This window comes from Taudactylus pleione, unplaced genomic scaffold (genome assembly GCF_031769625.1).
Source record: "Taudactylus pleione unplaced genomic scaffold, aTauple2 ptg000053l, whole genome shotgun sequence".
Classification (NCBI taxonomy): Eukaryota; Metazoa; Chordata; class Amphibia; order Anura; family Myobatrachidae; genus Taudactylus; species Taudactylus pleione.
The window spans coordinates 41,419,380-41,707,737 of NW_028284455.1; the positions used below are offsets into that span (position 1 = coordinate 41,419,380).

The window sequence follows — 288,358 nt, forward strand, 5'->3', positions numbered from 1 at the left end:
AAATCTGCTATGAAATTTCAGTGTAATTTAAGGTTATCTTAAATTAAATGATAGATTCATATATATATATATATATATATATATATATATACATATCGAATAACATGCAGGCAGGCAAAATTAGTTTTATTTTATATAGGCTGTTAGTGTGACAGGAAAATATGTAAAACAGCAGTTGTAGTAATTCTCATCTTTAGTAAAAAAGTAATTGCTTGTTATTTTATTGTCATTTTTGGGCTGTATTTTTCATAGTGTAAGGTAAAGCTATTTTAACCAAAAAGTAAAATAGATAGTAATAAAATATAGGCTGTGATTTATCACATCAATAAAGCAAAAAAAATTGACAGGCTAACATCATAAAAAAAATGTTATATGTAGTTCATGGTTGGAGTATAAGTCACTGATTGGTAAAGAGTTGTCAATGATCAGCTATTATAACATTTTGTAGTATAAGGTTAGCTTTTTCTAACATAAATATTATTTCTGATGTCACTCTGCATTAATATAAATGTCAGTGATTGCTAAAGAACTGACAATAGTCAGCTGAATCTGCTAATATGATATTTCACAGTGTAATGTGAGCTTATCCTAAACTAAATGAAATATAGATTTGTATATATCACTAATAGCATGGAAGCAAAATAAATATTATCATTAGGCTAGTTTTGTGACTTAAAAATATGATTAATATCTTTTGTGGTAACACTCAGCTTTGGTATAAAAGTCACTACAAGGTAATTCATTAAAAGTTATCAGCTGTACTTCTCACAGTATTTTAACCCATTAATTAGATTGATAGTAATACAACAGTGTCCGGGTGTGATTTATTACATCAATATACAGAAAAAATCACATTCTAACATCATAGATAGATTTTGAGATGTAATTCAGATTTGGTATATAAGTCACTGATTGATATAGAGCTGGTAATTATCATAAAATATGACATTTCATAGTATTAGGTAAGCTTTTTCTAACCTTAACAATGTTTCTTATGTCACTCAACTTTAGTATAAAAGTCACTGATGGGTATAGGACTGACAGTTATCAGCTGAATCTGCTGATATGATATCTCACACTATAATGTGTGCTTATCCTAATCTGAATGAAATAAAGATTTATAGATATCACTAATTACATTAATAGAAAAAAGGGTTTTTATAATTATTAGGCTATTAGTTTGACTGGAAAATATGATAAATAGCTTTTGTGTTAACACTCAGTTTTGGTATAAAAGTCACTCTTTGGTAATTCATTGTGAATTATCAGATGTATTTATCAAAGTGTAAGATAAAGCTATTTTAAACTAAATGTTAAGCTGATAGTAATAAAATTAGTCTGGGTGTGATTTATCACATCAGTATACAAACAAATATCACAGGTTAACATTGTAGATAGATTTTGAGATGTAATTCAGTTTTGGTATAAAAGTCACTGATTGATATAGAGCTGTGAACTGTGACCTAATAAAATATGTCATAGTCATAGGTAAGCTTTATCTCACCTAATCATTGGATCTTAGGTCACTTAGCTTTAGTTTAAAAGTAACTGATTGGTATAGAACTGTCAGTTATCAGATACATCTATGACATTTTAATGTAAATTAAGCTTATTTTAAATTAAATGATATATATATATATATATATATATCTAATAACATGCAAGTAAAATGAGTTTTATTATATACAGTATAGGCTATTAGAGTGATTGGGAAGTATGTAAAACAGTAGTTTTGGGAATTCTCAGCTTTAGTAAAAAAGTAATTGCTTGGTATTTTATCATCAGTTTTTGGCTGTATTTTCATAGTGTAAGGTAAAGCTATTTAAGAAAATGTAATCACAGACTATAATTTATCACTATTTATCACATCAATACAGCAAAAATATGACAGGCTAACATCATAAACAAATTGTGATATGTAGTTCAGTGTTGGTGTATAAGTCACTGATTGGTAAAGAGTTGTCAATGATCAGCTAGTATAACACTTTGTAGTATAAGGTAAGCTTTTTCTAACCTAAATAATGTTTCTGATGTCACTCTGCATTAGTATAAAAGTAAATGATTGGTATAGAACTGACAGTTATCAGCTGAATCTGCTGAAATGATATCTCACAGTGTAATGTGAGCTTATCCTAAACTCAATTAAATATATATTTGTAGATATCACTAATAACATGGAAGCAAAACAAATGTTATCATTAGGCCATTTGTGTGACTGGAAAATATGATTATTAGCTTTTTAGGTAACACTCAGCTTTGGTGTAAAAGTCACTGCAAGATAATTAATTAACAGTTATCAGCTGTACTTCTCACAGTATAAGATAAAGCTATTTTAACCCATTTATTAGATTGATAGTGATACTACAGAATCTGGATGTGATTTAACACATCTATATACAAAAAAAATCAGTCTAACATTGTAGATAGATTTTGAAATGTATTCAGTTTTGGTATGTAAGTCACTTATTTGTATACAGCTGGCAATGAACAGGAAATCTGACATTTCATAGTATAAGGTAAGCTTTTTCTAACCTAAATAATGTTATTGATGTAACTCTGCATTAGTAGTAAAATCAATGATTGGTATAGAACTGACAGTTATCAGCTGAATCTGCTCATATGTTAATATATCTCACAGTGTAATGTGAGCTTATCCTAAACTCAATAAAATATAGACTTGTAGATATCACTAATAACATGGAGGCAAAATAATGTTATCATTAGGCTATTTCTGTGACTGGAAAATATGATTATTAGCTTTTGTGGTAACACTCAGCTTTGGAATAAAAGTCACTGCAAGGTAATTCATTGACAGTTATTAGCTGTACTTCTCACAGTATAAGATAAAGCTATTTGAACCCATTAATTAGATTGACAGTGATACAACAGAGTTCGGGTATAATTTAACAAACCAATATACAAAAAAAACACAGTCTAATATCGTAGATAGAATTTGAAATGTAATTCAGTTTTGGTATATAAGTCACTAATTGGTATAGAGCTGACAATGATCACAAAATATTACTTTTCATAGTATAAGGTAAGCTTTTTCTAACCTAACCAATCTTTCTTATGTCACTCAGCTTTACTTTAAAAGTCAATTATTGGTATAGAACTGACAGTTATAAGATGAATCAGCTGAAATGATATATCACAGTGTAATGCATCCTTATCCTTAACTAAATGAAATATAGATTTACAGATATTGCTAATAACATGAAAGCAAAATAGGTTTTATAATTATTAGGCCATTTGTGTGAATGGAAAAATATTTAAACAGCTTTTGTGGTAACACTCAGCTTTTTTGTAAAAGTCGATGCTTTATAATTCATTGTGTATTATCAGCTGTGCTTTTCACAGTGTTAGATAAAGTGATTTTAAATAAAATATTAGATTGATAGTGATAAAATAAGTCTGGGTGTTATTTATCACATCAGTATACAAACAAATATCACATGCTAACATTGTAGATAGATTTTGAGATGTAATTCAGTTTTGGTATAAAAGTCACTGATTGGTATAGAACTGTGAACTGTGACCTAATAAAATAGTTCATAGCAATAGGTAAGCTTTATCTCACCTAATCATTGGATCTTAGGTCACTTAGCTTTAGTTTAAAAGTCACTGATTGGTATAGAACTTTCAGTTATTAGATAAATCCGCTATGACATCTCAGTGTAATTTAAGATTATCTTAAAATAAATGATAGATAAATTCATATGTATCTCTAATAACATGCAGGCAAAATGAATTTGATTATATATATGCTATTTGTGTGACTGGAAAATATGTAAAACAGTAGTTGTGGTAATTCTCGGCTTTAGTAAAAAAAAAGTCATTGCTTGGTATTTTATTGTCAGTTTTTAGCTGTATATTTCATAGTGTAAGGTAAAGATATTTTAACCAAAAAGTTAAATAGATAGTGATAAAATATAGTCCGTTTGTGATTTATCACATCAAAACACCAAAAAATATGACAGGCTAACATTATATACATATTGTAATATGTAATTCAGTTTTGGTATATAAGTCACAAATTGGTATAAAGCTGGCAATTATCAGAAAATATTACTTTTCATATTATAAGGTAAGCTTTTCTAAATTAAACAATGTTTCTTATGTCACTCAGCATTAGTATAAAAGTCAATGATTGGTATAGAACTGGCAGTTATCAACTGAATCTGCTGTTATGATATCTCACAGTGCAATGTGTGCTTATCCTAAACTAAATGAAATATAGATTTACAGATATCACTAATAACATGGAAGCAAAATAGGTTTTATAATTATTAGGCTATTTGTGTGACTGGAAAAAATATGATAAATAGCTTTTGTGGTAACCCTCAGCTTTAGTATATTTGTGATTTATCAGCTGTGCATTTCACAGTGTACAATAAAGTGATTTTAACCAAAATCTTAGATTGTTAGTGTTAAAATGAGTCCGGGTATGATTTATCACATCAGTATACAAACAAATAGCACAGGCTAACATCGTAGATCGATTTTGAGATGTAATTCAGTTTTGGTATAAAAGTCACCGATTGGTATAGAGCTGTGAACTGTGACCTAATAAAAGAATTCATTGTATAAGGTAAGCTTTATCTAACCTAATCATTGGATCTTAGGTCACTTAGCTTTAGTTTCAAAGTTAGGTATTTTCTTATTTTCGTCATCTATTATGTATAGGCCCTGGAGTGTAATAAGGTTTGAAATGCTGTATTGCTAATGTTTGGGGTAGTTCATTAATTTATTGGCACTAGAATAACTCTGTACTAACTATCCCTCCTTCTTTCATTGAGGCTCTTTGAGGTATTTCATATATGATGAAGATTATTATTTGTGTTGTGGTCAGGCTAGTAATAATAATCTGTGGCATGCTTTATTGTTATGAAAAATTGTTATGATGCACTGAAGCAATGATATATCTATTTGTAAATTTAATTGCTCGGATTTTCTGAACATTATAAAACATTAACTTTCCCTTTTTTCAAAATGAATTTAGTTTTATGAACTAGCACTTTCTGTATACATCTTTCATAAAGTACTTCCATGTTTATGCTCCATGATCTTATATGTATATTTTTAGCATCATGTTTTTTCTCCCTTAATGGCTGCACTGCTCAGCTGAGAGGAATTTAGGCTTCAGAGTTGCTAAGCAACTTTGCGTGTCACCATCTCTGTCACTTCTGGTTTTAAGGCATATGGATGTCCTGCCTTCCACTACACGGGCAGTGTGATGGGGAGGGGACACACAGAGTTGTTTGTTTTATAAGGTAAGACATTTGCACTGGTGATTTTGATTGGTTTGTTACATTATCTGTGTCTCATCCTGATGAAAAAGTTTTAGGACTTTGAAATGTCGAAGTTATTGATGTCACATTAATGACTTGAATATAGTTTTTGTTTCATGATGACTGGGAGTGCCACCTCATTTTTTGAAAGGGAACCTTAGAGATTGTATTTTGTTTTGGAAGGCACCCCACTGATGATTGTGTTATCCGGAGTACCAGGCTCCTTGGAAAATATGTATGTGGTGGGTTGGTAACACACATGTACTGGGACACCAGAATCATTAGTTCTGTTTTTCTATTGACTTTTGTTATATATCAATCTAACTGCACAGTTTGCTTCCTATCTACAAGGGAACCTGTTTTTGGTACTACTGTGGTCTGCTAGGATCTTCTGTGAATCATTTATATCTGCAGCATGGAGTTACTTGGAAAATTACCTGACCCCATCACCTTTATTGGTATACAGCAACATATTGGTGAAACTCTTTGTTTTACCGAAGACCAAGCTTCTTCTATTTTATTTTAAGGTACCAAACAGATTGAGAGTGAGATATGCATGGCAGATGAGTCATATCAGCAACTGCTTCAATGGAGAAAGAAGGAGATTGATTATTTCCAACATGGCACTTCACTGTCGGAATATTACTGTGCTGAGCTAATACCTTGTGGTTTTTGCAACCATAGCACACCAACAATTGGTTGAAATATTGCTGATTTTTGCTGACAGTGGATTAGCATAATAAATAAATGCAGCTTCGACTTGATGTTATTAGTCATCCAGGAAGCAGGCAAGGATTTGCAAACTTTTAAATAAAAAATAAGTGATTTGAATGTACAACATTAAACTCTCCTGAATGAAAGGAAATATAAAGCATTTCCCAGAGGTTAAGTGACATAGAAATGTCTGTGTTGAATAATGGTTTATCTGTTATTCCAAGTAATCACAAAGAAGATCTTCCATGGAGTGGACTTACATAAATTCAGTCGTACTCTGACAATCAAATAGCTTTTACAGCATAAATCTGTTGTGCAACCTGATCCATTTGATGAGTTTGTTTTCTCACATCAGTATACAAACAAATATCACAGGCTAACATCATAGAAAGATTTTGAGATGTTATTCAGTTTTGGTATAAAAGTCACTGATTGCTATAGAGTGTAAAATGTAAGCTAATAAAATATTTCAAAGCATAAGGTAAGCTTTATCTCACCCAATCATTGGATCTTAGGTCACTTAACTTTAGTTTAAAAGTGACTGGTATAGAACCGTCAGTTATCAGATAAATCTGCTATGACATTTTAGTGTAATTTAATCTTATCTTAAATTAAATGATAGATTCACATATATATATATATATATATATATATATACAGTCAGGTCCATAAATATTGGGACATTGACAGAATTTTCATATTTTGGCCTCTATTCACCACCACAATGGCTTTGAAATGAAACAAACAAGATGTGATTTAACTGCAGAATTTCAGATTTAATTTGAGGGTAATTACATCGAAATCAGGTGAATGGTGTAGGAATTACAACGATTTCTATATGTGCCTCCCACCTTTTAAGGGGCCAAAAGTAATGGGACAAACTAAACAATCCTAAATCTAACTTTCACTTTTTAATACTTTGTTGCAAATCCTTTGCAGGAAATTACAGCCTGAAGTCTGGAACGCATAGTCATCACCAGACGCTGGGTTTCATCCCTGGTGATGCTCTGCCAGGCCTCTACTGCAAATGTCTTCAGTTCCTGCTTGTTCTTGGGGCATTTTTCCTTCAGTTTTGTCTTGATTAAGTGAAATGCATGCTCAATCGGATTCAGGTCAGGGGATTGACTTGGCCATTGCATAACATTCCACTTTTTAGCCTTAAAAAACTCTTTCGTTGCTTTTGCAGTATGCTTCGGGTCATTGTCCATCTGCACTGTGAAGTGCCGTCCAATGAGTTCTGAAGCATTTGACTGAATATGAGCATATAATATTGCCCAAAACACTTCAGAATTCATTCTGCTGCTTTTGTCAGCAGTCACATCATCAATAAATACAAGGGAACCAGTTCCATTGGCAGCCATACATGCCCACGCCATGACACTACCACCACCATGCTTCACTGATGAGGTGGTATGTTTTGGATCATGAGCAGTTCCTTTCCTTCTCTTCTCTTCCCACCACTCTGGTACAAGTTGATCTTTGTCTCATCTGTCAATAGGATGTTGTTCCAGAACTGTAATGGCTTTTTAAGATGTTGTTTGGCAAACTCTAATCTGGTCTTCCTGTTTTTATGGCTCACCAATGGTTTGCATCTTGTGGTGAACCCTCTATATTCACTCTTGTGAAGTCTTCTCTTGATTGTTGACTTTGACACATATACATCTACCTCCTGGAGAGTGTTCTTGATTTGGCCAACTGTTGTGAAGGGGTTTTTCTTCACCAGGGAAATAATTCTTTTATCATCCACCACAGTTGTTTTCCGTGGTCTTCCGGGTCTTTTGGTGTTGCTGAGCTCTCCGGTGCGTTCTTTGTTTTTAAGAATGTTCCAAACAGTTGATTTGGCCACACCTAATGTTTTTGCTATCTCTCTGATGGGTTTGTTTTGATTTTTCAGCCTAATGATGGCTTGCTTCACTGATAGTGACAGCTCTTTGGATCTCATATTGAGAGTTGACAGCAACTGATTCCAAATGCAAATGTCACACCTAGAATCAACTCCAGACCTTTTACCTGCTTAAGTGATAATGAAATAACGAGGGAATAGCCCACACCTGTCCATGAAATAGCTTTTGAGTTGATAGACCCATTACTTTTGGCCCCTTAAAAAGTGGGAGGCACATATTGAAACTGTTGTAATTCCTACACCGATCACCCGATTTGGATGTAATTACCCTCAAATTAAATCTGAAAGTCTGCAGTTAAAGCACATCTTGTTTGTTTCATTTCAAAACCATTGTGGTGGTGAATAGAGGCCAAAATCTGAAAATTCTGTCAATGTCCCAATATTTATGGACCTGACTGTATATATAAATAATAACATGCAGGCAAAAATAGTTTTATTATATATAGGCTATTAGTGTGACTGGAAAGTATTTGTGGTAATTCTCAGCTTTAGTAAAAAAGTAATTGCTTGGTATTTTATTGACAATTTTTGCCTGTATTTTTCATAGTGTAAGGTAAATCTAAGTTATTCCAAGTAATCCCAATCAAGATCTTCCATAGAAAGTGGACCAAAATAAATTCAGTCATACTCTGAGAATCAAATATTTTTTCCAGTATAAACTCATTGTGCAACCTGATCCCTTTGATGAGTTTGTTCCAATACATTCTCATTCTTCCTTTGATCCTCCATCATCCAACACTTCTCTAAAGACATTCACCCACTTATTCAATGAGTCTATTACCAAATTTTACAAGGCTCCTCGGAAGCATTATCATATCTTAACTCAGGAGCAGAAATCAGCCTTATATAATTGAGCAAAATGTAAGGAAATAGTAATTTGGCCCACGGGTAAGGTGGGGGGCATCATTATAATGAACACAAACAAATATCTTGCAGACATAGATTGACAGCTTGCGGTCGCAAGTACTTACAAACATTTGCTTCACGACCCCTCCATAGAGAAGGCTTTGGACTCTATTCTGACTTTGGGTCTAGAGAACAAATTAATTTCTAAAAAATTGTTTGATACTTTACCAATAGATTACCTGCTAGTACCTGTCATGTATACCATTCAAAAAGTGCATAAGGATGCCAGGGATCCTCTGGGCAGACCCATCATTTCTGCCCAGGGATCCCTGTTACAACCTATCTCACAATGTTTTGATTTTTTGTTACAGCCATTAATGTGACAGCCAACTTTCTTAAAAGATACAATACATTGTTTGTTGAAATTGAACAGTTTGACTAATATTTATTCCTTTTGGTACCATCCTATCTACACTCAATGTAAAAAATGTATATACCATCATTCCCCACAGTATGGGTGTAACTTCTATGTGTAGGTTTGTACAGATGAATGACTTTGGTGACCTTGATGTAGCTTTGTTCCTGGAAGCTGTTGGAATTCACTTTAACAAAAATATTCTTCACAATAATCAATTTTTATTACAATGTACTGAATGTGCGATGAGGTCCAGTGTGGCCCCATTGTACGCCAATGTTTTTATGTTTGAACAGGAGCACCAGTTTTTATTTTTCTATCCCAAATTCTATAGGCACAAAATGCTATACACCAGGTACATAGACAACCTGTTTCTTCTATGGACAGGCACAGATAATGAGTTAATTGAGACCATTGAAGCTATTAATGACTGTGATCATCCAGTGATATTCTCTTACAGTTTAAATTTTTATTAAATCAATTACCTTGATGTAAAGGTTAAAAATGTTGAAAGCAAAAGATCTTTCATAAACAAATGGACCATAACACTTTGTTACATTTAGCAGTTGCCATCAACCATCTTAAAAAAAGCACTACCGAAGTCCCAAATGTATAGATCAGTGAGGATAACTTTGGACCCTTTAAGGGTTCCAGCTGCTTTAGATCACGTAACCCAATTATATGTAGAACAGGGGTATCCTAAGAAAATTTTAAGAAATGCTAAGGAACAAGTTTTATGGATTCCCCCCACAGATTTTCTTAGTCAGAAAACAGTTGAGTCTAAAAACAACAGAATACCTTTAGTGTCTGAATATACTTTGGCTAGTCAGGTACTACCTCGAGCCGCACAAGCTCTATGGCCAATTGTATCGGGAGTAGATGATTTACCGATCTTCAAAAATAAAGAAATTGTGCTTTGTTACAAAAGAGGATGCAACCTCCATGACATTCTCGTAAAAAATTTAATTACGTCAATTACTAAAGAACCTACCACTCAATTTTTGGTTCAAAAGAAAAAAATTGGATGCTATAAAGTAGGTGTACATCTTGCACCACCTGCAGATATTTAGAACCTGGGAATTATTTTAAACATCCCCATATGGGTAGAAAGTTTGACATTAGGCATGTCCTCTCAAGTCAAATGCAATTTGTCATCTATATCATCATGTGCCCTTGTGGGCTCTATTATGTGGGTCAAATGATACCCACTTTCAGAGAACGCATGGTGCTACACCGTTCCACCATCAGAGAAGCTCTGGAAGGATGGGAGAGTGATTAGCCAGTTGTGCTTCATTTGTTTAAAATACTAGATCATTGACCACATCCCTAAGGATATTAGTGGTGGTGATCGCTGCAAGAAATTGAGTCAATGTGAGTCACATTGGATACATAAACTTGACACTATTTTACCTGGAGGGCTCAATGAAATGATAGCCCTTAATGTATTTTTTAAGTGTTGGGTAATTTCTTCTTTTTGTCATCTATTATGTATAGGCCCTGGAGTGTAATAAGGCTTGAAATGCTGTAGTGCTAATGTTTGAGGTAATTCATTAATTTATTGGCAAAAGAACAGCTCGTTAATTTCTATCCATCCCTCTTTCATTGATGTTCTTTGAGGTATTTTATATATGATGACGATTATTATTTATGTTGTTGTCAGGTTAGTAATAATGATCTCTGGCATTCTTTATTGGTATGAAAAATTGTTATGATGCACTGTAGCAATTATATACCTATTTGCACAGTTTAGTTGCTCGGATTTTCTGAGCATTATGAAACATTAACTCCCCCTTTTTTTAAAGTGAATTTAGTTTTATTCACTAGCATTTCTGTATACATCTTTCACAAACTACTTCCATGTTTATGCTCCATGGTCTTATATGTATATTTTTAGCATCATATTATTTCTCCCTTAAGTGCTGCACTGCCCTGCTAAGAGGAATCAAGGCTTCTGAGGTTGCTAGGCAACCTTATGTGTCACCATCTCCTTCACTTCCGGTTTTAAGGCATACGGATGCCCACATTCTGCACCGGGGGCAACTCCATGGGGAGGGGAAAAACACAGCATTGTTTTGTTTATAAGGTAAGACACCTGTACTGGTGATTTTGATTGCTTTGTTACACTATCTGTGACTCATCCTGATTAAAAAGTTCTAGGACTTTGAAACATCAATTTTTTTGATGTCACATTAATGACTTGAATACAGCTTTTGTTTCAAAATGACTGGGAGTGCCACCTCGTTTTTTGAAAGGGAACCATGGAGATATATATATATATAGATAGATAGATAGATAGATATATATATAAAAACAAATGCTCCTCCAGCACTCTGTTAACTTAGGGCTAGCTGCCCAACTGGCTCTGGTGTCCTTCTAATGGGGTAATGACCCCTAGTTCATATATTCCATAATTACAGGTGGCACTCAGAGACTTGTAAATCCATGTACCCTTACCAGAGGGATTTATTAAGTGCAAGTGCTGGTCAACGTTTTGGGCTTTTACACCCCTTTCCTCAGGACAATATAACACACACAGCGTAATAAATATGCTTAAATAACCTAAGTGTATTCAAAAACGTACCCCCATCCCTCATTCTCAGACCATGCCAGTCTGACAGTGATCCCGATTCTGCACTTCCGGTATCTCCGTAAAACGTGAAGTGATGTCATCCGGGCTGCCAGCGCTGTCATGGAGACCAATAAACAATAACAAACAAATGCCCCATGTTGTCTCAAAGGGCTTTAACAATGAAGAGCAATTGCATAGTGCTGACATAATCAACTATAGCAGCATGAAACTGGCAAACATATATAAATCAAATCTAAGTGTTCTAAATAAAAAATAATAAAGATGTGCATATCAACCTGCATAATATATTCATAACACAGTGGATCATAGCAACAGTAATAAAGAAAAAGATCTAAAAGAATGCCTATTTAGGTATACATCTGTGGAATATAAAAACACTGACAAAAGGTTACTGACAATAACTGTACCTTAGAAGAACCAATGCCTGAACTATGCTTAACAGCTGCACTTCATAAAAATGTACATGTAAACAGTAATACTCACTATTCTGATGCAACAGTGCCATCTAGTGGAGAAAGTGCAAACATGTATGTTATAGACAGTGAAACAAACGTGTATTGGAAACAATAGTAACACATTATATATAAATGAAGAAATACAGGTTGATACACTAACACAGTGGCCACCCTGTTTCTCAACAGTCTGTCATAACTTAGTATTCTTTTTATGCTAAATTAATCAATCCCAGAGCATCATTAAGACCACGTGGGGCCAGTGTCTCCAATCTAAATATCCACCTAGATTCTAGCTGAAGTAGCTTTTTACCTCTATCACCACCTCTTAATGTTTTTGGCACATAATCTATGATTTTATATCTCAGCATAGCCATGTTATGTTTAGAGGTGGCAAAATGTCACTGTTGCCAGACAGCAGGGCGGCTCTTATGGCTGAACGATGCTGCGCCATTCTCACCTTAAATTGGCATTCCATTTTGCCAATATAATAGAGGCCACAGGGACACACAATGGCATAAATTACAAAGCTAGAGCTACACAATAGGGGCCAATTGATCTTAAGTCGTCTCCCAGAATACGGATGTAAACTTGTGTCTCCTATGTCCAAATATGTACAAGTAGTACAGCCAAGACATCTATAGCACTTTTCCAGCTTAAAAAAATATGTGATCCCTCTCTATCCATCCCGGTCACATCTGTTTTAACCACAATGTCTTTTATGTTTCTGCCCTTTTTATAGCTAGGCATTAGTCTGGTGTTATGTAGACATTTTAAGTCTTGGTCTTATGTTACAATGGGCCACAGGGTTTTAGCTTTTTTACTAGTGTAATTATTTTTGGTGTCATATTCATGTACCCATGGTACTATTTCCTCAAATCTATCCAATATTTTAGGGGTTATCAGCTGTTTCCTATCTATTGAAAGTGACTTATCTTTAGCTTTCATAAGATCTTTCAAGGGATATCCTCTAACCAGAAATTTTTGTACCATGAGATCTAACTGTCTCAATGTCTCATGATGGTTATTATTACATCTACATACTCTTAAAAAATGAGAATACGGTAACCCTCTGCCCGTCCACCTAGGATGAAAGCTTGAAAAATGTAGCAGCATATTTCGTTCCGTCAGCTTAGAATATAGTGATGTACATATCTTTCCTTCCTCTAGCTTAATGAGAAGATCCACAAAGCAAATTTGTTTTCTATTGGTATTCAATGTAAATTTGATGGGGCTGTCAGATGCATTCTGTCATGCTACTAGGTTAATCAGATCTTGTATATCACCCTGCCATATGAAGAATAAATCATCAATGTAGCGATAGTACATTTTAATTGCATCAGTAGTTTTAAGATCTTCAAAAAATAAACATTTCTCCATTTCCTACATGAAACTATTGGCAAATGATGGTGCCACAGCCGAGCCCATTGCGCAACCATTCCGCTGTCTATAAAATTTGCCATTAAAGAGGAATTAATTGTGTGTTAATGTAAACTTTAGAAGATTTAAAAACAGCTCTATATCAGGAAGAAGATATTGCACATTTCACACAAGCAAATGTCTCACTGCCATTATCCCCTCTAGATGTGGGATACATGTGTAGTAGCTAGATACATCCAGCGTGGCCAAAGTTATTCCATCACGTTCAAATATCATTACTTCCAATTTGTTAAGCAACATACTAGAGTCTTTCAAATGTGTAAACGTACCCTGGATGCTAGGCTGTAAATAAGCATCCAGGAATATAGCCACAGGCTCACACAGAGACCCCCAGGCCGAGATGATGGGTCTCCCAGTGGGCCTCTGTGCATCCTTATGTATTTTGGGTAATGTGTAAAATATAGGAACTATAGGATGTGTCACTTTCAATTTGTTTTTAATTGTCATAGAAATTAATCCTTCTTGTAGTGCTCCTTCAAGTAGTTCATCCAGTTCCTTTCTATATGTCTCTGTGGGGTCCCCCCTCAGTAGTTTGTATGAGTTCAAATCACCCAATTGGTGTTTACATTCTTCTAGATATGTAGTGATATACTGTATCACAATCGAGCCGCCTTTATCAGCACTCCGAATGATAATGTCTTTTCTTTTTCTCAAGGAATCTAGTGCTCTTTTTTTCTTCTACATGCAGATTATGGTATATGGGGCATGTGTCCTCCTTAATGGACTCCTCAAGTAATCTGTTAAAGGTTTTAATTGAAGCATTAGAGCTCTGAGGGTCAAATCTTGATCTATCACCCAATTATCCACCTTCGTGGGTAATATCTCTAAGTAAGAGTTGGCTGTTTATCAAAATATTCCCTGAGTTTAAGAGAATGTTGTAGTTTAAACATGTCAGTTTTCCATTTAAAGGTGTAATTTTTATTTGTTGGGACAAAGGAAAGACCCCTATTGAGCACCTTCCATTCCCAAATAGTTAAAGCTGTTGTGGACAGGTAAAAAATTAGGTCCTCCTGGATGTTGGTGGTTTCCTTGTGGCACTGCCTCCTCTACGGACCTCCCTGTCTGGTATAGCTTTTCCTTGGACTGCTGCGCCAGCCCGAGTGCTTACACCTAAAGGGTCAGAGGTTTCTTGCTGTTAGTAAATGGGGTACCGGTTTCTTCCGATTCACTCGCAGAAGTACTGGAAAATCTGACTCTGTTAAATCGGTTTTGATACTGTGGGGCTCTGCTCAATTGTGGCTGGTGCTGTGTATTACCCAACCATGGGTATACTCTATGTTGTGTATAATCAATTTGCACTTTTTAGAATTTTTCAATTTTATATTTCAGTAAATCCATTTTGTATGTTTCCACTTGTTCTTTTAATTTAGTCAGCCAATCAGTAGTTCTGCTCGCATGGTTGCTAAATGTTCCATTTCAAATTCCTTAATCTTTTATTTTGTCAAGCTAATTTATCTGGTGGATTCCTCTATAACCAGTAGAATTAAATCCATGGAACATTTATTCAGGATGGAAATCCACTTTTTACAGAATGTCATGTTGCATCTACCTATCGTTGGAGTATATACTGTATATATATATATATATAGTGTGCAACACCATCCAAAACAAAGTGTCAATCACAAAAAAAATTCCAATTAAAATAAAAATTCCAATTAAACAAAATAATGTGTATAATTTTTTTCTAAAGAATGATAGTCTTATCAAGTTTGTCATTCTTTATAGAAAAATTATCCACATTACGGACTGAACTCCTTATCCATACAGCTGGATCTCTTAATCTAGTCCGTTTATGGACATTGAAGTGCAATATTGTTTTTGGACATATTATTAAAAATTATTTTGTTTAATTGGAATTTTTTGTGTGATTGAGACTTTGTTTTGGATGGTGTTGTGCCCTCTGGTATCCTTTTTATTTGTATTAATATTCAGTTTCAACTTACAGGGAGTCTGCTGTGAGGTGTTCCTTTAAGATATAGCATAAGAGAAGGGCATCATTTTTGTGTGATATACAGTACCAGTCAAAAGTTTGGACACACCTTCTCAATCAATGATTTTTGTTTATTTAAATTATTTTCAACATAGTAGATTAATACTGAAGACATCAAAACTATGAAAGAACACACATGGAATTACGTTGTAAACAAAAAAGTGTTAAACAAATCAAAATATGTTTTATATTTTAGATTCCTCAAAGTAGCTCCCTTTTGCTTTGATGACAGCTTTGCACACTTTTGGCTTTCTCTCAATCAGCTTCATGAGTTAGTCTCCTGGAATGGTTTTCCAACAGTCTTGAAGGAGTTCCCAGAGGTGCTCAGCACTTGTTGGCTGCTTTTCCTTCACTCTGCGGTCCAACTCATCCCAAACCAGCTCAATTGAGTTTATGTCGGGTGATTGTGGAGGCCAGGTCATGTGACGCAGCACTCCATCACTTTCCTTCTTGGTCAAGTAGCCCTTACTTGACCAAGGTGTATTTGGGGTCATTGTCTTGTTGAAAAACAAATGATGGTCCCAGTAAGCGCAAACCAACTGGAATGGCATGGCGCTGCAGAAGGCTGTAGTAGCCATGCTGGTTAAGTGTGCCTTGAAATTTGAATAAATCACCAACAGTGTCACCAGTAAAGAACCCCCACTTCTTCACAGCAATATGACCATGAAGGCCTGATTCATGCAGTCTCCTCTGAACAGTTGACGTTGAGATATGTCTGCTACTTGCACTCTGTGAAGACTTTATGTGGTCTCTAATCTGAGGTGCTGTTAATTAGTGGTTTCTGAGGCTGGTACTCTTATCCTCTGCAGCAGAGGCAACTCTTGCTTTTCCTTTCCTGGGGTGGTCCTCATGAGAGCCAGTTTCATCATAGCGTTTGATGGTTTTTGCAACTGCACTTGAGGATACATTTAAAGTTCTTGAAATTTTCCTTATGGACTGACCTTCATGTCTTAAAGTAATCATGGACTGTCGTTTTTCTTTACTGAGTTGAGTGATTGGTGCCATAATATGATTTACAACAGTAGTCAAATAGTGGTGTCCACTGTGTACTAACCCTACCTCTGCACAACACAACTGATGGTCTTAAACACATTAAGATGGCAAGTAATTCCACAGATTGACTCTTGACAAGGCACACCTGTTAATTCAAAACCATTCCAGCAGACTACCTCATGAAGCTGATTGAGAGAATGTTCTTGATGTCTTCAGTATTAATCAACTATGTTGAAAATAATTGAAAATTATTTAAATAAACAAAAACCATTGAATGAGAAGGTGTGTCCAAACTTGTGACTGGTACTGTGTATATATATATATATATATATATATATATATAATGAGATATATACATACAGATATAGATATATATACACACTTCTTTTATGAAAAAAAAAATAATAATACATTTATAACCTATCATTTTTACATTTTCTCATAGGACATCAGCGATGACAATGGCTCAGGAGAAGAGGTCAATGCTCTGCCACCACCCTCACCCCAAATACCCACCTTCCCTCAACATTATTCCAACCATTCCTCCCTCCCCTCACTCAACCTTCTTCCAACCATTCTTCCCCTCCCTCCCCTCAATCTTCTTGCAACCATTCCTCCCCTCCCTCTCCTCAACCTTCTTCCAACCATTCCTCCTATCTCTCCTCTCAACCCACATCCAACCATTCCTCCCCTCCCTCTCCTCAACCTGCTTCCAACCATTCCTCCCCTCCCGCCCCTTAATCCTCATCTCTTCCCCCAATGTCCTCCCCATCACTCCTCCCCTGGCTTAGCATCTGATTCTTCAGGTCAAACTGGGCTGCATCTTCCCAGGGAGGCCCTGTGGCTGAAGGTACATGAAAGACCCAAAAAACATTGACATACATATCCAAATCATGACTGTGGGGGTCATTCAGACCCGCTCGCGAGCAGCAGTATGCTCGCAAGCGGGTCGATGGACCCCACTGCGCATGCGCACGACAGAGGGAGCTCCGTCGTGCGCATGCGCGAGACCCGTGGAGCGATGGGCTTTCCATCGCTCCGGGTCTCGCACCTTTGGTGGGCGTGCCGGGGGCGTGCCGGGGGCGTGCCGGGGGCGTGAAGCCAGCCCCGCTGACATCACTAGTGATGTCAGTGGGAGTGATTTTGGCTCTGATAGAGCCAAAGTCACTCCAGGGCTTGTGGCAGGGAGACCCTACCGCAGGGTCTCCGTCGCAAGTCCGATGGTCGCGATGGTCAAGACCATCGCGACCATCTTTTTGGCCACTCGCATATGCTGTGGGTGGTCACCCACAGCTATACGAGCGGCCAGGATGCTGCTCCATTTTCATGGAGGAGGGCCCTGATTCAGAGCGAGCGCTCTGGTCAGAGCGTCCGGCTCTGAATCAGGCCCTGTATTTGCAACACTTACATTTAAACATGTATGGGGAATGAAGACATTTCACAGTACAAGCCTTTTTCAGTTAACATTTAAAAAAAGGCAGAGCATGCTACAGGCCGCTTTGCAAATTTAATTCTTGCTATAAGGTTAATTCTGCAGAAGGTGTCTGAAAAAACCTCTGCTGCATTTGCAATGGCAGCACTGTCACATAGCTTGCAGTGCTGGGTTTATCATAGTGACCAACGGTGGGTGATGGTTTCCAAAGTAACTATTGCATTTTAATTATTTATTTTTTATTTTTATTTTTGTTTACATTTCAGAAGTGACACATGATCATTTTGACAGTTTGCTCAGGAGGAAGCTGGATCTCATATGCAGACACATGGAGCCGCCACTTCACCCAGGCAATGAGCTTACAGTGCCACAGCACTTGGGCCATGTTGCTTTGTCAACCAATCACCTCAGTTGATTGGAAATGTTTTAACCCTTTTCACTCCCTTAAAGAGTTGAATTTCAAAAAATCCCTTCTTTGTGGGTACCTACATCATGGAAGGAATATACTCCCCCATTTTCATGTTTCTAGATCCAGGAGTTTAGGCTGGGCATTGATGAGTCAGTCAGTCAGGTCATATGATATAGTATGCTACAGCATGTTTTATGTGATGTTCACCATAAAGTCACACCAGTGAAAGGCAGAATGTTTACTAATTGATTTATTTTTTGGAAATTGCAATTTTCCATTGCACCTCTGAACATTTTTAAAATTATTAGAAATATAAATAAATATCAGCAGATAGAAGGGGAGTGATATTATGTAAATATGCATTGTCCTTTGTAATTATTTTATATAGTAAGCAACAATACTGCATAGTAGTGTACATCATTGTTGGCTTGTTTCTGAGTCAGATGCAGTGACAATGTTGGCTGCAGTGTAGTGATGTTTTTACTGCTGTTGATGGTGTTCATACAGATTTGCAGTAATTGATTCAGATGCACTCATGAAGAAGTGAATTAGAAATGTGTTGAGCATTCCTGGGCAGTTACAGGTGATTGGCTAATCAGACATAGATGTAATGTAGTATGGGTGTGTTATTGGAGTGTCACGGGTGTCGCTGGAAGTGGTTGTGTACAGATAATTGGAATTGCTCAAATTGGAGGCCATACTCAGATGGATGATTTGCACCTAGCATAAGACTGCTGCAAGTTTCACTGATGCACTATAGATGGAGAAACCCATAAATATACCATATTCCAAGAAAACAAATATTGGCAGTTTCAGTATTGAAAAAAACTCTTGCTTCTGGGGAGGGAGTATCCCATGCCCCTAAACAGACACTGTCCCCTCAACAGACCCTACCCCCATTAAGGCTGCTTCCAGAAATTTCCTGGACTGGTTTTCTGTCCCAATCCCAATCCACCCCTGTCCAGTTGGTTAAATCAAATTGACCAAGCTAATAATTAAGTCACCTGTGCTCAAGCATGGATATCCTTAAGTCCTGGACTTTAATGGTGGATTTTCCAGACCTTTGCCTGCACATTGGGGCTCGTATTGCATGCAGCTGCTGTGTGCAACTCAAATGCTAACCTCTGTTAAAGTCATGCCACATAGTGTTCTGCTTAAGCTGTGACTTTACACACATTCCTCTGCAACAAAAGTACTAATTCTAGTTACTTGCACACTATAAGTATATATTTTGTATTCAGCTACAATATGAATAAAAAGCTAAACTTAGGAAATATGAAAGTCTACGTATTGGTAAATGTGGTGGAACATCTAAGTTGCATTAGGCATCTTGTGCCATATGGTGTAAAAAAAATAGGCATAAAAGGACACAGCTATACCCACAGTTCAGTAGTGCAGATAATGCCCTAGCCGACAATATTTTGTAACCAACTTCCTTAGTGGGGGAACACAGAGCCAGAACAATGTAACCACTTACCCCCTCCTCAATGCTGCGATTCAATTCAATGCGATGTTGAATAGCCTCGGGAGGGAGCTCCTGGGGCTATTTAATTCAATACACTGTTAAGTCGGAGAATGCCAATTCTCGCGACTTAACCTGGGTGTTTAGTCACAAGAACCATCATTCTCTGACTGAAGCACTGGCCACAAAGCTGTTAGCACCACGCTAACCCGGCAAACAGCCACGCAGCCGGCACTTTGGTCGTATTTCTCCTCGCTTCACCATGGGGGGTGCGAGTAGAAGTTCTTTGGCCTAACCAAACATTGCGTCGAATTAAATAGCTTCGGGAGCTCCCTCCTGGGGCTATGCAACATGTCATTGAATTGAATCGTGGCCATTGAGATCACTTTACTATCCCAAAAATTGTTAATAAGTGTCCTATATTGCCTGGACCAGTTTAAAAGGGAAAGTCAAATTTCTCTTTGCTCATGGTAGTTAATTTATCTGGGCCTAATCTTCAATCTGCTGCTGCTGCTTCTCATTTACTGGTCTCTGGAAGCAGATCAAAGTCCAATGGACGACAGGAAACTAAATATTGTAAGTCAAATTTAGAGAATGTTGATAGTATTCTGTTTCCTGTCCTGCATTGTACTCTACATAATGCTCCCCCTCATTTTAAACTTTCCTGGCTTTTACACCAATTTATTATGGTTATTTATAAAGTATAAAATAGAGAATATGACTGTGTGCATACATATACTAGAGCTCAAATATGAAACAATTATGAATTATGAAACCTAGTTAAAAAAAAAAAATTCTATTCAAGTAACCTAAAAAAAAGACATACTGTATATATTAAATCACTTTCAGTTTTTACAAGGATTTTGTTAGAAGTGTATTTAGTTAAAATATTAAATAAAAAAAGTCCTTATAAAATTCACATGAAATGTCTATTGTGACCACATGGTGGAGTTAGTTAACAAAAAAGTGTAATGTTAACTCTTTCAGATTTTTTATACCCTGTCTGGCTGTCTTTAAACAAAAAACACATAGGTTGCTTTGGATCTGTGACCTTAATTTAAATGTGCGTCACTGGAAGGACCAAAGCATTATGCTATTATGCAAACATGTGATGTTTTGTTCATTTGTCTCTTTATGTATGCAGTGTCTAATTATGATCTTGTACATTAAGGAGCAATTATTTTACTTGTTACATTTTAAAGCAAAGAAGAAAATAATCAGTTTATTATGTGCTGGTAAACATATATCATAACAGACACAAACAGGTGGTTTTTTCCTTCTAATATTGAAATATTCACTTATTAGGATTGTTGTATCTCTATTTCTGATGTATGATCCCCTCCTCTTCCTGTTGGATCCCTATAGTATTTGTGTCCTCCTAATATCGCTACATTGTGGTGTCAACATCAACTCTATCTTCAGATTCAATAAGTATTTCACACAGCCTCCTCCTTTGAAACATTGCCAGAATACTCTTTATTTTCACTTTGCTACTTCCTACAGTAGCTGGGCTTTCCATCACCTGCATACTTTTCTCTACTGTCCATCCTTAGTTCCGCAGTGAGGCTGCTAATCTTCCTTCCCCATTGTTACTCATTCACTGCACCACCCTGCAAATCACTTGACTGGATCTCTCCAGAATTCAAATGCAGTTGCTTATAACTTACAAAGCCCTCACCAGTGCCTCTCCTTCATACTTCTCTGACCTTGTTATCATATATCCCCTCTCTGTCTCTGAACTATGCATCTAAGCCTCCCATTTCCTAGACTTATAGAGCTCCCCAGTGCTCCCAAGAGCAGTTAGTGGCCAGTTACTAGTAGAGGGTTGTGACCAAATTGTGAAAGCATGGACACTCCCCCTACAAAACATGTGCAACAATTGTGCTTTACTGCATTGAGTGCTGCACAGAGAGGTGCCAAGGGCTGCTCAGCCAGTATCCTATACATGGGATTGGGTGATCAGTGCAATTACTCCCACACATACATCATGCAGGGAGAGACAAGACTGACTGCTGCTGCTCAGTGGCAGCAGCCTCCGTGGACCCTGTGCAGCTCAGCACACAACAGAGGGCCTGATTCAGCAAGGATTGCAGTTGCTTATAAGCATGAAATCAGCCAATTGTTGCATACTGTGCATGCGTATGCATTACAGTGCACGTACGCAAACCGGTCACTGCGATCAGGACTGCGATTTCAGAGGATATGCACATCCATGGCAGAGTGATTGACAGGAAGTGCCGTTTGTGGGTGGTGAAGGGGGAGTGGTCGGGTGAATGCAGGCATGCTAGTGCGTTGAGACGGCGTTGCATGGGCATGCATAAATTAGCCACTGCGATACCAGAAGCAGCCTGAGGCCTGTGTGTGTGCTAAGGTAAGCAATTCCTGAGTGAGGTCTGACCTGCCTTAACTGTGTGTATGGGTCCAATGTTACTCAATGTTACTGATTGTTTAGCTATGTGGCCAATCAGCAAGGTGCCCATTAACAAGTCGGGAGTGTGAGTTTATTGTCCGTAATCAGGCTCTGCCCATCTGGTGCCGTAAGTGACGTTTTGCGTGTCACCGCCGGACCAGATATAACAGGAGCCTGTGTTCCATCTCCGAAGGGAGTGAGAGTAACACGATATCACTCCTCTCTATGCGGTGCCGGAAGTGACGCCTGCATGTCACCGCCGGACCGGAAGTGAGGTACTTCCACATTCCAACTCAGCGTGGTTATCTTTTGATAGATTTTAAGTGTTCTTTAATTATATGTGGTTGTGTAACACAAGTATAAGCACTTATATTATGCACCCACCACTTTCCATTTCAAGTTTGTTTACATATGTTGTTTTTAGTGAGATCAGCAACCCATTGGGGATTAACCTATGGGATATCAAGGGAGGGTATAAAAAGGACCAGAGTCCACCAACTCATTACACCTTGAAAAAGACTCAATTCTTAGTTGAAACGTGTTGGTGTTCTATTACAAGGCTTGGATCCAAGAAGTGGGGACCATTCAGAGACACCACAGTTTGTTGAAATTCCACGGACTTCTGTTCCCAGGAAATTTTATATAAGCGATTTAGGTGTATTCTGGTATGCCTTTCATTTTATTATTGTCATGGTGGGTTTGTTTTATCTGATGATGTCTATTTATTTTAAATTATTCATTCATATTATTAAATGATAATGCACTATGGTGGTCCTTTTCTCTCTTTCATATGAACGGATGTGATATGGGAGTTTGAAGATTTCTGTGAACAAGTTGTTTTGATTACTTGAAGAAAAAACCCCTCCTTTTGTACAGTGAAATTTATTGTATACTGTGGTGAAATACAACAGAACCTAACACATTTCCATTTTCCAACGTTTTGGACGTTTAACTACAGTGGTAATAATAACTACGCAAGACATTGTTTACCCTCCTTTGATTTTCTGTGTTCTTGTGCACTTAGGTGACTATTTTTATTTTCATTTCACATGCTCTTTTTGGGGTATATATAGGGATTACCTCTTGACACCTGTAGCTGTCATTTTGTGATGCGCGGGCTCTCATATCTTCCCTTTTTTATGTGGCCAAAGTATACGGATGTGAGTAAAGGGAAATGGGCATCCTTATGTTTGACTGCGACTGCAATGCGAATGCAATTATTTACATATCACTGCTGATATTAGCACCTGCGTTGCATACATATAAGCAGAAGAGTGATCCTTGCTGAATCAGGCCCAGAGTGTGCTTAAGTGGTGAGAGATACTACTGCTGCTTAGCATCAGCATTCAGTCCTCTTTTTGCCCTGCCCAATGTACCACCATTTTTATGGAGGAAGGGGTAGACATTGGCAGCACCAACAAACCTGGTAAAGAGCAACCCAATCTTGATGCTCCTGGAGCTCCCTGCCACTCTTGACCAGACTCTCCTCCATTCTCTAATATTTCAAGTGCTCTCTCAAAATTCACCTCTTCTTGGCAGTCTGATCTTCCCTCTCCTAGGCTATATATACTCTACATTCCATGTCCACTTCTGTCACTTTGTCTCCTACTGTCTCTGCTTTCTCCTTTCTACTGTAATGTAAGATCTCAAGTACAGAGTTATTTATACCTATAATCTCATGTCAGTTCTATTATCCAGAGTGGGCCAATGGGTCAGTTATAGTAGTAGGAAAAGCATGTTGCATCCCTATTCATTAGGGAGTTAGCTGCATCCTGCTCCTGTTTCACCTTGGACTCTTGGGGCACAGAACTCTCAGGCATATGTATATAAGGAAAATATCTTGTGAAAGTGATTTGTTAAATGGTGGGAAGAATGTCATTGTGACTAGTTCTATTTCTTGAAGGCCACAGCCTGTCAGGATGCAGCCTCGAATCGGCCAATACTCACCTCTGCGCTGGTGTCCTTGAGTTAGGTGTTCAGTCACTGGGGGTGGAGGTGAGCAGTGGGCTGGGTATTCTCCCTGGGGTCTGCTAGGGCTTCCATGCATGTGTCATAGTTCCCATGGTGGTGGTCATGGGTGCAGCCATGTTGGTCCAGATCACCTGACTAGTCTCTCCCAATGGTAGTCCTGTAGTCACTCAGCTGATCTTCTGATCCAATGACCAACTACTTAAGGGTATTTAGTCTGACTCCAGGAACAGGAAGCTGCTGTTCAACTTTGCTACTTCCAGTGATTACTTGCTGTAGCAGCATTCCAGAGTCCATGTTCCTTTCTGCTAGTGACATATTCCTAGTGACATTCACCAGCCTGTGTACTCAGTACAGCATCTGTGTCCTGACTCCTAGTGCCATTCTCCTGTGTTAAGCCTGCATCTGTATCACCAGCATGTGTACTCAGTACAGCATCTGTGTACTGACTCTTAGTGCCATTCTCCTGTCTCAATCCTATGTCTGAATAACCAGTGTGTATACTCAGTACAGCATCTGTGTACTGTCTCCTAGTGCCATTCTCCTGTGTCAATCCTACATCTGGATCACCAGCGTGTGTACTCAGTACAGCATCTGTGTACTGACTCCTAGGGGTAAATTTACTAAGATTTGAGATGGTCCCAATTTTCAAAGTGACTTATCTCACTGGATTTCGCCAAACTTTGGGTGATTTAATCCCTTTTCTTTTACCAAATTTACCAATTCTCCTGTGTCAAACCTGCATCTGTATCACCAGCATGTGTACTCAGTACAGCATCCATGTACTGACTCCTAGTACCATTCTCCTGTATCAAGCTTGCATCTTGATCACTAGCATGTGTACTGACTCCTAGTGCCATTCTACTAAGTCAATACTACGTCTGGATCACCAGCGTGTGTACTCAGTACATCATCCATGTACTGACTCCTAGTGCCATTCTCCTGTGTCAATCCTACATCTGCATCACCAGTGTGTGTACTCAGTACATCATCTGTGTACTGACTCCTAGTGCCATTCTCCTGTGTCAATCCTACATCTGGATCACCAGCATGTGTATTCAGTACAGCATCTGTGTACTGACTCCTAGGGGTAAATTTACTAAGATTTGAGATGGTCCCGATTTTCATAGTGATTTATCTCACTGGAATTCACCAAAATTCGGGTGATTTAATCCCTTTTCTTTTACCAAATTTACCAACAGGCGATTTGAGGCTAAACAAGTTTGCCAATGGTGAAGCAGAACGAGATATCTCTCCCGAGTAACTCGTTTTGCAGGAGATTACTCACCCAAGATTGCAGTGTTTTCTCTCTGCAAATCTCTCCCGAGGTAGCAGCCAGCACATATAAGTGAGATATGTACTTGCTGCTTGTTTGTTTTCCCTTGTAAAAGTTAGAAAAATGTCTAAAAAAAAAAATTATGTGAGGTCCCCCCCAAAACACTAACCAGCCCCGGGCTTGCCAGCCTGTTCAGGTTCTTTACATTACAGGTAAAAAAATTGTTTAGGGATCCCCTGTAATGTAAGAACCAGCACAGAGCTGGTTTTAAATATACATAGAAAAAAAATGATGTGAGTTCCACCATATATTTAAAACCAGCCCTGGACCCTTTCTAACAGGGGACTGATGCCACAGTCAGGGGTGCCCTTTCACTGGGCCCCCCCAGCCGCTGCATCAGCCCTGACCATTAGGCAGCCCAGGCCAGGGATCCCTGGGGAGTTGGTGACCCCCCCGATAAAGGGGTCACTCTCTCCAGGGCACCCCTGGCCTAGGATGATAGCCCGGGGCTATCCCCGCCACCCCTGGGTGGTGGGTGGCGGGTTGATAGTGGTTGGTGTAGTGTAAAAAATAGATTTATCATCATTGTCTTTACAGTAGAACCACAGGTCCCAGCAAGCCTCCCCCGCATGCTGGTACTTGGAGAACCCACAAGTACCAGCATGCAGGGCATTAAGGGCCCACTAGTACCTGTACTTCACCTGTAAAGAAATGGTTAAAAAAACACACAACACACCTGGAAAATAAAGCTTTATTACATACATACATACATACACATACATACTCAACTGTTTCCAGATGTTCAAGTCCACTTGTCAATGTAAAGTATCCCTTCGATTTACCTGTAAAAAAGATCCAATACTCAGCTCTATGTCCCACGATGTTCTCCGCAGAAATCCAAGAGGGGCCCCAGATACAATGTAACAGCATGTTAATGCATGCTGTTACATTGCTCTACTGTCTGCTCGTGGGAACAAGCAGACTTTAGTCCCAGGCCGCCGGCCAATCAGCGGCGGCTAACATTTGCGGCCGCTCATTGGCTGGGACCCATGTAGGCTTAGCCAATGAACGGTTCCTCCACGTGGGTCCCAGCCAATGAGCGGCCGCTAATGTTAACCGCCGCTGATTGGCCGGTGGCCTGGGATTGAAGTCTGCTCGTTCCCATGAGCAGACAGTAGCGCAATGTAGCAGAATGCAGTAACATGCTGTTACATTGTATCCGGGAGCCCCTATTGGATTTCTGCGGAGAACATCATGGGACATTAAGGTGAGTATTGGATCTTTTTTTACACGTATTTCGAAGGGATACTTTGCGTTGACAAGTGGACATGAACATCTGGAAACAGGTGAGTATGTATGTGTGGATGCATTAAAGCTTTATTATCACTGTGTGTTGTGTGTTTTTTTAACCATTTCTTTACAGGTGAAGTACAGGTGCCAGTGGGCCCTTAATGCCCCACATGCTGGTACTTGTGGTTCTCCAAGTACCAGCATGCGGGGGAGGCTTGCTGGGACCTGTAGTTCCACTGTAAAGACAATGATGATAAATCTATTTTTTACACTACACCAAACACTATCAACCCGCAACGCACCACCCAGGGGTGGCAGGGATAGCCACGGGCTATCAGCCTAGGCCAGGGGTGCTCTGGGGAGGGTGACTCCTTTATTGGGGGGGTCACCAACTCCCCAGGGATCCCTGGCCTGGGCTGCCTAATGGTCAGGGCTGATGCAGCGGCTGGGTGGCCCAGTGAAAGGGCACCCCTGGCTGTGGCATCAGTCCCCCATTAGAAAGGGTCCAGGGCTGGTTTTAAATATATGGTGGAATTCACGTCATATTTTTTCTACGTATATTTAAAACCAGCTCTGTCCCTATAGCCTTGTGCTGGTTCTTACATTACAAGGGATCCCTACACATTTTTTTTCCCTGTACTGTTAAGAACCTGGACAGGCTGGTAAGCCCGGGGCTGGTTAGTGTTTTGGGGGGGACCTCAAGTCTTTTTTTTTTTACAAATTATCCCTATTTTTTCCAGTTACAGAAAGAAACATACACAAATCACAATGTTTCTGAACATCTTGCAGCTCAGGGGGTTGAGAGTTTGAAAAGTGATTTTGACAGAGAGTTTGCTCCTATCTAACCCAAGCTTGTCATCCCGACTTTTGCTAAATTTGATAGATCTATGTTTAAGGTGAAAAGTACTTCCAATTTGGCCCGATGGTGAATTGATTTGAGATTGCTATCTCACCCGAGTTTTACGAGTGAGATGAGAGACATCTCTCTCTAACTCACCCGACTTTGCCTTTAGTAAATTTGCAAGCAGGGAAAAAAATCAATAAATCACCCAAGATGGTCATCTCGACCTATCTCAATTCTTAGTAAATTTACCCCCTAGTGCCATTCTCCTGTGTCAATCCTGCATCTGGATCACCAGCACATGTACTGACTCCTAGTGCCATTCTCCTGTGTCAATCCTGCATATGGATCACCAGTGTGTGTACTCACTACAGCATTTGTGTACTGACTCCTAGTGCCATTCTCCTGTGTCAATCCTGCATCTGGATCACCAGCATGTGTACTCATTACAGCATATGTTTACTGACTCCTAGTGCCATTCTCCTGTGTTAATCCTGCATCTGGATCACCAGTGTGTGAACTCATGTACTGACTCCTAGTGCCATTCTCCTGTACCAGTCCTGTGTCTGGATCTCCAGAGCTACTCTCTAGTGCAGCCCATGCTGGGATCCCCAGTGTTCTCTCATTACAAGTTTCCTTCAGTACAGACCAGTGTATAAACTCACAGTATTCTTTGCAGTCATTCTGCGTACTCATCTCCGCTCCATATCATTACACAGTGTACACAGTCTCTCAGTCATCTTACTCCTAGTGTTGTCTCCTGGTCTCCTCGTCACTCCCAGGTACCTGACCAGAGAGCCGCGACTTGCTTACTTGGTGTGGAGAAACCAAAATCCCAATAAGAGGGGTCACTGGTGAAGGCCACCAAGTGGTTTAGACTCCATGCCTCTGGTTAGGTCTAGCCAGGGCCAGATTAACAATGGGGCGGATGGAGCTACAGCTCCAGGCCTCCACATAAAAATAGGCCCATCAACATGACAGCATGATTACCAGCTGCCTAACTGGCCATACATTTTAAGTATTTAAATAGTTTTTCTAGTTTTCCCCCTAAAAAACATTATGCAATTTTTCTATTTCTATGTAGTTATAGTGTAGGGGGTGTACACACCGAGGTGACTTTGACCACACCCACACAGCACCAATCACAGGTATTCCTCATCTCAGTATAGGCCCTTGAACATTTTCAGCTCCAGGCCCATGTGGGCATTAATCCGGCCCTGGGTCTAGCCAACACCTGGGTTTGACTGTTAAGGAGGACCTTATTACTGTCACCCCATCAGCTGCTTCCTAGCCACACTAAACCCCCAGCTCCCAGTCCTCCAACTGAGGAATTCCTTGTGCCGGATCGTGATACAGCCATTCCAAACGATGAAATACTGGTAAAAAGGTAAGAATCTGTTACCAATGTGGAGGTCAAAGCTTGAGGTGTGTAATACCTCAAGCTTTGACCTCCACATACAAAACAAAAGATGAACACATGCAGTGCATGGAATATTAACTTTGTAATTACTAGCATACCATACCAAAGACAATTATTAGCTTACCAAACCAAGCTTCTAGTTTTCTCTCCTCTTTTACTCCACCATTGCAAGGAGCAGTTAATGTAAATGTCTATTTTCTGGTTCTTTTAATAGTGGAAAAAAAAATAATTTTCAAATGCCACAACAAGTCCAAGTAGGTCCTGGATAATATGAACTGCTGGCTTTTGTTTGCTGCAAGTGTCATCATGCTCTTGCAGCCATAGTACTGTATACAAGTAATATAGTCCTACTAGCATACCTAAGCAGATAATGGCTTTTAGGGCCTGCTGGAATGTGTACAGGGGCGCCAAGAGGGGGGTGGAGCAGGTACAAGTTGCCCAGGCTTGTTGCAGGAGCCCGGCAGGGGCCCAGGCCCTTCACCACTCCCCCTCCCTCTTTAGTCACAGCAGCCCAGCACACGCTGTTGTGTGCTAGGCTGCACTGGGAGACTGCTCGTGGCTGCTAAAGCAGTAGCCGGAGTAGTCTACTATGCCTATGTGGGGGAGCAATCAAGCTAATCGTGCCCCCCATTGGCTGTGCGCCGGGCTGTGGGGCACAAAGCACACCCCTCCCCAGCGCACAGCGCTGCTTTGCGGTGCTGAAACAATATTTTTTTGTCCACATTTTTTTTCTAAGTGGGCATGGCCACGCCTCCCGCTATTAGGCCATGCCCCCTGTCACCTGGGCCCGGTGCAGCTCTTGTTGGCCCTGAACTTGTATGCCTGTAAGAACCAACCTGCTCTTGCAGCCATCAGTATGCTGCACTTATAGTTCTACTGGCAAACCCAAGCAGTTTATTACTGTCAGGGCTTCCTGATACCATTAGTGCCATATACAACAATGCATCTTTTTATATTAAAAACTATTGTAACTCCCACCCACTAATAGGTATAGGGATAGGAGTCAAGAAATAAAAGTAGAAGGAAGAGTAATCTTCAGTGAAGCATGGTTTAGCAAAAGTGCAAATTGCTCCTTTTTTTCTCCTTTTTTTGATTAGCTTCTAACGCTGAATCAGGCCCAAAGTTTTTGAAATGTTTTAAAAGAAAAACTTTTCCAGTGTTACAATGTACAGATGATCAAAACAGATCATTTGCAAAATGCTCTCCTGCTGCTTTTGTAATTGTACTGCTATCAGCAATAATATGTAGCACTTTCATTTAGCAAATGGTGAGATCATCTCCAGTTTAGAACTTATTCCGAAAAATCATGTCTTAAATACAACTTGCCATATATATATATATATATATATTGTCATAAAGGAACTACTAAATAACACTCTCAAATTTAAAAAAAAAAAATGTTCTTAGTCAACAAACCAGCCTAAATTATACAAATTATGAAAATTAATATTTTTTTTGCATATGGTGTCTCTGAGTTTGAGGTAAAACAAACATATTATTTTTATGGTTGTGAAACTGTAAAGCTGTGTATGCACCATGTGACGATGTGACTCAGCGATGCAACAATGTGATGTAGCGATACATAGCACACACCGTACAGAGGGGGTCATTCAGACCCGCTCGCGAGCACAAGATGCTCGCAAGCGGGTCGATGGTGCGCTACTGCGCATGTGCACGACGGATGGAGCTCCGTCGTGCACATGCGCGAGACCCGGATAGCGAGCAGGTCGATGGTACCCAAATGCGCATGCGTACGACAGAGGGAGCTCCATCGTGCGCATGCGCGAGACCCAGATAGCGACAGCCAAGCTGTCGCTCCGGGTCTCACACCAAAGGGGGCGTGCTGTCGATGTTGATTGACAGCACGCCCCCTTTGGTGGGCGTGCCGGGGGCGTGGCTGCCAGACGGAGGCGTTCCCATGGAAACGCCTACCGTCTGAAGCCAGCCCCACTGACATCACTATTGATGTCAGTGGGAGTGATTTTGGCTCTGATAGAGCCAAAATCACTCCAGGGCTTGCGGCAGCGAGACCCTACCGCAGGGTCTTCGTCGCAAGCCCGATGGTCGCCATGGTCTTGACCATCGCGACCATCATCATGGACGCTCGCTATAGCTGTGGGTGGTCACCCACAGCTATGCGAGCGTCCAAGAGGCCGCTCCATTTTCATGGAGGAGGGCCCTGATTCAGAGCGAGCGCTCTGGTCAGAGCATTCGGCTCTGAATCAGGCCCTGACTGCATAATCCAGTATACAACAGCGTGATATATTGTCACATGCTGCACGTAATAGCACCATGTCGTTCATTGCATCATCCCATCTGCCATGCAAAACAGCAGATAGAATGATGCAATGAACTATCGTCGCAAATGACAGATCAGGCGTACACACTATACGATTTGTACAATATATCGGTCTGATCTGCATCTACAGTAAATGACATATCATTCAATACATTGAATAGTGTGTACCCAGATTTAAATGTAATTCTGGCTGTTTGGCTTACTTCATACCAAAAATGTTGCAATTTGTAAAAAATTACTTTTTAGCTTCTCTGTGACATGTACAGTTAAATGAAGGTGTTGCAGAAGACAGAATCTGGCAGGTAAGAGGCTTGCCAAGAAACATTGATTGTTAAATGATTTAGAGAGATCAGCTTTTAGGATACAATTTGAAAATAATTTTATAAATAGATTTATTAAAAGTAAGAAATGTTACTTATTTTAAATAGTGGAAAATAGCATCAAAACATTATATGAAAGTAGTATTTATTACATTACTATTACTATTAAAATAGCACAGTTCAGTGACATTGTACATTATAATTGTCCCTTAACTTGTCTTTCTGTAGCAGAAATGCCCCTTGTCACTGACTGATACAAGTAAGATATATAATGATCAGTGCCATACATTAAATAGCCAGTCTAATGGAGTAAAGCAATGCAGAATTTAGTATTCCCTATTTACAACCGTACTACATAATATATGCTAATCTGATGCAGTTTGTCACAAAAATCAATCATATGGATACTCCTGGGCAGGCATGGCAGACATTGGTCTTGATTTATTTAACTTAGTTTTTCATGGGTGCAAAAAGTTTATACTATTTAAATTGTAACAGTCTCCCACAGACAGGACACAGTCATTTTGTGAGAATCTAGCCAGTCTGAGTATGAAGTAAATATGCAGTCATGAAGTGCCTCAGTGATGCCTGATTCTTACTGACCTGACAGGCTTCAGGCTCATGTGTGTTGTAACAAATAAGCCTCATTTACAGTTAGGAACAAATCCTGGTTGAATTTTCACTTGGACAAAGCATATTGCAATGCATATGATGTGAATGCAAATTGTTTTGCACCTAGGGAAATTATTATGTGCTTTTACATGTAGCACAAAAGTACTAAGAGGCTTTATTAATATCTTTTTAAATATTTATTTTAAACCGACACATGTAAATTTTCACAACCACTTGCAAGAAAGAAGATGTAGTGATATGCCCCTACATTTTAAACATTTTAAAGGGCACATAAGTAGAATCTAGGTGGGAGGGGAAGAGGACAGCTGAGGGTCGGACAGATAAGTACACTAGACATTTGCAGCCAAATGAAGAAATTAATCATATGGAATCAATGACTAGAAAAGGGTGAAGGAGAGGGGGACGATGCTTGAATATGCCATGTGGTGCGAGACGCCTGGCATGACTGAGACACTCTGAGGAATGTAGTATTCACAAACATAGCACAACACCACTCAAAAGGCCTGATTCAGAGATGAACGCAATGGCGATTACGTACTCATGGATTGTTTGTCATTGCGCATGTGTACAAGCCGTACTGTACATGCGCAGTGATCGCACTGCAATTCAGGATGCACAGAGGAATCCAGTGCAAAGTGAGCGACAGGCTGGCAGTGCTTGGGGGTGGTAACGGGGAGTGGTCATAAAAACGCAGGCATGTCTGACCGTCTGAATGCCATTACATGGGCGTTCACAAATTAGCCCTTGCGATCTCCTATGCAACTCTGCATGTCAGGAGAGCTGCCATATCTGCGGCAGGTCAGACCTTCTGCAATGGCAAGATGGCCGCTCGATGTGTGTTGATGTTACCGATATTTACACAGGTAAGCAACGTCGCACGCATGTGAAAAGGCAGAAGTGAGTGTCCTTCTGCTTGGGTGCTCTTTGGAATCATTAGCATATTTTTGCAGCAACAGTCCATGAGGAATCGCAGCTATGATCACATTAGCATCCATCTCTGAATCAGGTCTAAAGTATACTAGAGATGCTGGGCTTTGACTTAACTGCACAGAAATTAGTTTTAAACACGTGCAAAGTGACAGATCATGCACAACAGAACTTGGCATGAGAAATACCACAGCCACTTCATCGTAGCACCTTGTAGCACCAGATTCAGACTCAATCGCGCACAGATGTACAAATGTTACTCATCAAACTGATCAGTGTAATCTAGAAAAGTAGTTTTTTTGCTCCCAGTTGTTTTATTTATGCAAATAAGATGCACATATTGAATAAGGAAGATGCTTAGCACAGCTCAGTCACCCGGGACCTGATGTGCAGAGGCGGTATTGTTGTAACTTGAGCGACAGTGTATGAGGACACATCTGTAGCTGCTGAAAGGATATGCGTGGACAATTACTAGTGGTGTAATATGCTCATTACAGAATTGATGCTGCAGGTGCCAGGCCAAACTACATGGCAGAATATTTTCACATGGGATTGGTTCAACGTGGAAAATATTGCATGTAGCAACTTCAGAGTGCAATAATTCTTGTGTGACAAGGTTAGGGTGTTCCCTCAACTCCAATAAGTCATCATGGTAATCACTAAGCTCACAAGAGTGCTGGACTGTTCTAGCTGAAAGGTGAGAACAAATATCCATGTAATAAAATGTTCAAATACACAAAAATTACACATACAGTAATAAGTATAGAGATTTACGCAGACCCCATGTTTTTGTTCTAAAAAAAAAAAAACCTCAAGAGTATTGGTTAGGTTTTGGCTTTTATTTTTTTTTAAATTGATAAAAACTACTAAAATATGTAACTTCTTCCTATAGTAGTATTAACATCAATAACATTCATTTCCAGTCTTTTCCAGTAAATTTTGACAACCTTACAGCACCTAAAATCACGAGTGAAGGACTTAAATGCAATCCAAAACACATGAGATCCTGTTTTTAGATCTGAGTTCCAATCCTGGATTGAAGACCCCAGTCAGGACTTGGTTCTACCTGGAACCCCAAAGTGATCAGAGCCAGGACTCGGTTTGACTCGGAACTGTAAAGTTTGGGTGTGTTCAGTTTTCAGTAAAACCAAACTGCTGAACTCTAAGGAGATATTTGAACTATATGTATTTAATCTCATGAGGAATGCAACTCATAAATGGTACTGGCATTAGCAGTATTTTAGGAAGAAAAGGTAAAAATGTAATTTAATGAATAGGGATTTGGACAGAATTTTAAAGTGACATTTAATTCCTCCCGACATGTGCATTTACAGCTGGGACCCACAATCCTGCTAAAGTTTATATGACTAATTTATTATGGATAGTGCTAAAGAACAGAATGTCAACCTATGCAGAAATAGGCACATAGTTCAGCATTTTATGAAAAGCGCATAATTTGAGATTAAGCCAAGAATACGCAAAAAAGATCATTGTGCAGGAGGAAAGAAGCCCTATGTCACCCAGTAAAATGTGGTAGAAATGTGCAACACAAAATCAAATATTTGTACAGTATGTCTGTGAAATACAACATTTATTCCTACATCTATCAGATCACACGTTTGTACACCCAACAGGTGCCTAACTCTATCCTCCTCACGGGGGTGCCTAGCCCTAACCCCTAGCCTAAACCTAACCCTCCCGGGGGGGTGCCTAACCTTAAGTCCCCCCCTGGAGCCCCTAATCTAATCCCCCCCACGGCTGTCCACACCCACCGCCCGGCTTACCTTCGATCAGTCTGCTGGGCGTCGGGCTCCCGGCATAGGTCATGATGCCTGTCATTAGACCCCTGCTGGGATTAGACAGTCAGGAAGCTGGCGGTATGCATTTTGACCGTCGGTTTCCTGACTGCATCCCATTTGCATTCTAATGGTGAGTTGGTCATATATGCTGGTGTAGGAAATTGCAGAGTATTGGGGTCCTTTGATTGCAGACTGCAAGCTTAAATGTTTTGATAAAAATACTAACAAAATCCGCATGCTTTAATTTGCTGGATATATACAGATTTGCAGTATATTATTGTTAGTGCAAATAGCAAAAGTCTTTCTGTTATGCAACAAAAAGCTTTGTCATTGCTTAACACCATCCTTAGATGGTATTAAGGTGCCCACACACAAACCGACTTGCTCCCAATCAGCCGCTGTACACGATTTCCCCTGAACTCTCCCCAGGCAGTCGTGGTCACGATTTGGGGTTAAAAATGTCCAATCTGACTTAAGATCTATTGTGTAGTCAGTGCATTGTATCCCAGATTGGCTAATCTGCCCTACAGCATGGCAGATCTGAAGATGCGAGGTACGGCGAGCAGGGACGCGCATCGCCATCGTGATCAAGAGTAGAAACTCATGATTTGGCCATTTTTTACATGATCTGTCATCACGATTCGTCGAAATCGGCCAAATTGGATGAAAAGTCGGTATGTGTGTGGGCACCTATACTCTATACCCAGCAATGGGTATATGGTAATGCCAAAAAGGCTTCACATCATTCATGCTGGGTCAAAGAGCTTGTCATCCATGCACATTTACCTGTGACATTGCGGGGCTAACAAGATGTGTATTGTAACAATAAGTTTATTAGTTAGAACATATTAGTAATGATAAAATTTTTAGTTTTATTACCTATTATTTTTAAATAGGCCCGTTAGATTGAGATGTAAATGGATGAGGAGGTCTTCGATCTTTAAATGATTGCAATATTCTACAGTATAATTTGTACATGTACCATCTTTAAATCAGTTTTATTACCACTATTTATAAAGAGTACTTTTTAACGCAAAAATTGGAAAATAAAATTAATTGAAAGAAATACATAATATGTCTTTGTTTGTCTTTAACATTTATTTTTGGTTTGTTTGTAAATGCTGGTATTCATATGGTGCAATTATGCTGGACTGTCCTAAACCTAAATTAGTACAGAAATGGCAAAACAGACAATTTAATAAACCAATACAAACATATGTTCTACCAGACAAAGTGTATCTTACCTCACTGATGCAAATTCCACAGACCGATCCATGCATCACAACTTCAGCTCACAATATTTACATTAGCAAACAGACTACCCAATGAATTGAGGAAGCTGTGGTCAATATCGTAATTAGCAGTACACTAATGTCTTGCAAATGCTGAATATAATAGATATATAAGGTTTGAAAAATTGTCAGATTGGAAAAATGTGCACTGGCAGTACATTTAATTATGTGTCTGACTGTCTGCCTAGCAAATACATTGGTACACACCCCCAATCCCCTTTTGAGATCTGCCCACACAAGACTGGGGCTAATGCAGAGGTAAGCAGAAATCAGATGTACTGTATGTGCTACTGAAAAATGTGTATATTCAGCAATATGCAGAGTTGTACAAATTTTGCAGTGGTCCCGTGCCCCTACTAGTCATCATCATCAGTGCACAATTGCATCAGCACTATACTTAGTGCAAGTGGAAACATCAGTACTTACGCTTGTGACCAGGTCTGAATACAGTAGCTCATGTTTGCATCGTAACACCTTTACTGAAGTTTGCCTATGGAAGAATGCACTATGGCAGCCCAATAACACCTATTCAGCCATAAGTGTATTGTGGCTCAAATTTGTATGAGTCTGCAGTGCTTGTACATTGTACAAACAGGTCCAGAGAAAAAAACTCCACCAACAGATGTACTTTCAACTCTTCTTTAGACCCACTGTATATAACCTTTTGTAGGATTTTGGCCACATCGAAGAATTAAAGAGAGATTTAACATGAGAAAGTTTTTCATAACTGCGGTGCACTACCAACTAATTAAAAAAAATAACTAATGTGCTCCTCCCTCTTGCCTCCATGGTAGCAACTACAGTATATGCAGCCATTTTTCTACCACATTCCACTCACAGCATTGGGATGGAAGTGGAAAGGGGGCTTGGTTGGTGAAGAATCATTTACAAGCTACAATTAATGAAAACATTGTGGTTCGTGACTGTTCCTTCCTCTCTTAACACTTTCCACTACAAAGCTTATGAGGACCCAACCAGGGGGAGGAAGACATTATAATGTTTTTAACTAACACAAGAAGCTTTAGACGACTTCTGTGCAGTCCAAAGGCTGCAGAAGAGTAGGTTAAAGGTGGGTTATCAACCACCCATAAACATAGGGTTTAAAGAGGAAACAACCAACTCCTACTGCGCTCTTTCTATCGTGTGTAAATATGGAGATAATCTTTCCAAAACCTTCCGATATAATACTTTACATTTAAATTACAAAACCACTAAAACCAATGGACAGTGGCAAACAATCAAAAAGATCAGGATGGTAGTCTATATACCAAAGACAAATTTCAGTAATGTGGAGCAATGTCTCAGTCTGTAAACGATGGAACGAAGAAACCCGTGTGGATCCCCGGACAGTGTCCTCACCTAAAAAGCATGCTTCCCCGTGATAATAATGACTTGCAATAAACTGTAGTTGAAAATAAAGTCCGGACTGTCACACTGCCAGTCACAAGTTCCTAGTGTAATCACCGTGATGCTTCAACCCTTATCCACCAACGTGTTTCAACATAAGTCTTTTTCAAGACGCGTTGGTGGATAAGGGTTGAAGCATCACAGTGATTACACTAGGAACTTGTGACTGGCAGTGAGACAGTCCGGACTTTATTTTCCACTACAGTTTATTTCAAGTCATTATTATCACAGGGAAGCACACTATTCAGGTGAGGACACTGAATAGGTTAAGAACCCTTGGGAGGAGCCAAAAAGATACCATTACAGGAACATCTTCATATATTCATTGTGAGTAGGGTACGCCACCCTTACTTATTTATGTGATTTCATCAACACAGATGTCCTCTATTGTTTACAAGTTACCTGTCATGAGCTTGGGCACCTAAAGATACCTTTATGGGAATTCTCCTCTGTGGTACAGAGTGAGTACAGTATGAATTATATTGTATGGGGTATTATTGTTGAGAGACATTGTTAGTTTAAACCTACTACACTATCAGCTCCCCCCTCTGTTATTTGTCACCCCATCCTGAGGATCATCCACAGTACTACCACAGAGTAACATGTGATTTGGAGAGGATGACATTTATTAAAGGAAAGGTCCTCAGGAGAATCCCAAAGTTACCTTCATGTGAATGTCATTATGTATTTGATTGTGAGTAGGGTTCATTGGCTATGAAGCTTCGTCTGCACATGGGTGTTTCATTTTTATTATCAGCTTGGTATAAGCTCAATCACTAAAAGATACATTTATTGGCGTCTTCCTCTGTAATACAGAGTGAGTATGGTACAAACATCGTTCTAAGACTGGACATATTGCGGGGAGAAGTTATTTGCCTAAAACATACTATATTATTAGCTTCCCCTTTCTCTGTTATTCATGTCACCCTTTCCTGAGGATCCTGATTCAAAAACCTGACGAGTTGGAGAAGGTCCGGGCATCCAAACAGGTTTCTTCATTCAATTGTTTACAGACCGAGACATTGCTCCACATTACTGAAATTTGTCTTTGGTATAGAGACTACCATCCCAATCTTTTTGATTGTTTGCCACGGTCCATTGGTTTTAGTTGTTTTGTATTTTATATGTAAAGTATTATATCGGAAGTTTTTGGTAAGATTATCTCCATATTTATACGTGATAGAAAGAGCGCAGTAGGAGTTGGTTGTTTCCTCTTTAAACCCATTATAATGTTTTTATTACACATATTTGCATTTTCCCATGAAAAGACCACACAAAAGGTACAAAGGGAGAGACTGTTGGCCAATTCCTGTTCTTTGTCACCTCCTAAGATGTGTGAAAATAGTATTTGCAGCAATAATACTTTATTATCCCAGCTTCTTGGCAACCTGAATTTGATTTGGATCCCTGGAGAGGCAACTTTAATGTATATGGGACTAGGTTTCCCAAGACCCTTAATCAATAAACTACAATATGAAAAAATAGATAAACCCACACACAAATAAAAAGTCTCCTCAAACCCTTTTTATTTCTTTACTAAATATAAGATAAAATATTATTTTCCTAATAAATACCCATAAAAATAATGTGGCAGCACTTTGCATCATCTTATCAAAAGACGATCGATATTGGAGTGGCATCTTTGCTCCTAAATTGGAAACAAATATGTGTAGTAGAAATGTATCCATGGTCCTGGAATTAGTTGGTAAATGTTGAAAACTTAAAAAACAAATACAAAACTATGATAAATCTGAATAAAGTGTATCTAATGCTAACATTAAATAATGCAGATGTAACATTCTCTTTCTCTCTTGTATAAAACGTGACTAGATTCTGAAACATTAGCTAATTGTAACCCTAGGCAACCAAGGAGAAAAGTCTGGTATTGATTATAGTGTCTGGAGAAAAAGCAATACAGTATGTTCTCACTGAAATGTGGATACTGAGGCAATGAAGGTCAGTGTGTAACAATGGAGTTTTATTGGCCTATAGTGTAGTATTTAATTATGTGATTGGTAAAGTATAAGAAGCTTCTGATATTGCCAAATGTAAAACAGAGCCTGATTTAGAGGTGCACATAGTGCCGATGTTTGCGCAGTTGAGCAATATTTTGCTACTGCACATCTGTGTCTAGAAAGTCCTTACTGCCCTTACTGCACAGGCATGAACCAATATATGCGAATGTGTATGCATTTGTGTACAAAATCGCTATTACTTGAGATGCGTCCACAATCTATGGGCATTTAAGGGTGGAGACTGAGAGGTGATCTATACAAAAACAGGAGGTGGCATGGGCGTGTTATGGGAGTGTCATGAGCATGCTTCGACATGCAGCTGCAGTCTCTTTTGCAGCACTTCAGCTACAGTGGCAATATTTAAAAAAAAAAATGACTAGAGTGGCTGTGCACCAGGGGCTGCTGAGGGAGTTGATGTTGTAACCGATGGTGTGTTTATGGTGGGGAGATCAGATCCAACAGCGCATTGCTCAGAGTGGGTGTCGGAGGGTTCGCTCAGTCCTTCACACAGAAGTACAAGAAGAGGAATGCTCAAGGTGACATTTTATTTTAGCACTTGTGAAAAAAGAGAAATTACAGCCACAAATGAACTGAATCAGACCCCTAGTTCACTGATTGGATTTGTAAAATCATTTTGAAAATATAGGTAGTTGGTAACATTTATGTGAATAGGTATTTTTATTTACTTTTACCATTATAATAGTGAAAGTGTCTGCACATAGAACTTGAAAAGAGTATTTTAAAAATCATTTAGAAATGAAGTGAGGAAGCAAAATTCAAGATAAAAAGAAAATCTTAGAGCTCCTCTGCCAGGTATCCCCTGCTTTAGAAAGACATTATAAATACTAATTCTGACTATGGGCCTGATTCAGAGATGGAAGCAGCAGTGATGTGAAAATATGCTAATACAACAGGAGGTTTCTGAGGGGAAAAGACGGCTTCCTGACAGCATTGCAGATCTGAGTGCTGCATCCTAAGATGCAGCATCAGATATTCTTCGAGTCTATTGACCATCTATGGCCAGCACAAATGGTGTAATGAGATCATGGTTTTGATTCCCACTATGGCCCTCTGTGGAGTTTGTATATTCTCACTGTGCTTGCATGGGTTTCCTCCGGATGCTTCGGTTTTCTTCCACACTCCAAAAATATACTGGTAGGTTAATTGGCTCCCAGCAAAAATTAACCCTAATGTGTATGTGTGTGTGTGTGTGTATGTGTGTGTGCATGTATTAGGGAATATAGATTGTAAGCTTAACTGAGACAGGGGCTGATGTGAATGGCCAAAAAAATTCTGTAAAGCACTGTGGAATATGTGTGTGCAATATAAGTAACTGGTAATAAATAATAAATAAATCTGAATAATCCTGATGTTACTTAGATTGGCCCTTGCAGCTCTGTAGCCAAGGCCAGGAAGTCTGCATCAGTAGACACAGACCCTGGCCTTGGCACTCTCAGAAAATGGGGGTGACACACCCCCATTTTCGAGGAAAGAAGACTGACACCTCCCCCAAATGAGTACAACCTGTCAATCAAGATGCAGTTCAGTGGGCACTGCGTGCATCAATGCAGGGCACATTTTGCACATGTGCAGAATGAGTCCTGTGCATGTGCAGGTGCCCTATCATCAGAGATGTCCGCAAACCATTGGGTTTTCATACAGTACATCTCTGAATGAGGCCCTATGTACTGTATAATTACTGAGTCCCTTTAAAAATAGAATGTAGAGATTATACTCATGTTGCAGCATTGTAGAGAGGGAAATATCTTCCATTAATAATAATCCACTTATTGCTCAAATGATCGCTGTAAATAAATATATAAATAAGTTTTTTTTTGCAAACCAAAGTCAATTAAATGAAGAGCCCATGGAATTATTTTCATTAGAATGTAAATAACACTTAGTAAAATAGCAGTGGTCTGGTGTAATTTAAATTAAAATGTACATTCAGTTATTGAAACCTGTGACCAGGTAAACCAATTAACCTGATACAGGTTGAGTCTCCCATATCCAAAATGCTTGGGACCATGGGTAATTTGGATATCAGAAAATTCTGTATTTTGGATCAATTGCATACCATAATGAAATATCTTGGGAATGGGTCTAAATCTAAACACAGAATGCATTTATGTTTCATATACACCTTATACACAGAGCCTGCAGGTACAATATTTTAATAATGTTGTGCTTTAAACAAAGTTTGTGTACATTGAACCATCAAAATGCAAAGGTGTCAGTATCTCAGTCATGCTAAAATAAAATCTGTATTTCGGAATACTCCGTACAGTATTTCGGAATATTTGGATATGGGAGCCTCAACCTGTAGTACATTAGATAACAATCCAGGGATGCATGTAAATGAGAGGAGAATGTGTACACATCTCCTAACATAGAAATGAGCAAACACTCAGCTGTCTGCCTACAAAGGTATTCAGACGTAAGCAAAAATCAAAGCTTCATCAAATTTTATCTGGTTTTGACATAGAATTGATATTTGTGTAATACAGGAGATCCTAAAATCCTAGAAATATGTATGAAGTCTCTATGCATGTTAGGGGCAATTTGGGAATCACTAGGATGGTTTGAGAGAAATTAGGTATGTAACCCATCACACCTTCCAGCTATGTCAATGTACACTTATATTATATCATAACTAATGGGGATTAAGGTGAATATACCATATTTTATGAAGTTATTACACAGGAGACATTTTGTACAATTATTTGTACTTTAGTTAAAATTATGTGGTCAGTTCTAGTATGGACCCTGTTTTAATTAACTGGTCAGCCAGTCATCAGAGTCTTGGTCATGACATTATCTGAGGGGTGGTTGCACAAGAGATAAAAGGTATGGGAGTCTTCTGTTCTGTATAAGACTGGGTAATCTAATAAAGCCTGTTCCTGGATTTCTGGATTCCCCCTGGCCATAATAGTGTTACAGTATATTCTGTAAGTTTCCCCTTTTTATTTGGTATTGCAACACATGTTTTTCTATGTAATCTGTAACCCTCTTTCTTTATAAGAATTTTACTTTCTTTGTAAATTGACTTAGGGAAGACGTAGTTTGTGTTGACAAGCTGCACAATTGTGACAGTGTTTGGGGACCTGTGGCCCCTTATATTTAACATGAATGGTGGCAGTAAAGAGGGGTGTATAGTATAATGGGCAGAATGATAACAATTTAATTGTGAAAATAAAATTTGGCTCTGCCCTCACTGCATAAGGCTTGGGGATCTACATGATCACAGTCCTGATGCTGGTGTGATACTGTCAAGGTGATTCACACTACTGTTTCTGGCCATACTCAGAGCAAACATCAAGGATACCTACTAGGGTCCCTAACATAGAGCAATTGGTGGGGGGCACAGTGGAGGGATGCCCACCAAAGTATTGTTATTGGGAATGGAGAGTATTTAGAACAGAATTCATTTAAGTAAAACAAACAGTAAAGACACTAATAAATTATAATTATATGTACTGGGCAGAGGATGGATCATTTTAATAACAGATCTTTTTCTGTATACAGTACGTGGATACAAACACATTATACTGCACATCACATGTCCACTTGTTTGAAATAAGGCCATATACAAGTTTACGCTATTTTTCTTTGGAATACTCAACGCCGATTTATTGGTTGAACATTCAGCGACTGTTGCTGTGACCAAAGAACATTACTCTGTTATATATAAAGTACAAAATACAAGAAGAATTACTCAGCCTACTAAACTAAGGAATCATATGAATGGTAACATTTATTCTTGTCATAAATGGCAAAGATAAAATAAATAAGACACATTCACATTTAACCTGGAATCATCTAATGCACATTTCTCTATAACTTTCTTAGGTTGCAGACAAGAAAGACAGTAGACTAGTAACACAGAATCCAGTGCTAAATGATCTGGCAGGTTTTTTACTTTTTCTTTTTTAATTGTGCAATATAGAATAGTCATTGTTTACATTTTCAGTACCCTGATTTTATTACTGTTGTTGTTAGTGTAAACCAACTACATTTGTTCAGAAATAAAAAAAACTGTTGCATCACTGCCCGAAAAGTGTACAAATACCCAATTAATGGAAAAATCTGATTTTGAAGATAACAGTGTAGCCATAGCATCATATCATCATCTCTGTAGTGCCTCTGCATCCCCCCCATTACAGGCATGATGACAAGATGAATCAGTTTGCCTTAAAATTGGTACTTGTGTTTCTGGTTTGAAAATCCTGCTTTGAGTGATAGTGATTGTGATGACATCTTGACTAATAGGAATAGGAAAGAAGGGATTAACAGAGAATATGTTGTAGCAGCAATGAATTATCTTGAAACAACACCTGGAATTGTTCAAAAAGAAAGCACAAACAAAAACTTTGGCCGGTCTGCAAGGGGAATGTGACGCAATTCATGCTGAATCATGTCATCATAGCTCCACCCCATGCTTTATAATGCCAGTAATCTTGGTAATGTATAACGTAGGTGGGGCCACAATGATGCAATCACACCGCCCCCACTCTGCCCACCTTTGCCACCAATATTCCCCCTACTGCGCTGACCTAGCTGTCCTCTCCGCTAGGAGGCAGCCAGAAAGTCAGCAAGTATGATTCATTTACAGTAAATTTTGACTACTTCACAATAACTCGGCCAGGAGACATGATGTCTAGATGTAACATATGCCTGCTATATTTAGACACTTCATAAATATATTACATGTCCCCTATGCTACAGTATACAAGAAGTGTTTCTTTGTATAACAATGCTGTTTGGTATTTATGGTAGGTATTAGAATGGTGAGCACATGCCCAGACAAAGTCCATTATGACAAAATGCTAACTGAATTTCAAGAACATCTTATGATTTTACTCTATCTTACCACTGTATGTAACATTATAATATGGAATGATATATATCAAAATGCAAAGTGAATGAATAGAAGAGAAATCTAAATCAAATCAATATTTGGTGTGACTATCCTTTGCCTTCAAAACAGCATCAATTCTCTTAGGTACACTTGCATTCCGTTTTTGAAGGAACTCGACAGGGGGGTTGTTCCAAACATCTTGGAGAATTAACCACAGATCTTCTGTGGATATATTGTAGGCTTGCTCAAATACTTCTGTCTCTTCATGTTATCCCAGGCAGATTTGATGATGTTGAGATCAGGATTCTGTGGGGGCCATATCATCACTTCTAAGACTCCTTGTTCTTCTTTACACTGAAGATAATTCTTAATGACATTGGCTGTATGTTTGGTGATGTTGTCCTGCTTCAGAATAAATTTGGAGCCAATCAGATACCTCCCTGATGGTATAGCATGATGGATAAGTAGCTGCCTGTATTTCTCAGCAGTTAGGACACCATTAATGCTGACCAAATCCACAACCATTTGCTGAAATGCATCCCCAAACTTGCAAGGAACCTCCACCATGCTTCACTGTTGCCTGCAGACACTCATTATTGTACCACTCTCCAGCCCTTCATCTCTTGTCATAACTTCAGCCGCTCTCGTCATAACTTCATGGTCCAGTATTCTAATAAAGCTTCTTATGGACGCATTGTGTGTTTGTGGTTCAAAAGTAGATTTCTTCCATATAAGACCTGTGTCTTAAGTGGAAAGACAACCTTCTGAGTTAGCATAAAATTCTTTTAAATTTTAGCCCCCTCTGGAACCTCCACACATCCTTTTTCAAATCAAACCTGTTGAAATCATTAGTGGGCACAAACGTTAAGCCTTTATTCAGAACACTGGCTTCCATATCAGTAAAAGTACGTTTGGATAGATTAACTATAGTATTGATTAATGGTAGATTTTTTTGCCTCTCCCTCTGGCCACCACGTCTCATCCTGTTCCTCCAGCTTTACTGGCCTTGGTAACCCGGGCTGTATCCCCCAAAGGGTTTTTATGGCTAGGTGATATAATATTAGAATCAACATCACTGGCAGAAGAGTTGATGCTACTAGACACTTCAATGTCTCTGCCACAGAAATATCTTCTACTTTCAGATCTACAAGGATGACTCATTGTGTTGCGGCCAGTGGCACATATACACGTTGCTCTTGATAGTCTAAGTTGACCTTAGCAAGTTTTACTTTTTTATATTTAACGATTACATTCAGTATCCTGAAGACGATGTATTAAATCATCGAAACATTGAACATCAATCCTGCTATTGTATCCATTATTAACGGAGTGCCGCCGTTGAGGAATATATTGTGTAACCCGCTCGTGGTTGTCTACGGAGGGCACCCGGGACTATTACCATTATCAGTATTACCATACTATTACCATTATCAGTATTATCAGACTATTACTATTATCAGTATTATCAGTAAGTATATATATATATATATATATATATATTTATATATATATATATATATATATATATATACATACATACATACAGTGCTTTTTTTTAGCAGAAACCTCTCACTAACTAGTGCTGTCCTGGGCCAAAATATATTTTCCATAAGACAATTTTTATTTGAAAGGCCCTTTGGAGTTCCTTCTTTTCTAAATGCTAATATAATATATATATATATATATATATAATTTTCTATTGTTCCACCACCCGTAGCTCTACCCAGAGTTTATAACATATATATATATATATATATATATATATATATATATTCTGTCAGATGTTTCTATTTTATTGTTTACTGTATGTATATTTTAGATGATTGATTTTACCTAATATTTTTAGATACTTTACTCTCTGAGTACCAGATAATAATTAATAATGCTACCCTTAATTACACTTACTTTGCAATACCAAAACACACATACAGTACTTGTTTTTAAGATGTGCACAAGTTAATAACCCTGAGCTTCTGATATAGAAGTATGATGCAGTGCACAATATTCTTACCTAACACATACAGTATACCTTCTTAAAACATATCAATGGAAGACAAATAGATGAAGGTTTCCTTGGGAGAAGCAGTCATTTTAATGTCTAGGATGTGGGTGAGGGAAGCGTGGTGATCCTCCCATATGTGGGCCCATGGGTCTTGGCACAGGTGGACTTGTGACAGCAATATGTGGCATTGGCATTACTGAACCATCTCTTCTTGCAAATCCTGGTGCACTGTTACTTGGTGAAGTTGTTCCATAACCTGGCATTACATTTCTTTGTGCAGGGTTAGATTGATTCTCTTAGGAAATAGAAAAGAGACAATTAATGAGGCACAGAGCAAGGATAGAAGTTCTGTTTAAAGTTCTTGCACCCAATTGCAAAATATTATTATATAAACTATTGTAAAGCAAATTTAAGGCAGAATGTTTAAGGGATGTGCATGCAACTTTTCCCTTAACTACTATGACAATCAAATAAAACCAAACTATTTGCCACAAACATACAGTATAGTAAAGATGTGACAATTTTCAGTTGGATACTGTTAAAAAATGTCTGTCAATGATATGGTCAAATATAATGGGCTTATGTTGCAAAACATGTTCTCCAATATTACAGACATATGTATCAATTATTTTACCTGGTCTACTAATTTGTATTTCTCTTTCCTTTGAAGATCATTCTGCAATGGTTCTAGGTACGATAATAACACTATCTTTCATAATTGGATTTATTCTACAGTATGTGAAAAACAAATAAATGAAAGATTTCCCAGACCTTTGGAATATGTTGATAGGCCAGTGGAGTTCCCATCACGTAGCAACATTATGAGCCATTGTCCCTAAATGTAGCTCTAGTATCCATAAATCCTAACTCACCCATAGCAACAACTTACAAGAATGAAGATATATTTACACCTAAAATTAATGTTTGTGCCCCCCTACCTGTGTCAGCAGTCTGCAGCCTGAGTGCATTTCTTGCATTTGGAGGAAGTAATTCTTCTAGGTCTCTCATAATAGAATTTGCTTGAGTGTTGTTATTCCGTTTATTTTTTTCTTCTTCCCTTTGCTGGGCAAGGAAAACACAGTGAGATCTTTATGTAATTATAAAGATAACAGTATTATGGCTCAACTCTATGACTAGTAGACATTAAAGTCTTTTCTTATTAACTCCATGTGAAAATCTATTCCATCTAAATTAGGCACATGCTAAATATTTGAACATAATGGGCTTTGGCAGACCTGTGTAATGTGCCATAAAATAACTATTGCTGAACTAATTTCTCAATTGGTAACAAATATCTAATGCAGATTTTTTTTTTCCTTTCCAAATGGTTTCCATTCTCTTTGCTGAAATAAAATGTCTCACATTTTGAATTATGTTTCTACTGCTCTATGAAATTAAAGCTTACCATCTGCATTTTCTTCTTCAAATCTATGTTTGCTTGTTGATAAGCTTTTGAAACAGCATTGAGGTAATAAATGGCTAATCTGGAAGAAACATTGAACAGTGAGGATAGGATAGCACACTAATGGGTAGCACTTTAACAGATAGCACATCAAATGGATTATCATTATGGGCCTGTTGAAGATTTGCTCATATACAGTATTGTACATAATTTATAAGTAAAAGTGCTGCACATGCAGATGTGTTCTCATACACCTTTCCTCTTATGCTTCATTTGGCACGAGATGCCAGCACGGCTAAGATGTACAGTACCACGACGAGTAGCAATTAGTAAGATCCCAATTTGTTTTATCCTGCAAAAGTTTTTGTATTAAGTATCAGATTAATGTAGCAAATTTTAAGAAAAATCACAAGGCGTGGCTAAGTCACAGATTTAAAGGCATGGCACATTTGGCCATATGGCTAGATATTAGGAAATGTGTATGTGGACACATCTGTACTGTACAATTACTATACTTACTGTAGATATTAAAGATAATAATAATACTGAAGCCACTTTGTAACATTATAGCATATCTTTCCCACCCCAAATCAGGTCCCAGAATATGTTTTTGAGGTTGCTGCTTGTGTAATGCATTTAATTGGAAATGACCTAATTTGGCATCACTAAACAGTTGCATATGGTACATGGAGTCACGTACCAATAGGTCGCACCATCAAAACTTGCACCAGCCCTATGGCAGGTGCAGTTTTCTGTCTGTGTACAGAGGGCCTGATTCAGAGCCGGACGCTATTTGTGCTCGCTCGTTCAGAAAAAGGGGCCGGCTATTTAAATTGAGTGCTCGCTCTTTGCGGTCTGTTGACGCCTCTATGTCTGAGCGAGCGAACAAAACATGCGCTTGCTATTTTGTAAAGACGCCCCCTGGCTGTTCGCATCATACATCATCTCCACTATTTATTAGATTAATTGAGTACATCGAAAGGCGTCTGAACGGCTCGCAGTGCTTGTGGTTGGATTTTCCTACCGCAATCATGCGAGCAGTTCAGGCTAAGAGACAACCAAGTGACGTGGTCGATGATGCTGCTTTGTTAATTATGCACACCCTTAAAATGCCCGTTTTGACCGTTTGGCACCTGCATTCGGATCACCACTCCCCATTTTCAAGCACCTTCCCCTGTTACCACCCACAAACGTCTCATCCTGTCACTCAAATTAGCAGGCACTCGCTATTTTGCGAACACATGATTTCCGACCGCACTGACTGGTTGGCGCATGCGCATTACGACCCATATGCATGCGCAGATGTGCGAACATCGCTCGGAGCGAACGAGCAGCCGCTTACGAGCGGCTCTGAATCAGGCCCAGTGTCCTTTGTGAGCGGTTCAGAGTCTGTGTATGCAACCATTTTCACAGACAAACCCGTAACACTACCATAACGTGCCCATAAGACCGACCATCGCCATGCATGCGCCCAGTAACCACCCAGGTAAACCCAAGACATTCCTTATACTGTGCATATTGATTGCAATAGCTCCTATGTGTGTACACTTTGTGTAACATATGCGCCATAGGAGTTTTTAGGGATTTTTGTACATGTGCTCAACTACAATAAAGATTTTCTGTCTCCCTGCACAATTAAGGCACACTGTTTTCTACTGTATCTCCTTAGACATACACCTTGAAGTGCTGACTATCCCAGCACATCTTTCAATGTGGTTTGTGGTGTGAACAAGTGTGTGCTTTGTAAATGAAGACAAACACCCTATTCATATATAGATGATATCAAGGAAGCATACAAATTAATTTTGCTAATTATGCTTATAAATAAAACAGTAATTTACATCATGAGCAGAATAGCTGGTATTATCAGTCCAGGATTTGCTATTGAACTGAGAATTTTGGCAACAAAAGGTGGGAAGTCACTTTCCATTGTTTCCTGGATAACATCAAACATTCTCTTCTTCCCACTAGAAACACAAAGAATTAGTTTGTATATATTTAAAAACATTATCATTATTTACAAATATTCTTCAATATTCTTCCATCCAATAATCTAATACAATAAGGTTCATGTGTACGATTTATGCCATGAAAAAACTAAATTATGTTTTTAGTTTGAATTACACATATTTAAACAAACACATGCATCCTCATGAAGATAATCTTTAAGTGCATCAAGATCACAATTCACTTTTATTGTATTAAGATGCATAGGCATACTCAAGGGAATCAGTAAGAATGATCGCCGGAATACAGCTCGGCGGTTCAATTCCTGACGCCAGCAGCCCGATGGTTCAAAATCCCGACAGAGCAGGTAAGTATACTATCCCTAGCCCCAGCCCCTCCCCTAACCCTAACCCTCCCTTAGAAGTGCCTAGCCCTAACCTCCCCCCCTAGTGCCTAACCCTAACCTCCCCCCAGGGGTGCCTAAACCTAACCCCCACTCCCCGCACCCTAACCCTTCCGGGGGGGTGCCTAATCCTTACCTCCCCCCTAGTGTCTAAACCTAACCCCCCCTTCCCCTAGCCTAACCCTAACCTAGGGGGGTCCCTATACCTAACACCCCCATCCCAGGCTAATTGTATACTTACCCCCGGCTGAGGGCGATTGGTCCATCATCCTGTCAGCGTTCCGGCATCGGGATTAACATAGGCATCGGTATTTCAATGCCTATGTTAAATCCCTTGCCAGGATTCCTGTGTCAGGACTGAGACCGGCGGCCATGCACCCACCGGTCTCATAACTACATCCCTACTCAAGATAGCATTAATTATTATCAGTTTGATCATCATCAAAATAGATCATTGTTCCAGGTTTCAGGCATCCGCAGTAGATTCCTCTCCACACAGCAATATCTGTCCCTTCAACCTGAACTACAGATGTGTCCTCTTACATTGTCGTGCCATACAGGCTTCTAAGTTGCGGCATGAGAATAGTGCGGTGAGGCACAGTAAGGCACAGTGAGAGTTGACAGTATTCACGGCATGCAATACACAGCTTCACCGCTGGGTGGCCAGTGCTCCACTAATTAAAATTACAGTGCTGAATAATACAGCAGTGGATGGATATAGCACTACAGAATACAATAGTACAGTAAACCCTGACAGGCGGGCCCGTCAACTACAGTACTGCAAGGTGTAAACAGTGTTTTTAATACAGTATACAGTACTATATAATACTGCACGCTGGGCTATTTTATGAAAGACTGTCCATGCGATTACTTGCGTACACCTTGTTCTGCAAGCGCCTAGCGGCAATTTTGGCAGTGAAGTGTGGCACTCACACAGTGTTGGCATGCCTTAGCAATGAGCAGTTTAGGAAAAGTGACATCAGGTGGACAGTTGTATTACACTCTCTGGCTTTTTCCAGCATCTCAGTACGTTAGGATGTGACTTTATATGCCATGGCACAGCGCGCCTAGCATGGCGTGCTAAATGGCGTATGGAGCAAAGATGGAGGAGGACACATCTGTACATAGCAGTTATGAGAACCATTACTGTACATGGCCTACTCCCTCATGCCCCTTCCCTGGTCCACTGCTACAGGTGTAAGGAGTCACAAATCAGGGATACAGACAACTCTTGAGACAACACAGGAAAATGCATATTTTTTGTGCTTAAAAATGGGGCTTGCATCCAACTTTAAATGACCCCCAATATATTTTACCATAGGGTTTTTTTTGCAATTGATTTGCCTTTCACATACTGTATAATTTCATGTTTCATGAGTTAGCCTAAATTACAGGCACCTCAAGACAGGGAAAATGCTAAACCATGAGGGTGGCAACTTGCTATTAAGGGTGAATAAAATGACAACTATTGTTTATCTGAGCTAAATGCATAAATACACCATTGTGAGCTTACTTGATTTTATGTGTAGGGTGAAGTTTAAAAGAATTTAAAAATGAGGTATGGTTAATGTACCAGATGTAATGTACTAAATGCCAGATGCAGAGATGGACGCAGTATCATTGTCAGATGTGTCCGATTCACACTGCGTATGCATCCCGATTATTACAGCCAGAAGCCACAAAACAAATGTGGTTGCAGAGAGAGTCAATTTCATTGGCCATTCCTGGGTGGTAACTAGCCAGTTGCAGATGTACTGGATCATGGGATTGCTTCAGTCAGCGACTGCGTCATTTGCCACAGTTGCACTGACACCAGCGGCCATGTTCAGATGGATATTCCATGCCTCCATAGGGCTGGTGCAATGTTCTATTGTGTGACTGATGTGCGGCCAATGGTGCATCTTAATATGCAAAGCAGCGGATTAGCTCCGCAGCCAGTGGGTGTCTCTGTATTAATCTCATTGACTGCGGCATTAACATAAGAATGCAGTCACGCTGCTGAAAAAGATGCAGTTGCGGCTGCAATAGTGTCTATCTCTGAATCAGGCCATAAAACTAGATCACAACCAGCCAAACACTCTAAGCTGCCGGTACATGCAGAAAATTGGATGGCTAATATTTCATAACAAACCAGCTAACCAAATAAACATTTGAAGGAGATCAAATAGATGCCAATCAGGTATGCCAGGAAACTGGTTGGCCCATAACCACTCTAGCTGGTAAGTGAAAATATCACTAAATCTTTGACACCCACATTTGTTGCCTGATAGAACACATATCTTTTTTATTGGCACTTACAGATGTGTCCTCACTCACCTGTCCGCAAATTACTCCAAATACCCATTTGGCATGCCACAAAAAATGCTAGAGTGATAAAAGTAGAAAGTATACATACCCTGCATACCACTAGTGTATTTGTATATGCTACAGTAGTGCGACAAGAATGTTGATCTCAACATATGCAGGAAACGAAGGGCCAATATGGTTGAGCCACAAAATGGATCCCCTAATGCAACATTGTGCAAATTTACACTGCCATGATTGTGATTAAATACAAATTCTAAGCTCACAGTTCACTACAATCCTGTTTTTGTACAGCTGCAGTGCCAAAATCACACTATGCGGTGCAAAAAAGACACTAAAGTGCGAAAGTCCAAACCTAGATTTACATAGCACAGTATCTAAGTCGCACCATAAATCTTGCACCCTATAGCGCAAAAATGCTAGGGGAATAAGGATACAGCTGTAGTTACAGACACTGGATCTAAAGTACACATGTGTGGACAGTTTTAGTTTTCAAACAATATAACTAAAATGAATTCCTTTTTTAAGTTATTCACCTGAGATAAACCTGTTTATCTCATTTCAAAAAAATTAGCATGGGCTTGGCATAGAGAGCTATGTTCTGGTTTGCTTTGATTGCCATTTGTATTGAATAATTTAACACATGAACTCAGCACATAAAAAACATTGTAATTTCCATAAAATTTAAGGATTTTATTCAATAAATCAAATTTATAGTTCAAGCAGTGTATTATATATATCAAGGTCATACCTGAATGGTCCACAGTCAAATGATGGTGGAAGAGACATGATTGTGTAGGCCACTGGCAACAGGCTCAAGAAAAGAATAAGAAGTAATAGTCCCATATAGAAATTATTTGATTTAGATGCTTTAAAGACACGTTCGTGAGGAACATTACTGCTCATAACTGCCCAGCATTGGAAATACATTGATGTCAGCAACCTAAGGACATTTATTCCTATTAATCCAGGTGCATAGAAAGAACCCATCCTGTAATAAGCGAGTACAAATTTTAGTTACAAAAAGTTAAGGTACAAGGAAAAAAAATATGCATTTTACATTATGTATTTATTCTGTATATGTCATTAAATCAAAGCACTTTCATTGTTTTCCTGCACATTTCCATAAGAAGGATTTATATCGGTTCTGTAGAATATTGCAAAAATTATTTAAAATAAATTATGTCAAATAAGAGAAAATACTAAACGTAGTTGAAAACACCCATTTAAATACACAGGGGACGTTTCAAAGTCGCATGCAAGTGCACAGAATTATTTGCCCATCTGCAAAGTTGTATCTACAGTATGTGCATATTCAGCACCTATCCATCTACTTGTTGAAGTAGCCATCATCATTTTCAGCATGCACCCTATACCTACTGCAAGAGATGCATCTGAAATCAGAGAGATCTCTGCAAACACACAATTCAGCATACCCCACAATTCTCAGTACACACCCTTGCTTAATTTAGCCTTCAAGCAAATGTCCCGTTGCCACCCACTTACTGTATGTCCATTCAGCCACAAGTGGAGTTCTGACTAAGTTCTGAATCATCTGCGCATAAAGCATATGTAAGACTAAAAATAGCAAGATCCATCTACAAAAAACCATTGCATGCCACTTTGTATCACCCCCCACGGTCATTAACTTTACACCTACTGTACATAAACAACACTGTCTCTATGTTAGCTTTTAACCAATAGTTTCACAACAAAGTCACAATTTAGGTGTCATGTGAGAAAAACCTAAAGAATAAAAATGGGTGCAATTTGAGAACTATATTTAATTAAAATATAAATTAGATTCAGACAACATATTATATGTAATTAGTATACATTATTTGCTATAGTGTTTTTTGTTAATGCCCTTTGCTGCCCTCAGTCTTTTCCTTCACATGTCCCTCGCTGCCCTCCAGATTTTCCCTCACATGTCCCTCGCTGCCCTCCAGCTTTTCCCTCACATGTCCCTCTCTGCCCTCCAGCTTTTCCCTCACATGTCCCTCTCTGCCCTCCAGCTTTTCTCTCACATGTCCCTCTCTGCCCTCCAGCTTTTCCCTCACATGTCCCTCTCTACCCTCCAGCTTTTCCCTCACATGTCCCTTTCTGCCCTCCAGCTTTTCCCTCACATGTCCCTCACTACCCACTAGCTTGTGAAGTAATTCACCCTAGGTGCCAACATATCACAATAGAATAACATCATATATCTTCATTGACTCCAGGTTTCCTTTGTTCACAATATTTTAGGCATATTGATGTGCATAGATGATAATGACCATAAACTAACAGTACTGGACAAGCTGAATATTAAGATAATCATCTGCATAATAGGTAAGCAGACCACTTCTTTGTTTAATATGATTTGCAAGTCCAGAATTCTTTATCAAACATCAAAAATACGGTATGACTGTTGGCATACACTACATTAATATACTGTGAGTTGTACATATATATATATATATATATATATATATAAAACATTTATACTTGGAGCTATTTGATTCTAAGATTGTTTGTAAAAAGTGGTTGCTGATTATTATCTTTTTAAGTAAATCTAGTTTAAACAAGCACCATCAGAAAACTAAAGAATTTCTGCACATGAAGTCATCTACGCATCTCTGCAACACATGCAAAAAAGTGTAGGAAACACCACAATACAGGTTTTCAATTATTCAAAATTATATTACCAAATCATTCCTTGATTGAAGACCAGTCCCAGCACATTACCACTGATATCAAATTCTGCATAGGAAGGCTACATGGAAGAAAATGTCCTCGTGGTATTATGCTTTGATATTCAGTATGTAAAAACATATTTTACTATTTAAATTAAAAAATAGTCAAACTGCATACTATGTATAACATATACAAACTGAATTATTTTAAATGTATTTAATAACAGGCTACCTCTGCTCGAGTAGGCGTCTTATGAATGACTGGTGGGCGTCTGCATACACTAAGTGATCACACACCAAGACATGGTGGGCATGCTAATGCCTTGCCATGTTATCGCCTGCCTTGCTGGGCGTGCGCTGGATTTGCATACGTAGGCTGTGAGCGAACGCATCTAGCGAGCAGGTCTGAATGAGCTCCTGTATCCCTATTCACGTTATCTCTCTCTAAGGCTTGATACATCTCCCCCTATATTACACATGTAAGTGTACTGACACATTTCAATGTTGGACTAAATGATGAAAATCTATAAATGGGAGCCAAAAAGTGGAACAAGAAAGAAGAGGAAATGGATACATAAATGTAATAAAAATTAAGGGCTGATTCTGAGTTTGGCAGATCTCTGTTCAGAGGCAGAAATGTCGAGTTATAGCATACAGTGCATGCAAAGATATCAATTTACTCACTTCTGCTTATGTATGTCCTACTCTGAGTCATATGGAACTCAGCCTGATCTGTCATTTTTTGTTAAATTGTAAATTTTAGGGAGGCAACTGGGAGGCCACGTCGTGAGAGAATGGAACTGCCATGACTTGTGGGAGTGTCATGGCATGCATCAAATTCTCTGTGTGGTTCAGAGACATGCTTACAGAGAAGGAAAGCCTTTTCTGACAGATCTCTTGCACCTTGCATGGGACTGGTATAAGTACCGATACTAATAATGATGGTTATGGTAGATGCAGGTGCATAAACCCCTGCATTCATCCTACAGATTCTTACATTATCATAAGGTAGTAAATCTGGCTTCTGCGGCTGCCGGCAGCTACAGCCACTTTTGTTCAGTTCAGAATCAGCCCCTTAGAAGGTAGTGTAGAGAGAAAATGACTTAGGGGTATATTTACTAAGTGGTGGCTTTTCAAAGCTGCCCCTTGTTGAATTTTAAAGGGTAATAATTTTAAATGCAAAATACTTCTGGTTTCTGCACTGAATATTATTTTATTTCCCACAGCCAGAACTGCTGACCAGCAGCAGCTTTTCAAAGCTGCTGCTTGATAAATATAGCCCTTAGCCTGAAGACTAACAAAGTTAGATAAACACTGTATGAGATAATAAACAAATCAGGGGAGTGCTAGCAACATTTCTACCATAGTAGCATATGGCAGGGGTGGCCAACATGGTCCTCAAGGGCAGTTCACATTTTGGGACAACCTAGCTGGTGCACAGTGTATTCATTACTCATTGTCACATTTTAAATGATGAGGTGCATTCATTTCTAAGGGACACATTCTAAAGATCCACACATGGACCCGTATTCAATTAGTTTTGCACCCGTGATACTTTTTTGCCTGCCAGACTTTTCATCTACATCATGTATTTTAGCGGCGGAAACGTATTGTGCGCGTATCCACGATTCGCCCTATTCAATTCCAAAAGACGCAAAAACGGAGATACACGATGTCAGAACAGGCAAAAAGTGTTGTCAGAATTGGGGAAATCAGGCTGAACCCCCCAAAAAGATGTGGAAACTTTGGGGATAAATGTAGTAGCCCGATTAGCCCTAATGAAACAATTTGGGGTACTTAAGTTCGCACGATTGCCGCTATTTAGTGTCTTTACACAAGTGGTGAAGAATGGCATAAAGCAGTATTTGTAGGAGAAAATAAGTATTCCTGTCAAATTTGGGGTACTTGAAAATAGGTGCAAGCATATTTTAAAGTTGCTAAAGTGAAGTTATAAGAAACATAAAAAACGCACCTTCAGCAAACATCTGCAATTATATGAAGCACCTCACCCATACTTGCAGATCTCCCAAAAATCTATTTTGCTACTTTTTATGTTTGTACCCACACTTTGCACTTTTTTGCCCCCCTTTTTAAAGTGCTTTTTTGGGGTGTTTCTCACTTTTTTGAGTTTTTTTTATGCAGTTATCCTTTGGGGGACTGTCCTAAGGGTGCTGAGTGGTTTCCCCACCTTTGCACCCCAAAATAGCCTATTCATAGGCAAATCTTTTTTGCCTATTACATTGCATTGGATGGAATTGAATATGGAGATAAGTTTCCACCTGATGAAAACTCGCAATCGGCGATACTTTTTCGTGGATCTCAGCTTTTCGCTTCTAATTGAATACGGGCCATGGTCTGGAAAACCTGATTGTTAGGGATCCTTGTAGACTAGTTTGGTCACCCCCGGCATGGTATAGCAGAATCACTTTTGTAAATACAATAGCAAATATGGGCAGTTTAGTTTTCCCAACCATATAGTGATTTTTGGAAGAGCCAACACCATTGAACTGTTATAAATGCAATCACTTGCTGGTGGCGCTTTATACTGTAGATGATGTCTTTATTACAGCAAGGGTGTCTATTTGGCATTAGTTAGATTGTTAATAGTAGTAACTTTGATATTGTCTGTTTTGATATGTATTCTGTTATTAATAGAAACTCATATAGGAAGCTTCAGATTGTAATATAACACAAAGCTGAAATACCTCTTATTTGCCTAAGTTGCTTAGAGGATTGTCTATTTTACTCTTTTTATAAAGTTTTAATTGACATTGTAGTTATCCTGTGACAAATGGTATGCTACGGTAATATATAATCTGGTGGTTAGTCCTATCCAGTGAAGAACAATGAATGCAGTACAGTATTGTAAAGGCCAACAACTTAAACCTTTAAGTCAACTACGAAGCACCCAACTTTTGTTCATTCTTATATTACTGCTTTACTTTTACTGAACCAATGTAAGGCCCATAATTATTCCAGAAAACAAATCCTAAAACTACTGTATCATTCTCAAGAAATGTAGACATTTCTCATGCATTTTTTATTAACATTATTGAAACACTGAAAGTTCTGAGTGAAAGCAAGGTCAACGATTGCTCTCATATAGTAAGAGTGTCTGTATGTACAGCATTGGTGTGTTATGAAATTACCACTATTTTTTGAGAATAATTATGGTAAACTTATATCAGTCATTGGGAGTCATTTATGACCAGTATAATAGAGTGCCAAAGCCATTTTGTCCCACTAGTGATTGGTGGTTGTATTTGGCCAGATATGATGTCTTATTGTTTTGCCCTCTGTATGGCACTGTGACCCACTTGTGGTGCCCTATAAATAAAGTTTATTATGGTTGTTAACAATAATAATAATAATAATAATAATAATAATAATAATGTGAATATTACTTATCAATAACTAATGACAATTACAGTATATGCATATCTCTTTTCCTGACTCTAAATTACAAAGGTCTGTTATGATTTGCAATCTTAAAATGAGCTACATGGCATAGGAGCTCTTCAGTCCCTATTGTGAGCCCTCTCTAACATTAATGACAAGACAATGTACTGTATAAATATCAGTATAATAATATAAATAACAATATAGACAGTGTAAGATATTGGTTTGCAATAGAAAGTTATTTTGTTTGGATACTGTAACTTACAAAGCCAGCCTCCAAGTCCCAGCACCAACAGTAGTTCATAAATCTTACAAAGCAGGCACGAAGAAAATCCCCGACTAGGATGGTGACATATGTCACTAGAATGTCAGACACCGTCAACCTTACAAACTCCTAATTAGGATGCGAGCATTGAAAAACAAAGTGAGACATGAAATATGACAAGACAGTGGCTCATATATGCTGATAATAGATAAGGTGGCAAGATACCTATTATACTGTCATAATATGTACAGTTGAAAGGGTTGACCTTTTATAAAACTACACAGGAGTCTTGAATGATTGAGCAAGAGCTTGTGGCTAGGGTTCCAAGAGCTACAGCTTTATAAAATTATCTCGCAGCCCTGCTGTTAATAAAAAAAAAAAAAAACAACTTACTGAGGCTAATGGACTTCTGTCAAAATTCAGTTGTGCATGTGTGGGTGTGTGGGTTAGGGAATATAGACTGTAAGCACTACTGAGGCAGGGACTGTTATAAATTAATATATATTCTTTTTAAAGTGCTTTGTAATATTTTGGCACAATACAAATAACTTCATTATAAATACATATCTTGCTAGTCTCTGCAGTCCTACAGTTACAGAAACACAACTGACATCTCTAATAAATTGTATTTGCAGATGCCATTGTCTCTGTCTGTTACAGTACTTATGATAATGTTAATATTGATGAGGTTAAGTGAACTTAATCTACAAACAAGCTATTATGTTAGATTAACACAATAACTAAGGATGTCCTTACAACTCCAACATTAGTTTCCCAGCAGGGACCTCTAGGGACATCGGCTGGATGTAGAGGCGGTGGTGTAGTGTCACTTCCATTTGTGTATGTGGATGAGTTGTAGTAATTGTACATTGTCCAGTAAGTAATATTCTTTACAGAATCCTCTTGAGCTAACTGTAAAATATGATAAGGACTTATGACACAAGTCTATTCAAAAATATGTATCTATAAAAGATCACATGTGCAGTGAGTACTTTCCATCTTACTTTCTCATTGACATCATCCATTAGAGCTAATAAGAACGTGTAGAGATTGCCAAGAAACAAAGCAAAAATGCGACCCAGCTGCCACTTCAGTGCCACACGAGGATGATAATCTTCTAAATTTGCAATTGTTTCAAATAATGGAGGACAAAACATTCCAAGCAGAGACATTACTATCTCAACCTACAAAATGATCACAAGAAAGAAACATTAGTAGAAGCAAATGCAAGTTTTGTCTTCTATGCAAAACATGGGGAATATTTCTCAACCAAAATAATATAACAAAAATGTATTATAGTCCATTTATAAATGACCATATGATTCCCAAATAAACCAATAATGTGGTAAGACACTTGTCCACAAATCCGCTTACACTGCTTTCATTACTTCCTATGTTGGGTTGAATTATTAGCCTCAAAGTTGTGATTTTCTGGTAAGCTGCAAATTACTGGTAACCCACCATGTTTAAAAAGCATTGACATAAGTTGCCATCCCAGTTTTTACTATGTTAAAGGTTCAAGTCATTGGATGTAATAGTCTGGGCTTGTTAATGTCACAGTAAATGCAGCATAAAAAAATGTGGAATAAGAGAAGTGCCTCTGGCCGATAAGATAGCTAGTATCATGTTTAAGAAACTAAATAATTTACAGAAAAAAAATGTGTGTCATTCCCCCCTAAAGAAAAACAAGTGTATTCCATAAAGGTGAATGGATCTCCCCTCAAATTTTCAACAACCAGCACTAGGCTTTAAAAGCCAGGGCTATTGGCACTACAGCAAGGAGAAACACAGGGCCTGATTCAGAGCCGGACGCTCTGACCAGAGTGCTCGCTCTGAATCAGGGCCCTCCTACCTCAACTTGGAGCGGCCTTATGGACGCTCGCATAGCTGTGGGTTACCACCCACAGCTTATGCGAGCGTCCATGATGAAGGTGGCGATGGTCAAGACCATCACGACCATCGGGCTTGCGACGGAGACCCTGCGGTAGGGTCTCGCTGCCGCAAGCCCTGGAGTGATTTTGGCTCTGTCAGAGCCAAAATCACTCCCACTGACATTACTACTGATGTCAGTGGGGCCGGCTTCATATGGCAGGCGTTCCCATGGGAACGCCTCCGTCTGGCAGCAACGCCCCCGGCACGCCCACCAAAGGGGGCGTGCTGTCAATCAACATCGACAGCACGCCCCCTTTGGTGCGAGACCCGGAGCGACGGCTACCCCGTCGCTAGCTGGGTCTCGTGCATGCGCACGACGGAGCTCCCTCCTTCGTGCGCATGCGCAGTAGGGCACCATCGATCCGCTTGCGAGCATCCTGCGCTCGCGAGCGGGTCTGAATCAGGCCCACAGTGTGAGGTTTCCCTACCATTATGCCAACCAGCCCTAGGCCAGTCAGCATGGGTCTGTATTGCATAGGGGAACTGGGCTCACAAAAAATGTAAGGTGCCTCCTAGGAAAAAATAACTTCATGTTGACAGCACTACAGCTATTACTGTCACCCATGGGTAGTGGGAGTTAAGTTACTAATGTTGTTAGTAATAAAATATTATTTTTTTACTAGTAATCTACAGGTCCCAGAAAGTCCTGTCTTGTCCAATATTAATGGCTGCCAGGCAGGGGTTAAAGTGGACTGCAACAGGGTGGAACTGCGTTCTGTCACTTCTACTTGGAGACGGAACCAGTTCCTCCTCCTCTGACCCACCTTAGACCGGCACCACAGGGAAGCTCCATTTGCAGGATGCCCGCTGAGATTTTGTTACACCGGAGGCTGGAGCTCACTCTTGAGCTCCAGCTTCTGGCTCCGCTCCCCCATGGGCACTATGGGAGAGATGTCATGACGGCATTACTTCTGGGGGCATTACACAGTGGGCACTACTACTAAGGGCATTACACAGGGGGCATTACTACTGGGGGCATTATTACTGGGAGCATTACACAGGGGGCACTACTAGTACTGGGGGCATTACTACTGGGGTCATTACACATGGGGCATTACTACTGGGGGCATTACACGAGGGTACTACTACAGGGGGCATTACTACAGGGGGCACTATTACTGGGGGGCATTACTACTTCTGAGGGCATTACTACAGGGGGCATTACTACAAGGGGCACCACTCCTGGGGGCACTGCATAAGGGGCACCCCTCCTGGGGGCACTGAATAAGGGCACTACCACTACTGTGTGCTCTGAATAAGGGGAACTGCATAAGGGGCACAACTACTAGGGGCACTGCATAAGGGGCACCACTACTGGGGGCACTGCATAAGGGGCACCACTATTGGGGTCACTGAATAAAGGGCAATATCACTGTGAGCGATGCATAAAGGGCACTAACACTACTGGGGGCACTGCATAAGGGGCACTACTATTGAGGGCACTGCATAAGGGGCACTACCACTGCTGGGGGCACTGCAAAAAGGGCATTACCACTACTGGGGGCACTGCATAAAGGGCACCACTACTGTGGGCACTGCATAATGGGCACCACTACTGGGGGCACTGCATCAGGGGCACAACTACAATGGGCACTGCATTTGCATTAGGGACACTACTGCTGTGAGCATTGAATAAGGGGCACTACTACTGTGGGCATTGTGTATAAAGGGCACAAATGTGGGCATTGTGTAAAAAGGGCACTGCTGTCTGTCATACATGAATAAGGGACACTACTATGTGTTGTAATGTGAATCGGGTGAATCAAGATTGTGCTACTATGTGGCGTAATTTAAATTGGGAAAACTATTGTGTGACAACGCCCATTTATTTCATGACCACGCCCCTTAATTTTGAGACCATGACTTTTTTTTGCCGCATGTAGCAGCATGGCTTTTCATCCAGGGTCTGCTGGGACATACAATCCACCTATAAATGTATGTGTTTTATACCCAATGCACATCGCTGACACCTTAGCTCCACAGCCCCCAAATTACTGCCTATGAATTTTCTGATATGCTGCCCATAATTGTGTAAAAGTCACCAAGATTTGTGGCAACTTTGAAATTGCCACTATTGTGCAGTTTATTACATTCTGGTGTGTCTTTCAACTCCTGTTTATCAACATCCCTCTTTCTAGCTATTGCCAAGTGAGCTGAAACACAACAACTGCAGCAATTACAACTTACTACTGAAATAAAACAGACTATTGCTCTGCCCTTCCTCTATCACACACCCACTCACTCACACTTAATCTTGGGATATTTCCTGTTACTCACTCCATCAAAACCTCTGCTGTCCTCTCCTGCTCTGCAAGATTAAATTTGAAAGGAAGATAGTACCAGAACCAGATTACCTACCTGAGCATTTTATGAACACTTAATGACAAAATGTAACAACAAATAAATTATTGGTAATCTAATTGGTATTGGTCCAAACTACTGATGTCATGCATGTTAATTGTCAACAAGAAGTAATATTGTACAGTACTGTATATATGTCATACTTAATTTAATGATCTACTAACTTTGGATTTTATTGGCTGAGTACATTGCTAACATATGGGAATTATGCTCTATAAAATCTTTTTTAGTAAGCTAGTGTTAGGCGATATAATAAACATCATTATTGATCTATCTATCAATAACAACACTGGCACAATACTTTAACTGGCTGATTCAACACACAATGATATATACATATATATATATATATATATATATATATATATATATATATTAGTGGTGAATTGCGCTAAAGACAAATGGTGGAAGTCCAGGGTAATAGAATAAAGTCCTTCTTACAGTCCCACACTCTGAGAAAAGAGTGAGGTACACTCCTCATTCGTATTAAGTGGCAGCTTTAAAGATTCCAATAGAAGACCGTTGTTCCAAAAGTCCAAATAATAGTTCAACAATAGTGAAACAGCAGCGCCATCTAGAGTGTGAATATCGAAACTGTGTAGTTATTCCAGGAGTATAAAATCTTCCTTCAAAACTCCGGAGGTTGAATAAGTTAAAAATATGAAAATAATTGTATTAGTAAAATAACATAAATATGACAAAAAGTGTTGCGTGCATATACGTGCCACCTATATAGGTGTATAAAAGTGCACAAAACACAAAAGTGTATATTTGCTTAGTCCACAGCTAATTTTTAGAGGTCCATATAATATATGGTGGTGGCCATTTTGTCTAAGATATTTCTGTATCTGTATTACGCAAGGAACACACCCATTAAGACATCAGCCTTAATGATCGTAATTTCATTGCTTTTTGGAGTTGGAGTGTCAGAAATTCAATAGGTTTGTGAATGTTCAGATCATGCCTAAGCAGCCGTAATGAGACATGTGAAACCGTAAGGTTTTTTTGTCTATGAAATATATATATATATATATATATATATATATACACACACATACACATTAAGGTGTGCACCGGCCACTTTTTGTGTTTTGTGTTTTGGTTTTGGATCTGGATTTTTCTTTGTGTTTTGGATCTGGACTGGTTTTGCCAAAACCACCCTTCCGTGTTTTGGGTTCTGGGTTTTGTGTTTTGGATCTGTATTTTTTTTTAAAAAAGCATAAAACAGCTGAAATCACAGAATTTGTGGGTTTTTCTGCTCCTATGCTATTATTAACCTCAATAACCGTAATTTCCACTCATTTCCAGTCTATTCTGAACACCTCACACCTCACAATAGTGTTTTTAAGCCAAAAGGTTGCACCGAGGTAGCTGGATGACTATGCTAAGCAATACGAGTGGGCAGCACAAACACGTGGCCCATCTAGGAGTGGCACTGCCGTGGCAGACAGAATGGCAGTTTCAAAAACTAGGCCCCAAACTGTACATAATGCAAATGCAAAGAAAAAAAAGAGGTGCAAGATGGAATTGTCCTTGGGCCCTCCCACCCACCCTTATGTTGTATAAACAGGACATGCACACTTTAACAAACCAATAATTTCAGCGCCAGGGTCTGCCACACGACTGTGGCTGAAATGATTGGTTCATTTGGGCCCCCACAAAACAAGCTGGCAATTAATCTGCCCCTGCACAAACTGGCTCTACGGAGGCAAGATGTCGTCCTCATCCTCCTCATCCACCGATTCCTCACCCTCTTCAGTGTTGTGTACATCCTCATCCTCACAGAGTATTAACTCGTCCCCGCTGGAATCCACCACCACAGGTCTCTCTGTACGTTCTGGAGGCTGGTCTCCCTGGAATAGTTGATAATTCATTTTTATGAACATCATCTTCTCCACATTTTGTGGAAGCAACCTCCAACGCCTTTCGCTGACAAGGTTCCCGGCTGCACTAAACACTCTTTCGGAGTACACACTGGAGGGGGGGCAACTCAGGTAAAATAGAGCCAGTTTGTACAGGGGCCTCCAAATTGCCTCTTTTTCCTGCCAGTACAGGTACGGACTGTCTGACATGCCTACTTGGATGCTGTCACCGATGTAATCCTCCACCATTCTGTCAATGGTGACAGTATCATATGCAGTGACAGTAGACATGTTAGAAATTGTTGCCAGGTCCTTCAGTCCAGACCAGATGTCCAAACTTGGTCCTGCCTGCCCTGCATCACTGCCAGCAGCTTGCTTAGGATACCTAAGATTTTTCCTGGCAGCCCCAGTTGCGGGAGAAAATGAAGAAGGAGCTGTTGACGTGTCACGTTCCACTTCAGCTGACAGTGTTTTCACCAGCAGGTCTTTGCACCTCTGCAGGCTTGTGTCAGCCAGAAAGAGAGACACCATATAGGCTTTAAACCTAGGATCGAGCACGGTGGCCAAAATGTAGTGGTCTGATTTCAACAGATTGACCACCCTTGAATCCTGGCAAAGAGAATGAAGGGCTTCATCCACAAGTCCCACATGCCGAGCGGAATTGCTCCATCTTAGCTCCTCCTTCACTTTCTCCAGCTGCTTCTGCAAAAGCCTGATGAGGGGAATGACCTGACTCAAGCTGGCAGTGTCTGAACTGACTTCACGTGTGGCAAGTTCGAAGGGCTGGAGAACCTTGCACAACATGGAAATCATTCTCCACTGCGCTTGAGTCAGGTGCATACCCCCTCCTTTGCCTATGTCATAGGTGGATGTATAGGCTTGAATGGCCTTTTGCTGCTCCTCCATCCTCTGAAGCATATAGAGGGTTGAGTTCCACCACGTCACAACCTCTTGCTTCAGGTGATGGCAGGGCAGGTTCAAGAGTGTTTGCTGGCGCTCCAGTCTTCGGCACGCAGTCGCTGAATGGCGAAAGTGGCCAGAAATTTTTCAGGCCACCCAAAGCGTCTCCTGCACGCACCTGTCGCTTTTCAGAAAATTCTGCACCACCAAGTTTATTGTGTGAGCAAAACATGGGACGTGCTGGAATTTGCCCAGATGTAATGCCCGCACAATATTGGTGGCGTTGTCAGATATCACAAATCCCCAGGAGAGTCTAAGTGGGGTAAGCCACTGGGCGATGATTTCCCTCAGTTTCTCTAAGAGGTTGTCGGCGGTGTGCCTCTTACTGAAACCGGAGATACACAGCGTAGCCTGCCTTGGAACGAGCTGGCGTTTCTGAGATGCTGCTACTGGTGATGCTGCTGTTGTTGCTGCGTAAGGTGATACATCTACCCAGTGGGCTGTCACAGTCATATAGTCCTTAGTCTGCCCTGTTCCACTTGTCCACATGTCCTTGGTTAAGTGGACATTGGGTACAACGGCATTTTTCAGGACACTGAGGACACTTTTTCTGATGTTTCTGTACAGTCTCAGTATCGCCTGCCTAGTGAAGTGGAATCTAGATGGGATTTGGAACCGGGGACACACTACCTCCATCAATTGTCTAAATCCCACTGCACTAATGGCGGATACCGGATGCACCTCTAACACCAACATAGCAGTCAAGGCCTCAGTTATACATTTTGCTTCAGGATGACTGCTGTCGTACTTCATCCTCCTCGCTAAGGACTGTTGGAGGGTCAATTGTTTAGTAAAAGTAGTGGTGTTCCTACTTCCTCTCTGGGATGACGAACGACTCCCAGCAGCAGCAACAGCAGCAGCGGCAGCAGGAGGCGTAGCAATGCAGGATCCTCCGGAGGAATCCCAGATAGGAGAGTCAGTCATGCCAGTGACATGGCCTGCAGGACTACTTCCGATCCTGACTAAGGAGGAAATTGACGAGGAGGGAGTTGACGGTGTGTTTTGCAGGTGCTTGGATACAACAGGACAACGGGATTTAGGTGTCCCTGGACTGCTTACGGTCTTAGCCAAAGTTTCTGAACTTGACAGTAACTTTTTATGAACGCGCTGCAGGTGCCGTATAAGGGAGGATGTTCCTAGGTGGTTAATGTCCCTACCCCTACTTATTCCACCTTTACATATGGTACATATGGCAAGACAGTTGTTGTCCGGATTTGGATAGAAATATTGCCAGACCAAAGAGGTGGAATGTTTGGTCTTCTGCCCAGACATGACCGTGATGGGCTTTTTCATCCCACGGACAACAACTGTCTCCCCCGGAGCCTGATTTAAACAAACCACATCACCATCAGAATCCTCCTCGCCAACTTCCTCCTCAGCGCCAGCTACACCAGTATCCTCATCCTGTTGTACTTCAACAGTGACATCTTCAATTTGCATATCAGCAAGTGGACTGTGAGTACTCCTTTCAGCACTTGCAGGGGGCGTGCAAATGGTGGAAAGAGCCACCTCTTCCCGTCCAGTGCTGGGAAGGTCAGGCATCGCAACCACCACCACACTTGGACTCTCCTTGGGGATTTGTGATATCTTCTTAGAACGCACAGTTCTTCGCTGTTCTTTTGCCAGCTTAATTCGTTTGATTTTTTTAGTGGGAGGAGGGCTTCCATCGTCATGTGAAGCTGAACCACTAGTCATGAACATAGGGAAAGACCTTAACCATTCCTTGCCACTCCGCGTCGTAAATGACATATTGGCAAGTTTACGTTTCTCTTCAGATGATTTAAATGTTTTTTTCAAGGTCATTTTCCTGAACTTTGTCATTTGGGATTGTATGTGCCCTCTACTATGACATTGGGCATCGGCCTTGGCAGACGACGTTGATGGCATGTTGTCGTCTATGTCATGACTAGTGGCAGCAGCTTCAGCACTAGGAGGAAGTGGTTCTTGATCTTTCCCTATTTTATTTTTATCTGAGAAAGTTTGGTCCTCCATTTATGTTATATTGATATATACGTGCGGCTAAGGCGCACACAAACACAGAAAATTATTTTTTATTTTTGTTGGAGACTAGTGCACTTTGTGGGTTACACCACCCTTTAAGAAATGAGCCAGCCGGCCCTTTACTTATGGGACACAGGCGCACGCTTGGCGCTGCAACTTCGTTGATGCACGTGCAGCCACAGTGCACACAATTCACAAACACAGAAAAATATATTTTTTTATTTTGTTTGGAGTGCCCTTTGGGGGTTACAGCACCCTTTAACGGACAAGCCAGCTGGCCTTTTACTTATGGGACACAGGCGCATGCTTGGCACTACTTTGTTGATGCACGTGCCGCTACTGCGCACACAATTCACAAACAAAAAAAATTTTTTTTTTATTTTGTTTGGAGTGCCCTTTGGGGGTTACAGCACCCTTTAACGGACAAGCCAACCAGCCTTTTACTTATGGGACACAGGCGCACGCTTGCAACTACTTTGTTGATGCACGTGCGGCTACTGCGCACACAATTCACAAAAAAATATTTTTTTTTATTTTGTTTGGAGTGCCCTTTGGGGGTTACAGCACCTTTAGTGGTCAATCCAGCTGGCCCTTTATTTATGGGACACAGGCGCACACTTGGCACTACTTTGTTGATGCACGTGCGGCTACTGCGCACACAATTCACAAACACAAAAAAATATATTTTTTTATTTTGTTTGGAGTGCCCTTTGGGGTTTACAGCACCCTTTAACGGACAAGCCAGCCGGCCTTTTACTTAGGGGACACAGGCGCACGCTTGACGCTGCTCCTTCGTTGATGCACGTGCAGCCACAGTGCACACAATTCACAAACACAGAAAAATATATTTTTTTATTTTGTTTGGAGTGCCCTTTGGGGGTTACAGCATCCTTTAACGGAAAAGCCAGCCGGCCTTTTACTTATGGGACACAGGCGCACGCTTGGCGCTGCTCCTTCGTTGATGCACGTGCAGCCACAGTGCACACAATTCACAAACACAGAAAAATATATTTTTTTATTTTGTTTGGAGTGCCCTTTGGGGGTTACAGCACCCTTTAGCAGTCAATCCAGCTGGCCCTTTATTTATGGGACACAGGCGCACACTTGGCACTACTTTGTTGATGCACGTGCGGCTACTGCGCACACAATTCATAAACTAAAAAATATTTTTTTTTATTTTGTTTGGAGTGCCCTTTGGGGGTTACAGCACCCTTTAACGGTCAAACCAACCGGCCTTTTACTTATGGGACACAGGCGCACGCTTGGCACTACTTTGTTGATGCACGTTCGGCTACTGCGCACACAATTCACAAAAAAATATATTTTTTTATTTTGTTTGGAGTGCCCTTTGGGGGTTACAGCACCTTTAGCGGTCAATCCAGCTGGCCCTTTATTTATGGGACACAGGCGCACACTTGGCACTACTTTGTTGATGCACGTGCGGCTACTGCGCACACAATTCACAAACACAAAAAAATATTTTTTTTTATTTTGTTTGGAGTGCCCTTTGGGGTTTACAGCACCCTTTAATGGACAAGCCAGCCGGCCTTTTACTTATGGGACACAGGCGCACGCATGGCGCTGCTCCTTTGTTGATGCACGTGCAGCCACAGTGCACACAGGCCCTCATTCAGAGCCGTACGCTCTGAGCAGAGCGCACGCTCTGAATGAGGGCCAGCCTCCATGAAAATGGAGCGTCCTTCTGGACGCTCGTATAGCTGTGGGTCACCACCCACAGGCTATACGAGCGTGCATTTTGATGGCCGCGATGGTCGAGACCACCGCGACCATCGAAATTGCGAGCCGGAGCCTGCGGTTAAGGTTTTCAACCGCAAGCTCCGGAGTTATTTTGGCTCTATCAGAGCCAAAATCACTCCCACTGACATCACTAGTGATGTCAGTGGGCCGGCTTCTGACGGGAGGCGTTCCCGTGGGAACGCCCCCATCAGGGAGGCATGCCCCCGGCACGCCTACCAAAGGGGGCGTGCTGTCAATCAACATCAACAGCACGCCCCCTTTGATCAGACACAACGAGCGAAGGACTTTCCTTCGCTCGTCGCGTCTGGCGCATGCGCACGACGGAGCTCCCTCCGTCGTGCGCATGCTCAGTGCAGAACATCGACCCACTTGCGAGCGGACAGCCGCTCGCGAGTGGGTCTGAATCAGGCCCACAATTCACAAACACAGAAAAAATATTTTTTTTTTAGCACTTGGGGGGAGCACCCCTGACGGACAGAGCACCCCCTGGACAACACTACAGCACCCCTTTAGGACTGGGACACTGCACAGGACTTTGGAGTGGACACAGCCCCTATGGACAACTGACTGCACAACACAGTCCAGCCAGCTCCTATGGACTTTGAAGTAGTGGACACAGCCCCTATGGACAACAGCAGCACAGCGCAGCATAGCACAGCACAACACAACACTACACTGCACTACACTACACTACACTACAACACTACACTACACAGCCCAGCGAGCCCTAACTCCCACCCTCCCTCTTCACTGTCCACAGCCGAGTGAGAAAATGGCGCCGACATGGGTACCTTATATAGGATCCAAAACCCGCGAGACCCGGAAGGCGGGATGATGACGTTTTGCCTCGATTTCAGATCCGAGTCAGGCGGGAAAAGTTGAGCCGGACTCGGATCGGCCTCGGATCGGGGGGGCTCGGGGGGGGTTCGGATTTCAGAAATCCGAACCCGCTCACCCCTAATACACATATATATATATATATAGAGAAATATATACACACATACAGTATATATATATATATATATATATATATATATATATATATATATTGTGACAGGATCACTAGAGATGGCGATAGTGAGCCATGGATTCTGTGTGGGGATGGGGGAATCCGCCCACACAGGGAATTAAAGCCAGGTGTTAGCTCACCTAATTGCGGCCCAGTGGATTCAGTCCAGGGAGAACTGAGGCAGACCAGTCAGACAGAGGGCCTGATTTAGACCCACTCGCGAGCGCTGAGTGCTCGCAAGCGGGTCGATGTTGGCCAAGTGTGCATGCGCACGACGGAGGCGGCTCCATCGTGCGCATGCGCAAGACCCGAATAACGACGGCCAAGCCGTCGTTATGGGTCTCGCACCAAAGGGGGCATGCTGTCGATGGTGATTGACAGATGGTGATTGACCATTGCCTTTGGTGGGCATGCTGGGGGCGTGGCTGTCCAGATGGAGGCATTCCCATGGGAACGCCTACCGTCTGGGGCCGGCCCCACTGACATCACTAGTGATGTCAGTGGGAGTGCTTTTGGCTCTGATAGAGCCAAAAGCACTCCAGGGCTTGCGGCAGACGAGACCCTACCACAGGGGTCTCGTCGCAAGCCCGATGGTCGCAATGGTCTTGAGTCGAAATAACTGAAGCTGATAGATGTTCGGTATTAGGACCATTTGATGGAACTGGAAGGAGGCCAGAGGAGCTAGAGTCAGTAGGATCAACAACCAAAGATGAAAACAGATTACAGAGATCATCGTTCACGGGAACGATATTCACAGGGGATGCTGAACAGAAACCACAATCAGAATTAGTAGTACATGATACCTCTCCCTGGGAACTGGAACCTGAAACCCCTCCCGGGCCATGAGACTTGAGACCCCCTCCTGGGGTGCGAGACTTGAAACGCCTTGCTGGGGTGCAATACTTGGAACCCCCTTCCAGGGTGCGAGACTTGAAACCTCCTTCTGGGGGAATGGGACTAGAAACCCCCTCTTGGGGTATGAGACTTGAGACCCCCTCCTGGGGTGCAAGACTTGAGACCCTCTCCTGGGGTGTGGGACTAGAGACCCCCTCCTGGGGTGTGGGACTAGAGACCCCCTCCTGGGGTGTGGGACTAGAGACCCCTCCTGGGGTGCGGGGCATGAGACCCCCTCCTGGGGTGTGGGACTTGAGACCCCCTCCTGGGGTGCGGGACTTGAGACCCCCACCTGGGGTGCAATTCTTGTAACCCTCTCTTGGGGTGAGAGACTTAAGGTCCCCTCCTGGAGTACAGAACTTGACACTCCCTGTTGGAATATGGGACCTAAAATCCCCTTCTGGGGAAGCTGACTCAGCTTTTCCTTTTGGGGTATGGAACATGAACCCCCCTTTTGTGATGCGAGAACAGAGAATTCCTCCCCTCTTGAGTTATGAGACTTGAGGCCCCCTGCTGGGGTGCGAGACTTCAGACCTCCAGCTGGGGTGCGAGACTTGAGACCCCTCCTGGGGCTGAGACTCTGGAGACCCCTCCTGGGGTTGCCACCTGGAGTCCCCTACTGGGACAAACACAATCCAGGCTGGGACTGGAACAGGCATAATGCGGGCTGGGACCATAACGGGCAGAATCTGGGCTAGAGCTGGAATGGGCAGAATCCGGGCTGGGGCCAGAATGGGCAGAATCCGGGCTGGGGCCGGAATGGGCAGAATTCCGGCAGGGACTGGAACAGGCACTGAGACGCTGACACTTGGAACCACTGCTGGAGCTGCAAAGAGAGCAGTCTTTAATGAAGTGGTCAGAACCCCCACAATAGAGACAGAGCTGTAATTCTTTGCGCCGCTGGCATTCAGCCGCAGGAATCTTGGGACACGGGTAACTTTGATGTCTCATATTACTTGGTTTGGAAGAACCCTTCTTTCATAGGGATTCCAAGGTAGAGGTTCTGATTGAGACAGGGGTAGCTCTAAGAAACTCGGGAATGATCTGAAAATTTTTGATGAGTAAAGTCTGTAGCTGCTCCAGTAGTTGATGGAAGGTAGTTAGAGGTTCAGGTGTGATTTGAGTACCATCTAGCCGATTATTCAGGATTTGCAAAAGCTGTAGCACTTGATGCTGTACAGCCTCCTGTGAATCCAGGTGAGCGACCAGGTTACGGAAAGCAGTTGGTCCAGTATTATATGCTTGAGAATTAACTGACTCAGGTGTTGAAGTGGATTCAGCGGAGACCGGCTTGACTGGAACCATGGTTTAGGTAAATAGCTCTATTTGCGAAAGAATTGTATAGAAGTAAAAACTTCCTTTGGTGATAAATGACAAGAACAGGAAACATAACGTTGGAGTGGAACTAGTAGAAGGCTTGGAGGAACCGGACGGGACCGGCAGGAAGACTTGTGGAGTTAAACTGGCGAACTTGGAACTTGACTCTGGACTGGAATAAAGTGGATTGAACTGATGAACTTGGAACTTGACTCTGGACTGGAATAACATGGTTTGAACTGAAGAACTTGGAACTGGACTCTGGGCTGGAATAACGTGGAATGGACTTGGAATATCACTCCGGACTGGAGTATCGTGGAATGGACTTGGAATATCACTCCGGACTGGAGTAGCATCGAATGAACTTGGAATATCACTCCGGACTGGAGTATCATGGAATGGACTTGGAATATCACTGTGTGCTGGAGTATCGTGGGCTGTGCTAGGAAGCACTGGTAACACAAAGGGAACTTAGGATCATAAGTCATGCAACAACAATGGACATCAAGACCATCGTGACCATCAGGCATGCGACAAGACCCTTGTGGTAGGGTCTCGTGGCCGCAAGCCCCAGAGAGATTTCGGCTTTAACAGAGCCGGAATCTCTCCACTGACAGTGGGGCTGCCCCCAAACGGCAGGCGTTCTCATGGGAATGCCTCCGTTTGGGCAGTCACCCCCCTGGCCCACCCACCAAAGGGGGCGAGCTGTCACTCAACATCGACAGCTCGCCCCCTTTGGTGCGAGACCCGGAGCGATGGATTGGCCGTCGCTCGCCGGGTCTTGCGCATGCGCATGATGGAGCCATCTCCGTCGTGCGCATGCGCTGTGGGCCACCATTGACCCGGTTGCAAGCGCTCATCACTTGCGACCGGGTCTGAATTAGGCCCTGAGTGCGGAGAACCTGGTCACATAAGGCAGGCCTGTCCAAAAAAATCAGAGCCTATGGACTGTGGTGTGGCCAACTCGGGCTCTATGTACCCAACCTTCTGTACTATGATACCCCTGGGCTCCAGATGCCCATTGATGTGGGAGTCTGTTTTGCTAGGTGGTTGAGAACTTCCAGTTATAATAGATTCAGGGAGTGAGCTAACCCTTATTTCAGAGGCTGTCCTACCCAGGCCAGTATAAAAAGTTCCAGGGTTAGTTGAGGTGCTTTGTGTACATGGATCCACAGAAAACTTTTCCCGTGTACGAGTGAGTCTCACCCTAAAGAGGTACAATTATGAGGTAGTAGCCACAGTTGGGCCCAATCACACTTAACCACTTATATTGGGACACAATTTCCCAGGGTTTGCTGAGCTCTTGAAAAAACCTCAAAGACAGAACAAGTATAAACTCACCAAGGGCCTACCTCACAAAGTGGAGAGGAATGTATCAAAATGACCAGTCCTCTTTGGAAAGGAAACCCCTGGGCATCCAGTGCCACACAATGATACTTTTACTCCGGATTGGGGTACTACCCTGAATGATATAGAGCTGCAAAGCTTTGCCCGGGTCTAGCAACATAAGGCTGTCCTCAAGAATGTTATACCCAATCTGGGTGAGGCCAATGGCATGCTAAAGCCCACCTTCCCTCTGGTTCCTGAGCAACTTTCCAGTTTGCCGGGACCATCGGATCTCCCGCTGGCAGATACATTGTCAGTGACACAACAAGAAGAAGCAGAGCTCTTGGACCACAACAACTGAGATATGATTTCTCCTCTGCCAGGTGCACTACCTTGGTGGAGCACGACATAAATACACCAGAAGGGGTGGTCATAAAGCAGCAACCGTATCACATTCCTGAGGTGAGGCATCTAGCTGTCCAGCAAGAGGTGAAGGAAATGCTTCAGCTTTGGGTCATTGAGGAGTATATGGACCTCATTCAGACCAACTCGCAAGTGCTGAGTGCTCGCAAGAGGGTCGATGTTTAGGCCCTGTGCACGCGCAGCGGCCGCACTGAGCATGCACAAGCCCTGGAGCGAGCAAGAAATTCTCTCGCTCCGGAGCTCACTACAAAAGGGGCGGCTGTCAATGGTGATCAACAGCTCACCCCATTTTGTAGGCATGGCAGGGGGGTGGTTTCACAAATGGAGGCGTTCCTTAAGGAACGCATGCCGTTTTGTGGGCGGCCGCACTGACATCAGCAGTGATGTCAGTGGGGAGCTTCCTGCTCGATCAGAGCAGGAAGCTCCCTGGGGCTTGCAGTTGCCGAGACCCAACCTCAAGGTCTCGTCACAAGCCCCGATGGTCACGATGGTCTTGACCATCACGACCATCAACACGGTCGGGTGCTAACGCTGTGGGTGGTAACCCACAGCTTAGCTAGCGAACAGGAGGAGAAGCAGCTGCCCACATTCAGAACAAGCGCTCGCATTTTGCGAGCGCCTCTGAATGACGCCCTATGAGTATTTGGTCAAGTCCTATTTTCCTAATCCCAAAGCTTGCAGGGGCAGTACGTTATTTGTAATGACTTTAGATGTCTCAATCAATTTTCTTGGTTAGACGCATACCCACTACCACGGGTGGACAAACTGGTGGAAAATTTGGTTAGTAGCCAGTATCTTACAACCCTAGACCTCAGAAGAAAAAATATTTTGGGGCCCGCACTGGATAAATCCAGAGACAGAACACCATCCCTAATGGTCGTAATAACCTTAGCGAAAGGGTGAGATGATAATAAAACAACCAACTAGAATTAAGATGATGCACTAATTGTGAGAAATGGATCTGGAGTTGGCGGTGCTCCCCTGAATCAGAAATATTTACAATGTTATAAAGGGAGAAAAGAAGACTCTTTGTTGGGGGCACTCTAGAAAAAATCCTTAGGATTTGAAAAAATTGTATGTCATTAAAACTTAACGTTTAATCTTATTTATTAAATTGAGTACAATACATTACACATAACACACAGACATACACAAAAGCACATGGGTCAGTGAATACTGACTATATCTCACCAGGAGTAAAGGAAACAAAATAAATAATTGTGCAAAACTGCACCAATTAGAATGAGTGAATATATAAGCAGTAACCAAATCAGTTACTATTGGTCATGGCGAATTATTAACATAGCATTAGCCCATGAAATTACCTCTTAGATAGATTCATAATGTAAAAGTTCAAATGTGGAGATTAAATAGCTCCTAATCCTACACAAATAGTGACTGAACTTAATTGAAAAGACACAAATAAAGTACCTAATAATTTCACACAGGTAATTAGAACTAATCATATATTAAGTAGGAAAAGCAAGATTCAAGTAAATGATTAAAGTAATATGATCACACGGATATAACAGGGTGTATATATATATATATATATATATATATATATATATAGTGATACATTGGAAATAAATATCTTGTTAATTCTGCGTGATTGCGGGAAAATATAACCAGCAAATATCACCTAGAAAATACCAACTGCAAAAAGACTAAGCAGAAAGTCATATCACTTTTAAATCGTCTGTGGTTTATACAGGGTCTCATTCAGACCCGCTGGCGAGCGCAGGACGCTCACAAGCAGGTCGATGGTATCCAAATGCGCATGCGAACGACGGAGGGAGCTCCATCGTGCGCATGCGCGAGACCCGGATAGCGACAGCCAAGCTGTCGCTCTGGGTCTCGCACCAAAGGGGGCGTGCTCTCGATGGTGAGTGACAGCACGCCCCCTTTGGTGGGCGTGCCGGGGGTGTTGCTGCCCAGACGGAGGCGTTCCCATGGGAACGCCTTCCGTCTGGAGCCGGCCCCACTGACATCACTAGTGATCACTGTGGGTGATCACCCACAGCTATGCGAGCAGCCAGGAGGCCGCTCCATTTTTAGGTAGGAGGGCCCTGATTCAGAGCGAGCGCTCTGGTCAGAGCATCCAGCTCTGAATCAGGCCCACAGAACATCCAATAAGTGTGTATCACAAGGAGTAGTAAGATAGTGTCATCAAAAGTATTCACATCTGTAAACAAAGAAAGTAATTATGTATCCAATGTGGTCATATGGATAAATTGTTGCAGCTGTAAAATAACTAAACACAAAATGCTGTTGGTAATGGCCAAGAGCTAAATATGCCTGATGGTAAAGGGTTAAATGCACCCTGAATAAATAGAAATCACTTCAGGTCACAGAGTTATATCAATCACAGTGTCACCTAAAGTAGGGAACATAAAACGTTTCTATGTTGTAATTGGTTAGTTGCTTTTAAAAAAGCAACATATGGGCTACATATATTAAATTGGGCCCATTCTTTAGGAATAAAAAGAATATACAATAATAAATTAAATAAAATAAAAAAAAACAAAATGAATCACTTTAATCTCAAAACTGAGCTTTCTACCAGGAGGAAACTCATGGGAGATCTCAAGGAGATCTTCCCTAGTGAAGTGACACTTGAGGAACCCAATTCCAACTGGGATATGGATTTTCAGAAACTCAAAATTATACTTCAGAAACAATTGAGAGTGGGATGGGATTTGGCTACCCTAGAAAATTACCAGAAACATAAAATCTGTCCTAGGGGTTTGAGACCAAATATTTTTCCCGCTTTCCCACTGTTTTCTGATGCACTTCAAAAGGAATGGGAGTCAACATTATTAAAATGTTCACAAGAACTCATCAATGTACTTCTCAAACATAATAACCTTATTCTGGAAGAATGTGAGAGAGAAATTGAAAGCTTAGGAAAACGGCTTGAACAATGGGAAACAGATACCAATTTTCAAAAAACTTTTGAACAAAATAAAAATTATCTGGAAAACTATGAGAAAATTATAGTTGAGAGTAAAAAAAGAACAAATTCTCTCGTGATAAAAAAGACTTTATGACTGGACGCATCTTTCGTTGGAAAACACTAAATAGAAGGAGCCCCCACAAAGAACAAGAAAGTAACTATTCTTCCTCAGATCTGGAATCCTCAGGTGATGAGGGAATTACACCTAACACACATAACCACTCTAATTCATTAGCCCCCCTTTTTTTAGGGAATCCAAGAGGCAACAGAGAAACATACAGGGGCAACAGAGGAGGACCAGGAGGTCAATCAAAAAGAGGAAGGTCAAAATGGGCAAATCTGTCGCCCAGCAGATACAGTACCCGGAACCAACCAAAGAAGTGACAGACAATCTTAAGATCATTAATCTATCAGATCATGTATTAACCTCTTCAGAAAAGGATGTTCTTAGTAGAGGTCTATCATTCTAACCCACATCCAATTTCAACCGCTTTCAGTGGGAGAGAGATCTAAAACTTTTTGGCCGTAAATTACTACTCAAAAAATTCTTTGCATCTAAACAAAGTAACACGAACCTTACAACTCAGGAATCGGTAACTGAGTTGGAAGCATCAGCCTTATCAGCATTGGAAGAACTACAGGAAGAGGCAGATCCTACATCATTATTACAATGACAGAGACCAAGATGTAAAAACAAATCCCTCTTTTTTCCCTTGGAAGCTATCTGCCCAGTGGTGACCGTATTCACTAACCTTATATCACAGGATCTTGACTTATTACAAAAAAATAGACACTTCCATAAAAAAATATCTAATTTGAGTGGAGACAAGAGGGAAGCCTTACGGAATATAAAGGGGTGGTCAGATGTTGTAATTAAACCCTCTGACAAAGGGGGAAACATTGTGATCTGGTCTAAAAATGACTACACTAAAGAAGCATACCGACAGCTGTTGGATAAAAATTGTTATCATCAAATACTTCTGAACCCTATTGATATGTTTAGTAGCATATATTCTAACATGATCAATAGAGCTTTCAGGAATGGAATCATTACCAAATCTGAACATACATACCTCACTGTAGAGCATCCTAAATTGGCGACTTTTTATCTTCTTCCCAAGGTGCATAAGAACAACCTTACTCCACCAGGCAGACCAATAGTATCTGGCATAGGGAGTTTGGCTGAAAAAGCCAGTATGTTCATAGATTTACATCTTCAGCATTTCATTTTACAACCCCCATCCTACACCAAGGACACCTCTGATGTACTAAAAAAGTTACATGATATAAAATTGGAGGATGACCAGATACTAGCCAGTCTAGATGTGGAAGCTTTATATACAAGCATTGATCACTCTTTGGGGATCAAGGCAGTATGGTACTTCCAAGCAATGGAGGATCACAATGATTTTATTTTGGAATTACTATACTTTGTATTACATTATAATATTTTTACATTCGATGATAAATTCTTTTTGCAGACCAGGGGGACTGCAATGGGTGTGGCTTGCGCACCAACCTATGCAAATCTCTACCTGGGGTGGTGGGAGCAGGAACATGTGTTCAATGAAATCAATGACCCGTACACCCATCATATTATAGCTTGCTATCGCTATATAGATGACATTCTTGTCATATGGGATGGTGAAGAAAAACTCCTACTTGAATTCATACAACTATTGAATCATAACACCTTTAACTTGAGATTAACACATGAAATTAGCAATACCATGATTACCTTTTTGGACCTCAAAATCTACAAGAATATGGAGGGTAAGTTTGAAACTGAACTTTTTAGAAAGAAAACAGCTACCAACAGTGTACTCCACCAAACTAGCTCACATTTCCCACCCACAGTGGAAAACATTCCTAAAGGAGAATTTCTCCATCTCCGAAGAAACTGCTCTGATCACATGGTCTTTAAACAACAGAGTTACAAACTCTCCTCTAGATTAAGGGAAAGAGGGTACAGTAACCGGTCCATTAAAAAAGCATTAAGAGATCAGATTTGTAGTGGATTTTTGCCAAGAATGGAGAACCATCAGGAACATCATCCAGAAGCATTGGCATATCCTCCATTTGGATGATGATCTATCATCCATCCTAGGTGATCAAGTGGCTATGAGTTGGAGACTATCTCCAAATTTACATGATAATCTCACCCAGAGCCATTATAGACGAGCTACCCCACGACCCCACCCATCACAGGTTCTTACCCCTGTGGATCATGCAAGGCGTGTCCTTACATGATCAAACAAAAGGAGGTCACCAACAGATATGGCACACCAACTCCCATTAAGAACTATATCAACTGTAGAACCAAAGGAGTAGTGTATTGCATCACATGTGATTGTGGTGCAAGATATGTTGGTATGACCACAAGAATGCTTAAAGAAAGGATTTTGGAACACCTTGGTACAGTGAGAAATGCCTCCTCAGATGTAATGAGAATGAAACAACTAACATCGGTGGCTAGACACTTTTATTACAAACACAAGGGAAATTTGAAAAATGTCAAAGCCTTTGGGTTGGAAGAGGTGAAGCTTGGCATTAGAGGAGGTGACCTAACTAAGGAATTACTAAAGAGAGAGAGTCAATGGACTTTCAATTTGGGGACCCTCACACCTGGTGGCCTCAATGAATACATTAACTATAGTCCATTCTTATAATTTATTCAACTACTTAATTAAGGGTGCTCCCCCTCAGCACTCTAGCTTATACAATTTATTTATATTTCATCCAATCAAATCCTGTACCTCCTAAAAGTCAGGGCTTACATTTTACATTTTTGAAAAAATATTGAATATAATGTAAATTTTGTAAAAATACATAGATATACATGCATATATGTATTCAATTTTAATATTATTAACAATATCCATGTCCAATTTCCATCTTTTGGTTTTGTCCTGGATGTTCTTGTATTTTTTTGCTTCTTTTCAGCTATCTGCGCAATGCCATTCTATCCAACTAGAATGCTTAGATGTGATCTCTACACATTTATTTTGCTCTTGGTAATATCTATATATTACATGTATCTTCATTTCATTTTTAATATTTATCTCATAGGATATATTTTTATTAATTACACAATTCTTGTTTACATTGATTTTCATAATTCACCTTTTGCTACATATTGGCACAGATATACTATAATATTCCATTACTTAGTTATTATGATTTAATTCTGGTATCTTTTATTTTCTATCTATTTACCTTTATAGGGATTATCCGTAATTTTGAGAGAACTCGTTAGATACATTTGGTCATTTATACTTACTGCTTTCGTTTATAATTTACAAGCTGTTAATTTGATGTCCCCCTAAAGTATATTATACCTAATGTCTTTATGCTGTCTGCATTTACGCTTATAAGTCCTCATTTAGTTACCTATTAATTGGGAACATCAACTATCAATCAAGATCCTCCTACTTAAAATGAACTCTAATTCTCTGAGTCACTAGCTAGTGAGCATTTATTACTATTATTATTATTCCCATTGTTTATGACTACCAGCCAACACATAAATGGGCCGAATTTTCCTATTTTTCCTACTTTCTCTTTGATTTAAGATCGATATAATAAACCTCAGCCATGAATGATCTTTAATTGATAGTTAATTACACATTTGTAATTGCTATCGGCAGGTATATATCCAGTCCTCCACATGTCACTTTACCGATGTGAACGCGCCTTCTCTGTTAGGCGAAACGTACGTCATCATTCTCCTCTATCATGGTGTCAGGTGATTCCGCTGGCCGGGCACCATCCCGCTGACTGCCGACTAGACACATGGTGCAGTCCTATGCCGCCCGCTCACCTGACTATGGCCACGTGACTTGGCGTGCCGGGTACCATCCCAGTGACTTCCCGGGAGATTTGAATCTGCGGTCTCCTGCCGCCCGCTCACCTGACTCTGCAGGACGCCCTCCCTCCTTGTTGCACGACTATCTGAACTGCAATGGCAGCCGGCCTGTCCTCATTACAACAGCAACATAACCGCATTTAGACACTGCCGCTGCGCTGCCTCTAGGTATTCTAACTGCACTCTCTCATCAATCTGCCGACCGCGCTTGTCCTGCAATGTCTTTGACAACAGTATAGACGTGGTCTGTGCATTCTGACAGCAGAAGTGCACTTTTCCTTTCTTCCCACCAGCTGCCAACCCTGTTCTCTCATCCCATGTCCTCTGTGTTATACATCACGTGAAGACAGCAGAAACGGGGGGGACAATATCTGGGCACCTTTATTAGCTCTTATAATACTTTCATTATCTTTAGTGTTAATTATTTCTGTTTTGCAATTTATCTAAATTTGTTTGGTTTCCCTTTTTTTATTTTTTATTTTTTTTAAAAGCAACTAACCAATTACAACATAGAAACGTTTTATGTTCCCTACTTTAGGTGACACTGTGATTGATATAACTCTGTGACCTGAAGTGATTTCTATTTATTCAGGGTGCATTTAACCCTTTACCATCAGGCATATTTAGCTCTTGGCCATTACCAACAGCATTTTGTGTTTAGTTATTTTACAGCTGCAACAATTTATCCATATGACCACATTGGATACATAATTACTTTCTTTGTTTACAGATGTGAATACTTTTGATGACACTATCTTACTACTCCTTGTGATACAAACTTATTGGATGTTCTGTATCTCCACAGACAATTTAAAAGTGATATGACTTTCTGCTTAGTCTTTTTTCAGTTGGTATTTTCTAGGTGATATTTGCTGGTTATATTTTCCCGCAATCACACAGAATTAACAAGATATTTATTTCCAACGTATCACTATATATATATATATATATACACCCTGTTATATCCGGGTGATCATATTACTTTAATCATTTACTTGAATCTTGCTTGTCCTACTTAATATATGATTAGTTCTAATTACCTGTGTGAAATTATTTGGTACTTTATTTGTGACTGTTCAATTAAGTTCAGTCACTATTTGTGTAGGATTAGGAGCTATTTAATCTCCACATTTGAACTTTTACATTATGAATCTATCTAGGAGGAAATTTCATGGGCTAATGCTATGTTAATAATTCACCATGACCAATAGTAACTGATTTGGTTACTGCTTATATATTCATTCTTTCTAATTGTGCAGTTTTGTACAATAATTTATTATGTTTCCTTTACTCCTGGTGAGATATAGTCAGTATTCACTGACCCATGTGCTTTTGTGTATGTCTGTGTGTTATGTGTAATGTATTGTACTCAATGTAATAAATAAGATTAAACGTTAAGTTTTAATGACATACAATTTTTTCAAATCCTATGGATTTTTTCTAGAGTGCCCCCAACAAAGAGTCTTCTTTTCTCCTTTTATAACCCTAGACCTCATGAAGGAGTATTGGCATATTCCCTTAAGCGAATCAGCCAAGGAGAAGACTGCAATGCTGAAAGGCTTGTATCAATATAAAGTTATTCCTTTTGGCCTTCATGGGCCACCAGCAACATTCCAGTGTGCCACATAAGCGGTACACCATAGACTATTTATACAACATTGTCATATATACCGAAGATTGGGAAACACACTTGCCCAAAGTCCAAAAAGTGCTGTACAGTTTAAGACAGCATGGGTTTACAGCTAATTAGACTTTCAGAGGCCGATTACATCGGGTATGTGTACCATCGCACTTTAAGAGGCCAATTACCTTGGGTATGTGATTGGCAACTATGGAAAGTGGAGATGGTTAAGTCCTGGCCAAGACCCTCTACCGAAAAAAACAAATGAGGCTCTTCCTTGAGCTGTTGGGCTATTACCGCTGTTTCATCTTGCATTTCACCTACAGAGCTTTACCGTTGACTGAAACCCTTAAGAAGGCTCAGCCGGAAGGAATCCTCTGGTCCAAAACAGCTGAGGCAGCATGGGAAGATATGAGGACTGCCCTGTGGGCCTGATTCAGAGGCGCTCGCAAAAAGCCACCCACAGCTTATGCGAGCGGCCATGATGATGGTCGCGATGGACAAGACCATCGCGACCATCGGGCTTGCGATGAGACCCTTGTGGTAGGGTCTCGTGGCCGCAAGCCCAGAGAGCTTTCGGCTCTAACAGACAAATGCCTCCGTTTGTGAAGCCACCCCCTGGCCACACCTACAAAAGGGGTCGAGCTGTCGATCAACATCGACAGCCGCCCCTTTTGTAGTGATTCCTGGAGGGAGCGCTTTTTGAGCTCGCTCCAGGGCTCGCGCGTGCACACTGGCCCACCATCAACCCGGTTGCGAGCGCACAGCGCTTGCGACCAGGTCTGAATCAGGCCCTGTGTTCCAATCCAGTCCTAAAGGGACCTGATTTCCAGTAACCCTTTGTCCTGCAAACCGATGCCTCCACGACAGGCTTGGGAACTGTTTTGTTATTTAGACTATTACAATATTACAATGTTATATATTTCATTTAAATAACAATAATAAAAGTACAGGTTTAAAATGTGAACATTGAACATAAAACACCTGACTAAAAGATACAGTATACTGTATTATTGATTACATTTTTTGAATTTGAATATACAAAACAAAACTCTTAAAATAGCAATGTTGAAAATATCAAGAATGAACTAGCAGCTTCCGTAAATAAAATGCAAATAAAGCCATTAATATATGGTGCGGATGTGGCGCATGCAAAGTGCAGATATTTTCCAACATCATATCTATTTAAATTGTATATATTGTATCACCGAAAAAAATAAAGTAAAAGGAACCATAACCCATTCTTCTACTTACTGTCTGTTATATACTGTACTTATTACTTGCTCAAGTCTGAAATAGGGATGAGCGGGTTCGGATTTATAAAATCCGAACCCCCCCCCAAGCCTCCCCGATCCGAGGATGGAGGCGCAGCAAAAGGCCATTCAAGCCTATACATCTACCTATGACTTAGGCAAAGGAGGGGTTATCCACCTGACTCAAGCACAGTGGAGAATGATTTCCATGTTGTGCAAGGTTCTCCAGCCCTTTGAACTTGCCACATGTGAAGTCAGTTCAGACACTGCCAGGTTGAGTCAGGTCATTCCCCTCATCAGGCTTTTACAGAAGCAGCTGGAGAAAGTGAAGGAGGAGCTCAGATGGAGCAATTCTGCTCACATGTGGGACTTGTGGATGAAGCCCTTCATTCTCTTTGCCAGGATTCGAGGGTAGTCAATCTGTTGAAATCAGACAACCACATTTTGGCCACCGTGCTCAATCCTAGGTTTAAAGCCTATGTGGTGTCTCTCTTTCCGGCCGACACAAGCCTGCAGAGGTACAAAGACCTGCTGGTGAAAACACTGTCAGCTGAAGCGGAACGTCAAATGTCAACAGCTCCTTCTTCATTTTCTCCCGCAACTGGGGCTGCCAGGAAACAACTTAGGTATCCTAAGCAAGGCAGGCAGTACCAAGTTTGGACATCTGGTCTGGACTGAAGGACCTGCCAACAATTTCTGACATGTCTACTGTCACTGCATATGATACTGTCACAATTGATAGAATGATGGAGGATTACATCGGTGACAGCATCCAAGTAGGCATGTCAGACAGTCCGTACCTGTACTGGCAGGAAAAAGAGGCAATTTGGAGGCCCCTGTACAAACTGGCTCTATTTTACCTAAGTTGCCCCCCCTCCAGTGTGTACTCCGAAAGAGTGTTTAGTGCAGCCGGGAACCTTGTCAGCCAAAGGCATAGGAGGTTGCTTCCACAAAATGTGGAGAAGATGATGTTCATCAAAATGCATTATCAATTCTTCCAAGAATACCAGCCTCCAGACAGTACAGAGGGACCTGTGGTGGTGGATTCCAGCGGGGACGAATTAATACTCTGTGAGGATGAGGATGTACACTTCACTGAAGAGGGTGAGGAATCGGTGGATGAGGAGGATGAGGACGACACTTTGCCTCTGTAGAGCCAGTTTGTACAGGGACAGATTAATTGCCAGCTTGTTTTGTGGGGGCCCAAACGAACCAATCATTTCAGCCACAGTCATGTGGCAGACCCCGGCGCTGAAATGATTGGTTTGTTAAAGTGTGCATGTCCTGTTTATACAACATAAGGGTGGGTGGGAGGGCCCAAGGACAATTCCATCTTGCCCCTCTTTTTGTTTTGCATTATGTACTGTTTGGGGTCTAGTTTTTCAAACTGCCATCCTGTCTGCCACTGCAGTGTCACTCCTAGATACAGTAGGCCACTATCGCTTAGTATAGTTCCTCCAGTTACCTCGGTGCAACCTTTTGGCCTAAAAACAATATTGTGAGGTGTTCAGAATAGACTGGAAATTAGTGGAAATTAATGTTATTGAGGTTAATAATAGCATAGGTACAGAAAAACCCACAAATTCTGTGATTTTAGCTGTTTTTATGCTTTATTCCCCCAAAACACGGAAGGGTGGCTTTGGCAAAACCAAGCAGATCCAAACCACGAAAAAAGATCCAGATCCAAAACCAAAGCACATAAAAAGTGGCCGGTGCACACCCCTAGTCTTAAACAATATGTTGGACTCACAATTACAATAAGTAAACAGAGAGTTTATGAGCACTAGGGCTATACCAAACAAAATTCAGATACACAGACATGAGTTATACAGATTTTAAAAGACCAGAATAATAGCTATCTGTGATTTAACAGTTAAAAAGGAGTTCAGAGGTGGGGACAGGTGCGCTATACTATGCAAAAGTGAAACATATATTAGGTATATTAGCTGGGCACACTGACTCCTAGAGGCTTTAATTATGAATTTGGTTTTAATGTTTTTCTTGAAAAATTATTGTTTTTAGACACGTGTTTACATAACTAAAGAAGAGGTTATTCCTTGAAATGTATAGCAAAATATATACATATACTCTAGCAAGAGGTACTCGCTGCTGATGGAATAGTACATAAAGCAGCCTAAAAAAGTCCAGAATGCAGTTATTATATGTTTAATTTAGATCCGCACACAATGCCGATATTTATGTAGTTTGAGCGATTATTAGCCATTGCGCATGCATGCATAGAGGATTCACTAGCAGAGTGAGTGACAGGTAGTCAATGTTTGAGGGAGGTAATGGGGGTGTGGTTAGAAAAATGCAGGGGTCTAATTTAAACACTCTTTAAACACTGGGCCTGATTCAAACCCGGATGCTATTTGCGGACGGTCGTTCCAAAAAAGGGGCCGGCTATTTAAATTAAGCGCCCGCTCATTGCGGTTTGTTGACGCCTCGATGTCTGAGCGAGCGAACGAAAAATGTGCTCGCAATTTTGTAATGACGCCCCTTTGCTGTTCGCATCACACGTCATCTCCGGTATTTATTTGATTATTCGGGTACATTGAAAGGCATCTGGACTGCTCGCAGTGCTTGTGGTAGGTTTATCCTACCGCTATCACTGCGAGCAGTTCAGGCTAAAATACAACCAAGTGACGTGGTCGGTGATGCTCCTTTACTAATTATGCACTCCCATTAAACGCCGTGTTTACCGTTAGGCACGCCTGCGTTCGGATCTCCACTTCCCCGTTTTCAAGCACCTTCCCGTTACCACCCACAAACGGTACATTCTGTCAATGAAATTAGCAGCCCCTCGCTGTTTTGCGAGCGCTCGATTTGTGACCGCAATGACTGGTTTGTGCATGCGCATTACGACCCATACGCATGCGCAGTTGTGCGAACATCGCTCAGAGCGAACGAACGGCCGCTTACGAGCAGCTCTGAATCAGGCCCACTGTTTCCAGGGTGTGTATAAATAAGCCACTGCATCCTTGCTCACAGCAGGAGAGCCCTCTGTGTGTCTTACTCAGAAGGCTGATGGCCGCCGAATCTGCATTCGAAGTTTCTGATGTTTCCGGTTTTGTGCGTGAGCGGCAGATGTAAGATGCTTTCAGTGGGCATCTTGAAGTCCTGGATGATGAGTGGGTCATTACTATATTTTCGCAATTGCGTTCTGTGAGAAATCGGTGCTGCGATGATATTTGTGTGCATATCTGAATCAGGCCCTTAATTCTTAGTGTATCTTTTGCTTCATCATCTATTCCATAAAGAGCATTTATTTATGTCATTTTTTGTCCTGCATCTGATGAATCTGTGAGTACATTACCTCATGTTGGTGCAATAACTGAAGTTTCCATTTTCCAGGACCAACTCAGCTAACGTTGCATACCCTATGACTACCCATAAGCAGGCTTGCTGGTACTGGCACTGTGTAGCTGGGGATGGGGCCACGATGACATGATTCAGCGCAAAACGCGTCATCAGTTCCCCTGGGCTGGCCACCTATGCAAGGTGAGAGCGGACTCTGGCGGGGTGTGTGGGTGTGTGGCACCAGCCGGGAGACTTTCCCACTCTTCCGGGGGGGGGGGGGGCTGGAAGTGACACCCAATTTCAGGGGAGTAGCCAACTACTGTATCCCCATAAATGTATAAACGCTACAGGATAATGGATAATCCACTGTAATATTTTGTTTCATTTATTCTTTATAACGGAGTGGTAACTCTTGTAACAATGAAGTAGATGTATTATAGAAGCACTTATTGTGCTGCTATAGCTCTTCCTGCTCTTCAGCTTGATCGCTCCCCTCACAGGCATAGGAGACTGCTGTGGCTGCTTCATAGCAGCCGTGAGCAGTCTCCCAGTGCAGCCCAGCACACAGCTGCTGTGATGAAAGAGGTGGGGATGCTGTACCGCACCCGGGCCCCGCCAGGCCCCCAGCAAGCCTGGGCCTGGGTAATTTGTACCCACTCCCCCCCCCTCTCGGCGCCCCTGGTATTAACACCTTGGCCACCAAAGTGGGGGAGAGAAAACTCCCTCCTCAGGCAATCCATGCAAGACCCCACAGCGCATCAGCCTAGTGCTGATGTGCTGTGTCTTACCTCATGGCCCACATGCATAAGCTCTAGCGAACATCACAAGATCTTGTGCACCGCCAGACCCCCAGGACACCGCAGCAGCACAACAGACATACCAGCAGGTAAGCCTGCTCATATGTAAATATACAATAAGCCACAAAAATACGTTTAATGCTTTTTTGTATTCGCTGAATGATTTTACAGGTGTCATAGAAAAAGTGATTTTCTCTACGTTATCTGCTTCCATGCAGCACAAACTTATTTTTGATGTAAGTGCAAAATAGCACTGGTTATAGCACACTTGATACTTACAACTTCTTACAACTTGTAACTTACACTTACAACTTCTTCATACATCTCCCACTATATAACACATAGAAATTATTATTATATACCTCATTTCTCTCATACCATCCAACAGTCTGCATCTTGGAAAATGTCTGTGAGCGCTTTACAACAAAGTAGATGAGGTAACCACTCCCACATAAGCAGCATATTATCATTACATTGGCCAGGACACGGAGGAATCGAGTAAGGTGAATGTTTTCATCCTTATTACTTTCTTCTTCATCTACAATAGATTCCTGAAGGGAACAAAACAAAGTTTATGATGTAATTTGCTCTCAAAGTGATCTCAAACAAGATATACAGTACTGTGTACCCAGAGTTCAAAGTAGAAAAACCATCCTTATACAGTAATAACATTCTACCAAGTGCTAGGATGTAATCATTGAGTAGTATATGCTTAATAGTTATTTCTCAAATAAATTTGAAGTTTAAAATATTATTGCACATAGAACAACATAATTGGTAAGACTTTTAACATCTATATCCAATACAAAATCTGGGCTCTTTACTAAATACTAATAATTATGTTTTTAAAATGTACTTGTCATTCAAGTAAAACATGAAACAAACTTTGCATGAGCAGTAGAAAAAAAATCATAAATTTATGAAAATATCGGCATTGCTGCTAACTCTGAATCGGCCCTTTGTCAGCTATTTCCTACAATATTTTCCTTGCCCTCTCATTAAAGTACTCCTTCTATGCTGCCTGCTCCTGCTGCACAACACATCTTCTTACTGTCCAGGAACTGGGATGAAAGTCTTGCTCCATGGGATAGCGAGAAAGTCCCTTCCATTTAGGATAGTATCACCTATTTCAGGACAATTGTGAGGTATGGTTTAATGCAGAGGTACCAACATGCGACCTGCACTGTATCCAACCCGCACTGTATCTGACCCACACTGTATCCAACCCTCACTGTATACTACCCATGCTGTATACGACCCACACTGTATACCAACCGCACTGCATCCAACCCGCACTGTACGACCTGCACAGTGTCCGACCAGCACTGTGACCTGCACTGTGTCTGACCCGTAGATACCGAATGCTGTTTATAAGGTTGGGGAGATTTTGGAGAACTGCTCAACAACTGCTCAACAAATAGGCTGATTGATCAGCTCTTTTCATGGGTACAAACTGCCAGTCATCAGTAGCCCGGGGTCCTCAGGATTGAGGTATAGATTGGGCACACAGAATAGGCATATTCAAGGTGCAGGTGCACTTGTGTTCACGTCTACTGTTGCTACTTTACACATGGTTTAGGTTTTTTTATTTGCTATTTGTTAACTACTACTATTATAGCGCAATGATACACCACCCACGATTCTTAGTAAATTTCTGTGTTGGATTGTTTTCTATTGAAAGTACTTGTGAGTTGGTTTGATTGGTTATTATGAATACTTTACTCATTTGCAAAACATTTTTAAAAATAAATAACTGTTATAACTGTGTATTTGTGCCGCTGCTCTGTTGCTTAGTTTAGGCAGCCAGCCTTTGGCCTATTTTGGTGAACAATATTGTGAGCTGTGAGGTGGTCAAAATTGAGTGGAAATTGATGTTACTGAGGTTAATAATACTCTAGAAACAAAAAAGGCCCAAATTATGTAATTTTAGCTTTTTTGTCAATTTTTGGAAAAAAAAAACAAAACCAGTCACAGCGTTTTGGCAAAACCAAAACTGGACGAAGAATTAGAACCAAAACCAGCAAAAATGGTCCGGCACACATCTCTAACTACAACTCTTTCTAATGGCACAGCTATAGCTCACAACTCTCTGTATGCACTCTCCTGTGTGAAATGGCGCCAGAAATCATGAAGTAGGAACTTATATGCAATCCAAAAAATGCTAAACACAGGATTTCTCGGGAAATTATGTTTTGACTCATTTGAAGAACTGAGTTTGGCAGGAGGACCCAAGACAGTACTCGGTTCAACTCTCCAAATCTTCTCTAAGTAATACAAGTTACAGGTACATCAATATTTTCTTTATGAGATTCATAAAATACATGTATTTTTTTATTTGCCACAATTGTTTCATTATGAATTGCATCTGATATTTTTTTACAAACACAATTATTATTATTTTTTATTTATGAGATGTAACAGGGGTTCCATAGTGCTGTTCAAGAGGTTAAAACTGACAACAGGATATATAAGTACAGATTACAGATGTGTACACTCAAGCGACCAGGTAGCTGATCTGCAAACACACTATAATGGTGTCCAAATTAGGGTAGTTTAATGCTTCTCTTTGTGGAATAAACCCACAATGTCCTCAGAAGCATACAGTATGTGCTACAGTACTTTTGTGGGTACCATCTACTTATGCTACATTTACTGACATCCTTTACCACCTTGCAAAAGACTCTTGCTAAAAGTGACTGTACAGATTTAATTCGCTTTATCTTGCAGGTAATATTTACTCCACATGCTGGATATTTATAATTTAATATTTGCATATAGGACCAATTATAGGGTTCCTGAGTGACTGTATTATACCAACTATTTTATATCATAATTCAGTATCCCAACTTTGTATTGATTCATTATGTTTATACATTAAAATCTTATTTATTGTGATATTTATCTGATTTTAATTATTAAAAGTTTTTTTTATATGTTAATATCTAAAAAGCCATACATATTGTTTTTTAATCGTTGATTTACATTGTCGACATTAGTGCTATTCTCTTTGTGTTTATCTGTTCATAATGTACTGTATCTTGGAGATTGACACCATCCATCTGAATAGTTGCTAAATCAAACAGCGCTGTTTTGGTCACTTCTGTTACTGCCTAATTGTAACAGTGTCACACCAGCCAACACATGGCAGCCAGAGCGCAGGGACTCTTATCCACAACCAGCATCTGCATTCTGTAGTGTTGAACCCCAAACTCCTGTTATTGCCGGCACCACACCCCTAAGTTTCAATAGATATGCCCATGACTGAAGCTAAACATGGCCATTGGGCGGAGCATGGCACACCCCCTTGGCTGCGAATACTACCACCAACTATAATCTCCCTGAAACTAATTTTCAAAAGTAGGCAAGTATGCCCAAAGCACAGCATCTGTATGAAGGTTGTGTGAACCTTCCTGTTATATCTCCAGAGATAAATAACAAAAGCAAATGGGAAGGAACAGAATTACAAGCATGTACTCCAATGGAAATTATTGTGTATTGGGAATACACACGTAAATATTTTCTGTCCAACCAGCCAATTAGTTGATTGGTTGGAATGAAAATCTGGTAAGGTATGAAAGCAAATGACAATCAGCAATTTGCTCCCAAACGCCAGAAAATGGACAAAAACTGTTGTTTGAACAAATTGTTTAGATCAAACATTTAACAAACTTGTCTGACGACCATTTTCATCTGTTTTCTGGCATTTAGGAGCAAATTGCTGATCATCATTTACTCCCATACGTTACCAGATTTTCATTCCAACCAATCAACTAGTTGGATGTTTTTACAGAAAATCTTTATGTGTGTATGCAGCTTAATAAGAAAAAAACACTGCGCTCTGATAATTAAGTAGAAACATATGAGTAACACCTTGGTATATTAAACTCAATTTATTATCTATAAAAAAGATATTAAAAAAATTATGAGACACACATAGAAAATGACATATAAAAACACATAATAATCACATAAAGTCAGCTGAGGAAGCTATATAGAATGTGAACAATAAAGGATAATTAAGATGGTGAATACAGATAAAGGAGATGATCAGGCTCCGATATTAGTATCTCAATCCTCTATTATTGACTATAGATATATTAATTATGACAATCTGTGCCAAAAAGTAAAGTTGCAGCTAAGTAGCCAATTCAGGTGTAATCAGCAATGCATGTAAAATGAAAACATTGACACAGTCTAGCTAATGGTAGCTCTCCCACAGAAGCCTGTGGTGTTATGCCAACACATGTATCAAAGTCCTGGATACAGTGGGTTATCCCCAACAAATTGTAAACATGAAGAACCGCAAGTGAGTCTGTATCAGGAAATGATTGTAAATTCCTGAAATGTGTTGCAGGACACAAACGTAGGTACCTGAGAGTTTATACAATGATGAAAGCCATAGGTTTACCTGTGAAGGCTGCTATCACGATCTCTGAGTGTTAGAAACACAGGACCTAGTGTGGCTTTATGTGGGTCAGCACGGCCAGCCAGGGAGTGACATCCGGCAGAGTTAGATGTGCTGCAGCGCACTGTGTAATGGAAATTAATACCAATCTCCGTCTGTGTGCTGACGTCCACCGGGACCTTCAACTGGCAATGATAGCGTCTTGGGTGCCTGTGCTCTGATAGCACAGTGTGGTCAGCGGACAGGGAACCGGTGTGCACCCGCACTCTCTCAGGAGAAGTTGTAAATCACCGCTTCTGGTACAGCCGCAATTAGGTAGTAGTAGCAGGTCTCATGAAGAAAATGTGAGCGGCTGTCAAACCATTAACTGCAGGTATCTTGATCAGGGAGCAGCTCCAATTAGCTGAATAGAGAACACAGCAACGCGTTTCGGCTACTGCTGTAGCCTTTTTCAAGCTGAAATGCTCTCTTTAGATTGTGAGTTCATATATATAGTATCAGGCTAAAAGCCATTGGACAATTGGATAATTGAATTTAACTCTTGACCATTTGTTTCAACATAAATAGATCAAAATATCTTTCTCTCTGTGTCATTTTTTGTGTCATTTTCCTTCTAAAATCACATCTCTTCTCATAGTATCAGCATAAAACTATATATCAGTGGGCATAAATAATATCATAAATATAATCTATTCAAAAATAATAAATAAATTATTAACTTAAATAAATATAAAGACAATAGTCTTACAACAACATATAAGGCAAGTAGTGGTGCACATATACGTGCACATGTGTATATACATGAATATTTTGCATACACATATGAAAGCACATGTACCAACATACACAGCACATACCCACATATATTATCTATTATTTTGCATAATTTTTAATATTTATAAACTCAATGTCCCAACATAAAACATTACAAAGCCATATGGACCAAAACTAATAAATACTATATTGTATATTCCAAAATAATATTAATAGTTAATGATAATAATAACAATAAATGGATTCTCTAGACAATATAGGCTGTTTTATAATACCACCTAATCCAATATCAGCCATCATAAGAAAACAGAACCAACACTTATATCGTGCAAATATAATTTAATTAGAAATGATAAATGAAAAATAAAAAAAATTAAAAAAAAATCAATAAACTCAATGTACTCCCAATTAACTAGGCTCAATGCCCTAATAGTCTATAAGTCAGACGGGTGTCTATAGAATATGGGACATATGTAATATTGATACTCCTCAAAAATGAGTGAATAAAGGCTATCACCGTTTAGTAACTGGGATTTCACTTCTACAGACAGTGGCATTAAAAAAGACAACACACAGTGGTTAAGATTTTTATTATATATTTTTTTCATATTTCGCAATTGCATATTTTAGACAATATAATAAAGGTTAAATTTTAATCTATATGTCATCCCCTTGATAAATACTATAATTATTATATATATTCAGATCTGTGAATGCCCCACAAAGGAATTTCTTTTTCTTTTTTCCATACTTGCATTGTTGTTTGATTCCAGGGTGCACCTCCCTTGATAATATAATATATTATTCTCATCATTCTAGTAAAATAGGGAAAGATCTGATATATAATTGTACATTTCTGTGCGGGTTATCCTTCTTTTTATTTTGATGCACCTCAGAAAAGTGTCTAGGGACACTATGTGTCTCCTTGCCTTTTAAGATGTTTTGTCTGTGCTCACGAAATCATTCCTTCAGAGTGCATGTAGTACGGCCCACATATTGAAAGGGGTAATTAGAATTAAGTACATATATCACATAAGTTGACTCGCAATTAATGAAGAAATTGATTTCAAACGTGCCACCTGTCTTGACAGATAGTACTTGTTTACTTTTGTTAGCAATGTGTTTACATGTTATACATCTCGTGTGATTGCAGGTATAGCAACCAAGTGGTTTCTTGGGTATCCAAGTATCGGTCTGCCCTAACGTAGTCACATTACTACTGAAAAGGCTCAGTGCAAGAAAACTTTTGAGGTTTCTATTTTTCTTAAAAACTATACTTGGTTTAGGTGCAATGAAGGTAGAGAGTATTGGGTCAGAATGTAAGATCTTATAATTTCTATTAATTATAGAACTGATTCATCTAGATTCGTTGTTAAATTGAGAAATAAATAATAGGGAAGTGTCTTTCTTCATAGTATCTTTATATTTACTATTATTATTAATAATATTATTTTTGATATCCCTAGGTCCATCACTAGGTTCAATTGATTTTTCTTGTGGTATCACACTAGATTCAACCATACTCTTCTCTGTGTGTAAATCAGTACTCTGTGTAAATTTACTTTTGTAAGTTGTTTCAGCATGAATTTTTGCACTCTCTATCAGCCCCAGAGGATAACCCCTTTCTAGCAAATTTTCCTTTAATTTATTTGCATGCAGTTCAAAATCGGCATCTCTAGTGCAATTGCATCTGATTCTACCCATTTGGCTTTTTGGAATATTTTGAACCCATGGGCGATGATGACCACTAGTAAAATGTAGATATGAACTACAATCCACATTTTTTGTATATAAAGTTGAAATGATTTTGTCATTAGCACCTGAAAGCGTGAAGTCCAAAAAATCAATAGTCAAATGACTAAAATGTGAAGTGAATTTCAAATTCATCGTGTTGGTGTTCAAATAATTAGTGAAATGAAAAACTGAATCAACATCCCCATCCCAAATAAATAAAAGGTCATCTATGTATCGGCCATAGAACACCAGACTCGCTCCGGCTAGTCCACTCCATAGATATAGATCTTCAAACTCACCCATATATATATTGGCGAAGCTCGGAGTGAATCTGGTGCCCATGGCCGTGCCGTGAATCTGTAAGTAGTGGGTGGAGTCAAAAATAAAATTATTATGTGTCAAAATAAACCGAATACAATTCACAAGGAATTCACGCTGTTCCTCAGAGGTATCCACATCAATGTCCAATGCCTTCCTAACCGCAGAAATACCTGCTTCATGCGGGATATTGGTATATAGCGCCTGGACATCGAGAGTCAAAAAACCATAACTAGGCCGCCAGGTGATATCCTTAAGGTTATCTAGCAAATCAGTCGTATCTCGAATATGTGAACTCTGAGCAACAGCGTGACCCTGTAAAAAGTGATCAATGTAAAAAGACAAATTAGAAGTGAGTTAGTCTATACCAGAAATAATTGGACGCCCAGGTGGTGCAACTAAAGATTTGTGGATTTTGGGTAAATAATAAAACACCGGTGTAATAGGGTGACAGACAAACAAAAAGTGAAATTCGTCCTTGCTAATGACATTCCTATCGCATGCACTTTCTAATAGTGTCTTCAGTTCCTTTTGGTATGCCAGTGTCGGGTCACCATCTAGTGGCTGATAAAAAGTCACGTCTTGAAGCTGTCTCAGGGCCTCCCCAATATAATCTTGTTTATTCAGGATGACGACTCCAGCGCCTTGGTCGGCAGACTTGATCATAATGGAGTCGTCATCCTGAAGATTTTTAAGGGCCATTCTCTCTCCATGGGATAAATTTCTCTTCCCCAAATCTGTTTTGGGGTTAGATCTGCATAATAACTGGAACTCTTTCAATGTGTTCTTATAGAACAACTGAATATTTGAACTCTTGTGACTGAGAGGAAAAAAGTTGTATTTTTTCTTAAATTTTTTTCTTTCTAAATCCATATGTGGGCCTTGAGTATCATATATCCTAGTCTCTTGTTCACCTATTCCACTCTCATTTTGTAATGTTTCTAACATAGATAGACATTCCAAATCATTCACATCTAAGATTATTGGTTCATCACATTCTTCCGGTCTCTCTTTTTTGGTTTTAGAATGAAAATATCGTTGTCTGCATAATGACCTAACGTAGCTATTGAGTTCTGAAAAGAGATTAAAAAGATTGGGATTGGTAATGGGAGCGAAATTTAAACCTTTAGAGAAAAGTTGTATTTCAGATTCATTGAGAGATCTTTCTGATAAATTGAATATACCTGATTTGTTTAATGAAACCTTGGGCATCTTAGATCTCCTTCTACCCATTCCTCTCTTTCCCCTATATCTCTTCCTCTTTTTGGTGTTTTTACCTGGAGAGGCAGGTACCGATTGTGGTATGATGGTATCCTCCAATCTTTCTCTCGATTGGAAAAATCCCGTCTCTTTTGCCACTGGTTGTTTGTATTTTTAGGTCTAGCTCCCAAATCTAATTTGGGTGTCCGATTGTACATCCCATCATTCCTAACTTGTTTATGTGAATCAGAAATTGATTCAGGGGCAATCTCCATCTCACTGTCCCTTATTTGTTCCACTATTGTATGTGGTGATTGTATCTTCTGATAGTAATTAGATCGATATCGGGAAAAGGGTCTCCTAGGTTTTCTATTATCCTGTGTATAAGAATCCTTATCGTCTCTTAACAACTTCCTTTTTTTCTTTATTATAAGTTCCTTTTCAAAACTGGAAATCTTATGGCCTAATTCAGATTCTCGTCTTTTAAATTCTGAATCATCTTTAAAAGTTATTAGCTCCTTTTGAACCTGTTCTATTTCTTTATTAATTTTTTCCATTTTTCACTCTCTATAGTCACCTAAAGCTTTTAGTAGAGACATGGAACAACATTTCAAGGCTGATTCCCATTCTTTAGTTAGCTCAGGATCATTGTTAATAGACAAATGTTTATTTATCTGTAAACCCTTAGGAATTCTTTCTAACTCAATGTATTTAGTTAGAAAAATACTATCTAGCCAATGTCTACTTTCGGCAAGCAATAGTGTTTCAAGTTCAAGAAAGCCTTGATTGAAATCTGGCTCTATATCATCTATACCATTGTCTGAATCCAATCTAGATAAAAAATTCTCTCTTCTATTTCTCCTTTCTTTGATCCATATAAACTCAGTCATGTTGACTCTCTAACCAAAAGCAGCTGGGCAGACAATTTAAATACAATATGAACACACAGAAAGAAGCCTGGGCGCTATTAAGCCAGAGAGTCAATTATCAGTGCAGCAGTGAAACTTAGAGGTGATTGCCAACCTCACTGACAAGAACAATAAGAAAAAAACACTGCGCTCTGATAATTAAGTAGAAACATATGAGTAACACCTTGGTATATTAAACTCAATTTATTATCTATAAAAAAGATATTAAAATAATGATAAGACACACATAGAAAATGACATATAAAAACACATAATAATCACATAAAGTCAGCTGAGGAAGCTATATAGAATGTGAACAATAAAGGATAATTAAGATGGTGAATACAGATAAAGGAGATGATCAGGCTCCGATATTAGTATCTCAATCCTCTATTATTGACTATAGATATATTAATTATGACAATCTGTGCCAAAAAGTAAAGTTGCAGCTAAGTAGCCAATTCAGGTGATACATGTGTTGGCATAACACCAAAGGCTTCTGTTTTTTCTAAAGGGGAGAGCTACCATTAGCTAGATTGTGGTGTCAATGTTCATTTTACATGCATTGCTGATTACACCTGAATTGCTGAGTTTTATTTGGTCCACAGAGAGTGCAATTTTTTATTATATAATATATTTATTACCACAAGTGATGTTTCCTTTACATCTACTGAGAAAGAGTTAATAAAAATCACATATTTAAACAAGCGTAAATAACAAACTCTAAGAATGTTATAATCTTTTAATGCTTCAAATCTGATAACGCCATCCTCAGACATTGCGGTGGTACAAACACTGTCACTATACTTAATAAATTGGCTTCTTGCAAAATCATGGCTTTAAATAGTCCCTATAGTTTTTCATAAAAAAATTAACAAATTGAATAAAATAAACATGGTTACAATCAATATAAGAAAAACTGTAACAGAACTGTTGTCATAAATCCAATCAAAGGATTGGAAATGCAAAGGGAACTCTCAACCAATAAATAACCATAAAAGGAAATGAGGAGGAAATAAAGTTAGAGAGAATTAAAATGAGCATGAATGTCTTCCTGAAAGAGCTCTTGATAAGTACAGGGTCTATACAAAGTTAGACTGTCTCTTAATCAGTGACTTACACAAACTCATGTATAATGGATTCATAGCACCCAGGATGTTATAAAGTCTTTAAATTCATCCAATTGGAAAGTGGTAAGCATATCCATAACCTGAAGAAATTATATCTTAACATCAAATTACAGTAAGTCAACAAGGACAAAAATAAGTAAAACTCGGCTAAGAAGAAGACACAGGCAGAAAGAATGGGGGAAGAAGATGCACACTCTAAGTACTAAGAATAATAACTGTCAAAAATATATATAATAAACTATCAATTAATATGGTCTTCTATCTTTGGCAAAACATGTACTAAGAACCTCTATAGAAGACGATGTTAATTGATAGTTTATTACATATATTTTTGATATTTATTATTCTTAGTACTTATGGTGTGCATCTGCTCCCCCTTCTGCATTAGAACTACAGGTCTCAGCATGGTAGCACCTCTTATTATGTTGAAATTAGGATGTGCAGCTCACCCCCCCTTTTTTCCTAAGAAGACATAACAGGAATACTTTGAGCTTTAATTGGATAATTGTTCCAAACATTGTTTTTTCTAGTATTTTGGCAATCTCATGACTATAAGATGTTGAAAATTAGAAAGATAAAGATATTTGATGAAAGGTACTCACAGTTCAGCAGCCTCTGAAGCAGAAACAATCTGAATAAAATTGAAATACAGTAGCTAGTGAAGATACATTACGTGAAGGCATATGAGCTCTAATAAAAAGGCTTTCATATCTTATATAGTTGTGTTTGTAGATCGCTGTCCCATGCCAATTGATGATTTTTTTTGTGTAGCTGAAGCACAGGTGAGTAAACTATAAATGTAGGATGGAGTTCCATTACATCAAGAATTATATTGATAGTTTTATACAGCGTTTTTTGCCAATTTCTAGTTCTCTATTGCATAGAACAGCAGGGCGGATCTAAGGGATGACTAGTTTCCTATTGCATAGAATAGTGGGGTGGGTCTAAAGGAGGACTGATTATCAGTCCCCTAGCTGATCTCTGCACTCTGAGTGCAGAGATCAAAATTAGTGCTCAGAGAAGAACTTAATTTCCCCTCTTTACTTTGCTGTCCATCATATACAGTCATAAATGTTGTTTGCAGGGCTTGTTGTGGTAAAAAATCAGCAGTGATGTTGGTGGTCAGAGACTGCTACCTCACTTCTGGGAGGCCAGACCTGCAGCAGGAAATCATTTCCTCGGATGGTATAATTAAAACTTCATGGATCCCAATCTTGTTTATTACAAGTGGTGTCCCCATATCATAGCTTAAATCAGCTTAGTCACAGCAGGACTGGTGCCTCTATGGGGAAAAATGCAATACATGCAATCCAAAACCGAGATCCGTTTTTTAGATCTAAGTTCCGAACTTATGGGGAGACCCGAGCCAGGACTCGGTTCTAATTGGAACACCAAAAATGATCGAAGCCAGGACTCAAGTCGACTCGGAACTCCAAAGTTCAGGTGTGTTAGGTTTTCAACAAAACCAAACCGGTCATCTCTACTTTAAATAGGCTGGCATGTTCAAATTTGCCATGCTTCATGATGTCAGCAGTCATATGACAGCCCCTGTAAATCCAGTAACCCACAGCTAAGCTCCTATAGCACACTACCTGCAAGCAAGACCCAATATGCATCTGCAGGTGGAGGAGAGAGCATCAGCAGTACCAAACACTGAAACTGGTAATAGTCCAGAGGAATCTGACACTCTACTGGTGGAACATATACCAATGGATAGCTTAGATAGATTGAAATAATATTTCAGTCTGTTAAACATAACTTATGATAAAAGTATTTTTAAACAAGACACTAAAATATTTGAGGTGTAAATTAGATACTTAGAAAAAATATACATAGATTGAAGTGCTTAGTATAAATGACTGCACTTTATGGAACAGTGACGTAACTATAATGAGTACAGAATATGAGATCCAATGGGAAAAGACTGTGGGTCTCATTCAGACCTGCTCGCGAGCGCAGGACGCTCACAATTGGGTCGATGGTACCCAAATGCACATGTGAACGATGGAGGCTGCTCCGTCGTGCGCATGCGCGAGACCCGGCGAGCAACGGGGAAGCCGTCGCTCGGGGTCTCGCACAAAAGGGGGCGTGCTGTCGATGGTGAGTAACAGCACGCCCCCTTTGGTGGGCGTGCCGGGGCGTGGCTGCCCAGATGGAGGCGTTCCCATGGGAACGCCTAGCGTCTGGGTCCGGCCCCACTGACATCACTACTGATGTCAGTGGGAGTGATTTTGGCTCTGATAGAGCCAAAATCACTCCAGGGCTTGCGGCAGCGAGACCCTACCGCAGGGTCTCATCGCAAGCCCGATGGTCGCGATGGTCTTGACCATCGCGAACATCATCATGGACGCTCGCATAAACTTGGGTGCTAACCCACAGCTATGCGAGCATCCAGGAGGACGCACCAATAAAAAAAAAAAAACGCCCTGATTCAGAGCGGGCGCTCGTTCAGAGCGTCCGGCTCTGAATCAGGCCCTGTGCCAGTACATTACTGGTACAAAAATGGGTTGTGAAACCATACAATACTAATATATATTATTCTTGTATACAGAAACTCCTTCATCTCCACATTATCTTTCAACTGAAAAGTATAAGAAAGTGGCAATATACATTTATGAAAATGCTGGATCATTTATTATAAATTTATATTAATAGAGATTTGTGAAGTATGCACCACATTGATGCTACTCTCCGTGGCATAAATGTCAATAGACTTTTCATTTTACCTTAAAGCTTGTAGTTATTGATGCAAACTTGTTATCTGCGGTTTCTGGATTTCCTATCAAATAATCCCAGCTTGTAAACATTTTAAAGCTGAAATTGAAAGTCCCATCATCACTATCACCTGTGCTTTCATTGGCATTACTAGCCATTCTAGAAGACAAAACAGCAGTTTATTAATAAATCCAAAATAAAATCTTCAGCTTTTAAAGACATTTAAAACCAAAAATTCACAAATGTATGTTGCTCATTGTTTAAACTTAACTAAAACTATTGAGCATAGAAATTGGTTTCACCAGCTACGAAACCTTTGAAGAAAATTCTGTTGAATGAATGAATAAATAATTAATAACTAGTATTAAATAGAGATATTTATTGAAGCAACTTAAAATAAATTAGATAGGCAACCACTTTCAGCAGCAGCCTCCTAAAACAATAGGCCATACAGTATGAACCTTATATATCTTATATACATTTTGCAAGTATACAGCTAATAGAGAGGAACTTTCATTTTTGATAAAAGGGCTATTTTACATAGTATAGTAGTGGCATATCTGCTACCACTGAAATTGGTGTGGCCACAGCAAATACTGGAGAGCAGATCTCTTCTTATTATATACACATATGGTGCATGTGTCCTAGTTAGAGCTGCACATGGTTAGAAGAGGCCCTTGGAGATCCAAATGGTGTCACCTATGTCCAACCGCAAGGCAGCAAAAAAAAAATGATTGACAATAACCTGCAATTAATCTTATTTTAAAATTATTATTTTGTATTATTTGTGTGGCTTTTCCTTTTTAGTAGATCAGACTAAATAAATTAAAATTCTTGTTAAACTTAATTCCCTTTTAGTGTATTTAAAAATCTTTTCCTGTAGTAAGCTTGTAAAGTAGTTGTATTATTACGAATACTAACAAACGATATAGAGAAATAATAAAGGTGTGATAGAATAATTCTGAATGCAAAAGAGTTTAAATAATGGGTCAAATCAATCACATAAGTCTGAGATATGGCCAAAATATTGTTATTTTGTGTTTTCAACTATCCAAAACCAAAATTTAATTAAATTAACTAATCATTTTTTGTCCTCAAACTTCTTATTTGATCTATTTATTTTGTTACTTTACTAACTAGTAGACAATAAATGTAGATCTTTTTAAAATTATTTTCCAAGGTCCTGAAGAGATACTGGTGACAGCATTCATCATTATCCACAGAAAATGTTTAGTCACAGCACAGGCACTACATCAATTATAGTACATATCATTTTCAAATTTCTGTTTATGTATTGTACTGTTTTACATTTATTGATTTAAAAAAATGTTCCCTGATTTAAAATAACACAATTTGCATTGTGCATAACATAAGCACGCTTTCAAACAAAGTAGCCCATAAAATAATGATTACTTAAGATTAATACAGTGTCCTACATTATTAGCTAGGTTTCAGCATGCATACTCATATCAAATCTGAAATTAGAATAATAAAGGTTAGATTCATATAGTCTGTGTTATTACTTGTAAACAAATAATTTAGCAAATTACAAAATAGGCCCTTTTTTAATTATATTAAAATATTCATAGACAAACTAAAACATGAAATTGGAGAAAATAACATAAATAAGATGAATTGCTACACTGTAAGCAGTTGGTAGCACTATTTTTTCAGTTCAGTTAAGGTTTTGTTTCATCTTATAAGAGCAAGGGAAAAGAATTTGTGTAACAACTGCTAAATGAAATAACTAGGCAGAGAAGGGCTATGCTATAACTGAAGGTAGATTAACCTTAACCTGCATGCTCTGGACTCAAGTGATAAATAACAATCAAATCAATTACACATCTAGTTAGATCAACTTGATTGCCCTGACATTGGTGTTAAAGCTTTCGTGAACAACTGCTTGTGGCAACTGGATATTGTATGAAGTTGTAATTGAGAATAAATAACCGCAATACATGAGTTCTAGATTCTCAACCTATGACACGTATCCCAAAGGATACTGCAGTTACAGTATATTAAAGAGGTATTTCAGTCTTAAATATAAACTTAGAATAACATGAAGTGTATTATTAAATAATAAAACACACACAGTAATAATTGGGAGGAGTATTTTTAAAAACATTTAAATGCATAAGTGAACACATGTAGGTGCTACTTTGAATACACATGCATATATTAGTGGGTATTTGTTATGAATAAACACAATTGAAAATGTACATACAAAAATAAAAAAATTGAGCAACCCTGGCATAAGTAATATGGATGCCCCTATGCTAAATCTGAGTTAAGTAGTAGGCTAGATCTAGATAAAATGTTTACTAAGAATCTGAGGGGTCTTGCAATTCTTACATACACATTACAGTATACATATGAACACAAATTATCATAAAACAAAGCTTACACAAGTACAAGAACCACAAAACACGTAAACATTAAAATATAGAAGACATGATATTTTAAACTTAGAGAAGAAGACATTTTTGGAAGCCAAAAAAGGACTTTATACATTTTCGGGCTGAACATCATGTAAAAAAATAAAAGAAAAAACATAATTTGAGTAGAAAAAGGGACAGGAATATTTTTGTCAAATAGAGGGTGAAAGCCTTCAAAATAGGACCAATTGGAAAATATGGATATGTATTTATTTGGTATCTGCTATCTGAATGTGACAAAATAGTACACCATGATCGGGCCGGATTAACAATGGGGCGGTTGGAGTTGCAGCTCCAGGCCTCCCCATGAAAATAGGCCCACAAGACTAAGTGCCGGCAGTGTCACTATGCTCACCTGTCACCCGCGGTCCGCCCATCGTACTGCATGACACGCTTGCATTGGTGTACACACACGGGAAGTGATGGAGAGGTGCATGAGAGTGTGCAGGGCCATGCTGTGCTGCTGCACTGCTGCTCTCGGTGCTCTGCTTTGTGCGCTGTATGTAAGCGTTGCACAGAGAGAGGAGCAGCAGCATGCACAGCAGCGCCATCCTCCACTATCTGAGGAAGAGGCAGCCGCAGTTGCCAGAAGGCCGCTGACTTGGAAAGCACTGAGGTATTACGGGAGACAATGACAGGCAGCTGAGCAGCTCAGCGACAGCAGCATTGGTGAGTAATTTAATTACTGTCATTATTGTGCTTGACTCAAAAGTTTGAAGAAGAAATTACAGATGAGGCTCTTTCTATGTTGCACAAGTTACCTTTAGACAATAAAATCTGATTTAGTAGATGGTAATCAGAGTTTTGCAATGTATTATTGACTCTATGGGATGAGATTCTTTCCTCGTTTCCCAGTGTCTTTGATGGGGAGTTTTTGGGAGAGGGTTTTTACAGCACCAGCATGTTAATTAAAAGCATTGCCTGTCATGATAAAAACAGGAGGATATCAAGGCTTCTATGGCCAACATTATTCTTAACCACTTCCCTGGCATTTTCGCATGGGATGCAGCCACAGGCAGGTGGGTTTTTCTTTCCATGATCGCATTACATGCGACCGCATGCTCTGCTTCTCCCCCAGCCATCTCATCAGACTCACTGAGTCAGAGGAAGTAATTTCCTCTCCTGTGAAGGAGCTGAGCTGTGATGTCACCAGTCAGTTTGACCATTGACATCATGTGTCCACTTGTGCACCCCAGAATGTCTTTCAATCAGCATATAGGAGCAGGGGGCACAGAAGTACCCCTCTGAGCACTATATCCAAATCTGTGCACTCAGAGCATGCTTCCTGCTTAGAAGGGACACATCGGCTTAAAGTGTACTGGGGTGTTACGATGATAAAGGGGTATACTAGACACTCCCACAGTATGGTGCTAGACACCCCTAGGAAGATTATTAAATATGTTTTTAAATACTTGGGGAAGATGTACTAAGCCTAAGGTGTGTACACACTAGACGATATGCTCCCTGAGCGATATCGTCTAGTGTGTCCCCGGCAGGGTGTGCTCAATGTCGTTCATGACATTGAGCACACCCGCTGAAAGATATCATTAACGATATCGTTCAGCGCCGGGCTCTCTTCCCCCATTCCCCAACATGCATCAATATCGTTATCATTCAGTCGTCCACTTTAATCGCCCAGTGTGTGCCCACCATAAGAGAGAGAGAAATTGGAGAGAGATAAAGTAGCAGACAATCAGCTCCTAACTGTCATGTTACAGGCTGTTTATTAAAAATGACAGTTAGGAGCTGATTGGTTGGTAGTTTACTTCTCTCCACTTTATCACTCTCTAAGGCTTAGTACATCTACCCTGTATCATTTACCTTATTGATTCATTTAAAAAAAATCAACTATTTCGGAGACCTTTTTGAAAAAAATATTTGCCAGTTAAGTGGTTAAAAGACTCCTTGAAAGTCAGACATTCTCTGTGTATGTCTGGTTGCTTCATCCTGCCTTCACAATACCTTTTATATCTATAATAATGTACCAAGAACTATTTAATCCGATTATTTCATGAAATAAAAGAAGAGGATTGGTTGATGGTGATAACAGGCACAACTTATTTGAGTGTGACCATAATTGTAGTGGAGCAAGAAATGGGAAGTTCATGGCACAGTAGTGAGCTGGTGACAGGTTCTGGAATTATTTTGGAATGTGGATTACATGATGCTCCTTGAGATAGGGAATGTCTAGCAAGCGGAATGCACAGGCATCTTTCCTATAGCTTCTTTCCTTTCTACTGAGGAGCACTAGAAAATGGACTGGTACTGACAATAAGAAATGGGCAGGATTTCATTCTAGAGTAGTGCAGTGATATAATGTGCCACCATACACCTCTGCCCGCCTAGAAGAACTTCTCTGCGGTACTGATCACACCCCGCACCGCACACGATAGGACCTTCATAAATTTTAGCTCCAGCCCCACGTGGACATTAATATGGCACTGACCATGATTTGCCCAGTTAATTTCAGAAAACTGAACAGTCATCTGTTTTCATGTGTTGTCTTGTTCCTGATATCTGAGAAGGTGTTATGGATATCTTTAGAAATCTTCAGTAATCTGGTTAGGTCCTCTAGGCAAGGGGTGGGCAATGTGAAGTATTGCAGCTGCTGTGGAACTACACATCCCAGCATACCCTGCCACAGTTTTTCTGCTAATACTGTGACAATTCATGTTGGGATGTATAGTTCCACAGAAGCTGGAATGCCACTCTTGCTTTTCTTGCTCTAGGCAAAGATTGCTAGCTCTACCTAAAAGGACTTCAACATCTGACACCTGCAGAATAGAGCTGTGACAGGGCCATGAAGAGCGAACCATTGCTCTGGTACCGTAACCAAATAGTGTACTAAGGCAACACAGACATGAATAACATACTTTTCTAAAAGTCAGTTGTTACCAACATTTGGCTTTACCTTCCAATCACTCTTGTTTGATTCTCTAGACATTTCATCTGCCATTATAACTGAACATAATGATATTAAAATGAAACTGAAGTGTAAATATCCACATTAAAAAATGGGTTGGGAATGGGATGCCGGTGCTCGGGATCCGGGTGGTCAAAATCCTGATGCTGGCATCCCAACAGAATTAGGATACTAACACCTGTTGGTAGGTATCCTAACCCTCCCCCTCTCCCTACCCTTAACTCTAACTCTCCCTTCCCTGTGCCTAAACCTAACCTCCCCCTAGTGCCTAAACCTAACCTCCCCCTCTCCGCACCCTAACCCTCCCCCCTTAGTGCCTTACCCTAATGCTAGCCCTCCTCCTAACTCTGCTACTTACCTTTTGTTCTGCCACCGGTTGGGATGCCAGCACAAGGATTCTGACAGGGGTCAGGATTCTGGAGCCAGTATTCTAAGAGCTGGCACCCTATAACGCAGGATATTGACTGGATGCTGGTGCTCGGATATTGACCGCATCCACTATAAACAGCTCATACAAAGTATACAAAAATGAGTAGATACTGATATTTAGATCCAATAAAAAGTAAAAACAATAAAAACGCTGCACTGGTCAGTTGAACATACATAAAGAATAATTAGTTATACTGAGAATAGGATCCAGCAGGTATGTTTGTCATTGTCCCTACATAGAGAATAAATACAGGTTTGCAGTTGGTAAGTATTAGAAACAGTGACATCATCATGAAATGAAAAACTGTTGCCAGCTTGAATAATAAATAAACAGACTGAATTAAGCAATGGATGAAAATGCTTCTATTTTTATATTGTCTAGTTAAGGAAAATTCAGCCAAAAATGTACATTTACTTAGTTTCGTTACAGTATTTCCTAAATCCAGTCCCAACCAAAGTCTAATATAGGCCCTCATTCAGACCCGGACGCAAGTGGCCGTTCGTACGTTAGGCGAACGTAAAGAAATATTTAAATTCAGGCACACGCTCGTATTTTCGTTCGCATCAAAACATCCTCCCCAAACTCAGGCGACCCCTCCTCTAACTAACGAGCGTGCCAAATAGCGAGCGTACATCCCCGAAGTGGTTTGAAGGGAACGCACGCACTAGTACTACCCGGAAGTTGGCCTGAGACATTTCGATTAACTGCTCGTTTATTCTGCCTACCTCCCTCAATCGTAACATGCCAATCAATATATCAATTAGCTTAATTGTTTTTTTGTTTTTTTTTACACAATGCAATAAACTTTATTTATGTCCGTGTTTGTGTTTACCCCCAGAATACGTACGGCTTAAACATTCGCTTTTATTTGTCAAAATACATGTTAACCCCTATAAACTAATTGGTATATTTGTTTTTAGCCCCGCATATTTCATAGAGTTCATTTTTTAATGTAAATTTGCTTACGCATGTCACTGCATTAAGCCTATCATAAGTCTCCTCAGATTTCTGGCCCTGTCGAACACATGACTCATACACTAACCAATAGAATTGCTCCTGTTAATATCCTAAATACATTAGCCAATCAGAAAATTTTTGAGCACTTTATCAAAAATTATTTTTTGGCAAAACTCCATTGCCATCATGAGAGCCTCCGCATTCACCAGGCGCGAGCTGCTGGTGCTTACGGAGGTGATGGATCGGCGGATAACCAGCCAGCCTCCACCCATCACCAACCGGGAGAAGCGATCCGCATATGCGGAGGTTCGGGCCCGCCTGCGCACCTTCGGCTCACGCTGCCATATCGGGCAGCTGAAGCGCAGGTGGTCGGACCTGCAACGGCGGACGCCCCGCTTGCTGGCATGCTTTCGCATGCAGATCGCTGCGAGTAAGTTTAATGGATTGTAGTTTTCATGTTTGTCTTTGTGGCCCTAACTGCATGGCCATGTTTTCCGTGTCTTTCATCTTTATTCATTCTCCTCATATCTGCATGGCCATGTTTTCTGTGTCTTTCATCTTTATTCATTCTCCTCATATCTGCATGGCCATGTTTTCCGTGTCTTTCATCTTTATTCATTCTCCTCATATCTGCATGGCCATGTTTTCCGTGTCTTTCATCTTTATTCATTCTCCTCATATCTGCATGGCCATGTTTTCCCTGTCTTTCATCTTTATTCATTCTAATTTTTTTTTTGGGGGGGGGGGTTTGGGGGTGCATTTGAAATTGATTTTGTTTGCGGATTTGTGTTGGATCTAACCACAATTTGTTTACCATCTTTTAGGGGCCCAGCGAAGACTACGCCATCAGCGTCCCGCCAGACGGCGAGCACGGCCACTCTCCCCCACCCCCTGCCAACACTCCAACTCCACTCCTTCCCCTATTCCCCCCTCCTCCCCAGCCTTCCTACACCCTCAGCCTGATTTTTCTGGACTCCTTCCCCTCCGTCCCAATTCCCCCTCTCCTCCAACCACCCCTCTTCGAATGACCCCCTCCCCGGAGTCGGTCATTACACCGCCCCGATCTTTGGGGAATGGACCCACCTCCGAGGAGGACGATGGAGGGCCTTCTGTAGCTGGCGTTGGGTCTTCCGGTATGTTTTTTTTTGCTGTTTTTTTTCGACACAAACTGTTTGTTTTTTGTTTTTAATTTTATGGTTTTTGTTTGTTTAACACAAAAATAAGTGGTTTTGGTCATTTGCCGTAACCTGTTACTGCTGTTTTCAACATACACATAGCACACCTGTCTGAATTTGGACATAGGCCTTGTATTTTTGCCCTACACCATTTTAGTGTGATGAATTTTAATGCATTTTTTTTTTTTTTAAGTTTTTTTATGTGGTTTCACTATTGTTGTATTAATCCCCAATTTTTTCTCACCCACAGAGGAACAGAGGCTTCGGGCAAATTTAACAGGATGTGTGGCCCAGATGCACAGCCAAATCATCGGGGTGCTGGTGGTCCTTGACCGTATGTCGGTCCTCCTTAGGGAGTAGTTTTTTTTTTGTTCAACATTCTGTAAATAAATAGTTTTGTTTGAACTTACGTTCTGGCTCATTTGTTTTGTCCCAACCACATATTGTTTACCCTGACATAAGTATAGTGTTCCTGCAAGGATTTCACATTTGGGCCAATAAGAGTGTGTGTTGTATTTTTGGGTCAAACAGCCACAAGAAACACCTAACAGTACAAATCTGATTTCCCTTTTTTGGTGTAGTCACAATTAGATATTTCAACATTTTCCAGGTTCCTAGTTGGTGTGCAAGCAGCTTAGGGCAATATTACGAAGCAAAAGGATTGTACAGGCTTCCTTTTGGTGTTGGTTTGGACCCAGAATAAAGGAATCATTTTTGCACAAATGGCGTCAGTACTGGATTACCCCTTAGTCAAATGTTACATGTGTGAACCTGGTTACACTTGGTGGTAACGTTACAAAAAAGGGACAACATTTCGCTCTAAAAAAATTTATTACCAACATAACAGAAATTGCAAAGTGGTCACTCACAAACAAAACACACAGTGATAATCTCAAATACAACACATACCAAAAAAGAAACACCCAAAAAAAACAATCAAGAACTGGTTGACGAAGGACCATGCCAACATGATTCCACATATATGGCGTGGCAAGAAGTGTTCCCGAATATAGCCACAAAATATCCACATACAGGTTTTGTAAGGGTAGCAGGAAGTAGTCATCGTTGGAGTGCCAAAGATTATGTCAAAAAACAGAAGAGGGAGAAACAAATTAGCAAAAAATTAAATGCTCTCAAACAAACCCAACCACATTAGGTATCAACACTGGTTTTTTGCAAATAATTACCTAAAAAATCTGGCCACCACATCATCGCGTATGGCCCCCCCACATACTGACCTCCGACCAACCTCGGGGGGGCCATCCTCAGGTAAGGAATCCTCTGGCTGCATTGGGACACCACTCCTTATGGCGATGTTGTGAAATATCCCACACAGGACCACAATTTTCGAAACCATATCCGGCAAATACATGAGTTCGCCACCAGAGCGGTGGAGGCATCTGAATCGGCCTTTTAAAAGGCCGATACAGCGCTCCACCACTTGCCTGGTGGCAGTAAGTGCGGAATTATACTCACTTTGTGGCCCTGGTGTGGGAGCCAAATAAGGAGTGAGCAGCCAGGACGTGCAAGGGTAGCCACTGTCTCCTGTGAAAATGAAAAGACAACATCAGGCTCACTCTGTATGAAGCTTAACATTGTTATGTACTAAAGGTCTCCATTTACCCAGAAGCCATGCATCACCAGCTTGTAGGTTGGTTAATTTGTGCCATATCCCTGATTGCTGGATGACGAAGGAGTCATGTGCACTTCCTGGTAATTTTGCATTCAGGGACAGGATCTGGAGGGAGGCATCACATACCACCATTACATTGAGGGAGTGATAGTGTTTACGGTTTCTAAATATTGCCTCCAGCCATGCTGGAGGCTGAAGTGGTATGTGAGTACCATCCACAACCCCTATGATGTGTGGGAAGCCAGCTATTTGGTAAAAATTGGCCTTGGCCACACTAAGGGCACCCATATCCAAAGGCATTTGAATAAAATGATGGAGGTGCTTGAAAAGTGTCTCCATCACTGCCCTCAGGATCCGGGAAAAGGAGGATTGTGAGATGCCCGCCACTATTCCCACTGTTGTTTGGAACGATCCTGAGGCACAGAAATGGAACACCGCCATTAATTGCGTAAGTGATGGAATTGCTGTAGGACTGTCAATTTGCCGCTCAAGATCACTCTCTATTAATGAGAGAGTGTCTATGATGATTTTTGGAGGAAGACGGTATCATCTTAAAACCTCATCATCTGGCATTCCAAAAAGGGTGACACGTGTCCGAAATATCTGGGGCCTTGCACGCCTACGATGCCTACGCCTGGGACGAGATTGAGGTTGGTCGGCTTCCGGGAGCAGGGCCAGAACAATCCGACCCAAATCAACCTGAAATGACAACATTGGAAGGTCAGCCTTTTTACAACACCCAATAAAAATACATGTAACTTTGCTTTCAAATACCATCCAGTGATGCTTACATGCTGGGGTATTGTCATGATATGTTGTAACTGCAAATAATAACATCAAAAATATACATCATTTTATGCTGGCCATGTCATTATCACAAATTTAAGCAACACAAAACATAAAAGGGGACACACACACATTTGGCCCAAGAGCAAAATGACGTTACGCACACTACGCCAAATAGAGGCCAAATGTAATCAACCAATGCTCCAGGCGACAAAAAACATTATTAAGGGATGAATACACATTTCACAATGCGCTAATTAGTTCGCAAATACAGGGCACAATAGCAAGTAGTAAAAATGCGCTAATTAGTTCGCAAATACAGGGCACAATAGCAAGTAGTAAAAATGCGCTAATTAGTTCGCAAATACAGGGCACAATAGCAAGTAGTAAAAATGCGCTAATTAGTTCGCAAATACAGGGCACAATAGCAAGTAGTAAAAATGCGCTAATTAGATCGCAAATACAGGGCACAATAACGGCGGCCAAAAATATTAACAAAAAACACAGAGTTCGATTTGGCAAAAAACAACGTCACATGTGGAAGGCCAACCAAAGTTGCGTACAGACAAACAAGAACATTCCCTAAACAATTTAACACATGAACTTACCAAGAGCTAATATCTAAGAAACCGGTCCAAAATGTCTTTGGGGCAGAGCCAAAAAAAAACCTAAGAGAGATGAAATGACGAAAAAAAAATATTAGAAAAATCAACACCACAATGAGAGACAAATTGCCCCGAAGTTATACTTCCCCCAAACTTACCAAAACTGGAAACGATCCAAAAAACCAAAAGTGAAAAAAAAGGAACTGAAAACCAAGAAAAAACGCTAACACAAAAAAAATAAACAATAAACGCAATCTCCAAAACCAGCCAACAATCAACTCCAACCAATGTAACCTCCAACATTCAATAAACGCCACCTCGAGTCGAAATGCCACAACCCATAAATAGTGTTTAGTTTCCCGCCCAAATTAAGGAAGGATCAGAGGAACGCACAATCAATGATGCGGCCGCAAAATAAGGACGCATGTATAAATACGTCACAAGACAAAAACACAATTCTGGTGTATTTCTAGTTGGAACAACACACATGGATACAGACCAGGAAAACAATGGACAACAGTCCCACGGTAAGTATTTCATGCATTTTGACTCAATGATTAATTCTAAACATATTATTGTGCAAGTTGGGAATTTGAGATTTCTTCAAATTACCCCAAATAGGTGAGGAGGATGACATGGAAGAGGCTGCTGGGCCCTGTAATCTGGGCAAAGCTGCCAAAAAGAAAAGGCAGCCACAATTCACAAGAAAGGAGATGGAGGTTTTGATTCAGAAGTGTGTGGACATCCTGCCACAGGCAGACAGGAATATGAGTGCAAGCCAGAAGTGGAGAATGTGGGAAGAGGTAGCCGTGGAGGTCAATAGGGTGGGGGATTATGTCCGTCTAGCCCGGGATGTCAAACGGCGGTAAGTAAACACTTGACCACCCTAAAACCAACAACCCAATCAAATAAAAAGTAATGGTTCCAATTTAACCCACAGATGGCAAGACTTCAAATATCGGCTGAAACAAAAAATGGCACACAGGGCTAGGCATGCAAGGGGGACAGGTGGAGGTCCCACCCCTGTGTCATTGGAGTTTACAGATTTAGAAGAGCTGGCACAGGGGTGTGTGCAGCCTGTGGAGGTGTTTGGCGTGTCCAACATGGATACGGACATGCCAGACTTTGCAGCTCCTCATGTTGTCCCAGGTAAATGTTGTGATGTCACCAACTGTGAAATGTTATTGTGCCAATATGTAGATTCTAATGTGAGTCTTTTCTCATTTTTCCAACAGAGACACAGGCGGATGAGTCTGCTCCAGAGGGGAGCCTTGGCCGCAGAATTTCTGCTGGCTCTGCAGGGGAGGAACCAGTACATCCGGCTGAGGACCCTGCAGAAGCCAGTCCAGGGCAATCCCCCTCGCAGGCAGTGTCCCTCCTCACAGAACTCAATTTAAAATCGGATTTCCATACGGAGATTCTGCAGAGGATGGACGCCAGTCTAGTACGGGTGGCTGAGGCCCTGGAGCAAAATGCTGCGGCCAACGTGACCACTGGTCAGGCCCTGGCGGAAAATACCAGGGCCAACATCCGCATCGCCACTGCCCTGGAGCAGCTCGTTCGCCAGCACATGGTGGAGCCGACCTCCCTTCCTGCCGGAACATCAGGATCCTCCACCTCTGGCACAACATCAGCCAATCCTCCAAATGTGCCTAGCCCTGTGCCTAGTCCAGAGGCCACAACATCTGCCTCTGGACAGGCCAGCCCGATGACATCCCGGACCCGGTCTGGCGCCCTCCCTCCCCCAGCCAAACGGGCGAAAAAACGGTGACACCATTGGCTACTTTTCCCACACTCCTTCTGTGCTTGCCTCATATTCCTTTCTGGCCAAAACTTCCCTCTCCTTTCTTGTGAATTGTTTTTAATTTTTACATTTACGTTTATTCAAAAATTATTGTTTGCACAATTAATAAATATTGTGGAACACTGCCCAAAATGTTGTAGTTCAATATGTTTTTTTTTTATGGGTGGATACAAATACATTTTGCAGAAATGTACGACTTTGTATTCTGACATTCTTTACAAAATGGGTTACTTTTAATCCGGGCCCACAAGCCAACAACATTCAAAAACACAAATTACACATTGTAAAAAAAGTGCTCGTTAAGGAACGTTTTAAACATTACCTAAGGAGTAAAAAACACCTTGCAAACACAAAATGAGGGACCAAACCTAAACATGATGACATTATTGTTACAATAGTCCAAAAACAAACACATTGCGGCCAAAATACACCCCCACAAATGTACGCTAATTGATTGTGTAATCCTGACATTAGCAGCTATGATTTCCACCTGCGTTCGGTTTTGTGCTATCCAAAAAGACTGCTTTCCAAACACATACCAAGCCGGTTTTCAATCCAACACTAATTGAGTTTCTGACAAGCCCGTGATTAATCGATGCAACATCGTGGAGTGCCGGGACGGAGGAGAAGGCCATCGCCACTGTGGTCGAGTTATCCAGCCCCTAAGCTGTGCGAGCATTTTGAAGGGAAAGAGGATCATCCAGTGACGTATGAGTTTGTACGAACACATTTGACATTCGCATTTGTTAATGTATGTACGCCCCAAAAACGCCTCGCCACGCCTGCGTTTTTCGATCTCCACCCCCGTCAACGCCCAAAAACCGCCTGTTCTGTCAATCACATTTGACATGTCACTTCCTGTATGCTATTTGACGAACGAGACAAAAAAAACTCGCAATCAGCCGTACGCACATGCGCAGTGTAACAACGGCGCATGCGCGGTTAGTCAACATCGGAACGCAACGAGCGTACTGCCTCTAACGAACGGCTCTGAATCAGGGCCATAGTCTGCACTTTTTTCTTCTACCAAATATACATGCTGCTGTTTATGCTTCTCTCTGTGAATTTTCAATTCATATTACTGGAAAGTTAAAAGAAGCCCTCCTTAGTAGGAGAGAGAAGTGCAGTGCTTGGACCAGCCTGCTATGCTGGGGGAACACAGGGCCTGATTCAGACCCGCTCGCGAGCGCTGAGCGCTCGCAAGCGGGTTGATGTTGCCCTAGTGCGCATGCGCACGATTGAGGGAGCTCCGTAGTACGCATGCGCGAGACCCGAATAGCGATGGCCAAGCCGTCGCTATCGGTCTCACACCAAAGGGGGCGTGCTGTCAATGGTGAGTGACAGCGCACCCCCTTTGGTGGGTGTGCCGGGGGCGTTGCTGCCCAGACTGAGGCGTTCCCATGGGAATGCCTACCGTCTGGGGCCGGCCCCACTGACATCACTAGTGATGTCAGTGGGAGTGCATTTGGCTCTATCAGAGCTAACAGCACTCCGAGCTTGTGGCAGACGAGACCCTACCGCAAGGGTCTCATCGCAAGCCCGATGGTCGCGATGGTCTTTTTGGCCACTCGCATAAGCTGTGGGTGGTCACCCACAGCTATGCGAGCAGCCAGGAGGCCACTACAATAATAGGTAGGACGGCCCTGATTCAGAGCGAGCACTCTTGTCAGAGCGTCCGGCTCTGAATCAGGCCCACAGCCCCAAAGGCATGTAGAACTATATATGTTATCATGTCTTTGAGAATTCCACATGACACTAGATTGTATTCCTTTAATATTATGATTACCGATGAGACAATGAAAATTATGGCTCATAGCGCATCATTAAACATATTTCTTGAAAAAAATGAATAAAGCAGAATGTAATTGCTGGAAACAAATGATCCAATTATAGCAAGTTTGTACAATACAGACAAAGGGTACATCTGCCCTTTAATGTAAGTTAAATGCTCATAACATTAGACAGCAATTGCATAGCAGCCAGAAAAAAACATTCTGCATAGCTATAAATAGTTAATATTTTCAATCTATAACATGACATTTTAGTAGTTGATGTTTGCACTATAAATTAGGCCTTTGGTAAAATTTATAACAATGATTAGGAATCTAACAATAACTGTTCTTGGCCAGTCATTTGTTTGCCAATGCCGGTGCAGGTCTAATTTGGCTTAGCTTAGGCTATTTACAGCTATTTAAAGACACTGTGTTTTTCTAACTACCCCCTAGTTACCATCCCCAAATGCTGACTACCTGTCACTCACCTTGTGAGTGGGTCCTCTATGCGTGCATGATTGCAGTCAGGGCAAGCTCCACAGCTAATAGCGCCCTGTGCCGGCCAAGTGCTCTGTGCTCCTTATTGGACCGAAATTGGAGGCATGGCATAATTACCATAGGCCACGCCTCCTCACGTGACGTTATCTGAGGGGCGTGCCTGCATGGCAAGCCTCCAAATATCGTCAGGCTGGGCGGAGCCTCACTAGCTGGGCTTCCCCCAGCCCTCTCACGGCACTGAATGGATACCGCACGCATGTGCGCAGCATCCATTCAGACTCTGGGGTCCCGGCACTGCTACACAGCTGCAGGTGGGGGTCCACAACCCCCCGATTTGACCACCCGCGAGCCACTTCGGCCAACAGATGGAACAGTGGGACAGCACTGCCCTGCTGAAATTGGGATGCTGGTGAAGGATGCGCCCTTTATGGGTGGTGCCCCTGTTCGATCGCTCAGGTCGAACGCCCCTAGAGCCAGCCCTGATTGCAGTGCAATCACTCATGTGCTCAGTGAAGCATTCACACATGGGCATTAGCAAACAATCACTCGATCTGTGTAAAAAATAACCATTGAACCTGTCTCTTAATCAGGACCAAAGCACAGTTTGTGTGAGCTTCTATAGGATCGGGAGGTCCGGCCGACAAATATTAAACAGAACATAAGATGCGATCCCGATCATTGCAGGAGCATTAAAAGCTTTTATTGGCTAACGCTCCTGCAATGGTAGAGCATACACACCTATACAATCGTCGGCCAGATTATCTGATATCAGGTGATCTGTGCCAGGATTGTATAGGTGTGTACCGAACTTTAGGATGCCGTCCCTTGGGGTAGATGGGTGCACTTTCACACAGCAGCCACTTAGTAGCACACCAGTACAGGGCCTTGGTACATGTATCTGCAGCAAGTTTTATTTTCAGCATAAAGATAAATAAAAAATAAATGATAAACCTAGCCTGTCCAACTTTAACTAAACAAAATGAATCCCTCTCTTAGAAGGACCTAACATCTCTCTCACAAAACAGAAGTCTTTATCACATCACTCCGTAATCACAGTGCATCGCAACAAAACTGCTGCATGTTTCCCAGGTAGTGAGAGACTCAAACTAGCAACTGACACACCTTATATTAGCCTCTCACAGGAACTCTGAAAAATAATATAGCCAATTAGTTTCTATCCACCAGAAAGGCCAGTAACCTAGGACACAAATAGTTCACTTACAACTTTTCCTGTGCTTTTATCACATATCCTCGACCTGTGGGGTGAAACATCTGTGGTTCATAAACAAAATATATGGAACAAAGCTTCTGCATTGTTCCAGTTGACTTTCGGGGCTATGTTCTACTGAGAATTTTTAAAATTTTGCAACGCCAAGAACCATCTTGTTGTTCTCCCCTTGCTCTCTTTATTTTCAGGCATCCATTTTAACGGTGCATGATCAGTAATCAACCTGAATTTTAACCCCAAAAGATAGTACTTAAGTGTATATAATGCCCACATTATTATTGACAATGCTTCTTTTTCAATAGTGGCATAGTTTCTCTCATGTATATTTAATTTTCAACTTAAATAAATAAGAGGATGCTTTTCACCTTCTTTGTTCTGAGGGCCTGATTCACAATGGATCGCAAAATTGGGTATGCACACAGTTCAACTGTGATAGTATGCTAATCCATTGCGATCACAATGTAAACTCAGCACTACATAAGGCCGGCCTAACTTTACATTGCACACATCCATAATACTTAGCAGAATAGTGAAACCATCGATACAATCGAGTACCATCGCAGTCTCAAGCACACTTGCACAGCCCTGACCTTACTCAGAAATTGCTTACATGCTTACTCACACTATCGGGCCTCAGGCTGCATAAACTATCGCAGTGGATAACTTAAACATGCTCCTGTCAGTCAATCTGCATGGGGTCTGCATTGCCTCTGCGATCACAGTCCCTATCGCAATAGCTATTTTGAGTGCGCACACTGCGATGCATACACATGCATAGAATGCAACAATCAGCCAATTGCATGCACAATTGCAGTTGCTTACGGTAGAGAATACGACCCTGAGACAGAACAGCACCTATCATTCATTCACAAATTCACATTCACATGTTAAGTGTCATGACAGGTTGGGTGCACAAAGCTAACTTTGATGCCTGAAAAGCCTATTGTGCTTCAGGATTTCATTTAAACATAACTGACTGTTTGCCTTTGGTAAGGTCAGTTAATGGGACAGCAATAGTGACAAAATTAGATATAAACCTTCTATAATACCATGTGATTCCTAAGAAAGCTCTCACCTGCTTCTTCTTAAGGGGTCATGGCTAATTTTGTATTAAATTTGTATTGACTCATTTACTAAGGGCTTCACTTCTTCCATCCCTAAGCAACACTTTTTTGGCTTGGTTGTCAATCCTGCCTCATAGATGGAGTCCAGCACTTCTTGTGCCCTGGGTAAGTGAGACTCTAATCAGGACTATATATAGCAACAGGTTTTTTTCAGCATATGACATATGGTGCTATATTTCCAAGTGCTAATTTCTATGTCATTTATCTAAACTGTGATTTTATGGCTCCAGTATATGAAATGCAGTATGGTGTTATGTTTTCAAGTGGTAATTTCTACAGTATGTCTTTATGAAATACACACACACACACACCATCCTCACTGACTCTGATCCCCACATACTGTACACGCTGTTCACACCATCTAGATGAAATATGATTCTATTCTAAAAAGTTTTATTGTTATTAAAATTATATTATTGATATTATATTACTGAATCACATAAATTTATTTTTGAAGCAAAAAAAAAAAAGTGTTTACACCGAGACTCAAACCCTAAATGCCTGATGTGATGTGCAGTCACCTTAACCCTATGCTATAACACCTACAGGTAGAAGCAGCTGTCTTTTACCTTTTACATAGTGAAAATGAACTGAAACTGACAGCTTCTATTATAGCGGTCTAGTTTCCAGCTAGAAATATAGCAACAGTTTTGTTTTTTTCAGCATATGAAATATGGTGCTATATTTCCAAGCGCTATTTTCTACTGTATGTCGTTTATCTAAGAATGTTATTTATGGCTCCAGTATATGAAATATGGTGCTATATTTCCAAGTGCTATTTTCTATTCTATAGGATCTTTTACTGTATATGTAGCCAAAGTATGCAGGGCATTTTGTAAGCCTGTCTGTCACTGCAATGGGAGGCAGCTTACTGTACAGTATCTTCCTCTCCAGCTTTCTACTTACACAACTGCAGTATACTTTTCTAAAAATGCCTTTCTGTCTGAAAAGTGGTACTACACTATATTTCAGCCTCCTTACACATGTCCCGACATGTATATCTTGGTGGGGCTTGTTATCTGATGCCATGAATGGCAGGCCATGGCTCAATTTTCACAAAGGTTTATGTAGACACATCTATAGATGACTACATCATTGAGATAAGTAGTATGTATTGCACCTTTATAGATTATTTATTCTTGGTTGTTATGTATTCTATCTTATGTGTCCATTTTAATATATATATGGGGACCATTGTTACTTATAGTTCAAATTAGAGGACCCGCTGAGTGAATGAAAGTAGATTTCAGGTGCCTCCCAATTTCAACCAGACATACTTTGGGTTGTGCTTAATTTTTGGATACTATGTCTCCTTGCACTAGCCATGGATTAAGATAGACAAGGATGCACGATCTATCTCTTTCTATTGAGGAATAGATGATTGCGCACATGCAAGATGGATCGGATCTCTCCCAAAGGCCAGTCCAGGATGGACCCAGATAGAAGGGACACAATGTAAGCCACCTTGGATTTGGGAGAAGCGAAATTTGCTGATTGGAGAGTAAAATGTACATCACACTGATTGAGGAAACCTCTGCACAGCTTCGGATTTCCGTCAAACTTATTGGGTGACGGGAGATGCAGTTGGAATGCAGTGGCTGGAGCGGAGATGACCGGAGAGACTGGCTGATTAGTACCAGTCGGCATGTTTACAGTGACCAGAGATGCCTGTAGATTACCCTGACAGAGCGACATCTCCTGTAGAAACTGTGCCAGTTGTCGCTGCGAGGCTTCCAGTTCCTCCAGGCAGTTGGCAATACCTTGGAGAAGGTCTGTCCTGGGATCCTGTCCACTGGCCGAATCCATGAGGCCAGTGCAAACTGTCACGTGTGTTACGGGTGATTGAGAATTTGGACCCGGGTGGAACCAGGAGAGGTTTTGAGAAGAGACTTCTGGTACTCAAAGGACACTGGTTTGAGAGGAGTGTTGCTCATGAGTGGCCTGCTAGCAGAGAGTGGCTCTGATGGAAGTGTACCCAAAAAGGCTTGCGGGGATGGACAACAGGTAACTGGATAGCCAGGGAGGAACACCGACAGTCATGATATTTAAGCAGGAATCCCTCTAGGGGTGGTTGCTGGAAGTAGCGCTGCTGGCACACAGAGGGTTAATGAGGAAAAATGGAACCTGAAGCAATCAGAGACATGAGTAACTGGGCTAGGATTAGGTAAACAGCAAAGGAGCTCAGAGAAGTGCACCCAGCTTGCACTGGGAATAACGTTGCACTGGCAAGAAAGGACTGCACCTCAGCCCTTAAATACCCAGAGGAAGTGCATCATGGTTGCTAGGACTCCCAAAAATGCTCTGACCGGATTGGCTAAAGTGTGTCACCTGATTCAATCCAAGATGATGCCCATGTAGTGCACCAGCACTGCCACAGTGACCAATACTCACACCAGCATCCAGGACACTGTGCCTCCAGGACCCCATGGCATGCAGTGCAGATCTCCAGATGCCCACGCCTCCACCATAGGGACCCTGCCAGAGTGTCCAGACAAGTAAGGTTAGCTGACCCTGGCCACATGCAGCCCTGGTCATGACAGACATGAGTATAGCCAGCATCTCCTCCTAGGCACATGCTAACCCTGTTGAGTGCTACTTGCAGACTTGTCCATATCCTGCTACATTTACAGTATGCAATGATCCATAAACATCTCCAATACACCAGGCACCTTGGAAAGCAGAGATCATAGTCTGGATAATTGTCTTCAACTCCTTGTTCACCATACAGTAGGGGTAATCTGTGATGTAGCTGCTGTCAGTCACTGATTGACTAGGAGCATACCACACAGTGATGATGTCCCTGCGCAGTGTTCACTAAGCCTATCAGTGATTGAAAGCAACTGCATCATGGGCCTCCATCTATTCTATTGACAGCTGGGAGAGCCTCATAGGACTGCTACCAGGAAGGTAAGTATTATCCCACTGTCCTGGACCAGTTTGTTTTGAAGCCTGTAAAACCCAGTATTTAATGTTTACAATCATGGGTATTTTTGGGACTCAAAATTGTCTGGGATCCTGGGATTGGCTTCCCTACCAGGAATCTAGGGCACACATGTTTCCCATTTACAACTTTTCCTGTGCTTTTTTCACACTAGTTTAACACTGTTATCCTGTCATACAAATTGGAATTAATATGCAGAATGATAAGACTGATATCTTTAAACACACTAATAGATGATAATAAACATGCATGACAAAACAATGAATGAGTGAGACTGATAAAATATTTCTTACCAGTAAATAATGAATATTATTGAGGGGACAGTACATTTCTAATGAAATATCACAAATACTGAATAGTTAAACATTAATACTTTCAAAATTTCAAGGAAAATGAAACAGACTCAATATTAAAGATAGAAAGGGGGAGGGGTCTTCGACTGCACACCCTAATTTTAAACATATTAAGAGGTGAGAACATGCTGACACTTGTAGTACAATGCAGGGGACAAAAAGTACAGGTGCACACCCAAAATCTTTCAGGCCACTGAGAGCATCTCCTGCACGCCTCTGTCATTTTAAAAAATATGTTGCACCACCAAAATACTTGTGTGAGCAAAACATGGAGAGCCCAAGTGGGGTAAGCCATTTTGCAATGATTTCCCTGAGTTTTTCTAAGAGGTTCCCAGCGGTATGCCTCTTAGTGAAACCGGTGATACACAGAGTAGCCTGCCTCGGAATGAGCTGGCATTTGTTAGATGCTGCTGCTAGTGACGCTGTTTGCACGGTTGGAGGCAATACACCTACCCAGTGGGCTGTCACAGTCATGTAATCTTTAGTTTGCCCTGTCACACTTGTCCACATATATGTGGTTAAGTGGACAGTGGGCACAACGGCATTTTGGAGGACACTAATAAGGTTTTTTTTAATGTCCTTGTATAGACTTGGAATTGCTATTCTAGTGAAGTGGAATCTAGAAGGGACATGGTAGCGGGGACACAGGACCTCAATTAACTGTCTAAAACCCATTGCATTAATGGCGGATACTGGACACACATCTAATACCAGCATAGCTATTATGGTGTCAGTAATCCACTGTGCAACTGGGTGTCTGCTGTCATACTTGTTCCCCTTTGCAAAGGATTGTTTGACAGTCAATTGTCTTTTTAAACTACTAAAAGTAGTCTTCTTCCTGGTCCCCTTCTGGGATGAAGATCCACTCACAGCAGCAGCAGCAACAGGCGTAGCACTCAAGGATCCTACTAAGGAATTATGGATAGGAAAGGAGTCAGTCATTTTTATGAAATTGGATGCAGGACTCCTTCTGATCATGATTAAGGATGTTGATGATGATGCAGGTGTTGGTGGTGAAGATTGCAGGTGCTTGGATCTAACAGAGAGGAGGGAGCAGCTAGGTGACACTGGACTGATTGTTAAGAAATTTTTAGCCCAAGTTTATGAATTTGCAAAACACTTCAATTTAATGAATGAGCTGCAAGTGACGTAACCGGGTGGAGGTTCATAGACGGTTAAGGTCCTTACCTCTACTCACTCTTGCTTGGCAAAGGTTACAGATGGCTTGACAACTATTGTCCGGATTTGGGTGGAAATAATTCCACACATGAGAAGTAGATTTTTTAGTCTTTTGCCCTGGCAAGACAACAATGGGCTTTGCCTTTGTCCTACCATGAGCAACAACTGTTGCCTGATTTACACAAACAACATCCTCATCATCATCAACATCTTCATCATCCTTGTTAGCGCCAACGGTAGAAATATCCTCCTCAAACTCCTGGTGCAATTCCACAAATGCATCCTCAATTTCTACATCAGCATGTTAACTTGTGCTGCTTATCCCCACATTTGCAGAGGGCACACAAATGGTGGAAGGAAGATCCTCTTCAAGTACAGTATTAGAAAGGTCAGGTTCACACATGGCAACCGCAGACACACTTGGACTCTCCTCTGGGATCTGTGACTTTTCTGAGCACACAGTTGGTTCAGGTGCCTTAGCGATTTACATTTTTTTCACACTTCTACAGGGAGAAGGGCTTACATCATCATAAGATGCAGAGCCACCAGTCATAAATAAAGGCCAAGGCCTTATCCTTTCCTTGCCACTTCATGTAGTAAATGGCATATTGCTAATTTTTTGTTTCTCTGAAGCTAACTATGCTTTCAATCTTTTTTCTTTAACACTGTAAAACATTGCTTGTTTGATTTTGTTGTAAGCCCTTGGCCATCGGCCTTCATATATGACGTTGACGGCCTTGCATCATCATCATGACTGCTGGCAGCTATTTCAAGACTAGTATGTGGTTCCTGCTCTCCTCTCATTTGATCGTCCTCCATATCAACAAACTTACACTGCGGTCTGACCGGCAGTGTCACCGAACAATATTTTTTTTTACACTGTGGAAGAGCACCCCTGAATGAGGCAGCAGTCCCTTAATGAACAACACAGACAGCACCCCTTTTTGATGGACAACAAAGCACCTCTGATGAGCGTGGACAGACCACCTGCAGAGTCACAAATACGTAGATGATAAACTGTGGCAGTGTCACCGTACAATAATAACGCAGCTAAGTTGCTAACACACACACAAAAAAGCACATTTTTTTTAAACTGGGGAAGAGCACCCCTAATTGACAGAGCAGCCCCCCTGGACAACACAGCATCCCTTTATGGACTCCAGCCCTAGTCTGATGGGCAGGACAAAAACACAGCAGCAGCCACAGTTAATTGACAGGACAAGTGACATAGCACTTGCAGTACCCACTGAAGTTAGCCCCCCTTTATATACTGCAGCCTAAGCCCCTTTATGGACAACACACCAGCAGCCTTCAGGCCAAGACCCCGACTGGACACACACACTGAGTGACTGACAGTGACTGACTACGTCTGCTAGCTTCTCTCTCTACAGCCAGAGTAAAAATGGCACCAATTGTGAGGAAATTTATATAATCCAAAACCCGCAAGAATCTGACAGCAAGAGGATGACATTTTGCCTCGTTTTGAGATCTGAGTCAAGCAGGAACACCCGAGCCTAGCTCGGTTCTCGCCTCGGATCTGGAAGTTCGGAAGGGTCCGGTTCTCAGGCTCATCTCTACTCATTAACTGAGCTGCATCTTTGTGTGCAGGCTCTTGGATTTGCAGAGCATCTCAATACAATTCCTGGTGGCTGGACATTTACAGATTTTTGCACAGCCGCTGTGTACATCTCTAAATCAGCCCTTAGTTCTTGAATACATTAGTGAATGGTACATAATCAATAATGGGAGGGACAGTTATTGTAAATCAGAAAAATTAAGATTTTGTCAGGCTCTTGTGGTCATCTCATCAAAACATACTGTAAGTTGACCAACAAATATCAGTTTAAAGGAAGCAGACTCTGCAGGCAGTGCATTGGAAATTGAAGAATGGCAACATTTGGCGCAATCAGTTTAAAAGCTCTGTTAACATATTCCTTGTAGATGCAGGGTACTGAGCAGAAGTGTAATTGCAGTGGGAGCAGGGGTGCTATTTTTCCAAGTCCCAGACCACCTCTGGTGCTCTGAAAGCTGCTGGGAAAGACTGGGAATATGAATTGGGAGCACTACTATGAGACATAATATGAACTAGGGCATCAGATCAGGGCATAAAAAGGACACTGCAAAGAGAGGTGTCTCTCTAGAAGCATTTGGGTGAGGGTTCCTTAACAATGTTGGTTTTGGGCCCACAAAGTTCTTGTTCTAGTTATGTCCCTGCACACAACTCTCAGTGATGTTAAGTCATATTCATGTCAATCGCATCCCACTTACAATTGAAGAGGTATAACCAGAGCCAGGCTTAACCAATTTGGTGTCCTATGCAAGATTTTGGCTGGTGTCTACTAGCAGATAATGTGTAGACATACAGATCAATTACCGTATATACTCAAGTATAAGCCGAGTTTTTCAGCACATTTTTTGTGCTGAAAAAGCACCCCCTCGGCTTATACTCGAGTGATGCCCGCATGGTACACAGCTGAGTAGCGTACCATGCGGGCCGCGGTGCAGACTGTGTCTCTGTGACACGGCTGCACCGCGTGTGTAGAGCTGACCGGACGGAGTTCGGTCAGCACTACACACTGCCAAACACACAGCCGCCAGAGCCGGCAGCTGTGTGTTTGTTGTAATCAACAGTCGATGAGAGTCTGTCAGACTCTCATTGGCTGCTGCTGCTCCCACTGCGGGAGCCATCTTCCGGCTCCCGCAGTGGGTAATGGGAGAGATGTCATCATGATGACATCTCTCCCATAATGCAAAGCGGCCAGAGGATCCAGTAGCAGCGTTGGGACCAGGAGCGGGGTTTCAGGTAAGTGTTTTTTTTTAAATTATATTACATCTCTCTACTGGGGGCAGTACCAGGGGGGGATTACTACTGTGGGCACTACCAGGGGGGGACTACTACTGGGGACACTACCAGGGGGGTTATTACTACTCTGGGCAGTACCAGGGGGTATTACTACTGGGGGCAGTACCAGGGGGGGATTACTACTGGGGCAGTACCAGGGGGGGATTAATACTGGGGGCACTACTAGGGGGGGATATTACTACTGGGGGCACTACCAGGGGGGTAAAACTACTGGGACAGTACCAGGGGGGATTAAAACTGGGGGCACTACCAGGGAGGGATATTGCTACTGGGGGCACTACCGGGGGGGGTATTACTACTGGGGGCACTACCAGGGGAGTATTACTACTGGGGGCACTACCAGAGGGGGAATATTACTACTGGGGCTCTACCAGGGGAGGGATTACTACCAGCAGCTGCTGCATTTCCCACCCTAGGCTTATACTCGAGTCAATAAGTTTTCCCAGTTTTTTGTGGTAAAATTCGGTACCTCAGCTTATATTCGGGTCGACTTATACTCGAGTATATACGGTATGTAAAACTAAAAAAAAAAATAGAGAGGTTTGTGAGTAAGTAGTGCAGTTCTGTGTATGGGTCCAGCTGACGCGCATGCAGGGGGGTTCTGAGTACTTAAAAACGCCCCCTGGCTGCTGATCTATCACTGCAGCTGACAGATATATTTTTTCTGCAGACGGATGGCTGCAGCTACCTATCTCTTCATATTCACATGACTAAGAAGTTGGTTGAATCTACGGGGAGCTGCAGAGCATAGCTATCTATGTATGTGTCTGTATTTGTGTCTGTGTGTTTCCCGGAGGGAGGCTGGATAAGTGTTGTGATGTGGGCTCTTGTAAAGGACATAGGGAGAGGTAAGAGGACAGGATAGAGGAGCACATGATAAACAGGGTGTGATAAATATCAAATGGAGAGGAAAATGTCAGGATAGAGGGTGGCATGACAGGGTGTGATGAATATTACATGCAGAGGGGAAAGTCAGGATAGGGGAATTAGGGACAAGTTATGTGAAAAAAGATATCAGGATAAAGAGATGGGGGTGGATGCAATATAATAGATTAGAGGGGAGATGGGTGGGAAATAGGGGTACATTGGGATGGTGGAAAAAACAGGACATAGGTAGATGAGAATTACCCACATGCAATCGTAACCAAGTATTTGAACATCCCCCTTTCAAAATCCTGTATTTGCCATCGGTTTAGTGTCTATTCAATGCAATTATATATTCCTGTAGATCTAATCAGTCTAATCTATACCAAATGCCCCATGAATTGTTCAATAGTCAATACAAGTCCTAATTAATAGATGGAAAATCTTGTTTGATTTCTTCTTGATTATGAGTGTTTTCCAATGAAACTGAGAGTGGCCTGTGTCCCAGTGAACAGATACCTAGGTCTCTGTGATGGTAGACTGTATGAAGAAAGCACAATCAACAGAAACCTCTGGGTCCGTATTGGATAATAATATTTAATAGTTCACAAATGACAGAAGTATGCAAAAGAAAAACAAATCTATAATAACAAACAATTTACAAATATACTCTTGATTGATAAAACTACACAGAGTGCTTAATGTGATAATTAGATATCATATACTGTTCACTGCAAAGTTTATAAAGCTAATGGACATATATGTCTCTAAGCTCCAATTTAGTTACTGTGATTTGAAAACGGACACTTGGGAACATTTATATACAAGATGGAGTCAAAAAGATTTTCAGTTTCTTTATTTGGACAATTCATGGGGCACTTGGTGTAGATTACAGTGTATTCCGCCAATACACCACTTATTGGAAGCACCACAACAAAGGGAAAGTTTTATGAAATATCCTATACAGTATATAGTTATCAAGTAAGTGCAACCATCAAAAGAGGGACATATATTATAAATACTCATATAATAAAGATTTTGCTATTGATGGCTTCACATGACTTCAGAACTTTCAAGATTTTAATTGCTTTCATGTTAGGGTGATTGCAACGCTGCCTTTATATTCATTTGTAGGACTATATATATATATTTGTGCCAAGGTCATTGGTATAATGGTGGAAGGCCAATACATTTCTCCTAGGTTCCTAACTTATGTGTTCTAAAAACCCCAGTAAATTGTCTGTGTTGATGTTAACAGCTTTGCGGGCTTTTTGGACAAAGCTGGAAAAGGGTTCCTGGGGTTTATGAATGGAGAGAGAGGACGGGCTCCATTCATTAAGCCCAATTCAGGTTTTGGAGCTTTTAGCCTCACAGGAGGCTAATTAGGGCTTTCAGCTGTGTGGCTCTCAGGCTGATCAGTGGGAGACACTCTGCATGCAAGTTTTAATGGTCTAGCTCTTTGCTTTACTTCTCGGTCTTCTTGCTCAAGCTCTTTTCTTTTCAATTTTCATTCACTCTTTCTTCTGCCAGCTCTGCGTTCTTTGAAGCTGCGGCACTCATTCTGACTGGGAGATCAGACATTCAGACGTGATGACACGACACTGACGTTGCTCTAGCCTCTGACTCACTCATTGACAGACAGAAAGCAGAGCGATACAGGGAGCGCAGGGTCATAGTTTCTCTGTCCCCCACTTGCAGCATCTGTCAGAATGATCTAATCAGAAGCTGCAGGGGGGGAGAGGGAATAAGAACCTATGCTTCCAGCATCGCAGATCGGATCCATCACTGCTGCATGTGCTGGTTGCTGGTCCGCCCAGCTGAAATTGATAATTAGATCATTATATCCAGCCTCAGTGGTGCCCCACCCTGCAAAGATGATGCTGTAGGCATTTGCTTATTCTGCTTATGCCTAGGGCTGGCTCTGGGCTGTTTCTAGCCATTCAAAGTTCAGTGAGGGTATATTGATGGATATGTTGTCTATTCAGTTGGACATAAGCCTAAATAATCCTTTTTTTAGGTATAGTATAGGCCTGGTGAACTGATGATGATGACGATGATGAGGACGACGACTAGTAGAAACAAAAAGCCATGCCAGATTTCCAGTCAACGCTCCATCAGGCCCTTTATATTTTTCAGTAGTGGGGACATTTGTATTTAATAAATGGTCCAGTTATGTTTATATTTATATGTGGGAAATCCATTTTTCAAAACATACAATGCTGCCTTTTATTTTTTTATTGTTTTTAATCAAAAGTTAACCTGTCATCAGAGAGATAGATGATTATCTAGTTAATCATAAAAAAAATTGCAGGTTTGGTGGGTGATCTTAAAACTTGAATAGGGTCGGCAAAACCTTTTAATCAAGTTCTTATATGTTTGCTGAATCTCGCTACTGCACAGCATTGAAGAATATTTTCACACTTTCTACATTAATAATAATAATAATTATTATTATTATTATAAATGTGCTTAATTTTTTTTCTAAATTCTTACAGATTGGTCTGTAATACAGTTGTCTGAGTTATCTGTGTTATTATGGTGCATACACATAGTCAGATTTAGCAGGAAGATATAAATGATAAAGATATTGTTTATCGTTAGACCAATGACGGACGATGCGCAGGCATGGATGGTCGATAACGATGACGACCATCGCCCGTGCATGCAGTTAAACCTGGTCGATATCGACCAGGTTACCAGAGATCGTTGATAATGGGTCGTTTAGTCGTTGGTGCTGTGCTGTGCTGGATGTTCGATAACGATCATCCAGCACATGCATGACGATCAGATAACGATATCTTTATCGTTGCCTGATCTGACCTTGTGTATGCACCATTAGAAACACTGATTGAATTAGTTTGAATTACTAATGCAATTTCAGGTTGGTTGAAGCGTAATTGAGTCACATAAAGATCTTGAAACAACTCCTCAAGATACTTTGGAATCTAGGATCTTATTCCTAGATGCTGCAGCATCCATGGGCATTTAAAGTGGGCATCTCAGGGCTTGCACATTCATCCGACGCACGATAGTACACAAGGGGAGAGCTGAAACTAATATTTGCATATTATCACTAGCTGCAATAGCATGCACTTCTGAATCAGTACTGAAGTCACTTGCTCTTTTTTATATGTTCTCAACTCAGAACCAGCCCCCTATGTGTAGAATTTGGCTTTTAGCTTTTTTTGAAAGGTGGCTAAATGCAGAAGCAAGAACCACAAAGTATTTCTTGGTGGTCTTGAATAAGAATAGACAAAATACACACATTTGCCTTTAAATCACTTTCTTACAATTTCAAAAATACTCAAATTTTTGGCCATTTTTGGTCATTTTTAATGTTTTTGGAGAAAGTAAGCAAATTAATTTTTTTATTTTTCTGAAAATTCAGGGCCTGATTCAGAGATAGCCGCTAATGTCTGCATGGCTGCAATTTTTTCCAGGGATAATATGTAAATGCTAGTTTCAGCCCTCCCCTTGTGCAATAGAGTATGACAGACTGTGCAGGCTCTGAGACGTCCACTTTCAATGCTTGTGGACAGTACAACTCCACCAGTGGTTGTAAACACCCCACCATCGACACTTGCAATGCCCTATGGCTGGTGCAATGTCTGCTTCTTAAAATTTTCTAAATATGGCCTGGTTGTGGATCTGCATTTGTGAACACAGCCATGTACAATGACATGCCCGTGACACTCCCATAACACGCCCATGAAATGGCCTTTTTTTGCATTCACTTTAGCCAACTTTCTAGACACCACCAAAGAACACTCACGGTTTTCGGCTGCCAATTTAAATAGGAGTGATTCCATATGCAGCAACAGTCTCTGCATAACCTCAGTGGTACGCATGCACCGTAGGGGTTTACAGGACTTTTTGTGCATGCACAGTAGCAAGTAATCTGAGCCGACCTACATCTCTCTGGAGAGATCCCTTCTCCTGCTGAAATTTGTCTGCACACCTGACACAGCAAGTCCCTTTGTGGAGACCGGAATACATTTTCAGTCAAGCGGCCCGCGCAGCTCGAACACAGACCACTTTGCATATCAAGTGGCACAAGGATCCAGGCAGAGCCGTCTAGTGCTTTTAACAACTGTGACACGGATCGAGGCAGAGCTACTAAACTATTGATCATGTGTGTCTGCCCACGGGATATCCCGCAACGAGACTCTGTTTCAATTGAGCGTGGTGACACACAAGACTCACTCCCTGTGCCGACTGCACATTGAATGAGGGCACAACTTCCTACTGCCTGAGTACACGGGTGTACCCATTTTCATCCTTTTGTATGCATATGGGACAACACGCCAGGATATCCTATAGACGCTGCAGCCTAACACTTCAAACGGGTGAGCTCACTCCTACTTCCACAGACTATCTTTTGAAATTAATGCCGGCATAGCAAAATATCCTCCTAAGGCTGTTTGGTTATCTCACACTGCCAACAAGCACAATCGCTGTGTATTGTCTCCAAATAGATAAAAATGTATCAAAATCTGCCGATATATACACAATCAATTGACTTTTTAATTTATATTTCCGTTTTTATTTTTATTTATATCAGATATTATTATGAACAATTTATTATTTTTATTTGATTATATTATATTGAATTGGATAATTATTTGTGTACAAAATTTCCCTTTATTTATTGGTGAGATTTTATTGCCTATATGGTTTTACATACTGTGAATAATTTTATATGGAATAAACTTTCTAGTTGTTATTGATAAGCGCAGCCGATTATTTTTTCCTTTAATGTATTATGTGTACGCACCCTGTGTACAACTGCTGGTGTCATCGCGGCGGTACTAATTGCACCTTAGCATCCTCTGCACGCAACTCTGCATCCTTCTGCTGGTGTCATCCCAGCGACACTGTGCGCACCTCAGCGTCCTCTTGCCAAGTCATTCTGCGCTCAAGGCAGCAACCAGCCCAGAAGCTGCTACTGGCCCAAAGACCGCACCACAGCTTATTGGCCCTCAGGCCTGAACCAGCTCAGAGGCTGCTACCGGCCCAAAGGTCGCACCTCAACTCATTTGCCTACAGGCTTCAACAGTCCTGTGGCTGCTACTGGCCTAAAGGCCACACCACAACTTATTGACCATCAGGCTTCAACCAGCCCAGAGGCTGCGACCAGCCATTGCATCACCACTCATTGGCCCACAGGCCTCAACCAGCCCAGTGACTGCTACTGGCCCAAAGGCCACACCACCACTATACGGCCACATCTAGCCAAGATACTCCAGCCCTCAAGGCTGTGCAAGACTTTTCCCCCCACTGTTTGCTCTGAGCCTAAACAGCTGTGTTCAGCCTGTGCTGTGACCAGACCACCATTTAGCATCCGCAGCCAATTAGAATTTTTTTAATATAATTAATGGGCTCACGATGACCCATTCAGGAATGCTCAGTCCCCTCCACATAGATAGCATCTAGTACATAGCCAGCACATGACCAAGAGGACCATCAAGTACCGCATCTCCGCCTCTCCTGAACACAGGCACCTATCGGATCCATCTTGCTGGTGCACGAGCGAGTGGTGACGTCATGACGCCAGGCCGTGCATGCTCATTTGTCAGTGAAGAGCTAAGGTGCTGTGCTGTGAGCTCACTGCACCCGGAGAAGGAGGACACCGCAGCTCACTGTTGCTGACAGACTACCAACGTGAGCCGCCCAGCCTGTCTGTGTGTTTGGAGAAGGGGAAAGAGAGTTTTTAAAAACAAAAAGCAATATAATGCTTTGATTTTCTCCGTGAGCCAGGCAAGGTATTTATTATTATTCTGGGTAGCAGCTTGCAGGGGAGGTGGGGTGAAATGCATGTTTTGGCGTTAACCTCTATTTTTAATCATTATTACTAATTTTCTCTCATAAAAGGCCTAAAAGGGGCATCTTTTGTAGGAATATATTGCTCAAATGCGGCATCTTATTTTTTTCTACACCATTCTTTTATTGGCAGATGTAAAAAGAACAGTAACTTCACCTCAATGTCTGTGCCTTAACCTTTCCTGTAACTCCCCCTCAGTGTCACTGTAACTCTCCCACAGTGCCACTATCCTCACCCTCCCTGTAACTTCACCTCAGTGTTTCTGCACTCACCCTTCCTGTAACTCCCTATAAGTGTCCCTACCCTCACCCTCCTCGTAACTTCACCTTAAATGCTCTGCCTTCAGCCTCTTTGTAACTCCAGCAAAGTTTCTCTGCCCTCAAGAGTGGCAAATTGGGGATGTCACAACAACACGCGCCCTTGTGGTAATGGGTTGGAACTGGGACCACCCATTACCAAATTTCTAGCTTCGCCTATGCTGAGGAGGGAGAGTTGCATAGCCAGCTCCCCGCACCCTGCTGCTCCTGCTGAACTGACCTACGAGTAGACTGTCACCCCTTCACAGTGGCGCTACTGACACTGTGCAGGGAGACATTACAGTATCCATCCTACACCACTGCTATATGGCCCCCACACCGAGGGGAGGGGGTATGGCTCCTGCTGCCCTGGGGCAGAGGAAGCAGGAAGATGGCTGTAAAAGGGGAGATCAGGGAGATGGCTGGGGGAGTGGGAAGCAGAGAGATGCCTGGGTGAGTGGGGAGCAGGGAGATGGCTGCTTCTGCCCCTGCACAATTGGGAGGATGGTTTCTGCTCTATGACAGAAAGGGGGGTTGCAGGGAGATGGCTGGGGGAGGGGGTGCAGGGAGATGGCTGCTGGTGATAAAACTGTGTATTCACACATAGTGAATTCATAAATATATACATTGAATTAATCAATGTGGCCACAAAAAAAACCTGTAAAGGGGAGGCTTTGGTACCAGAAAGGGAGGTGCCAATACAGGAAAGAGGAGGAGTCATAATTAATCATTAAATTCCCCCCCCCCCCTAAAAAAACAGTCTGGATCCACCCCTGGATACACCCTGAGTGACTGGCAAAGTTTGTGGGCACAGTAATCTGAAAATTTAACATGTCTTCTACAACTGGTGCAAGATGTTCTACTCTCAAACTTACAATTTATTCTATTAGTGCAGGCAGCATTATTTGCATACATCTGCACAGTACACTAATTTTTAAGATACATCACTTATAAAGTACTTACGTTCTGATAACAACCATGAGGCTGTATCCAAAAACACCAACCCCAACCAAGAAGTAGGACAGCGGCAGTCTGAATTTTAACCAGCCAATTGTGCGTTGGTTATTGTAGAAACCATAGAACAGAACAGAATATTTGGCATATCCCTGGCAATGGAAAGTAAGAATAAATGAGTGATCACAAATTTCTATAATTATCATGTTTCTTACCTTTTATTACATTCCAAAGATCTCACTCTAAACTGAAGAAATTATAGTTTTGTGATGTACTTAGCAGAGAAGATTACAGAGCCTCCAGAGAGGAGTTTAGTGATGTAATTAACTTGACAAGTTAATTCACAACATCAGTTACTTTAGGTGTTATTGCTTAGACTGTACAATAGTAATGTAATTGTTTTTCTACCACGTTGTAGAGAAGTGCTCTAATGATTATTAAAACACTCCAGAAAATGTACTTTTGCCAGACTATTATACAAAAGATCTCTAAATAATAGAAAATTATAAAAAAAATACAAAGTACCTCAAAATCCCAAAGTACAGAGAAATCCATGGCAGTCCTTTCTTCATTTCTAGGCACTGTCTTTCGTGGTAAACTGCCATACGGTAGTCCCATTAAAATCTGATGAGTAAAAATAGTGAAAAAAACAGCATAGTGAAAAAAAACATACAAACAGCAATGCATTGTAGAAAATACACCATAGTCATTTGCAGTATAATGTGTAACATATGTATAATGTATAGTTCAAGTGCACAGTCTTGAACCTGATCCCTAAAGGAGGGGATGGGCCCAAAGGCAGTGGGGCCCACTGGGGGATTCCCCTGTACCCCTGTGGGCCAGTCCAACCCTGCTCATGGATCACAGTTGCGAAAATATGCAATTGCTGTCCAGGTCTTAGAGATGCTCAATGAAAGCATCTCACATCTGCTGGTCACACACAAAACCATAAACATCGAATGCAGATGAGGTGGCCATCAGCCTTCTGAGTAAGTCTAACATGATGCAGACTCCAGGCAGGTTCTCCTGCTGCGAGCAAGGATTCAGTAGCTAAATTATGCATGCACTACAAGTACAATGGTTCGACATGCCTGCAGTTTTCTAACCACTCCCCATTACCTCCCCCAAATGCTGAATACCTGTCACTCACTTTGCAAATTAATCCTCTCTGTGAGTGAATTTGCAATTACATGCATGTGCAATGGTGAACAATTGCTCAATCTGCATAAATATTGGTATTGCATCCATCCCTGAATCAGGCCCAAAGATGACACCTGTGCTCTGCTATGGGCATCTTAGTAGCTTGGTGCCTGTATGCTTCATACATGTGTGCCTGGGCACATAACCTGTTGGAAATATGTGCATACAGGTGCGGTGGTGTGGCAGAGTTATGTGCATACCAGCAGAATGCCTTATCACTACAGACACCCCAGTAGTATGGTTTAATCAAAGATATGTGATGTACACCTGTACTCATTGTGATACACTTGTTATGATGGAGCAAAGCTTGATCAAAGTAAGATGTGATACAGTTCACTAGCTGGTGACTGTATATAGCATGTTGGTGGTGGTTCAGGATGCTAGAACAGCAGTTAATACACCAAGTCTCTCAGAGATATCCATCTACCACTGTGTCACTCTCTCACATTAAAGACAAGATGGCCTCACAAATGCTTAGTAGTAACTTCAGAGGCCATCTTGGAAAAGGGAATGAAGCTTTCCTGGAGGAACAAAATGGAGTCTGTGCAGTGGCACACTCACTTATCAGCATTTTTTTTTACAGTTTTTTGTACTTTTTCTGCACTTCCCTGTATTTTTCTTGCAGTTTATTTGTTTGACTACACTGAAAAGGATCACCTAAATAATATGATAGACTGCTATTGAAAAAGTCATAATTTCAATGTTTTACTACGTCAAAGGAGAACAAAAATAATACATTTATATTAATTTGTTCTTTGAAGTAAGAAGGTTGTGAAGTTATCTATATGCTTAAATGCAAGCTTTTACATTAGATCAAAGAGTCCCTCTCTTGGCCATTTAAAGTATATGAAGGAGTCAGGGGCATTTTAAGAGAGGAGGGGGCACGTGTGCAGACGCAGTATGGGCCCCCTCATCTCTCTGGAGGTGCAGCAGTGCAGTAGATTCTGGCTTAGTGTCAGAATCTACTATACATGTGTGGGTCTCCGGGAAAATGTTCTGCGCGGTAATTTTTGCTGCTCTGTAGCACCGGCCCGATAGGTAAGTATAAGAATATATGGGTGCAGGGCACACTCTGCATCCATTATAGATATGCCCCTGGAAGGAGAACTGTGCACTTTAGGGAAACTCAGTAGTAATAATAATACAAGCTAGATGATCTTGCACTTTATTATTAAAATTAATTTATATTCTATTTTATTCCAGTATGTTTTATTCCAGTATGTATGTTTACTAGAGTCGAAAGCTCACTGGGGCTTGCGGCAGATGAGACCCTACCACAAGGGTCTCGTTGTAAGCCGCGATGGTCACAACCATCATGACCATCAACCTGGCCGCTCACTAAAGCTGTGGGTGGTCACCCACAGCCTAGCGAGTGCCCAGGAGGCCAGGCCAAAAAATAGATGCGGCCACTCTCATGCAGAGTGAGCACTCGCATTTTGAGCAAAGTTATTACAGTTCCACCTAAGTCAAGTGCTGAGACTACTACATTGCATACAAAAAGTAAAAAAGTGTAAAAGTTTAAATTAAAATGCTATAATTGTCGCAAGATAGGCCACAAGGCATTTGAGTGCAAGCAAATGAATGTGAATCCTGTCCAGAGCAAGAAATGCAACAGGAAAAATAGGTCAGCCATGAGTCGTAAGGTGCCTATCCACTAGAAGACAGGCAAAAGACTGCACGATTACGACATTGTAATCATGCAGTCGTTTGTCAGTCTGTGATGAGCTTGCACTGAACAAGCAGTCATTCAGTGTAGGCACATCAATCATCTGCAAACATGCTGAACCTGACGTTATCGTCAGGTTGACCAGCATGTTTGACCAATGATAGATGTCTAAACAACCAGCGGGAATGCGCATCGCTGGTCGCTTTAGACATTTTTTAAACAATTATCAAACGATTATCGAATGATCGAGCAATAACGATATCATTATCATTCAATCGCTCATTTTAATCGTCTAGTGGATAGGCACCTTTACAGATAACCACAGAAAAGATTGTTGGTATATCAATTCAAGTGAAACAAGGCATTTCAGCTGCAATTAAGTATGGTTCACCACATTAACCAAATGTGACCCTATCACAATTAAAGGGATTGGCAGTCAGGTGCTTATAGCTACAAAAGTTGGAACAATTAAAACCCACTTGAAAGTTGGTAAAAGAATTAAAGTCACAGAAATGTGAGACATGCTTTATGAATCAGAAATGGGAACAAATCTTATAGCTATCAGTGTCAGGTTTCAGTCTAGGATCAGCCATTACTAACCACAGTGCCAACTTCCCCTGACTTCTCGTGCGGTCAGACGTCAGGTGCGGCGGCGAGTGACGTGCTGAGGATTATGCCTTACGTGCACTTGGACATCCATGTGTTGCTCCGTGACTTGGTTACCGAGGTTGCCGTCATAGGCGCAGCCATGACAGTCTTCATCATCTGACTGACCCTTCATCCAATGTAGCATGGTTGTTGTCAGCTGACACTGTCCTCCAATGGACTGCTACCTTGAGGTATATTACTGGGCTCTGAACAACAGGAAGTTGCCTGTACAACGTAGTTTCTACTAGTGTTTGCTTGCCATCACTTTGTTCCAGGTTCCCTTGCTATTCTGCTCTCAAGTCATTTTTACTTATTCTCCTATGCCAGTGGTGCATCTGGATACCTTGCCCGCATACTCTGTACAACATCTGAGTACAACTACAATGGCACTCTCCTGTACCAGCGGTGCGTCTGATACATTGCCCGCACACTCAGTACAATATCCAAGTACAGAATCCTTGCTAGTGCTTCTTTCAGAAGTACTCTCCTGGGCCTCATCGGTGTTATTTCCCTCCATTTCTGACCTGTATCAGATACCTGACCAAAGGACCGCGACTTACTTGCTGGGTGCATCTTAAACCCGTATCCCACTTGGAGTGGTCACTGGTGAACACCTCCCAGGAGGTTAGCCACCATGCCTTTGGTCAATTCTTGCCAACATCCGATACTTGTGGATGAGGAGGACATACATCCAGGCCTCCGATTCCTTTCACAACCTGGGACCTCATCTTTCAGCTCCTCAGTAGGAGATTCTCCTGAGCCAGTCGTGACACATCAGTGTCCTTCACTTATAGCCAGAGTTCACTTCAGTAAATGAAAGTGCATTGTGTGAAAGAAGAGTGACAGTAATAGCTATAGGCACAAGGTGTCAGCAATTGTACATCCTTGATACACAGCACTGTTACATGATAATGACAGAGTCAAAGTCACTGGCACTGCAGCAAAGAAGATTTGGTCACCTTGGATATGATAGCATTCAAAATCTGCAAAACAGGATGGTCACAGGAATGTCAGTGACTAACACAGGGAAATCCATGTATGTTAGAGCTGCATAGCAGGAAAAGAAAGTCATAAACCATTTCCCAAGTCAACAAGCAGCGCTACAAAATCACTTGAGATATTGTAGTACATTGAAATGTATGTGGTCCAATTGAAATAAAATCAGTAAGTAGATACAAATACTTCTTGACATTCATAGGTAACTTCATAAGAATAACACAAGAATGATACATGTATATGTCATACAGTATGAGAGAAATCTGAAGTAGTAAAGAAAATTGCAGACTACAAAAGTGTTATAGAAAATCAGACTGGGCACAGAGGGCCTGATTCAGACCCGCTCACAAGCGCATATCGCTCGCAAGTGGTTCAATGTCTGGGCACTGTGCACGCGAGCCCTGCAGCGAGTGAGAAATTCACTCGCTCCGGGGCTCGCTACAAACAGGGCAGCTGTCGATGTTGATCGACAGCTTGCCCCGTTCTGTAGGTTGGGAGGGGGGCTGGCTGGACAACAGAGGTGTTCCTGAAGGAACACCTGCCATTTATAGGCGGCCCTACTGACATCACTCGTGAGGTCAGTAGTGAGCTTCTTGCTCTATTTGAGCAGGAAGCTCACTGAGGCTTCCGGCAGATGAGACCCTACCACAAGGGTCTCGTCACTAGCCCATTGGTCGCGATAATTGTGAACATCACCTGGCTGCTCGCAAAAGCTGTGGGTGGTCACCCACAGCTTAGCGAGTGGCCAGGAGGCCGGAGCCAAAAAAAAAATGCCCATCAGCCTTTGGCAGTGAGCAGGTATGAATCAGGGCCAGACTCTTTTAGAGGGGGTGAACACCTAAACTAAGAGGTGGAATCTTTCTTAAGAAAATTTGTAATAGAGAATCAGTTGAATTTTACCTATACTAAACAAATGGTGTAAGTGAACAAGCAAACTGTACACTAGTGAAGCAAACAAGATGTATGCTGATTGACACAGGCCTAGATAAACAGTTTTGGGCAGAAGACAACAGTTTATCTCAAATATAGTTCTCCCATTGTTGCCCTAAAAGACATATCACATATTGAAGTCTGATCAAAGAGAAAACCAAGTGTAAGACATCTCAGAACTATTGGAAGTACTGTTTACTTACACATACTAAAGGAAAGAAGATGCAAGATTTATTCAAAATCAGTAAAGTGCATCATGCTTGGCAAATGACATGAAAGCAATGGATATAGATTATGGACTCCAAGTACCAAAAAGCTTTTCAAATTAGAGATGTTGCAGTATATTCAAGGAAACAACACAAGCTGTTGAAAAGCTGGAAGTTGATATACAGATGTGTCACTGGAGATGCCAGCTGCTGGAGATGTATCTGAACGAGAAGCTACCAAAATGGAAGTTCAACCAAAGAAAAGCTCTTTTGCAAGATCAAATATCAGTAGACAACCTAAGAGGTATGATGAGGAATACCTGAATTGCATTGAGTGAGTCTCTGCCATACCACCGCAACTGTATACATGCATTTCCAACAACAAAAAAGGGCACATATAGAGAAAACATGTTGATAAACATAAAACAAAAATAAGATACACAATGACCTGAAAACATAGTGCTTATAAATCCAGGCCCTCATTTAATTTGGCCAAATACACAAACCCCTCAAATGTATTTATAAAATAGGCAGTAAAATAGTACAGTGTAAATTAGAATGCTACACAGGGAGGAGATTTATCATAATGTTTACCTCACCTTAGTATATTCGTTTCAACTGCCAACTTGATTTATATTGTAATTATTTCTCATAACCTGATCTTAATTGGTTTAGTATCTGTTAGAAGTAGTAAACTGATTGGAACACTTGTTAGCATGCTTTTCAGACCTATAGAGAGTACTAATTACTTGTTAGGAGTATAGGCTTGGTATGTATTTATATAATGATCTACAGTATATACTCCAGGAAGTGAAAATAATTCATAGTCTTTCACCAGATAATGAAGGGACTCCTCACAGGCTCATCAGAAATACATAGCTGAGGTTGTCAGGCACTTTGACTTAAAAATGTCTCCTGCTGGTAAATGTTAACAGCCCTCTATGTGTTCACAGGCTAAAGTAACCGTAGGTGATGAGCAGACAAATGGCAGATCCTATAGGTGTTGATATAGGTGCCAGTGGTGTTTGATCGAGGTCATTAGACAAGACAGACAACAGTAGTGGACTTGGGTTGGAGGCCATGCGGTGAAGCACCTCCGGCACTACATGGTACCGGCAGCATAGGGAGACAGGAGACAATGCACAGCACTCGCCTATAACATAGACAGCAAACCATCTTCACAGGGTTCTGATGGTGTTTCGGCATTACTGCTGTGCCTTCCTCTCCTTCTCTCATCCTGAGTGGAACAGTCTCCTCTGCATTGCAGCGCTGATCGTCAAGCTCCTATGTTCTTCCGGGTAGAGCGCGCTCTAGGGGCAGGTAGCGGTCACGTGATTCGGAATTCAGGGAAATTTCAGTATCATGCAGGAGATTGAGTGTGGGTCCCAATGCATTTCGGCCCTTTAGGATGAGAGAAGGAGAGGAAGGCACAGCAGTAATGCGGTTCACCCCCCACCGGCAACACCGCAAAACCTGCTGTACCAACCACGGAGCTACACTCCAGGTTGACGCTAAGCGGACCACCAGGACCAGGTGTGCCGCTTGTTGCGTCCCTAGAGAGAAACCCGGCAAACTCCAGACAGCCTGAAACAGAGACTCCAACATACAGGTACCCCCGCACTTGTGTTACCCCACACAGTGCGATCATCCTCTTTATACCCATCGCTTCACTTGTTGAAGAAGTGACTGAAAAGGATCAACTCAGGTTGGGATGCCACCTGTTGACTTCCTCTACTATATCACATAACCATGTTACCAGTTTACTTATTACGTGCATGGGATTCACCTTCCATATTACTGTACCCATATTTTAGTTACCCCCATTGTGACTTTGACTAGAAACTAGAGATGAGCGGTTTGGATTCTGTGGAATCCGAACCGCTCCGAACTTTGGGGATCCGAGTCCACCCGAACCCTGTTCGGGTGTTCACCGCCTGACTCGGATCCCCGTTCAGGGCCGAACGGCGGCCGCCTGATGTCAGATTCTCACTAGAGAATCCGACATCAGGGCTCCTATTGTGTAGGGCAGAGCACTGTGATAGCGGTCTGCCCTACACAGATATAAACACACAGCCGACAGCGGCAGCTGTGTGTTTGTTACAGCAGCCAATGAGAGCCACACAGACTCTCATTGGCTGCTGCACGGAGGGAGCCGGCTGGAGCTCACACATGAGCTCCGTCTTCCGGCTCCCTCCTCAGCGTGTGACAGCAGAGCGGACGGCGCGGGAGCGGGGATTCAGGTAAGTTTTTTTTTTTTACTTGTGCAAGGGATGGGGGCACTACTGGGGGGGGTCTGCTACTCCAGGGGTCTGCTACTGGGGGTGCGGGGGGCCAAACTACTGGGGGGCCTGCTACTGGGGGGGCTATACTACTGGTGGGGGTCTGCTACTGGGGAGGGTCTGCTACTGGGGGGGTCTGCTACTGGGGGGGCCATACTACTGAGGGGCCTGCTACTAGGGGGGCTATACTATTGGGGGGAGGGTCTGCTACTGGGGGGCCATACTACTGAGGGGCCATACTATTGGGGGGGCCATACTACTGGGGGGGCTTACTACTACTGGGGGGGCCTACTACTGGGGGGGGCTGCTACTGGGGCAGCCTACTACTGGGGGGGCCATACTACAGGGGGGCCATACTACAGGGGGGGCCATACTACAGGGGGGGCTACTACTGGGGCAGCCTACTACTGGGGGGGGCCTGCTACTGGGGCAGCCTACTACTGGGGGGGCATACTACTGGGGGGCCATACTACTGGGGGGGGCCATACTACTGGGGGGGCTGCTAATGGGGGGGCCTGCTAATGGGGGGCATACTACTGGGTGGCATGCTAATAGGGGGCATACTACTGGGTGGCATGCTAATGGGGGGCATACTACTGGGGGGCATTCTACTGGGGGCACTGCATAGGGGACCCTACTACTAAGGGGCCTGCATAGGGGGCACCACTGCTGGGGGAATTGTGTAAGGGACACCGCTACTGTGGGCATTGTGTAAAAGGGGCACTACTGTGGGCATTGTGTAAAAGGGTCACTACTGTGGGCATTGTGTAAAAGGGGCACTACTGTGTGTCGTAACATAAATAAGAGACACTACTTTATGGTGTAATGTGAATATGGGGCACTATGTGTGGTGTAATGTGAATAAGATTGTGCACTGTGACTCCTTGGGCCGTAGCCCACTATGTAAACAAGTACTGTGATTCTGCTGGCCGTACCCCACTGGGTGGGTGCACTACTTTTCATTTCTGCCACTGCTGTGTGGCAATGTGTCATAGATGTGCTTTATACTGTGGTGTCTGTGTCGTTGTGCCGCTGCTCTGTCGCTTAGTAACCAGTCAGCTCACTGCAACCTTTGGCCAATAATGTTGAAAACAATATTATAAGCTGTGATATGGTCTAAATTGACTGGAAATTAATGTTATTGAGGTTAATAATACTCTAGGAAGAAAAAAATTTATGTGATTTTAGCTTTTTTTGTCAATTTTTGTAAAAAAATCCAAATCCAAATCCAGTCACCGCAGTTTGGCAAATCCAAATCCAAAGCCGGACGACGAATTACAACCAAATCCAAGTCCGGCAAAAATGGTCCGGTGCACATCCCTACTAGAAACAGTATAACCTATTGTATTTTGTTGTGGTTGTTTTACTACATTAAATGCTGTGTACTTTCACTATCTCTAGTCCATAGTGTGTATGACACATCACTACGTCACATGGTGTTACGCCCACTGTGTTGTACATATTACTCGAGAATCATCAGTCATATACTCCTTTAAATACAGTAGACAACACCAGTACAGCACCAGGGGGAGCGCATTAGATTATTATTGTGTATTGAAATTTGATTACATAGTGTATAGTTTCTCAGGGTTTAATTGTAACACATATTGACCCTCAGAAGTTAATTAGCTTGTGCACTCCTAATAGGAACAACCACTGTTACATAAGTTAAGGCTGCATTCTGCTGCTATAACATCTCCAGAGAAACTCTCACAGCCCTTCTATTTCTGATCGGCTACATATTGTAATATACTGCAATATAGGTGTAACATTATTTCTTCAGTTTAAACAGCACATTTTAGTAATAATCATAACATTGTGGTAGGTAGCGAGGAAACGCTGATGTACGTAAGTTTTGTTCTGCTAAGCAGAGCAGCAGGTTAGAGGAAGCCTCCTAACCCCCTTCCCCCACCATGGGACACAGCGGCCCACTGTTGGTACAGTGCCTGGAAAGCTGGACTGTTCTGATAAAATTGGGATGGTTGGAAGGTTTGAGTTAGATCCTCTTCATTCCATAAAGACATTCCAGCTTCTTGGCAAAACAAAAAACCCTATATATACGCTATAGTACTTGTCTCATTGAGGGTCCCATCACAAATTACAGGCTGCAAGTGGACATCCCTTAAAAGGGGAGCACTTTTATTTGTCAGCATGTGTGATCAATCTATATACATACTTACTATTTACACCACGTTACAGAGCATCCAGGTTCTGCTTTTATAATATATCAGCATAATTCACATACACCTAAGTTCATTAATACAGTACAGCTTTTGAAAAAAAAAAAAGGTACGTACCTCTGGTATTACAACAAGTCCAAATATTAGACCAAAGAGCACTAGGTTCACTCCATACATCCATCTCAGGAATATAAAATATGAGGCAACAGATGAGCCAAAGTGACCTTAGAAAAGGTAAAACAGCACAAACTAATACAATGAAACTGTACATGTACTATATATATGTGTGTATATATATATATAGATATAGTCGTTGAGTTTGGTTTGCAGCGACTGGCGTGTTTTTGTTATATGAAGATGTGTAAAACCATTGTAACACCATATGTATGTATAATAAAGTGCAATGTGTAACAAAGTGCTTATCTGGTATAAATAAATAAATACAATAAGTAATTTATTTCTACATAAAATAAAAACACGATATGTAGTAATCAATTACTTATACTGCATATATTTTTATCTTAAATTATCGTGGTTGATATTGTATTTATTTATTTATGTGGTTGGGAATATAATTATACTGTAAATTCTTTTGCTTATACATTTGGGGTATATATCGGTTAGGCGCTGTTCCATACACATTCTCTACATTTTATGGGAAGATTTAAAAAAAATATATTATAAATGTCTTGTATTGTTCTGATGGTTTTTGTGGTCAACAGTCTGGAGTAAAAAGTGAATGGCAGGTGAGGCACTGCCTCCTCTGTCTACCTTTTCCGCAAATCCCTAATCAAAACACACCAAACTTCCAGCACTATTAACTGCTGCACCTTTGTATTATGCCCACATGAACCCTTGGGTCCATATATGTATGTGTAAATCTGGCTCTGATACTAGCAGTATCCCAGCCATATATATATATATATATATATATATATATATATAATCAATTCATATAAATAAAATTGTAACTTTCAGCCAGATTCAGAGATGTATGCAATGCCAATATTTTTGCAGTTGAGCAGTTATCGGTACACTGTGCATGCAACTAAGTCACACTGCGAATGCGCCTAAGCATTTTACCATACTGTCTGTGTTCCCAAACACAGTGAATATGGCTCCAGCATCTCAGTTCCTATGGCCATTCTGAGTAGCCATAGGGATGCTCAGAACTGTGGTAATCAAAAGATCTGCGACTGATGCTGCGTCTTTATATGTGGGCAAGTATCAGGGTTAGGGGACAGTTAGGTTTAGGGTTAGGGGTTAGGGTTAGGCACTAGGGGGAGGGTTAGGGTAAGGCACTAGGGGGAGAGTCAGGCACTAAGGGGGAGGGTTAGGTTTAGGGTGTGAGGAGGGGGTGTTAGGTTTAGGCACTAGGATGGGAGGTTAGGTTTAGGCACCGGGGAGGGAGGGTTAGGGTTAGGGTAGGGGTTAGGGTTAGTGGTAGTATACTTACCTACCGCTGTCGGGATTTCCACTGTCAGTATGGCGCTGTTGGTATTCTGACCGGCAGCATCCCGACCGCAGGGAAATCATAACCAACCCTTTATACGTAGATGCTTGGATTTGGTAAAGCAGCAGGTGGGCATCTTAATTGAAATCCCGGCAACTGCGACATTTGATTTTTACACAGCAGATGCATACACAGATGCAGCAACGGCATTAGCGTACAAGTCTGAATCAGGCCCTTCATCTGTAATTGTGCATTTTTAGGCAATTTCAACTTAGACATACTGTATAGATTATAAGGTACCTAGATCAAATTATTTTTCGAATGTTTGTCTGTCTGTTTTCTCTGGGTTAAATGAAAAACTACAGAACCGATTAGCTGATCTCGATAAAACTTTAACTTTTCTATTTGGTATTTATCAGGGAATAGGATAGGCTATATATAATCATACCCGTATTCAAAGGAAGGTAAGTAGTACAAAGAAAATGTAATTGTGCTCAGGCCCGCGATGTCACGGGGTAAGTGGTGGGAGAAGGTGCGGCTGTCAGCAATCTGTGTGACCTCGGGGTGAATGATACAGTAGATGAAGGCACGGCTGCCGCCAATCTGTGTAATGCTGCTGATAGTGTGGGCTCCTGTGCGATGCACATATACAACTGTTGTGAAAATTTAGGGATTCCTCAATACAAGTAAAACACCTCAAATAAAATAAAAAATGTAGACAGAAGTAACTTCAACGAAGACAATAGCTTAATATATACAGTATATTCATACATATATAAAACCACTTTTTTTCTAATAAATTTAAATTATCATTGCCATACTGTATATATTATATATGTTACAGAGAGGACATTTTTTATACAGTACTTAAATATTTTAGTATATAAACAGCAAATACATAACTTATAATAAAAATGTCACATACTTTCCACTTCTTTAATCTTCATTTCCCATGGTATGCATGTTGTTTTAAAATTTTCAAAGTCCCTTTTAAATTTTATCCATTTCTGAAACAAAATAATTATAAGCAATTAACTTTTTGAAAGTCAGGGCATTCTTATCTAAAATTATTCTTTATTTATTGGTATTTTCATATGCAAGAATAAACACAGGCAAGTGCATTTACAGTACATGCATATGTTTAGTTTGACGCATTCAACATACTGTACAATACTAGTATATGCTCCAGGTGTATGTCAGGTTTAAAAAGGGTATATTATATTTTACATACTGTATGTTGTTTGGATGAATATGAAACCAACCAATCAGGAGCATCCTTGCCCACCCCTTTCCTCCTCCATTCTGTCTCTCCCGACGTAAAGAGTCATAAGTGTACTGTACCATTCACCAAAATCTCAATACAGAGGGATGTGTACATTTAGTTTCTTGCACATGAGCAATACACAAAAGTGTGCACTATGCAAAAACAGCAAAACAACTCTACATGAGCACCGGAGAGTGCACAATTTTAAATAAGTGACATGATGAGGGTGGGGCTTGTTTATAGAATACCTGTGGAAGTGCCATTGGCAGGTCCAGAGTCCAATGTTGCTCCCATAGCCTATGTGTCAATGATGTCACATTCCCCACCCAACAGCACTGTAGGTCTTCATGGTCCCAACTGTTCTATTATAAAAAAAATAACTTTTTCCAACCCAAACAATTAAGCCTGTATATTTTTCTCAAAAGAAAGAGAAAGAAGAAAGGACTCTGTGTGGGGACACACTTGTAAGGAGACTGACTTGTTAAAACTTAACGTTCAATATATAATATTAATAAAAAACTTATGGAGTTCCATATATAAATCAGAAGAATAATAGATCAACCAATAACAGTAACTACTGCAAGATGCTTAATATATACCTTAGTAAGATATAACTCAATTACCAGTGTATTAACATAGAGTAGGATGGGAATATTATTGGTCCTTTAGGTGACTACTACTGGTCAGTTCTAGGAGAATTTGATTAACACCCACATTTGATACTGAACACCCCCCTCCCCCCCTCCAATATTTATTAGAGTTTTCTGGATTAAAGCCCTCTGCTGTATCATTATCCAATTGATCTATTCTTTTCTGTAGTCACAGTGTGTTCTGTACATGTTTTGAGGTTACTCTTTGAATACAAATTAAACACATACTCTAGTTACATAATTCATATATTTCCAGAATATGACTTACTATGAGCACGAAGCTACATTGTATTCTTCATTATTCATACATGTGTAAGATTGACATTAAGCTATGAATAAACTAGTAGAGCCTGAAAGGATATTCTCATGCTTATATATTATAATTTAGTACACATATACAGTATAAATACAATAAATAATTTACCTTTGCCTGAAAACTAATCACAATTTCTAAAAATATGATATGGTGCATAATATATACATATATATATATATATATATATATATATATATATATAAACACACATTTCTTTATAGTTTGCATAAGCATAACCTTCTTTACTGCTCTTCAAAACAAAACCTTGTCATTTTGTAAATTCTCATGCTGAGTTTAAAAATTCAGACTATTTTGCATTGCATGCATAATATGTTGTATTAATCCTCCTATACTAAGGTTACTTTGCTATCCCATATTCATTAAAAATTCTACCTTTTTCCCCTTTGTATTGTGTGGCCAGTGATGGAGATTGAGATGATTTAAGGCACTTTATATATCTGTTGTAAACACAATTTACTGTATTCATTGTCACACTGTATCAAAATAATTTTTGCAGGCTTAATAGTGCCTCACACTAAATTCAATGGAGGTTGCCAGTAAAAATTGAGTGCCACAAAAAGCCTTGCAGTCGCCAGCAGAAGCATAACAAGGGCTTTTGGCGCTCAGTACAAATTGAAAAATGCCTCCCCCCCTCCAAAAAAACCTATAAAAAACATGATAGAAATCTTGTATAGATACATAAACTGATTAATTTCAATAAAACTATTTAAGACAGGAGTGGGCCCACGATGACTGTTTACAAAGTAAATATGTCTTACAGGTAGACCAGGCCCATAGAAAGTGGGCAGAGATACAGACAGAGACAAATAAGACCCATGCAATATACGTACATACATATATACGGTAAAGTTTTCTTAGGTTATATTTCAAGTTTATGTATGTTAGGTTAGTGAACTTTAGAGCCACATAAAATACATTGAAAAACCCAGATTCACATAATATACATTGAAAAACTCAGATCCATGTTGCATTATATGCACTATAATATAATGCCCCCAACTCACATTATAATACACAGTGTCCAAAATTCACATGCCACACGATAATGCCCTCCTATTCACATTTAGAGATAATTGGGGCTCGCTGGAGAGACAGAAGGGGGCTAACTGGAAAGACACTTGGGGTAATAGCTGGAGAGATACTGGGGGACTAGCTGGAGAGACAGACGGGGTGGCTGGAAAAACATTTGGGTACTGGCTGTAAAGACACGAGGTACTGGCTGGAGAGACACTAGGGGTGCTTGCTGGAGAGACAGTAGGGGTACTGGTTGGAGAGACACAAAGGAGGCTGGCTGGAGAGACACTGGATGTGCTGGAGAGACAGTGGGGGCTGGCTGGAAAGACAGAATGGGCTGGCAGAAACTAGAGAGACACTGGGGGATGGAGCAAGCTGGAGACACCCAGGGAGGGGTACACCACCATCTATTTTGCCTCTGGGTGCCTGGCATGATTATATATATACAGCGGGTAAAATAAGTATTGAACACATCAACATGTTTCTCAGTAAATATATTTGTAATGGGGCAATTGTAATGAAATTTTCACCAAATGTCAGCAACAACCCATGCAATCCACATATGCAAAGAAATCAAACCAAAGATGTCCATAATTAAGTTATGTATAATAATGTGAAATGACACAGGGAAAAAGTATTGAACACATGAAGAAAAAGAGGTGCAAAAAGGCATGGAAAGCCAAGACACCAGCTGAAATCTATCAGTAATTAGAAAGCAATCCTGCCCCTTGTCAGTGTACATTAATATAAGATGGTTCAGTCCCAACTGATGGCCTATAAAGGTGTCTCATTAGCAAGGTGTCACAATAGGAACATCTCATGATGGGTAAGAGCAAAGAGCTCTCTCAAGACCTGTTGCAAAACATACTGATGGCATTGGTTACAGAAGGATCTCTAAACTTCTGAGTGTTCCAGTGAGCACTGTTGGGGCCATATTCCAGAAGTGGAAAGAACATAATTTCACCTTAAACTGGCCACAACCAGGTGCTCCTTGCAAGATTTTTGATAGAGGAGTGAAAATAATTATCTAAAGAGTTGTCCAAGAGCCAAGGACCACTTGTGGAGAGCTTCAGAAAGATCTGGAATTAGCAGGTACAATTGTTTCAAAGAAAACAGTAAGTAATGCACTCAACCGACATGGCCTGTATGCACGTTCGCCATGCACGACTCCATTGCTGAAGAAAAAGCATGTTGAAGTTTGTTTAAAGTTTGTTGCACAAGATTTGGACAAGCCTGTGAAATACTGGGAAAATATAGTCTGGTCAGATGAGACCAAAATTTAATTATTTGGATGCCATAATACACACCATGTTTGGAGGAGAAATGGCACTGCACATCACTCCAAAAACACCATACCAACAGTGAAGTTTGGAGGTGGGAACATCATGGTGTGGGGCTGTTTTTCAGCATACTGTACTGACATACTTCATTTAATTGAAGGAAGGATGAATGGAAAAATGTACCAAGACATTCTTGATAAAAATCTTCTGCCATCTACCAGGATGCTGAAGATGAAACGAACGTGGACATTTCAGCATGACAATGATCCCAAACACGCAGCCAAGGACACTCTCAATTGGTTTCAGAGAAAGAAAATAAAGCTGCTAGAATGACCCAGTCACCTGACTTGAAGAGGCCCACGGAACCTTCAAGATTTAAAGACTGTGTGGAAGAATGGGCCAAAATCACACCTGAGCAATGCATGTGACTAGTTTCTCCATACAGGAGGCGCTTTCAAGCTGTCATTACCAACAAAGGCTTTTGTAAGAAGTATTAAATAAATTTCAGTAATCATGTTCAATACTTTTTCCCTGTGTCACTTCACATTATTACACATAACTTAATTTATGGACATCTATGGTTAGATTCATTGTATGTATGGATTGCATGGGTTGTTGCTGACATTTGTGAAAAATTCCAGTACCATAGCCCCATTACATATATATTTACTGAGAAAAATGTTGATGTGTTCAATACTTATCTTACCCTCTGTATATACTGTATATGTATATATATATATATATATATATATATATATGTGTGTGTTTGTGTGATACCCCCAAAATGGGGCGCCACTTTGCTGTAGATATAATACTGCTGACTGTGGTACCCCATCAATAGCATATATATGGGTTTGTGTATAGTATTTTGGTGTTCTGTGCCCTATAAGGGTCAGGTGACACATAGCCTACACCTGAATGCCCCTCATAGGTGGCCAAAGTCATAACTGAAGTCCCCCCCATCAGTTGCAGGACTGAAAGCAGGAGGGTAGTTATAAAAAGGAGCCCACACTGACCATTGGCAACCATACATTGGAGGGAGCTGCACCGCATCTGTCAGTGGCACTGGCTGCTGAGTGTGAATTGCAGTGGGCAGACTGGTGGCTGAGTGAGGAGAGCTGGGAGTGACTCAATTCAGAAGCCAGCACCTCAGCACAGAGCAGAGCAGTGCAGCATTGAGGACTTGGAGTCTTCTGAGGTTAGCTGTCTGAGCGGGAAAGCCAGCACTTTGTGTGATTAGTCACCTGAGGTGAGGAATGTGTCTGGCGCACCAGCTTCTGCATGGTCAATCCTGAATGGGAGACTGCCAAGAGATCAAGGCAGAGCACTACCCTGGCAGGCCCTCTGCCGTGCTTGCCATGGCGCCCAGGACATGTGTCCCACCCTCGTTACACCTCTGGTCGCCAGCCTTAGTTACCTGTCTGAGGAACCAAAGTGTGTACGGTCAGTTCTACTCAGTCATATTTATAGTTCCTGAGTATTTCTAAATGAATGCATTAATGAATCAATCAATCAATGAGTGAGTTACACTGACCACCCATGTCAAGTACATGCTGGGGTATATTTAGTAAGCAGGGTATTTTGCATTTAGTATTATTACACTTTTAAATTCTGTGGCCATAACCACTGACATGCAGGGGCATATGCTCCACTGGTTCTCAGATGACTATTTCAGCTATTAACACTGAACAATTAACTAAATAATAGTTAATGTCTGAATGTTGTACTACTCTAACCTTGTGCTAATGGGAATGAGCTCTTTTCTGCATGAATATTAAAAACTATTTTAAAATATACTGGATTGTGTTCTCATAAGAACATATTTGTTCACGGTCTTTGCTTTTATTTTGTCCTATGCATATTTCATATATGCCAGAGGTATCCGAGCTGCTTTTATATCTCTTTTTGATTGTACAGAAAAAGGGTGCACAGACAATGTATAAACTCATAATAAAAATATTATTACCCACCAATAGTCCTGACTTTCACAGGACAGTCAAGATATCAGGCAGTTAAAATTGGTGCTGCCTATCAGTTAATGTGTGTGGTCTCTCAGTTATTTTGGGTGATATGTATAGATAGGGCATGGTCTGCCATATTGGGGGCATGAACAAATTGTTTAATACTTTTACAAATGAGAATGGTGTGAGGCATTTATATAGGACTAAATAACTTCTGCAATGGTGCAGACCACCAATTAAGTGTGAGTATTCACAGCAGCACCAGTTACAGCTGACAGTCAAAGATAAAATCAATTTACTAAGTGACCTCACCTGTATGCAGCCTTTATAAGAAAATGTCCTCACTTTTGGCAATGTGCGCACAGTTGGAATTTAATTTCTCTATCGGTGCATCAACAGACTTATTTTGTTTGCCTGTTTATTGATTTCTGCTTTGTCCCTCATGACCCTTCCTCTCAGGACCAGGCGTGGTGTGACTTTGAGGACTACCCCAGCACAGTGACATTTTTCTTGTACCTTAACATGTACTATTTTGGGCAAAGGAACTGAGTGATGCTTTAAAATCCTATTTACAGATACAGAAAACAGAGATTGGTATCATGATGCAAGCAGCCCATGAGGTCAATGCTCTCTATGATTGTAGGTCAGCAAGCTCAATTACCTAGCAATAGTATGTCAGATTTTATGCATTTGGAAACCCTGTAGGGTGCAGAAGATTCCTGCCCAGATTCACCTGCAGTTTGAATTACATGTAATTTCATTTGTTTGACCTAGGCCACACCACTCCAGTAGATGAACGAAGGTTAACAGCAAGGTATTTTTGGCCTCATTAAAGTTGATCAACGAATCTCAATGTTTACCTCCTTTCAGAGAATATTGGTACACTCCATAAAATATGAGCTTTCAATCTCCCTGGAGTGACACCTTTTACATTTGGCTTGACACACAGATTCAGGAGTGTCAGATTTAGTGGAAAGGCAGCTATTACCAATTTCCTAGTAGCTCATCAGCCACTGATCCATGCCATGCAAGCTGAACACTTTAAGTTGTTTATGCTTTGCCTTTAAAATAAAGAAGCTCACCATAGAACTGGAGCACAAGTTTGTGTCTGAGTCTTTCGGCTTTGTATACCAGAATACATCTTTCATGCAATTTATCTAATTAAAGAAGTCCATTGCCTGCTCCAGTGATAAATTAAGCCTTCTTGAATTCTAGAGTCAAAGAGAATATTGTAGATTTGCCAGCAAGATGGAATTACTCTTGACCCTGAGGATCAGGCCAATGGCTATAGAAGCTATGATGGATGGCCCACAACACCAACATCGATGACCCAAAACACTTTCCAGGTGTTGACTCCAGTAACTGGGAGCTGATCTCATTCAGTGCAATCTACAAAACAAAGTGCACAATTATCCTAGATTATTCTTGTTTTTACATGCAAAACAAGGTTAACAATTGGAGGGATAAATAGATATTGGAGCCGGATATCATGCCTGACCACTTGCCTACTACCACAGAAAACTAATGTATGTGCTGCTATCCAAAGAGTGGAACTAATCAGAATCAGAAGGGCTTCCCATAGAGTAAATAGGATCCTTGACAAAAAAACCACCCCAACAAAAATGCAAATGCCTATTCAACCATGCCACCAAGGTTCAGGAAATACCCTCTGTCTGATACTGAATTAGGAACCATGTCAACCTACAAGACTGCTGTGCTATGCCTCAGCAGTCTTCTACTGTATACATCTTAAGGGATCATCTGTCCTCATCTACCTGGTTGATATCTTAATTTTCTCCCCCCATGCTTCAGCAACATTACAACCATGAGAGGTTTTTGGATAGCTGACTATATTCCAAAATGGAGAAGTTTTACTTTAATCAGTAAAGACATAATTTTCCTGGGACACATTTTTTTCAGCACAGGACATTGGCCAAGAATAAAGATGGTCCAGAACCTTGTGCAGTTTAGTAGCTACTACACATTTGTTGAACTCTGGTCAATCATTGTATGTGGTATTCCTAATCAGACTTGACTTCATCAAAATTGACCAGCCTGAATCCAGCAATGTCAAAGCCAACACATTGTCCTGGAAGTTCTGAACTGAGCAATCCATCCCGGTTGGTAAAGCCTATATGCAGTATCTCCAGGCTTGATTCTGGGAGTGGCCATCTCATTGGGGACATCTTGACATCAAGAAAACAATCAATTTGGTCCTATGGGAATTCTTTTGGCTTACTGTAAGGAATAATTTTACCTCTTTTGTCCAATTCTGTATTACGTGTGTATGAACCAAGGTGTCATGGACCCAGTCTTCCAGGCTTTTGATGCCCCTGCCCCTTTCCAGAGAGGCCATGGACCCATGTGTCTGAATTTCATCACTCTGTCTCTGAATTTCCTCAGTTCTCAAGGTAATCCCACCTTCCTGGGTGTAGTGGATCAATCTTTAAGCAAGTCCTGCAAACACTGCCATTGACCCCAACTCTCCCACCAGAGGTATTTTGGCTGCCCAAAGTTCCCTTAGAGATAATTTCTAAATGAGGGGTTTGTGGCTGCATTTTAAAAGAACTTTTGCAAGGGGCTTTGATGTTACTCCAGTTTAATCTGGGTACCGCACTCAGTTGAACTGACAAATGGAGCAAGCTGACCAATCCCTAAACCATTTTCAACAGTGATTTGTCTCATATGATCAGTCAATTCGTCCAGATTGCTTTTGTGAGCAGAATTCTCATGGAACAACCTGGTGTAGGACTCCATGGGGATACCCCTTTCAAGCCAATGGCTATAGAAGCTATTACCACTGTACTCATATTGTCTACCAATAGGCACTCTAGATAAAGCTGCAAGAGTGAGTTAAGATGGTCATAATTAGTTTACGGACTAGAGCAGATGGGTTGGGCAGGTTTCCTCACTGGGCAATAAGTTGTGGTTCTCCACATGTAACATTGCTCTGTAGATTTTTGCTGAAAATATGATCTGAACCCAATAATTGGGAATGTAAATCCATTAACACATAAGCTAAGGCTACCACATGCCTTTCTTATCCACCGATTGTTTAATGTCTTCCTTCTGAAATTGTGAGATATGAAATTTCCAAGATGAAAGATGAATGAAAGAGGAATACATCATCCAGGTGACCATTGTCTACTATAAATTCAGGAGAGGCATGCAGCACTTTAAAGGCTTTGGTCATGAAGACAGCCATTGGATTAACTGTGATGATGTTCACACACCTTTAGTCATATTTACTAAATGGTGACTTTTCAATAGAAGCGAAAATGGCATTAACAATAAATGCAAACTAGTTATGTTTTACATTTAATATTTTTGTCATCTTAAATTCTACGGCCAAAACTACTGACATACGAAGGCTTTGAAAAGCAGCTGTTTAGTAAATCTACTCCTACTCTGCAATGTTTCAGACTCCATCCTGAAAAGACTCAGGTGTGGATCCAGGGAGGTGATTAGTTTGTTTTCTATCCTCCTTCCCCGTGACACTTCTTACTTGTCCATTACTGCTGACCACTGTATAGCAGTGCAGCTGCATCGACACATCAGGCAAGGAGAGAAAGGAGACTGCTGCTGCTTAGCAGGGTCGGGCGATTGCTCTGATTGTCCCCCTCCACTAACTGGATCTGGCCCTGCCAAGGTTAGAAAGTTGCATCTTGAGTTTGCTCTCAATGGAGGGGGTCATTATGAGGATGCATCAATCACAGAAATTATAGCTACAGATGACAGGTGGCAGTGCATCATCTTTGGCAACTGGACCATAATAGCTACAGAACAGATTGAAGGTGGCCATGCACCATCAACACTGACAAGTGCACATTCTTTTTCACTTATTGAAAAGGTCAAATATTTAGAAAATATGTACTTTATTTGTGCTTTATCTTTTTTGTTAAGATTACATTAAAGTGCTAATTTGCCTATGTAAACTGTAATGAATTCTGTGCTTTGTCCTTCAAGTACTTCTAATCTTGACTTCAGTTTGAACTGTAATAAATCAATATACAGCTTAAAAAGCTCTTTCTTCTTAAAGGTATGTTACTTAACGATTATAAACAACCTATGAAGTTTAGTTAATTTAGCACTGTATTGATTAAACAATAACTAATAAAATTGGTTAGGGCATTTCTACTGTACATTACTGGTTTATAATGCCATTAGTCACCTCTACCACTTTTAAAGGGACACTTGAAGAAAACTTGTTTGTCCTGCAGCTCAGCATTTCTGTGCTTTGCTAATTTCACCCTAACATTGAGAAAAACAGTTTTCTATGTTCTTTGCCTTTAATAATATTTTCTTACAATCAATGGTATAAAAGTAAAACACTAATATTTTTGTGTCAGAGTGTTTTTCTGTTTGATTGCTTTGGCAATACCTTGTGGACTTGTCCTCCATGTCCTTACTAGAGACATTAACTAGAGCGCAACATCTAAGCCTTTGCTAGAAATATTTATTGTTTCATTCAGATAATTAGTCTGCTTTAAGTTATCTAGGCTATAGAAACAATCAGCTAATTAGTGACAAAATGTTCATAGCACAGTAAAAGGTAAAAACACATTGACTTTGAGAGAGAAAAGTTACAGAGTTCAGAAAAAGCAGTGTGATTTCTGAGCATCTTCCCAGTAATAAAGCAGCTACCTTTAACAAAAACTTCCAAGTTCAATACAAACATAAATAATGAAATTACCATTGCTCTCATGGGCGCCCAAAGAAAAGTTAGATTTAATAGGTAGTTGCCTGCATATCATAAATTGATCATTTGAGAGGAGGGATAGATTCCACACAGGATTAAAAAAAAACACAATATGAGTAGTAATCTGATTGTGTAGGGAAACCAACAATATATAAAAATACTTGCGTCCATATCATATCTGATATTTGTTAATGTTGGTGGTGCACCCTGAATCAATATGTTGAAGTCAAAACTTTAATTGGGAAAAGAAAGACTCTTTGTTGGGGCACACTTAGGTTAGAACATATAGAAACTTTATAAAATATAACTTTTATTGTTATTATTAAAATTGAAAACAGTAGTCTTCCCACCAATTTCGGATCTCAGAAAGAGGCAAAACATATCTTTACAGGGACAACTGTGCTAAGATGTCTGGGTAAAGGGGGGCATCCACTACACGATTTTAGCAGGCGATTGAACGATAATGACGTCGTTATCGTTCAATCATTTAAAAATCGTTTATAAATCATGCAGTGTTTGGTCGTTAACGATCAACGATGCGCGCTCCCGCTAGTCGTTTGATCGTCTCATCAGTCAACTGAACATGCAGGTCAATTTCACTTGATCTATTAAAGATAGTCTGCAAATCGTTTGCAAATCGTTTGTAAATCATTTGCAAATCATTCAGACTGAAAGATAAAATTTCAAGGGAAAAAATCAAGGGAAAATCGTTTAGAGATTGGATAGGGAGTAGATCGTCTAGTGGATGTGCCCCATAAGATAACAAATTGCCTCATGTGTCAATGCTAGTATTAGTAGATATGACTGAGCTATAGGTAAAATAAAATATAATATGTATATAGAAAACAAAACTTATCCCCAGTGCATACCTTACAGTGTGAATCAAATTTTAGGTAAATACTGTATACCATTAAATGAGAGATGCCCCAAAGTCTCAGGCTTATAAATATAATATAATTTATTGATGATCCAAAGGTTTAAAAAATATGTAAATAAATCACTCTAGGTAGAAAATATATGGAAAATGGAAAGGGACCAAAATAAAACAATATATTTTTATATATGTATAAAAGATAGGTGTATTAATATATATTTCCGTATTAAAATTAAATCAAAATGTATATATAGCCACCTAATACTGGTATACAAAACATATAGAAGGTCACATGACAAACGACATCACATTAAACATAAAGATGCGACTGAGGTAAACATACAACATATATAGTCCAGGATATGTGGATGACTGTATTAAGTTCCAGAAAGTGCCAAAACAGGTAAAAAATAATAAATGTCTTTTCAGGACCAATGTCAATAGCTGCTTGGTGATGGTAACGCAAGGAATACGTTATACACACCCCAGAATAAAGCCAATAGGTTTTACTTCTAAGAGTGTGATATAAGGAAGGTACCTTGCAGACAGAGGTTTGTTATCGTGCCTCTGACGGCTCACAGGTTCATGTGCTTGCAAAGTCCGGATTCCGTCTGGCTGCTGATACTGCGTTCAAGTCTGTATAGTCAGTGAGCCGGGTAAAGCCGTTCAGCTATGGTGGTGTGTAGAAGGGTCTGCCAGCAGACTTACCCGTATCTCCGTCTCCGGTTTGCAATGGTTGGTTCGGCGGTAGATGTGGGATCGATGCTCCACTCACTTCAACGTTTCACCTGTTCACCGGCTTCATCAGGAATGCAGAGTTGATCGAACCTCCCCTCCTGTCCATCAATGTATAGTGGTCAGCAGCTGTGGATCTTAACGGCATCATTTCTGCCCTTACGATGCCGTTATTATTTTCCACCCATACTTCTCATCGAATGGGCTAAAACTCGTCAGTAGTATAGAAGTGCTGTATTGCCCTACATATAGGGTAGTATTGAATGGCATTCAACATTAACACTTTATAGGACAGAGGACTACATAAAAGACTGATAGCAGTAAGACATTGGTATATGCAGAGAAACCTATCTTAGTACATTGTATATAAGTAATATAGTAGTGTCAGTGTAGAAGAAGGTACAGTATATAAAAAATATCACTATATTAGATATGTATACTCACTGACTATACAGACTTGAATGCATTATTGGAAGCACATGATCCTGTGAGCCATCGGAGGCACGATAACAAACCTCTGTCTGCAAGGTACCTTCCTCATATCACACTCTTAGGAGTATACCCTATTGGCTCTATTCTGGGGTGAGTACAACGTATTCCTTGCGTTACCATCACCTAGCAGCTTTTGACATTGGTCCTGAAAGGACATTTTTTATTTTATATCTTTTATTTTTTACCTGTGTTGGCACTTTCTGGAACTTAGAACAGTCATTCACATATCCTGGACTATATATGTTGTATGTTTACCTCAGTGGCATCTTTATGTCTAATGTGATGATGTTTGTTATGTGACCTTCTATATGTTTTGTAAACCGGTATTAGGTGGCTATATATACATTTTGATTTAATTTTAATACGGATCAATATATTAATTCACATATGTTTTATACATATAAAAAATATATTGTTTTATTTTTGGTCCCTTTCCATATAATGTACATATATTTTCTACCTAGAGTGATTTATTTACATATTTTTTAAACCTTTGGATCATCAGTAAATTATATTCTATTTAGAAGTCTGAGACTGTGGGTAATCTTTCATTTATTTGTGTATTTACCTAATATTTAATTCACACTGTAAGGTATGCACTGGGCATAAGTGTTGTTTTCTATATATGTTCTTTTTCTGGTGGTTGTGCCCCACCCCCCCTTTATCCCATAGCAGCAATGGAGAATACAGTATATCTATGTGCAACAAATTAGCGCAGCTTCATTATTTCATTTTTGCAACTCCAAAAAATATAATATACCTGAAATAAATATTTGCCGTATTTAGTTGTCACTGAGGGTGAAGCTTCTTTACGTTACATAACTCTGTGACAATGCAGAACCCAAAGCCTGAGTGGCAGCCAATTAGGTTAGTAAGGTGTTTAGTTGTAAGTTTTACAAATATACACTGTAAATATTGCTTCACTGATGGCAAAATATTACATTTAATTAAACATTTCTAAATATAAATAATAGAATATTATACATTGGAATAACTATTTTTCTAAATCATATTAACAATAACAACAATAATGTACTTTCATGTCATAAAAATGACTGAACACTGGAAATTCCATGTTCAGTATCAGGGCTGGGAAAACAGGGCAATGAGTTTCTTCACCCTAAACTATATAAAGGCAAGGGTTAGCAAGCTTCCATACCTTTAACATCATAACTTTGTACGCATAGAATTTCTTTCCTTTTCCCTTCCCCAATGCTCCTTCAAATTTCTCCACAAACTTCTGAGCATCCCTAGAAGAAGAGAGATCATTGATAGTATTTTCCCTTGTGTTGTTGGATTGAGCAATTGCAAAACTTAATATAACTCAGGTTACTATATAATTTTAGCTGTTCAATCAATATCAGTTCATAAATTTGTAAACATAACTATAAAGTAGGGATGTGCAGGCTCGGTTCTACTCGGTTCCGTTCGGTTCTTTTTACCGAATCTTATTGGCTATCCAAAACTCGTGACAGCTGAAACCCAATAAGATCCGGTAAAAAGAACCGAACGGAACCGAGTAGAACCGAGCCTGCACATCCCTACTATAAAGTACAAAAAATTCATAATAGTCTCAATACAAATAATAGTAAATAAACCCCTAAATGTTTACACACCAAAGTGACATTTTTTAGAAATGGAGATGTTGCCCATAGCAACCAATCAGATTCTACTTAACTTTTACATAGCACTTTCTAGAAAATAATAACTAGAATCTGATTGGTTGCTATGGGCAACATCTCCACTTCTAAAAACTCTCACTTTAGTATATATACCCCTAAGTGTCAGGTTGTAAAACCCAACACTTCTGTTCGTGTTTATGCCCAATATTTAAAAGGGCAGTGCTTTTACTCTCAAAACACGGCTAGAAAAGGACTGCCCTTTTAAATTTTTTATAACCTGAAAGTTAATAAACCCCTTAATCCAGAGGTTCCCAAACTCTGTTCTCAAAGGCACCCTACCAGTTCAGGTTTTAAGGATATCCATGCTTGGCCACAGGTAACTTAATTAGTACCTCAGTCAATTTGATTTAAACACCTGTGCTCAAAGATGGATATCTCTAAAACATGAACTGTTGGAGTACGTTGAGGTCCGCGTTTGGAAACCTCTGCCTTAATCTGTAGCTGTATATCTATTTGTTATAAACTCCATACCTATTGCGCAGTATAAACTGCCTCCCACTGGCCTTGTCCAAGGTTTCTATAGTACATAAAATGTGCATCAACTCATAGCAAATGAATAGTATTTAGCTTTCATCAAGCCAGTTAGACTAATAAAATATTTTATTTGTAGTAAGATTTGCATGCCTCAGTCTGGAGGAGAATGGGCAGTGAACAAATAATTGCCTGTGTGTTTACATTTTTATTATTATACTTTATTTTCACAGCACCAACATATTACAAGGTACTTTTAACTTAAATCAGTCCCTGCACACACTAGAAGCAGAGAAGCCAGATAGTCTACTGATATGTTTTTTTGGATGGTGTGAGTTAATCCATGCAAATATAGAGAGAATATGCAAACTCCACGTTGACAATGGGCAGGTAAAAAAGGAATCCATGGCTCTATCAGTGCAGGGCAGCCCTGCTAAGCACAATGTTAAGGGGCCCAAACACTAGTGATGGATCGTTGCGATGATGTGATTCCCAGATGCCGGTGTTCGAGGATTGGTGAAATCCAACATGAGGGATTTAACAGATTTGCCGATCACAATCCAAATATGATCGTGATTTGCAAATCTGTGAAATTTAACATGAATAAATTTGCCGATCCTCCAACGGATCAGAGAACATTAATGGCCGCCGGTAAGCATTTCCGACCTGCAGATCAGCGTTTCCAATCCCATCGCAGGATCCGCAGGATCTTTACCCATAAGACAGCAATCCAACTTTGCAATGTGTTCTGTATATTAGGAGGGAAAAAAATCATTATTTTTTTTCTTTTGCTATGCTTTACTTTTTGCCCCATGGATACATTATCTTATAACAAGTCCAATTTAGTATATTAACTATGTTCTGTTTACATATAAAATAAAAAAAATTATTTATTTATTTAGTTATCTAGGTGAATATGACATGTTTCTGCTTATGGCCCGTATTCAATTTGAGGTGAAAAGTCCGGATCCGTGATACTTTTTCGGCGATGACGTAATTTTTGCATGTTTTTCTTTTACCCCGTATTCAATTTGAAAGACTTTGGGGTGCAACATTGCGGGAACCCCCCTGCAGCCTTCAGACAGTCCCCCAAAGGTAAACTGTGTCAAAAAAAATGTAAAAAACACTTAAGAACACCCCAAAAAATGACTTTGAAAAAGGGGACGAAAAAAAAAAAGTTGGGGTACAAAGTTAAAAACTAGCGAACTTGACTCTGGGGGGGTCCCCAAGTATGCCCCAAGTGTTTTTTTGATTGCAGGTGTTTGCGGCAGGTGGATTTTTTATGATTTTTCCAACTTCACTTTAGAAACTATTAAATATGCTGACCCCCATTTTCAAGTACCCCAAATTTACTGGGATAACTTATTTTCTGCAAAAAATACTCCTGAATACTATTCTGCATCACGTATAGAAAAACTATATTTAGCAGCTATTGAGCCTGTTTAAAAACACCAGATACCTTCAGCAAGCCAAATCAGGGGGTACCATAGTGAACCCCCATGTCAGAGCATTTATTGGGGGTGTCAGGCTGATTTCCCCAAATCTGATAGTACTTTCCGCCTTTTCAAGTTTTGCCGGGTCCCGTCTTCGCGTACTTTCAAATTGAATACGGGGTAAAGTGGGTACGCGCGCGATACTTTTCCGCTTACAAAACAGGCGAAGTAGGCGAAAAGTCTGGGCCGCGAAAAAGTATCGCGGCTCAGCTCAAATTGAATACGGCTCTAAGTTTTCATATAGATTTCATTTATATTGACAAAGTGTGACCCATTTTCTGTGTTTCTAACCCATTATATTGAGATAAAATGCATCCCAAATGTATTTTCACATTTCTCCTGCTTATTTAGATCAGATATGTGTATCTAAATACAGTTCATAAAAATGCATGGCAGAAGTGTGAATGTTTGAATCTCTTTTGTACATTATTTGTTTTTTGGGATTAAACTTTTAAATTTTGAAATTAGTACATGGATTTCAACAGTTGTATTTGCAACATTTGTATTTTATCTTTTTTATTATTATTTAACGGTATTGTAACTGACACAGACAAGGAGATGTTATGATGTTTGTTTTTGGTTTGTTTGATATTAGAGAAAGCTTACCTAGGTCTTTTCAGACTCACATTTTTCCTTTTGTAAGAGACAAATACAGGATAATGCGTGTGAGCTGCTGCCTTGCATGGGCACACACATAATAAAGGCTTCTGAAGCAGTAGGTCACACCCAACCCTCCTAAAAAAGTGTTTTAATTGCTGCACACTCAAGTAGTGGGTGTACATGACACCCACTTACCATTAACAGAGAATACATATTCCCAACTATGAAGGATTTGGGACAAAGATGCCGATTGATATCAGCAGGACAGTAATCTATAATTGGGACTATCTCGTCTAAATTGGCACAGTTGTAAGGTATACTTCATAACACTCACATGGTTACAGAATACCAGCATAAAAAAGTTGGGGGTTGGATTGCAAACCCTTTTTTTAAACATAATAAGAGGTGTTACCATGCCAAGACTTGTAGTTTCATACAGAAAAAAAGAAAATTCAGGTGCCCACTGTAAGCACTAAAAATACTGATAATCAAAACTTTTATAATAAACTCTAACAATTAACACAGTTTTTAAATGAGGCTCTTAGTAGTTGTTTGGGCAAAAATGTATGCCATGTAAAGGTAAACCTCATCAGGTGGGTCCATAACATCCCTTCTACTGACACATTATATAATTTTATCCAGGACTTACCTATACTGTAATAGTGCTCATTCCAATGTGTAGACTGCAATGCAAGGACCTATATTAGTTATCATTACATGGGGCAGGTGGGAGGGTTGCTAGTCCAGGCAGAAGGCGTCTCACCTTCAAGTGTACATTGAATACTGTTGCTGTGCTGATCATTAAACAGCGGAGTTGTATGCAAACCACTGGTTTTGTGTATAACTCTGAATCAGGCCCTGGAATAATTAAAAAGAACTTATACTGTAGTTGTGTCCCTGAAACTGAACTGTCAGTGAGTGCCAGATTTTCATGCAGAAATTTTGGTGGAAATCACTGTTTTCCATGTATGAAATTAAAAATGAAAACCCAAACACTCCAGCTATAAGAAGTGAAATACTGTAAATAACATCCATAAATCACATCAGTATAACAATAGCAATTATAAAAAATGGTAAAATCATTTTAATGTGTGCTGCAGCTTGCTTTATCATGTTTACTGATACAATCAGCTGTCACCAAAGTGTCAGATACTATTTCTTGATTTATGTAAAAACAAAAAAAGCTACTTGACTTCTGGTTGAACTGAGTTCCTGAAAAATAGGGCATTGCATTAAAGCTGGGTACCCCGTCTCGTTTGAATGGGCAATATATCTCAAGTGAATCGCTGGGTGTACAGCAGATATGTCTGTGAACAACGTCGTTCACAGACATATCTGATCTGCTGTGCAGCACAGCAGGTGGCTGACATCTGAAAGATATATTGGCCATCTGCTGGTGTGTACAGATGACCTTCCGATTGCCCGTACACATGCTGTGGCACTCAGCAGTGATTGACAGCTCAACTGGGCGGTAATATAAATGCCTGCCCATTTGTGCTGTCAAGCCTGGCACATCAGGTAGACGAATTGAAAAGTGTGTATACACTTACTAATCAACAGATAGGTCAGCGGGTCGGCCGTGTGTGTACCCAGCTTGAGGTTCAGGTTGTTTCTAACTAGCAGAAACAACCAAGGAGCACAGTAAATATAAAATCTCAATTATTAAATATAAAACTAAATCACATTTATTAAACTAAAATAATAAATATAACACAGCCTCTATCATACACAAAATAAGAAATACAGTATATATAAGTTAGGGATGTGCACCGACCCCCATGTTTTGGTTTTGGATCTGTATCTCCTTCGTATTTTGGATCTGGATTTGGTTTACCAAAACCGCCCTTGCGTGTTGTAATGTTGGTTTTGGATTTGTACTTTAAAAAAAAAAAAAAAATTGATAAAAACTGCTAAAATCACATAATTTGGGCTTTTTTTTCTTCTTACAGTATTATTAACCTCAATAACATTAATTTTCACTTGTTTCCAATCAATTTTGACCACCCCACAGCTCACAATATTGTTTTCATCCAGTTTAGGCCCAAAAGTTTCACAAAGCTAGCTGGCTGACTAAGCTACAGTAAGCATCAGCAGTGGGCAGCACAAACACGTGGCAGTCAAACTACCAACATAGCACATAAGGAAATATATGTTTTCATTAATCAAGAGGCCTGAGGGATTTGGAGTATGTATGTAATTGAAAGTAGGGAAAGGATGGGTTGATTCGTAGTAAATTTCATTTCATTTTTTGATTCTAAAGCAAATTTATGTGGAAGCAGGGGAGGCATTTACAAAAAATACAAAAAATATTTAAATCATTCACATCAGTCCTTGCCCCAGTTGAGCTCTTTGGTGGTTCCATATTTAAAAAAAATGAAAGGGGCATGCAGGAGATGCTGTTTGTGGCAGCACACAAAACAGAAGCTCTGAACTGGAAGTCGGCAAAGGGATTTAGAAGTCTGGTACTGTACATCTCTGGGATCATGTATGGGAAGGCTGGGGGGGAGGGAGAACATCTCCAGATACCATCACAAAATAGCCTCTCCATTTGGTGTTTGAGTTGCATCTGACCAACATGGCTGTTATGATCAAGGAAAGCCAAGCCCACCATGTTGATATCTACAAATCAAGGTTGAAAAATGGCGTAACAGTATTTTGCAAGTTTCTAATTTTAGCTGAAATATAGTATGAAATAGAAAAAAAAGGTAAGTGTCAGAGCAGAGGGACAAAAATATGGCAGTTTCAAAAAAAACAGGGCACCTATGGAACATCAGTGGCAGACAGAATGGCAGTTTATTAAACTACAACATTAAAAATGTCAGTCAGCAATGCCACAAACAGCACATAATGCAAAGAAAAGAGGTGCAAGAAGGAATTGTCCTTGGGCCCTTTCACCCCCCCCCCCCTTATTGTGTATATATTAAGCAGGACATGCACAGTTTAACAAACCAATCACTTCAGGTTCCTAGATGGTTAAGGTCCCTATCTCTACTTACTACTCTGATTGGAAGTAGTCCTGTATCCAATTTGATAAGGCTAACTCAGTCCTCCCCTATCCAGAATTCATCAGAAAAATCTTTGAGCGCTACGCCTGCTGCTGCTGCAAGGAGTGGATCTTTATCCCAGAAGGGGACCAAGAAGACTACTAGTAGTAATTTAAAAAAACATTTCACTGTTAAACAATCCTTTGCAACAGGGAGCAAGTATGACAGCTGTCACCCAAGTATGACAGTTGCACAGCGGATCACTGACGCCATAACATCTACGCTGGTATTAGATGTGTGTCCAATATCCACCAATAATGCAGTGGGTTTTAGACAGTTAAATTGAAGTCATGTGTCCCCGCTACTAAATCCCATCTAAATTCCAGATAATTTGAAAAGCAAATCCTAGCCTGTACAGGGTCGTTAAAAAAAATTAATTAGTGTCCTCCAAAATGCAGTTGTACCCACTGTCCACTTAACCACAGATATGTGAACAAGTGGAACAGAGCAAACACAAGGTTACATGACTGTAACAGCCCACTGAGTGGGTGTATTGCCTTCAGCGGCACCAACAGAAGCAGCATCTAAGAAACAGCAGCTCATTCAGAGTCAGGCGACTCTGTATATCACCAGTTTCACTAAGGAGCATGCCACTGACAACCTTTTGGAAAAAATCAGGGAAGTCATTGCTAAATGGCTTACCCTGCTTGGACTCTCCTCTGGATTTGTGATTTCTGACAACACCACCAATATTGTGAGAGCATTATAGCTGGGTGAATTCCAACATGTCACATGTTTTGCTCACACAATCAACTTGGTGGTGCAAAACTTTTTTTCAAAAATGACAGGGCCATATAGGAGATGCTCCCAGTGGTCTGAAAAATGTCTGGACATTTTTGCCATTCAGCAGGTGCATGTAGAAGAATGCAGCATCTGCAAGAAATGTTGAATTTGCCATGCCACCAGCTAAAGCACTGAAGCAAGAGGTAGTTACAAGGTGGAACTCCACCCTTTATATGCTTCAGCAGATGGAGGAGCAGCAAAAAGCCATCCAAAGCTACACAGTGAACTATGACATAGGATGAAGAGGGGGAATGTACCTTACTCATGTTCATTGGAAAATACTTTCTGTGTTGTGCAAAGTGCTGAAACTCTTTGAAGCAGTCACCTGTGAAGTGAGTTCAGACACTGCCAGCTTGAGTCAGGTAATTCCCATAATTAAACTGTTGGACAAGCAGCTTGAGAAACTGAATGAGGAACTTAAACTAAGCAATTCCGCTAAGTATGTCGAACTTGTAGATTATTTTCATTTTTGTTTTCAACTTTATTTTCCATACTTTTTTTTTCTTTTTTCTAGTTTATTTCTTTATCCATTTCTATTCTATTTCATTTTTTATACTGTTTTACAAGCACTCTTCTATATATTTACAACTGCCATAGTTCATAAGAGCTGCTCTCCATACTTAATGCAGATCACATAACCACACTGGACTTATAAATCAAGTCCTTTATTCACTTCACCAGGATCCAAAGGTTGTCAGGACCTTCCAATCGGATCAATAAATTTTGGCGAGTGTGCTCGATTCTATGTTTAAGTCATATGATGTATCTTTCTTCCCAATAGACAGAGATGGAAGAGATGCAAAGAGCTGTTGGTAAGCAAATTTTCAGCTCAACTGGCACGTGATGCAGTGACTGCTCCTTCTTCAGTTTCTCCAGCAAGTGCAGCTGCCAAGAAAATACTACACTATCCCAAAAAACCCACTGGTGATGTGAACCAAGTTTTGACATCTGGCCAGGCCTAAAAGAATTGCCTACAATTAATGAGACCTCTACTGTGACAGCATCTGATATGTGTCACAACCTGGGTCTGTTTCCCCTGCCACCGGGTTACTTACTGATTCTGCCAGTGTTCTCTATCACATTCCAGATGCACAGGCTTCAGTGTTTCTTGGGCTGCTAGGCCTCAAGCAAGATCTAAGCCTGCTACAGAGTACTGCAGTGACAAGTACCGATCACCTATCTGCAACAGCCATTCAAGTAATAGCCTGAGCCTCAACGTAGCACATGTTTCTGCTCATCCTATCCCAGGTAACCCAGGGGTATATATACCAGCTGCTACCTAATTGTCAGTACAATGTCTAACCTCAGTTCCTACTGAGTGGGCTATACTGAGCACCTGTTGCTTACTTATATCCAGTTTGTGTAGTTTTGCTTCCTGCAAATGATCTAGCCCTGGGGCAGCTATTCCACTGGCTGCACAAAGAATCTTAACATGTTCCTGATATCCAAACCTGCAACTCGCCTGTGTATTTCATTTCATTGCATGGTGAAAATTCCTGGTTCCACCACCATTAATGCCGTTCCTGCTACCATCATCCACTATCCATTCCGGTGTGCGGTCTGAATCAAGTTCTATCTATGTCTGAGGCAGCTATCCCACTAGCTGCTCAGAGGATACCTGCCTGTTACTGTTATCCTAACCTGCAACTTGCATGTGTATACCATTCTCACTACATGGTCAGTGTTCCTGGTTCCTGCTCCATTTGATGCCATTCCTGGTATCATCACCTACTACCCATTCCGGTGTTTGATCTGCATCCGGTCTTGCTACCATCTGAGTGCTCCTGGAATCTAGACTACAGTGACAACCCAGTTTCAGCCTGGTGCATATGTTGCCAAGCTCTACTGTACCACTCCAGCATTCTGGTTACAGTAAAAAGAGTGTTTTTATTATATATCTACAGTACTAGGGCCCAATTCAGAGCCGCTCCCAAGCGCTGTGCACTTGCAAGCGGCCCTCTGTGCATGCACCACATGCGGCATGTGCGTGCATGAGCCCCGCTGAGTGACTCAAGTCCAGTTGCTATGGGGCTCACAACAAGATGGGTGGCTGTCAATGTTGATTGACAGCTTTCCCCGTTTTTTGGGTGGGTAGGGGGAGTGGCCGGCCAAACACAGGCATTCCCTTAGGAACACCTGGCGTTTGTAGGAGGGCTTACTGACATCACTACAGATGTAAGTAGTGGACTTCCTGCTCTATTAGAGCAGGAAGTCCACTCTGGCTTGCGGCAGCTAGAACCTACCCCAGGGTCTCGTCACAAGCCCGATGGTCACGGTAATCACAATGGTCTCCTGGCCACTCGCACAAGCTGTGGGTGGTCTCCCACAGCTTTGTGAGCAGCTGGAGAAAAAAAACAAAAAAAACTGCCCACATTCAGAGCGAGTGCCACCAGCAGCGAGTGGCTCTGAATCAGGGCCATAATCCAGTATCAGTCTGATCAATCTACTGCCACACTCTCCTCTGATTGCACATAACAACTTGTCTTCAACACCGACATCCCTGGTGGTCTAGTGGGTATGATCCGGCATCTCTCCGCCGAGATCCAGGTTCAATTCCCAGTCAGGGAAGTGTTCTTCATAACATGCCATGAGGTCTCCCTCCAGACACCAACACAGATAAATATCAAATACCGGGTTCACAAACAAATACTAGTCTGTCAATATGGTCACCATTTAAAGAATGGTTGAGCACTAATTAAATGATAGAATCCAAATAAGCATGTCAGATAGTCCATTTGACTACTGGCAGGTAAAAAGTGCAATTTGGAGGCCCCTGCACGAACTGGCTTTGCTTTACTTGAGCTGCCCACCTGTTACAAACCGCAGTCACGACCTGTCTCCCTCTAGCAGTTTACCTTCTCATGATGCTGTTGATCCGACTCCCTCTGTTGCAAGGCGATCTGCACACCACAGGAGGTCACGTGTCATCGACAGCACAGTGTGATTGGTTCCTCCTCCTATTTGTGCAAGCTGTTTTTTTGCCACCTTACTGACTATAGCATTCCTGTGGGTTCTTTTGGCTCAGCTGTACGATCAGCATTCTGTATCTCATCATGGTAGTGTATTCTGGTTCTCCAGCTGAATTGACTTGCCACCGGCTCCCAAACCTCTCTGTCGGCTCCTTAGCTGCACCAGCAGCTTCCATGCTGCCACTGGCTCACCAGCCTCTCCATCGGCTCCCTAGCCATGCCAGCAGCTTCCATGCTACCACCAGCTCACCAGCCACTACATCAGCTTTCCAGCCATACCAGTAGCTTCTGTGCTGCCACCGGCTACCCAGCCACTACATCAGATTTCCAGCCGCAACAGCAGCTTCCATGCTGCTACCTTCTCTGAAGCCACTCCATTGGCTTCCCAGCCACACCAGCAGCTTCTGTGCTGCCATAGGCTCTCAAAGATGCATCACAAGTACACAAACTTGTGTACCAACTAACAATCCACACCATCGGCTCTCAAAGCTACATCACAAGTACACAAACTTGTGTACCAGCTCTCAAGCTGCACCGTCAGCTCTCAAAGCCGCATCACAAGTACACAAACGTGTGTACCAGCTCTCAAGCTGCACTGTCAGCTCTCAAAGCCACATCACAAGTACACAAACTTGTGTACCATCTCTCAAGCCACACCATCGGCTCTCAAAGCCACTTCTCAAGTACACAAACTTATGTACCGGCTCTCAAGCCACACCATCGACTCTCAAAGCCACATCGCAAGTATACAAACTTGTGTACCAGCTCTCAAGCTGCACTGTCAGCTCTCAAAGCTGCATCGCAAGTACACAAACTTGTGTACCATCTCTCAAGCCGCACCATCGGTTCTCAAAGCCACTTCTCTAGTACACCCACCTGTGTAGTGGCCCCCTAGCCACACCATTGGCTCTCACAGTCATATCTCAAATACACCAACTTCTGCTACTGTCTCAAAGCTGCACCATCGGCACCTTAGCCACACTATTGGCTCACAAAGCTGCACCATAAACTCATTTCTGCTATCGGTTTCTGCTGCACCACTGGTTCTGAAGCAGCATCATCAGCTCTCAAAGCCACACCACTTGTACCCAAACTTCTGCTCCTGGCTCTCAGCTACACCACTGACTATCAAGTCGCTTCATTGGCTCATTAGCCACATCATCGGCTCCCATGCCTAAAACACAGACTGTACCAATTCCTGCTGTTCCTCTCACCATCGCATCCCATTGTACATTCATGTGAACCGCTACTACCCTGAGTATTAAGGCTAGATGGCCACCTAAGTACCGGTGAGGAAAAATGGGTGGCTGTTAGTGGCGGAAAACCTTGCTAGCCTGGGTTCTAGGATGAGCTTTGGGATTCATAACACCACCCTCCATTGTGCACTCAGAAAGAGTTTCAGCACAGTTTGGAACCTTGGCCCTGATTCAGAGCCGGACGCTCTGACCAGAGTGCTCGCTCTGAATCAGGGCCCACCTCCATAAATATGGAGCGTCCTCCTGGATGCTCATATAGCTGTGGGTCACCACCCACAGCCTATCTGAGCGTGCAGGATGATGGTCACGATGGTCTTGACCATCGCGACCATCGCCAGTGCGAGCAGAAGCCTGCGGTTGAGTTTCTCAACCGCAAGGCCAGGAGTGATTTTGGCTCTATCAGAGCCAAAATCACTCCCACTGACATCACTAGTGATGTCAGTGGGGCTGGCTTCTGACGGTAGGCGTTCCCTTGGGAACGCCTCCGTCTGACAGGCATGCCCCCGGCATGCCCACCAAAGGGGGCGTGCTGTCAATGAACATCGACAGCACGCCCCCTTTGATCAGACACAATGAACGAAGGAAAGTCCTTCGCTCGTCGCGTCTCGCGCATGCTCATGACGGAGCTCCCTCCGTCGTGCACATGCGCAGTGCACACCATCGACCCACTTGCGAGCGGACAGCCGCTCGCGAGTGGGTCTGAATCAGGCCCCTTGTCAGTATTCGGCGTAGGAGGCTACTTCCTCAAAATGTGGAAAAGATTATGTCCATCAAAATGAACTGCAAATTCTATAAGGAAGACCTTTATTGCCAGTTATGTCCAAAAATTACAGAGGCACCTGTAATGGTTGATTCCAACGGGGATAAATTTTATATTGTGTGAAGATGTACACACTGATGAGGGTGAGGAATCGTATGATGATAGCGACAACATTTTGCCTCTGTAAAGTATGTGTACAAATAGATCATTTTCAGCAATATTTCTGCCCATTGGTAGCTTGTTTTCTGGGGCCCAAACAAACTGCTTCATGATTGAGGATATTGTTGATGAAGGTGTTGGTGGAAAAGATGGCAGGTGCTTGGATCTAGCAGTGAGGAGGGAGCTAGCTGACACTGGACTGCTTGTTACTTTTTTAGCCAAAATTTCTGAAGTTTGGAAAAACTTTTTTGATAGATGCGCTGCAGATGACGTAACAGGGAGGAGGTTCCTAGATGGTTAAGGTCCCTACCTCTACTTACTCTGGCTTTACACAGGGTACAGATGGCTTGACAATTGCTGTCCATATATGGGTAGAAATAATTCTTATGCCCAGACATGACAATGGGCTTTTCCTTATCATGGCCAACAACTGTTTCTTCCACTGGTATCTGATTTACACAAAAAACATCCTCATCAACAACATTCTCATCATCAACATCCTCATCATCAACATCCTTATTAGCATCAGCTACACAAATATCCTCCTCATCCTGGTGCACTTCCACAGAAGCATCCTCGATTTCTATGTCAGCATGCTCACTTGTGCTGCTCATCTCCACATTTGCAGAGGATGCACACATGATGGGAGGAGGCTCCTCTTCGAGTACAGTATTGGAAAGGTCAGGCTCACACATGGCACCCGCCAACACACTTAGGGGTAAATTTACTAAAGTGATAGTTTTTAGAAGTGAGTTTTAGAAGAGATGTTGCCCATATCAACCAATCAGATTCTACTTAACATTTCACTAGCACCTTCTAGAAGATAATAGCTAGAATCTGATAGGTTGCTATAGGCAACATCTCTTCTAAAACTTACTTCTAAAAACTCTCATCTTAGTAAATTTACCCCTTAGACGCTATTTGTGACATTTCTGAGCACACAGTTGGTTCCTGTGCCTTAATGATTTTCATTTTTTTAAAACATCTACAGGGAGAAGGGCTTACATCATGATAAGGGGCAGAACCACCAGTCATATATAGAGGTCAAGGAATTCACTTTTCTTTGCCACTTCATGGGGTGAAAGGCATATTGCCAATTTTAGATCTTTCTGCAGCTAAGTTTGTCTCTTTTGCCACTGTAAAAGATTGCTTATTTGATTTTAGAAGCTCTGATTTAAGCCCCGTATGCCCTTGGGCATCAGCTTTAATAGATGACATAGACGGACGAGTATGACTGGTGGCACAGGCAGCAACTCTAGCACTAGGATGTCGTTAGTGCTCTCAACTGATTGTTCTCCATATCAACAAACATGAGTGAAGTGTGGTATAGCACACACATCAATTTGTACCAATTTTAAATATTAAAGTGCAGTATCAATGACCTACACAATATTTTTATGAATATTACACTGTGGTATTACTGACCAACAGTGTCACGATAGTTTTATGAATTATATTACACTGTGCTTCTACTTACAGTGTCACTGGGACAAAATTGGGGTACCACTTACAGTGTCACAATATGTTTATGAATATTACACTGCGCTTCCACTTACAGTGTCATAATTGGGTTATCACTTACAGTGTCACAATACATGTATGAATATGACACTGTGGTCTGACCTGCAGTGTCACATTAAGAAAAATAAAATAATATAGTATACTGGGGTACAGCACACACAAAAAAAATTATCATTTTTTAAATTATAGCTTTTATTTTTTTTACACTGGGCACCCTTGGATGGATAGAGCACCCCTAGACCAACAGAACACCCCTGAAGAACACAGAGCCCCTTTATGGATGGATAGAGCACCCCTAGGTGGAAATAGCACCCCTGGAAGACACAGCAGCCCCTTGATGGATGGACAGAGCACCCCTAGACCAACAGAGCACCCATGGAAGACACAGCAGCCCCTTGATGGATGGACAGAGCATCCAGAGCACCCCTCGACTGACAGAGAAGAGCACCCCTGCAAGGAATAGCAGCCCCTTGATGGATGGACAGAGCACGGCAGCACGTCCGTTTACTACACTCTCCACATCCGAAGTGAAATGGCGCAGATGACTGGGGACCTTTATAGATTCCAAAACCTACAAGAATCCAACATTTTGCCTAATTTTGGGATCCGAGTCAGGTGGGAAAGCCCGGATTGGATCATGAAGTTCGGGCAGGTCCGGTTCTCTGAGAACTGGACCCACTCATCTCTAATATAAATACAAATTGAATGGACTCCAGAATGTCTAATAATATTGTATTTACTGTCCATACTCCCACCACTGCAGTTGGTGAGATTATTGAGAGTTAATTATGCACAATTAGCTGATATTAACCTCTTGCTAATCACCAGTGAACATTGAAATTATAATATATCATCCAAGGCTCAAATATGTGCACTATGATAATCCTGGGGAAATCCTGATTTAATCAAAAGATCAGGACTTTTCTGCATCCTGTGCTGGTCATGCCCCCTAAAAGCATGATGTCATGACATCATGCAGGGGAGGCAGGACCGGCAGCATCGCAAAGTACAGTACTGACCAAAGCATCCTCAGGATGGTCCATGAAGGCTGTAAGAGCTGCAGGGTTCCTGTTTGGAGAATCCAGAGGACACTCCAAGCAGCACTACAGTAGCAATTCTGGCACTCTGCATCTAGATGAAGGGGCTGTGGGTGAGTAGAGGTGCCGTCCACAGGGATGTGCACCCTGTGCGGCGACACCGCTTGCACACCCCTAGTTATGATACTGGGAAGGACAACCCTGGCTTGTATTGCTTTTCAGATTGATAAATCCAGTTAAATCACTGGAGAGGGGTTTGTTGAATCCGCACAGGAACAAATATAATTTGAGTCTGAATTAATCACTTTAAGTATAATAATTTATAACCAGTTTATTCATCATTTCTAGTGGGTGTTATCCCCTATTAATTGGATATAGCTGGTGGTGCACCATAGGAAAAATACACAGTACTTATATATAGAGTGTTGAATTACATAGAAATGACTCAACATGAAGAATTTTCATTGGGTTGGTGCACTCTTTTGATATGAGAAAAATTAATTTTGTTTAAAACTTAACTTTTACTTATATATATTTAAAAAAATATTTTATACATACAAAACAAAACCCATGTGCAGACAATGGGTCCATAACATCGACCCACAGGCTATACGAGCGTGCATTTTGATGGCCGCGATGGTTGAGACCATCGCGACCATCGAAATTGCGAGCCGGAGCCTGTGGTTGAGGTTTTCAACCGCAAGCTCCGGAGTGATTTTGGCTCTATCAGAGCCAAAATCACTCCCACTGACATCACTAGTGATGTCAGTGGGCCGGCTTCTGATGGGAGGCACGCCCCCGGCATGCCTACCAAAGGGGGCGTGCTGTCAATCAACATCGACAGCACGCCCCCTTTGATCAGACACAACGAGCAAAGGATTTTCCTTCGCTCGTCGCGTCTGGCGCATGCGCACGACGGAGCTCCCTCCGTCGTGCGCATGCTCAGTCCATAACATCGACCCACTTGCGAGCGGACAGCCGCTCGCGAGTGGGTCTGAATCAGGCCCAATATACGCACATATATTACTGCAATTGATTGAAAAAAATATAATGGCTCAATATATTTTTAAGGTCTGTGATTTTGATCTGTGTGCTTATCTCTATATTTAAATTTAACATTTGCAAAGCACATATGGTCTCATCAGATAAACCTTGAACAATAAAGTGAAATATTTAAACCACTGAATAGTCTGTCCTATATCATATTGTGACATTTGCATTATTACCAATTATAAGGTCTATTAACATATAATTTAATCACCCAAAAATGTTTTTGTATATGTTAAGTATACATTCCCAGAGTCACAGTTCATATATATGAGTGTTTTTTGTGCTGCAAACTAATCATACCCTCATAATTAACCCTTGTCATTTATCAGGAGAAAGGAAAATAATTATTTTATATAAAGTCACATATATTATATAATTATGCTCCTTAATTATGATCCTTTCTGAAAACATAATCCCTATCACAGACATGAAAAGGTTTATAAATCATGCTATTTGCAGTTATAGGAAACTTTGTAATAAAACAGTGCCCTGCAATTATTGCCCATTAAGTACATACAGTAATGGTAACATAATAGTTTAGCAGTAGCATGTATACAATGTGATATTACTCACCACATAAGATACTTTGTAATAAACAGTGCCCTGAAATTTTTGCACATTAAATTTATACAAAGAAAACAGCATAATAATGTAGCAATAACATGTATACAATGCACTATTACTGAGGATTATAGAGGATATATCTCTAGTTAATCTGAGAAATGTAAAAGTAAATTTATAATATTACTCTGCCTTAACTGGGGGAAGACCTCTCACCCCTGTCTCCATTTACCAGATGGTATTGGACGGATCAGAGGGAGACAGAGACCCCCTAAGTGCAGAGTGGAAGCACACAGATCAAAATCACAAACCTTAAAAATATATTGAGCCATTATATTTTTTTCAATCACTTGCAGTAATATATGTGCGTATATTGTCTGCACATGGGTTTTGTTTTGTATGTATAAAATATTTTTTTAAATATATATAAGTAAAAGTTAAGTTTTAAACAAAATTAATTTTTCTCATATCAAAAGAGTGCACCAACCCAAGGAAAATTCTTCATGTTGAGTCATTTCTATGTGATTCAACATTCTATATATAAATCCAGTTAAATGGCAAATGTAAGTTTATAGCAGGGTCTACTGCTCTCCAGACAACCGCTCAACCAACACAGTTGCCCACGAAGCAAACACCGAACTTGGGTGTATCAAAATGCCCAGTTTTGGACACACAGTATTCAATTGTAACAATGCAGTCAGTTAAGAACCTGACATTGGTTCTACTGTACTGTTGCAGTAGTTTCTGCTTGCAGCTGTTAACACTGCTTAGATGTTTACTAGTCAGTTTGATAAGACCATGGCAACATTGCTAAGAGGATCCTAGATAATAGTGCTCACTCCCCGCTCAGATACACTGTTGGCAATCATAGCTGCAGTAGTCACTGCTGCCTGCACATTAGGTTTGGTCCATTCACCAGGATCACTGTGGATCTTAGGAGAAGTTGTTTACGCCCAGAATGAGCCCACTGCTTGTTTTGAAAGCTTCCAACCCAGACCCACAATTGGCAACATGATGAAATCTTAAGTCAGATACAATTGCAGAGACATTAGGCATAGTCTCTGATGCACTTCTCTGTTTAGTGTGGTGTTTTCTTCATTGGGAGAAAGTTAGTAGACCGCCTGTAAAATTCCATTTCTATTGCCTGCAACCAATAGGAAGAGCTAGCTCCTTAATTATGTGAATCAATGTCCACACATGTTGCAAAGCATTAAAGCCATCAAAAAAATGATAGCTGCTGACATAAGTTATATATAAGGAGGATTAAGAAAAATGATTTTAATAACTCAAATTCAGATACAATATACACAATAGGAGACTCTATACAAACAGACATAACTAATGAAAAAGCTCCTCCCAGAGATGGAAACACTTAAGCTGTAATAGATACAGTACTTAGTGCCCCATTTAACAATGATAAATAACCCCTTTAGCACTCACTAAAGGGGTTATGTCCTCCATTCTGTATTTAATAAACAGCAATAATCAAAGATTACAGCTGTTTGTCACTGCAGTGCTCTTGCCATTTTTAGATGGTGAGAGCGATGAGGTCCCGATTGCCGGCAATAGGGATCAGGCAGCAGCCTTTCCAGCTTCAGCGAAGCCTTCCAAGCACTGCCAGGTCCTCACCGGGTTAAACAGTCATGCACACAGTGTGCACTCTAACCATCACACATGTGCATATGACATAGAAGTCCGTCATTGACAGCTATAGGCTGCCAGCAGCTGAGCGGAGGACTCCGCTTACAAGAAGTACTTCGTTGAGGTAAGTAATGATGACTACCAGTGTATCACTGCGATACGAGACTAAATATGCCACTAGTATTTAGGTTTGTTAATAAGTGGGGCCTTAGTTCCAAACAGATAACTGCAACAGAGGGCACTCTGGCTCTCAAGGATGCTCGAAGGCCTAGTGAGTTAATACACCTTAGCACTATGCAGAAGGTCATGAGTTCTAGACTAAAGAGGGTCTATAGAAATGAATGTAATTTAATAAGATTATAGCAGAAATACCATATATATACTTCTGACAAGTGCATACAAATGTATAGATCTATCGATTCACATTTAAAACTCGTAACATTCAGATGTTATTCATTTCAACAAAAGTGTTGAGGCCTTGTGGTATAAAAAGTGCCCTAAGATAAGATTGAAAAAGGCCTCCCTTTTGCATGATCTATTGAACTTGTCCCTGCCTCTTGCCATAGGCTGAATATATTTAATACCCTGGATACTCAATACACTTGCATTAGTCTTGTGTATGAGCGCAATATATCGGGAGAGACTATGTGATTTGATACTCCTCTTGACATTATGCCTATGTTCCAGAAATCTTACATTCAAAGTACAGGTTGAACAACTGCCCCACACATGCTTGTAAATAAATAAATGACAAGGGAGATTGACAGTTTATAAAAGTATGGATATCAAATGTGGAGCCTAATGATATCTAAACAAATGGCGCTTACAGTAAGTTTAATGTAATTATATGTGATACAGCAGGTTTTGCCACACTTGTAACAACCTAACGAGTTGATAACCAATTGTTCACATTCAATTGAGAACCATTTGTGGTAGAGTGAGAGTTAAAAACTAGGTGCCAATCTATTTTTCAAATTATTAGCATTCTTAAAAAATAAAGTTATAAAGTTTCAAAACTGATTCTTTTTTTTATAATATATTAGTAATTTGCTTTGGAATAAATTTTGACATGAAAAAAGGTATCGGAAACTCAGGGCCTGATTCAGAGCCACTCACTATATGCGATCGCTTGCACGATGTGTATGCAAATTGCATAGGCAGTGCTCTCGCACAGCAATGCATTAGCAGTATTTCTTAGAGAGCCATCACAGTGTATGCATACACCCACCAGCCAATTTTAAAATGCCCACTTGTGCACGTCATGTCCAGGAAGTGTATGCAACCATCAGTACATCGGATGCTATCGCAGCACTTGAGGTTGACTATACCCTGCCGTAAGCACTGTGAGCACTTCAGTGTAAAAACAAGCCAGGTGACGTGTACTATGATGCTGTCTTTTAATTATGCACACCTCTAAAATGCTGTTGAGAAGCTCAGGCACGCCTGCATTTGCACCTCCACTCCCCTGTTACCCCCTACAAACAGCTTCCCCTGTCACTCACTCTGCTGGGCTGTCTATACGCAGCGAGCGAATGCATTGTGAACTTTCGCTAAGGATTGCACATGCGCACTGCGATGCATACACATTGCATACCATTGGCAGCAGCGAGAGTATGCATCTTTGCGAGCGGGACTGAATGAGCTCCTCAGACTGGGACTAATTAGAGGTAACTTGATTTTGCAAAACTAGCTCCCTATATCTTTCAAGAGCATCACCAAGGGCCTTATTAAGAATTTTCTGTGGGTAGTCCTGTTCTCTAAAGGCTACAGTAAGTTCTCTGGCCTCTTTGAGAAACTGGAACTCCTCAGTGTAATTATGCTTGAGTCTAAGGTGCTGGCACTTAGGAATATTGTCCTTCCAAGGATATAATGACAATATTAATACTGACCCTCTGTTAGTCAGAACCAGAGGAATTTGTTAAGTTTAAAATAGAATGCAACTCTCCCTAGAGTTTTGGAAAACTCTGGATTACTGGAGAGCTTATCTGGGGGGTTAATCTTGGGTTCCATTACAGATGTGACAGGGACAGGAGCTCTTCGAACAGATTGTTCCTGGGCTCTCAGTCACTGAGAGACATCTTGCACAGCATAATGGTGTACCTGAATATTATTTGTGTCTGTGTTGGAAAAAGAGAACCCTGTTCCATTGTGTGAGGCTCATGTACTATGACTGGTGATAATGTTATAAATCTCTATCCCAGTCAGTGGTTCTGCAGACTCACCAGACTGCAGATGTGTCCTCATACACCTATCCCTCTTCCTCCATGTGGAGTGAGAAGCCTGTTGCGATTCTCGTGCTGCATACATTTTCCTAAATGTTGCTACTTTTTCCTGCTATTTTTTCCAAAGACTTGCAACTTAGTTCACAAATAATTATTAAAACATGTAGTATATATATAAATTTCGGGCACAACAATTATAAACAACAGTAAATAATATATATTGTATATTATTGGCAAACAGCTCCTAAGACTGAGGTCAATCCAAATATTCCCAAAATTTGAGAAATACAATAACAATTATGGGTTTAGTTATCTAAGTATCTTAAATTTTAGCAACAATTATAAACAAATATATAAACAATAATTACCCAAAAAGAGTGATGAGACAATAATGAGTTTCACAAATCATTTGAACACCAATTTAGTAAATAGACACATAAATATATGCACTACACATGACTAAAATGCACACACATAATAAATATAAATAAAGACTTCAAGCCTAAATAAATCATACCCACATATAAGCAATATATCAATTGGGATCACCCCTGCAGTAGGTGTCCCTGTTCTCAGTAAATTTTATTAGAGATCTGGGTAATAGATCTGTGCCTACCTGTTTTTATTTAATTGATATCATAATAATTTGTGAAAATTATTACTGGCTCAGCACTCTTTTTGGGTAGTTATTGTGTATATATTTGTTCATACATAAAATTTAAGATATGTAGTTAACCAATTTCCAACATTGGTATTATAGTTGGCTAACAGTATTCTAAATTTTTTTGTCACAAAAGAAGTGGTATAATGTAGAGATGTGCACAGACACCAGTGTTTTGGTTTTCATTCTAAATCTTTATTTGGCAAAACCACTGTCAAATGCTTTGGTTTCGGTATACTTTGAAAATGTATAAAACAGCTAAAATAATTTAATTTGGACCTGTCTTGTTCCTACTGTTTTGTTCCTACACTAAAGACACCACTGGCACCACCGCACTGCCGACATCACCGGTACCCTTCACTGAGAACACTGACAGCACCGCAGCACTGCCATTCCATGTACAGAGAACACCGTCAGCAACCCCGCTCTGCCGACACTGCTGTTACAGTAAGTGCACTATTGGTGTATCCAACCCACACTGTATAACACACTGTATCTGTGTTGGAAATTAGAAGCTGAACTGCCACATGTTAGTGCCACCCACTGTGTCACTTAGCTTAGTCAGCCAGCTAGCTAGCTGGATGCAACCCTTTTGCCTTAACTAGATGAAGCAAATAATATTGTGAGGTGGTCAAAATTGATTGGAAATTACTGGAAATAAATTTCATTGAGGTTAATTATACTGTAGGAACAAAAATAGGCCCATTTTATGTGATTTTAGCTGTTTTTATGTTGTTTTAAGAAAAAAATCCAGATCCAAAACCAAAACAAGGAAACAAAACACCAAGAAAAAAAATCCAAAACCAGATTCAGATCCAGAACCAGGGGTGATCCAGATCCAAAACCAAAACCAAAACACAAGGGTCGGCGCACATCTCTAGTAAATTCATACATGAGACAGGAGCAGCAATTTCACAACTAACTAAATATGTAAATGAAATGAGGCAGAGTTAAAATATGCAATACCAGGTTAATTTTTTACCTAATCCACAAACAATAATGTTTGAAATATCACTATTTTAAGAATAAATCTGGAATCATGTGACATTACTTTTTCTCAGTCTATAGTTTTAACTTATTAATTCCCTTTAAGTGTCCAATAAAGACAATTATTCATAGATGCAAATATACATTGAAATAAGCATTGTACATATTTATTGTGTAACAGATATATTTTTAATATTAATGCAACTTTAACTGAAGCCCTATATTGAGATGATCAAATTATTCTAACTGGGCCTCAAAATTAATTGAGATGTGATCATGATTTTTGGGCCTGATCGAAATAGGATCCCAGTTTGGAGGTCAAATCTTGAAGTTCCAGTTCGCAGGTTGCATGTTCAAGATTAAATGGCTACATTTTATAGTGTTATTAACATTTAGTTAGTTCAAACAGCAAACTTTACTTTGTACAAGTTGTTCAAGTTATTTTTTCGCATGGAAAACAGTTACAGTTATTATACAGCCATTTAAGCATTAACAAGCTCAAACATGTATCTCATTTAAAAAGCATTTCCTAAACTTTTGAACTTTAGCTCAATTCATCTAAAACAAGACCAACTTTCAACAAATCCGAGCATACTGTACTGTATTAAATATAAAATAAACAGTTTGTGTTCTTTGTGTCATATCCAATGCAATATTTCAGAGATTGTGCATCACCTTGTAACTGTGATAGCAGTATTGCATTCCTGCCTGCCTTTAATTAAAACAGTAAATTTGATCTTTGTCAAAGAGAAGCTCCCTTCTTCCATGTCAGAGCTCAGGTTTCAGCTCAGCTTAGTCAATCCACAGATTTGTGTCACTCCTCTTATAGTTGTTTTACAATAGTGCTAATTGGTTTCAAGGATGAATTTTAAAAGTAATCATAAATACAGGTTGAGTCTCCCTAATCCAAAATGCTTGGGACCAGGGGTATTTTGGATATCGGAATATTCCGTATTTTGGAATATTTGCATAAAATAATGAAATATCTTGGGAATGGGACCCAAATCTAAACACGGAATGCATTTATGTTCTATATACACCTTATACACACAGCCTGCAGGTCATTTTATACAATATTTTTAATAATTTTGGGCATCAAAATAAGTTTGTGTACATACATGAAATTCATTTCTGTTTCATACACACCTTATACACACAGCCTGAAAGTTATTTTATACTATATTTTTAATAATTTGTGCTTTAAACAAAGTTTGTGTACATTGAACCATCAGAAAGCAAAGGTTTCACTTTCTCAGTCACGCTAAAAATATTCCGTATTTCGGAATATTTGGATATGGGAGACTCAACCTGTAAAAAGACATGTAATTGTATTTGGAATAAAAACTAATAAAACATACATAATTTATGTATAATAATAAGGAATTCACTGGAATTTTTGGTATTTTTTCTGTGTAAATACTTCTAGACATTTTGAATTGTAGAGAGCATGTACTGTATATGAGTCAAATGAATACCCAGTCAAATGAATACGTCCCCATTAATCCCTTTATAATTCTTTAAAAAAATTCTACCTAACTCCATTGCAAACTCCAGTGCTGGGACGCAGAAATGGCCCATCACTAACCTACATTATATTAATATAAATGATAAAGATTTAATTGCAATCATTTACAGTATATCCAAGCAAAACTTCTGCCTCTCTAATGCACTGTAATGTCCTATATATTTTATTAGTTAGCACAATGCATTAGAAACAGTAAAATTGCATGGAAATAAGAGTCTGCAGAGATGCCAAATTGTTCCTTGCTGGTTTCTGGGCATTGGTTACTGTTCACTGATTAATCCATAGCACTGAATACTGCTACAGTATAAAGTCATGTTACTGGGATACAGTAAATATTGACTTTTTATTTTTCTACCCACATTTCTTACAGTCATATGCATGCACAGACTCACAGCAAGAGCATAGGTGAACTTTCCCTACCACCCTCGATCCCTTTGAGACATACACTAACCCCCTATCCCTCCCCTAGCCCCCAGGACATACACTATCCACCCTCCTTCCCTCTGTGGCATACATTACCTGTCCTACCAATCCCCCCCAGCCCACCCCAGGGTCATGCACTAACCCCCAGGACATATATTACACACCAATTGCCTCCCTACCCCAGGACACAGCATACCCCGTGGCATATACTACCCACCCATCTTCCAGACATACACTAAACCCTGGGACAATCACTACCCATCCTTCCCCCATAAGGACATAAACTACTTGCCTTCCTCGTCACATCATATCCTAAGTGCCATACCATCTACCCCCCGGGACATACACTACTCACCTGGCTGGCTTGGGTGGTGCTGAAAGTTACTGTTTTTGTCTCTTTTCTGCTGTTGCTAGCTCCCAGAGAAAAGGTAGACTTATTTTCAATCCTAGATGTGCGACTGCTCTATTCTGATAAAGCAGTTTCACATCGGCCATCTTAGATTCAAAGAGAGGCTGACTCTTCCCTGGGAGCTAGCTGAGATGCAGGTACAAGATGCTTTAGGTAGGGGTTAAGGTTGGCTAGGGTTTGAGGTGGCCTAGTAAGGTAGCATGCACACCTCTATGCTTACAGTACCTCACTAAATAAATGAGGTGGCATTTTTATAGCAGCATGCACATGTTTCATTTCCAAGAAAGAAGTGCCATCTACAAATTGCAAGCAGTAATATAGTGCTGATAATAGCAAGCCATCTAACAAATGATGTGACACCTCTAATGAGGTAGGTAACACTTGTCCTCGATTGGTGAGTTCCCTGTCTGTCCAGAGATCTACATTGAGTCCTACTGTACCTTGGGCAACAAATTTGAAGTGCTCAAAATGAGCAAGAAGAAGGGGAGTAAAGTATCTACTAGACAAGGGGAGCAAAATAAATAACATATACTGTAAATGGGGGGAGGGTTTATGGTAGCAGAAATAAATATTTTATCAGGAACTCAGTTTCAAATAATAGATTTAGAATGTATTTTGCATATGTGTGTATATTTGTGTAAATAGCAATGTCTGAGTATAATGCACAATACTAGTAAAGATTAACCAAATTTTCAAAAGTATTCTACAAAATATTTACTTTGTTCTGCATTTGGGGTCTATTCATCATCCCTTAATTTCTACAAAAGTAGATGAAAATTATAATTTCACCTGCTTGTGTATAAATTAAGTTGCAGACCCGTTCATCATTCATGTAACTCAGGAGATATCACTGATACCTCCTGGTTACAATACTCCGCCAATAATTTCCTCAGTCCCCATACTTTAGTATGTGGACGTAGAAATTATGCCATTCATCAAGTTCCAAAAAAGCATTTTTTTTGCAACTTCTGAGTGTTAAGGTGCGTACATACTACACGATATGCTCCCTGAGCGATATCGTGTAGTGTGTCCCTGGCAGGCTGTGCTCAATATCGTTATCTAGAGGAAATTAAATCCTACCCAAACCACATCTTATAACAGAGCATTGACCAACATTGTCCCAGTTTTATTCACAGACTACAAGTTATGTGAAATGCGAATTTACAATTCCAATGCAGGAAGGCATTTCACTGAATGGTGAAGCCAAAGCAGACATGAAAGATTGTGTCACTGGAACTTTCCTATTATGAAATTAGCTACATTACTCTCTATAGTAGAAAAGTGCTCTAATCAGACTCAAGTGCTGAATGGACCTTGAGTACAAAATATTCTATTGTTGGTGCATCTAGCCCAAAGGCAGCACATTTATACTGTGCCATTCCACCACCAACTGCTCACTGAGTGAGTGTCATCACTATTCTGGTGATATAAGTAGGAAGAGGGACTATCATGCTTTCTTTTGCAGTGAGTGGTTGGAAGGAACAGGGAAGCTATGTTGGGGGCTAAGAAGTGAGTTGAGAACCTTGTGTCATTACAGGATTAGTCCTGAGTTCTTTAGTGTGTACAGCAAATGCATGTAACATAGAGCGCTGGAGCCAACTTTTTAAATGGTTGCTGGTGCTCACTATACATCCCTTTCTGCCATTCATATAACTGAAAAGTGTCATACATAGATATTGGTAGTGGTCGGACCAGAACAAGTATAAGAGGGTGTTCGGCGCCCACAGAACCCACAATTCTGGGGATTAATAATGAATTGGTATTTATTTTATAGTGTTACTAGAATATATCATCACTCAAATTTTGCATTGCTATACTTATTGCAAATTAACCTTTCACCTATCAACTCTGGAATATTACCCCATAAAATCATTGACATAGCCATTACTTTATATATAATACTGAGTTAATTTACAGATGCTTAAATGACTGGAATTTCTTATTGTTATAGTACCTTAATATGGTTAGTTTCTTCTTCATGCGCCAGGGCTTGTTCCTAATGGTGGAGATCAGCTTCTTCTTTTCCTCAACATGTTCCATCAATTTTGCCATTTCTTCTTCAGTCAATGACTCATCATCAGAGGATGATGATGACTGAGAATCACTGTCAGAAGTAAAAGTACTATCATTATTGCTTTAAACAAACTTTATATATGCATATTGTGATCCAACTGAAAAGCATTTACACTGATAGACATGATGGAGATCTATAGGAGACCTAACTTTCTTGGGGAATCTACTAAAGGTCGAATTGCAGGAATAGTTATAATATGGATTTGCCAAAAAAACAACTATTAAAGGCAAATTGACTGAAAAATCATCAGTTTTCCAAAACTTTTTTAAAAAAATTGGCAGATGTCAATCATTGATTTCTCAGTGTTATATAGAAAACCAAGTTATTGAAATCATTGACTTCTCAGTGTTATCTAGACAACTGTGGGATTCTATAAAATATCAATTTAGTAATTCTTTGCTTGAAAAACACAAAGATGAGTGATTTGATAAAAAAGCCTCTTTACACACATGACTATAGAAGTGAATAAGCTTTCTGAAATAAATGTGAAAAGTTGCAGTAATAACTGCTGAATGAAAATAGAGGCAGCATACCACCTCAACCTCCACAAAAATCCTCATTCATCCCAAGCGCTAGACAACCTGACCTTGTTTTCCACAAGAGGAAGACCATGAGTGGAAATTTCTCCTGTCATTAGGAAAACCAACCCCAGTCTGGTCAGTGTCATTCTGTATAAGGGGTCAATAAAACAGTGATCCACCTCTCCCAAATGTGATCAGCCCTAGGGGGAGATGTAACAAACGTTGGCTTCTCACTACCATTTTACATGCTGTGTTTGAAAAATGACAGGAGATGATTGGTTGGTACTTTATCTCTCTCCACTTTATCTCTCTCCAAGGTTTGATACATCTCTCCTCAAACTGAAATGTTCCCGAATCCCCTGAGCTGTGGGGACAAGGGTGGAAAACTAAAATTGAACTGCTGCAGTGGTCCCAGTATAACCTCTCCCATGGCGTATTATAATAACAAGCATACACATAATTTTAAAAAGTTTTCATTGTTATTTGTTTTTATCCAGTGCTGCTGAAATATAGAGCATCCTTTGAAGAAGGTAGATTTGAATGGTATAAAGCATGTCCTTTGTCATTCTGAAGATGTTTAATCTGTGATTCATACTCAAAGCATTTTGACATGACATCTCTCAATATACCAGGATTTGGAAAAAGGCAGAAAGTGGCTTATTGGTAGATTGTTGAATCTTTCAAATCAGTCTCTGCCCTTTTGCAGTTTACAGTGTAACTTCCCTACCACATAAACGCATGTAGAAACCATGTTGAAGACACAGTTCTCCTTTCAGCCAAATATTTAAGCTATACAGCTAAACACAATCATGCGATATGCTTCTAATACATGTTCACAGATATTCAGATATGCAAAGCGTTCTCCTATTGATATAAATCCCATCCCTAGATGTAACATTTTTTATCCTGGAAATTGTGTTTACTTTGCCAACAAAATAATTTGTACTATAGGAAAGTCATCATTCCATGTATTGCATGTATTCCATGTATTCCATGTAGTGCTTTGCAAGTGTGTTTGAGAATTTATTTTTTTAGTAATTATTTAATCTCCATTTAATTATTTTTCTTTTGCAATAAATATAATTCTTAATAGAGTTAATAGATATTATACTGTATTTTCTGTCACATGAAAACAGTCCTGAAGGAGACAGGCAGGTTACAGAGCAAATGATTTTTAGATGTAAGAATGAATCCTGAAGAATCTAGTCATGAACTGGCTGAATAATTGCAGGAAGGTTTGCACAACAAGGATAATAGTACAGAAATAAGGCATCCCTGTTGGTGAAGCAGACAACATACAATAAAACCAAATTTTGATAAATTTAGGGTAGTGTTTCCCAAACTGGGTGTTGTGTAGGGCACCTGCAGGGGGGGCCACGGGTTGGTGGTCCAGTGCCAAATCAAATTATTTAGGCAAAACCAGTGCTTTTGGCAGCCAATCATAAAATAAGTGAACAAACAGAAGCACAATCATAGAAAATTACTTTCAAGAAGAAAAGAAAAAAGCATCTTTTGAGGTACACTCTGAAGCACTAATTCCAAAACTTTTATTGGTATATAGTAAAATAACATGTTGAGAATTGGTGAAATATTAAAAATAAATAGTGTGTAGAAGAAAAGAAAAATGTGTAATAAAATAATATGGCTTCTATTTTGTGAGTCTGCTTAATATGTGTTAATAATAGGCTCACTAATGATTATAGTATTTGTACTCCTTGTGTGAACAGTGAGATCCTGTTATAGTAACAATATTATGTTTCAAAATAAATAATCTGAAAAAGAGTTTGCTACACTTAATTGAATCCTTAGTAGTTAGTCTTCACTGAACACATGCAATTATTTATTGTATTGCTCCTTCATTGTGTCCATCAGTATCTGCCCTTCTGGATCTATACAGTTGATCTTAATATATAAATTGTCTCTGTCAGGCTCAATTTGCGGTAGTGTATATATATTCTGTATTGTTATTGAATGCTGTTATGGATTTTACTTTATCCAAATGAGTAGGTGACAGAGTGTATGATATTATTGTTTTAGTTATATTTCATACATATCCTGGAATAAAGCAGCCATAATCCCTGCTAATGGTCTGATCTAAAGTGCATAAAATATACACCTTACTTATGGCTAATAATACGGCAATATGCAAAGCAGTTTGTTAGCGGCTGATATCTTACAAGCCGTGATTTTGTGTATTTGTTATCACGACCAAAGGAATTTTACTTATATGTCACACCTGTTGAAACCGAATAATTGGGTAAGACAGAATCTGTTTGCCAATCAGGAAAACATGCACGACGCCATCTTGTGAATGGCAGCAAGACTCCATTTTAGAAAAGAAAGCTTACACAAGCGCCATTTTGTCAAAAATACATAGTACACAATCCACAGTGCAAAAATGATAAAAGTAGCAATTTTGCTACTCACAACGCAAAGTTGCTAAAAAGTAGCACGAACAGCTTTTTAGCAATCTTCCCCTAACACCTACCGACAGTGTTTAGCAGACATAAAATTACTTTGCAACACATTAAAATCACCACAGACTTATATTTGAGCAGTAGCAAAGTAGTGGTGTTTTCCCCTGCATTCACATTAACACAAACGCGATGTAGCAAAAAGTGGCAAATTAGTGGTGTTTTCCCTGCACTTCATGTTAAACATAGGACAACGCAAAATAGCGATTTAGACGCACAGCCAGCTTTTTAGTGACCTTTCCCAAACCCATACTGGCATGCTCACACACATACACAGAAGCCTTTCCAACTTAGTGCTGGTCGCTAAGTGCCCCACAGACCCTCAAACACACAACACAATTTAGTGTCATTTCTCCCCGCATACACATTTAAAAGCAATGGTCCCGCAGCGCGAAAGGAATGATTATTACTTGGTTTAATCGCAATGTCAGCATATAAAGAAATGAATGTTTTCTGTAACTATGGCTTAGTAAATGACAATTGGACCATGTTTGGTGCTGTACTGATCTACTCTGTTCCCACAGCGTTCCGGTGGCATCGGTGAGGAGATCAGAACATGCGGCTATGAAATATGAATGTTAGAGAGAATAACTTCTTGAAATGTTGTATGCCATAGTTAGATTAGATTTATTATGCAGCGGGAAGGTGAACACAATCAGGCTGTTAGAGGCTGGGTTGAGTCTTTGCACTGACCTATGAATTGTACCGTAACGGAAGAAGCAAGAAGAGGAACCAATGAGAACATGCCAACGTATTCTATTGTATTGCTTATCTCAGTACGGGTATATATGTGAGTGCTCTGAAACAAGATGCCAGTCTGCGGTGTTCCTGTTATGCTGTTCGACGAAGGCCTCATTATTGATGCCGGTATCTGGTCCCAGAGCGCACGCATATGTATTGACTGTACCTTATGACCTAATATTTGTACAATTTATTTTGCACTCATTGTTAGATCATAGCGTGGTAACATCTGTACTTTTACCTGAATAATAAACTTTAGCGCGTTGGACCGCTATTCAACTGTCTTAGAGTTTTATTAATGGTATGATTAAACACAACGCTAATTAGCGACATCTTGTGGTTTTAGAAGGTATAGGCAGGTTTTGTCTTAGAGGTTCTAGGCAGGTGAATCTTAGAGGTTTATAGGCAGGAATGTACTAAAGGTTTATTTACGATTCAACACACCACATTTATTATGAGTCCACTAATTAAACCTTACAGAGTATATTTACCATGTGGCACAGTTTAATTTATCAGCCCTTGTCTCTACCTATAACCTGATCAGGGAGACAGTTCATGTAATCCACTTACAGTCATTTTAGTGGTATACAGGAAAATTTATCAGCGGCTGTTTCCTAATTATTCAAATCTGGGGAAAGGTTCATATAGTCTGCTTGCAGTCAATTAATATTTCACCGATTCTCAACATGTTATTTTACTATATACCAATAAAAGTATAAGTTTTAGAATTAGTGGTTCAGATTGCACCTCAAAAGATGTTTTCTTCTTTTCTTCTTGAAAGTAATTGTCTATGACACAGGTTCTCAAACTCGGTCCTCAGGACCCCAAACAGTGCATGTTTTCCATGTCTCCACACTGAATCAAGTGAAATAATTAGCTCCACCTGTGGACCTTTTAAAATGTGTCAGTGAGTAATGATTACACCTGTGCACCTGCTGGGTGACCTGCAAAACGTGAACCGTGTGAGGTCCTGAGGACCGAGTTTGAGAAACACTGGTCTATGACATATAGCATCATGGTAGCACCTTCTTAAAAATAATATACCTATCCATATAATGGTGAATGGAATTTATAAGAATTGAACCAAGGGTCATATATTAATATTACATATTTGGTCCTTAGGACACTGGTGCAGGATTTATCTATCAAAAGTTTCAGAAGCACAATCATATCCACCACATAACTGAACCTAAGGATGGCAGGTAAGCACAATTTGCTTAATTTAATTGTTGCTGAATTTCTGAATAAGAAACGTTTGGCCTAGGAGGGCCATGAAAAAAATGCTATTATTCTCGGTGGATCAAGAAAATTTGGGAACCTATTACTGTACAGTATTTAGGGTATTAAATCATATAAACTTCAACCCTATTATAGGTAAAACATGATCACAGTGCTGCCCTGTAAATAAGAGAACAACATCTGTGTTTAAAGGCTGACACACCTCCAGCATTTCATGTTCTAATGAATAGTGCAAATTAATTGAGGATTGTAAAATAATAGAACATATCAAGCCAAGACAACTAATTAAATGCACACTGGGTAATACACCATTGCATACTGTATGATGTAGTAATCAGGTTCGGCAACAGGGGGGAACTAAGGGGACACCAGTACCAGGCCCAAAAGCTCAAAGGGGCCCCGAAGATTCAGGGACAAAAAAAATGGGTCCGCAGGACCTATTAATATCGTTTAAACTGCAGTGCTGCTGTTAGACAGGAATCTCTTTTCCCTGTCACAGCAGCCATCCAGCTTAAGCTCCGCCTACCGCCACCTTTCCTTCTCCAAGTCACTGCACTCTGACATGAAGGGGCCAGTGCTCCTCCTCCTGGGACCACATCCCCGTCTGAACCCAGCGCCAGCATGTAATCCATTCTTTAAACCTCCTGCTTCCTGTTCCTTCCACTGCTCTCACCCATCAGCATCCTCTCCTCAGTTCAACTAAAACTGCCACTCCTCCCCCCTCACGGCCCCCCCGACCCCTCCTCATGCCCCCCCCCCCGACTCCCCTCCCCTTGTGGCACTAATGCCCCCCACACACACACTCAGAGTCTTTCTCCTTAGGGTCCAGCTAAAATGGAGCCAAGCATCAGGAGTGTCCATTCAGCATCAAGGTTGATATGTTATTGTCACTTTTAACATATATATGTACATACAGTATATATATATACATATATATTTATATATATATACAGTATATTGTATATATATTTATATATATGTGCAACTATATAATAATGTACTGTGTGTGTATGTCTCTCTCTCTCTCTCTCTCTCTCTCTATATATATATATATATTCCAATACATACAGTATATAATATATATATGAGTGTGACTATTTATAAATGTACTGTGTTAACAGGACAATGTGTGTGGCTCCTCCTTTGAAGAAGAAAAAAGAAATAAATATATATATATATATATATATATATATATACATATATGTGTATATATATACAATATATTTCTCTATCTGTTATCATGTGTGTTTGGACCCGGCCTACATGCTTGGAGTGGTCAAGGAGGGGGGATTGAGGGCCCCAGGGTTATTAGTGTAATGGGCCCCAAGTTTTCTGTTGCTGGCCCTGGTAGTAATCACAACTATCACTATGAAGGGTGCCAAACAAGGATGATACAAACCTGCAGTAGGTCTAGTGGGTCTATTTATGAATGGTAAGATGTATAAAAATGTACTTATAATAAATGGATATTAACAAAGTGTCCTGAAGTCAGCTGCGGTGTACTGATGGCCATCCCATTTTACATACATAGGCCCTCATTCAGAGCCGTACGCTCTGAGCAGAGCGCACGCTCTGCATGAGGGCTGGGCTCCATTTTCATGGAGCGTCCTCCTGGACGCTCGTATAGCTGTGGGTCACCACCCACAGGCTATACGAGCGTGCATTGTGATGGCCGCGATGGTCGAGACCATCACGACCATCGAAATTGCGAGCCGGAGCCTGCGGTTGAGGTTTTCAACCGCAAGCTCTGGAGTGATTTTGGCTCTATCAGAGCCAAAATCACTCCCACTGACATCACTAGTGATGTCAGTGGGCCGGCTTTTGATGGGAGGCGTTCCCGTGGGAACGCCCCCGTCAGGGAGGCACGCCCCCGGCACGCCCACCAAAGGGGGCGTGCTGTCAATCAACATTGACAGCACGCCCCCTTTGATCGGACACAACGAGCGAAGGACTTTCCTTCGCTCGTCGCGTCTGGCACATGCGCACGACGGAGCTCCCTCCGTCGTGCGCATGCTCAGTCCATAACATCGACCCACTTGCGAGCAGACAGCCGCTCGCAAGTGGGTCTGAATCAGGCCCATAGTCGCTTGTAATAATAACAATTTATATATTGACCAAAGTATATATTTAATTAAACTAGGGTGTTTCACTCGCAGTGAAGTATGTTGTTTTATAATAAAAGAAGTATATATTGAGTGTGAGTGTAATAATGTTGTACTGTCACGGTGTGTGAGTCTTGTCTTTATTTTAATATTTATTTTGCAGGTGAACTAGAGGTACCAGTGGGCCATTAATGTCCCGTATTCTTGTACTTGTGGTTCTCCAGGTACCAGCATGTGGGGAAGGCTTGCTGGGACCTCTAGTTCTACTGTAAAAGACAATGTTAATTGTTCTATTTTTACATACAATCAACCCGGCACCCACCGGCCAGGGGTGCCAGGGATAGTTCTGGGCTAACAGCCCAGGCCTGGGGTGCCCTGGAGAGGGGGAAAACCTTAATTGGGGGGGTCCCTACCTCCTCAGGGATCCCCAGCCTGGGCTGAAGAGCGGTCAGGTATAATGCTTTGGCCAGGGAACTCGGTGAAAGGCTATCCCGGCTGTGGCATTACACCACCGCTAGAAAGGGTCCGGAGCTGGTTGTGGGGGACCCCTACGTATTTTGTCCCCCGTACTTTCACAACCAGAACCAGCTCAGAATAGGCCGCTGTTGGCTGTGCATTTAGGGGGGGACTCAACATAATTTTTTTTTACATTTTAACAGTTTTCGACGTTTTTACACACAGAAGCATGCAGGAATTTCACCTGCTCATGCTAAAATTGCCAGCATGACGCAAGTCTATTATTTTAAGGATTTTATGTTAGATTTGTAGTTTGATTTGGTGTTCGATTTCAAATCGAATATTAGTAAATCAGGGCTTTCTATGTTGGTCTGTAAAAGTACAGATGTTTTGCCGATATTCGATTTTGAGTGGGATTTGGTTTTATGTTTGATTTGACATTCGATTTTGCCTTTAGTAAATCTCCAAATAAAAGCTGAATGCAAATCGAATGTGAAATCACTCAAAACGGAAAATTAGTAAAAAACCACTTAGGCTTGTGTCTCATTAATTTGTCAAAAATAGCAATATAAAATAGCAAGGGTGCAAATGCATTTATTTTTTTACATGCAGGGAAACTTCTGGCTACTTTTGCATATACAGTAGCAAACAATTACTGGGTAGCTTTGCTTTTACACTGAAACTTAAAATTAAGCTCGGACACACTCCTTCTCAAACATAAATCTTTCTGCACATTTGAAATCTGCCCTACCTGCAGTGCAAAGTGGTTTTGTCATGGTGTAAATAGCTCCTTTTTTTTATTTGCTCCTACAGTAACTCTGAGGCACGCCCTGATGCACTGTAACCATGACCTTGACCAGATACAGGAAGCCAAACTCTTCTTGCCCACAGTACACTGACACTGTCTAATCAGGACTATTGGGAGGTACAGTATGGTTTAGTGACATGCACTTTTCTGTGAAACACATTTCCTTGTCCCCAGAATTACTTGCGCACTTGAATACAGAGCACTTCAGCTACGAAAATAAAATGTAGGATGGCAAAATATTTTGTCTGAATTTCTTGATGTATTAGTTTCTTTTACAAATAACATTATGTACCTTCAATTTGTTTAATTTAATTTAATGTTTTCATTTGGCAAAGATCACTAAATATTAAATACTTGTTGAAAAGGGAATCCTTTCCAAATTACACATTGTCTCTACTCATGCATTACATCTTAGTTGATGAGACAGCAGGCAGGCTATATAGTGGTTAAGACAGCATCTCTTTGTTTACTTTGCAACTAGGTAATGTATATAGTACATGGAACAATGGGTGATTTAGCTCTACACAGTCCTTAGTAATCTACAATATAATAGGTAAGGGGAGATGTATAATTATGTTAATAAAATAACAAAGTCCATTAATGAGCCAGCCAATCCAAATTAAGTGTAGGACTTGTGACTGCTAGGTACATGGTTGCTGTCTGTCACTGCATTCCTGTGTGGTTGACAACGAGACAAGAGAGCCTCCATCCTAAAATAGCTATTTCACACCACACAATCTGGACCTAGCGGAAATACAGGTACAAAAACAGAGCATGCTGGTTTGGATTTTGCTTGGCACAGTCGCAGTCTCAGGGGTCTATTTACTAAGCAGTGTTAGGAGAAGTGAAAAGTGAAGAGTGAAAAGTGATAAGGTACCAGCCAATCAGGTCCCAACTGTCATTTTTCAAACACAGCCTGTGAGATGGCAGTTAGGAGCTGATTGGCTGGCACCTTATAACTTTTCACTCTTCACTTTTCACTTCTCCTAACACTGCTTAGTAAATAGACCCCTCAGTCTTCTTAAACTACTCTCAACTTACATTTAAACTACTGTTACCTTTTTTCTGCATGTGTATTACAGAGGAGTAGGTCAGAATATTTAAACATTTTTGCTGCATTTTAGACAAATCAGCGTTTATAACAACTGGTTCAAAGGCAACTCAGAAGAAAAGGTTCTGTAACCCATGGCAACCATTGGGCATTTGTTTTAAATCTCTATTCTGTAGTAGCAAAGAAACATACAGCAATCTGAATGGTTGCTATAGGTAACACCATTTCTGTATGCTTACCTGTAAAATTGTTTTAATTAATGTTATTTAAGATTTTTTTAAAGGGAAAATACTTATTTTACCTAAATAATGACACTGACAGTACTGATAAATGTCACATATAATGTGAGGGGGGAAAATCACATTATGATCTGTACCTTCTCTGTACCAGTACTGGTGTTCCCAGATAAGTTTCTGGAGGAACTTTGAGAATTGGAAGAGGTTCTGCAACACAATTATATATATTTTTTTCAACTGAATACTACATATTCTAGATTTTGGATTTTTTTCAGCATAACAGGAATGTTAAGTGTTAAATTTATCAGTCAAGATAAAGCAAAACAAAAACTATTTTAAGGTTTGTTTCTATATAAATGTAAGCTCCGTCTTTTTTAGACCTATATTAAGAAGTTGTATTTACAGTAACGAACGGTATGTTTTTGAGTATTTAAAGGATCTTTGGCCCTCATTCAGAGCCGTACGCTCTGAGCAGAGCGCACGCTCTGAATGAGGGCCGTCCTCCATAAAAATGGAACGTCCTCCTGGATGCTCGTATAGCTGTGTGTCACCACCCACAGCCTATACGAGCGTGCAGTCTTGACCATCGCGACCATCGAAACTGCGTGCCGGAGCCTGCGGTTGAGGTTTTCAACCGCAAGGCCCGGAGTGATTTTGGCTCTATCAGAGCCAAAATCACTCCCACTGACATCACTAGTGATGTCAGTGGGCCGGCTTCTGACGGTAGGCGTTCCCTTAGGAACGCCCCCGTCAGGGAGGCACGCCCCCGGCACGCCCACCAAAGGGGGCGTGCTGTCAATCAACATCGACAGCACGCCCCCTTTGATCAGACACAACGAGCAAAGGAAAGTCCTTCGCTCGTCGCGTCTGGCGCATGCGCACGACGGAGCTCCCTCCGTCGTGCGCATGCTCAGTGCAGAACATCGACCCACGAGTGGGTCTGAATCAGGCCCTTTGCTCTTTTTAAGCAAGTTTCAATATGTTAGCTAAATGAAGTTGCTTATACACACGCAATCGCCTAATTGTTGCGTACTGTGCATGCGTATGCATCGAAGTGCACATGCGCGAACCGGCCTATGCGATTGGGATTGTGATCGCAGAAGATATGCAGACCCATGGCAGAGTGATTGACAAGAAGTGCCATTTGTAGGTGGTGATGGGGGGTGGTCGGGCGAATGCAGGCGTGCCAGTACGTTTGGACGGCCTTGCATGGGCGTGTATAAATTAGCCACTGCGATACCAGATGCAGCCTGAGGTCTCATAGCGTGCGCTGAAGTAAGCAATTCCTGAGTGAGGTCTGACCTGCCTTAACCGATGTTACTCGATGTTACCGATTGTTTAACTATGTTGCCAAAGTATATAGATGTGAGTAAAGGGAAGTGGGTGTCCTTATATTAGACTGCGATCGCAACGTGAATGCAAACATTTACAAATCACCGCTGATATTAGCAACTGCGTTGCGTGCATATAAGCAGAATAGCGCTTTGCTGAATCAGGCCCTAAATTTCTAAAGGAAACTTGATTGATGTTTTGGAGTAAAAACTCTTTAGGTATAATGTACTTGAATGGGAATTTGAAATGACACCTCCCACCTTGGATCTGGTTGAGAAATAAAGTGGAGAAATAGGAAGTGTTTGGTTGATTCTTTATTTAAGTAAGATACTTTATCACGGAGTCTGTGGAGTTTTTTAACAGTTTTTTTTATAGGAGGTCTAAGGTTCCAGAAGGCTCTGGATGCCAAGGTGTGCTGGTACTCCTGGGTTTCAGCATGCCCTTTCAGTCATGGGTATGCTGGCACTTGAAATTGTACAAGTGCCAGCATACCTATACACTTTAAACATGGCAGGGCTTGCTGGTACATGTACAGTAGTTTACCAGTAAAACAACACTTTGGAAAAATATTTTTTTACTATTTTTATTACCCCACACTTACCACTCAGGAGTGTTTGGGAAGAACCCTAGTGCTGTCAGTACAAGGCTTTTCCTTGAAGTGTTGGGTGATGCTTTGTTTTTTGCTGGCCCGGTTTCCCTAGGGAATACAGCCCTGTGCAGAATAGGCCATCAGTGGAGGTCATTTTGGCAGGGGGCCCCATACTGTATGTCTATAGTGCAACATGTCAATGACTAGTGTTGTTAGTGGCTGTTAGTCCCCCTAAATAGTTCATGCATACTCTTTCAAGATCATTTGTTTGAATCATGATGAACCGCATCAATGTAAATAAGTAGACTTTTCTACAGTCCTTTGATATTGGATCTCTGTGCCTCACTCAGTACAAAGTGTCCACACAAACTGATACTAGAAGGTGTCACCAAGAACATTTAAACACATCCAATCATTGCACCTAATGTATGCCAGACCTAAATATTCTACCTTCCCAATTATAGGATACCTTATACACTTTTATCTGTTCCATCTCTACTATGTTTGTTATTATTCTTTTTATGTCTCTGATAGCTGCATAACATACCTGTTTTATTTATATTTCAGATTTGTTTTAGATTTTTTTCGAACTTGTTGAAACTTTTACTTCCTAACATGTGTAGGTCATTTTGAGCAGTCACTTTTGTAATTTCTGTAAATCTGCCCCCTGAGTCCTGTCTTAGTAATAGGCATTACTATGACTAAGACATACACCTCTATAACAAATACAAGTAAATAAATCAATAAGCATAAAGAGAATATCAACTGTTCTCAAAAAATTATATTGAACTTATGATACCTTCATCCAATATTTAAGCAACAATTATGCATAAACAGCATTATTCCAGCCTCGTGATTTAGAGAAAGATTGTGACTAGGAAGCTAAGTCAGCAGCTGATACTGGCCTAGTTACAGGACACAACAATACCTGCCATTTTTCTTCTGATCTTCCTTCTGCTGCGAACCTTTTTTTCCCCCTTTCTTCTCATTATTTTGTTCTTCCTTTAGCCTTTTATTAGCTGTGTTCCTGCCTCTGTTCCGGTAACCTGCTCTCCTATTGGTTCCATTTTCTTCATCTCCTTCATCATCATTATTGTCATCATCATCATCATCATCACCATCACCTCTTGGCTTGGGTCTGGATCTAGCCTTTCTCTTTCCTCGTGGTGACTCATCTTCACTACTATTATCATCACTGTCCTTTGTAATCTGAGATGCTTTTTGGGATGACTTTTTACCTCTATTTCTTTTTGTGTTCTCTTCATCTTCTTCATCTGTGAGAAAAAGGCACATAAATGACAATACAGTGTAACATGTACAGATTCAAATACAAATATCCAGATCATTGTATCTTTAGCACATGGAATAATAAATGATGTTGGTGCCTCTGTTTCAGTCTTCTGGTATCAGGGGAATCTAGAAGTAGCGTGACCTCCTCCATGGGCTGGGCTTTTTAAAACATGTTATTTCTTCTGCATCAACAACAAGGAATCCCTCATTTAGAAGACTCCATTAGATCCTAATTCTGTGTTCATTTCTTATTAATAATCTAAATATAACACTTATTAAAGCCTAAACCTAGCCAAGCTTTAGCCATGGCCTTTTGCTCAACCTAACATGAGCCATGGCAGCACAATTCCTGCTCAGTAATAGTAAAGGAGCCTATCCATTAAATTGAACGATAAAACGATATATCATTCAATCGTTCAATTTATCTGCTATGGATAGGCCCTGAACGATGACAGATGCGCACTCCCGCGGCCGATAAATGTAATCTTTCATCTCTCCAACATGTTGGTCAATTATCGCATATAGCTGTACGGTATTAGAAATATCTGGCAGTGTATATGCAGTAAACAATGAACAACAAAAGATGTTAGCAGCAGCTACAGAGCTTTGCAGAGAAAAAAATCCACTCCCTGAATGATGTCATGCAATATTGTTCATCGTTCGTCTTTTGCCAAAATCTGTCATGTACATGACAGATATCTTTCAGCACAGCCACCGGAATTTTCAATATATATCTTTTGTCTTTCTTCTTTCAGAAAAACATATGCTAATGGATAGGCCCCTTTAGTCTATCACTTACTTTATTTCTTGCAGTAAAATAGATACTAGATACCTTATTACTTTCAAATCCTAAACTGCAGGTATCCCCTTGCAATAACACATTTTGTAGTAGTGGAAATGGATATACAGTAGTTTACATTGCTTTCTTGTAAAATTGTGATTACTGTAAGATATACATAGACTATTCCTATATTAAACCTTTTACAAAGGTGTGAGTGTCCCACTAACATCTTACAGATAAAGCAGGCTTGTGTCTTACCCACAGCTGTTATATTCTTCTGTACTGTACATGACCCACCTATATCTGACTAGCAAGAACAATCATTTCTAGTCATATGAATGCTTGGGTGTGCATTTTATTGTACTACTAAACTAAATTTTGTGTCAAAATTGGGTACGAAATATTTGCTATGTGAAATGTCAAAGTAATGTATTTCAAATAGCTTTTCTTTTTCTTTTAAGAACGTACCAAATGGGTTTATTTCCTCAGATACTGAATTTTCCTGTGTAATCTCCATTTCCCACCTACTCAATCCAGCAGGCTATTGTAATAAAGTTTTCAAATTGCTAAGCAAGTAAGCAGAGATTCATCTTCATAAAAAAACTCTTGAAATAAATTCAACTCTCAGCTACAACTGAGCTTTGTAACATCAAACACCATTTGTAGTTACCTATAGGGTTTTTTATAAGTATAAATCTACTTTTCTTTGAAGTTTGCAGTAGAAAGCACTAACTAAACGTTAAAGGTACAGTATTCAGAGTATAGCTGGTCTGATCTTTTCTAAAGAAATACTGTAAGCAACTGTCACTGTACCTTGGGGAGAATACAGTATGTTTAAGTTTGGATTCTTATACAGAATATTTTATCTTTTTAATGGATATGGACTTGTTCATAATAGATATAAGTATTTAGGGGGAGATTTATCAAACCTTGGAGAGAGATAAAGTGGAGAGAGATAAAGTACCAAATAATCAGCTTCTAACTGCCATGTTACAGGCTGTGTTTAAAAATTGACAGTTAGGAGCTGAATGGTTTGTACTTTATCTTTCTCCAAGGTTTGATACATCGCCACCTTAATGTGATAACTAAAATGATGTACTAAAATACAACATAAATAGCATACTCCCAACAATCTGTGTTTGAGCTACATGGTTTTTTCTGCAAAAACCAGAAAAACAAGATCTTATTTTGCAGTGGTATCAGTGGTTGTAACAATTGTCTGTTATACTATAATTTTGTATTTTCATTTCAGACTTTGCATAGTTCTTTAGAACATATTGGTACTATATACTGTAAAATGTTAATAATAGTACACATGATCAAGCTTGTTTTTAAGAGAATACTCACCATCTGTATCTGAATCAGTATCCAGATGTCCATCTATTTCAATGCCAACTGCAAAAAAAATGGAAATTGCATGTAAGCATTTGTTTTTATTATGTTTTTACCCAACACAAATATACTAAATGACTTGTTATTTAAATAATAACACTCATCAGCCACCAAGTAAAATGTTTTAAACATTGCATATTGTATAAAGATATTGTTTAACCTTTATGCAACTAGCTGCCACCTCATTGTAATCCATCTACACAAACAGGTACTGTACTATGTAGAAATTAAAGTACAGTACATTATTTCATCTACTCACCATCTTCCATTATAATCTCTAAACGACTTTTCTTTTTTTTCCCCATTGTAAGTCCTGGATAGACCACTATTGAATCAACCTGGACAGCAGACACTCTCTCCACGGGTTGTAGCTAATGTAATTGGGTTTTCATAGTGTTTTGTTGGCAAGACATTTTACGACTTTCTCTTTTTGAGTCTGGTGCCTGCATTCAGCTGGAGCCTGATATATTAACTGATCTGCCTTTCATTTTCATCCTGCACTGCACCTGTGCTATTGGATTACATTGCATATCACTTAAACATGAAGGAAAAGCAAGGAGATCAGATGAAGCATCTAGTGGTCTTTTAATGCAGAATTCATGACTTTAATCTCTGATCATATATTTATTCAAATTATGCTATTATCACTGTGTTTGTAAACCATTCATAAGGAATCAAGATATACTGTATATACAAATTTTCTCATTCTCCGAACATATAAATTCTATGATTGCATTATACTTTATAGGTAATTCCTATTTGTTCCTCTTTTGTCTTATCTATTATTCTCTTTACTAAGGCACTATGTTTTAAGTGCTAAATTAGTTTACAGACACAAATAATACTTGGAAATCAAAGGGTCAATCTTCAATCTAACATTTACCAATTTAAATTTGCTTGAAAAATGCATCAATGAATCTTCAAAGTTTGTAAGTTTGACTCATAAAGTTGCTCAATTCTGTACATGTCTTTGGGATGGGTATAGGATGCCAACGCTCGGGATCCCATTGGTTAGAATCCCTATGCTGGCATCCTAACCGGATGACTGTCGGTCAGTATTCTAACCCTCCCCCTACCCTAACCCTAACCCTCGTTCCCCAGTCCCTGACCCTAACCTCCCCCCAGTGCCTAAACCTAACCTCCCCCTCCCTGCACCCTAAATCTAACCCTCCCCCCTTAGTACTTAACCCTAACCCTCCCCCTGGTGCCTAACTCTAACCCCTATCCCTAACGTGAGCCCTTCCCCAACCTCGCTACTTACCTCCAGGATTCCAGCAGTCAGGATGACAGAACCAGGATTCTGACAAATGACGAGATTCCGGCGTCGGCATTTCTGAGCGCCAGAATCCCTGCGGTCAGGATAGTGATAGCATCCCTGTCTTTGTTGTTTAATACTGAAAAATTGCTACTACATTACATATATTGTGCTAGCATACATACTGCATTCCTCTGTTATTGGGTAAAAGCAGCCTTATTCAAAGTTATTATTTGCAAAAGCCAAACAAGAGTTCCGCCATATATTTATCTCACGTTTCACTGATGTCTATTTGTGGCAATCCATTTTGAATTGGTGCCGTTCACTATGGTAAGTGCTGAGTATTATAAAGGTTTATTTTTTTTTACTATAAATATGAAATCCCAGTAGAAGTAATGTACAAACACATATTAATGAAAGTTGGAGAAAGTAACTATGAGAATAACTGCTTGGTAAAATAAAGTAATAGAACATCTCATTTGGAAATAAAAGGTGTGACATGATGCATACGGGTGTGATATGTATTACCGCCGGCTGCATGGTTTAATTCCCGACAGTGGCTGCCTGGCAAAGGAGGAAATCCCGATCGTCATAAAGGTAAGTATTTACTAACCTAACCTCCCTAACCCTAACCCTCCTTAGGGGTGCCTAAACCTAACCTCCCACCCTGTTCCTAACTCTAACCCCCCCTCTAAGTGCCTAAACCTAACCCCTCCTTCCCTGCTGCCTAAACCTAAGTCCCCCGGGGGGGTGCCTAACCCTAACCTCCCCCCGGGGGTGCCTAACCCTCCCTCCCCCTAGCCTAACCCTAACCTCCCGGGGGGGTGCCTAACCCTAAGTCCCACCTGGGAGCCCTAAACCTAACACTCCCCCCCTCGCGGCTGTCCGCTGCGGCACCCGGCATCTGCTCGATCGGGATGCTGGGCGCCGGTCTCCCGACGTCGGGCAAATGACAGGCATCTAGATTTAGACACCTGTCATTGTCAATAGTCGGGATAAAGCAGTCTGGAAGCCAGTGGTCGGCATTTAGACCGTCGGCTTCCAGACTGCATCCCCTACACCATTTACTGAATCAACATGTATCTACCTTTATATCTGACTGAACAGAGTGACTTTCATCTATTAGCAGTTCATTATGTAATTTTATGTTCATAAAACTGGCCTTCCTTTGAGCTAGCTGAGTATCTCGAGCATCACATTTGTGGGTTTGATTATACTCTCCAAATGGCCAGAAAAAGAGAACTTTTATGTGAAACTCGACAGTTTATTTTTGTTCTTAGAAATTAAGCCTATTCAATGTGAGAAGTTGCCAAGAAACTGAATATTTCCTACAACAGTGTGTACTATTCCTTTCAGAGAACAGTAGAAACAGGCTCTAACCAGAGTAGAAAGAGGATTGTAAGGCCCCGGTGCACAACTGTGCAAGAAGACAAGTACATGAGAGTCTCTAGTTTGAGAAATAGACACCTCACAAGTCCTCAACTGGCAGCTTCATTAAATGGTACCCGCAAAACACCAGTGTCGACGTCTACAGTGAAGAGGTGACTCCGGGATGCTGGCCTTCTAGGCAGAGTTGCAAAGAAAAAGCCATATCTAAGACTGGCCAATAAAAGGAAAAGATTAATATGGGCAAAAAAACACAGATATTGTACAGAGGAAGATTGGAAAAAAGTGTTATGGACAGACAAATCAAAGTTTGAGGTGTTTGGATCACACAGAAGAACATTTGTGAGACACAGAACAAGTGAAAAGATGCTGGAACAGTGCCTGATGCCATCTGTCAAGCATGGTGGAGGTAATGTGATGGTCTGGAACTGCTTTGGTGCTGGTAAAGTGGGAGATTTGTACAAGGTAAAAGGGATTTTGAATAAGGAAGACTCGATTTTGCTCCACCATGCCATACTACCCTGTGGACAGTGCTTGATTGGAGCCAATTTCCTCCTCCTCCAACAGGACAATGACCCAAAGCACACCTCCAAATTATGCAAGAACTATTTAGGGAAGAAGCAGGCAGCTGGTATTCTGTCTATAATGGTGTGGCCAGCGCAGTCACCAGATCTCAACCCCATTGAGCTGTTGTGGGAGCAGCTTGACCGTATGGTACGCAAGAAGTGCCCATCAAGCCAATCCAACTTTTGGGAGGTGCTTCAGGAAGCATGGGGTAAAATTTCTTTAGATTACCTCAATAAATTAACAGCTAGAATGCCAAAGGTCTGCAATGCTGTAATGGCTGCAAAAGGCGCATTCTTTGACGAAAGCAAAGTTTGAAGGACAAAATTATTATTTCAAATAAAAATCATTATTTCTAACCTTGCCAATGTCTTGACTACTGTATATGTTCTATTCATTTTGCAACTCATTTGATAAATAAAAGTCAGTTGTCATGTAAAACATGAAATTATCTGGGTGACTCCAAACTTTTGAACGGTAGTGTATGTCCCTCAGGATCCTGTTGTGAAACAGTTATCAAACTGCCATTATATCTGTACATAAAATACAAATTTTTGCAAATGAGTCCAGTAAAATTGGGGTCTCTGTGTGTGATACAAAAATTTACTGCATGTATGTAAAGAAAAACTCTTTACACAATATTCAATACTAGATGCTCTATACAATGATGATATGATATTAGCTCATATTTAAATAATTATTTAAAATGTACATGCGATATCAGTGCTTGTAGTACAGTAGTTACTTTTTTCATCATATATATTTGCTTCAAAATTCACAAGCTCAAAAGGATATTTCACTTAAAACAATTAATTAAATTCATAATGTGTATTGAAATGTATCCACATTGAACAATCTTTAAACCATTTTTCTGGTAAAACCAGTCGCAAGCTGTCCTCTCCAGCTCAAAAGATCTTTCAAAATAAAACTTTTCACATGGTGAAATGTACTTACTGGTGGTTAACACACATGATTTATATTATCCATGGATTTATAATATACTGTATAATAGAGGGGGAGCAAGTTATAACAATGCCATCCAGTGCACCTATTGTGCTTTGCTTAGGGGATCTCAAGGTTTATATGTACTATAAATCTTAAAGAAAGAACATTTTTAACTCTGTAGACTTTTATTCTCTGAAATATTTGCCACACTTAATTAAAAAAAAACAGAATTAAAAATAAAATAAGAGCTTGAGATGAGTCAATCTTATAATCCGGTCAGAGACTTGTTTTAGCCAGCAGATCTTATGTTTTCTTTGTTAAGGCTCTAATTTGTATACCTTATTATTTCAATAGTGATTCATCCATTGTCTGGACATTGATATTTTACTTTTCCAGTACTACTCAACAACTTCTTTTGTGCATCATTCTTCACCTGAAAGGTCGCTACCGAAGGAGATAAATTAATAATGTGGAGGAGGGGGTAAAACAAATTAATCATCTATGTCAATAATTTATAAAATGTTTGAGCCAAACTATCTTTGACATTGTATTTTTTCACCTCTCAAATAGATCATATTATAGACCACTTACATTACTATTTTGCATTTTCAATACTTTCACAACTTCAATTATTAAATAAAAATAACGGTTTGAAGGAAAGTGTAACCTGATGATACAAAACAAGCAACATGTGTTTTAATTATTGATGCCATATTGTGTTGCCTCTCCCTGTATTTGTTTAACACAAGGCTGAGATAAGTAATCTAGAGGTTATCTGCTTTTCACCATCCTACGAAGTGTCATGTTGATGTCCTATGCGCTACCAATTTGGCTTTTCAAGTAAATTCTATTTTAAGTTTCAATTTACTAAAATGCAAGTACTTTGGTTTAGTACAGTATAGCTAACAAGACGCTTGACATCACTCGCACAGTTAATGTGAAACATTAACAAAAGAAGATCACAGAGGCAAATCACACAGTCTTTCACTAGGCAGTGTAATCATACACTGACAACCTGCTTTAACTAACAATACGCACGGAAGTGAATTGTGCAGCTCGTAATATAATTTCTTTTGAACAATTGGGGCCAATCAATTTAATGTGTTATGGCTTGAAAATTTAATATATCTGCCATATTTAAAATGAATTCCATTCAATTTAATTGAGTAATTACACTTTATTATATTTTTATTAGAGATGTGCACTGACCCCCGTGTTTTGGTTTTGGATCTGGATTCATCTTCTTGTTTTGGTTTAACAAACCCACCCTCAGGTGTTTTGGTTTTGGATCTGGATCTTTAAAATAAAAATTAGTAACAAAGTTTTTAAAAACAGCTAAAATCATGTAATTTAAAATCTGAATTCCGAATCCACGAAAAGATCAGAACCGTGACTCTGATTTACCTTGGTCTCCTCAGGAGATTAGAACCATGACTCTGATTTACCTGGGTTTCCTCAGGAGATCAAAACCGCAACTCGGATTTAGCCGGATTCATGAAATTGGGGTGGATTCGGATTTCTGGAGAACCAAACCACACATCTCTAATTTTTATAGGTTTAAGCATAATCTGACATACCAGAACATAAATGAATAATCTCTTCCTGGTAAAATATTAAATAGATTAATACAGTAATAATATGTATAATTATAAAGCAATAAAAAAATAAGGTGGACTTCTTTTGGGTAATGCTTTCATTTGGCCACATCTATTTCCTGACCATGGGCAGGGCCGGCAACAGAAAACTTGGGGCCCGGTACACTGATATTTCTGGGGCCCCAAAGGCCCTGCCTTGACCCTTCTTCCAAACACACATGCTGGGTCTAAACAGATGCTGGGTCATTGAACACATCAACATTCTTCTCAGTAAATATAATTGTAATGGGGCTATTGTAATGAAATTTTCACCAAATGTCAGCAACAACCCATGCAATCCACACATGCAAAAAAATCAAACCATAGATGTCCATAAATTAAGTTATGTGTAATAATGTGAAATGACATGGAAAAAAGTATTGAACACGCTTACTGAAATTTATTTAATACTTCGTACAAAAGCCTTTGTTGGTAATGACAGATTCAAGACACTTCCTGTATGGAGAAACTAGTTGCATGAATTGCTCAGGTGTGATTTTGGCCCATTCTTCCACACAAACATTATTCAAATCTTGAAGGTTCTGTGGGCCTCTTCTATGAACTCTGGCCCTGATTCAGAGCCGAACGCTCTGACATAGTGCTCGCTCTGAATCAGGACCGTCCCTCCTACCTTTTGGAGTGCATAGCTGTGGGTGACCACCCACAGTTATAGCGAGTGGCCAAAATGATGGTCGCAATGGTTAAGACCATCGCGACCATCCGGCTTGCGACGAGACCCTTGCGGTAGGGTCTCGATGCCGCAAGCCCTGGAGTGCTTTTGGCTCTATCAGAGCCAAAAGTACTCCCACTGACATCACTAGTGATGTCAGTGGGGCCGGCCCCAGATGTTAGGCGTTCCCATAGGAACGCCTCCATCTGGGCAGCCATGCCCCCGGCACGCCCACCATAGGGGGCGTGCTGTCATTCACCATCAACAGCATGCCCCCTTTGGTGCGAGACCCATAATGATGGCTTGGCCGTCGTTATACGGGTCTCGCGCATGCGCACGATGGAGCCGCCTTGGGCAACATCGACCTGCTTGCGAGCGATCAGCGCTCGCGAGCGGGCCTGAATCACGCCCTCTGATCTTTAGTTATTTCCATATATTTTCAACTGCAGTCAGTCCAGGTGATTGGCTGGGCCATTCTAGCAGCTTTATTTTCATTCTCTGAATCCAATTGAGAGTGTCCTTGGCTCTGTGTTTGTGATCATTGTCTTGCTGAAATGTCCACCCTCATTTCATCTTCAGCATCCTGGTAGATGGCAGCAGATTTTTATCAAGAATGTCTCAATACATTTTTCCATTAATCCTTCCTTCAACCATATGAAGTATGCCAGTACCGTATGGTGCCCCACACCATGATTTTCCCACCTCCAAACATCAATGTTTGTATGGTGTTTTTGGGGTGCCATTTCTCCTCCAAACATGCTGTCTATTAGGGCATCCAAAGAGATCAATTTTGTTCTTATCTGACCAGACTATATTCTCCCAATATTTCACAGACTTGTCAAAATGTTGTGCAGCAAACTTTAAACGAGCTTCAACATGCTTTTTCTTCAGCAATGGAGTCTTGCGTGGTGAGCGTGCATACAGGCCATGGTGGTTGAGGGCATTACTTATTGTTTTCTTTGAAACAATTGTAACTGCTAATTCCAGGTCTTTCTGAAGCTCTCCACAAGTGGTTCTTGGCTCTTGGCAACTCTTCTGATAATTGGTTTCACTCCTCTATCAGAAATCTTGCAAGGAGCACCTGCTCACGACCGGTTTATGGTGAAATGATGTTCTTTCCACTTCTGAATTATGGCCCCAACAGTGCTCATTGAAACATTCAGAAGTTTAGAAATCCTTCTGTAACCTCTGCCATCACTATGTTTTGCAACAATAAGGTTGCGAAGTTCTTGAGAGAGCTCTTTGCTTTTACCCATCATGACATGTTTCTTGTGTAACACCTTGGAAATGAAACACCTTTTTATAGGCCATCAGTTGGGACTGAACCAGCTTATATTAATTTGCACTGGCAAGGGGCAGGATTGTTTTGTAGTTACTGACATATTTTAGCTGGTGTCTTGGCTTTCCATGCCTTTATGCACCTCCCTTTCTTTATGCGTTCAATACTTTTTTCCCTTTGTAATTTCACATTATTGTCCATAACTTAAGTTATGGTTTGATTTCTTTGCATGTGTGGATTGCATGGGTTGTTGCCGACATTTGATGAAAATTTCACTACAATAGCCCCCCATTACAAATATATTTCCTGAAAAAAATGTTGATTGATGTGTTCAGTATATATATATGAGATGTGCATCATACCATTTTTGCTGGTTTTGGTTTTGGATCTGCATTTCCTCTGTGTTTTGCATCTGGATTTGATTTTGCAAACCGCCCTTGCATGTTTTGAATATGTTTTTTGTTTTTTTATCTGCATTTTTTTTTTAAAAAGATAAAAATAGCTAAAATCACATAATTTTGGCCTGTTTTTTTCCTACAGTATTAATAACATTAATAATAATTATTTTGAGGCATTTCCAGTCAATTTTAACCACCTCACAGTTCACAACATTAAGTTCTCACTACTTTTCACCAATATAGGCCAAAGGCTACAGCGAGCTGGCTGGCTAAAGTAAGCGGCAGAGCAGCAGCACAACCGCACGGCAGTTTAAACAAATATAGGACATCTACAGTATAAAGCATTACCACAAAGCAGTAGCAGACAGGACAGTTTAATAAACTATAAAAATTTCAGTCAGTAATGCCCCAAACAGCGCATGATGCCCAGGTGTAACAATGGGATTTTTCATTTTTCTTACCATGGGCAATAAATGTTTCCACTGGTGCCTGATTTACACAAACAACATCCTCATCAACAACATCCTCATTATAAACATCCTCATCATCAACATCTTTATTAGCATCAGCTATACAAATATCCTCCTCATCCTAGTGGACTTCCACAGCAGCATCCTCAATTTCAATGTCAGCATGTAGACTTGTGCTGCTCATTTGCAGAAGGCACACAAATGGTGTTAGAAGGCTCCTCTTCAAGTACAGTATTGGAAAAGTTAGGCTCATACATGGCATTTGCTACACACTTAGACTCTCCTCAGGAATTTGTGACTTTTCTGAGCACACAGTTGGTTCCTGTAAATTAACGATTTTAATTGTTTTTACATTTCTACAGGAAGAAGAGCCTACATCATCATAAGAGGCAGAACCACCAGTCATAAATAAAGGCCAAGACCTTTGTCTTTCCTTGCCACTTCGTGTGGTGAATGGCATATTGCTAATGTTATGTCTTTCTACAGCTAACTTTCTCTTTGATGTTTTTTTCTTTACCACTATAAAATATTTCTACTTTGATTTTAGATGCCCTGACTTAAGCCCTCTATGCCCTTGGGCATCAGCTTTAGTAGATGACGTTGACGGAATACTAGTATCATTATGACTGGTGGCAGCAGCTCCAGCACTAGTATGTGGTTCCTGCTCTCCTCTCAACTGATCATTCTCCATATCAACAAACACAAACAAAGTGATGTACAGCACAAACCACATTTTGTAAAAAAAGTTTTTACTTTATTTTAAACTTTATTCACAAATGACACTGCGGAGTCATACTGCTTATGTGAATGCACTGGGGTACAACCTATAGCGTCACAATACTTGTAAGTATTATACTGCGGTATAACCTACAGTGTGGCAATACTTGTATGAAATTGAATATTACACTGAGGTATGGCCGGCAGTGTCAAAATACTTGTATGAATATTACACTGCAGTATGACCTACAGCATCACAATACTTGTATGTATATTACACTGCAATATGTCCTACAGTGTCATAGTTCTTGTATGAAATTGAATATTACACTGGGCTATGGCCTACAGCGTCACAATACATGTATAAGTATTAAACTGTGGTACAGCCTGCAGCATCACAGTACTTGTATGAATATTACTCTATGGTATGACCTACAGCATCACTATACTTGTAGAATATTACACTCTGGTATGACCTACAGCATCACAATACTTGTATGAAAGAATATTACACTAGGGTACGGCCTGCAGCATCACAGTACTTGTATGCATATTATACTGTGGTATGACCTACAGCATCACAATACTTGTGTGAGTATTAAACTGCGGTATGACCTGCAGCATCACAGTACTTGTATGAAAATTAAACTGCGGTATGACCTATAGCATCACAATACTTGTATGAAAATGTATATTACACTGAGGTATGGCTGGAATAGTCACAATACTTGTATGAATATTACACTGCGGTACGACCAATAGCATCACAGTACTTGTATGAATATTACACTGTGATATGTCCTACAGTTTCACAATACTTGTATGAAATTGAATATTACACTGAGGTTTGGCCGGCAGCGTCAGAATACTTGGATGAATATTACAATGCGGTACAACCTACAGCATCACAATACTTGTATGAAATTGAATATTACACTGAGGTATGGCCAGCAGCATCACAATACTTGTAAGAATATTACACTGCAGTATGACCTATAGCGTCACAATACTTGTATGAATATTACACTGTGGTATGACCTACAGTGTCACAATACTTGTATGAATATTACACTGCAGTACAACCTACAGCGTCACAATACTTGTATGAATATTATACTGCAGTATGGCCTACAGCATCACAATACTTGCATGAACATTACACTAAGGTATGACCTACAGCATCACAATATTGTATGAAATTGAATAAAACACTGAGGTATAACAGTGTAACAAGACTTGTATGAAATTGAATATTACACTGGGGAATGGCCTACAGCATCACAATACATGTATGAATATTACACTGCGGTATGGCCTGCAGCATCACAGTACTTGTATGAATATTACACTGTGGTATGACCTACAGCGTCACAATACTTTATGAATATTACACTGCGGTATGACCTACAGCATCACAATACTTGTATGAACTTGAATATTACACTGAGGTACGGCCGGCAGCATCACTATACTTGTATGAATATTACACTGTAGTACGACCTAAAGTGTCAGAATACTTGTATGAATATTACACTGTGGCACAAGCTACAGCTTCACAATACATGTATAAATATTACACTGCTGTATGGACTACAGCGTCACAATACTTGTATGAAATTGAATATTACACCGAGGTACAGCTGGCAGTGTCACAATACTTGTGTGAATATTACACTGGGGTATGACCTACAGTGTCACAAACTGTGTATGAATATTACACTGCAGTATGGCCTACAGCATCACAGTACTTCTATAAATATTACACTGGGGTATAGCCTGCAGCATCACAGTTCTTATATGGATACACTGGGGTACAGATTCATACACTGGGGTATGACCAGCAGCATCTCAGTGCTTAAATGGATTCACTGGGGGGGTACGGCCTTCAGCGTCATGGTGCTTTTATTGATACACTGGGGTACAGCACAAAATAAATCTACTTTTTAACTTTTTTTAACTTATTATTATTATTTTTTTTACTTTTATTGAATTTTTTTTACAGCCTGTGGATGAACAGCACTCCCCTGGATGGACAGCACACTGGATGGACAGCACACCCCTGGAAAGAACACCCCATGATGAACAGCAAGTACACCCCTGGATGGACAACACAGCCCCCTGGACAGAGCACAGCATACCCCTGCACACCCCTGGATTGGACAACACAGCCCCCTGGACAGAGCACAGCACACCCTTGCACACTCCTGGATTGTACAACACAGCCCCACCTGGATGGGAAACACAGACCCTTTACGGAACAAAGAACACCACTCCACACCCCTGGATGGACAACACAGTCCCCTGGATGGAGCACAGCACATCCCTGCACACCCCTGTATGGGCAACACAGCCACTTGGATGGAGCATACCACACTCCTGGATTGGACAACACAGCCCCCTGGATGGATCACAGAACAACCCTGCACACTCCTGGATTGGACAACACAGCCCCCTACTGAATGGAGCACAGCCCAGGACTCAGCAAGGAAATGGTGCCGATCACCATGTGGATGGACATATATACAATCCAAGTCCCACAAGAATCTGACACGAGATTGATGACGCTTTGCTTCATGTTCGGATTAGACAGAAAATCCCAAAACAGACTCAGAATAGCAAACTGGATCGGCTCATCTCTAATATACACATATACAGTATGTCACGACCGGAGTTGTTGTATCTGGTGAGTCGCAGTCTCTGCCTATACAGGTGCTTTGGTGCGGTCCTACCAGTGGGGGTGCTGGTGTCTGGAGGTTGGTGCAAGGTGCATGTGGATGTCTGAGGGGTACAAGCCATTTGGTGACAGGTAAGACAGGCAGCGCTGCCACGCTGAGAATTGCTGGGTGCCACCATCTTGGTTTTGGGCATGTGACCTGAATGGGCCAATCAGGTTGGAGCATCTTGTGTCTACTCTTAGCAGCCTATCATGCACTTTCCCATGGTACTTAAGGGTGTTCAGCATGCCCTCTAGTTGCCAGTGCAAAGTATACACAGCGCAAGCTGTGTGGCAGTTCTCTGTGCTCCTTAAGTTGGGTACACACCTGACAGATATATATGCAGATTGAGTAACCTGCAGATATATCTGCAGATTATGGTCATTCATACACACTGAACGAACATCATCTGCATGCTGCAGGGGGTCCCGATGGCAGGGGGCGTGGCCTAATTGCGGCAGATGTGGCCACGCTTCTTTCAGAATAAAAACAAACACATTTGCGGCTCTGGGGAGGTGGGTGCTGTGTGCCCCTCAGCCCGGCACACAGCCAATGGGGGGTGCGATCAGCGTGATCGCTCCCCCCATTGGCATAGGAGACTACTCAGGCTGCTGCTTTAGAAGCCTCGGATAGTCTCTCAGTGCAGCCCAGCACACAGCAGCATGTGCTGGGCTGCTGTGGGTGGGGAGCTGTACCGGACCCACGTAAGTAGTACCCGCTTGCAGCTTCCCCCCCTCTCTGCACCCCTGTGTCGCTGATCGCATGTACACACTGGCCGATGGACAGATATGTCTGCAGACATATCTGTTCAATGGCTGTGCAGCACAGGCAATGTGATATATCTGTGAACGATGTTGTTCACAGACATATCGTTTATACAATATCAATTGATCGGCCAATATATCGGCCAGTGTGTACCCAGCATTAGCTCTGTGTGAGATTTGCAGTCAAAGCAGTGCTCCGTATCCTGCACTGTCTCCATCACAGGCTGTTCCCAGATACCCGCATCTACCCTGCTATACCCCATTACTCACCCCACGGTTTGTGAACCTTCCAGCTCTCCGGACTCAGAACCCACTCCAGTACTTCAGACCTCTGTTCCTCAGTCACACCTCCATTGGACTTTGTTTTCTCTACCTGACACCTGTTTCCAGCCTCACTAAATGGACTTTGTTTTCCTGCCAGACATTGTTTTCTGCCACACATCACTTGGACTTTTTTATTTCTGCCAGCTTATATATCCAGCAGCATTTCATGAAATATAATACTCCTATTAAACCTGCTGCATTTCAATACTGCAAACCTGTTCCAGTGTCTTCTCCTGCATCCACCCCGGGTTCAGAAAACAATTCAAACCTGACACAGTATGTATGTATATATATATATATATATATATATATATATATATATATATATATATTGGTTCATGAATTGATAGCTATTTCCATGTTATAAATCTGAGAAATAGAGTAGGGACTTGCAGTAAAGTGGGGTCCCTTGTCGGGGGCTGCAAGCTTAAATGCATTGATCAATTCATGAACCAAAACCCCACTGTTGTTTATTATTATTATTGTTATTATTATTATTATTATTATTATTATTATTATTATTATTATTATGGTGAGTGCAGAGTCCCTGTGATTTATATTTAAACAATGTGGTCACATACCATGTTGCACCCCAAATCTAGGAATGGTGAGTGCCGTGGAACAGTGCTTTATATATATATATATATATATATATATAAATATATATATATACACACACCATATATATATATATATATATATATATACATATAAACTATATATATATATATATATATATATATATATATATATATATATGTATATATGAGATAAGGAAATAATCAGAAATACGATGAGGTCTCCTTGAAGATTTTATTTTTTGTACAGAGCTGGCAGAAATATCATTGCAAGCTGCCCATACATTGATTGTACAGGATTAATATACCAAAACTGATTTTACACAAGTTATTCAAACAATAGTCATAATTTCACTCCCCTAAGACTTAAGGCCAATCACATATTTATTTTACCCCCTAATTGGAGGAAATCCAATATCATTATTATAGTCACGCAGCAATAAATCATGTGTTTATGAGCTAGACATCAAAAAGGACGTTTAACCTTTATACATACTTTTATGTTCCTCATGATTCCGATAAATGGCCCACCAAAACCTGGTATTTTAAGCCAGATATAGGCTGCAGCTGGGTACACTTCCTTATAGCCTTGTAAATCTTGCAAAGGTTGCATTAAGAATAAAATGTTTGCACATATAAGCAAATTCATTAAAGGCATAGTTATATAAAAAACAATCAGCAATTGTTTCATTTAGCCACCATAGTGTCTTCACACAGCCATATCATTCCCTTCTCTGAAACTTATCAGTTTCACTATTTGAACATACTACTTACACTACTAATTAAGAAGATTCATCTCAAATGATCACTAGGGAGGAGTAGGTAGACATTCACCAACGGAAAGGGTACATTGGATAAGGATAGGATTGTATGCTAATACTCACCGTACAAGACAAGGGGTGTCCCTATATTTTATATGAACCTTCTGGTGTGGCTAAGAAAGGAATAATATAACTAGTTGAAGCTTGAATTTAATTCATGTGTACTGTAACATATTCGTCATTTCCTCTGTCACCTCCCTCATCACCTAGCTCATATATGTAGTTCTCATGTATGTATGACAACTTCTTCTTCGCTCAGAATATGATAGATATCTGTTGACCATGGTGGTGGAAGACTTCCATAGGCTGGTTTAATTTCACTATACAGAATCGGAGACCTCTTCTCTGCAGTGGATCTTGGCCCAATAGAGGCCCTCATTCAGAGCCTCTCGCTAGCGGCAGTACGCTCGTTCCGAGCGATGTTCGCACATCTGCGCATGCGTACGGATCGTTATACGCATGCGCAAACCAGTCAGTGAGGCCGAAATTCATGTGCTCGCAATATAGCGAATGCCTGCTATTTTGAGTGACAGAATGAGGCGTATGTGGGTGGTAACAGGGGAAGGTGCTTGAAAATGGGGAGTGGAAATCCGAACACAGGCGTGCTTAAAGGTCAAAACGGGCATTTTATGGGTGTGCATAATTAATACAGCAGCGTCATTGACCACGTCACTGGGTTAGTTTATAGCCAGAACTGCTCGCAAGATTGTGGTAGCAAAAATCAACCACAAGAATAGCGAGCAGTTCATATGCTGGTCGATGTACTCGATTAATCTAATAAATAGCGGACATGACGTATGGTGCGAGCGGCCAGGGGGCGTTTTTAACAAATAAACGAGCGTCTGTTTTGCTCGCTCGTTCAGACTTAGAGGTGTGAACAGACTGCAATTTGCGAACGGATCATTTGAATAGCCACCCCTTGTTTTTGAACGAACGACCGCAAATAGCGAACGGCTCTGAATCAGGCCCAGAGTTTCCTCATCTACAACCACAGTGGTCATCTCATGTTGAGCCTCTATTTTCTTGATCCTTTTACATTTTCCAAATATAGTAGGCCCACATTTGATACTCAAGTATGCTATGCCTATCACCATTGTCCCACACACAATATACTGTATGATTCCAGAAAGTAGTTTTGTAATACCAATACCCAACCATCTCCTACTCCTCATTCCTCCTACTTTCCATAATACTTTCTACATTTCTCCAACTTTCTTCAAATGTCCAACAATTTCTGCTCTATTATCATCAATATAGGTGCAACATTCTTACTGCACAAGTACCTCAATCTGCTGCCAACAACTGATCTAATGCCATCCTATTCTGTAAAGCCACTTTCCTTATTTAGCAACTTCCTTTACTGTCAGATTAATAGAATCAATCAATTCGTCCACCATTTGGTCCATCACAGTAAAAAATTTTGAAATAACATTTTCTACCAGGAAAATAGTTGATAGGGGAAAGAGTACTTCTGTGATATGTTCTCCATTCGTGTATTTAAAAGAGATACTCCCTTTCTTAATTTCCCTAGTACTACGCAGCTTTAAGTACAGTATGTCAAACCTGCTGGCACTAAATCATGCTCTACTGGTATTTTTCTGGGATAGATCCATGCGATTAGTGACTACTACAAAAGGGGCTACATTGTCATTGTCCACTTGCCCCCAATGGACTTCATGAATAAGCCCATTTTCCCCACATCAAATACATTCCCTTTGGTAGAGGCAAATCTGCACTGGTATAAAAGTATCCCATATACTGTATGCCATAAAGTAGGCTGTGTTACTTCCCGCAGCATCATTATAAGTTGCATTATCAAAAGTACACGTTTCTTTTTCATTGGGAAAAAGTCTAGTTCTGCATTAAATGTCCTTTGTCATTAATGTTATACCAACTAGAACTAGCTCAAGACTGAGCAGGCATCTTAGTCACAAAGGTCGCTCCCTTACAGTCAGTGTAATCCAAATTCTGACCTTTAACCTTAACCTTTATAGTTGGACTGTACCCAGCAGTAAAATACATGTTCCATCCTCAACGTAAGACATCATCTATGTTCATGCAAAATTCAGGTTTTCCCGTAGTAACAGTTACTCGTAAAGCAGGAGCATGGATTGAATTAGCCATTGCCATTCTGGAATGGAAAATCAACCATAGTTTGCACATTTGGGTTTTGATTAGCACAGATATGTCCTTCATTGGGACGCCTATGACAAGACCATTCTGTATTTGACATATCAGTTGTGCTAATGAAGTGTGCTAGCATAGGTATGCCTGCTTCTACATTCATAGGCAAGTGTGTGCAAACCCAACATTTAGTCTCTGAGTATGTTAGCAATTCTCCCATGCATTTATGTAATTGAATTCCAAGAAAAATCATTTTTGTGATCCCCCTGTTGTAAAGCTTTGCGAACACGCTTCTTATTTCACATTTCTACTAATGTATGAATGGATAATATCTGCCGTGTTTCCCTTTGAAATGTTATGTGGAATATCTGTGTCATTCTTCACATTATCAGTAAATATTGACATGTATAAGGTAAATTCAATTAAAGCAAAAGTCAATATAATCAGAGTTCCCCAGGAGAGAATGTACCCCCAGAGTCCCGAATCTTGCCTTGGGCCCATCAGCATTATTCTGTTCAGCATGGTCCTGATCTTCACAGTACTCTTTAGAGTTGCGTATCTCTTCAGAGTTATTGCGAAGTGTTGAGCCTGTGTCTTAGAGGATCTCCTCTGCTTGGACTGTCTTAGGAGGCATGACTCTTTTACAATGCATGGCATGGATCCACATGGTCTTCTCCTTTATCTTAACAGCTGTTAAGATAGGAGTTGTCAGCAAGACTTGAAAAGGTCCTTCCCACCGGTCTGTCAGCGAGCCTGATCTCATGAAATTCCAGACCATTACCTCATTACTAGGTTTTAGTTCATGACAAGCACCTTCCACAGGAACTGGTTGTGTACCTATCACAGCAGTCTGTATCTTCTTCAGCTAGTTGCTTAATGAGATAAGATAATTCACAGTTAAGTCATTTTTCTTACTGAGTTCATATTCCTGTTTAAAATAATATTGAGTTGTTTCCAATCAGTATCTCATAAGGGATTTCAGTTCTCATTTAAGGGTGACTCTGATTGAATGTTATAATATCAAAACTTCCGGTCACTGCAAATCAGTCTCTTTGCATAACTTAGAAAGTTGTTTTTTATTAGTCTCATTAAAACCTCGGATTTCTCTTTTTAATTGAGGTAATATAACTGTTGTTCTATTCTGAGAATTTGACACAAAAAATTAGTCTAGTATAACATGTGTCTTGGTCAGACAATATTATATAAAGTGTACTATACCTATAGACAAATTTTAGCAATCTCTTTGGAATTTTTTTTTATGCTATCTAAACACATCAAAACATGACTACATATAACAAAACATATTGAAACATAATACCCTTTCAGAAGCTGAATGAAACATTAAATCAATCTATATAACAAAAAATTAGTCTAGTATAACGTGTTTTGGTCAGACAATATTATATAAAGTGTACTATACCTATAGACAAATTTTAGCAATTTTTTTGTATTTTTTTTTATGCTATCTAAACACGTCAAAACATGACTACATACCGGGCCTCATTCAGAGGAGGTCGGAGGATGCAAGCAGTCGCTCAGAAACTGGGCGGCCACTTGCATCCTGACCGCCCGCCTCTGTTGTGGTCGTTAGGCTGTGGGCTAACACCCACAGCTCTAACGACTGCTCCGGTGATGGTCGCGATGGTCAGAGACCATCGCGACCATCGGGGCTTATGACGAGACCCTAGGGTAGGGTCTCCCTTGTCGTAAGCCCCGGAGAGCTTCTGGCTCTGTCAGAGCCGGAAGCTCTCCACTGACATCACTAGTGATGTCAGTGGGGCCGCCCCCAAATGGTAGGCATTCCCATGGGAATGCCCCTATTTGGGCTGCCACCCCCCCGGGCCGCCTTCCAAACGGGGCGAGCTGTTAATCAACATCGACAGCTCGCCCCCTTTGGATTGAGACCCGCTATGACCGGCGCTGTTGGTCGTAGCGGGTCTCACGCATGCGCACGACGGCACCGGTGCCGTCGTGCGCATGCTTTGTGGGGGGCCATCTACCCGGTCTGAGCGCATCGGCGCTAACGACCGGGTCTGAATGACCCCCACAGTGTATAACAAAACATACTGAAACGTAATACCCTTTCAGAAGCTGAATGAAACATTAAATAATTCTATATAACTTTTAAAGGACCTGATTTGTTTTTGGGAAGACATGAAGGTATTCTCTTAATTGATCTCCATGCATTTTTCTGTAAACGGATAATAGAAGAGCTGCAATATCTGGCTGCTTCTGATGCAAAACCTGGAGCACACCAGTAAGTCTGAATCAGACTTATCATGGCCATCTTACCTGCATGGGTCAGTCCATGGGACATCTGTACCAATGCCTGCAAGAGTAATTTTGGGGAGACAGGCTAACATTCAGAGCTTTGCCACAAGCCTTCAATTGGTGTTTACTTTATATCTTCCCACTTGGTCCCTTTCCATAAATCAAGAAAAAGATGCTGCAGCTGGGCATACTTCCTTATAGCCTTGCAAATCTTGCAAATAGTTGCATTAAGAATAAAATGTTTGCACATATAAGCAAATTCATTAAAGGCATAGTTATATAAAAACAACAATTAGCAATGGTTTCATTCAGCCGCCATTTTGTCTTCATGCAGCCATATCAATATATATATATATATATATATATATATATATATAGAATAGTATATCCAAGATAGGAAAACCAGCACACAATGATTAATATGAAAATAATATATCCAAAGGAGAAACCACACATATTTTCCTATTAACACAGGGCCTGATTCACTAACAATTGCAACTGCACATGCAATAGCGATTACGCACGCAGTTCAACTGTGATAGTATGCTAATCCATTGCGATCGCTATGCCATCACAACACAACATAAGGATGCCCACTTTACCTTACATACATATCGGGCTTCATTCAGAGGCGGCCGTACGGTCTACGACCGCACGGCCACCTCGATGTTTGTCCAGTGCGCATGCGCATGAGGGAGCCGGCTCTGTGCATGCGTGAGACCCGCTACGACTGACAGCGCCAATCGTAGCGGGTCTCTTTCCAAAGGGGGCGAGCTGTCGATGTTGATTGACAGCTCACCCCATTTGGAAGGCGGGCCGGGGGGGTGGCAGCCCAAATGGGGGCGTTCCCATGGGAACACCTGCCCTTTGGGGGAGGCCCCACTGACATCACTAGGCCCCACTGACATCTATGACCATCGCGACCATCACCCTAGCGGTCGTTAGAGCTGTGGGTGTAAACCCACAGCCTAACTACCGAAACAGAGGCGGCCGGTCAGGATGCAAGCGGCCGCCCAGTTTCTGTGCGACCTCTTGCATCCTCCGACCACCTCTGAATGAGGGCCATAATGTTTAGCAAGGTTGCAAGTACCACCGCAGCCTCATGCACACTTGCACAAGCCCTGACCTTACTCAGGAATTGCTAAATTCATCGCAAACTATGAGTACTCAAGCTGCATATGGCATCAAAGTGGATAATTTATTCACGCCCATGCAAAGACATTCAAATACACTGGCATGCCTGCATTTTGCCAACCCCCCATCACCACCCACAAATGGAAATTTCTGTCAATCATTCTGCACAGTCACTGTGGACTCAGGCCTGTTCAAAGTGTGTGGTTCGAGCACACACACTGTGATGCATTTTCATGCGCAGAATGCAAGAATCGGTGACTGCATGCCTAATCACAGTTGCAATCGGTAATGAATTAGGCCCCAAGTCACATCCTGTTATGATTCACTATAAGATTCACAGTTAGAATTATTTATCATGAATACAGATCTCATCATAAGAGGTGTGAATAGATTGATTGGGTAACTAGAGGAGTCTATTGATAAGAAGCTTGATGAGTCAATTGATAATGAAGCATTGAGGAATCGAATGATGAGGAGTCAATTAATAAGAAGCTTTGAGGACTGGAGTGAACTTGACAGGAGTGTAGCCTGATGGCCCAGTTGCAGTCTTGAGGGCTGATATGGACTTGGCAGGTATATGGCCTAATGGCCAAATTGTAGCCTTGAGAGCTGACTGTACTTGGCTGGGATGTGGCCTAGTGGCCAAGTTAAAGCCTTGAGGACTGATATGTACTTGTCTGGGATGTGGCCTTGTAGCCAAGTGCAGCCTTGAGGGCTGATATGTACTTGGTTGGGATGTGGCTGAGACAGCCATGATGTATAACTAAAGTCCACTCAGATGCAGCAGTGTGACTGAGACAGTAATAAAGTGGTAACAAATACTCCAGTCAGATGCAGCAGTGCGGCTGAGACAGCTGTGATGTAATAACTGTAGTATACTCAGACGCCACAGTGCAACTGAAACAGTAGAAAAGTTGGTAACAAATAGTCCAGTCAGACGCAGCAGTGTGGCTGTGATTAAATAGATATGAAATCCCCTCAGATGCCACAGTACGGTAGCTACAGGCATGATACACACTAGGCAGGAGAGAATGGGACACACCATGAGGATGATACCACACATGGAACCAGAAGCCACGTAATGAATGCTATAGTCAGCATCCGAGCAGAGACTTAGCAGAGGTAAAAAAGGAGAGGAATCCAATCAGGACAGGATGGAGGTGACAGAGCAGCCAGGTAGGAGGACCTCATGGAGTGAAAGCCCGGTGTCCCGGTCTCTTAGCAATGAGCCTGAGAGAACTGCCCGGAGCACTATTGTCAGACAAGACGCAATGGAGGCTTGTGACACTTCCACAGTGATTTGGGCAGCATTTGACTCAGGACTGTTGGAGAGAGAGCAGTGTTACAGTGCTGAGCTCAGCTAGGCTAGATGAGTTGGATGTTAGATAGAACTAGGAGGAGTGACATGTCCCTTATACTGGCCAAGCTAGTTTTTGATGTAGGCAGTTAGCAAAACATTGTTTTTTAATTTTATATTGCAGGAACATCTATACTATACTATATTATTTACACTAGTACTACTACTTGTTCCCACTGGTGCGAGCCTGTAGTAATTCAAGTTCCAGTAACACTTGGTGCACAATTGCACACTGGTGGGTTTTTCTGTCACTGCCCGCAGTGCAGCATTGGTGCAAACTTCAAAGCAGTGGTACAGTGTTTAAGAATACTAACTGTCAGTAGATCAAGGGCCACCACCTTAATATTATTTGGGCAGTGCCTCATAGTTGGTGGGCAGTTGTTCATTTTATAAAAATAACAATAAATCCTTTGTTTGTGTGTGTTCAGAAAACTTCCTGCAGTAATACAGTGTTTAAGAACACCAAAGGGGGTATTTGCCAAAACTTTGAGAGAGATAAAGTTGTGAGAAAAAAAATACCAACAAATCAGCTTCTAACATTACAGACTGTGGGCCTCATTTATCAATGAGTTTTACCATACATAAAGAGTTTTATAACTTGTTTTGTATGATAAATGGTGCCCAAGCCAATCAGCTCCCAACTGCCATTTTTTCAAAAAGATGACAGCTGATTGGCTGGAGCACCATTATCATACAAAATGAGTTTTAAAGCTTGTTGATAAATGAGGCCCTGAGTTTGAAAAATGACAAGAGCTGATTAGTTTATACTTTATCTCTCACAATTTTTTCTCTCTCTCTGAGATTTGATAAAAACCCACCTAACAGTCAGTAGGTCATGGGCCATCACCTTAATATTAACAGTGCAGTCCTAGCAGTGGGTCGTTTTTCATTTATTAAAAAGAAAAACTTTTTTGTGTGTGTTCAAAAAATCTTCAGGCCATGATACAGTGTTTAAGAACACTAATGGTCAGTATGTCAAGGGCCACTGTCTTAAAATTATATGCGCAATGTCTTTCAGTGGGTGGGCAGTTTGTTATAGTTGTTTTACGTTTATCAAAATCTATTCTTTTTTGTGTGTTGAAAAAAATTTAGACCATAATACTGTGTTGTTTAATAAGAACACTAACAGTTAGTAGGTCAAGGGTCACTGCATTAATAATATCAGCATTGTGAGTCAATATGGATCATGACGATCAATCGACAGAACAGCAGAAGCAGCAAACAAGTACTAGCACTGCAGCTGCTGCCACAAGTCATGATGATACTAGTTCTATAAACATCATCTACTAAAGTCAGTGCTCAAGGTCATAGAGCTGTGGTTCCCAAACTGTGTGCCATGGCACCCTGGGGTGCCTTGGGACACTTGCATGGGTGCCTCAGGTTGGTGGTCCAGCACTAAATCAAATTATTTTTGGTCAATGTAATGTAAATATGTGGACAAACAGAAGCACAATCCTGTCCACCACCACATAACTGAACTTATTGATGACAGGTAAAAGCACAATTCACTTCATTTTACTACTTTACATTTTTTTCTGAATTTCTCAATTACCTTTGGCTTAGGGTGCCGTGAAAACAATTCTGATATCCTAGGGTGTCACGGTTCAAAAAGTTTGGGAACCACTGGCATAGAGGGTTAACTCAGGGCATTTAAAATGAAAACAATATTTTTAATTGCTAAATAAAACATCACCCCTAATAAAGAAAAAAGTTTCCTGTAGAAAAACATAAAATTGCCATCATTGCCATGCACCACATGTAGTGGCATGTAAATGGTCAGGCCTTGGCATTTATTTCTCAGTGGTGGTTCCGCAACTGCTGTCAGTCAGGCATCTTCTTTTGCCTCACTTGGTGATGCAAAACCTTCTCACTCAGAGTCTAGAAGAGGTGTCAAAAAATGAAAACAGGAAAATCAGTGCTGATAAAAAGCACTATGAGAGAAGAACAAACTGTGTGTTCAGAAAAGTCACAAATCCCTGAGGAGAGTCTAAGGGTGTCCACAAGTGCTATGTGTGAGCCTGACCTTTCTGATACAGGACACATAAAAAAGTCACAATTTCGGCACACTCTGCCACTGTAAGCAGCACATGTAAAGATGCTGACATTGAGAAATTGAAATTGAGAATGCTGAGTTAGTGCAACAGGATGAGGGGGAATTTTGTGTAGCTGATGCCATTAATAAGGATGTTGATGATGATGATGTTTCTGTAAGTGAGGCACCAGTGGAAGCAGTTCTTGCCTGTGATAAGAGGAAGGTCATTGTAATGCCAGGTCATAAGACCAAAAAATCTACCTTACAGTATGTGTGGAATTGTTTTTACCCAAATCCTGACAACAGCTGTCAAGACATCTGTAGCATTTGTTAAGTCAAAGTAAATAGAGAAAGGTATGTTAATCATCTAGGAACCTTCTGCTGTTACGTCATTTGCAGTGCGTTCATGAAAAGTTTTTGGGAAAATCTGAAAACTCTGATAAAGTAATAACATCAAGCAGGCCAGCATCAGTTAGCTCCCATCTCTCATCTAGATCCCAGCACCAGCAATCTCCACCACCTCTTCATCATCAATCTCATTAATGATCGGTGCTAGTCCTGCATCCAATTTGCTAAAGCTAACTGAGTCCTCCCCATCCAGGATTCCTTACAAGAATCCTTGAGTAAACAGTTAGGAAAAGCACATGAAAGTCCGCACAGACCTTATATAACTATCGTCCTTCCCCAATCAATCATATATATACAATAATATTATGTAGAGGAGCTGCACCCAGGAATAAAGATAAGGATTCATAAACACTGAAAAAGAGAAAGAAATTCCCAATAAGGGGCACTCATGGACTGATAATTATTATTATTATCCTTTATTTATATGGCGCCACAAGGGTTCCGCAGCACCTAACATGTACAAAAACAAAGTACAGAAACAGTTGAACAGAACAAGAAAACACTGACATACAGTATAAGACATTGCAGGACAAGTACACGGTATATAAACATTGCTGCAACAGTAGCAGGATGGCAAAAGTCAAAGGTTAGGTGCTGTTATAAGGAGTATAGAGTAGATAACAATATCAGTAAAGGAAGGAAAAGCACATGAGGGAAGAGGGCCCTGCTCGTGAGAGCTTACATTCTAAAGGGGAAGGGCAGACAGACAGGGGTGACACAGATGGGGTAGACAATGTGCATGGTTCAGACGGTTAGGATGACAGATGGGTGGATTCCAGGTTTACATTATGTGAGCAAGATGGAGTAAGATTTACACCTCTGACATTCTACTTTACGCAACAGTTTTTGTAGGTGTCTGTGGAAAGCCATGGTTGTTACTGTATGGTTAAGGTGTGAACCAGCAGTCTCAGGTAAATTTAGAAAGTGGTGAAAGTAGTTGTTGTAAAGAGATGTTCAGATGTAAAATAATGATAAGTTGTGATAGAGTGTGGATTCCATAAGGCAGGAGGATAGAGAAGTAGATATAGTTGTAGGAGGTGTGTAAAAGTTTTTTATAGTGACACAATGAGTGTTATGTTCTGGGTTGTTTGTGGACCGGGGGTGGTAGCAGGAGCGATTACAGGAGCAGATTTAAAGGTAAATGTGGAACTTTTAATGATTGGCTTAACAGACATGGGAATGGCAAGAAATAGTCCAGGTATAGCACTAAAGTGCACTTAATAACTGTAGTTGAGTAAATGGGAGAATGTCCAGAAAGTGACAGGCAGGAACAGTCCAGTATGCAGGTATGGAGAGCTGTAACAAAATTCAGGCAGAGGTAAGGAAGTCCAGCTGGGTGTAAATGGAGGTAAGGTGCAGGGAAACAGCAGGTTCAGGTTCTCAGGCAGGGGAAAAGGTAAATGGAGGGTGCAGGGTAAGTCTAGCCGACACAGGTGCTCAGGCAATAGGAAAGGAAATTGGAGGAGGCAGGGGAATCCAGCAGGGTTGGAGCAGGTCAGGTGAAGCAGGCTTAGGCAATGAAACCAGGTGAAAGCACAGGAACTCACTCTCTCAGCTCTCACTGAGAAACACGTTGCACTGGCAATGCAAGGGAGCTCTGAACTCCCTTAAATCCCCTGGTCATGACAATGAGGTTGTAATAGTCAATGTATGATGAAAAGAAAGCACATGAGTTTTAAGAGGAGTGGAGTGAATCAATACGGCTGCAATGAGCACAGAGAGGTGAGATAGAGGGAGAGTTAAGGATATTATATTCTTAGAGAAAATATAAAGAATAGTTTTGATTAAAAGAAATGTGTAGTACATAGTGAGTATTAGGTTTGTTACTTTTAGACAAATTTTAAAGAAATCAGTTTTTTAATCTGAAATTACCTTAGACGTTGGTCAATGTTTGTTCAACTGTTTGATTAACTGTTATGTTATCACACTTTCTGCCTTTAACACTTGGTGCTTTTAACCCCAGCTGCCCCTATACTGAATATAACGGAGTGGTATCATTGATTAAGACAGGCTACATCTGACTCAATTGCTCTGCTGATCAAAGGAGATAACTTGCTCTGAGTTGGAGCAAAAACCAGGCCAGATATATACCATAAACTATGCTTCACTGAACAATACAGACTATACATGTAAAAACAAATCTATGCAAGAGATGAAATATCACATACATTTAAAACTGCACATGATTGCATGAAGGTCTATGCAGAGTATATATGCAGTAGGCAGGATGAGAGATGAAATATCACATACATTTAAAACTGCACATGATTGCATGAAGGTCTATACAGAGCAGGGCCGGTTCTATGGTTACGCATGGTACGCGGCCGCGTAAGGCGCCACGTAGTGAAGGGTGCCGCGGCCGCGACCATGCAGTTTTCAGTGGTGCAGACTGTGTCTCTGTGACACAGGCTGCACCGCGCGTGTAGCGCTGACCGGACGGAGTTCGGTCAGCGCTACACAGTGCCAAACACACAGCCTCCGGAGCCGGCAACTGTGTGTTTGTTTCAGCAGCTGATGAGAGTCTGTCAGACTCTCATCGGCTGCTGTAGCTCCCACTGCGGGAGCCATCTTCCGGCTCCCGCAGTGGGTAATGGGAGAGACGTCGTCATGACGACGTCTCTCCCATAATGCAAAGCGGCCCTGGAGAATGGTCGGGAGTAGCGGATATCGGCGGCGGGAGCAGGAGCGGGGGGTTCAGGTAAGTGGTTTTTTTTTGTTTTGTTTTTTATAACGTGTGTCTCTACTGGGGGGGCTACAAGGGGGGATTACTACTGGGGGCACTTGAAGGGGGGATTACTACTGGGGGCACTTGAAGGGGGGATTACTACTGGGGCACTTGAAGGGGGGATTACTACTGGGGGTACTTGAAGGGGGGATTACTACTGGGGGAACTTTGAAGGGGGATTACAGGGGGCACTAGAAGGGAGGATTACTACTGGGGCACTTGAAGGGGGATTACTACTGGGGGCACAGGAAGGGGGGATTACTACTGGGGGCACTTGAAGGGGGGATTACTACTGGGGGCACAGGAAGGGGGGATTACTACTGAGGGCACAGGAAGCGGTGATTACTACTGGGGGCACAGGAAGGGGGATTACTACTGGGGGCACAGGAAGGGGTGATTACTACTGGGGCACTTGAAGGGGGATTACTACTGGGGGCACTTGAAGGGGGGATTACTACTGGGGGCACAGGAAGGGGGGATTACTACTGGGGGCACTTGAAGGGGGGATTACTACTGGGGGCACAGGAAGGGGGGATTACTACTGGGGCACTTGAAGGGGGGATTACTACTGGGGGTACTTGGAGGGGATTACTACTGGGGGAACTTGAAGGGGGATTACAGGGTGCACTAGAAGGGAGGATTACTACTGGGGCACTTGAAGGGGGGATTACTACTGGGGGCACTAGAAGGGGGGACTACTGGGGGCACTTGAAGGGGGGATTACTATTGGGGGCACTACTACTGGGGGCACTTGAAGGGGGGCTACTACTGGGGGCACTTGAAGGGAGGATTACTACTTGGGGGGGACTACTACTGGGGGCACTACATGGGGGGGAAACCTCCACTGGGGGCACAACAATGGGGGGACTACTACAAGGGGGGACTACTACTGGGGGCACTGTATAAGCTTACTAATGGGGCACAAGGGGCACTGCACAGGGGGGACCACTACCGCGGGCACTGCATAGGGGGGGCGCCAAAAAACCTACTCGCTTACCAAAAAATTTGGGCTAGGGCCGGCCCTGATACAGAGTATATATGCAGTAGGCAGGATGAGAGATAAAATGTCACATACATTTAAAACTGCATGTGATTGCATGAAGGTCTATGCAGAGTATATATGCAGTAGGCAGGATGAGAGATGAAATATCACATACATTTAAAACTGCACATGATTACATGAAGGTCTATACAGAGTATATATGCAGTAGGCAGGATGAGAGATGAAATATCACATACATTTAAAACTGCACATGATTGCATGAAGGTCTATGCAGAGTATATATGCAGTAGGCAGGATGAGAGATGAAATGGCTGATCTAGAAATATCCTTAAATCAAAAGATGACCCCCACTGGATAAATAAAACATAACTTTTATATCATTATTAAGACCAATTCAGCAAAATATTGTTTTATTATTATCATTTTTAATAAAAAAAATTAGAGTATCATCTTCAGCTCATTCCCAGACAGGCTACTCTCTGTATAACTAAGAAGGATATGGGTGCCAACCTGTTAGAAAAATGAAGGGATGTCATATGGCTCACCCCACTTGGACTCTCCTCAGGATTTGTCATTTCTGATAACACTACAAATAGTGTGGGAGCATTACAGCTGGGTGAATTTGAACACCTCCCATGATTTGCTTACATAATCAACTTGGTGCTACATAACTTTTTTTAAAAATAACAGGGGCATTCAGGAAATGCTGTCTGTGACCTGAAAAGTTTTGGGACATTTTCGCCATTCAGCAACTGCATGTAGAAGATTGCAGTGGCTGCAAGAAAAGTCCAATTTGCCATGCTACCAACTGAAGCAAGAGGTAGTAACAAGGTGTAATGCCACCCTTTGTAGTCTTCAGAGAATGGAGGAACATCAACAAGCCATCCAAACCAAAACAATAAGCCATGACATAGAGAGAGGAGGGGGGATTTACCTTAGTCCAGTGCAGTGGAGATTTTTTTCCGCATTGTGTAAAATTCTGAAACCAAGTGTCATATCTGACTCAGGAGGATCTCCTACTGAGGAGCTGAAAGCTGAGGTTCCTGGTTGTGGAAGGAATCGGAGGCAAGGGGCCGGGTTGTATGACCTCCTCATCCAAAAGTATTGGATGTTGGTGAGACCTGACCAAAGGCGCAGAGGCAAACCTTCTGGGAGGTGTTCACCAGTGACCCCTCCAAGCAGGATATGGGTTTAAGCCGCACCCAGCAAGCAGGTCATAGTCCTTTGGTCAGGTATCCGATACGCAGTGGGAAATGCAGGGAGATAACAATGATAAGGCCCAGGAGAGTGTACTTCTGAAAGAAGCATTAGCAAGGTTTCTGTACTCGGATGTTGTACTGAGTACACAGACAAGGTATCCAAATGCACCCCTGGCACAGGAGAGTGACATTGTGGTTGCACTCAGAGGATGTACAGAGTATGCGAGCAAGATATCAGATGCACCGCTGGCACAGGAGACTGACACTGTGGTTATATTCAGAGGATGTACAGAGTATACAGTCAAGGTATCCAGATGCACCACTGGCACAGGAAAGTGACACTGTGGTTGTACTTGGAGGAGGTACAGAGTACACGGGCATGGTATTAGACACACTGCTGGCACTGGAGAGTGACACTGTGGTTGTACTCGGAGGATGTACTGAGTACATGGGAAAGGTATCCAGATGCACCACTGACACGGGAGAGAGACACTGTGGTTGTTCTCGAAGAATGAAGAGAGTACGTGGGCAAGGCATCCAGATACACTGCAGGCACAAGAGAGTAACTAGAAATGAATCGAGAGGAGAACAGCAAGGGAACCTGGAACAAAGTGACAGCAAGCAAACACTAGTATTAACAACATTGTACAGGTAACTTCCTGCTCTCTGGAGCCTGGTTATATACCCTAAGGTAGCAGTTCATAGGAGGATAGCATCAGCTGACAACCACCATGCTACCATTGGGTAAAGGGTAGTCAGGTGATGAAGATTGTCATGGCTGCATCCATGATGCAATTGCAGCAACCAAGACATGTAGCAGCTCATGGATGTCCATTTGGTCCCTAGGCATAATCCTCAGTGCGTCACTCGCTACCGAACCTGATGTCTGACCGCTCGAGAGGTCAGAGGAAGCTGGCACTGGGGTGAGTAATGGATGATCCTAGCCTGCAACCTGATACCAAGTAGTCAACTGTGAAGTGAGATCAGACTCTGCCAGTTTGATTCAGGTGATTTCCTTAATTAGACTTTGGAAAAGCAGCTAGAGAAACTGAAGGAGGAAATTAAATGAAAAAATCCACTAGGTATTTCAGACTTGTAGATCAAGTCCTGTAATCTCTTTGCCAGGATCCAAGGGTTGTCAACATCTTGAAATTGGATCACTATGTTTTGGATACAAAGGAAAATGTACATCTGCACACATTTTATATTGCTTATCTCAGTATCCCCATATTTGGCATCCAAGAAATTTATATATCTAAGCTGGGGGTGCTACTATCAGACAAAGAGTACTGTAATAATTGTAAGAATAAGGAGAGAAAAGTTTGTCTTTTTATATGGTGCACTAACTGAAAAATAATGATAAAATATATAATTCTTTATTGGGTATACATTAAAAAGTTCCAACAGGAACCTGATCCAGCAAAATAAAGGTTAAAATAATAGAAAAAAATATATAATTGTGTGCCTATTTGTAATAAACAATGTGAAATAAAATCAAGAAGAAACCCTGCCGTGTGTTTTATTTCTTATGTGTTATTGTTATTATTAAATATCTATGCTCTATAATTTAAAAAGTTGATACTTGGAGAGCTCTGCACTTGTTACCTGGGAGAAGTGGTAATTGTACTCAAAATAGAGGGTTCAATTGATAAGTAAACTCATATATCTCCATTCCCACATATGGCTAATAATAATAGGATAGATGCAGTGATTATAGTCAATACAGTGGGAGAATATATTTCTCATACGTGAAATATACTAGTATAACCATTAATAATTATTGGTGCCTTACTGCATATTAATGTCTGGTTAATTAATAGGGAGATATCTTTATTATCCGATATGCTTATGTCTTTATTTATTTGACATATTTCAGCAACTCCTTAATTAAATGTTGCTACTGTGATATCTACCACAAATCTCATAATGTGAATATTTGGTATTAATAATCACAGTTGATGAAATTTAATGCAAGGATTTGTCTGTGTACAATCTGCTCACACAGCAATACAAGTGTTACTAACTTACATGTTGAAACGCTGTTACCAGTTGCTGCTGATTCAAATACAATATAGATACATGAGCTCAAACACATTGAGACATTATTAAGCATTCTATCACTGGGGAAAATACAGTGAGAGTTGAATGTTGTTGTTCATACTTAATATATGAGAGATTTGTCTCAGTGTTTGATAATCAGACCACAGTATAGATGTCACAAACACCAGTTATTAGGTATTGTTGCCAACCGCTATACCGATAATATGGTTTAATATTCAGTGGTAACATTCACACTGTGACCTGGTTATATAGTATGGGCAACACGCCCGCTGGGTGTTATTACATTCAGTAACAAACCAGATACAATAAAATCTGATCGCAATATCCATCAAGTTAGAGGATGTTATATTGTGTCTGAGTATGCATATTTAATTTACAGTCATTAATTTGTCAAATTGGCAACAATACCTAATAACTGGTGTTTGTGACATCTACACTGTGGTCTGATTATCAAATACTGAGACAAATCTCATATATTAAGCATGAATAACAACATTCAACTCTCACTGGGTTATTTTCCCCAGTTATAGAATGTTTAAGAATGTCTCAATGTGTTTGAGCTCATGTATCTATGTTGCATTTGAATCAGCAGCAACTGGTAACAGTGTTTCAACATTTTAGTTAGTAACACTTGTGCTGCTGTGTGAGCAGATTGTACACAGACAGATTAAATTTCAACAACTGTGATTATTAATACCAAATATTCACATTATGAGATTTGTGGTAGATTTTACAGTAGCAACATTTAATTAAGGAGTTGCTGAAATATGTCAAATAAATAAAGACATAAGAATATCGGATAATAAAGATATCTCCCTATTAATTAACCAGACATTAATATGCAGTAAGGCACCAATAATTATTAATGGTTATACTAGTATATTTCACGTATGAGAAATATATTCTCCCACTGTATTGACTATAATCACTACATCTATCCTATTATTATTAGCCACATGTGGGAATGGAGATATATGAGTTTACTTACCAATTGATCCCTCTATTTGGAGTACAATTACCACTTCTCCCAGGTAACAATTGCAGAGCTCTACAAGTGTCAACTTTTTAATTACAGAGCATCGATATTTAATAATAACAATAACAAATAAGAAATAAAAACACACGGCAGGGTTTCTTCTTGATTTTATTTCATGTTGTTTATTAAAATTGGCACACAATTATATATTTTTTCTGTTCTTTAACCTTTATTTCGCTGGATCAGGTTCCTGTTAGAACTTTTTAATGTATACCCAATAAAGAATTATATATTTTATCATTATTTTTCAGTTAGTGCACCATATAAAAAGACAAACTTTTCTCTCCTTCTTCTTACAATTATCACTACATTTTGGCAACTGTGCTTGATCCTAGGTTTAAATCATATGTCATGTCTTTCTTTCCAACTGAAACATCTTAAGAGCTCATGGTAAGCAAGTTGTCAGCCCAAGTGGCACATGACATGAGAGGGTCTCCTCCTTCAGTTTCTCCAGCAACTGCGGCCGCCAGGAAATAACTGAGCTTTCCCAAGAGACCCATTAGTGATGCAGATGAGTCAACACAACATTTTGACATTTGGTCAGGTCTAAAAGAATTGCCCAAACTTAGAAATACTTTAACTGTAATGCAATCTGATACGGTCACCATCTATAGAATGGTGGAGGATTATTTTAATGACATTATACAAATAGACATGTCAGACAGTCCCTTTGACTACTGGAAGAAAAAAAAGGTAATTTGGTGGCCCTTTGGTGGGGTTTGGCTTTACTTAAGCTGCTCACCTTCCAGTGTGTACACGGAAAGAGTTTTCAGGACAGCGATCAGCATAGGAGGCTACTTCCTCAAAATGTAGAAAAGATTATGTTCATCAAAATGAACTATACATTTCATGAGGAAGACCTTTGCCACCAATTACATCAATGTACAGAGACTTCTATAATGGTAGATTCCAGTGGGGATGAGTTAATATTGTGTGAAGATGATGCTAACACTGATGAGGGTAAGGAGGATGACATTGATGACATCTTGTCACTGTAGAGAAGAGATCAATAACAGCACTGTTAGCTGCCTTAAGCCCATTGGTAGCTTGTTTTGTGGGGGCCAAAACAACCCAACCAATTCAGCCACAAAAGTGGTAGTACCTATCGCTGAAGTGATTGGTTTGTTAAACTGTGCACATCCTGTTTAATATACTGTATAAAACATAAGGGTGGGAGGTCCAAGGTCATTTCCATCTTGTACCTTTTATCTTTGCATTATGTGCTGTTTTGGGCATTGGTGACTATATATTTGCATAAACAACAAACATTTTTTTAGTTTTTTTTACTGTCCTCCTGTCTGCCACTGCTGTGTGGCAATGTTTCATAGATGTCCTATATTCTTTTAAACTGCAATGCATTTTTGCTGAAGCTCTGTTGCTAAGTTTAGCCAGCCAGCTTGCTGCGGTCTTGGGCTTATAGTGGTAAAAAATTAAAACAATGTTGAGCTGTGAGGTGGTCAAAATTTACTGGAAATTAATGTTATTGAGGTTAAGAATACTGTAGGGACAAAAACAGATCCAAATGATATGACTCAAAACACAGGGATCAGCGCACATCTTTCCTACTAAAATCAGTGGCAAACGCAGGATTTCTAGAGGGGGGTTTCCAAATGCTCGATTTTAGAGTGAGTGTGCACAGTCCATGAAGAGGGCATAATTAGCAGTTAACTAGCTTTAATATGCATCATAAAAAGTGTATTGTGTGTCACAGTAAGCCATTAGGTGCAGCAGTAGGTCCATCCTGTCTGAGCTGAATGTTTTTATTTTAGATGTGAGCACCATTCCAAGAACATGCAGTACTAGTAAAATTCTATTATATTACTATTTCTATTGTGGTAATGGTGTGGACTGAGGAGGGGGGTTTCCAGGCAGACGGAAACCCCCCCTGCATTTGCCTTTGAATATAGTTGTACAGTCAGCTGCTATATTTACTTTGGATCAAATTAATAAATGCCACTGTTGTGAGATTGCAAGTTTGCTATATGGTATTCTACATTTTGTTTTTTGTATATTAGCAGGGCCAGATTAACAATGGGGAGGATGGAGTTACAGCTCCAGGCCTCCACATAAAAATAGGCCCATCAACATGACAGCATGATTACCATGTGTCTAACTGGCCATAAAGTTTAATTATTGAAATAGTTTTTCTAGCCCCCCCCCCGTCCCCCCACAAAAAAAATGCAATTTTTCTATTTCTATGTAGTTAGGGATACATTGTGTTCATAGTGTAGGGGGTGTACACACCAAGGTGACTCTGGGCCTGATTCAGAGCTGAATGCTCTGACCAGAGCGCTCGCTCTGAATCAGGGCCCTCCTACCTTTTTTTGGAGCGTCCTCATGGACGCTCGCATAGCTGTGGGTTACCACCCACAGCTATAGCGAGCGTCCATGATGATGGCCGCGATGGTCTTGACCATCGCGACCATCGGGCTTGCGACGGAGATCCTGCGGTAGGGTCTCGCTGCCGCAAGCCCTGGAGTGATTTTGGCTCTATCGAAGCCAAAATCACTCCCACTGACATCACTATGGGAACGCCTCCGTCTGGCAGGCATGCCCCCGGCACGCCCACCAAAGGGGGCGTGCTGTCAATCAACATCGACAGCACGCCCCCTTTGGTGCGAGACCCGGAGCGATGGTGAGCCCGTCGCTCGCCGGGTCTCGCGCATGCGCATGACGGAGCTCCCTCCATCGTGTGCATGCGCAGTGGGGAACATCGACCCGCTTGCGAGCGTCCTGCCGCTCGCGAGCGGGTCTGAATGACCCCCTCTGACCACACCCACACAGAACCGATCACAGCTCCTCTCCTTCTCAGTATAGGCCCTTGAACATTTTCAGCTCCAGGCCCAAGTGGGCCTTAATCCGGCCCTGTATATTAGCAAACTGCACCAGTAATATAAGAAAATATTGAAAATAGTATTTCTAAGACCTCAGATGAGAAAAATATTGAAAATCATATATCTAATTTGTAATTTTTTGGGAAGTCCTGCACTTGCACCATCAGATGTTAAATTACTGGGGTGCACTCCCAGGAGAACCCAAAAGGGAATCCAAATGCATACAATTGTAATCCTCTGAAAGGGAAAAAAAGGCACACCATACACCGACATTTCGTTCTTCAAGGTGGTCACATTTCTAGCAAACACAGGTATTGACACAATGCTGGCAAAATCATACCAACGTTATGACAATACCTGTGTTTGCTAAAAGTGTGACAACCTTGAAGAAGGCTCCTGGAGGGGCCAAAATGTCGTTGTATGGTGTACCACTGGGTATGTCAAATAAATGTGTGACTTTCTTTTGCATATTTTACACAAAGAATGGACAATACAGTTTTTCTCTTCCTGTGAATTACAATTGTATAAATTGTAATTATAATACTTAATTACCAAGAGGGTGTTACTGCCGACAACAATGTATAATCTAAGAGCACAAGGAGAGAGAAGAGTGTAGTCCTCTATGCACTGCACAAAAAGCAAGCAGATAGAAATATAAAACTTAACTTTTATTAATGATCTGGTAAGAAATAAAAAGTAGCTAAATAATTTAAAATAATTTCTGAGAATTATGTAAACAGACAAAAAGTTATAGAACAAAAACATGGTAAAAACTGAATATAAATAAGCCCACTTATTTTATATTCACCTTTTTCCATGTTTTCACACTATGGGCTAAATATATTAGACTGCAGCAGATGCCATTGCGGGAATACATGCGTGTATGCTAGAATACTTAAAACAGCAAGCATGTTAAAGGCTAAACCAGCTTGGTTTATCCTTTAAAATGCTTGCTGCTTTAAAAATACAGGCACACTCGTATGTATTCTCGCAGCGGCACCGGCTGCAGTCTGTTACATTTAGCCCTACAGTAAACTTTATGTCTGTTTACACAATTAGGAATTATTTTTAATCATTTCACTGCTTTTTATTTCTTATCAGATCATTAATAAAACTTAAGTTTTATATTTATATCTGCTTGCTTTACGTGCAGTATTGAGGACAACACTTTTCTCTCTTCTTGTGCTCATTTGAATTAAAAATTAAAAAGATTACCAAAGTACATGGCTGAGTAGTTTACCAGTTGCATTTTTCAGCAGTGTTCTGTTTATTATTATTTTATGTTTGAGCACTCATACTTCCTTCCTAAGCATATGTTAACTGATAAAAACATTGTTACTCCAACAGACAGTATAGAAACAATATGCCTTGATCCACTACACCCTTCAACTATCTGTGGTGACAGACGTATGTGACCACATTATTTAAACCAGTGGTTCCCAAACTGTGCACCGTGGCACCCTGGGGTGCCTTGGGACACTTGCAGGGGTGCCTCAGGTTGGTGGTCCATCACCAAATCAAATTATTTATGGTCAATGTAATGTAAATATGTAGACAAACAGAAGCACAAACCTGACACACACTACATAACTGAACCCAAGGATGACAGGTAAGCACAATTTACTTCACTTTACTATTTTACAAAAAAAAATCAGAATTTCTCAATAAAAAATTTAAACAAAGTGGTATTGTGAAAATAATGCTGATACTCTAGGGTGCCATGAGATTCAAAAAATTTTAGGAACCACTGATTTAAACAGAAAAACCATACATGCTGTGCACTTACCTATTACACTCCAAACTGTTCCATTTAAAATCAGGAAATTATACTTCCACAAATAATACAATGTATGTTTAAGCTGACAAATTGTGCAAAATCTTTCCATCTGATTAGTCCTACACTGTCCCTCAGAGAACATGATAATACTCTTCTTCCCACCACATTAAATATCATTCAGATTTTGAACATAAGGTATGCCAAAGCACAAAGATACACAGCCTCCCCGAAGATACTGGAACTGCAGAGAGCAAAAATGTTGCATTTGTGCGGCGGACCATTTTTGCTGATTTTAGTTCTAATGCATCATCCAGTTTTGGTTTTGCCAAAATCACTGTGACTGGTTTTGGTTTCTGAATTTTTTCCAAAATTTTCCGAAAAAAAGCAAAAATCACATAATTTGAGCCTTTTTTGTTCCTAGAGTATTATTAACCTCAATAACATTAATTTCCACTCATTTTCAGTCAATTTTGACCAACTCACAGCTCACAATATTGTTTTCATCCAGTTTAGGCCAAAAGGTTGCACTGAGCTAGCTAGCTGACTAAGCAAAGCAACAGCAGTGGGTACACAAACACATGGCAATTCAACTTCCAACATGGCACATCAGGAAACAAATGTTTTAATTTATCAAGAGGCCTGAGGGAGATGGAGTATGTATATTGTCGAAGTCAGGGAAAGGAAGGGTTAATTCATAGTAAATTTGATTTCATTTTTGATTCCGGAGCAAATTTATCAGGGAAGAGGGGAGAGCATGGGTGAAAAACATGTCCTATGTTTTGCCCACAAAAGAAACTTGGTGCTTCAGAATATTTTTTTTTAAATTAAAGGGGCATGCAGGAGATGCTGTCTGTGGCCATAAACATTTCTGGATATTTTCAGCATTCAGCAACCACATTTCAAAGATTTCAGTGGCTGTGGCAGTTCAATTTCCAACATGGCACATCAGAAAACTCATTTTTATTATTCAAGAGGCCTGAGGGGAGACATTTACAAAAATATTTTTATCATTCACATCAGACCCCAGTTAATCTCTTTGGTGGTTCCGAATTGTTTTGAAAAAATAAAAAGGGGCATGCAGGAAATGCTGTCTGTGGCCACAAAAAAATCTGGACATTTTTGGCATTCATGAACTGCATACTTAATTACAAAAAAGCTTATAAATAAGCACGACAACTGCAGCCGATCAGAAACTCAAGGAAATCCTTATGTCTCCCTGAATGAGAGTTCTAATCAGGTGCTGTTGATGTTCAAAGTAGAGAATAAGTCAAATAAGTAGATCATCTACTTATTTGAGTTATTCTCTACTTTGAACATAAACAGCACCTGATTAGAACTCTCATTTGTACTGATATTCATTAACTGCATGTAAAAGATTTCAGTGGCTGTGGTAGTTCAACTTCCAAACATGGCACATTTAGGAAACAGAATGGCACTGCAGTGGCAGACAGGATGGCAGTTTAATAAACTATGTGACCCCATAGAAAAACCCAAGAATGTTTTCATTAATGAAGGACTAGGTCCCAAGGGAGATGGAGTATGCATTTAGTTGAAGGCAGCGAAAGGAACGGTTGATTTGTAGTTTATATAATTAAAGTTTTGGATTCTGAAGCAAATTTATGAGAGAGGAGGGGAGACATTTACAAAGAACATTTACTCATTCACATCAGTCCTTGCCCATGTGAGCTCTTTCTTGGTTCCAAATTTAAAAAAAAAAAAAAACAAAGGAGCATGTAGGAGATGCTGTCTGTAGCCATAAAATTCCAGGACATTTTTGGCATTCATCAAATGTATGTAGAAGATTTCAGTGGCTGTGGTAGTTCAACTTCCAACATGGCACATCTAGGAAACAGAGTGGCAACAACTTCATTAATGAAGAACAAGATCAGTGACCTGAGGGAGGTATCTATATAGTGGAAGGTAGGGAAAGGAAAAATTCATTCACTGGAAAATTTATTATATTTTTTGATTCCAAAGAAAATGTATTAGGGAGGAGGAAGATCCGACCCCAGCTGGGGTTTTCCTGCCAGGCTTGGATTCAAAATCAAGGCAAAACAGTATCATTCTGGCATTGGATTTCGTGGGTTTTGGATTTGACATAAGTCTCTTGCGTTGTGATTTATGCACCATTTCACACAGGACCACCAGAAGGAGAGCTCACACTAGACTGCCAGGGCAGAAATTTATTAATAATTACAACTGGATGAACATGTCCCATGTTTTGCCCACCCAATAAACTTGGTAGTGCATAATTTTTTTTTAAATGAAAGGGGCATACAGGAGATGCTGTCTGTGGCCATAAAAATTTATTTTTGGCATTCATCAACTACATGTAGAAAATTTCAGCGGCTGTGGCAGTTCAATTACCAGCATGGCACATCTAGGAAAGAGAATGGCATTGCAGTGGCAGGCAGGATGGCAGTTTAATAAACTATAACAATACGGTATGTTTTTCATCTACACAAAAAGACAGTCAGCAATGCCCCAATCAATGCACAATGCAAAGAAAAGATGTGCAAGATGGAATTGTCCTTGGGCCCTCCCACTAACAAGAGTAATGCCGGTGTTGCACCTGCCCAGTTTGATTCTTGAATGGGTGGAAGAACTATTAATGTGGCAGCAACAAAATGGAAGCTCTGAACAGGAAGGAGGCAAAGGTATTATTAAATTATTAAATTCTAATACTAAACATCTCTCATAATTGTGCATCTGGGATTATGTATGGGAAGGCTGGGAGGAAAGGGGGTAGAACATCTCCAAATACCATCACAAAATATCTTCTTCATTTGATGCTTGAGTTGTATCTGATCATACATGGCTGTTACGATCAAGGAAAGCCAAGCCCATCTGTTGCTACCCATTGGAATGAAAGTTTAAGAAAAAAAGGCAACCAGACCACATTAAGCAACAGAGCAGTGGCACAAAAAAAAATATAGGACATCTATGAAACATTGCCACAGAGCAGTGGTAGACAGGATGGTAGTTTAATAAACTATAAAAATGTCAGTCTTAGTTCTTTCCATAGATTTTCAATTTGATTCAAGTCAGGTGATTGGCTGGGCCATTCTAGCAGCTTTATTTTCTTTTTCTGAAACCAATTGAGAGTGTCCTTGGCTGTGTGTTTGGGATCATTGTCTTTCTAAAATGTCCACCCTTGTTTCAACTTCAGCATCCTGGTATATGGCAGCAGATTTTTATCAAGAATGTCTCAGTACTTTTTCCATTCATCCTTTCTTCATTTATATGAAGTATGCCAGTACTGTATGCTGAAAAACAGCCCCACACCATGATGTTCCCACCTCCATACTTTGCTGTTAATATGGTGTTTTTGGGGTGATGTGCAGTGCCATTTCTCATCCAACCATAGTGTGTATTATGGCATCCAAAGAGTTCAATTTTGGTCTTACCTGACCAGACTATATTTTCCCAGTAGTTCATAGGCTTGTCCAAATGTTGTGTAGCAACCTTTAAATGAGCTTTAACATGTTTTTCTTCAGCAATGGACAATAATGTTAAGTACATAAGGGTTGAATTGAGCTCTATATACCAAATTAAGATACAATATAATTACTACACAGACCTTGGATAATTAGGTCTTTCCATACACCCAGGGGTGAAGCGAGGGTGGTTCCAGTAGAGCATGAGCTCCGGGTGCCAAAATGGACAAAGGGCACCATCCAGGGTTCCCGAATTCATGGGGCACTGTACAGTACTGGACAGCCAAAGGTTTCTATAGGTGTGGTTCCTGCACAATGTGCAAAAATTGTCACACACAACAGAAAATTACTGAATATATGACCAATTATACCAAAAAAATATAATCTATTTGGAATTTTATTACCTGTGGGACTAAAACTGTAGTTTATTTGTTGGAGTGTGAATGTGGAGTACATTATGTTGGCAGAGCCGGCAGGATGTTGAAGGAACGCCTGTCGGAACATGTCCGTAACATAAAAAAAGGCTACAACCTCCACAGTGTCACTGTCAGGGTTCAGCCTAGGATCGGCTATATCTCACCTCTGCGCCGGCTTCCCCTGACTTCTCATTCGGTCAGACGTCTGGTGCAGTAATGGGCGAGGTGCTGAGAATTCTGCCTTATGTGCTTGTGAACTTCCATGGTCGGCTGTGTGTGTTAGGGATCAGAGTTCCTAGCATGGGCGCCATCATGACAGTTCCTATCATGTGACAGCCTCCCAACCAATGATTGCATGATCTCGGTCAGCTAATGCTGTGCTCCAATCATTTGCTACCCCTGGGTATATATCCGGCTCCAGAACTCCAAGAAGTTGCCTGAGCAATGTTGTCGTTTTCCAGTGTTTGCTGATGCTACTTCGTTCCATGTCTGTCCTTGTGTTACTCCTGTGATTACCAGTGCCGACTCTTGTGCTCCAGTGTGTTCTGAATGTCTCTCCTGTGCTCGCAGCAAATACCTAATCATTGTGCTCAGTGTGTTCAGAATCTCTCCAGTGCTTGCAGCAATTACCAGCCACAGTTCTGCAGTTACTACTGCATCCAGTTACAGTTCGCTGTCACTACAGCATCCAGCCTCAATACAGCTGTCACCACAGCATCCAACCTCAGTTCTACAGTCACTACTGCATTCAGCCTCAGTTATGCAGTCACTACTGCATCCGGTCTCAAATACCACTGTCACCACAGTATCCTGCCTCAGTTCTGCAGTTACTACTGCATCCAGTCTCAGTCAATACAGCATCCAATCCTCTGTGCCATTGTGCCTCCTAGACCCTACGGTATAGGTTAGAAGCTATACTAGGGTATAGCATATTTCTTGTACAAATATTCCCTAGGGCCACTGTAATGAGATTCTCAATTTCCCACGGTATCAGTCACCAGTGCAAAGGATTGCGACCTGCCAGCTTGGCGCAGCTAAGCCCATATCCCGCTTGGAGGGGTCACTGGCGAACACCTCCCGGCTGGTTAGACTCCGCACCTTTGTACTGGTCTCGTCAACGACTGGTATTTGTGGATGAGGAGATCTTGTGTACAGGCCCCATGTCTCAGATTCCCCCTTCAGTCCTGAACCTCAGCTTGCACCCCACAGTAGGGGATTCCATACAGCCGGTCGTGACAGTCTCACTACATTTTAAGGACAAACATGAGTGCAATATAAATAAGTTAAGAAGTTTTTGTGGTATAAAAATCAGTAAAGGTAGCTGGCGTACTAAGGCCCTGATTCAGAGCCGGACGCTATTTGCGCTCGCTCGTTCAGAAAAAAGGGGTGGCTATTCAAATGAACCGTTTGCTCTTTGCGGTCTGTTCACGCCTCTAGGTCTGAACGAGCGAACAAAACTTGCGGTCGTTTTTTGGAAAACTATGCCCCCTGGCCGCTCGCATCCTACGTCATGTCCGCTATTTATTAGATTAATCGAGTACATCGACCAGCGTATGAACTGCTCGCTATTCTTGTGGTTGGTTTTCCCTACGACAATCTTGCGAGCAGTTCTGACTATAAAATAACCCAGTGACGTGGTCAATGACGCTGCTGTATTAATTATGCACACCCATAAAACGCCCGTTTTGACCTTTAAGCACACCTGCGTTCTGATCTCCACTCCCCGTTTTCAAGCACCTTCTCCTGTTACCACCCACATACGCCTCCTCATGTCACTCAAAATAGCAGGCATTCGCTAGTTAGCGAACAAACATTTTTCGGCCGCACTGACTGGTTCGCACATGCGTATTACGATCCGTGCGCATGCGCAGTTGTGCAAACATCGCTCGGAACGAATGAGCGGCCGCTTACGAGCGGCTCTGCATCAGGCCCTAAGTACCAAGAGTCACAATTAGCCAAGCTTGAGATGAGAACCATCTATGATTTACATACTTTGACACCAATGGGTTTAAACATGGACTTTGAAACCAAATGGTTTCTATGAATGTTTTTAAATTTGACCACACTTCATGTACTAATATATTTTTTTATGCCTTCTCTTTTTATCTCTTTCCTTATATTACTGCTGACACGGTTTGACGTTTTATCTCATTATTTTAGACATTGTAGAAGATGGCATTTTTTTGTATTTGGTTTCATTGTATTCCAACATTTGATTTTACATGTATATTGATACTGTATTTTAGTTTATTATATAGCTACCTTTATGTATATGTTGTAGTTACTTGCCACACTTTGTTTTATGTCTAATAAGCCATATTAAATTATATATGTCAGTATATTTGGGAGAAATACCCATTTTAGATTCATGCCATATTAGGATTGATGTAAAACATCGCACACCTTATGGGGTTAAATGTGATTTACTAGTTTTTTAGAAAACCTGTATGAATGGTCAGAAATGAGCGTGTGACCAGAGGATACCTGTCTTACCACAGAGATGACGGCACTTCTTGATAAAGAGGGGTGGACCCACGAAACGTGTTGAAGCCATCAGCCGGACTTACCTCAGACCGTGCTTTCTTTACACTCATCTGCACAGAGCTCATCCGCATAGAGATACCATCAGTGTTTGTGAGAAAACTTCATCCTCGTTCCCATGGAATGCAGACTGGGGTTATCGTTGGGCAGGGGCTGGCTGGCAACTTTTAGCCTGGGGGGCAAATGCATGCAGGCGGCCCTGGCAGAGGAGTAGCGTGTAGCCAGGGTGCCCTAAAGAATGTGCGTGCTACGGTGCCCCCCCCTCAGGAGATTACACCCTTATGCAGGCCTCGAGTAGTGCCCCCAGTAGTGATCCCCCCTATGCAGTGCCCCTTAAATAGTGGCCCCAGTTGTAGTCTTCCCCCTATGCAGTACCCCCACTATTGCCCTTTATATAGAGCTACCAGCAGTAGTCCCTCGATGCAGTGCCCCCAGTGGTAGTCCCCTCCCCCCTATGTAGTGCCCCTAGTAGTAGTCCCCTCCCCCCTATGCAATGCCCCTAGTAGTAGTCCCCCTAGTAGTAGTCCCCCCCAGTAGTAGTATCCCCCTTGTAGTGCCCCCAGTAGTAGTCCCCCCTTGTAGTGCCCCCAGTAGTAGTAGTCCCCCCCCTTGTAGTGCCCCCAGTAGTAGTAGTCCCCCCCTTGTAGTGCCCCCAGTAGTAGTCCCCCCTTGTAGTGCCCCCAGTAGAAGTAGTAGTCCCCCCCCCTTGTAGCGCCCCCAGTAGTAGTAGTCCCCCCCTTTGTAGTGCCCCCAGTAGCGGTCTCCTCCTTATAGTGCCAGACCCCCTGCAGTAGACACACATAATATAAAAAAAAAAAACACTTACCTGACACCCGCTCCTGCTCCTGGTCCCGCCGCCGAGATCAACTCCTCCGTCCGCCGCTTTGCATTATGGGAGTGACGCGTCATGGGAGTGACGCGTCACTCCCATTACCCACTGCCGGAGCCGGAAGATGTCCGGCTCTGGCAGTGGGAGCAGCAGCCGATGAGAGTCTGTCTGACTCTCATCAGCTGATAAAGCAAACACACAGCTGCCGGCTCTGGCGGCTGTGTGTTTGTGCTATGTAGCGCTGACTGAACTCCATCCTGTCAGCGCTACACACGCGGTGCAGTCTGTGTCACAGTGACTCAGACTGCCCGCGACCCACATGGCGATGCAGCCCGGGGGGCACATGGCACCCTGCCCCCCAGCCCAGCCCGCCAATGTCGTTGGGCCACCCACACCCTGTGTTGGATTTGTTTCAGTGTGGATATTCTCCTTTTACCTGTATACCTTTTTTATTAAAATTTTTCCTCATTTGGAATAAGATTGATTTCCTTCACCACCTCGGCGACCTCTCTCTGAAAGATACCTTTATGTGCATGCTGGATAGGATGCCAATGTAAGATGGAGATTCACATATATTTTATCCTGGCATTATCCTGTTTTGCAAAGATACCTTGAGATGTACACGTGAAATATGATCATGTAAGTGTGGTCGTTTCAGTTGTGACAGAGAGTGTGAGAAGATTGCCTCATTTATTCAGAATTGCCCTGGGACAAAGAAAGAAGTTTTTAATCTGTGCAGCGCTGGTTTACTATTAATCTTTACTATATGACGGCCGCCTGTTAGTTTTATCTCGGTTTGTTTTTCCCTATATCCTAAAAAAGTTACGGATCTGGGATCCATTTCTACATTTCATGCTCCCTCAAGCTGCCCAGATTGTCTCCCCTCCTGCCCTCCCTCCTCTGTGATCATCTTCTGTTACCTTCCCTTTCCTGTCAGGTTGATTACATTCACTTGTCACATCTTTAATTCCCTCCCTTCTCTACCCTGTGATCAGCTCTTTGCCTCTGTCCACTCCTTTCTTATTGGCTTCTATCACCACCCCTCTCTGATTGGCACTTTGTTCTCCCCTCTCCTCTTTGATCCTCTCCCTCCTTCTCTCCGCTTGCATTCATTGAGCTTCAATTGACTTAAAAGTGACACATCTGAGGTAAAATCCTAAACTTCAATTATAAGGTATGAGTTTAAATAAAGTCTCTGCTTTGTTATTTAAAGTAATGGAGGTGTTCCCAGGTATAACTACAATGTGTTATTTGAAAGGTCTTTTAAAAACAGGTTAGGCGACATTAAATAATAATAATAGTGGTAGACAGAACATGACATGATTAATAGTACTCACATTAATAAAGGTGCAATGTATATTTGCGAAGTAGGAGCATAGCTGAGAAGGGAGATTCCCATAGGTGTTCCCACTCCAGTGAAAGCTGCTTTGGGCCATAATTGCACTAATAACCTGTGCACCCTGTGGAATTTCACTCTAGCACATGTATTTTGGCAATTTAAGTTAAATGATCAGAATATATAATACAGTCTCCAGTCTGATAAAAGTCAGATCCTAGGTGCTATACATAAATAAAGCAGTGTCAAAGGAGCTACCCCTTAAGTCAGATGCATCACCGAAGCATTCTATTCCTCCAATGGGACCTCAATGCCCAGCGTGATACCGCAACTGTGCTGTTTTTCTCTTCACTTCAGTATTTCCCTACAGCAGGGATCGGGAACCTCAGGCCCGGGGGCCATATAAGGCCTGCGGAATCATTTGGTCTGGCCCTCTGAGATTTTTTCTGCTAGCCTCATCTGGCTAGCAGTCTGCCTAGAATGGCACCCTGCAGCCAGAATCTATGCAGCAGTGCCACCTGGAGCATCCTTAGGGCGCTTCAGACGGTCACACCACTGCCCTTACAGCTCCCCAAAGCATCCACAGAATGCTCCAGGCATTGCTGTAATCACCAATGACTGTAGCCCCGCCCCGTGTTACATCACATTGAGGGGGCGTGGCCTGCACTGGGCCCCTGTATAATGTTATATTTATCAAAATGGCCCTCCGCAGAAAAAAGGTTCCCCACCCCTGCCCTACAGGCAGGCCATACCCCAATGGCACAGTTCAGTACAGGAGGGGAGTGCTATGACATGCACTTTCTCCAGGCACCATGGTTCCATGCTACTCCGCAGCATAGACCATGTTATTTAATGACTGGAAAGAAGTTTTAGCTATAAGTCTTAATCAGGTTATCAATTATTTATCTAAATTTAAATTAGGATTTTTATGTCTGTAACATTCATTAAGTTGCAATACCAATATAGGTCCACTCTATTTCTGTAACATTTATCCAGTTCAGAAGGGAAATACATCCAGTCCTCTGTAATACAATTACACTTAGCAACATAGATATAGCCAGCGACATAGTATTACTATTACATAATGACATAACTTTGTAATGCTATACAGGGCCGGCTCCTGGGGTTGGAACACCCTGTGCCGGTCCTTAACAAGGCGCCCTTACATGGCACGTGGCTAATCCGCGCACGACCAAAATTGGGGGTGTGGCCTAATTACCATAGGCCATACCCCTAGGTGACGTTATTTGAAGACCTCCAAATAACGTCAGGCTGAGGGTAAAGCCCAGCACTCCATCACTGGCTGGGTTTCCCTCATCCCTATCCCGTCATTGAATGGATGCCGTGCACATGCGCGCGGCATCCATTCACACTCCGGGGGTCCAGCACCCCCGGAGTCCCTAACATTATAACATTAGGGGGTCCCTAACCTCCTGATTTGACCACCCGTGAGCCACTTCGGCCCATGGGTGGAACAGCTGGACAGTACTGTCCCGCTGAAATCAGGATGCTGGGGAGGGGTGCGCCCTCTATGGGTGGCGCCCCTGTGAAAACGCACCAGTCAAACACCCCTAGAGCCAGCCCTGATGCTATATATCACTCAGGACAGTCTGCATCCTGTGTGATTAAAACTGCACAGTGTAAATCCATCGCTCACGTCCACCTACGTGATTACTATATTACAATAATGTTGTTCACAACGCCATATATGTTAAAGTCAAGGGGTGGCATAAGTATTTCACTAAACACCAGTTTTAAACCATATGTTTTTGTCTACACTGTCATGCATCATTTTCCACATCGATAATTACGATAATTAGGATCTTTATTTAACTAGGAGAAGAACCTATTAGGTTCCACATCCTGAACTAATTGAGAACAGGAACCGAGACAGTGACTAATTACCTAAATGGACACACGGACACACATGAGCAACCTTGAAAAAGGCCAGTGGAGTTGGCTGAAATGCGTTGGACCCAAAGTGCCAATTACCCTCTATATCTAAGTCACAGGTGACGTAAGCCACGTACGTATGCTGCACTGAGAAATGCTGTCTATGGCAAGTATGTAACAGTTTGCACAGTGACAGCGGTGGACTTGCTGCCTATGCTCTCCGCACAAATACCCTGCACACCAACAGACTTTATTGCACTTAGGGACCGCTACATACATTGCCTGCCACAGGAGCTTGTTAAGCGATAACCCAATTTACTTATCTCCACCACCCCATCATATCTGGGAGAGATTGTCAGCCACTGCAGGGCTGACAGCCTGGATTTTATTAACATCATGCGGGTCCGGTTTTCATAAGGATTTGGACACTTGTTACACTGTCATCCCTAATATCAATTACCAGCCACATTTTTGAAGTCTTCATCTGGTCAGGACTCAGGAACTTTTATCTAAAGAGGTGTTTCTTAACACTATTTTAACTTTTGGATCTATTGTGTATTTTTAACTATTGTGTCTTTTACCAATTGGTTTTTATCTCACCACCCTCTCCTAATGTATTCATGTTAGTCTGTTTTTTCTCTCATAACCACATGTTTTTTTAATAAAATGATTTAAATTTTTACCTGTAATCATAATCATTTAGAAATTGTACACACGCCACCCAGCTATATTATCCCCAGAAGGTGAGCACAGGCTAGCATATTTTTAATTCTGTCTAATTTAGTGATTGATGACCTCTTATGCAATAGCAGCTCCAGTTTAGACTCTTATGTTCCGGACAAGCGCACTGCTCTTCTGCCCTGATGTGCTACTGCACTGCTAAACGCAGCCAATGGTAGAGGGCAGGGGAGAAGTGTTACGGGATCTGCCCCTGCCAATATCTATGGTGTAAGAGAATTTCCATGCAGTCCTTTCCTTCCTCATCTGCTGGGTTAGCCAAAAGTAGAATGGTCATTCTTCATGTTTGTGAAATTGTTAAACTCCTTTATCCTTTTGACAGTTTATTATCTTTATATATAATACATAAGTTCATGTTGCTAGAGTAACAATCTTAATACAACTCCTGTGTTTACAATTGTTGCACAAATGTACGAGCTAGTTTATTATAATGTTAGTCATTGCCTCGAAAGGTTTTCTAAAAGCATAATAGCAATTGAATGCTGTGTTCTTAGGTGGGATTACTAATGAAAACAAATCTTGTGTAAAGTTTATGTGATATATACTCTTTTGTGATATATGTATATATATATATATATATATATATACACACACACACACTATATGGACAAAGGTATTTGGACACCTGACCTTGATACCAACAGGGACAGTAATGACATTGCTTTCAAATACATACACTTTAATATGGAGTTGTTCCCTCTTTTGCAGCTATAACAGCTTCCACTCTTCTTGGAAGGCTTTCCACAAGATTGAGGAGTGTTTCTGTGGGAATTTGTGCACAATCATTCTGTAGAGCATTTATGAGGTCAGTCAAAGATGTTGGACCAGGAGGCCTGGCTCGCAATCTCCGTTCCAGTTAATCTCAAAGGTGCTTGATGGGCTTGATGTCAGGGTTCTGTGCGGGCCAGTCAAGTTCTTCCACACCGATCTCATCAAACCATGTCTTTATAGTCCTTGTATTGTGAACTAAGGCACAGTCATGGTGGAATACAAAAGGGCCTTCCCCAAACTGTTGCCACAAAGTTGGACGCATTGAATTGTCCAAAATGTCTTGGTATGCTGAAGCATTAAGATTGCCCTTCAGTGGAGATAGGGGCCTAGCCCAAACCCTGAAAAACAGCCTAATACAATTATTCCTCCTCCACCAAACTTTACAGTTGGCACAATGCAGTCAGGCAGGTAACATTCTCCCGGCATCTGCCAAATGCAGACTTGCCCATCTGACTGCCAAACAGAGAAGCATGATTTGTCACTACACAGAAAACGTTTCCACTGCTCCACAGTCAAGTGTTGGTGTGCTTTACACTTCTCCATCTGACGTTTAGCATTGGACTTGGTGATGTAAGGTTTGCATGCAGCTGCTCAGCCATGGAAACCCATTCCATTAAGCTCCCGCTGCAGTTTTTGTGTTTACATTAATGCCAGTGGAAGTTTGGAACTCTTCAGCTGTGGATTCAGCAGAGCGATGGCAAATTTTATGCACCATGCACCTTAGCAGTCATTGACCCTACTATGTGATTTTACATGGTCTTCCACTTAGTGGTTGAGTTGCTATTTTCCTAAACGCTTCCACTTTCTAATAATGTCACTTACAGTTGACTGTGGAATATCCAGTAGGGATGAAATTTCACGAACCGTCTTATTGCAAAGGTGGTATCACAGATGTTTCCAAATGGAGACTGCATGGTTAGGTGCTTGAATTTATACAGCTGTGGCAATGGGTCTGATTGAAACACCTCAATTCAATAATTAATAAGTGTGACCCAATACAGTACTTGTATTCATATAGTGTATATACAGTACAGTATATATATATATATATATATATATATATCATCACAAAATACTCAGCACTACTACCTAAGCGTTACACCAAACATCGGTGCCTTCCTCCAAGATGATTAACAGTATGCAATGGGGTTAAGGTGGCACTCAGACAGTTAATGTGAAGTAAAGACACGGAACACCGCAAGTCTCTGTCAACGTTTCAATTCAATAAGAATTTTAATCAGGACATCTTGTTGAATTGAAACGTTGACAGAGACTTGCAGTGTTCCATGTCTTTATTTCACATTAACTGTCTGAGTGCCACCTCAACCCCTCACATGCTGATATATATATATATATATATATATTATATATGCACTTCTTGAACATTGTTGGTAGCTTCTTTTGTATAAGCCTTCTTGCATTTGAATTTTAGTGGATGCATAAAAAGCAACAATTTGTATTAGTTAAGAAAAAACTAATACAAAACACAATAAGAATAATCTATGTAGGTCACAATTCTTATTTGCTGAGATTGTAACCTAGTACATGCATGTTCAGATTCTTGTATAATATGAATTTATCCTTGGGGTTTTTTCTTTTTGCCTGAAAGACTTTCTGTAGATACTCCATAGAAACACTGCTGAAATCTATTATGTAAAAAGCAAAGTACAAGGTGAACTGAAATGTTTTTGATTGCATAAAATAAACAGGAAATTCAAAAGGCAGAAGAATAATGAGATTCCATTTATTACTTGTCTAAATATGTTTTTCAATAGACTAACCAATTTAATAAATATTATTAAGTTCAAGTTGGACATTTTGCTGAACCACTTCTTGTTGTATATAAATACAGAAAGAAAAAAAGGCAAAACACCACTAACAACATTAATGGACATTATTGACATAATTATAGTATAAATAACTTATTTCACTAGCATGTTTTTTAAAACAGAAGGAGAGGTTGGGAGGTGGGGGTCTAAGGGCAGCATCACATTTGATAACATCAGTGCTGAGTTTTAGAGTAGAGCACTGAGTATATCTAGCAGGATTCCTCCCCATTATTCCCTGCACATACATGGGCTGATTCTGAGTCTGGTGCAAAGTGGCTGTATTTGCCCACTATTTTTACACCAACCGCCATGTGAGGATTCACCCAGACACTGAGCAGATGAAACCAAATTAATGGTTTTGGCACGAGCTGGCCCTAGAGACTCCCAGTTATGGAATTGGGAGTCAACAGAATTAGATGGGAAGGCAGCAGTAAATGAAGATGAAGTATATGATACTTCCTCTTTCGCTAATTCCGGTGTTGACGAAACCTGGCCAAGGGTGCAGAGTCTAACTCTTTGGTGGTGTTCACCAGTGACCCCCCAAGCGGGATATGGTCTCAGCTGTACCCAAAGAGCAGGTCACGGCCCTCTGGTCAGGGACCCAGGAATTACCAACTGACATGGAGACAACTGAATAGGTGGAGATAAACACTAGAGAGTTTCGGTAATAAGGGATGTTGAATATTACTAAGGAATATCAGTGATAACCGATACTGGAAGTCACTGGAGAATATTGGTGAGAACCGGTATTCAATGTCACTGGAGACCATACGTGAGAACCTATGTTTAATGTCACTGGAGAATATTGGTGAGAACCAATGGTGGATATCACTGGAGAATATTGGTAAGAACTGATGCTGGATGGTACTGAAGATTATCAGCGAGAATCACTGAAGAACAACACTGAAGAGTATCACAGAAGAATATCACTGGTGAGTATCACAGAAGAGTTTCACTGAAGAATGTCACTGGTTAGTATCACAGAAGAGTACCACTGAAGAATGTCACTGAAGAATATCATGTAGAAAATATCACTGGAGAATATCATGTAGAGAATATCACTGGAGAATATCATGTAGAGAATATCACTGGAGAATATCACATAGAGAATATCACAGTTGAATATCTGCAGAGGCTGAAGAGAAATACACTAGAGAATATCAGCTGAGGCTGATGAGAAGTACACTAGAGAATTTAGCAGAGTCTGGAGAAAGACACACCAGAGAATATCAGCAATGGCTGATGAGAAAAACACAGAAGAGATTATCAGCTAAAGCTGAAGAAAGAGCACTGGGGATATGAATAGCATGAAGCCTGGAACCACACCACAGCAAAGCAGCAACTGGAAATAGAGAAGATGTTCAGGCAATTTCCTGTTTCCTTGAGTCCTGCTAAATACCCTTATGAAGCTGTCCATTGGAGGAGAGAGTCAGCTGAGAGCCGGCAAGGCTACCATTGGATGAGGATCCTATCAGGTGATACAGACAACATGGCTGTATCCATGTCCACCGCTGCAATTACTCCAAAATGGAGGATTACATGAAAGTCACCCTTGCCCTGGGGAGAATACTCAAAGTGTCACACCCCATCGCACCGGACATTTTACCATGCTGCTAGCCAGGGGAAGCCTGCACCATGGTGAGTAACAGCCAGTCCCAGGGTGAATCCTGACAGCACACCCTCCTTTTAGGGTGGACTCAGGACACATTTAAGGTCAGCCAGAAACTATTGTGAGAAGCTCGTTCTTCCAAATTTCAGGGTAATACTCAAGAAGACCAGAGACAGGAGGTGCTTTCTATGATGGTGAAGTTTGAAACTCCGGAACATCAGGATGCTTCCCTGGGACTGAGGTACAAAGAGGTTTGGTACATGAAACTGTAGACTCAAAAAATGTATACAAAATAACCCCAAAAGAACTTAAGATATTCGACTGTTTCTCTTCTTTATACAAAAACATTTTGAACCAACCAAAGGAAGTGGGGTCTCTGTCTGAGGAAAAACCTTACTTGAGAACATAGAACATCTGGGAAATGGAGTTGCATCATGATCGGGATCATAATCAAAGTCAGAGTTGAATTTTAGCATCCAAATTGAATCCTTCTTCTTTGGATAAAAACATTCCAGAGGTTCACATGAAGCAGAGGATCCAATACATATTGTCGGCTCTGAAGGTCCAGAGGACTGAGTAGAAGATGAACTGAGGGAAACATGGCCAACTTTTATATCAACAGGCTGTTGTCTTTTAGCTGTTTTTGGAGTATTCCAGATGTCCTGATCTAACCAAGCTTGATCTTGCTTGGAACTGATGTAAGAAGGAGACAAGGAAGTATACCTAAGTCCCATGTCCATGGGTGCAGATTCTAAAGTGCCGCTTCCCTTGGTGACCTGAAAGTCCTTAGTAAGCTGGCCCATAAAAGCTTGATATTGTCCAGAATGCAAGAGAATGGAGGGCTGAGAAATATTTGAATTCTTACTAGGCTTAGCAGAGTACTTGGGCGATAACTCAGAGCTAGAAACTTTTTCAGATTAAGTGTTTTTATTATGATCTGATTCCACCATCTTAGAACTAATATTTTTAATTACAACTTCACTGAAGGTCACTAAATTCAGCAGCACTGGATCTTTGGACTCAGTGAGTGGAGTAGCCCATTCTAAAGCATCACTTGGGAAGGACAAGAAAATTATTTTAACAAAATTGGCGGGAGTGACAACACATGGCAAATAAGATTCCATGATGGCAGAGTATTGTTTAAGTAATGCGAAATATTGTGTGAAATCTCCATCAAAGTAAATGGGCACTGGAGCACCAGACAAGTTCTGGTTGATAGAAGCTTGTGAAGGAGCAGGAATGGATTTAACTTGAGGAGCCGCAGACTGGAGAGATGATGTAATGACTGAATCTGACTGATGACCTTTACTCGAACTGACAGATGGGACCGGATAGGGTGCAGAGGAACTTGAGTCAGATACAATAGAGGAAACCCTTGAACTGACTGGTGAAGTCAGATTAAGTCTTGGAACAGTTGAACCTTTTGGAACTGAAGGAGGTACCAAATTGTATAGACTCCAAAGACAGAGTCGAAAAATGTTACACATACTGTTGTCCACTGGGATGATATAGTCTCAGGAGATGATTGACAAGAACAGATATCTGAATCAGAGGTATTAAATGCCCCATCCGAGGCTGGGGCTCTGGTTACCCTCTCTGGAGTTAGCAGGTTAGAATTTTCTCTGGAAGTTGAAAACTCGAATGCCCCTTCTGAGCTATTTGGGGCACTGAGTGGAAACAGATTGGGCAAGGAGATGCTAGAATTGGTTGCAACTGAAGGAGGCTGAATCTGACTAGAACTGGAAGAAGTTGAATCCAAATGTTCAGATTTTCCTTCTTGGACCTGGACCATGCTGGTAGTCAACACAGTGGTACTCTCAGGAAGTGGCTGATAGGAGTCCATAACTGCCTCCATGGCACTATGAAGCCCACCTGGAATCTTGATACCAATTACTAATGCTGGGACTGAGAAACCAGATACCCCTCCTGGAGTTGGCAACACGGATACCTCCCCTGAGGTTGGCAGATCTGATTTTTCTCCTGGAGCCAAAGGGTTGCAGCCCTCTGTTCAGGGACCCAGGACTTAGCAACTGACAGGGAGACAACTGAGGAGGTGAAAATAAACACTAGAGAGTTTCGGTAATAACAGATGTTGAATATTACTGAGGATGATTGGTGGTAACCGATACTGGAAGACACTGGAGAATATTGGTGAGAATCAGTGTTCAATGTCAATGGAGAATATCAGTGAGAACCGATGTTTAGCGTCACTGGAGAATATTGTTAAGAACTGAAGCTGAATGTCACTGGAGAATATCAGTAAGAACCAATGCTGGATGTTACTGGAGATTATCGGTGATAACCAATGCTGGATGTTACTGGAGAATATATGTGAGAACTGATGCTGGCAATACTGTAGAGTTATCAATAGTGACTGATGTTGAAAATACTGTAGAATTATCTGTAGAGTATCACTGAAAAATAACACTGAAAAGTATCACAGAAGAATATCACTGGTGAGTATCACAGAAGAGTAACACTGAAGAATGTCACTGGAGAATATCACTGAAATATAACACATAGAGAATATCACTGGAGAATATCATGCAGAGAATATCACATAGAGAATATCACAGTTGAATATCATCAGGGGCTGTAGAGAAACACACTAGAGAATATCAGTTGAGGCTGATAAGAAAACACACAAGAGAATATCAGCTGAGGCTGATGAGAAGCACACTAGAGAATATAGCAGAGTCTGGAGAAAGACACACTAGAGAAAAACATAAAAGAGATTATCAGCTATGGCTGAAGAAAGAGCACTGAGGATATGAATAGTATAAAGTCTGGAAACACACTACAGCAAAGCAGCAACTGAAATAGACAAGTTGTTTAGGCAAGTTCCTGTTTCATGGAGTCCTGCTAAATATCCTTAGTTAGCTGTCCATTGGAGTAGAGCCAGCTGAGAGCTGACAAGGCTACTATTGTATGAAGATCCTATCAGGTGATACAGACAACATGGCTGCACCAGGGAACTCTGAGATGGAGGATTGCATGGAAGTCACCTGGGCCACTGGGAGAATGCTCAGCATGTCACCCACCACCGCATCTTACGTCTAACCACACTGTTAGCAAGGGGAAGCTGGCGCCAGTCGAGTAACAGCCAACCCCAGGCTTAACCCTGACTGGTTTATTTTTCACTGCAAACAGAAATAGATAATACGCAAGGTACATGTAGCAAAAAAAAACATTATGCAGGTAGCAATCCAGATGGAGCCAGTCCCTGGAGAAGCTAAAGTTCCACAACAATTGCACACAAGAGCTAAAGACACACAGTTCCACACAGGAGAAACTTTCACACAGAAGTGATAGTATATTAGTCCACACAGGAGCACGAGTACTTCCACACAGAAATTTCCAGGATTCCACACAGGAGAAACTATCACAGATCACACACAGCAGTGATAGCATATTAGTCCACACAGGAGAATGAGTACTTCCACACAGGGGTTTCTGGGATTCCACAAAGGAGAAACTGTCACAGATCCCACACAGCGGTGGTAGCAGATTAGTCCACACAGGAGAAACTACTACTGATTCCACACAGCAGTAATAGAGCATTAGTCCACACATGAGCACAAATACTTCCCCCACAGGATAAGTCCACAAGGAATCAGTATGAATTACCGCTGGACCACTGGCCAGCGGTTCAAATCCCGACAGCGGCTGGCCGACAGAGGAGGAAATCCCGATCGTCCCTAGGTAAGTATAATCTAACCTATTTTTCCCCCTAACCCTCCTTTAGGGTGCCTAACCCTAACCTCCCCCCTGTGCCTAACCCTAATCCCCCCTCTAAGTGCCTAAACCTAACCCCCCTTCCCCGCCGCCTAACCCTAACCCTCCCTCTCCCTAGCCTAACCCTAACCTCCTGGGGGGGTGCCCAACCCTAATTCTCCCTAGGAACCCTAAACCTAACCCTCCCCCCGCAGCTGTCCGCTGCGGTTCCCGGCATCAGCTCGATCCGGATGCGGGGCACCGGTCTCCCAGCGTCGGTAAAATGACAGGCGTCTAGATTTAGATGCCTGTCATTTGTCCCTCATCGGGATTAAATTGTCTGGAAGACGGCAGTCGACATTCCATCCACCGGCTTCCTAAACGTATACTGTCCACACAGGACTGGTGATGTGTTCTACTAAGCATCTTGGCAGTCTTACCTCTTAGCCAGAGTCAGTGACTAACATGAGGAGCTGCCCTCAGTGACCTCTTTTAAAACCTTATTATTTCCCATGGTGCTCATGACCACCTACGAGAGTTGCACAGTTTCCTGATTGGTGAGAGTCACTTATCTTATCCCTTCCTCCTACCTCTTCCAGATATTATTTTAATGATTACCACATGCTGGCTTGGCGCCGTGTTGACTGTTAAAGTCCAGAGAGGAACAAAGGGAAGGAAATAGAAAGAACAATGACAGGTCAATTGGTTTAAGTCCTGAGTGTCCCCTGTGGAGGTGGAATTTAACCCATGAGGTGCTTTTTCATAGAGATGTTCCATTTCTCTACTGGTTACTTCCTTTGTGGCTAGGTCATGATAGCATATAGATACAAAAAGCATGTGGACATGGGCTAAACAAAAAGGCTAAAAAGTATCACACATTTCATTTCCTCACACGCCACAGCTGTCATCATTAGTATCAGCACATGCACCAGTTCCATGCTAGGTGCAAGGGATCCATCTGAAACAGGCTTCCCTTCCTTGTACACACTACTCAGAATAGCTCAAAGCTTAAGCTACACGCCCACATCACTCCCATTACACTTCCCCAAGTAGGTTCAATATATGCAAATATGCGTAACCACCAGTGGTGTCTCCAGAGGTGGGGCTGCAGCACAGTCTAAATTTCGAATGGGGAGCCACACCAACTGACATGGAGTCCTGGCCAGCAATTTTTGGCAGCGTTTGAAATGGCAGTTGGTGTGGCTCCCCTATTTGAATTTTGGACTGCGCTGCAGCCCCACCTCTGGAGCCGCAACTGGTAACCACATCTGAGCATGTGCTGTATGCTAAAATTTGCAATATGCATCCATGCACAGAGATCTGTCTGACTCAGAATCTGATGTATAAAGAAGAATGAAAGCTGCTCATTGGCATTATATACATTTAGTGGGCAAAGGATGTACATGACCCAGGAAGAAGTTATTTCTGTTCTCTGAACTTATCAGCAAGTTGTGGCTTTATTATTAAACATAAAAAGTATTTTCCTATACTGACAATTTTTACTCTAACCTACAGTTTACATCCGTCCCTTGCTTCATCTGATCGGCGTGCCTCTGTATAGTAATATTTTCTGCTTCTTCAGTACAAAGTGGGAACACAGCACAAGCAAGTTAAGTCATCCAGGGGCAGATTAACAATAGACAAATGGAGCTCCAGCACCAGGCTCCACATAAAAATATGACTATATTGACAGCATATTGATGACCAGCCACCACCTGGCCACACGGTCAGCCATACATCATAAGTATTAATATTGTATTTCTATTTTCCTCACAAAATGATGCAATTTTTTATTATTTTTCATATGTAGGGAGGATTGATAGTATAGGGGGTGTACACACCCATATGGTACTGGACACACCCACACAGCACTGGTCACAGTTTCTCTCACAATAGGCTCTTCATAATTTTCATCTCCAGACACATGTGACCCTTAATCCCGCCCTGATGTCATCTGCTTGTGCTCATGTAGAAACTGAACCTTTCTCATTAACTGTTCTCCTGTGGGTGGGCTTTCCTCATTACTGTATGCCTGCAATCATAAGAGCTGGGTATCAGTCATCATGTAGTAACATCACATGACTTGTGGTATGGAGTCTTGGCCAAATAACTACACCTTAAGTATGCAGCTTCTGCACCTACCCCATGTGATATTGTGGCCAATAACCTGCTCTCAGCAGTGTGTGGCTAGTTTAATGGTTATCTATGTTTAAAAATAGCAACAATGATATAAGAACAAGATAAGATAGCCCCTCCAAAAGTCTGGGCAATTGCACTTACTGTACTCCCTGGAAACCAGCCCTGGCACCATCTTTATTGAATTTTTCAAACTAATTTATGTCTGTGGGGTAGAAGCATTAAGTCTTGGAGACAGATAAAGTGGAGAAAGATAAAGTGCCAACCAACTAGTTCCTAGATGTAATTTTACAAACACAGCCTGTAAAATGATAGTTAGAAGCTGATTGGTTGGTACCTTATCTCCCTCCACTTTATCTCTATTCAAGCTTTGATACATCTGCCCCCAAGTAACAACCAATCAGCTCTTAACTATGATTTTTCAAACACAGCCTGTAAAGTGACAATTAGTAGTTGACTGGTTGGTAATTCAGCTCTCTCCAAGGTTTAGTACATCTAGTCCTGTGTGTGCAATCATCAGCATGGTCACTGAAGTATTGACCTAGTGGTAGGCAGGCATCACTGATTCACAATGCATCTTACAAATTACAGTTCATAAAAAAGCTATTTGTTGAAGTTTGACATATGTCACCTTCAACAACATCAAGCAATGAGCATGATCTCTTAGGCTGTAAAAATATATATTTTGTCAATATTTAAGTGGCATTCTTATTTCTCCTTTTCTGTGCTACAAATTATTTCCACATTTACAGAGCATTTACAGGTATAATCTTTCCAAATTAGTAAAGAATGTAATCCACTAAGAGATTACACTTAAAGATTCTTTCTTGACAGGTTCCAGAGAGTGTAGCATCCAGGTATAAACCTGTGGACTGGTATTGACTGTAGGAATATGTCACTGTATAGTATCAATTTTCATCTGCTTAAGATCATTAACAAAAAAGCCTAGAATTACTATTAATCTGCCTTTTGTTTTGTTGATTATTTAACCCATAAAGAAAGTTTCTGCATGCATAATTCTATATTAGGGTATGGCCCATATTAAAACTGAGCAGACATAAATCTGGGAAATCTGTTGTTAGTAACATCATTCTTTTTACAATATATGTATATAATTCTTGCATGTAATAAAGTACCCCATGAGTGTTTATACATGTTAATATTCAGCTAAAATATTAACCAGGCGCTACCACTTATGCTGATTGGTTCATGAATATTGCATAATTCATTCTTTGCCAAAACATAAATCAAGTTCTTAATGTACTCTATTAAAAAATAAAAGCAATTTGTGTTAGTGCATGTGTAGAAGGCTACAGAGGTACACAATTTATGTTAAGTTTTAATGTACATTTTGAAAGAGCCTGTTATTGTGTAGTGAGTTAATACATAGTTTGTGGAATTTAGATACATCAGATGAAGAACTAAATAAAAAGATAAAGAAAGGGTCCCTTATGAACCGCAAAAATTGCTGTGCGCACTGCTTTTATATTTGCACAAGCGAGAGTACATTGGAAGTATATTTCAAGGTGCATTTCTGTCTTATAGAGTGGGCTGGAGATGATGGTTTAAACAGGGTATACCCTGTTTACCCTGTACACTTGTTATCATTATTGGATCATCTGCACTGCTCAAACTATCTACAGCAGCAACTTTGGATTTAAACCATCATCTCCAGCCCACTCTATCACCATCAGGTCCGGTCTATTGTGTTGGACAAACCTCAGTGTGGGACTATCGCTAATTAAGGACATTGTGGAACTTTCAATTCAGTGGGTAATGTTATAACCTTCAGTGCTGCTTTTCTGGACTGTATACTATTATTCAGTGCTACAAGTTTTTCACTATCAATTAGTGTCTCAGGGTACCAAGCAGCCAATTGTTGCTTTTAATAGTAACCAATGCTCTCATCTATACACATTTTATTATATGTATTTATAGTAATGTATTGTGATTTTTATGGTTTTATATATGTGTTTATGAATTAAATTATTACATATATACGTAATCCAGCGCTGCGCTTTGTTCCTTTCTAAATATTTATTGGAGATTAACTGTCTCCTCTTTGCAGCTGCTGGGGGTAGCAGCACATGTCAGCGCCCTTCTATATTTATATTATAGACCCGTTACCACTACATAAAATAAATGTACATTCCAAATTCAACTACAGAACATGTAGTGAGAAACAAGATGAATAGTTGATAACCACTTACCTGGCGTGGTTGCATCATTTGCAACCACACTAGGCTGTATGCAGAGCCGTAACTAGACTTTTTGGTTCCCTGTGCCAGAAAGAGCATTGGTGCCCCCCTCATTTTTCAAAGGGACATAATGCACCCAAGAAAGGGCCATGGCTTCATGGGGAAGGGCCAGGGAAGAGATAGGGGAGGCCAGGAGATGCTGGGGATGAAAAAGAGGAAGCTACAAGCAAGAATGATAATAAACAGAAATTTGACAGGCCCAAACAGCGCCCCCTGACCTGTGGTGCCCTGTGCGATGACACCCTCCGCACTACCCTAGCTACGGCCCTGGCTGTATGTTACCTGACATGGTCGCAATCAATGTGATCAGTTAGAAATGAACAATGGACAGCTGCCGGAAGATAATATTCTAGAAGCCGCCAATAACAGAGGGACCTCCTGGCCCCTCTGCATCTCTGCACCCTCCTCCCAGTACTGTATCTGCCTTGCAGCCGATCACTGCTGATCTGGCAGCACGGCAATACCCCTCCCCTTAGCAGCTGCAGAGAGGAACAGCCATTTGGGTAAAGTAAATCCAACAGCCCCCAGCCTTCCAGTGACCTGGTGACTGCACAGGGAAGCAGCTACTGGGGAATGCAAAGTCAGATGTTGTGATGGCCCAATCATTGATAGTCTATTATATCGATGACCAATATGTTAAAAAATTATATTAATGTTGTTACAAATTGTTTATTTATTTTAATTTTTTTATAAAATTGTGTATAATAAGTGATAAATAGATGTTCTTGACCTAATTCAATGATACAAGAACCCCACCAATTTCTGAGCAGTTTTTGGAAAAATATATTAGCCAGTTAAGTGATTAGACCAGTTATGTTATCAATTATGAAACATTGAAGGGAATGATTGCGCCCTCTCACTGAGGAGACTGTTCAGTCAATTTATAGCATTTGCTGCCTAAAAGAGTGATCCAGAACCTCTTTAAGAAAGTTCAAATATACTGTAATAGTTATTTACATCGCATCTCCTATCAATTTCAGAGTTTAGAGGAAACTAATCGCAAACAAAGGATACAGTAGGAAACCATAATTTCATGTAGGGCTCATCAGGGTTACGGTGGCATAAACCTTTATAATGCATTTCTGGATGCATCACATCCTGATATGGCGATAGACATATGCTCACCAAAAGTGCCGCGTTGTGTAAATTAAAGGCCAAAAGTTATCATTTATGTTTCTCTAACCCAATATGACATTAAATATAATTTAGATATGTACAGCAATAAAAACATGTCTTAACGATATTTTATTTCTCAAGTTTTTTTTTCATATTTTTCAAACTACTAAAAAGTATATACTAGAGATATTTTCTTTAGTTATGCATAATTTGCAATATGTTCAAACTTAATAAAAAGAGTGAAGAATAACCCATAGCAACCAATCAGTTTTTCCCTATAATTTTATAGATTTCTCGTAACTGTCATTTTACAGGCTGTGTTTGAAAAATCACAGTTAAGTGCTGATTGGTTAGTACTTTATTTCTCTCCACTTTATATCTCTCCAAGCTTTGACACATCTCCCCCAGGGTCTCAACCAGTGCAACTTTATAAAAAGAATAAAATATATTTCCTTCTTTTTAATACATTGAAGTCCAAATGGGAAAAAATAAACATTCTATTTAAACTGACTTATGGTGGGTACACACTACATGATATGCTCCCTGAGCGATATCGTGTAGTGTTGTCCCCAGCAGGCTGTGCTCAATGTCGTTCATGACATTGAGCACAGCCGCTGAACGATATCATTAACGATATCGTTCAGCGCCCGGCTGTCTCCCCCATTCCCTGACATGCAGCAACCTGACGAGATCGTCAGGTTGGCCTGCATGTCAGCCCGATGAACGATGATGACGAACGACCCGCGGGAACGTGCGTCGTCGTCGTCGTTCATCGTTTTGATGTTAAAAATGGATGATAAAGTGGACGACTGAACGATAACGATATCGTTATCGTTCAGTCGTCCTCTTTATCGCCCAGTGTGTACGCACCTTTACTTGCACATGATGCCCAACAAAGTGAAATGGACAAAGTCTGAGGACACCAGGATGATGTCTTTTCACTGTCAGCCAAACATAAGTGCCCAATATGGAAACCATTATGATTGGCTAGTAGTGAAAGGGTGTCCTGGGATGTTCTCGTTTGAATTATTTTCCTTTGATCATTGATAGTACGCTGCAGATCATTGATATGACATTGTTTCAATTTTCTTTTCTTTTATATTTGGACTGCGATGGATCAAGCAAGAATAAATAGGATTTTTTTATACTTAATAAAGTGCTGAACAAGGGTTTTAGAGAATCGTTTATTCAATGAAAGTATGTTTGAAAATCATGTATGTACGCTACTGTATTTATATTTTTATTCCTTTGGTAAAATGGCTATGGGTCGTAAGGAACTCCTCTGCTTTACACTGTGATCAGTGGGGTAACCAGGGCAGGTTGGCCGGGGCTCGTTCCCTGGGCGCCATCGGACCTCAGTGCTGCTGCGCCCACTGTATCACTACTGGGGGCACTGCATAGGAGGGACCACTACTGAGGGCACTTTATAAGTGGAACTGCATAGGAGGGACCATTATGGGGGACACTGTATAAGGGGCACTACTGGGGGCCTGCCTAGGGGGGACCACTACTGGGGGCACTGTATACGGAGGACTGTATAAGAGGCAGTACTGGGGGCATAGGAGGACCACTACTGGGGGCACTGTATAAGGGGCACTGCATAGGGGAGAACACTACTGGGGGCTTGCATAAGAAGTACCACTACTGGGGGCATTGCAAAGGGGGGCAGTGTATCAGGGGCACTACTGGGAGCACTGCATCAGTGGCACTACTGGGGGCACTGCATAAGAGGGACCACTACTGAGGCCACTGCATAGGGGTTCACTGTATAAGGGGCACTACATAGGTGGGCACTGTATAAGGGGCACCACTTGGGACACTACATAAGAGGGACCACTACTGGGGGCACTGTATAAGGGGCACTACTGGAGGTACTTTATAAAGGGCACTACTGGGGGCACTGTATAAGTGTGCACTACTGGGGGCACTTTATAAGGGACACTACTGGGGCACAACTACATGGGGCACTACTACAGTGGGCACTCCAAGAGGGGCACTACTACTGGGGGCATTAAGGTGCATATGGAAAGGAATATTCCCATAGTGACAAGAAACGGGGGTGTCATGTTGACACCCCCCCATTTTCCAGTGGCCACGGCCCTTGTGACATTTGGCCATGCCCACTTATCAACGCAAATGCTGAAGGTAGAGGAGGGGGGTTAGTTTTTCATCTTTGCCTGGGCTCCAAATACCCTAGTTACACCAGTGACTGTAATGACTGGTGTTGCCACTTCAGGCAGGCATCACAATCTTGTCAATAACTCTGCCCCTACAGTTCAGTGTTTCAGGATTGAGTCCAGTCCAGTGGTTATATGAGCTGGCCCAGGCTGTTTATGGCCACTCACTTACCAGTCAGACTGGTTTTTGCTATAGCAGATGTGCACTGTTACAGTATAAATCAGTCAATTCAGTCTAGTGTTGGGCAAGCTGTGGATTTGGGGGGCACGCCGTCCATGTATATATTTATTCATTACACAGTTATCTATGTATTTGTTACACAGTTCTTTATGTATTTATTACACAGTTCTCTATGTATGGTGTTTTATATCATTGAAAGTACATTATGGGCCTGAATCGTACACATGTCTTTATGCTAATGCCGCTGCTGTTTTTTTAAATACTGAAATGCCCACTTGCAGCATCTTGCAGTGGTGCAGATCCATCTCGGTGCATCTTTAGATGCACCATCGATGCACCATCAGACACACCATGGAAATTTGCACAAGCCCATGGCAGATGCAGTTTCTCCATTGGAGAATGGCATCCTGCATGGACAGTTGTGTATCTTTGGACACAAATGCCTATAGCGACATGCCTGCATCTGCTTAGTTACCCCACCCCCCGTTACCTCCTTCACAGATCGTGTCCCCGATTCTGTTCTGTGTCTCTGAGCGCTAACAATTGGGACATATGCACAGTGTGGCTCAGACACATGAGCAGACTTAAATCATCGGCCAACTGCATGCAGCATTAACAGGTCCTATGAGAGCTGATCTGTAATAGGGTATTAATGAAATGTAAGCTGGGGAATCCAGACATACAATTATGTAACCTGAACAAACTCACTATAAAGAAATTATTTAAGAATCTAGGGCCTGATTCAGAGATGTACAGTATGCTACCCTGATGGTTAACGCACATCTCCGATGTTCGGAGTACTGCGCATGCACAGCAGGTGTACTGAGCGTGTGAAGCCGTCCGACTGTGAGCCCGCTCGCAGTGTGTCCCAGTTGAAGCCCGATTGACAGACTGTGGCATTTGGGAGGCGGAGCTTGGGTGTTCCCTGGCAGTGTTCCCGGCAACGGGGCCGTGTCATCCCTATTTTCCGGGAGGGACGAGGCCAGGGTCTGTGTGGGTGCACGCAGACTTCCTAGCCTCGCAAGCTGCCAGGACCCGGCCAGGCTGCGGGAAGCTTTAGCTCCCGCAGCCTGGCCAATGGGACATCGACAACAATCGCGAATGATGGTCGCGATTGTTTTAATGGTGACCGATGGTGACCCCAGGCTGCGACCTGGGTCGCAGCGCTGGGATCATGCAAATGCATTTGCATTTTAAATGGATGGAATTGCTCAGCCGCTTATGTGCGGCTGTGTAATTTTCATCCATCTCTGAATCAGGCCCCTAATTCACTCTATGAAAATACAAATTGTCTAAATCGAGTTTCATTTAGACAGCGAACAAAAATAGTATTTAGGACACTGCTGCTACTATTAATAACAATGCTGAAAAATTTTAATTAATCTTACAATGTAGCGCCAGAGAACCCATTAATCAGCAATTTGAGAGACAGGAAGATTTTGTGCAGACATTATAATTAATATCATAGAAGTGTTTTAATTCTATTGACTACATGGGTTAGCATTGGTAAAAATAATACAAATTAAGTTGAGTGAACTGCATTACTATACAATTAATAGTAAATTCCAGGATCATTTATGGCAAAACTTCCTTTTTATCAAATGGTGCTTGAACCAACATAGTAATAGTTACTACAGTATGGTTCAAACACACATGCGAGGAAATTACACTTAAATATACATACTGTATACTAGAGTAATAGGCAATAATGTTATATAGAAAGCTGTTTATTTCACATCTGTATGTATCAGGTAGGAGATACATACAGTACTACTCATCTTATTTGCCTGCTCTCATCCATTGTCAGTGACATTAGGGGTATATGTACTTAACATATATCTGGCACCTTATCGAAGGTAATAGCTAGAATCTGATTAGTTGCTATGGGCAACATCTCCACTTCTAAAAAACACACACTTTAGTAAATATACCCCTTGATTTATTCTATTTTTTAAGGGGTCTATGTACTAAAAATTGCAGAACTGCCACAATTACTATCTATCCATATCACAGGGGATGTTTTTATCTTTAATGAAAATATCCCCGCTATGTACAGAGGGAAACTTGCAGACACAGTGGCAAATTGTAGAAGTCTTCAACAGAAGTAAAAGACTTCTCTGGGGAAAGCTGACAGTGCGCATGTGCACAGCGTCAGCTTCCGGAGCCAGCCGGGTGCTGCGAGAGAGAGATCGAAAGATCTTTCTCCTGCTCCTAGACCCTCCATAGGCTAACAGCAGTTTACACCATATGATGGTGTAAACTACTGGGGCCAAACACCCTGAAAAGCTTTGCTTTTTGGAGTTTGGTGCACAGGGGTATGATTGTAGTCCCCATTGATAATAATGTGAACTGCGATTTGAAGTGCTAATTAGCACTTTGCCAGAGATTTCTGTGAAATCCCCTGCATTGTGCCATTGGTACATAGGTACAATCAGTGGTGGATCTACTGTGAAACTAATGAAGAATAAGCTTCAGGGCACCTAACCCCGGAGGGGCCCTGAATCAATTTTTTTAATTAAGAAATTTTTCAACAACATCACTGGAGTTTTTTAGGTGTGTGTTATTGAAATAGGGTTATTTTAGTGATAAAATCATAAGTCAAAGGGGTGAAGTACTTAATACGGAGCTCGGAATATGCTCTACAGTAGTGCATTTAGGGAGGGTTTCTGAGTACCCATAAACCCCCCTTCCTGATCAGTACTGACTGGCAAACACTCTATCTACAGCTCTGACCAGAGAATGGCTCTTATGAGTCATCCGGGTGCAGAATAGAGAGCTGCTGTCAGTGTCACTGCTGAGTGCAGTACTGCCAGGTGCCACTAGATGCTCCCATCTGCCAGAAGTTGGCCCTGCAGTGCTGACCATAAACTGAAAGCTGAGCTGACTGAGGGATGGCATCCAACTCTATATATTAATCTATTTATCTACAGTCTCTCTCTCTGTTTTTGTTTACATCTATCTATCTATCTACAGTGTCTCACTCTCTGGGGGATTTCAAATCTAACTATCTATCTATCTACAGTCTCTCACTCTGTGGGGGGTTTCTACATCTGTCTATCCAGTCTCTCACTCTAATTTATATATATATATATATATATATATATATATATTCTATCAAGAATCACCACTCAGTAGAATAAAAACAATCTTTACTCACGGGCACATAGTAATACTGTCGAAGTTTCGGACCCCATAGGTCCTTTGTCAAGACACCACAACCACCGCAATGCTACCACCAAGGAGATATAGGTTATATAGAATAATGTAAGTGGCGCACAAAGGTCATACACAAATCAAGATAAATATACAAATAATGTGTTACCATATGACCAATGTAATAATAATATGGACACTCCCTAATAAGGTGGCTGCCAGCTCTTCCAACAGATGATCTATTCAAAGAATCATTGAAAAGGAATAATAGAAATAGTGAAGGAACAGTGCCTTCAGTGTACCAGTTCTAATTTAGAATCTTTGTAGCAGAACATTCATAGAGAGTCCATGTGATCTTTGAAATAAATCCTTGCAGTGTCTTCGTGTATCAAACCCACGATGTAGATCTAAAAAAAAAACCAAACAAACATAGTGTAACCTGATAATAAACAATATGTATATACATATAACTGTGCTTGTCATGCAGCAGTGATGTGATCATGCAGAGACACAGATATAGTGTCTAAAACACTTCACTTGTGTATTAAATGCAAATAATCACCAGCACCCAGAATATGCAAGCCTCGTACCAGCTATAACTTTTCACAGGTCAATGTAAATAAGGTCTCTCCTCCTTAAGGTATCTTCAACTCCAAAGAAAATCCAAACATACATGGAAATATAAAAGAGAGCCTCCAAATCATGTGATACATTTTAAACACACATATATTTTAATCAAAAATTCAATAAAGACTCGTACAATGTAACAATATAATGTTACGGAGGTAATCACAGGAGGTCCAGTTCTCCAGCTCAATGCGTTTCATCCCGCTGTGGTCTCTGGGGACTTCTTCAGGAGTAGATTTAGCAATATATCTACAGTGTCTCATCCTCTGGGGGGTTTCTATATCTATCTATTTATCTACAGTCTCTCTCTTTGGGGGGTTCTACATCTATCTATCTACATTGTCTCACTTTCTGGGGCATTTATACATCTATCTACAGTCTCTCATTCTCTGTGGGGTTTCTACATCTCCACCATTTGGGCCTCAAGGTCCTTGCAAGCTTTAGTAACTATACCCCCTATTGTCAATCATTGAGCTAGTGATAGAGATTCTTTTCCAGTCTGAGCTAGTATTCTTCTCATACGGCCTATGTATTGATACCCACATTTACATTTAATCAAATAAATAAAATGTGTAGAGTTAAAATTACACCTAACCAGGAACTTCTGACAATTTTCATAAGATAGGGTAATAAGAACAAAAAAATCAGATTTGTGGCCAACTACTGCAGAGAGTGGAGAGAACTCAAAAATGTGATTCAGAAACATTGGCCTATCCTTTTGGCTGACAAAGATCTCTCTGCAGCTCTGGAAAGAAAAGTCTCAATGAGTTGGAGATGATCCAAGAACCTTAAAGACCATTGGGTGTATACTCATTACTTGAAACTAACAATCAAAAAAACTGTGGCATCAGGAACATTCCCTTGTAGTTCTTGAAAAATATATAATCAAAGATACAGTAGATTCAATATTGATATCAAGTTAAACTACTACATCAATTGCAAGACAGAAGGTGCTATTTACTGTATCATATGCAGTTGCAATAAGAAATATGTAGGTATGACTACTCGATCACTGAAACAACACATACTTGAACATATTGGCACTGTGTGCAATGCAGCCACTGATCTCCAAATGATGAAAAAATTAACCACAGTGGCCTGACATTTTTATTATCAACATCACAACTCTTGCAAAGATCTCAGTATGTGGACTTGAAAAAGTCAAATTAGGAATATGTGGTGGTGACATCATGCTCCGAAAAGAAAGTGAGTGGACCTTCAGGTTAGGGATGGTTGCACCTGATGGAATGAACGAACACATCAGTTTCGGTGCATTCCTTTCCACATAATTCGACTGCTTATTATTTCATATCAGATTGCGTGACTTGATAAGTCATGATTATTTCAAAGTGTTTGAAAAAAAGCTCTTTTACATGATTTATGTTGTGAAGATACTATGTAACGGTGGACATCATAGGTGTTCCACAATGGAAGGGCACTATTGAATATATCGTGTAGGAATTGGATTTAGTTTACAACAATAGAGTGGATTTTAATATTTAAGATTGGATGTGTAATTTAATGCGCTGACTAGCATAGTTGCACTTTATTCACTATTTTATAAAATTTTTTACTATTTTTACAGCACACTTGTTCAGTTACTTTGCATCACATTCACTCACTCTCCCCTTTTTTTCTACTGTTATCACATAACATTATTTATCATATAATAGAAATAGGTCACTCCTTGAATTGTATTTATGCCACCAGTTTTACATAAAAAAAAAATGTTTTATAATTTTTTATCATATTTTATAAATATATTCATTCACCATATGATTGATTTCATACTTGACACGTTAGCAAAACATTTGAACATCAGATACTTTGAGGACACCACACATCAACGATGTCACAATTGGTGTCTGCGAGTTACCTGTCACAGGTGGTGATCGGGTTTCAATGGAGGCCAGCATGACTGGAACCACAGATGATGTAGATAGCACTATTTACAAGACTTGTGTAGCAGTGAAAACTGCCTTTGATGATAAATGATAGGAACTGGAGGGACCGGCCTGGGACTGGCAGGAACACTTGTTGAATTGTACTGATGAACTAAGAACTTGACTCTGGACTGGAACAACGTGGACTGCTGATGAGCTTGGAACTTGACTCTGGACTAGAATAATGTGACAATGGCTGAAAGGAAGACAGGTAATGCTGAGACGAGGGCTAAACAGGGTAATCTGGAATTTCTATGACAAAGGCTGGAACTCAGGTGCAGGCTGGATTGGATAATTGGGAATAACAGGTTTCAGGAAGGAATGGGTAGGTTTGGGAATTTTAGGTTCAGGGAGGGAGTAGGTAGGTAAAAGGGGCAGGAGTTGATCCACAGCAAGAAGCAAGGCAGGATGACACGATGCAGGTTTACAGAGTGCCAGGGACCAACCAGGATTAGGATTTGCAGCAGAGCACAGGCCAGGTATTGCTGTAACAGGACGTCTGCATGCCAGGTATTACTGTAGCAGGTTTTCGGGATGCACCAGGGGTTGCTGTCAGCAGGTTTACTGGATTGCCAGATTTAGCTGTAACAGGTTTTCTGGATGCACTGGGGGTTGCTGCCAGCAGGTTTACTGAATTGCCAGGTATAGCTGTAACAGGTTTTCTGGATTGCACCAGGGGTTGCTGTAGCAGGTTTCAGGGATACACTTGAATGCAGAAACAGCATGAACCATACACCACGGGAAGACGAGATGTTCAGGCCCAGAATGCTATCAGGAGAGCATATATATATATACTATGGGTCTGGCAGCAATTGGTGGATACGGACAGGTGGTCTAGTAGTAGCATTCTGAGTGGTGGAAGGCACAACACGTAGAGGGAGTATTCATCTCTGCAGCTCTGAGAATCAGAACCACACCTGCGATTCCAATCAGGGCTAGCAGTGCTCACAGACAGAGGAGAGGCCAGGTGCAATAATCAGAGCAAATCCTCCAGGCAAATTACACACACAGATCCATGGGGCAGCTGACAGGGGTAAGTCTCAAGGCAAAAAGGTGACAACTAGACAGGGTCGTGACAAACGATCAAGTTATCTTATGTTTCTAAACTGCTTTTATAGATATTGTATTAATCCTGTTTTAGGTTTATACGTGTCACATGCCAAATTGTATAAGCAATTTTATTACTGAGCATGTTCTCTCCTAAGGATATTGGGTCACCAACCATTGTACATTATTATGTTTTATCTTATATGATTGTTTAATATATATATACGGTCATTATGATTAGAATGATTTTCACATACACATAAACTCTCCCATATCACATGATTTCATTAGGTGCCTTCTCACTCTATAGGGCAATAAAATTTCGGAATGATGGCACCTGAACCAGTACAATATGATATATTGGTAACTTCTGGTACAGAGATATATCCTGTTTAGGTTAAGTAGATTCTCATTTTGGTTCGGCAGAGTACCTTTGTACTCCATTATGTTTACACTTCTGATACAACTACAAACTCTATTTTATTAAGCATGCATGCAGGTTTTTGCATATGTTTTTTAAGATTACAACAATACATATTATTATCTTATCCTAATGATGTGGTCCTTTTACTAATTGATTTAATATTATGTGGTTCAATTTTTGTAATAATTGTCAGAATTATAATAACCACATATTAGTGATATATGCTCATGATTCACTTACCCTGTTTCAATTATGCACATATCTAGATTTTCTATATGCTATCAGTGGTTTTCAATTGTACAACAAGTAGGGTGGTCGTTTTCCAAACTATGTGGTAATGACAACTATTATAGCACCAATATGGTTAATTATGTGGTTTTAGTTCATATTACTTTATTGTACCATTAGTTCAGCAATTGATTTATATCATTTACCTACCTTTTGTATATAATTTCATTCAAGATTGTTATTAATTATTTGTTAACGGTGAATGTGGGACCAAACATAGATCATATGCTCTAATTTTACATAGCCAATAAAGGCTTTTGAAAATCGGCTAATGTTATGTCCATCATGTGTATCTGAGTCTCCCACTGGCCGGAATGGCCCATTAATACTATTGGCTGAGGTATTCGCCAAACAACTGAATGCTTTCTGATTGTTTCTGTGTAGGTACAAGGAGACTGAAACTCCGTTGACACTCCTGGCTAAAGCTGGCAACACATCTAAAGATTATCTGTCCAACCAGCCAACTAGCTGATTGGTTGGAATGAAAATCTGGTAAGGTATGAAAGCAAATGACAATCAGCAATTTTTCAAATTAAGTGGCTTTTGTAATCCATGTACATGCAGGTGGTTGTATGCTAACTAACATTTGATGCACCCTTGCACCCTTGGGATCATTATTATTAATGTCTAGGAAACATATTACATGTTATATGTGTGATAATGCAGGCATACTGTACCATCTGGGCATAACTATTATCTGTTTTTATACTGTCTATTGTCCCCATGAGGCCAATATAACATGCTAATCTGCATACATTTTACTGAACAACTTTGGTATTGATGTCTATTCTTTTTGCTATGCTTATCAATTGAGACCCTATAATATGCATTTCTAATGGGGAATTATTTTGATATATATATTTGAAACTATACTATGTGCCTATAACATTTATAGTGAACGAGTGTAGCGCTATCTGGAAGTGCCGCACACTAAAAGGTGTGGACTGCATATTACGTTAATTATATTCATGATATTGTCTTCATGGGAACTGCATTGTTTCAGTTTTCATTATTTTTTTATCCATATGGTAGCATGAATCCATATGGTAGCATTAATCATACTGTGGTGTTTATATTATTGACACATCATTTAGGAAGTCGGAATCTGTTCAAAAAAATATATGTGCAGCTATATACTGATTGATGATACGAGATAATGTAATACTAATATTTTTCCTGAGATTTTTGTATTTGTGTATATGTTCTTGCTCTTTCTTTTATATTGAATATCATTAAAAGTTATGTTTTAAATAGTCTCTAGGTCTACTATTTTGCCCACATAAGGAGTCCGTTTTTCTTTTTTTATTTTAGGTGCATTATTAATTGCTTATATTTATAAGCTGGCTCTGGGGAGCACCACTGACTTCACCACAATGTGTCATTGACTGAGGTCACCAGACCTTGTGGGAATATCCTAATATTGTAAATATCATTTATTAGTCAGGCGTAGGAGATTTAGAGATCACAAGATATACTTACATTTTTCTAACGGACTATTCAGTGATAACCAGTGTGGGGTTCCCTCATTTTTCTTTTTTTCTGATTTTGATAAGATGAAAACATTGTTTCTTTATTTTTAATAAATTTGCAAGTGGTGCATCTATCTGATCCACCTCAGTGGCATCCATGAAAAGGTTTAAGAAAGTGGTTTTCCGTGTTTACATTGCACTGAAAATTAGGGCCCATTTCAGCTGTGTAGAAATTTGGAGAAAGAAACATTTTAGATTTTTTTTCTCTCTTAATAACAATATTGGGTTTAGAGCCTAATCATGTTTTCAACATTGGATCCAGTAGAAGCATATTATAGTCCTGATTAATAATCAGTCTGATTTCTTTAGCTACTATATTATACCAATGAATAAAACACACTGAATTCCCATATTTTGATTATGTCTTGTAAATGTATTTATTCATTATAAGGAGTGAATCAAGTGCTTGATTTAATAGTTCTATTGGATAGGATTTTTAATGGAACTCATTGAGTAAAATGGAGATTGGTTTCTTAAACCTATCAAGATTAGAACAACTCCTTCTAATCCTCTGTAGTAGTTCATTGGGTATATTAGCAAGCCATTATTTATGATAAATACTATTAAAACTGATATAATTACTCGTTTGCAATATGTGGAAGCTCTCTAAAATGGTGAGCATGGTATCCATGAGGTTAATGCTTGTAGAACTAAAAATGGTAGTGATGTGTAAAAATTTAAATAATAATAAAAAAATAATATAATACACATAGAGTAGTGGTTCCAGATTCCAACTCTCACGTACCCCCAACAGGTCATGTTTTAAACATTTCTGTGGAAGCAAGTAGGATAATTGCTGACCCAGTAAAATAGATTAATCCATAAAATATGTTGGGTTACTTGAGGACTGGAGCTGAGAACCACTGACATGGAGGATGATGTTCCAACTGGTATCAGTATGATTTACCATATGATTTGCATGGCCGGCGGTTCAAATCCCGGCAGTGGCAGCCCAACACAGGTGGGAATCCCGAACGTCAGAAGGTAAGTATAAACTAACCTATTCTACCCCTTAATCCTAACCCTCCCTTAGGGGTGCCTAACCCTAACCTCCCCCCAAGTGCCTAAACCTAACCCCCCCCTTCCCCGCTGCCTAAACCTAAGTCCCCCGGGGGGGTGCCTAATCCTAACCTCCCCCCGGGAGCCCTAAACCTAACCTTCCCCCCATGCGGCTGTCCGCACCCGGCATTCCTTTGATCGAAATGCCGGCGCCGGTCTCCCGGTGTATGTAAATGTAATTTAACCCTTGCCGGGATTTAGCAGTCAGGAAACCGGCAGTCGGCATTGCGTCCGCCGGCTTCCCAACTGTTTTCATTTCCAACAGACTGCCAATAGACCTTGTTTTACCAGTGTGGTTTATGATTTGTCTCTAACAACCTTTCATATATTTTTTGGGGAAAATCGTAATATTAATAATTTTTTATTGATGATCTGTGAACTTGTATATTGTTACTTTTGTCTCATAATTGATCTTCCTCATCCCATTAATGGAGAAGCACTGGTCACTTTGTTTCTTTTTTAACAAGGCAGTCTCACAGAATGGCTGTAGAATTAACAACAGTACTTAAATACCTACAAGTACAGGTAAAATCTTTCACACTGAAATATTTAAGCAGTTCTGGGACACTGTTACCCACTTGCCTGGTGTAGTCTCATTGTTTGCTACCATGCCAGGCTGTGCTTTATCTGACATGGTAGCATCAGTCAGAAATGCCCACTGGGAGGCTGCTGGAAGATAATATTCCAACAGCGGACAATCTCAAAGGAACCTCCCAGACCCTATACGTCCTTGTATCCCCCCCCCGTGTCTGACATGCTGCCAATCGCTGCTGATTGAGCACCACGGTAGGAAGCCACACCAGTCGGCTGTAGAGAGGAGCAGCCACTGGGGAAATGTAAATTTAGCAACCCTCAGCTCCCCAGTATATACCTAATGGCTGTGCAGAGGAGCAGCTGCTGGGAAAATGCAGTCATGATAATGTGATGGTCCGATCATCAATTATCTATATCCATGACTGATATGTAAGTAATCGATATTAATGTTATGTGTTTCAAAAAAAATATTTAATACAAGTGTGTTGGATAAGTTATAAATAGATGTTCTTGCCCTATGTCAGAACCCGAACTGTATCCCTGTTTACAGATAAACTACACTTGCCAAGGTTCCGTTGTGGTCGCTGGAGTAGCCTTCCGGGCTACTGGCGTGTATAGCATGGAGTATACAGAGAGTTAAAGTGATCCTTTATTCCTTGGGCGTCGTCTGCTTGCTGAGGTCTGTTATTACTTGGTTTTCTAAACCTGGTTCTGTCTGGGTCACATGCTTTAACGATTCCAATGGATTTCATCCATCTGGTATTAAAGTCTGTTACTAACCGAGCATTGTTGTCTGTGCAATGTTACCTTCAGGTTCTTCCTTGGACTCCTGCCAGATCCTCGCTGTACTTGATATTTGCTGTGGACTCTCTTTGGCCCGGTTCTGCTACAGATGCTTGATGGCACTACAGGTCCTAGTGCTGCTACTGAACTCTCTGCTGCAATACTAAACCTAACTCTGCTGGTAGTCTCCACTGTACTACTAGCCTAGCTTTGCTGCCATTTCATGGTCTCTTCATGTTTACCTTCAACTAACAGTTGTAAACTGCATCATAAAAGTTTCTTCACTCCGGACCTCTGCCTCATCTCAGGACTCAACCCTGCACCTCTTCAAACCGGACCTCCATCACATCTTGGGGCTCAACCCCATACCGGATTTTCACTGCACTTCAGGGCTCAACCCTGCACCTATCCACATCGGACCTCCATCATGTTTTGGGGCTCAACCCCAGCACCTCCTCATACCGGATCTCCTTTGCACCTTGGGGCTCAACTCCATACCGGATTCCTGTCACGTCCCGGGGCTCAACCCCGCACCACTCCATACCGGATTTTCAGTTACGTCTCAGGGCTCAACCCCACATCACTTCATACCGGATCTTTGTCACGTCTTGGGGCTCAGCCCCATACCAGATCTTTGTCACCTCATGGAGTTAAGCTCTGCACCTGTTAGTTGGTATGATGTGAACTTTGTGCTATATGAACTTTTGTTCTTGCGTGGCTATCCTGACACCTGCTTGTTGTGATAATCTTAGCTTTGCTTTATGGAGACTTTGGGGGTCAGTCAGACCCGGTCGTTAGCGCCGATGCGCTCGGACTGGGTCGATGGCCCTGCACAGAGCATGCGCACGACGGCACCGGCGTGAGACCCGCTACGACTGACAGCGCCGGTCATAGCGGGTCTCGATCCAAAGGGGGCGAGCTGTTGATGTTGATTGACAGCTCGCCCCATTTGGAAGGCGGGCCGGGGGGGTGGCTGCCCAAACGGGGGCATTCCCATGGGAACGCCTACCATTTGGGGGCGGCCCCACTGACATCACTAGTGATGTCAGTGGAGAGCTTCCAGCTCAGACAGAGCTGAAAGCTCTCCGGGGCTTACGACAAGGGAGACCCTACCCTAGGGTCTCGTCGTAAGCCCCGATGGTCGCGATGGTCTTGACCATCGCGACCATCACCTTAGGCAGTCGTAAGGCTGTGGGTGTTAACCCACAGCCTTACCACCGCAAAGGAGGATGTCTTGAAAATTCAAGACGTCCTTCCCTCATTCAGACCGACCGCACGCTCTGTGCGACCGGCTCTGAATGAGGTCCTTTATGCTTAAGTATCTAGAATTTTTCAGCACAGTCTTGTCTTTTAATAAATCTTGTTTACTTTTAACATTGCGTGCCGGTGCTATTTCATGAGAAGGTCATTCCTTAAACCCCATCAGTTTGTACCACCTGTTAAGCCTGTTTCTCCTCAGGAGTCTCAAGAGTCTGTAGCCATGACAGTTTGCACAGACCATAAAATGAGCTTGGATTTAGAACAGGCTTCTGGGGTACAGATGCTTCAGGGCTTGACCACTCGTCTTAAAATACAGGAAAATACTGAAACTCAAGTTTTGCAATGTTTACAGGATCTTTCTACTCGTTTGGATAAACTCCAAATTCCTGATATAAATGCATCTGTGGTTACCCCTTTGGCTTCCACCTCCTATCTGCGACTTCCCACTTCAACTCATTTCGATGGTAATCCCAAAGCCTGCAGAGGATTTCTAAATCAAAGTGAAATCCATTTTGAGTTATTGCCACAAAACTTTTCTACAATTTGTACTAAGGTGGCTTATATTATTTCATTGTTGTCTGGTACTGCTCTTGAATGGGTCTACCCATTGTGGGAGAGGAATGATGCCTTATTGTCTGATTATCAAGTCTTTATTTGTGCCTTTAAAAGGATATTTGATGAACCCGGAAGATCGGTTGCCGCATCTGTGGATATTCTGCGAGTAAAACAAGGGACATCTCTAGTTGGTCAGTATGTGGTTCATTTTCAGACTATACTATAGCTGCAGAACTTAAGTGGAATAATGAGGCATTAAGAGCTGTGTATTGGAATGGCCTTCGGAGAGACTAAAAGATGAGTTGGTAACTCGGGATCTTCCTGAGAAACTTGATTAGTTGATTTCTCTAACTATTAAAATTGACTTGCAGATGCATGAATGAGGGGTGCAAAGAGGTCGTAGTGATCACTCTAGACTGCTTTTCCACAGGTTTGCTCATCTCATGGTGTAACTGATGAACCTATGCAAATTAATAAGTCCACGTTATCTGAGGTAGAGAAACAACGTAGAAGATGTTCTAATTTGTGTTTGTACTGTGCGTCTCCTGAGTACTTTCTGATTAAATGTCCAGTAAGGCCGGGAAACGGTCACCCCTAGTTGATGGAGGGGAAGTCAAACTAGGGGTGCTCACTAAAATTCCCTCCAAACAAGATTGTTTAACACCTGTTATTATCGGTGATGTCTGTTCGCCGTGTCAAGTGTTTTCTGCTTTAATAGATTCTGGAGCGGCTGGTAATTTTATTTCGTCATCTTTAGTTCAACAATTCCAGATTCCTGTTACCAAGCTGCCTCGTCCTCTATCCCTCTCTGCAGTGAATGGGACTAAGATTACTAATGGAAGTGTGACACATCAAACTAAGTTGTTAAAATTGAGGATTGGAGTTCTTCATGAGGAAACCTTAGAGTTTTTGGTACTCCCTACTTCTGTGTATGATGTAGTCCTTCGGTTACCATGGTTAACTCGTCATAACCCGCATATTGATTGGACTGGTTCTCAAATTCTTTCATGGGGGCCAAAATGTAAATTGAATTGTTTGACTCCTGTTGTCCAACTAGCTGAAGTTAAAATTGATATTCCACCTTCTCTTCCACAGCCCTATCATGAGTTTGCAGACATTTTTTCTGAGCAGGCTGCAGATGTACTCCAACCACATCGTCCCTGGGATTGTCCTGTAGAATTGATTCCGGGTAAAACACCACCCAGAGGCCGAGTATATCCTATCTCCGTTCCGGAGACTCAAGCCATGACGGAATATGTCCAAAAGAATCTGCAGAAGGGGTTTATTAGGCCCTCTTCATCTCCTGCTGGAGCAGGGCTCTTTTTTGTTAAAAAAAAAAAAGATGAGGACTCCGTCCTTGTATTGACTTTCGAGGTCTAAATGAGATTACGGCAAAGAACAAATATCCTTTACCCCTTATCACTAAGCTTTTTGATAGGGTCAAAGGATCTCGACTGTTTACCAAGCTTGACTTAAGGGGGGCCTATAATTTGATCAGGATAAAAGAAGGTAATGAGTGGAAAACTGCATTTAATACGCGAGATGGTCTTTATGAAAACCTTGTTATGCCTTTCAGCTTATGTAATGCCCCTGCAGTTTTCCAGAAGTTTGTGAACAAGATTTTCCGAGATATACTTTATCATTTTGTTATTGTTTATCTTGATGACATTTTAATTTTTTCCAGGAGTCTCTCTGACCATCGCATTCATGTTAAGGAAGTGCTAAGTTGTCTCCGGGCCAATAAACTTTATGGTAAGATCTCCAAATGTGTTTTTGAGGTCCCGGTCATACCCTTTTTGGGGTATATTATCTCTGGTACCAAACTTCAGATGGACCCTGAGAAACTTGAGGCCATACAAGACTGGGTTTTGCCAAGTTCCTTAAAGTCTATTCAGAGATTCGTAGGTTTTGCTAACTATTATAGGAAGTTTATTAGAGCATTTTCTACGATTGTGGCCCCAATTACAGCCATGACTAAAAAAGGGGCTAATTCTGCAGTGTGGTCCCCAGAAGTTCTTGCTGCCTTTCAGACTCTTAAAATTGCATTTTCAGCGGCTCCAATTTTGTTTCAGCCGGATGTTAAGAAACCATTTATCTTGGAGGTGGATGCATCGGCTTATGGAGTAGGAGCTATATTGTCCCAAGTGGCTGCTGATGGGAAAACAGTAGCCTGTGGTTTTTTTTCACGAAAATTTTCTAGTGCAGAGAGTAATTATTCCATTGGGGATCAGGAGCTTTTAGCCATTAAATTGGCTTTAGAAGAATGGAGATATTTGCTGGAAGGTACAAAACATCCACTCACCATTTTTACGGATCATAAAAATCTGTTATACTTAAAATCAGCACATTGTTTAAACTAGGGATGTGCAGGCTCGGTTTTACTCGGATTTACTCGGTTCTTATCGCCACTTTACCGCAAATTCGGATTTATTATATTGGCTATCCAAAACACATGATAGGCGATAGCCAATAAAATGGCGTTTAAAGATCCGAGTAAATCCGAGTAAAACCGAACCCGCTCACCCCTAGTTTAAACCCACGGCAAGCTCGTTGGGCACTTTTTTTCTCTCGTTTTGATATTGTTCTCAGGTACCGCCCTGGCTCGTTGAATAAGAAGGCTGATGCGCTTTTTCACTTGAGGAGAAAGAACAAATTGAAGATCAAAGGTATCCTATAATAAATCCTCTGGCCTTTTCTTCAACTTCCATTTCTCCGGATCCACCTCCCCGGAGGACATTGGTGGCGCCTGAGTTACGAGGTAAACTTCTCTATAGGGCTCATAATTCACAGTTTTCAGGTCACCCAGGGGTCCATAAAATGTACACTTTCCTTCAACGGTCATATTGGTGGCCTTCTATGAAAAAAGATATTCAAGAGATTATACGTTCTTGCTCCAAGTGTGTACAATATAAATCTCCTCGTCATGCTCCAGTGGGTCCTCTCCATCCATTACCCAGTCCCACTCAACCATGGACCCATCTCTCTATGGATTTTATTACTGACCTCCCTGAGTCCAAGGGATGTACAGTTATCTGGGTAGTGGTGGATCGGTTTACCAAAGTGGCCCATTTTTGTCCTTTATATATATAAATATATATATATATTATATATATATATATATATATATATTAGAGTTAAATCAAAATTTTGTCTACTGCCTGATTAAATTAATGAGGATTGTTCAATATAATTGACACAAAGTGAAGAAGATGATGATGATGATGATGATGAGTTAACCACAATAATACTTGCTGAGAAGGGAGATTGTGGATATAAAGAGAAATTTCATGAAATATGTCTTTGTTGGCACCACACAGGCTGGGACATGACAAACATCAGCCTTGTTCTTATTTGTTTTAAGTAAATAACTAACATCATGTTATCTGTTGGATGTCCCCCTGACCAAGCCATGTATTGTCACAAAGATCATGGGAACATCATCTGATATTACTCAAAGATCACAAAAACATCATCTAATATTGCTAACGTGTTCTAATTAACCACCACCCCTTAACTATATATTGTTATACACGCTATTGTCTACATCATCCAATGAAATATCTGTATTGTAATGTACTTGTGAATCTGTAAATGATTCCGCAATTATATGTATAAAATGCTCTATCATTGGGCAACAAATTTCTAAATCGAATTGACTTCTCGTTGTAATTACTCCACGTTAAACTGGAGATGTCTCTTTCAATAAATCATATTTGCTTTACCACTAAATATGGTGTAATGAATTCTAACCTTTATGAATGCATTATAAGATAAATATTTTCTTTTACTAATACTTTGGGAATAGATGGTATTATGTGCAGGGATTAAAGTTAGCCGGAACAGGGCGGAACTGCGTTCCGCTCATTATATGTGGAGACTGAGCCAGTTCTGCCTCCTCCAGTAAGTCAGTTAACAGATGGTGAAAAAAGGCTGTGCAGCAGGGGGCCTCTGGGGGATGTTGTGGTGTGAGGAGGTGATGAAAAATATGTTGGACAGCGAGCTGTGGAGGCTCTGGGGGATGTTGCGGTGTGAGGAGATGGTGAAAAAAGGCTGCGCAGTGGGGGGGCTCTGGGGGATGTTGCAGTGTGAGGAGGTGGTGAAAAAAGGCTACGCAGCAGGGGGGCTCTGGGGGATGTTGCGGTGTGAGAAGGTGGTTGAAAAAAGGCTGTGCAGCAGGAGGGGGCTCTGGGGGATGTTGCGGTGTGAGGAGGTGGTAAAAAAAGGCTAAGCAGTGGGGGGGTGCTCTGGGGGATGTTGCGGTGTGAGGAGGTGGTGAAAAAAGGCTGTGCAGTGGGGGGTGAGGCTCTGGGGGATGTTGCGGTGTGAGGAGGTGGTAAAAAAATGCTGGGCAGTGTGGGTGGTGCTCTGGGGGATGTTGCGTTGTGAGGAGGTGTTGAATAAAGGCTGTGCAGTGGGAGGTGAGGCTCTGGGGGATGTTGCGGTGTGAGGAGGTGGTAAAAAAAGGCTGGGCAGTGGGGGGGTACTCAGGGGGATGTTGCGGTGTAAGGAGGTGGTAAAAAAAGGCTGGGCAGTGGAGGGGTGCTCTGGGGGGTGTTGCGTTGTGAGGAGGTGGTGAAAAAAGGCAGTGCAGTGGGGGGTGAGGCTCTGGGGGATGTTGCGGTGTGAGGAGGTGGTGAAAAAAGGCTGTGCAGTGGGGGGTGAGGCTCTGGGGGATGTTGCGGTGTGAGGAGGTGGTAAAAAAATGCTGGGCAGTGGGGGGGTGCTCTAGGGGATGTTGCGGTGTGAGGAGGTGGTGAAAAAAGGCTGTGCAGTGGGGGGGTGCTCTGGTTGATGTTGCAGTGTGAGGAGGTGCTGAAAAAAGGCTGTGCAGTGGGGGGTGATGCTCTGGGGGATGTTGTGGTGTGAGGAGGTAGTGAAAAAAGGCTGTGCAGCAGAGGGGAAGGCTCTTCTGTGGGTTTGTGTCAGATGTTGAGGTGCGGGGTGTCAAGAATGGGGGACCCAGAGCATATTTTTGTACCTAGGCCCACCACTCTTTAGTTCTGCTACTGACTGGGGGCACTGCATAAGGGGTACAACTACAGAGGCCATTTCATAAGGGGTACCACTGTGGACACTACTAATAGGGGCATTACCACTGGGGGCACTACTAATGGGGGCACTGCATAAGAGGCACCACTACTGTGGGTTTCGCATAAGAGGCACTACCACTGTGGGCACTGCATAAGAGGCACCACTACTGGGGGCACTGCATAAGGGGCACTTGCACTGAGTGCATTGCATAAGGGGCACTGCTAATGGGGGCATTAACACAGGGGGCACTTATAAGGGGGGCATTGCATAGGGGGCACTACATAAGGGACACCACTCCTGGGACACCTCATAAGTGGCACCACTACTGTGGTCTTGCATAAGGGACACTACTTGGGGCACTGTATAAGGAGCACCAATACTTGGAGAACAGCTTAAGGTGCACCACTACTGAGGGCATTGCATAAGGGGCTCCACTCAGTAGACATTGTATAAGGAGAACTACTGCTGCGGGAATGTATAAGGGGCATTACCATGGTGGGCATTGTGTGTAAGGGACATTACTGTGGTATGATGTGAATCAGGGGCACTATGTGCGGTGTAACGTGAATACGATTGTGCTACTGTGTGGCGTAAATTGAATTGGGCAAATTAGTGTGTGACCACAGCCCTTTCTTTCGAGACCACACACCATTTTGTGATGCGCTCCTTTACTGTGCGCTCTTTATTACGATAGTGCTGAGGATGGGGGGGGGTGAATTCCATCACTTCTCTAAGACCACTTTAAGCACTGGTTATGTGCATTATATTATATGCATGTTTCATACTACACAAGAATATAACACATTTTATTTGAATGATTCTTGCAAATTTAAAAATCTCCTACAGTTCATAAAGTGTATTCTTTCACTACATGTTCTCATACATATAAACATTACCTGGAAATATTATTATAGATAAACTTTTGTGACTTGGTGATGCTACAATTATATTTCAGTCACATAAAGAAATAAAAAGTTGTCATGCTGAAAATAAATTGCCTATTTAGTATTCAAGCCTCTGCACACAAGTTCTGTTGCGCTGACCTGAGATGAAAGGCCAACACATTTCCAGCCAGCAAAGTAATGTCCTTTATTTCCCATTTCTGTGTAAAATGCCTGTCATAAATGGTTTAGAACCTTTGGCAGCTGTCACACAGGCAATATTGAAATGAAAAAGGAGAACCCGTGTGTATTTGCGTGTACTGTGTATTATATTTTTGTAAAACCATTTCAGGGAGATGGTTAGGCGTGTCATTAAATTGCATCAATCTTTAAATGAGCCTCAAAGATGTTATATGCCTAGTTCAACACATACACAACACGCATACCCTGTAATGGAGCACACCTCTGCAGTAAATCAACATACATAGGGCTATTTCACACATGCCGGTTTTCACCGGCCGCCAAAAAACATGCTGGTTTTTTGCCGTGTAGTAATTTTAATAAAGTATGTAAGCAGATGGGTTCTTTCAGATGGCACAGATATGGCACGGTCACCGTGTTACAACCGGGAATATCCACTGACAAGGCTGGCTGCCGTGCCGTGTCCGTGCCATCCCTGCAAGTCAATGAATCACAGTTTGCAATCTTGCCTTTCACATACACCAGCTTTTCTGAGTTTGTACCCGCCCACAACTCCATCTTTTCCTAGTCTTGTGGTACCAGAGAGTGTCAACATGAGTGACAACTTTGACATAGATACTGAGAGGCTGATATCATTAGTAGAAGCCAGATCAGTTTTATAGGACAAAACCCCAGTTATTTATAAAGATAGAAATGCCACTCGAAAGGCATAGCAAGAGGTTTGCCTTGATTTGAAAGAAGATTTTTATGTGTTGGGAGACAAGGATAAAGATATATATGGTTAGTACTTTTATTTGCAGGACTGTTTTCAATATATATTGAATTGTGAATATTATTATTATTAATTAATATTATTTGTATATATTTTTTTTAAACATTTTTGGGGATTTGTAAAACGCATTTATTCCAACATATCAATTCACAATGTTTATTTTTGTTATGCGGACGTGATACAATCCAATGTGAAGTTGAATTGCGTTGGGAAGCAGGTCCCGCAGCTATCAATTCAGCTCGCTGTTAAGGCCGGCCAAAGGATTTTTCCTTGCACCCCTCCTGAGTTGCGACCAACATTTTGACAGAACTAGTTCCGCAATGCTGTGCTGTATTCTGACTGTAGCGCAGCGGAATAAGCATTGTGAGTGATTATACCCACTGTTGCATTATGTTTAATCTGCAAGAACTGGCATTCTACAATATAACAGCATGCTGATTTGAGAAGCTGCAGGTTCTACTTGCTGTTGCTAGTCATCATCATGTTCAGGTAAATAGAGGCCACACAAATATACAATTTGTCAGCACATAATAGAACCACTTGGGCCATGTAGTGTGGGCATTTTTCCCACCTGTATCTAATGTGAAGGGTTTTTGATGACCATAATTACTTTGCAATGTTTGTGCCACTTTGGAGAAAGTACCCACATTTCGATTTTTGCAATTCACCATGGCACAGCTCCAATGTCAGTGACAAAGTAATTGGTAAAGATTTGATTAATGTTGTTTGCTGATAAGCCTCCTTGTGCTGTGGGTTCTTGTGGTATAACTTCCAAGCCTGTTATTGTTGTAGCATCTTCAATCAGTATTCCATCTCTATCCCGTACGAAATTATGTAGAATGATACAAGCCTTGACAATGTCAACAGCAAAATCTGGATCTACATTAATTGGGCGATGGAAAATTGCCACATTAGTTAGAATGCCAAAGAAGGATTCCACAAACCTACAGGCTCTACTCAGGCAGTAGTTAAATACTCTTTTGTCTTCTGCAAGGTGTGTGGGGGGAGAAGTCTGATGGCATGTGAGAAGCATGTGGAGATGTCTGATAGCATGTATAGGGCAGGTGGACTGATCTAATGGGCATATGGGAAGTCTGATGGCATGCAAAGGGCATGTTTAGAGGTCTGATGGCATGTAAGAAACATGTGGGAGAGGGGGGCCCTGCTTGCTATATTCGAAACCTCCACACTGGAGACTGTAGCAGATTCCCCTTAGTGTGTTTGCTAGTCTTTGTGTTTATTGCATGTAATATACCTGTTTTAGTATACCATTCATATTCAAATTTATATTGGACTGTTTTTAGCATCTTATTTTCTATTAAACTTGAGAACATATAAAAAATATTTACTTTATATATCATTATTATATAAATGTTGTGGGCATGCCTTTATCCTAGAAAGCTTGAATCAGTGGTGTAGCTAGGGGCGTGCAAATAGAGATGTCACCCTCTGAGGGGTTAACACTGTAATGTTATTGTGCAGTGCCTGGCTCCTGGTCACTTATGAGGAGCCTGCAGAGTGGGCACAGTCTCTGGGGGCAGCTTGGCATCTTCGGGAGTGCTGGGCATGCCCCCAGAGTGATGAAATAGGGGGGTGCCATGGGGCCAAGCCCATCCCCCACTAGGCCTCACTCCTTTTCGGATGTGCCCCGAAGGCTGACACTATGGTGTAAAGTGGTCCTGAGAAGGGGAATATATTTGGTGCACTGGGTGTCACCGACCCCAGTGCTGCAACTGGGTTGAATAACCCCACAATAATTGGGAAGAGGTGGAGGGATACACGAGAGGTAGGGTACACAGGGAGCATAGCCTTATATTAGATAATGTCCATAAACATATACTGAGATCATTGTGATTGTAGAGTACACAAGATTTTTCCCTGTCAGTAATCCCACTGAACCACAGAGCAGCCATAAAAGAAAGCCTTTGGTGAAAATGGCTATTAATAGATGGCAGTAAATTGTACACATCTGTACAGCAATTGCAAACACAGGTTTTGTGTAGAGACCGATGCATTTGGTAAGCGAAAATATACAGAAAAACATATACAGAAGAAAACAGTCTACAAGCAAATAGATATGCAATTTATGTGTTAAATGTAAGGATATTATAAACAGTGTGAAAATATCTGTTCATAGCACTAGGGGGCTAACAGCGAGCCAAATACACTAATAACCATTTTGTAGCTATATATAACTGAACTATTAAATTAACCATTTGCAAAGTTTCCAGTTTAACCAAGAAATAATTTTTCTTTTCTGCTAAAATGAACATTTGTTCAGTGGCGGCTCTAGTGTTGGGGCTGCAGCACAGTTCAAAATTGAATTAGGGGAGCCACACCAACTGCCAGTGAGTGCCAGCCGGCGATGTTTGGCAGTGTTTGGATGAGCAATTGGTGTGGCTCCCCTCTTTCAATTTTAGACTTCGCTGCAGCCCCACCTCTAGAGCCTCCACTGTTTGTGATAGATATATAGATAAATACAGTCAGGTGCATAAATATTGGGACATTGACAGAATTTTCATATTTTGGCCTCTATTCACCAGAACAATGGTTTTGAAATTAAACAAACAAGATGTGCTTTAACTGCAGACTTTCAGATTTAATTTGAGGGTAATTACATCCAAATCCGGTGAACTGTGTAGGAATTACAACGGTTTCTATATGTGCCTCCCACTTTCTAAGGGGCCAAAAGTAATGGGACTATCAACTCAAAAGCTATTTCATGGACAGGTGTGGGCTATTCTCTCATTATTTCATTATCAATTAAGCAGGTAATAGGTCTGGAGTTGATTCTAGGTGTGACATTTGCATTTGGAATCAGTTGCTGTCGACTCTCAATACGAGATCCAAAGAGCTGTCACTATCAGTGAAGCAAGCCATCATTAGGCTGAAAAATCAAAACAAACCCATCAGAGAGATAGCAAAAGCATTAGGTGTGGCCAAATCAACTGTTTGGAACATTCTTAAAAAGAAAGAATGCACCGGAGAGCTCAGCAACACCAAAAGACCCGGAAGGCCATGGAAAACAACTGTGGTGGATGACAGAAGAATTATTTCCCT

The 288,358-nt window shown here is 40.9% G+C and overlaps 1 protein-coding gene across 1 annotated transcript; it reads right to left on the reverse strand.

Moving 5' to 3' along the window:
• Positions 1-46,783: 46,783 nt before the first annotated feature.
• On the reverse strand, positions 46,784-202,055 carry LOC148535402 (transmembrane channel-like protein 2). The gene is made up of 20 exons (XM_088462677.1): positions 202,010-202,055; positions 201,706-201,753; positions 199,216-199,561; positions 186,619-186,768; positions 160,570-160,660; positions 147,030-147,111; positions 144,769-144,875; positions 135,072-135,170; positions 134,556-134,698; positions 101,917-102,064; positions 89,084-89,272; positions 60,091-60,270; positions 59,843-59,998; positions 59,087-59,215; positions 55,435-55,502; positions 53,502-53,741; positions 49,938-50,063; positions 48,100-48,178; positions 47,633-47,756; positions 46,784-46,989 (listed from the first exon to the last, which is right to left on the reverse strand). Exons 1-20 carry the CDS (start codon positions 202,053-202,055, stop codon positions 46,784-46,786), a joined length of 2,757 nt encoding a protein of 918 aa, XP_088318803.1.
• Between the last annotated feature and the right edge of the window lie 86,303 nt (positions 202,056-288,358).

What these genes read in the sequence shown, in the direction of transcription:
- LOC148535402 (XM_088462677.1), bottom strand. Translation starts at nt 202,055, where the DNA reads ATGGGGAAAAAAAAGAAAAGTCGTTTAGAGATTATAATGGAAGATG. An exon ending in GACTTGTTGTAATACCAGAG is followed by an intron (nt 135,171 to 144,768) that starts GTACGTACCTTT and finishes TTTACTCATCAG; the next exon opens with ATTTTAATGGGACTACCGTA. An exon ending in GGGAAACTAATGTTGGAGTT is followed by an intron (nt 59,216 to 59,842) that starts GTAAGGACATCC and finishes CATCCTAATTAG; the next exon opens with GAGTTTGTAAGGTTGACGGT.